The sequence below is a fragment of the Nomascus leucogenys genome, chromosome 14 (genome assembly GCF_006542625.1).
Source record: "Nomascus leucogenys isolate Asia chromosome 14, Asia_NLE_v1, whole genome shotgun sequence".
NCBI classification, from domain to species: Eukaryota; Metazoa; Chordata; class Mammalia; order Primates; family Hylobatidae; genus Nomascus; species Nomascus leucogenys.
The window spans coordinates 88120314-88403673 of NC_044394.1; the positions used below are offsets into that span (position 1 = coordinate 88120314).

Sequence of the window (283360 nt, forward strand, 5' to 3'; positions counted from 1 at the left end):
TGGGCAGAAGAGTGAGACCTCATCTCTACAAAAAGTACAAAAATTAGCCAGGTGTGGTGGGGGGTGTCTGTTGTCCCAACTTCTCGGGAGGCTGAGGTGGGGGGATCACATAAGCCCAGGAGTTTGAGGCTGCAGTGAGCTATGATCGTACCACTACACTCCAGCCTGGGTGACAGAGCACGACCCTGTCCCCCCTCCAACCTCCCCTCAAAATGATCACCTAAGAGCCTTTCCACTGTGGGGTGACAGTTGGTTCCTCATTTGCTGCGCTATCATTGGTTACTTGGGTCCCAAGGGGAAGGTTCTAAAAGCCCCAGGTACCCTGAGGAGACTTCCAGAAATTCTATGGCAGTTGGAGCCCCTTGAGGGAAGGGAGCCATTTTCTTTCCTGGTTTGGTAAAGAGTTGCTCATCAGTTTGCAGGAGAAGCTGTTTGCCTTCAGCTGGTGAGCGGCCTTCAACTGTGCTGGGGGAGTCAGAGCCCAAGCTGGAGGGAGCGGGGAGGCCTTCAGAGGATGGAGGTGGGACCCAGGCCCTGGCAGATAGCAGACCCTCCACTTACTCCAGAAGTGGCTCTGCTCGCCACCGGGAGCCGGTCACGGCTCTGGGCCCCCGAGGCTGGCTGCCCCCTACCAGCCTGACGTCTTCCAGGGCTCCAGACTCCTCCCTGCTCCTGGGAAGGCCTTGCATCAGCCCCCTGGCTTCTCCTGGAAGCCCCCAGCCCCTTCACACTGTCTGGTAGTGGCCGTTTCCTTTTCTCTTTTTTCTCCAGCATTCATCTCTATCTTTCCCATCCTCTGAACTTTATGGTCACAGGAGCATAAGCACACACCACTTTTGGGCAGCCTCACTCCCGGGGCACCCCCCATGGCGGGGCCGAGGCAGGTGCCAGCACCGGCTAAAGCACTCCCCCCCATCCCTCCCCACCCCAACCCATTCACAGCTAAAAACTGCACACTCTCAACCAACTCTTTTGTTCCTCCTCTGGCAGAACAGAGATTTCCTGCGGTCCCAGGGATGGGTGGGAAATTGGGGAGCCCGGGAAACAGTTCGTACCTGTTTCTTGCACTCTTAACAGATACCACGGTGTAAGGAAAGGCCAAGATGACAATGGCCCCGGATGCCAGACTACAGTATCTGGAGGAAGTTGCCTCCATCCTCTTGAAGTTCAAGGCAGACAAGTGGAGCAAGCTGATAGGCGCCGAGGAGAACATGGCCCTGTTCACAGAGTTCTTTGAAAAGCCCGACGTCCAGGTGCTGGTGCTGACGCTTAATGCGGCCGGCGTGATCGTACCCTGCCTGGGCTTCCCCAAGTCCCTCAAGTCCAAAGGGGTTTACTTCATCAAGAAAAAGCCCGAGAACATCAACAGGGACAACTACAAGGCCCAGCTCCTTTACGGCGACATCAGCCACACGCCCGTGGACCAGCTAATGGCGGTGGTGGAGGAGGTGAGTGCGTCCAGGCTGGCGTCCGGGGTCTCGAGCACCGCCAACTTCTCGGGAGCGGCCTTGAGTCCTGCTGCTCAGCCTGTAGTCCCTGGGCCAGCAGCAGCCGCAGAGCCGGGGAGGGACTGGAAATGCAGGCACTCGCGCCCTGTCCACGCTGACCTGCTGAGGCAGACCTGCTTGCTTTTGGTTTTTTAATTTTTTTTTTGAGACAGGGTCTCACTCTGCTTCCCAGGCTGGAGTGCAGTGGTGGGAGCACAGCTCACTGCAGCCTCAACCTCCTAAGCTCAACCAATCCTCCAGCCTCAGCCTCCCGAGTAGCTGGGACCACAAGCATGCACCACCACACCTGGCTAGTTTTCATATTTTTTGGTAAGAGATGAGGTCTCACCAAAAAATAGCCTGTTGCCCAGGCTGGTCTCAGACTCCTGGGCTCAAGCGATCCTCCTGCCTCAACCTCCCAAACTGTTGGGATTACAGGCATGAGCCACCATGCCCGGCCACAGACCTGCTGTCTAACAAGACCTCCAGGTGGTGCTCATGCCCTTGAAGTCTGAGAAGCCCCGCGCATCCCCTTGTTCTCTCTAGACAGCATTGGGACTGCCATGCTGTGCCGGGTATGGTTGCTGCCCACGGCCTGGGAAGGTGGGGACTGAGTAGCGGCAGATCAAAATTGGTTTCCCCAATTTTGAGACTTTGTGTTGAAAAGGGGGAAAAAATGGAGTGTCATTTTATGTGTCCCTCTGCTGTCACCCTTGGCAGGTGCTGTGTCGGGGGTGGGGGGGCGGGGGTGGCACACTTTGGAGAGTCGGACCTCCAGAATAGGAGTGCCTTAGCCTTCCTGGTCATCACTCTTCTCACCTGCAGCACAGGGGCCTGTGTGCTCCGCTTGTGCACCAAACATTTGCTCACAGTCCTGGAGGCTGGAGGTTGAAGATGAAGGTGTCGGCTGGGTTGGTTTTCCCCAAGGCCTCTCTCCTTGACTTACAGATGGCCATCTTCTCCCTGCATCCTCATGTGGTCAGCCTTCTGTGCGTGTCCAATCTCCCCTCCCCGTGAGGACACCCGTCAGACTAGGGCCCACCCTAGTAACCTGATTTTAATTGCTCACCTCTCTTTTTTTTTTTTAAGACAGTATTTTTGCTCTGTTGCCCAGTCTGGAGGGCAATGGTGTGATCTCGGCTCACTGCAACCTCCGCCTCCTGGGTTCAAATGATTCTCTTGCCTCAACCTCCCAAATAGCTGGGATTATAGGCACGTGCCACCATGCCTGGCTAATTTTTATATTTTCAGTAGAGATGAGGTTTCACCATGTTGGCCAGGTTGATCTCGAACTCTTGACCTCAGGTGATGTGCCTGCCTCGGCCTCCCTAAGTGCTAGGATTTACAGGCATGAGCTACCACCCCCAGCCCTTACTCACCTCTTTAAAGACCCTATCTCCAAATAGTCACATTCTGAGGTGCTGGGAGTTACGGCTTCAGCAGATGGATTTGGGGGACACAGTTTGACCTGTCACTGTCCTCCTAGGCTTTTAGCAATGAGTGTGTGCTATGGGTGCAAGAGCTTGGGGGTGGCTTTGGCACCACCAGGACAGGGCAGTTGGTATAAACTCCATGACGGGCCCCACCTCCTTCTGGAAGAAGGACCCAGTTTTCCCAGGGCTCCAGACACCGGGTCTTTGGAATACCCTTGGGGACCTGGCTCTGTGCGGTTGCCGAGCTGGTGAAGGCACAGGAGGCGGAACCACAGAAGTGTTTCCTTTTAGGTCATCTATCCTCTGTTAAACCAAAGCGAGAACGTGGCTGGATGGCCCCAGGTGGTCTCAGAAGACATCGTGAAGCAGACCCACAGGCTGAAGAATGAAATGTTCGTGATGAGTGGCAAGATCAAAGGCAAAACCCTGCTCCCTATCCCGGAGCACCTGGGCAGCCCGGACGGCACGCTGGAGTCCATGGAGAGGTGTGTGGGCCCGGCTGCTTCCAGCCGCCACTGGGTGGGGAAGTGACGCATGCTTGACCCCCACCCCCCACCCCCAACCCGTTTTTTCCCTGCAGAGTGGCTTCACGTGTTAAATACAGGGAAACGCAGGGCAAGGTGGTACATTAGGTGGTGCTGAGACTCAGGAAGATGAAACCAGGGCAGGGAGGGAGCAGGCTCTGCAGCCCCTGGGGCTCTGGCACCTGCACCCCACCGGGTCACACATGTGTGCCGGTCCAGTCACCAACCAGCAAGCAGAAGGTGTCCCACCTGTCAGCATGGCCAGGAAACAGGAGGTGCAGCTTTAAGATGCAGGACACGGTCAGTGACTGGGAGTGGGAGGGACTCTCAGCAGGTACATGCAAGTCTGTGTAGAGGCTGCGGTGCCCCAGAGGCCCTGGGAAGCCCAAGGGACTCCAAGGTGTCCCTTCCCACCTGCCCTGCCACAATTTGCAACCGCCCTGATATGTGAGACCCTCGTGACAATTCGTTCCATACTTTGCCTCATGTGGGTAAGTCCTCCACTGATCATTCACGAAGCCCCAAGCACCATGTCCGGTGGTGACACCAGAGGAGCCATCTTGAATAGGGTTTAAATAGAGTTTGCTTAATTCTCTCCCTCTTCCTTGGAGGTGAGTGCCTCCAGGCACTGGCATCTCTGACCACACCCATTATTTCCCTGGCATCTCTTCCTAGCTGGGAGTCTTGGGAACTTCCTTAGCCTCCCCGAGGTGGCTGGAGGCACCAGGGACATGAGACCAGACAGTGCTGCTGCTGGTGGTTTGGGATTGGTGGGTAGAAGGCTTCACGGGAGAGCTTGGTGGGACCCACGTGTGTGTCGCCATGAGAGCAATGCCCCAACCTTCTACTGGGCAGGATCCCCTCTTCACTGGACAACTCGATCCTGCACACCATCGAAACCGTCATCATCAACTGGTCCCACCAGATCCGGGATGTGCTGAGCAAAGACTCAGCCCAGGCGCTGCTGGATGGGCTGCACCCCCTGCCCCGAGTGGAGTTTGAGTTCTGGGACGCTCAGCTGCTGAACCTCAAGTGCATCCATGAGCAGGTACGGCCTCCTCTCTCCTGTGGGGCTGCAGCCTTGTCCCAGCTGGGCGACCGGGCCGAGCTCTCCGCCCCCCAGTGCCAACCTCCCAGGAGTCCTGAGGGCTCTGATGACCTGCATAAATTCTGCAGCTCCAGCCAGCCACAAGGTCAGGTTGGCCTCACCTTAGGGTCTTCCAGGTCAATGAAAGGTGGATCTTCCCTCCCCTTTTCAGCTAAACAGACCCAAAGTGAACAAGATTGTTGAGATCCTAGAGAAAGCCAAAAGCTGCTACTGGCCAGCCCTGCAAAACATTTACACCAGCGTCACTGAAGGTGAGCCTGTGACCCCGCCGTGAGATCTGCACGAAGCTGTTCGCGCCTCCCAGGAGGGCTGGGTCGGGCCTGTTACCAACCCTAGGACGTTGGCCTCCCTCTGCAAGCAGCTTTCTCAGCCCCCTCCACCTGAGAAAGACCCGTTTCCTGAAGGAGCAGGTCTCTGCACATGGAGGCGCACCCGCATCGTTTCTGAGCGATTTCTGCTCTCTTACCGGTGGGCGCTTGTTCTTGTTCCATGCAGGGCTGAAGGAAGCCGACGGTATCGTGCTGTATTTGAAGCCCCTACGGATCCTGCTGGAGGAGATGGAGCAAGCCGACTTCACGATGGTGTGCTGGCAAGGGAGAGCCAACTTCGGTGGGGAGGGTCTTGTTTCTTTTCTTTTTCTTTTTTTTTTTTTTTTTTTTTTTGAGAGGGAGTCTCGCTCTGTCACCAGGCTAGAGTGCTGTGGCGCCATCTCAGCTCACTGCAACCTCCAACTCCCTGGTTCAAGGGATTGTCCTGCCTCTGCCTCCCAAGTAGCTGGGATTACAGGCATGCGCCACCATGCCTGGCTAATTTTTGTATTTTTAGTAGAGATGGGGGTTTCACTATGTTAGCCAGGATGGTCTCGATCTCCTGACCTCGTGATCCGCCCACCTCGACCTCCCAAAGTGCTGGGATTACAGGCGTGAGCCACCACGCCCGGCCTGGGTCTTATTTCTTCAAGGCATGTGGGGCCGTGGGTTTCTTGGCTGTCATCAGATGTGTGGGCCTAGGGAGTCGCCTCTCCCCTCCTCTTTTGGGAACCCTCTCCTGGATGCCCAGTGATAGCCATGGGGAGGGGAGGGCTGGGACACTGGGAAAAGATGCAGAGGCCAGTCCCCTCCAGTGCGCCTGGGCCTGTCTCCCCGCAGCTCCCCACCTTCATCGCCAAGGTGCTGGACACCATCTGCTTCATCTGGGCCACCTCTGAGTACTATAACACACCTGTCAGGATCATCGTCATCCTGCAGGAGTTCTGCAACCAAATCATCGAGATGGTAACCCTCCACTGGCCCCCGGGTCCCCTTCCTCCCCTCCTGGCTGGGGCCCCTCCCCAGTTCACTGTTTTCCTGCTGCCCGTGTTCCCCAGCAGTTTGGAAGCAGGCCAAGATGTCAGCATAAGCCTTTTCAGGCCCCAAGCTGAGATGGAGCCCTCCTCGAGGCTACCTTGAGTTCTTCTAGGGAGGGCACTGAGGGAGAAGAAAGGGAAGACGGGGACAGAGCAGGAGGTCTGCCCTGAGTCCCAGCACCCCGAGACCCATGCAGTGCTTTGTGGGTTTCTCTAATCCCACATCAAACCACCTTCCGTATCCCTTAGCCGAGATTTTCTTTCCTTCTTCCCATTCATAAGCACCTGCTAGCCAGGCATGGCGTTTGAGCTGAAGGGCTGTATCCCTGCGCCACCTCTGTATATTAAAGCCATGCTGTGGCCCTGTCTGCAAGACCAAAAGGGCACTGGGGTCCCCTGTCCCTGGAGGGCCTCTCATCATCTGCGACCCCCATCCATTTATGCTGCAGCCTTGGCAAAGGATGAGGGGCTGAGGAGGGGAAGCAGCTCGGTCCCCTAAAAATGGCCCAGCAGTGGGCAGATAGGAGGGGTTATTTCGGATATCCATACGTCAGAACAGATCATAGGTCCTGCAGGCGGCGTGCCTGGATGTCACCCCGAATGGCTTGTCAGAGCTTTAGATGTCTGTCTTCTCTTTTGCCCAGACGCGAACTTTCCTGAGCCCGGAAGAGGTGCTGAAGGGCCTGCGAGGCGAAATCGAGGAAGTGCTGAGCGGCATCTCCCTGGCTGTGAACGTGCTGAAGGAGCTCTACCAGACGTACGACTTCTGCTGCGTGAACATGAAGCTTTTCTTTAAGGTACCCCTTCCTTGCAGGGCAAGGGCCCAGGCGAGACAAGAGCGAGTTCATATGGGCCCCGATATTTGAGAAACTGGGGACATGTGAAGCAAACGCGGTCTCATCTCTCTTTCTCTTCTCTAAGGACAAAGAGCCCGTGCCTTGGGAATTCCCTTCTTCTCTTGCCTTTCACAGGATGAATTCCTTCTTCCACCGCGTCCAGACCATTGAGGTAAAAACAGAATTTCGTGCATCTTGACCTCCACTTCCCAGACTGCTCCTACCCTAGGACACCTGCAGCGTCCATCCCTTATCCCCCTTGCCAATAATCCCCCAGGCAGAAAATAAGTCAGGCCCAAACATTTGTTACGGAGAAACCAAGGCTTTGCAGCAGCATCCGCCGTGGCCGGAGCTGTTAGCCAAGAATAAAAATGACCCACTTTGGGTGCTTCTCCCCTTATCTCGTGCATTCTGTCATGAGCAGGTTACTGATAAGTTAAACCACCACGTTCAGGACACCTGGGGGCCAACAGCAGTCACTTAGTTGGACTCCATTATTACAAATGGAGACTTACGAAGGCCCCGGTGCAAGCACCATGTGGATACACGGAGTGATGCACAGCAGATAAAAACTTAAAAATGGTGCATGGCCCAGCCCAGTGGCTCACACCTGTAATCACAGAACTCCGACAGGCTGGCGAGGGAGGATCACTTGAGCTCAGAAAAGTTTGAGACTGCAGTGAGTCATGATTGTGCCACTGCAGTCCAGCCTGAGTGACAAAGTGAGACCCTGTTTCAAAAAAGCTTCAAGGCGATTTTCTCTGGGGCTCTGGAGAAGAGATGAGAGGGATCAAGATGTAGGGCAAGAAAGTTTTGCCTTTTGTATCTTCTGCATGGTGTAATTTTTTAAAACTTTGTGCACATATAACTATAACTCACATCCTTAAAAAGGGGGAAGATCATCCTGGAACCGTAAAGCATTGACTTTAGGGTGGAACTCCATTGTCAGCGGCTTGGGAGAGGCTTGTCCAGTTCTCATCTACACCTCCTGGGGGGCAGGGGAGTGAAGCCCGCTCAGGAGTTCAAAATTGCAGTCACAGAGCGCAGACTCATGCCTGAAATCTCCCAGACCGAGAACGTGGAGGGTCGCAGTCACATTTCTGGCCAAGGAGCTCTGGTTCCCACATGACTGATTCTGAATTAGAAGGAAGATTCTGGGCAGGAGGGGACTTTGGAGGGGGAGGAAATGGCTTTGCTGTCCACCCCCTGACAACGGGCCATGCCAGCTTGTCTGTGTCCTCCACGTCGGGTGGAAGAGTGAAGAGCTCCCAGCCCTCAGTGCCTGTCTCCTCGGGGTGGTGTTGGTGCGTGGCCTGATGCTTCCCGGACTTGGGAGAATAGCACCAACCTCAGCACCAGTTTAGGGGAGTGATGTCAAGTCCACAGGGAGATCTCCAGTCTAAACTCTGCCTGCACTGTGCCTGGTACGTGCAGGGGCACAGAAGAGCATCCGGGGAGCCTTGGAGACCTCCTTTGGGAAGCAAGAACTGCACACACACGACCAGCTAACGGGATGGGCCTGAACGTGACTAAAGCAAACACAAGCGGTGCAGATGGGAGACCGGGCCCCAGGGAAGGAATGCATTGCTATGGGCCAAAATAGTCAGGGAGCACTTCACAGAGAGGAGGCATGAGCCACACCTGCGAGGAAGCAGAATTTTCTACACGTGTGTCCATCCAGGCATCCCAGCCGCTTTCCTCTTGGATCACCTTCAGGACATGGCACTCTGCATAGGATGGCCTTCCAGGTAGCGGGGAATTTAAAGCTTAGCAAGAGCATCAGAAATCTTCAGCACCATTCCAACTGCTTCCCACAGCGGAGAAACCGGAGGTCCCAGCAGAGCGTGATTTATTTAGAGGTGCGGTTTGGCCAGTCTAGGGTCAGGACAGGATCCCAAACTTTATCCTCTCCAGCTCCTCCTCATTCACACCTCATAGATAATTCACAGAGCCCTTCCTTCCATCCCCTCTTTCTGCAGGGGATGGAACATTTGCTTAAAGAACAGCACAGACACAGAGGGTGTCCTCCTACCCCCACGGTTGGTGTCTCCTGGGGACATTTTGCTCTCTAGCTCCTCCTGCCTGGGGTCAGGGCTCGTCCTGTATCTGGACCCATGAGTTCGGTTGGGAAGATGAATTGACTGTGTTTTTGTCCTCCACTAGGAGCTCTATAAAACGGCGATTGAGTTTCTGAAGCTGGAGAAAATCGAGCTTGGGGGCGTGCATGGGAACCTCCTTGGGAACCTGGTGACCCAGATCTATGATGAGGTCTTTGAGCTGGTGAAGGTTTTTGCCGACTGCAAATATGATCCCCTGGACCCTGGGGACTCGGTAGGTCCTCGGGCAGGCTCGGATGAACTGGACTCGGTGAGAACAGCACCAGCCTTAGTACCAGCTTAGGGAAGTGATGGGAGGGTACACGGAGGAAGCAGGTGCTGGGCGATCCCAGCACTTTCAAACTGTAGAGCAGTCCCCACAACAGTGAGCGTATTCAGCTGCGCCTCAGTCCCGAGTCCTCTCAGCGGGGCAGGGGCTGGAGAGGGTGCCCTTGGCTTGCTTTGCACGCTGATGACAAGGTTGACATTTCCATTTGCTTTTAGAATTTTGACCGCGATTATGCTGATTTTGAGATCAAAATCCAAGACCTGGATAGGAGGCTGGCCACGATCTTTCGCCAAGGATTTGATGACTGCAGCTGTATCGAGTCCTCTGCAAAGGTAAGCATGCAGCGGAGACGCGGATCTGGAGCCTGGCGCCGTTGGTGGTGGATTCATGTCGAGAACGATCTTGCAGACCATTTCATCCTCTCCATGTAGAGCTGATGTCCAGGGAGGGGAGGGCCCTTTCTCCTGCACCTCAGAGTCAGTCAGCCGTGATCACCCAATGTAGCTCCTGATGGTTCTTACTGCCACATCTTAGAGGAAGAGGAGGAGGTGAGTGTGAGGTGGCATTATTTTACTGATACTTCTTATGCTCGCTCAGAAAAAAAGGGGACCATTTATTCTTGATTCAGTTTCCCACTGGTCAAAAGGAGTGAAAGTTACAGAGGTAAAGTTGGTGTAAAAATAAAATTCACGCAGATTTTGGCCCACTGAGCTGAATTTATACAGTTCCTTCGTCCATGCAGGCCACTATAACAAATTGCTGTAGACCGGGTGGCTTAAACAACAAACATTTCATTTCTCTCAGTTCTGGAGGCTGGGAGGTCCAGCAGACTTGGTGTCTGATGAGGGTCTACTTCCGTTCCTAGATGGCCATCTTTTCATTTGGTCCTTACATGGCAGAAGGGGCAAGGGAGGTCTCTGGGGCCTCTGTTTTTAGTTTTAAGGGGTTTGGGTTTTTTTTGTTTTGTTTGTTTGTTTGTTTGTTTGTTTGTTTTTTGAGATGGAGTCTTGTTGCCCAGGCTGGAGTGTAGTGGCACAATCCCAGCTCACTGCAACCTCTGCCTCCCGGGTTCAAGCGATTCTTCTGCCTCAGCCTCCCTAGTAGCTGGGATTAGAGGCACCCGCCACCACACCTGGCTGATTTTTGTATTTTCACTAGAGACAGGGTTTTGCCATGTTGGGCTGGTCTCCAACTCCTGACCTCAGGTGATCCGCCCACCTCAGCCTCCCAAAGTGCTGGGATTACTGGAGTGAGCTACCACACCTGGCCTAGTTTTTGTTTCCGTAGAGACAAGGTTTTGCTATGTTGCCCAGGCCCATGAGTTCTGGGCTTGACTGCTGCCAGGGCCCCTGATCTGAACTGTTTAGCCAGACCAGCTCCCATGACTGTGAAGGCAATCGGGTTGGCCTGGGCTGGTGGTCATCTTTCAGGAGGATGTCAGGGCTGAGGTTGCTAAGGACAAAGATCTCTCCCCCACAAATGTCAGGATGTTCCTTTGCCCTTTTGAACGGTCTTGCAAAAATGCAAATACAAGGGAATTTGAAGCTCCGCAAATTAAGGATCAAGTAAGTCTTGGATCGAGTTGGTATTCCAGGCAAAATATCAATGAATGCAAATTAATACAGTACCTCCTTGCTGTGGTTGAAAAAATTATTCAGTTATACTTGCTAAAGCAAGATGATGCTGACTTGATTCAGACCTTATTCACTATTTATACCATCTCAATAGATACAGGCATAGGGAGAGCGATGGAGCTCAACTTTGAATACACTGCAGGTAAGCAGGAATTTCTAGCAAAGGAACAGGGTGAGGGTCAGTGGATGGAAAATTACTTAGAGGGGACGTCAGGGGTTGGGGGATTCTGGCTAAACCAACTTCAAGATTCTAGCTGGAGGCAGGTTAGGGTAATCAGACATCCCCTGGGGGATGGTGGAAGATGGAGACCCTGTTTGAGAATCTTTGGTTAAGCAAAGAATCTGGCAATGTTCCCTTCCTCAGAAGGCTCTTCTCCAAGTAGCTGCATCTCTAGTTGCAGGGTCCTCACTTCCTTCCTTCCACTCAAATGCCCCCGGGCTGGTCCCTTCAGCAGCAGCAGCCTGCCTTCCCTTCTCAGCAATGTCCCTCCCTCATATTCAATTGTATACTAATGTCTGTGTGTTCATTGTCTTCCCAACTAGAAGGTAAACTCCCTGAGGGCAGGCACTGGATTTGAGTTCCCTTAGAACTGAGCCTAGCACAGGGCAGGTGCTTTTGAGTATTTCCTGCGGTGCAGAACTGGCTCTTGTCAAGGGAGGCTGGTTGTTCTGGATGTTGTTGGGAGGTAGTTTCGCTCTAGCATAAGCCTTCCACGTGGAGCCCCTGAAGGATAACACAAAAGTGTGAGGACTGCCCCAGCGCAGAAGGGTCCCAATGGAGCCAGTTCTTTCATTTGGAAACTTCACTTTATGGTCTCCAAAATTAAAGATGGGGCACAGGCCCATGGGCTGGGCGGGTGGGCGGGCAGGCAGCTGGCTTCTGCGGCCCCTGCACCCCTAACGCCGGCTCCATGGGGAGGTGATGTGACTCCCCACTGCTGTGCTGACAAGGAAAACCTGAAAAATTAAGTAACTGGTCACTCGGCCAGGGCCAGACGAGTCCCCAGAGTCTCGCTGTCCCCAGCATGGAGATTCTGCCCCCTGCATCTAGTTTGGCACAAGGGGAAGAGCAGATAAGGACCAGCGTATGGGTCTGGGCTGAATGTCCACCAGGGTTCACTAGGGGATCCAGCAGTGGGGAGGGAGCTGGGTTGGCAAGTTCCCCTTTGTGAGCCCTCGGGAGCCCTAGGCCCCTACCCTGTGAGGGGCAGGAGGTCCTGGAAGAAACCCAACCCGGCTTCTACAGAATGGAGCCAGCGAGGAACAAATGCAGTCACCCCACCCCAGGCTTTCCCCCACATCCCTGGCACCTATTAGGGTCAAGAGGGGCTTTTGGGCTCTAAAAGAGTCTCTTTTTAAAAATTTTCACGTATGTTTATGCTCAATTCAAAACAAAAGCCGGGGGGGGGGGGGGGTGTGCTGTGGGGAGAAATAACTCCTGTAACCTGTTTCCATCACCATCTGTTCGCATTTCTCTTTGACCTCAGAACATTTTCCCCCTGGTTTGACAGCCCTGTGCTCTAATTAGGATGGGCCCTGGGGTTTCTCTCCTTTCTGTCCCTTCCACCCCTGCCTGTTCCAGAGTTAGTTCTCATTATCAGCAACTCACACACAGCCAGGAACATTCTAGAGCAATTTTCCACATGAGCTCTTCTTGGCAGAAAATAGAATTTGCTTCCTTTCCAAAAGTCATTAAGCCAAAAACTATAGAAACATGAAAAGCAGGAGAGAGAAATGGGAAGACAGAGAAAAATAAAAATGCCTCCCGCCTCGGCCCCTCAAAGTGTTGGGATTACAGGTGTGTCGGTTGTCTGGATGATGGATCTTCAGGTTTTGTTTTTTTTTTTTTTCTGTTTTTCTGACTTCCAAGTAAAGCAATCTACCTGCATTACACGATGGTCATAAACCATTAAGAAGAACATTTTTTTTTTCTAACTGCCCCATGTCAATGCTTTGAACAAATGAAGCTGGTGACCTCATACGTCAGCAGGTGACCTGGAGGAAGGCGCGGTAGCTGGCAGGACACCAGCGTTTCCGTGTCTGCCTGAGAGTCCACGGCTGCTCCATTTGTACAACCCACAATACAAATAGGTCCAAGGGTGACAATTTTTTTCTAAGCCCAGGAGAAATCAGAATTTGGGTAAGGAAGGTTTGAACAATTTTGAAAAACACAACTTAAAAATAGCCGCAATCTTGCATTTGGGAAATCTGTACTTTTTGGGGCCTGAAAAATCTCCCTCTCTTCGTGGTCATGTTTTGGTCTTTCCTCCCGTGGCCATTTCTAGGGACAGCGGTCACATTTCTCAGACCCAAGTCTGGGTCAAGTCTGAGACGCAGGCTCACTGCAGCAGGTCCGGCCCCACTGGGTGTGGGTTATGGCAGCCCCGGGAAACTCTCACGGATTTCCCACTCACACCCAGCACTGGGGGGACCCTGTTTCATGTGAGGTCGCCTTCCCTCTTTCTGGTCCCTCACCCACTTGGTCTGACCCCCAGAGCTTTTTCAGAGCAAAACACATTTCCTGGTAGTGGTTTTCTTGCCTGAGCTGCCCCTGAGAGCGGCAGTGCTCTTCCTAAGAGGAACACTTCTTGTGGATAAAACATTTCTCCATTTATCTTTATCAGAGTAGAAGCCCAGGTATATAAATGCAACATTATGGCTACTTTAAAATTGTTTACTTGGAGTTGTTTTGGGTTTGTTTTTTCTGGAGACAGGGTCTCACTCTGTGGCCCAGGCTGGGGTGCAGTGGTGCAATCTTGACTCACTGCAGCCTTGACCTCTGGGGCTCAAGTGATCCTCCCATCTCAGCCTCCTCAATAGCTGGAACTATAAGCGCACACCCAAAAGAATACAAAAGCTGGACCCAGCTAGTTTCATGTATTCTTTGTTTTTGTTTGTTTTGTAGAAACAGGATTTTGCTATGTTGCCCAGGCTGGTTTCAAACTCCTGGGCTCAAGGGACCCTCCTGCCTCAGCCCCTCAAAGTGTTGGGGTAACAGGTGTGAGACATGGTGCTCAGCCTATTTTTTAATTGTTCAAATCTTCCTTACCAGAATTCTGATTTTTCTTGGGCTTAGAAAAAACTCTTGTAGCTCTTGGACTTATTTGTACTGTGGGATCACAAGCCAAGTATTTGGGGACTTGGCCTAAGTCAACGGGAAAAGCATAGAGGCTTCCACTGGGCCAGCTGACACGCACACAAAGGTTCCGATGGATTCTTTTGTTTTGGCAAGGTACACATTCTCTTGCTCCTGAAGGTTGGCCCTGCCCGTTTTGTCCACAGCCACAGGCTGGGGAAGGGGAGGGGACTGTGGTGAAGAGGCCCCCTTGTCCTTTCTCCTCAGCTCCTGTGCATGTGTGGGGGCCTCATGGAGCGGCCCCTGATTCTTGCCGAGATGGTACCCAGGTATTCAGTCATGCTGGAGCTGTTTGACGCTGAGCTAGACGACGCTAAGATCTTGTACGATGCCCAGATGGCGGCCTCCGAGGAGGGGAACATCCCCCTGATCCACAAAAACATGCCTCCCGTGGCCGGGCAGCTCAAGTGGAGCCTGGAGCTGCAGGAGAGGCTGGAGGTGTCCATGAAACACCTGAAGCACATCAAACACCCGTGAGTCCCAGCCCTGGCCAGGGGCAGCCAGGGGCAGGCACCCCGCCTCCATGGCACGGGAGAGCCAGAGGGACTGTCCCAACCCTGAGCAGGACCACCCCTCCTGTCGATCAGACCGTTACCTCCCAGAGCAAAAGCCCAGAAGAGACCCCGTCTGGTCCTCCCTCCTCCCGTGATCGCCTTCTCGGTGGGAGTGCTCAGGGGGAATCTGGCTGGTCCCCACCCTTGCCCGCTAGCCTGGTAGACATGAAGACCACCCAGGCAGGAACAGGAAAAGGCTGTGAATGCAGCCGACTGAGCCACTGTTGTGTGCACTTGGCCGAGTCTCCTGGACAGCCAGGGGCCGGGGAGGCTTCACGGTGCATGCAGGGATGGCTGCAGGGGAGCCCCGGCTTGGCCTGGGGAGGCCAGTGCAGCTGACCAGGAGGGGGACCTTTTATGTGGTCATTTGGGGGGTGTATTTGCTTTCATCTGGTCGGCCCCAGGTTGGAAGGGAGAAGGAAAGTTGGAAAGGGGCTGGCAGTCATTCATCCAGGCCTGGCGGTCAGGAGCCGGTTGCTGCGTGGGTTCTATTTTGGCCTCCTGGGCTGGTGGCTGCAGACTGCAGGTCGGAGTTCCATTTGAACATTTGGTCTGGCCACTGCTCGTTTGCATATTCAGTCTGTGAGCCTCGAGCAAATGGGTGGCCGGCTGCTTCGGCACCCCAGATCGGACAGCAACAATGGGACATGCCGAAGAGATCCCACAGGAGATAGCCAGTAGGACCTCGCCTTCCCGCTCTGATTCCAGGGTCATGTCTGGAGCAGAGGCCAAGCTGATTTATCAGAAGTATGACGAGATGATGGAGCTGCTGAGGTGCCACCGCGAGAAGATCTACCAGCAGTGGGTGGCGGGCGTGGACCAGGACTGCCACTTTAATCTGGGGCAGCCGCTGATTCTGCGGGACACCGCCAGCAACCTCATCCACGTCAACTTCAGCAAAGCGGTGGGTGCCGGGAGTGGGGACCGAGTCAAAGGCTCCTTGGGAGTGAGGGGGAGGGCCTGCCAAGTTTCCCTCAGCACGGATTTATGGAGGTGGACGTTTATATCACAGTTAGCCTAAAGCTTTGCTTTTTAAGTGTGTCCAGGATATATTTAAGACATGAGGGAAAGCAGAAGCAACTTTGACAATAGCTTCGATGAGTATCTTCTTGAAAGCGTTCATGTGATCCCAAGAAGAAATGTCAATTTGAAACTATGGGGAAAAAAAGTCTTTGCCGAATCTAGACAAATGGGCTGGCTGGTCAAGGCAGGCACGCTGGGGAGAATTCACACTTGTGGGCTCTGGGATGTGGGTTCTGTGGCTAAAACCCGGAAAGTTTGGATGAACAGAGGATGGAACCCAATTCCTACAAGCACAGCCCCAGAGCTGCCCAATCTGCACTTGGGAAGGCAGGGAAACCAGAGATGCGGCTCTTCTTTGGAAATCTTCCCACTCACTAACATTCATTCTTTCATTCACTGAATACTTACTGAGCACCTACTACGTGTATGTGCTTGGGATAAATTAGCCAGCCAGACGGAGAGCTGTCTGTCCTGCCCTCCTGGAGCCAACCTCCAGGCAGGAGGGCGGGGAGGATGATCAGTTAGCATTCACAAGGGAGTCAAGTTTATGACATGGTAGAGGGTGCAACAGGTTCCGCAGAAGGAAGAGCAGGAACGGCAGGTTAAGAAGATCAGTAGAGCTGGTAGAAGGGGCAGGTGCAATTTTAGATGTGAGCAGAGACTTGTGGGGAGGTCAGAGTGCCGCTGAGCAGAGATGGAGGGACAGCCTTGCAGCAGAGCACACGGCTAAAGTAAAGCCAGGAGGCGCCCGAGAGCCTGGTGCAGTCCAGGAGCAGCAAGGAGGCCAGTGGGGTGGGGGAGTGGGCAAAGGGGAAGGTCGTAGGAGAAGAGGTGAGAGGTGATGAGGAAGGGCCCCATGGACCACAGAGGGACTTGGAGTTTGGTTTGAGCAAGATGGCAGCCTCTGCAGGGTATCGGACAGAGGTATGCCGTGATTAGATTTCTAGTTGTAAAGGACCCTTCTCCACACTGTGAGGTGCATAGATTGAATGGAGCTGGGGCTGGAGGAAAGAGCAGGAAAATCAGTTGGGAGCCTGTTGCCACAATACAGGCAAGAGATGACAGCTGGGAGGTGGTGGCTGGAACCAGAGTGGCAGCAGTGAAGGTGGTGGTGAGCTTTTGGACTTGATCATAGTGCCATGGAGACTCCTAGTAGGTTGGAAATGGAGCGTGATTGGAAGAGGGGAGTCAGTCCCAATGTTTTGGGGTCAGGTGAGTAGATGGGTGGAATTGCCATCGGCCAACAGGGCAGGTGGGGCAGAGGCCACAGGGGAGGATGGGCTGCTGTGCTTTAGACTTGTTGGGTGTGAGATGTCACCTGGACATCCAAACAGAGGAGCTGAGTAGGCGGGTAGATACAGAAGGCTAGAAGTCACGAGAGAGGCTGGGGTTGGAGACATAAATGTGGGAGCCATCCACACAGAGATGGTACTTGTAGACATGACACTGGACATCTCATTACTTCATTCAGTGGAGATGACAAATGGGCTGGCTGGTCAAGGCATTCAACTGAGGGTAAATTGAGAAGGAACAAGGTCTATGGCTCCCCATCATGGACATCTTGAGATTATCAAAAGAGACTAATAATGGTGACCAGGAATGTCTAGTGTCCTGGAAGCCAGGAGGACACTGTGTGTCCAGGAGGAAAGAGTGCCAGCTGCTGGGGGATCCCATGAGATGAGGCCCGTGATGTGACCAGTGGATTCAGCAATATGGAGGTTATCTCAACTTTGAGAGTAGCTTTGTGGACAGAAGCACTGTTAGAAGGGATGTCCCTGTGGTTGATCGCTGGTCATAACGGGGTGAAAGCAGAGAGAAAAAGGAAGGTTAGATTCTAGGGAGGACACAAGTGACCCAAAGTCTTACTCCAAACCACTTGGGGGTAGTAGGTAGGAGAGGACGACAGAGATAAGAAAATTAGGATGATGTCAGCCACCCATGGTGATGATGATGTCGTCATCTACAATGATGACATCATCCACCCATGAGGATAATGTCACCCACCCATGGTGATGACAATGATGTCATCCACCTGCAATGATGATGTCATCCACCCATGAGGGTGATGTCATCCACTCATAAGGATGACGTCAGTGCTTTCTGGCTCAGGATCAGCCAACAGGGTGAAAACATCCTGGTCCTGCCAGCAAACACTGCCTCCCACCAGCTTTGAGATCCCCCCGGCTGTCAAAACATCCCAGGGCAGATGCTCATTTCTGTTGCTTGAACACCGCACTGTTGACATGACCTGCTGACATGTTCTTTGATCTTTGTTTGTCATTTAGTTGGTGGCAGTTCTGAGAGAAGTCAAGTATTTGAATTTCCAGCAACAGAAAGAGATTCCAGACAGTGCAGAGAGGCTGTTCTCAGAGAACGAAACTTTCCGGAAGTTTGTGGGCAACCTGGAGCTCATCGTTGGCTGGTATAATGAGGTGAGTTGGTGAGTTGGTACTATTCCTGATGCAGCTTTGTTTTGTTTTGGTTTTTTGTCAAGTTTCAGTTTGTTGTATTTCAGAGATGTGGCTCTTCCTGGGAAATATTCCCATTCACTCAAATTCATTCTTTCATTCACTGCATGCTTACTGAGTACCTACTGTGTATATGTGCTTGGGATAAATTCGTGAGCCAGGGAGTCAGAGATCTCTGTCCTGCCATCCTGTCCTGCCTACACCCAACAACTGCTGGTGTAAGATCTCCAAGTGGAACAGAATTAAATTAGTGTGTATTTTAATATTCAGACATGGTTCAAGCCAGTCTTCATTATTCATGCAAATAGCAGCAGCAAAGATAGTGATGACTCAGAACAGCTGGTGATGAAAATCTTATTCCCACTGGGCTTTGGCTTACGTTACTTTTTTTTTTTTTTTTTTTTTTTGGAGACAGTCTCACTGTCACCCAGGCTGGAGTGCAGTGGCACAATCTCGGCTCACTGTAACCCCTGCCTCCCAAGTTCAAGCGATTCTCCTGGCTCAGCCTCCTGAGTAGCTGGGACTATAGGCGTGTACCACCACACCCAGCTGGTGGTAGTAAAAATACAAATAATTTTTGTATTTTTAGTAGAGACAGGGTTTCACCACGTTGGCCAGGCCGGTCTCGAACTCTTGACCTTAGGTGATTTGCCCACCTCGGCCTCCCAAGTGTTGGGATTACAGGCATAAGCCCCCAAGCCTGGCCAATTACATGATTCTTTATAGATCCATTTACCCTCCTGAATATATTTTGGAGAATATTAAAGTCATTCAACATTGCTTCCATTACTTCCATTAATGTGGGGAGGACTGGATGGGCATTTCCTGGAACCCAGAGTAGGATTATCATGAGGAAGCTGTGTGTGAGGGGCTGGGAGGTGGCAGTCCCCGCTCAGCTCTTTGGTTCAAGAACTCCTTTTTGGCCTTGGCTCCTGGCATCCATCTGATCTAGGGACCTGACACAGTAATCAAGAGGTTGACTGTGGAAAAACTTCCCAGTAATTGTTGGAGATGGGGGGTGGTCCCATGTAGCAACACAGGGCTTGTTCAGAGCGCCTCCTTCCTGGCACAAGACCCTGGAAGCCGAGTCGGGAACCAGAGGGGAATGATACCATACGTGTTCTGTTTTGGCTGTCTGCTTTCACTCGGTTAATTATTTTGAGTTAATCTACATTGTTGCATTTAGCACCATTCTTCTTCTTTTTAAATTTGAGTCTATTTCTGAGTAGCAATGTGTTGCATGGATATAGCACTATTATCCATTCCTCTGTTGATAGACATTTGGGTTGTTTTCAGTTTTCGCTTTTACAAATAAAGCTGCTACGAACACCCCTGTACAATCAAGAGGGGCCCGGAGAGCGTGGCTGTGGGGCTCAGCGGGCAGTCACTGGGCTTGTCCTCCTTCTAGACACCCTTTCTTATGGACCCCACTCATATATCCTGGGAAAGGCGACCATTTGTACTATACAACCTTGACCCCACCCCAAGCCACAGCAGAACGGGGCCAGTCTGGACACTGTTCATTTCCTGTTGCTGCTGTGACAAATCACCACAAACTGAGTGGCTTAAAATGGCACATATTTCCTACCTTCTAGTTCTGGAGGTCAGAAGTCCTGAATCTGTTTCATTCTGCTGGAGTCAAGGCATCTGCTGTGCTGCCTCCTTCTGGAGGCTCAAGGGGATGGTCTGTCTCCTTGTCTTTTCCAGCGTCTGGAGGCTGCACCTTCCAGGGGTCATGGCCATTGTATTAGTCAGAGTTCTCCAGAGAAACAGAACCAATGGGATAGACAGATGGGAGGATGAAGGGATGGATGGATGGACAGATAGATCGGTAGCTAGAGAGATAGGAAGGCAGGTAGATGGATGGATAGATTATATGGGTGGATGAATGGATAGATAGCTATAGATGGGGGGATGATAGATACAGATGGATGGATGGAGATGGTTGGATAGACAGAGATATGGACATGTATATATGGAGATTTATTGTGAGGAATTTCCTCACACAATTACGGAGGTTAAGAAGTCTTACAGCCTGCTGTCTGCAAGTTGGAAACTCAGGAAAGCGAGTGGTATTACTCAGAGTCCAAAGCCTGACAACCAGGGAACAGATGGTGTAAATCCCAGTCCAAAGGCTGAAGAAGATGAGATGGCCCAGCTCAGGCCATGAGGCAGAAACAAGGGGTGAATTCCTCCTTCCTCCGCCTTTTGTTCTATTCAGGCCCTCGACGATTGGATGAGACCCACCCCCCACTGGGGAGGGCTATCTGCTTTCCTGAGCCCACCCATTCCAATGCTTATCTCATCCAGAAACAACCTCACATGCACCTCAGAAACCATGTTTAATCTGGGCACCCTGTGGCACAGTCCTGTTGACAAATTAACCCTCACGGCTACATTATTTCATGTTCAAAGCACATCACTCCAACTTGTGCTTCAATCATCACACTGATGCCTTCTCTTTTGACCTTCTTGCCTCTTTCTTTTTCTTTCTTTTTTTTTTTTTTTGTGACGGAATCTTGCTCCCCTCCCTGGCAGCTGCAGCAGGGCTCCCCAGATTCTGATCACCAGGGGCCCTAATATCTTTGTCCACGGTCCATTCATTAGAAACACAGCACCTTTCTCCAGCTGGTTAGATTCTGTCTAAAGAGCTCCCGCCTTGGACTCCAGGTGTGGTAGAAGCACCGTGATTTAGTCACGAGCACACTAAAGAGGTGTGTTCTGAGATTCTCTCACGCAGGGTGTAGTCTCAGAGCAGGGTTCCTCGACTGGGAAGAGACCACTGTCCTTGTCATTGTTTAACAACCCAACCCTGATGGATGGAATCGTGCTACCCATCGTCTGGCTTTGTAATCCTGTCGATGCATCCTTTACTTCTGTCTGGTTTTCACCCGGTAACGGCTCTTATACTCTATTTCTCTTTCCTACCCATCTATCCTAAGAGTTAATGGTCAGAAAACATTCGAAGGCATGGGTAGGGGTACACTACTTAAAGTACCAAAATGGGCTGGGCACAGTGGCTCATGCCTGTAATCCCCGCACTTTGGGAGGCCAAGGCGGGTGGATCACTTGAGGTCAGGAGTTCGAGACCAGCCTGGCCAATGTAGTAATACCCTATCCCTACAAAAAATAAAAAAATTAGCTGGGCGTGGTGGTGGGCGCCTGTAGTTCCAGCTACTTGGGAAGCTGAGACAGGAGAATCACTTGAACCTGGGAGGTGGAGGTTGCAGTGAGCCAAGATCATGCCACTGCACTCCAGCCTGGGTGGCAGAGCGAGACTCTGTCTCAAAAAATAAAGTACCAAAATGTATGTAAAGAATTATTCTGAAAGGCAAATCAGCATCTAGTGTGCACTTTTAACTCTGTGATTCCATACTTCATGTAGAAGGGTCCTTGAGAAGTCATGAAACAAGATGTTGCTTGGTACGATGAGATTCTTAGGCCCAAATGGTGCTTATTATTTAAGGGAATCATAAAAACTTCTCCCTTGTTTGTTCATTTTTGTAAATTCAGGTTTTCAAGCATTGAATTAATTTCTTAGGGCAAACTAGAACAAAACTATATAGAACCTATGCTTTTTTTTTTTTTTTTTTTTTTTTTTTTTTTTTTTTTTTTTTTTGGAGACAGAGTCTCATTCTATTGTCCAGGCTGGAGTGCAGTGGTGTGATGTGTGATCTTGGCTCACTGCAAACTTCACCTCCTGGGTTCAAGCGATTCTCGTGCCTTGGCTTCCCGAGTGGAGATTACAGGTGCACACCACCACACCGGGCTAATTTTTGTATTCACCAGGCTAATTTTTGTATTTTTAGTAGAGACAAGATTTCACCATGTTGGCCAGGCTGGTCTTGAACTCCGGACCTTAAGTGATCCGCCTGCCTCGGCCTCCCAAAGTGAGAAACTATACTATTGTTAACACTGACCCATTAACAACTTGAACAGTTTCTCTGCAGATCCTGGGTTTTCTGTTGTATAACTAGACTTCGGGCTTAAGGCTGGGCACCATGACTCACACCTGTAAATCCCAGCACTTTGGGAGACTGAAGTGGGAAGATGGCTGGAGCTCAGGAGTTTGAGACCAGCCTGGGCAACATACCAAGATCCCATCTCTATATTTCAGAAGATAGAAAAAAAGATTTTGAGCTTTAGATTTATGACCAGGGGAAAGGGTCTGAACCCAGGAAGGCTCAGTGATCCACATGTATTTCTTTGGCTTAGAATCATAAAAAGAAATCAAATACAAAACGTTTGTGATTATATATTGAGGATTTATGTATTAAAAGTAATGGCAAAGATGGCAATTACTTTTACACCAACCTATACACAGTTAATTCTTAATTAGTCATGGTATGGGCTAGAAAGAGATAGGAATACTATAACATAAAACAGTAACTGTACATAAATCCTCAGTGATAAAAGTCATTCTAAAAATTGTGGAGTGTCCTGAAATACGGTTTCCAAACAAAAAACAATCATCATTGGCTTGGTTGGTGTATTAGGCTGTTACATTGCTATAAAGAAATACTTGACACCTGGGACTTTGGGAGGCCGAGGTGGGCGGATCATTTGAGGTCAGGAGTTCAAGACCAGCCTGGCCAACACAGTGAAACCCTGTGTCTACTAAAAGTACAAAAATTAGCCAGGCTTGGTGGCGCAGACCTATAATCCCAGCTACTGGGGAGGCTGAGGCAGGAGAATTGCTTGAACCCGGGAGGCGGAGGTTGCAGTGAGCCAAGATCACGCCACTGTCCTCCAGCCTGGGTGACAGAGTGAGAATCCATCTCAAAAAAAAAAAAAAAAAAAAAAAACACCTGAGACTGGGTAATTTATAAAGAAAAGAGGTTTAATTAGCTCATGGCTCTGCAGACTGTACAGGAAGCATAGTGGTTTCTGTTTCTGGGGGACCTCAGGAAACTTGGAGTCATGGTGGAAGGTGAAGGGGAAGCAGGCACGTCACTTGGCAGGAGCTAGAATCAAGAGAGAGGTGGGGGAGGTGCTACACCTGTTTAAAAACCAGATTGCATGAGAATTCATTCACTATCCCAAGAACAGCATCAAGGGGATGGTGCTAAACCATTCACGAAATCATCGTCCCCATGTTGCGGTCACCTCCCACTAGGCCCCGCCTCCAACACTGGGGATTACGATTCAACATGAGACCTGAGTGGGGAAACAGATCCAAACCGTATTAGTTGGTGTTGAGGAATAAAAGTCCTTACCAGAGAACAATTTAAAATCTGGTTGGACTCGGAACATAACCTGTCACCTCTGTTTTGCAGATAAAGACTACAGTGAAGGCAGTAGAATTTCTACTAATAAAGTCAGAACTGGAAGCAATTGATGTCAAGTTATTGAGCGCTGAAACGACGTTGTTCTGGAATGGCGAAGGTACGGAGGCCACATTCCTCCCACCTTGAGTTAAACTTGGGGGTCCAACCTGCCCGGCATCTGTCCTCAAACACCACTGGAGTGGCCACTTCTGTCTCCTGGCTGCATGGATCTGCTTTAACTGCAAGGGGGCTAAAGGATAGGTACTTCCACCTGCTTGCCCAGGCAAAAAAAAAAAAAAAAAAAAAAAGCCCAACTGTGTCACTTAGAAATGGAATCCGGCAAAGACTCCCTGGGAACTGCCAAGGGGTTTCCAAGGTTCCCAAACTGGGCTTGCTGCAGGCCCAGTTTCCACTGTTGGTTTATCAAGCATGCACAGAGCATGCACAGCTGGTGAGCAGAGCGGGTGCACATCTTGGCTAACTCAGGGCAGACATCAGGAAAGTAGAAGTATAGTCATGAGTCCCTTTCTTCCCTTCTTTCCACCACTGGACGAGGCAGAAGGCCCCCGACCCCCTGGCCCCATCTCTGACGCTCCCAGAGGTGGAACCCTTTAACATGAGGAGTCTGGGGCTCCTACGTGGGGTGAAGGGTCCGCATATTCTCCAAACCCTATGTCCAAAGGGACACTATATTTGTGATTCCTTGGCGTTTCATTTCAGAGAACTTCCGCTCAATGATTTCTTCTGGGAATCATGTTCCAGAATAGGAAGATTATTTTCCCAGGGCTGTCTCGTAGTGATGAGTGTTATGCCAACCCAAGAAAAGTTTTCATCCTGCTGAATTGCTTTTTTTTTTTTTTTTTTTTTTTTTCTGAGATAGAGTCTCACTCTGTCACCCGGGCTGGAGTACAATGGCACAATCTCAGCTCACTGCAACCTCTGCCTCCTGGGTTCAAGCTATTTTCCTGCCTCAGCCTCCCGAGTAGCTGGGATTACAGGTGCCCACTGCCATGCCCAGCTAATTTTTTGTATTTTTAGTAGAAACGGGGTTTCACCATGTTGGCCAGGCTGGTCTCGAACTCCTGACCTCATGATTCGCCTGCCGTGGCCTCCCAAAGTGCTGAGATTACAGCTTGAGCCACCGCACCCAGCCTGAATTGTTCATTTTGTAAGATTCCATTACGCTTCCATTTTAGGTGTGTTTCAGTACATTCAAGAGGTGCGAGAAATTCTGCACAACTTGCAGAACAGGATGCAAAAGGCAAAACAAAATATAGAAGGAATTGCCCAGGCTATGAAGGTAAGCAAGGGGCAGAGCACAGAGCGGGGCTTCGTGGAGGGCTGGGGCTGCCCTGGGGCAAACCAGGCTGTGTAGAGGCCCATGGAAAGTGCTGCGATGTGTGGGGTGCAGAGTTCTCCACCGGTAGGATGATACCAGAGTGGTCCCAGGGCAGAAAGAGCCCAGTTGCTCTGTGGAATTCAGTTCTGCTCCATTCTGCTGAGCTCCGCAAGGCCCCCTCTGTGCCAGGCCAGTGCCAGTAGCAAAGGGTGGAAAGAGATCTGCCAAGACTCACCCCCACTGGGAACGAGCCCGTTGCTCAGTAGAGAAGCAGTACGGTTCTAACTCAAGCTCCTTCCAGAGCACTGGGGGAATCCTTCATTAGCCTTCTAGGTGGTCTGGTCTGTCACCGATGCTCTAATGTGCGAAAACACTTGCAGCAATATATCCAAAAGGAAGTTTTTGTTTGTTTGTTTTTTGAGATGGAGTTTCGAGCCCAGGGTGGAGTGCAGTGGCGCGATCTCGGCTCACTGCAACCTCCGCCTCCCGGGTTCAAGCGATTCTCCTGCCTCAGCCTCCCGAGTAGCTGGGATTACAGGTATGCGCCACCATGCCCAGCTAATTTTGTATTTTTAGTAGAGACGTGGTTTCTCTATGTTGGTCAGGCTGGTCTCGAACTCCTGACCTCAGGTGATCCGCCCGCCTCAGCCTCCCAAAGTGCTGGGATTACAAGCGTGAGCCACCATGCCCGGTCCCAAGAGGAAGTTTTTAAGAAATGTCTCCTCTCATTAATTGCAATGTCTCCTCTGCAACTCTCTTTCTTTTCTTTTCTTTCTTTTTGTTTTTTCTTTGAGACAGAGTTTCGCTCTGTTGCAGCTGGAGTGCAGTGGCATGATCTCGGCTCACTGCAACCTCCGCCTCCTTGGTTCAAGTGACTTTTGTGTCTCAGCTTCCCCAGTAGCTGGGACTACAGGTGTGTGCCACCACGCTCAGCTAATTTTTTTGTATTTTTAGTAGAGATGCGGTTCCACCATGTTGCCCAGGCTGGTCTTGAACTCCTGAGCTCAGGCAGTTTACCCGCCTTGGCCTCCCAAAGTGCTAGGATTACAGGTGTGAGTTTCTGCACCTAGGCAACTCTATTTCATTTTTAAATGATCATGTTTAAGCTATATTTCTCTGTCAACATATCAAAATTAAATCATCATGATGTCCCACACACCCTGCTCTGTTTTACCACCCACTACAATTGGACTTCAGATAACAGCATTCCACCACTTCCCTCCCCAACCTCCCCACAAACCCTTGAGTAGAAATCATTTAGAATTTCTGATCCAGGCCATCATTAATGTCTTCACTGGAACATCTCTCTTCTAGTCCAAGAACCATTTGGCTTGTCACAGTGTGAAACTTCTTATAGTTCACGTTCATTTCCTCATCATCCACTTAGATTTACCCAGTAAATTGTGGACAGAAATCATTGCTCGCCACTATTTTTTTCCTGATTCAGTTTTCCTTTATTTTTAAGACAGAGTCTTGCTCTGCCGTCCAGGCTGGAGTGCAATGGCACCATCTTGGCTCACTGCATCCTCCGCCTCCCAGGTTCAAGTGATTCTCATGCCTCAGCCTCCCAAGTAGCTGAGATTACAGGCATGCACCACCACGCTTGGCTATTTTATTTTTTGTATTTTTAGTGGAGATGAGGTTTCACCATGTTGGTCAGGCTGGTCTTGACTCCTGATCTCAAATGATCCGCCTGTCTCAGCTTCCCAAACTGCTGGGATTACAGACGTAAGCCACCGCACCTGGCTCTGATTGAATTTTCAATTGACTGGAATAATTTCTCAAGCAATTTCCTCAGAAAGGGCTCATTGATAGCATACTTTGAGTCCTCCCTTGTCCAAAAAATACCTTCTTTTGACCTCATCTACAATGATCTTGTCCAGGTCAGGGATTTTTTGATACGGTCCTTTTCTTTCAATGCTCTAGAAATGGCCCTGTGTGTGTTCACTAGGGCCGCCATCACAAAGTGCCACAGTCTGGGCGGCTCCAACAACAGACGTTTCTCTTCTCACAGTTCTGGAGGCTGGAAGGCCAAGGTTAGGGTGTTGGCAGGTTTGGCTCCCCCAGGACTCTCTGGTTAGTTATAGATGCTGTCTTCTCCCTGTGGCTTCACAGGGTCCTCCCTCTGTGTGTCTGTGTCCTCATCTCCTTGTCTCATAAGGACACTGGTCATGCTGGATGAGGGCCCATGCTAATGACCTCATATTAACTTAAGCACCTCTTTAAAGCTGTCATCTCCAAATGCCATTGCATTCTGAGGGTACGGGTGTCAGGGCCCCTACACATGGATTCGGGGGGCACAGTTCAGCCCCTACCAGCCCTGCCTCAGTTTTGGTGCTGGGCAGGCTGGCAATGCTCTGGCTCCTTCCTTCATGAGCCTGTCCTCTGTGTCTGGGGCGTGCAGAGTTCTTTGTTATCTTTAGGGTCAGAAAATGTCACCAAAATGTCCAGACGTGTGCCTCCTTATGTTAATGTTCGCTGGACATCGTAACATTCTTACAGCCTGTCGACAGCCTTGTCTCGCCAGCTCGTGGGCATGACATCACTCCCCCTCCTTCCCCCCATGCCTCCCCGTCTGCTCTGACACACAGGCCATCTCCCCAGTGTCTCAGGTCTGGGGGCCAGGTCTCTTGTCTCTCTCTGCACGTGTGGCTTCTCCATCTCTTCACTTTATTTCTGTCCTTTCTGTTGCCTGCAATGCTCACCCAGCCTCCTCTGTGGCTGTTCTCTCTCTCTCCTCTACTGAACTGTTAAATCCAGAAACCAGGCCCTTCAAACCCATGGGCTTCTGAATCTTCAGCAGGGGCTGCAGCAGGTGCAGGGTCTCAGAGGGTTGGCTGCAGGCTCTGGGCGTTGGGGAGTGAGCAGCAGACGGGAGGAGGCCCACTCTGGAGGTAGATCCTGCAGAGATTGCTGCCGCCCCTGAGGCCCAGCTTGCCTGCTGCCCACTGCCCACCACAGAGGACCAGGGCAGCACTTTCTCTCCATCTCTGAGACCCGCAGTCTTACGTAAACCCCCCTTTACCTGAGCTAGCTTGTTTGCACCAGAAGTTTTTAACTAAACCACAAAGTATTTGCTTTCTCCTGGTGCTGAGCTGAGGTGCTGAAGCCTGGTAGTTGGGTTTCTGGGCACCAAGGAAGGAATGATCTGTTGGCCAATTCTGAGGTTGTTGGGTTCAGGGGTGCGTTTTGAAGAAGTTCACCTCTGCATCAGAAAAGCAAAGGTGACCTCCGAGCAGGGAAGGCAAACACTTGGGACCACTGTCCTGGTCATTTCAAGAGGCTTCGAGAAAATACTGCAGACTCAGTTCCTGGTGAGGGCTCTCTTCCTGGTGTGCAGACGGCTGCCTTCTCGATGTGCCTCACGTGGTAGAGAGAGGTCGCTCTGGTGTCTCTTTCTTTGCTTGAAGGACACTAACCTCATGGGGGGGGTGGGGGGTGGGCCCTACTCTCATGATCTCATGATCTCATCTAAATCCAAGCACTTCCCAAGGGCCCTGCCTCCTACTACAACCACACGGGAGCTAGGACTTGAATATGTGAATTTTGGGAGGTGAGAGAACACAGACGTGCAGTTCATAACACTCACCCAGTAACGGGCTCTGCTAACCCCCATTATAAGGAGAATAATCACTAAACTGGTCACAGTCAGAATCAGCTGAACTCTTGTGTCTCCATCCCCATCACTTTCCTCATCACGTGCATTCTGAAGCTGCAGCAGCTGCACAGTGACCAGGCTGAAAGCCAAGGGGCTTGGTGGACGGGCCAGCATGCTCTGCACTTAGGTGCGGAAGCAGAGCTGGAGAGAACACTGGCTCCCACGCACATGCCCTCAGATGCATCATGCTGTCTCAAAACAGCAAAAACAGACATGACAGCCAGCAGCATCTAGCTCCCCAGCTTAGTGAGAAAACCAAGCAATTGGAAAAGAAAATGGTTCAAACTCAGTCCATCAGGCCTGGAATCAATAATTCCTGTTTGGAGTTCGTACATTCTCAGGCTGTGCCCTTAGCACTCAGGTGAACAGCAAAGGGGTTAGGACCAAAGGGAGGCTGTTCAAAGATTGTGCAGCATTTGAGAGGAGCAAGTCATTTAGATATCTCAGAAAAACACAGACCAATTGAAGCTATTTATTTAGTAAACCTAAAACATTTTTTCTTAAAAAGGCCATGGCCGGGCGCGGTGGCTCACGCCTGTAATCCCAGCACTTTGGGAGGCCAAGGTGGGTGGTGAGGTCAGGAGATCGAGACCATCCTGGCTAACATAGTGAAACCCCGTCTCTACTAAAAATACAAAAAATTAGCTGGGCGTGGTGGCGGGCGCCTGTAGTCCCAGCTACTTGGGAGGCTGAGGCAGGAGAATGTTGTGAACCCAGGAGGCGGAGCTTGCAGTGAGCCGAGATCGTGCCACTGCATTCCAGCCTGGGCGACAGAGTGAGACTCCATCTCAAAAAAAAAAAAAAAAAAAAAGGCCATGACATCTATGAAATAACAACAGAATGAGAACTAAGAACAGAATGAGAAGAAAGCAGAGAAGGGAAAGGACATGGCTAAGAAAGTCAAAACTGCAAAAGCAGAATTAAAATATACTGAAGCACCAGTTAGACTAGAACTAGTGCTATGTAACAGTGGATCTATTAAACGGAGGACAATTTTAGGAAATTGCTAATATGCAAAGGGAAATAACAATAGATAATGTGTAAGATGAGGGAGACGAAGAACATAAAAATCATAGTTGTTACTAAAGAAGTAATAGGCTGGGCACGGTGGCTCACACCTGTAATCGCAGCACTTTGGGAGGTCAAGGCAGGCAGATCACTTGAGGTCAGGAGTTTGAGACCAGCCTGGCCAACATGGCGAAACCCTGTCTCTACTAAAAATACAAAAAGGAGCCAGGTGTGGTGGCTCACACCTATGATCCCAGCTACTAGAGAGGCTGAGGCAGGAGAATTGCTTGAACCTGGGAGGCAGAGGTTGCAGTGAGCTGAGGTCACACCACTGCACTCCAGCCTGGACAACAGAGTGGGACTCCTTCTCAAAAAAAAAAAAAAAAGTAATTAACAAAGATGTAATAGAGGAAAATTTTCTCAAGCTGGGGAGACAAAAATTAAAGGAAGGCCTGAGTGTGAAGGTCAAAGTGGGTAACTGATTTCCAGGCCAGATGACACATGTAGATATATTCTGACCAAAATTTTAAATCCCAAGGATACAGAACAATATTCTGCATGTTTCTACCAGGCAGGTAGCCCACACAGAAACAAAAATCAGGCAGCCTTTTGACTTTACACAGATTTCCAGAACATGATAAAAATGGCCAGTCTTGAGAAAGGCTCCTGACAATTATCTGTGAATGCAACAGTAAAGTCATCCTCACACATGCAGGGGCTTGGAAAAATACCATTTGGGTACCCTTCCTGAGAAACCTATTTCAGGATGTATTCCAGGACACCAAGAGATCAACCACATGCTAGAGTACCAAGGAGAGAATTAACATTTCAAAAGACTAGCGATGAGCTTGGAACCAATTAAATATAAAGAGATAAGTACATAAAGAGATAAATATGGTTGTAAAAGGTTACATTCCAAAGTCAAAAGCAATACTTGTAGAAAAATATAAATGGTAGAAACCATATCCATGGTGATAAATGAGATCAATAATTGGAAGTTAGGAGGAGGAAAAAGGTGGGGCGGGGAAGTTAACCATATCCTAAATTCCTAAACATGGATAATGGGAATCAAAAGCAATTTTTCTTTTTCTTTCTTGAGATGGAGTCTTACTCTGTCACCCAGGCTGAAGTACAATGGCACAATTGCTGCAACCTCCACCTCCCGAGTTCAAGCGATTCTCCTGCCTCAGCCTCCTGAGTAGCTGGGATTACAGGCATGTGCCATCATGCCTGGCTAATTTTTGTATATTTAGGAGAGATGGGGTTTCACCATGTTGGTCAGGCAGGTCTCAAATTCCTGGCCTCAGGTGATCCATCCACCTTGGCCTGCCAAAGTGCTGAGATTACAGGCATGAGTCACCATGCCCAGCTGCAATTTTTATTTCTAAAATTAGAGAAATATTTAAAAGATTTAATAAACTTAATGGCAAGTACTAGTGGAATTATAAACAGGATTTCTCCTATGCAAATCACTAAAAAATATAAAAGCAAATAAGCTATAGTTCTTAAAGCAAAATACCACAATAAAGGGAAATGGTAAGAAAGCAGAAAGAATAAAATGTGATAACAAAGGGCAAATATTATAGTATATATAAATAAAAGCAAAATATTTAGATTGTTTAAAAATGTAATTATATGTTACTTCCAAGAGATATCTAAAATAAAATGGAAAGGTTGAAGACAAAATGACTGACAAGTAGGTGAAACCATATGAAACTTCCAATAATGACCATTTTTGACCTTTAAAAGATGGCAATTCTCACAGCTGAGCTCAATGGCTCATGCCTGTCGCCCAAGCACTTTGGGAAGCCGAAGCGGGAGGATTGCTTGAGCCCAGGGCCTTCCTATGTTGCTCAGGCTGGGCGACACCTGTGGTCCCAGCTATCCTGGAGGCTGAGGTGGGAGGATCACTTGAGCCTGGGAGGTTGAGGCTGCAGTGAGCCAAGATTGTGCCACTGCACTCCAGCCTGAGTGACAGAGGAAGACCGTTTCAAAGGAAAAAAAAAAGGAATTTCAAATGGTAATCTTACAGACATAGGTACAACAAAATATTAATCAGTGAAGAACAACTCAGGGCAAAAATATATATTTAGCTAAGCATACATGGTCAAGTAAAATCTATATAAAAGTTACAATTGTCCTAAAATGTTGTGTTCCCAATGAGAGTATTGTTAATATATCTATATGAATAAAACCTATTAGAAGAACTGAGAAATGGGCAGAACGCAAATGTAATGGGAAGGCTAACACAGCATTATTATACTGCCATGGACTGCACGTTTGTGACTCCCAGGCACTCCTTTGTGGAAGGCCTGATCCCCACTGTGATGGGTCTTGGCCCTGGGGAGGCGATTAGAACATGAGAATAGAGCCATCACGAAGGAGATTCGTGCCCTTATAGCGAGAGACAAGAGAGCTCACTCTGCCCCTCCGCCTTGTGAGGACACAGCAAGAAGGCAGCCGTCACCATCTGCACGCCAGGAAGAGACCCCTCAAGTTGGAACCAAACATGCCGGAACCTTGATCTCAGACTTCTAGCCTCTAAACCTGTGAGAAATGTCTGTTGCTTAAGCCCCCCCAGTATATGGTATTTTGCTTATAGTCATCCAAGCCGACTAAGACATACACAGAACACGTTTTTCTGACCATGAAGCAATAAAACTGCTAATAAGAAAGAAGGAAATCCTTCTAACCAGATAAACACAGAGGCTTAATCATACCATTTATGTTCACACAAAAGCATCAGTAGAAAAACTAAAAGTACCCAGAGAAATATCAGATACTGGCCAGAGGAGGGAGGCGGGTGATCGAAGTCTTCATTGTTCTCACCAGAGTCACAGAGACAGCTGAGAAACAGCTGAATCGATGTGGGGTCCATAAATGATCAGAGTGACAGAGGCAGCCGTGAGAAGGAGGAAAGCTGAGGTTCCCTCATGTTCCCAGTGGGGGATAGGATGGAGGATAGGGAGACTTGGGCCAAAGACTTTTTTTGACAAAAAAAAAAAAAAAACAAAAAACAACAAAACTTATTAGGTGTTTTGTTACCATATATGTATCACTTTAATGGAGATGTGTAAGGAAAAAAAAATTTAATGACAGATAACAGTAAAGTCCAAATCATAGGTGGCCACCACCCTTTTTTTTTTTTTTTTTTTTTTTTTTTTTTTTGAGACAGACTCACACTCTGTCGCCCAGGCTGGAGTGTAATAATGCGATCTCGGCTCACTGCAAGCTCTGCCTCCTGGGTTCACGCCATTCTTCTGCCTCAGCCTCCCAGTAGCTGGGACTACAGGCGCCCACCACGCCCAGCTAATTTTTTGTATTTTTAGTAGAGACGGGGTTTCACTGTGTTGGCCAGGATGGTCTTGATCTCCTGACCTTGTGATCCTCCCGCCTCGGCCCCCCAAAGTGCTGGGATTACAGGCATGAGCCACCGCACCCGACCAAGTGGCCACCACCCTTGTGGTAGAACTCCCGCTTGCAGGGGAGCCGGCGTCCTCACCCTACTCTCTACCCTTTCCCACCCCTGTCGGCAGGTCAGTGGCCCCCATGAAAGGGACTTACTCCCACCTGGCCCTCCATTTGCAGCTATGGACGATCCACGCAGCATTGACCACACATTCCTCGACCCTCAGGTCCTTCCGTCCCCCTAAAAAGAGAATTAGATGCTCCTTTCCTGAGAGCAACCCCATTCTGGCCCAGTTCAGTGAAACATCTCAGTGGTCTCTCTCTGGTTCCCCTAGGCCCTGGTTTTGGTTTTGAGCTAAATTATTTAAGGCTCTGTAGTCAATAGTCAATTAGGCACAGGTCCTTAGTGGCCCCTGATGGGCATGGATCATGGAGAACTAGAGTCCAGTCCCAGATCAGGCAGCGGGGAGGAAACTCACACCAAAAGCATGCAGCAAAGGAGTGAGACCGAAAGCGGTTTCTCCAAAACACCTTTTCTCACTCCTGTGCTTTCCTTCCAGGACTGGTCGGCCAACCCGCTGTTTGAAAGAAAGGACAATAAGAAAGAGGCCCTGTTAGACTTGGATGGAAGAATTGCCAACCTCAACAAGCGTTACACAGCAGTCAGGGATGCTGGCATGAAGATCCAAGCCATGGTTGCAGTAAGGAAACACCCAGGAGGTTTTTTGAGAACCCGCTTGCTTTTAGCAGGGAGGAGAGAGTAAAGGCAGAGCTGGAGATTTCATAACAATGATTAGTGACACATTTTTAGTAGTCACAGAAGTCTGTGATCTGGCTGGATGCAGTGGCTCTCACCTGTAATCCCAGCCTTTGGGAGGCTGAGTCAGGCTGATCACCTGATGTCAGGAGATTGAGAACAGCCTGACCAACATGGTGAAACCCCACCTCTACTAAAAATACAAAAATTAACCGGGCACGGCGGCACATGCCTGTAATCCCAGCTACTCGGGAGGCCTGAGGCAGGAGAATCGCTTGACCCTCGGAGGCGGAGGTGGCAGTGAACCAAGATTGCACCACTGCACCCCAGCCTGGGTGAAACAGTGAGACTCGATCTCAAAAAAAAAAAGCCTATGATGTTTAATCCAAGTGAGCCTTATCTTTAAGTAGTGGGCCACCCTTGCTGTCCACTTCCAAGCCTGGTTCCTCCTGTGATGGGCCTGCCCTCCGCTAAGGGTACCAGAGCCCTCGCCCTGCACAATGTGGGTATGGCCAAGTGACGTCTTCATACTAGGTCAACAAATGTTGTCTTCCCAGGATGAGCTGCTGAGGGCAGGCACCGTGTGTTTATCGGCATCCCCCATGGATTTCCCATCCATGGGTGTGGGCAGGGAACAGTAATGTGGGAAGAGTGAGGACCATTCGAATGTGCACAGGGAGTATCACTACCCGCACACACGAATGGGTAGAATGTGATAACGCACTCCTGCTTTGCTACCTAGGATGTCGGCTGGTCCTTCTTGCCAGTAGTCCCAACAGGGACTCTGTTCCTGCCAGCCTCCTGGGAGCCCCCATGGTTGGCACGTTCAGTGGGAGAATGCAGAACAGTAGACTGGCATTCCTGGGTGCTCCGTCTGGAGTCCTGACATTGTATTGTAGGGGTTTTCATGTCCTCCTCACTTGGTAGTCATTTCACCCAGCTTGCATTTTAGTTTGTCTCTGAGGAGAATGTGAAAGGTGGAGCTTTGCATCGGCCTGTAAAAGAGAATATTCTCCCTCGAGCTCAAATATGGCTGGGCGTAGTGGCTCACGCTGGTAATCCCAGCATTTTGGGAGGCCGAGGTGGGTGGATCACTTGAGGTCAGGAGTTTGAGACCAGCCTGGCCAACATGGTGAAACCCCGTCTCTGCTAAAAATACAAAAATTAGCCAGGTATAGTGGCAGGAACCTGTAATCCCAGCTACTTGGGAGGCTGAGGCAGGAGAATTGCTTGAACCTGGGAGGCAGAGGTTGCAGTGAACCAAGATTGCACCACTGCATTCCAGCCTGAGCGACAAGAGTGAGACTCCATTTCAGAAAAAAAAAGTATTTTAGGGCAGTTTTTGGGCGGGGTGGTTTCCAGTGGATGGTGCAAATCAGTGGTGTGGACTTTAATGATGAGTCACCCCATCCAGACAGACCAGCAGGCTGCACCCAGGGGATGGGCCATTATTGGCTGTTCCTATTGTCACATCATTGCTCTAAAGATCATCTCTCCAGGAAGTGACTTGACTGAACCAGAATCTGTTTTGCCTCACTCCCAGTTCCCATCCCTCCCCTCCCTGCCACGGTGCCAGAAGCTCCCTCTAAATTAAAATGCTAAACTGCAAAAATGTTACTTGGAAGAGTTAACTCTCAGAAGGGTTGGAAACAAGAGCACAGGAGAGAGATTTGACTTAGGGTTAGGAGACATTCAGAGGGTAGGAGCATAGCAAGAGGGCAAGCAAGGAGGCAAGACTGGGCTGAGGCTGAGGCCAAGCAGCAGGGACAGGAGCCTAAGAGGGGCAGAGGCAACGAGCCAGCCTATCCTGTTCCCCAACTGTGATGAGATGGTGTTGCCTCTTGTGCACAACTCTGTCACTACGTATGGTTACTCTCATGACAGTCATTAAAGCTGTTTCTTTTTATCTTATGCTGAGGTTATTTGCGCCCAAGTCTTCTCTCCTTTATTAGAATACACCTGACTGAGGAGATACACCAAGTGGAATTAATCTTTGAGTTTCCCTATAGCACTTAGTATCCTAGAGTTTCATCCATCCATCTGCACATTCATCCATCCATCCATCCACTCACACATCTACCCACCCCACCCACCCATCCACTCATCCACCCACCCCACCCACCCATCCACTCATCCACCCACCCCACCCACCCATCCACTCATGCACCCACCCCATTACTCATCCACCCACCCCACCACCACCCACCCCACCCACCCATCCACTCACCACCCACCCCACCCACCCATCCACTCATCACCCACCCCATACCATCCACCCACCCCACTCACCACCCACCCCACCCACCCACCACTCACCCACCACCACCCATCCACCCACCCATCCACCCACCCACCCACTCACCCCACCCACCCACCCCCTCACCCCACCCACCCACCCACCCACTCACCCACCCACCCACCCCCCACCCACCCACCCCTCACCCACCCACCCACCCACCCACCCCCTCACCCCACCCACCCCCTCACCCCACCTACCCCCTCACCCCACCCCACCCACTCACCCCCTCACCCCACCCACCCACTCACCCCCTCACCCCACCCACCCACTCACCCCACCCCACCCACCATCCACTCACCCCACCCCACCCACCACCACTCACCCCACCCCACCCACCATCCACTCACCCACCCCCCCCCCCACCCCACCCACTCCCCACCCCACCCCCCACCCCCACTCACCCCACCCCCCACCCATCCACTCACCCCACCCCCCCACCCATCCACTCACCCCACCCCCCCACCCATCCACTCACCCCACCCCCCCACCCATCCACTCACCCCACCCCCCCACCCATCCACTCACCCCACCCCCCCCCCCACCCATCCACTCACCCCACCCCCCACCCATCCACTCACCCCACCCCCCCACCCATCCACTCACCCCACCCCCCACCCATCCACTCCCCCACCCCCCCACCCACCCACTCACCCCACCCCCCCACCCCCCACTCCCCCCAACTCTGTGCTTCTGTTTGCAGGAAAATGCAGAACTGTTCAGGGCAGACACACTGAGCCTGCCCTGGAAGGATTATGTCATCTACATTGACGACATGGTCTTAGATGAATTTGACCAGTTCATTCGCAAATCTCTGAATTTCCTAATGGACAACATGGTTATAGATGTAAGTTTTAAACATAAGGTAATATATATATGTATATGCATTCTTATCTGTTAGACTCTATAGTTTCTAGTTTCTTGATGAACAGGCTATCATTTTATAAATAGACTTATTAAAATATACCTTAGGCGATCTCCTTGACCTGGTTTTAAACTTGGAAGTCCTGCATCCCAGCATCCCCTCAGTCCCAGGCACTCAGGACCACTGGTCACCTTAAATCTGCCATAACGTAAATTGGCTGCAGAAAACCTCAAGAGACCTAAGAGGCTGGTCCTACCTCACTGCCAGGTGAAGGAAAGTGGACACCACTGCCCCCCACTCATGTGGATTAGGGGGAGGGTCTCCTGTCAGCAACAACAGCCACCCACCTACTCAATTCTATATAGCTGAGTAGAAGGTAAACCAGTCAGCAAAGAGGTTGTGCTGGTTAATCCCATGGAGGCATGCTTTCCATGGCAATGGCCCCTTTCCTACCTGTATCATCTTTGTATTTATTTATTTATTTTTTTGAGACAGAGTCCCGCTCTGTTGCCCAGGCTGGAGTGCAGTAGCATGATCTCAGCTCACTGCAACCTCCACCTCCTGGATTCAAGCAATTCTCTGCCTCAGCCTCTCAAGTAGCTGGGATTATAGGTGCCCACCACCACGCCTGGCTAATTTTTATATTTTTAGTAGAGACGAGGGTTCACCATCTTAGCCAGGCTGGTCTTGAACTCCTGACCTTGTGACCCACCAATCTCAGCCTCCCAAAGTGCTGGGATTACAGGCGTGAGCCACCGCACCCAGCCCTGCAACTTTTTTGTTGTGATGGTTTCCAAATGATTTTGAGTACCGCCAGAAGGCCAAGATCAAAGGCTCCCCCAGGCTACCAACAGCAAAGGAACGTGGCAGTGGCGTGCCCTCGTACTGACCAGGGAGGGTGGATGGTGTTTGAGCCTGGCATATGGGTCTCAGAGGCCAGCTGGTAACCAGTCACAGACCCAAAATTCAGTTGACGAAAGTCGTCGTCACTACAACTGTCCCAATGAAAGCGTCTTGATGAACACCATAAAGAAGTCCCAGTAAGAAAGTGTCCTCCTCAAAGAGTTCCAGGGAGTCCCCCTACTTTGCCAGTAGCCTGGGTGCAGGAGCCAACCTGAGTCTTTAGAAAAGGCTGGTCACTCAAGTCCATGACAACTGACCGTTCGTCCCAATTAGCACCTCACTCAGATACTGATACAGCCCCCTCCTGCTCATAGACAAATTGGGGGGCTCAAAAGCCCACCACCCACAAGTCCAATGGGGACTCGTTCGGGGGCAGATCAGTGGCCACAGTGTGATCTCACAGCCTGGTGGATCCTGGCCCACATTTTGAGAATCGTTAGTTTGGCAGGAAGATCACTAGGGTTGACCTCAATCCCATCACTGTAAACCAGACCAGCACCTGCAGCCCTGCAGCCTCACAGGGGCCTCCAGAGCTGTGTAAACCAGGACTTGCAAGGGAGAGGGACAGGCAGGCTTGGCCAGCCCCTGCAGTACCTGCTTTGCATGTTAGTGATTCATTTAGCCCCTGTAGTAGCCCAGAACAATGGAAACAATGTCTCCTTTTTTTTGTTTTTGAGACAGAGTTTTGCTCTTGTCGCCCAGGCTGGAGTGGAGTGGCCCGATCTCGGCTCATTGCAACCTCTGCCTCCTGGGTTCAAGCAATTCTCCTGCCTCAGCCTCCCAAGTAGCTGGGGTTACAGACACCCACCACCACGCCCAGCTAATTATTTTGTATTTTTAGTAGAGGTGGGGTTTCGCCATGTGGGCCAGGCTGGTCTCAAACTCCTGACCTCAGGTGATCCACCCACCTCGGCCTCCCAAAGTGCTGGGATTACAGGCGTGAGCCACCGTGCCCAGCCAACAACGTCTCCATTCTATAAAATATTTAGCCTCATTTTATATATTTGGGGAAACTGGGAGTTAAGTGACTCCCCAAGGCCTCACAGCTGGCAAGTAGCAGGTGCGGGCTTTGAACCAAGGTCTGAGTTCTACCTGATCCTGCCCCTCCCCTTGCCCCAACCTGCCCCTGCCTGCTTTTGGCCTGTGGCTGTGCATTTGGCTCCGTAGCGATTGCTCAAGGAGTGGGGTGCGCTGAGACATGAGCTCTCAGAAGCTTCTCAGGCTAGTGGAAGGCAGTGGCACATTGATGGTGCGGAGTGGATGATCAGGGCACTGAGAATCGTCCGATGGAGGACAGAGGTGTTGACCACTGCCCACCCCACCCCTGTTGCAGGAGAGTATCGCTCCGCTGTTTGAGGTCCGCATGGAGCTGGACGAGGATGGGCTGACCTTCAACCCGTCCCTGGAGGTGGGCTCAGATCGCGGCTTCCTGGCACTGATCGAGGGCCTAGTCAGCGACATCTACAACGTAGCCAGGCTCATCCCTCGGCTGGCCAAGGACAGGATGAGCTACAAGGTCAGTCCTGGCCTCTTCTGGCAGTACGCAGGGCCATCCGTTGCTTTCCCCAGTTGGTGTTGCCGCCCTAACTCAGCAAGGCTTGGCTGTTTACCATTTTTTTTCTTTTTTCTTTTTATTTTTTTGAGACAGAGTCTCACTCTGTCACCCAGGCTGGAGTGCAGTGGTGCGATCTTGGCTCACTGCAACCTCCACCTCCTGGGTTCAAGCCATTCTCCTGCCTCACCCTCCCGAGTAGCTGGGACTACAGGCACCCGCCACCACGCCCAGCTAATTTTTTGTATTTTTTTAGTAGAGATGGGGTTTCACCGTGTTAGCCAGGATGGTCTTGATCTCCTGAACTCATGATCCACCCGCCTCAGCCTCCCAAAGTGCTGGGATTACAGGCATGAGCCACCGCGCCCGGCCCTGTTTACCTTTTAAATGACATCGTGTGACCTCTAGGATGGCATGGCTACTTCTCTCCCCACTCCCACATCTGTCCTCCTTCCCAAAGCGGCTTCTTCTCAGTCAGCCTGCCTGGGTTTCATTCCCTCATCATTCCTCCAACCCCCCGACACGATGCCAAGAGGGTGACCTTTCCCAACTTCCTGACTGTTCACTCAGTCCTGTAATTTTTTTGAGACAGGGTCTCACTCTGTCACCCAGGCTGGAGTGCAGTGGTTCAATCTCGGCTGACTGCAGCCTCTGCCTCCCGGGCTCAATTGATCCTCCCTCCTCAGTCTCCCAAGTAGCTGGGACTACAAGCCCAGCTTGGTGATATATTTTTTGTAGAGATGGGGTTTTGCCATGTTGTTGCCCAGGGTGGTCTTAAACTTCTTTATTTTTTTATTTTTTGAGACAGAGTCTTGCTCTGTCACCCAGGCTGGAGTGCAGTAGCACAATCTCAGCTGACTGCAACCTCTGCCTCCTGGGTTCAAGCGATTCTCCTGCCTCGGCCTCCCGAGTAGCTGGGACTACAGGTGCATGCCACCGTGCCTGGCTAATTTTTCTTTTTTTTTCGTATTTTTAGTAGAGACAGAGTTTCACCATGTAGCCAGGATGGTCTCAATCTCCTGACCTCATGATCCACCCGCCTTGGCCTCCCAAAGTGCTGGGATTACAGGTGTGAGCCACTGTGCCTGGCCTCAGTCCTGTAATGTAAACACTGTGATTCTCCCAGTACTCAGGCAATTTGACAAACGTGCCTCCCGAATCGTCTCTTCTAAACGCATCAAACAAGACACATAGAGAGCCTGGCCAGGCTGTGGGGTAGGAAGGACAAAAGTCATGGGAAATTTAGCTCCCCGCTTAAGGGAGGTTGGAGATAGTGTGTCAAAGAATCTATTTGTATAGCAATACAAAAAAATCTGAAAAGACTTAAATGACCTAAATGTTTGTGGAAGAGGGGAGTGGCTTGACCAATTCTGGCCCAAACACAGATTCTGTGAATTGTCACAATGAACCAAGGATGGAAAGGTGTTGTGACAGGTTATTAGACATTTATCAAGTTACAGAACAATGTTTAGAACATGGTTTCATTTGCTTAAACAAGCAAAAATCTGGGTGAGTGCTTACCAGGATGGGAGGAAGGAGGGAGGGGAGAGGGATGTGGCTGCAGGCTTTTCCTCTCATGCATTTCTGCGTTGTTTGAATTGTAAAATAATGGACACGTATGATTTGTCATAACAAATATTTACAGCGAGATGAGCTGTCCTGTCCGGGAGGGAGGGATGTGCGTGTGCTCGTGTGTGTATACATGTGCTTGGATGCATATGTGCCCGTGTGCATATCTGCATGTGTGGCGGGGAGGCATGCATGTACAGAGGTGACGTGAGGACACGAGGGAACAGCTAACAACCTGAGAAGGTCAAGGACAGCTCCTGAGAGGAGTGGGCATGTGAACGGATTCTGGGAGGGTGGGAGGAGGTTTCCATGCTGAGAAGATGGCTGTGATTTTAGGCCCAAGTGCAGGCAGCAAGCTGTTCCAGAGTTGAGAATAGAATTTGCCCTAGTTACGCAGACTCTAGGTTAACACGTGTCCTCAGAATCAGTGTGTCCAGGGTGTGCCCCTCCCACTGTCCCCAAAGCAGGCTGCTCTTGGGCACCCACAGTTGCTGCAGACAGAGCTTCTCCACCCCGGGCTCTGCCAGCACACACACTCGGGCTGTCTTGCAAACACCCTGGGACACTCAGGCAGAACTTTCCAGAGCTGAAGGGCCTGTTGCCCAGGAGAAGGGTCCCTCAAAAGCCTGCTGGTCTAGCAGAGTCTTACCTGGTGCCAAGCTGTGGAAGACAATGAGAGGGTCAGTCACCTAGACCGCTGTGTCCCAGGGCCACTTCCCAGAGACCCAAGTACCCTAGCTTGGTGGCAGAGAGTACCCAAGGTATGCTTCCCATGGGTACCAGGGTGGCCAACCCAGAGGAGTTGGGGTCAGGACAAGGAGGAGACAGAACGTGGGCCCCAGGCTGCCACAGGGATCTAGAGAGCCGAGCTGCCCACAGGGGACACCAGCAAAGGGCAAAGACCCCAGGCAGCTGGCCTCACCTGCCTCTGGTATGCCAGGCTGCCCCCAGCCCAGCCCAGCCCAGCCCAACTGGAACTTGGATCCCACCTGGGGAGATCCAAAGGAGTGCAGGGGATGATCTCAGCTGGAGCGGTGGATGCCTGGAAGTTACCACACTGAAATCCAGAAGCACCTGCCTGTGCTCTGAACACTGCACTCCCCACCCTGAGCAGAAAAAGAGGCCGTGAGGAGGGGCGAGAGCCACATGTCAGGCACAGGCGAGCCCGTGACTGAATTCCGAAGAACACGCCAAATCTTTCCTGCAGCCACAAGGAGCTTCAGGCTTCTCTCCCCTGTGGCTTTTCATCCACAACTTACATGCAGGGTGGCCCGGCCCAGCCCTAGGGCCAACCTTCCCCTTCCATCCCTGCCGCACTGACTTCACCTCCTCAATTACTCTGTTTCCTTGTCCCACCCCTTACCAAGGAGGTCCCATAGACAAGATCCCCGTGCACATCTGGGCCCCGATGGGGCCTCTCTGCAGCTGTGATGTGGGCTCTGGGCTATAGGGGCCGTCTTCAGTTGTCTGGTACCTGACCCTGGGTGATTTAGGGCAGGGGAAATACTGGCTTGGTGTGAGAGTTAGGTAAAGGGGAGTGGTTGAGGGTCGGCTGCTTTGCATATGGAAGGCATGCCCCCAGCTGAGCCTTTTGCTATCTCAAAGAATTGCCTAGCCCTGAGAAGGGCAAGCTGTTCCTGGCCCATAAGGGTTTTTTATTTTATTTTTTTAAGACGTCAAAATTGGGCTGGGCGCATTAGCTCACGCCTGTAATCCTAACACTTTGGGAGGCTGAGGCAGGTGGATCACCTAAGGTCAGGAGTTTGAGACCAGCCTGACCAACATGGTGAAATCCTGCCTCTACTAAAAATGCAAAAAATTAGCCAGGCGTGGTGGCGGAAGCCTGTAGTCCCAGCTATTTGGGAGGCTGAGGCTGGAGAATCACTTGAACCCGGGAGACAGAGGTTGTAGTGAGCTGAGATTGGGCCACTGCACTCCGGCCTGGGTGACAGAGCGAAACTGTCTCAAAAAAAGATAGATGTCAAAATTTCATAAGATACAGACAATAAAAATGTGATTAATACACACACCCACCACCTTGGGATTCTCCAGTCCTGTATATAAGCCAAAGAGTTCTCTTTTTGCTTAACCAGTTTGGGTTGGGTTTTCTGTCACTGGCAACTAAAAAGATCCTGTCTAGCACTGGCCTCTCGTGCTCTCTGCTCTAGCCACTGACAGTAGACTCTTTTTAGTTCCCCTAACATGCTGCCTCCTCCCACCACAGGGCCTTTGCACAGGCTTTGCTGTTGCCAGGAAAGCCGCTTCTCTTGCTCCTTGTCTACCCATCCATCAGCTCTCAGACCAATGGTCATTTCCTCAGGGCCATTCCCTGACCTGCTCCCCATTTCACCTGAAGCAAGGGGGAGGGCGGAGATGCTTTTTTCTGTGATTCTTTGATGAGTGTCGGACCCCATTCCTGGGCTGTACTCTCCCTGCCTGTGTCCCCAGTATCTATGCCAGCATGTGATACACAAGCGAGGGCAAGCTTTTGAATGAATGAATCAATGTGTGTGTCATCTCAGGGTTCCCCAGACAAACGTCACACTTGGCATACCTTCCCATGGCAGAATATTGCAAATCGGCAAAGGTTCCTATTTCCCATGGTGAGAGCTTGGGCCAGGCACAGTGGCATGTGCCTGTGGTCCCAGCTAGTTGGGAGGCTGAGGCAGGAGGATCGCTTGAGCCCAGGAGTTCTGGGCTGTAGTGTGCTATGCACTAAGTTTGGCATCAATATGGTGACCTCCCAGGAGCGGGGGACCACCAGGTTGCCTACAGAGGGGTGAACTGGCCCAGGCTGGATACAGAGGTCATCATGAGAGATTGGAAGCTCTTTCGCCAACAGAGCCACTTCTCGAGGCCGAGAGGACAACACCTAAATTATGAACCAGGCAACATACCTCCCCTTTTTGCTGCTCCCCTGCCCCTTTCAGATGGACCTGGAAGATAACACAGACCTCATAGAGATGAGGGAGGAGGTGTCCAGCCTGGTCATCAATGCCATGAAGGAGGCCGAGGAGTACCAGGATTCCTTTGAGAGGTACTCCTACCTCTGGACGGACAACCTCCAGGAGTTTATGAAGAATTTCCTGATATATGGGTGCGCAGTCACCGTGGAGGACTTGGACACCCGGACAGATGACACCATCCCCAAGACACCACCCACCCTGGCTCAGTTCCAGGAGCAGGTGCGTGCAGACCTCACCCACCAGTCTCCTTGTCTCCAGAGTCTTCCAGGAGAGGGTCACCAGGCTTGCTTTAAAACTTGGGTGAATTGTTTGAAGATGCAGGTTACCAGGTAGGGCAAGGCAAACAGATCAGGAGGTGACCACCATTAGAAAGGCAGTTTGTTACTCACAGTCCCCAAGAAGGGGGCATAGCACACCACACAGGCATGCACCGGAGAGGATCGGGGTCACTTAGGAGGCAGGGGGAGCCGGGGGAAATGTGTGCAGTAAAGAGCCTTTATTGTGGCTTCCAGGGAAGGAACGGGCAGAGGCCACAGGCTTAGGGTTGGCAAGTTTGAATAATTTCAACAGGCTCTAGGCTATAGGGGCTGTCTGGTACCTGACCTCAGGGAGATGAGGGCTGAGGGCGAGTGGGTAGCAGCCCAGAAGGTAAAACCCTGTGAGAGCCCCCTCAAGGGGATGGTCGGAGGTGTGGGCTCTGGGTTGGCTCATTTGCATGTGAAACCACGCCCCCAGGTGAATTGTTTGTTGTCTCTCAAAATCGACTAGGCCTGGGAGGGGTCGTCCATGGGCAAGGCCCCAGATGTCAGAGCATGAAGAACACAGAAAATCACACCTGTCAGTAATAACCTCAAATGTAAATGGATTCAATTCCCCACTTAAAAGATACAGACTGTTTGAATGATTAAGGTGACCCCAATATATGCTGCTTACAAGAAACTCACTTCACCTGTAAAGACGGATTGAATACAAAAGGATAGAAAAAGAGATTCCACACAAACAGAAACCAAGAACAAGCAGGAATAACTATAGTTACATCAGATAAGGCAGACTTTATGTCGGCCGGGCACAGTGGCTCACTCCTGTAATCCCAGCACTTTGGGAGGCCGAGGTGGGTGGATCACGAGGTCAGGAAATCGAGACCATCCTGGCTAATATGGTGAAACCCCATCTCTACCGAAAATACAAAAAATTAGCTGGGTGTGGTGGCGGGCGCCTGTAGTCCCAGCTACTCGGGAGGCTGAGGCAGGAGAATGGTGTGAACCTGGGAGGCGGAGCTTGCAGTAAGCTGAGATTGCGCCACTGCACTCCAGCCTGGGCGACAGAGTGAGACTCCGTCTCAAAAAAAAAAAAAAAAAAGGCAGACTTTATGTCAAAAAGAGTGAAACGAGACCAAGAAGGTCACTATATAACGATGAAAGGATCAACTCAGCAAGAGGATTAAACAATTCTACATATCTATGCACCCAGCACCGGAGCACCCAGATATATAAAGCAAACAGTAGTAGACCTAAAGGAAGAGAGAGACCCCAATACAGTAACAGGGATTTCAACACCCTACTCTCAGCATTGGACAGATCATCTAGACGGAAAATCAACAAACATTGGAGTTAAACTGCACTTTAGACCACAGGGACCAACAGACAGCTGCAGAACACTTTATCCAACAGCTGCAGACAGAATGCAGAAAATAAGAAAACATAGTTAATGCACAAACCTCTAGCTCTATTCCCAACGCACAGTGAGAAAGAGGGCCCCATGGGTAAGGGTGACCCATGCCCAGGGGTACATTCTGTAGCACAGGGTTGGGGCAGTGGGAGGAGTGACAGAGGCCTCAGGTCGTAAATCAGCACCAAGAAGGAGGAGCTAGGGGTGCCCTTTAGGAGCCCGTGACCTGATTCACCTCTTAAAGCTTCTGTCCTACCCAGCTTCAGAAGTCCTGCTACCATGACCCGTTCTGCCCCTTTCTGATGGACTGGCACCTTCTGGGGCTGGAAGGAACAATAACTTGAAATGAGGGCCCCCGTGTGCCCCGCATTGCCCTTTGCTGACCCCGGCCCCACAGTGGCCGGCAGGTGAGCAGCGCAGGTGCAGTGCGGGAAGGCCCTGGACTGAGGCCCTGTGCTGACGCCCCACCAGGCTTGCAGGCTATGACAGGCCGCTAGTGGCCATGTTTTCCAGATCGACTCCTACGAGAAGCTGTACGAGGAGGTGTCCAAGTACGAGAACACCAAGGTGTTCCACGGCTGGCTGCGGTGCGACTGCCGCCCCTTCAAGCAGGCCCTGCTCAGCACGATCCGGCGCTGGGGCTTCATGTTGAAGCAGCACCTGAGCAACCACGTCACCAACAGGTGGGTGTCCACCCGTGTTCTTGGGGAGCCCAAGGAATGTGCAGAGCACCGGAGAGTGGCCCTCCACTTGAGTGGGTGGCATTTGTCAGGTGCCTCCTCTGGAGTAGCAGGGGGTGGAGGCTGGGCTTCAAGGCCAACTGCCCCACCAAGCATGAGCAGAAAGGTGTCACCGGGTTGCAAGCAAACATTATCCCTCCTCCAACCCCGGTGTACCGAGCACCTGCTCTTTCCGGGTGCCAGATGTGGAGGAAACCTGAAGTCTGGCAGAGAAGGCTGGCACTGAACAAACAGACAGGCAGCCGTGGAATTATAGGCGGCCGTCAGGGCCATGATGGGCACAGTGCCAGGAGAGAGCATTGCCTGGCTGAATTCCATCCGGGAGGCTAGTGAAGGCCTCTCTGGGATGTGGCCGTAGCCTGGGACTCGAGGATGGGCTTGAGCTAAGTTGAGCTGAGGCTTGGGGTGCTGTCCGGGCAGGGGCTGAGTGAGCTGGAGGGATCCAAGGTGGGCAGGGGCACTCCCTTCCCAGCTGGGGCCTTCAGTGATGGCCAGTCGACCTCACCGTGGTGGTCCCCCTCTGATGGGGCTCCATACCATCAAGGGTGGGCTCAAGGGGGACTGGGCCCATCACAAATGGTCCCCTTGTCCCTTAGCCTGGCTGACCTGGAAGCCTTCATGAAAGTTGCCAGAATGGGCTTGACCAAGCCCCTCAAGGAGGGGGACTATGACGGGCTGGTGGAGGTGATGGGGCACCTGATGAAGGTCAAGGAGAGGCAAGCAGCCACCGACAACATGTTCGAGCCCCTGAAGCAAACCATCGAGCTGCTCAAGACCTACGGGGAGGAGATGCCGGAGGAGGTCCACCTGAAGCTGCAGGTATGTGGGGGGGTGGGCGTGGCTGCGTCCAGGTGAGCAGGGAGAAGGCTGTGGGAGGCACCACCAAAGGAAGAGCCAGCCCAGCCACGACCATGGACCAGCCCATCACACACAACCACGGGGGACGCTGCGGGCTGGATCCCCTCTGGACATCGGATCCCCATGGAACAGGGAGGCACAGGGAGGAGGTTTCTGGGGGACAGGAGACTCTGGGGACTGCCTCCACAGTGAGGCCAGTGCTCCCTCCATTCCATTGGTGTTTTGTTGGATTAAAAATGCCTTCATTGTAATCCCAGCCCTTTGGGAGGCCAAGGCAGGCAGATTGCCTAGGCTCAAGAGTTTGAGACCAGCCTGAGCAACATGGGTGAAAGCCCGTCTCTACAAAAATACAAAAAATTAGACAGCCGTGGCTGGCTAGTGTAGTCTCAGCTACTCAGGAGGCTGAGGCAGGAGAATTGCTTGAACCTGGGAGGCAGAGGTTGCAGTGAGCTGAGATCGTGCCACTGCACTCCAGCCTGGGTGGCAAAGAGAGATTCTGTCTCAAAAAAAAAAAAAAAAAAAATACAAAATGCCTTTATGTCCCACGTCTCCTCTTGAGTGCCTGGTGGGAGTGCCTGGTGGAGGTGTGTGCCAGGATGGTGGAGAGAGAACAAGGTCAGGGGGACCCTGGGGAGGGATTAGGCAGCTGAAGGGGGTGGGGCTGGCAGCTGCGTTTGCACAGCACTTGACAGTGAATTCAGAGAACTTCAGCTGTCAGCATGGAGGGGTGTGTGCAGGCTGGGTGAGGGTGGAAGGATGGAGAGGGTGTGTCCTAGAGCTGTGACCCAGCCATGTCTAGGTGTGGCCACCGAGGAGACCCTGCTCCCTCCTCTCTTGAGTCTGGCCTGGAGTTTCCTTCTCCTCCCAGCCCGTCCACCTCTCCTCCCTCCCTCTCCCCTTCTCTGTCCAGCCACAGACAGGGCCCACTCCCCTGTCTTATGCAACAGCCAGTGCCCAAGACCCCACAGCCCTGGGGGTGACAAGAGGGAGGGGTCCCGGCCTGGGCAACACAGGAAAACCCTGTCTCTACAAAAAATTTTAAAAATTAGCCGGGCATGGTGGCGCACACCTGTAGTCCCAGCTACTCAGGAGGTGGGAGGATCAGTTGAGCACAGGAAGTCAAGGCTTCAGCGATCTATGATTGTACCACTGAACTCCAGCCTGGGTGACAAAGCCAAGACCCTGTGTCAAAAGAAAAAAAAGGACCGAGCAGGGTCTCAGCGGTCCCACCCCAGGGTGCTCCAAGCCACACACAAGGCAACTGGGGGAGTAAAAATGCAGACAGAAACCACAGAGCCAGCCACCATAGAAGAAATAGAGAAATCTTCACTGTGGGCAAAAAGTTCATGGGCTGGGATTTTTTTTTTTTCTTTAAAATATTTTATGGCCTGGTGTGGTGGCTCATGTCTGTAATTTCAGCAATTTGGGAGGCCGAGGTGGGCAGATTACTTGAGCCAAGGAGTTCGAGTTCAAGACCAGCCTGGGCAACATGGCAAAATCCCAACTCTACTAAAAATTTAAAAATTAGCCAGGCATGGTGGCAGGCGTCTGCAATCCTAGCTGCTCGGGAGGTTGAGGCATGAGAATCACTTAAACCCAGAAGGCGGAGGTTGCAGTGAGCCAAGATCGCACCACTGCACTCCAGCCTCAGCAATAGAGTGAGACTCTGTCTCAAAAATGAATAAATAATAATTATTTACAACTATAGTATTTACCCAAGTGTGGGGAACTTGGGAAATACAAAAATTCATCTGATTGTTGCAGCCATTCTGGAAATGACAACATTACAACCTGGAGAAGAGCTTCACAGTCCCCGGGGGCAGGACTGCGGTGGAGGGATAGGAAGGGAATTCCTCTGTTGTAATGGACAATCCGTATCTTGATTGTGGCGGTGTTTGCACAAATCTATATGTGGGATAAAATTGCATGGGAGACCACACACACACACACACACACACACACACACACACACAAATGGATTCAGGCTTAAAAACATGAAAGGTGAGTACATTCTCTGGTCTAGTTAACAGAGACACCAATGTCGATGTCCTACTTCGCCATTAAGGAGGCTGGTTTTTGTTTTTGTTTTTGTTTTTTTTGAGACAGGGTCCCGCTCTTTCACCCAGGCTGGAGTGCGGTGGTACAATCTTGGCTCACTGTAGCGTCTGCCTTCTGAGTTCAAGTGATCATTCCAGCTCAGCTTCCTGAGTAGCTGGGACTACAGGCCCATGCCATCACGCCCAGCTACAATTTTTTTGTATTTTTTGTAGAGATGGGGGGGGTCTCACTTTGTTGCCCAGGCTGGTCTCGAACTCCTGGGCTCAAGTGATCCTTCCACCTCAGCTTGCCAAAGTGCTGAGATTACAGGTGTGAGCCACCGCGCCAGCCCGTGCACTGTTTTTGCAGCTTCTTACGAGTCTCTAATTATTTCACAATAGAAGGTTTAAGAAAAGAAACGAGAAAGGAGCCCTCCTCTGCCTTTGCTTCCCGCAGGAGCTGCCAGAGCACTGGACAAATACCAAGAAACTGGCCATTCAGGTGAAGCAGAACGTGGCACCACTCCAGGCCAACGAGGTCAGCATCCTGCGGCGGAAATGCCAGCAATTCGAGGTATTGTACCTGGGGCAGGGCGGCCGGATTTCCGGGGAGCAGCGTGGGGCTCACACAGGGTCCTGTGGCATACAGGGTGGGGCCACCCTCGGGGCAGGTGGCTGCCCCGTGACCCTCTGTACCCTGCACTCTTCTCTCGCAGCTCAAGCAGCATGAGTTCAGGGAGAGGTTCAGGCGCGAGGCCCCGTTCTCCTTCAGAGACCCCAACCCCTACAAGTCCCTCAATAAGGTATTTTTACTCAAGGGTGAGATCAGGGGGTAAGTCTGGGAACCCCACTGCTTTCTTTTCTCAAGTTATTCTTTCAAGTCCAGAAACGTGGTCTCTGCGGGACTGACCTTGGGGCCATACATGAGTGCTCTTATGTGTACGCGTGCGCATATGTGTGCGAGCACATGCAAGGGTGTGTATGTGAACATGCAAACCGAGCAGCCCCCAGAACACAGGGTGTCCCCTCTGTGTCTCGCAGCTCAGAGCATGGCTCCAGGCCCATGGCTCAGGCCCCTTAACACTCTGTGTGACCCACAGTCCCTTAGCCTGGCTCCGCCCCCTAATCCCCACTCTGTTCACATTCAGCAGCTTCCTGTCCCCTGGGTTTAACATTCGCCTGCCATCCCTCCCTGCCTCCTGCCTCTCCTGACCCACCACATCGGGCAGCAGCCAGGCTTCACTCCTGTTCCCACTGTCCAAGTTCATGGTCACGTCCAGTGCACAAATTCGCACAGCCCTGGACCTGGCAGCCAACTCAAGCTCAAGCTCAAAAGCCCCTTGTGGGCAGGAGCGTGTGGGGTGCTCAGGGCCCAGGGGGATCCTTGTCAGTTCCTCTTTGCTCCCAGTACAGTACCCAGGTACTGCTGGGCTGGCCCCACTTGCACCTCCGCCTCACAGGCTCTAGCAAATGTGAACCCCAGGGTCCTCAGGGTTGCCCCCCTCTTCCCCTCCCTGAGCTTCGGCTCTTTGGCCTCCAGCTCCAATCCGACCCTCCCTCATGGCCGTTTCCTCATGTCACATTACTCAAGCCACGATGGAGATGCAGCCACTCTCTCCCTAGGGCCCCGGGCTGGGTTTTCTGGAAAGATGGGGTGAGGGGTGCCCCATTCCCATCCAAGGGGAGCTGTGGAGCTCCAGCTGGTGACCAGAGCAGGCAGTCCCTGCGTGTCCCTGTGTGTGCACAAGCTCTGAGCCCACCTTTGCCACAGCCTGCCTGTTACGTGTCCACACAAACACACCCAGTAACACCAGGTGCTACGACAGCCAACTCTTAGTCACGGGATTTGAGAGGACACTGGGGATTTTTCCCCTTTGCTTATCTGAATTCTCATTTTCAAAGCATTACTGAAGTCATTTTTAACACGATAAAAATATAATATGAAAGTTGAAGAAATGCTGGGAAATCAGGAACTCCTAGGAGGAAATGAGGCACTTGTACCATGCCCATTGGGAGTCAGTCCCCACGCTGGGGTGGGTGGAGCTCACCCGCCCTCCCCTGCAGGCAGGACCCAGGAGGCCTTGGGGGATGGAGGGCTCTGTCTTCCCTCCGGGTGGGACACTGTTGTATTGACACCTCCTCCCAGAAGATTTATCAGGGAGGGCACACTGGAGAGATGGGCAGAACGCTGGGAAGTGGGGTGAGGCGACGCTGAGGGTAGGCAGCCCTACTGACAGCCCCCTCACCGCCCCTAGCAACAGAAGAGCATCTCGGCCATGGAAGGCATCATGGACGCGCTGTCCAAGTCCGGGGGCCTGTTCGAGGTCACCGTCCCAGACTACAAGCAGCTCAAGGCCTGCCACCGGGAGGTCCGCCTGCTGAAGGAGCTCTGGGACGTGATTGTCGTGGTGAGTGCAGGGCACGCCACGCGGGTGGAGCCTGGGGTTCTGCACGGAGCTGCCCCCCGCAACAAGAGGGCAGGCTCCGTGCACCGTTTCCTTGTAAGAATATGACAACAAGGTTTGTGGTGCTGGGTGGAGGCATCCAAAGGGCCCCGAGATCGCAAGGTGGGGTCCCTCCCCTAAAGCAGATATGTTCACCTCTCTCTGTACGTGGGTGGGGGCTCACTTTCACCTGCCCCCTCTCTTTTTTCTCTCCCTTCGTCTTTTTCCTCCTCCTCTTCCTCCTCCTCCCATTCTGTCTCACATCTCACCTGTTTTAAAGAAATTTTTTTAAGTGAGGAATACCGCTTAGTCTGTTCATGGTGCTCTAACAAAACCCCATAAATTGAGTGGCTCATAAACAACAGACATTTTATTCCTCACCGTTCTGGAGGCTGGGAAGTCCACGATCAAGGCAGATGTAATGTCTGGTGAGCACGCACTTTGTGGCTCATAGACAGCACGCTCTCACTGCATCCTCACATAGTGGAAGCGGGGTGGGTGGGGGGTGAGAAATCTCTCCAGGGTCCGTTTTATAAGAGCATGAATCAGGCCGGGTGTGGTGGCTCATGCCTGTAATCCCAGCACTTTGGGAGGCCGAGGCGGGTGGATCACCCGAGGTCAGAAGTTCGAGAACAGCCTGGCCAACATGATGAAACCCTGTCTCTACAAAAAATACGAAAATTAACTGGGCATGGTGGCGTGCATCTGTAATCCCAGCTACTTGGGAAGCTGAGGTAGAAGAATTGCTTGAACCTGGGAGGCAGAGGTTGCAGTGTGCCAAGATCGTGCCACTGCACTCCAGCCTGGGTGACAGAGTGAGACTCCATCTCAAAAAATAAACACATAAATAAGAGTACAAATCGCATTCCTGAGGGCCACGCCCCAATGACCTCATCGCCTCCCAAAGGCCCTGCCTCCTAATACAAGCTAAGGATTTCAACAGGAATTTTGGGGGGAATATTCAGACCATCAGAGGCTCAATCTATGAGAAAGATTTTGTGGTTTCATCTGTATTTCCTACTGACTAATGATGCCAGCATATTTTCTTTTTTATAAAGTATTTTTATTTATTTTTGAGACAAGGTCCTGCTCTGTCGCCCAGGCTGGGGTGCAGTGGCACGATCTCGGCTGACTGCAACTTCTGCCTCCTGGGCTCAAGCAATCCTTCTGCCTCAGCCTCGCAAGTAACTGGGACTACAGGCTTGTGCCCCTATGCCTAGCTAATCTTGACACTTCTCTGTAGAGATGGAATCTCGCTGTGTTGCCCAGGCTGGTCTCGAACTTCTGGGCTCAAGCAATCCGTCCATCTCAGCCTTCGAAAGTGCTGGTATTACAGGCGTCAGCCGCCAGTATCTTCTCATGGGCTTATCTGACATCCGTATATCCTCCTTGGTGAACTGCATATTCATGTCTTTTGTCCATTTTCTAGTTGACTTTTTTTTTTTCTAATTGACTTTTTTTACGTTTTTTTAATCTAGTTATTTATATAAAGTCCCTTGTAAAAATAAAACACAATAAAAACAAACTGAAAAGGAGGGGCAGGGTAAAATTGAAAAAGGAGGCTGGGCACGGTGGCTCACGCCTGTAATCGCAGCACTTTGGGAGGCCAAGGCAGGTGGGTCACCTGAAGCCAGGAGTTCAAGACCAGCCTGGCCAACATGGTGAAACCCCGTCTCTACTAAAAATACAAAAATTAGTTGGGCATGGTGGCAGGTGCGTGTAATCTCAGCTACTTGGGGGGCGGAGGTTGCAGTGAGCCAAGATCTCGCCATTACACTCCAGCCTGGGGGACAGAGTGAGACTCCGTCTCAAATAAATAGATAAGAAAAAGGAGGCTGGGTGTAGTGGCTCATGCCTATAATCCCAGCACTTTGGGAGGCCGAGGCAGGTGGATCACTTGAGTTCAGGAGTTCAAGACCAGCCTGGGAAACATAGCAAGACCCCTGTTTCTACTAAAAATACAAAGAAATTAGCTGGGTGTGGTGGTGTGCACTTGTGATCCCAGCTACTCAGGAGGCTGAGGTGGGAGGATCACTTGAGCCCAGGAGGTGGAGGCTACAGTGAGCTATGATGGTGCCACTGCACTCCAGCCTGTGCTACAAGAGTGAGACCCTATCTCAAAGGAAAAAAAGGAAGAATTTAATGCTTTTTCTCAGTCTCCTCTTTACCAAAAGAGCTTCTAGCTTTTCCACCACTTTTTCGGCTTTATTGTTTTTGCCCTGTCCTTTCTTTTGTCTCTCTTCGATGTCTTTTTTGCATTCTCTGAACTTGGGAATTTCCATGCATGCTCAGCGTTCAGTAAGCGGCCGGCCAGCAGCTCTGGCCTGGGCGCTCGTGGGTGAAGTCGGCGTGGGTGTTGCAGACCCAGGCACGGTGGCTGCCTGCGTTGGGCTTCAGCTCCATCATGGGTATGACTTAGGGGCTGGCAGATCTTCAGGGTCTGGTCCCTCCTGATGAAGCCCCTTTCTCCTTGTGCTTCAGGAACTTGACGTTGCCAGTGCCTCCGCCCTTCCATTCCGGAAGATTGTTCCCTGAAACAGATCAGAATAGTTTCACTCACATTTTAAAAATTCCCTCTTCCTCTTCCTCTAGCATTTTAATTTCTTGCTCAGGAATAGAAACCATTGGCTCATACTGAGGGTCCTGGTTGGACTTGTCTGCATTCTCAGTGGAGGTATTGTGGTTCTCGTGAGCGTCCTCGGTAGCCGCCATGGTGGCCGTGGCTCGGCTCAGCTGGGCTGGGTTCTCCACAGCCACTGCGAGCACCTTCCCTCTGCAGCCAGCACCTTCCTCCCGCCTGGCAACCAAAACTAAGTTTTTTACTGTTAAATTTCGAGCGTTCTTTATATGTTCTAGAATCTAGCTATTTGTCAGGCTGTGGTTTGCAAGTAATTTCTCCTAGTCTGTTACTTGTCTTTTCGTTCTCTTAACAGGGTGTTTCGCCGAGCAAGAGTTTTAGTATAATTTTGGTTTTTTTTGAGACGGAGTCTCTCTCTGTCACCCAGGCTGGAGTACAGTGGCACCATCTCAACTCACTGCAACCTCTGTCTCCTGGGTTCAAGGATTCTCTTGCCTCGGCCTCCTGAGCAGCTGGGATTACAGGCGTGCACCACCACACTTGGCTAATTTTTGTATTTTTAGGAGAGACGGGGTTTCATCATGTTGACCAGGCTGGTCTCCAATTCCTGAGCTCAGGCAATCCGCCTGCTTTGGCCTCCCAAAGTGCTAGGATTACAGGCGTGAGCCACCATGCCCGGCCAGTTTTAGTATAATCTTTAATTAAATCTTTAAAGTTTTTAATATGAAACTTGGATATAATCCATTTTATCAATTTTTCCTTTCATAGATTATGCACTCTTTTCCTAGATCCTAAAGATTTTCTCCTATGCTTTTATTTTATAGTTTTCTGCTTTCTGTTTGTCTATGAGCCATTTTGAGTTAATTTTTGTATAAGGAGTGAGGTTTATTGGGTTAAGGTTCACTTACTATTTTTGTTTGTTTGTTTATGGATGTCTAACTGCTCCAGCACTGTTTGTAGACAAGTCGGTCCCTCCATTAAACTTTTTTTTTTTTTTAAGATGGAGTCTCGCTCTTGTCACCCAGGCTGGAATGCTGTGGTGCGACCTCAGCTCACTGCAACCTCTACCTCCCGGGTTCAAGCGATTCTCCTGCCTCAGTCTCCTGAGTAGCTGGGCTTACAGGCACCCACCACTACGCCCAGCTAATTTTTGTATTTTTAGTAGAGATGGGGTTTTGCCATTTTGGCCAGGCTGGTCTTGAACTCCTGACCTCAAGCGATCCGCCCGCCTCGGCCTCCCAAAGTGCTGGGATCACAGGCGTGAGCCACAGCGCCTGGCCCCGCTCCATTTAATTTATTTTGCCTCTTTGTCAAAAGTCCGTTGGGCACCTTAGACTGCTGCTGTTGATGGGTTCTGTGCTCTGTTCCATTGGTCTCTGTGTCTATCCCTCCATGATACTGCACAGTCTTGATTCCTAGAGCGATCTAGTAAGGTTGGTTATCAGAGCAATTCCTCCCACTGTATCCTTTTTTGTCAAGATTGGTTTGCTCTTCTAGGACTTGTACTTTTCCATATACGTTTTAGAATAAGCTTGCTATGCTTTAAAAAAAATAAAAACCTATTGGGGTTTTTATAGGAATTGCATTAAAACTATTAATCAATTTGTGGAGAACTGACATGTTGACTCTGTCTCTCAGTCCGTAATTTAGTGTATCTCTCCATTTATTTGACTCTTCTTTGATTTTTTTGTGATTTCATTTTGTTATAGCATTTAAGATCCTACACATGTTTTGTTACATTTATACCTCATATGTCTTTCCTTTTCTTTTTAGAAGTGATTGTATTAATAAGTGGCATTGCGTCTTAAATTTTGGTTTGCACATGTTTGGGTATTTACAAATGTGAATAATTTTTGTGTGTTTGTTTTTATCTTGTGAGCTTTCTAAACTCACTAGTTCTAGGATGGCTTTTTTAGACTCCTTAGGGACTTTGTACATAGACAATAACGTCATCTGCAAATAGGAACAGTTTTATTTTTCCTTTCCATTCTGTATGTCTTTTACTTCTCTTTCTTGCCTTACTGCAGTGGCCTGAACTTCCAGTACCCTGTTGAATAAGAGTGGTGAGTTCACACATCCTTGCATGGTTCCCAATCTAAGAGGAAAACCACTTTGCCAGTATGTATATTAGCTGTAAGTTTTCAAATTGGGGAAATTCTATTCCCTTTTTTTTTTTTTTTTTTAGAGTATTCATCATGAACAGGTGTTAGATCTTGTCAAATTTTTTTGTGTCTGCTGGTGTGATTGATTTTTGTTTAGTCTGCTAAGATAGTGGATTACACTGACTTTTTTTTTCTTGAAACAGAGTTTCGTTCTATCGCCCAGGCCTGGAGTGCAGTGGTGTGATTTTGGCTCACTGCAACCTCTGCCTCTCGGATTCCAGTGATTCTCCCACCTCAGCCTCCTGAGTAGCTGGGATTACAGGCACCCACCACCACACCCAGCTAATTTTTTGTATGTTTAATAGTGACGGGGTTTCACCATGTTGGTCAGGCTGGTCTCGATCTCCTGACCTCAGGCGATCCACCCGCCTCGGCCTCCCAAAGTGCTGGGATTACAGGCGTGAGCCACCGCGCCCGGCCTATGTTTTAAATTTCTAAGTGTTTAGAGATTTTCCTGTTTCCTTTCTGTTACTGATTTCTAGTTTGGTTCCATTATGGTCCAAGAACACACTGTATATAACTTTCATTATTTTAAATGTAGTAAGCTTTATTTTATGGATCAGGATACAGTCTGTCTGGGGGAATGTCCCACGGGCACTTGAACAGAATGCGTATTCTGCTTTTGTTGGGCGGAGTGTTTTATATGTGTCAATTAGATCCTGTCGGTTGGTTGTGTTGTTCTGTCCTTTTATAGTCTTGCTAATTTTCTGTCTAGCAATTCCATAAACTGCTGAGAGTGGGGTGTTGAAATCTCTCCAACTCTAATTATGGATGTGTTTATTTCTCCTTTCAGCTCGATCAGTTTTTGCTTTGTGTATTTCGAGGCTCTGTTGCTTGGTGTGTACAGATTTGGGATTATTGTCTTCTTATAGGCTGATCCTTTTCCCCATCATATAATGTTCCTTTTGTCTCTAGGAATTTTCTTTGCTCTAAAGTTGGCTTTATCCGATACTAGTATAACTATCTCTGTTTTTTCTATTGTTTTTGACTAGTGTTCATCCTGATAGATCTTTTTCCATTTTTAAATTTTCAAGCTACCTATATTTTTGTATTTGAATTGAGTTTCTTATATACAGCATATGGTTGGGTCATGTTTTTTCATCCACTCTGCCAGTCTCTGGCTTTTAATTGATGTATTTAGACCATTTTGCGTTTAAGATAATTATCATCATGTTAGAGCCTCTGTCTGCCATTTCGTTTTCTGTTTGTTCCCTTTGTTTCTTATTCCCCTGACTCTCTTTTATTTTAACATTCTTAGGATCCATCCTGATTTATTGAGAGTGATTCTGAACATAGCGCTTTATATAGTTTTCTTAGTGGCTGTTTGACATCAGCCACTTTGTCACTTTTGAGTGTAGAAATCTTACTTCCATTTAGATGTCTTTGCCCTCACCTCTGCCCCTCTTAACTATAACATAAGTGTCTTAAGTATTTCCCCATGTGAGCAATCTTCCATGGTCTTGTTTGTTGTGATATGTCCAAGGTTTTTCAGTTGTAAGAGAGAGAAGCTGGAAGTAACAGGGCTGCTCCATCTTGTCAGAAATGAAAGAACTAACAACTTTTTAAAGAATGCCAGCAGGCTTTTTGTTTGGGTCAGATGCTAAGACAGCCCTGAGGAAATGGGAATTTGGGTAGGTTGTGGAGGGGTGATATTCAGGGAGAAGAAGAGGCATTTCGGGAGCCTGGGACTTTGCCAAACAAGGGCAGTCTGGATCATGTCTCTGTAGGCGGCTTTGTGGCCTCCCAGGCAGCAGAAAGATAAGGACAGGCCAAGTCTTGGTGGGTGAAGGGAGGCTGGACTCCAAGCACGGGGCCTCTTTTTCTCAAGTATTTCTTCTTTTGTGTATGTGCATATGTTGGTTTCTGCCATTCTGTCTCCTCTTCGCTCATCTGTTTTCAAAAATAGTTGAACTCTTTCCTCTTTTACTTTTTTGAATGAACTTTTTTCAAATCCGGCCTGGTGTGGTGGCTCACACCTGTAATCCCAGCACTTTGGGAGGCCAAGGTGGGTGGATCACTTGAGGCCGGGGAGTTTGAGACCAGCCTGGACAACATGGTGAAACCCCATCTCTACTAAAAATATAAAAATTAGCTGGGTGTGGTGACATGTGCCTGTAGTCCCAGCTACTGGGGAGGCTGAGGCAGGAGGATCACTTGAACCCAGGAGGTGGAGGTTGCAGTGAGCTGAGATCACGTCACTGTACTCCAGCGTGGGAGACAGAGTGAGTGAGACTCTGTCTCAAAAACAAAAGAATCATTTGTCAAATCTTCCTCCCCTCCAAAAGGAAGCTATTATGACTTTAAATGGAATTGAATTAACTCATTTGAGGAAAATTAATCTCTTGGCAGTATTCCATGTTCACATACAACAGCATGCTCTGTCTCTGATTTAATTTTTAAAATACATTATAGTAAATGTCTTCATGCTGACCATACTGAGTCTACATATTTCTTACATAGGGGGAGAAACGTATTTGGAGTCCCAGGCTTTATTACAGCCAGGCCTTAACAGAAGCTACAGATTGAAGGCTTCTTGATACTTTTTCAACAATTAACTGATGTTGAGTCTCTCTCTCTCTTTTTTTTTTTTTTTTTTTTTTGAGATGGAGTCTCGCTCTGAGGCCCAGGCTGGAGTGCAGTGACATGATGTCCACTCGCTGCAACCTCTGCCTCCCGGATTCAAGTGATTCTCCTGCCTCAGCCTCCCCAGTAGCTGGGATTACAGGCACCTGCCATCACGCCTGGCTAATTTTTGTATTTTTTTTTTAGTAGAGATGGGGTTTCACCATGTTGGTCAGGCTGGTCTCGAACTCCTGACTTCAGGTGATCCACCTGTCTTGGCCTCCCGAAGTGCTGGGATTGCAGACGTGAGCCGCCGCACCCGGCCTCAAGTTTCTTTTACATGAGTGGCATTACAGAACGTAGCGGGCATCTGAGAGAATGGGATATACGCTTTCCCATGACAAAAAATTGTTTGCATAGACAGGAGAATAAAGTCCACATTTCCCAGGACATGACAGCATTTGCAGTCAGGATAATTCAAGAAAAACTATCCAAAACACACTAGCCAAGACATTTTATGATAATAGGATGCAGGGTAATCTCGAACCTGCCAGAAAAAGCCATCAACTCCTGTGTAGATTAAGGTTTCAAATCATCCTATCTTCAAGGCAAACATCTTGTAAACACTCCTAGTTTTTACTTTCTCAAGCATAGATGTTTCTCAAGTCCAGATCTTCTCACTGTAAGTGCCCGTGTCAACAATCTCTCATTCCCTCAATGACTAGCAGTTTCCAGCTTCACAGCCATTTTCATGTTTATACTGTTGGCGGGGTTATTCCTGGGTAGTTTGTATATTTTGTTTCATACTGTTGTGAATGAAGTTTCTTCTGTCATCTTTTTATCAGTCAGTGGAAGCTGGGCTACTGTGCAGTAACAACCCCACACATCTCTCTGTACTGAACAAAAGTGTATTTCTCATTCATGCAAAGTGCATGCTGTAATTCCAAGCAGTTGTTTCCTGGGAAGCTACCTGCCAAGGACTGGTTCCCCAGTGCAGGCTGTGTTTCAGCGATGCCCCTTCGTGATTGCCAAGGCAGGCAAGGGGAACGCCAAGCTGGGTATTGTCAGGCATCACTCACCTTTCATTGGCCAAGACAAGCTACGTGGACATACTGAGAAGTGAGGGAAAACTGGGTCCTGGCCAGCAACAGCAGGGCCCTAACACAGGCTTTTGCTAAAATGCCTTTTAACTGCTAACTTTTATTTTTATGTATTTATTTTTTGAGACGGAGTCTCACTCTGTCACCCAGGCTGAAGTGCAGTGGCATGATCTCGGCTCACTGCAGCCCTCGTCTCCCAGAATCAAGTGATTCTCCTGTCTCAGCCTCCCAAGTAGCTGGGATTACGGGTGTGCACCACCACACCCAGCTAATTTTTGTATTTTTAGTACAGACGAGGTTTCACCATGTTGGTCAGGCTGGTCTCGAACTCCTGACCTCAAGTAATCTGCTCACCTCGGCCTCCCAAAGTACTGGGGTTATAGATGTGAGCCACCGTGCCCGGCCAACTGTTAACTTTTAAATCTTACCTTTTGTGATGCCACGGTTGTTTTTTCTTGTATCTAATCGCTTTATTGATTTCGGGTATTAGTTCTAAATATTCCTCACTGGGCTTTGCTCCCTGCGAGTAAGTGCAGAAAGGTAAGAGGGTTGTCTTCCTGAACCCTCCTTGACAAGAGTGGAAGGAGAAACGGGATGTTTTTGTTTCAGGTAAATACCAGCATCGAGGACTGGAAGACCACCAAGTGGAAAGATATCAACGTTGAGCAGATGGACATCGATTGTAAGAAGTTTGCCAAGGACGTGAGGTCTTTGGACAAGGAGATGAAAACCTGGGATGCCTTCGTGGGGCTCGACAACACCGTGAAAAACATGATCACATGCCTGCGTGCCGTCAGCGAGCTGCAGAACCCTGCCATTCGGGAACGCCACTGGCAGCAGCTCATGCAGGCCACCCAGGTACCACGCGCCATGGTGGGTGGAGGGGACCGTCCCTGGCGGCCAGCCCTGCTGCAGGATGGGCTGGCCTGCGCTGCCTAGCCAAGGTGTTCAGGACCCGATGCTGGTAAAGCCGATGTGGGCAGGGCTGGCTTCGTGCACAAGTGACCTGTGCAGTCACACAGGGCTCCATGCTGGTTCGGGGTGGTGGGTGGTGGGGCAGGCTCCATTTACCATCTCAACTTTACCACTTCACCATCTCAAAATTCTTAGTAATTTTTTTTTTTTTTTTTTTTGAGACGAAGTCTTGTTCTGTCACCAGGCTGGAATGCAGTGGCGCAATCTTGGCTCACTGCAACCTCCGCCTCCCAGGTTCAAATGATTCTTCTGCCTCAGCCTCCCAAGTAGCTGGGACCACAGGCGCCCACCACCACACCCAGCTAATTTTTGTATTTTTAGTAGAGACGGGGTTTCACCATATTGGCCAGGCTGGTCTCAAACTCCTGACCTCGTGATCCACCCACCTCAGCCTCCCAAATTGCTGGGATTCCAGGCATGAGCCCCCGCTCCCAGCCAATTCTTAGTAATTTTTGAACAGGAGTTCCCGCATTCCATTTTGCACTGGGCCCTGCAAATTAGGTAGGCAGTTCCGGTTGTAGAATGCATGTTCATAAGGCTCAGGAAGTTTGGGGCAAATGAACAGCTTCACTGGGGTCCTCATGACCCCAGGAACTCAGAGTCTTAGCACCTGAATCTTTCCAGGAATATCCCGCAGTACTGGCAGGCACTGGCCTTGACACCTCCAGAAGGCTAACAGGAACACTCCCCTCCCTCAGCCAACACTGAACAAAATGACTTTAAGCAGCTACTCTGCGGAGGCCCCATCTAGCTGCAAAGGATACAGAGAGAAAGGAGACATGGCCCCTGCTCTCCCGGAAGCAAAGAAATAATAGTACTGGCAATTGCAGCGGAGGAAAAAAATTATTTTTCCATCTGTCCATCTTAGGTTACCTGACTGGGGCTCCTGTAAATTAGACTGATGAGAGACAGATTAATTAGAGGAAAGCCAGGCACGGTGGCTCATGCCTGTAATCCCAGCACCTTGGGAGGCCGAGGTGGGTAGATCACTTTAGGCCAGGAGTTTGAGACCAGCCTGGCCAACATGGCAAAACCCCATCCCTACTAAAAAATACAAAAATCAGCCGAGCATGGTAGCGCACACCTGTAGTCCCAGCTACTTGAGTGGCTGAGGCAGGAGAATCACTTGAACCTGGGAGTTGGAGGTTGCAGTGAGCCGAGATCATGCCACTGCACTCTAGCCTGGGTGGCGACAGAGTGAAACTGTGTCTCTAACAAAATAGGAAAAGACCAGGAAAGAGAAGGGGAGTCTCTACAGAATGTCGATTTCCCCTACAAGAGACAGCTTTGCAGGACTATTTTAAACTATGTCAAAGAAAGATATTTTGGGGTAAAATACTGCAATTTCTTTCAGGGCCTGCTGTCTGTCATGTGATGTATCACGTTGCTACAAACATTCTGTTAGGTCAGTCTGAGGATCTCTGTGCTGATGTTAATGCTGGTCAGCTGTGCCTGAATCCCAAAGGGAGGGGGGTATAATGAGGCCTGTCCCCCAACCCCTTTCCCCTCATGGCCTGAACTCGTTTTTCAGGTTTAGTTTGGAATGCCCCTAGCAGAGAGGGGGTTCGTTCAATTTGTTCGGGGCCTTAGGATTTTATTTTTGTTTTACAGCAGGATGAGGTGAGCTTCAGTAAGGTGCATTGTGTAGATTCTTCCCCTTCCTCTGGGCTGATAAGGGGCTAAAGCTGTCTCCATCAATTTTTTTTGTTTTTGAGATGGAGTCTCACTCTGTCACCCAGGCTGGAGTGCAGTGGCATGATCTCGGCTCACTGAAACCTCCACCTCCCAGGTTCAAGTGATTCTCCTGATTCAGCCTCCCGAGTAGTTGGGATTATAGGCACAGGCCACCATGCCTGGCTAATTTTTTGTGTTTTTAGTAGAGACAGGGTTTCACCTTGGCCAAGCTGGTCTCAAACTCCTGACCTCAGGTGATCTGCCCGCCTCGGCCTCCCAAAGTGCTGGGATTACAGGCGTGAGCCACTGTACCTGGCCTCCATTGATTAACTTCTATTGTTCTTGGTAGAGGGGGTGGTGGGGCTCCTTGGCAAATTTATTTCCTGCTTGTAGGCAAATAGGGGGAGGGCAGAGAGCTTCTCTTGTATCTGCTTCTTCTCAACTGCCTTCAGCTCAAAATAACCCTTAAGCCAAAGTGGCATATTTTGGTGGCAAATTCTGCCAACCTTCGTGATCAGGTTTGAATGCCCAGTGCAGGAGATATTCAGTGATGACCCCGAGACCTAGAGGAGGGCGCCACCTTCAAGGGGTGAAAAAGGGAAGAAAAATCTCTGAATGAGTGTGAAATTTGGCTTGGGCCTTGGGAGTAAGAGCTGTGAAGACAAGCAGAAAGGCTGGGACGGGGCTCGGCATGAAGCAAATGCAAGAACAACGGCGAGAACATACTCCAAGGACCAAGGGCAGCGTGGCCCAAAGCCTGCACAGCGGGAAGGCTTAGCTCACGGCTTCCCAAGAGATCCCTACCTATGCAGGAAGTAGGAGAATGGGGACAAATGGTTCCCTCCACCTCTCATTAGGTCCCGGCCAGCCCAGGAGGGCATCCACCTAGGAGGAGCATTAGAGGCTCCCGCTCCGCCCCCTCCACACTGTCCAGGGCTCTTCTGCTGCTCCCTAGGCCCGAGGAGGGAAAAGCAAACACTGAGGGCCCAGGGGCACCTGCTTGCTCCCCGGGGATTTGTCCCGGTGTCTGGGAGCCAGCCCCTGGGGGTGCCTCTCGAGTATTGAGACAAAAGATTTCCCAGATGCCTGGCAACAGGCTCATGTGTCCCATCCAGATGCCCTGGGAGAGATGCTTGGGCGGTGATAAACAAGCAGCTAAATATCTCCAGGAAAGGAGCTGGGCACAGCTGAGGTCTTGGTGAGCCTCGGGCAGATATGTCCCCAAATGTGATCAGAGATGCGAGGTTCCATCTGTTGGTTAAAATTCCACGGTGGGCTCAGAATTGATGCTCAGAAACGTCTGACTATGTGACACCAAGAAGAATATTAGACAAGGGACGTGGAAGTGATTTGGGAAGTGGGTGGCACTAGGCAAGTACCTGGTATGTTGGTGCTAGAGTAATGGTGATTTGGTGCTAGAGTAACAGTGATTTGGCACTAGAGTAACAGTACCTGTGATTCAGCCACTGCCACAGAGTGCTTTGCCTGCTGTGAACGCGGCAGCTGCTGGAGGTGGTGGATTCGCTTCCTGGGGCTGCCATGACATGCCAGAGGTGGTGGATTCACTTCCTGGGGCTGCCATGACAAAGGACCACAAACTGGAAGGCTTAAAACAGCAGAGCTAGCCAGGGGTGCAGTAGCTCACGCCTGTAATCCCAGCACTTTGGGAGGCTGAGGCAGGCAGATCACTTGAGTTCAAGAGTTTGAGACCAGCCTGTCTAACTTGGTGAAACCCCATCTCTACTAAAAATACAAAAATTACCTGGGTGTGGTGGTGCGTATCTGTAGTACCAGCTACCCGGGAAGCTGAGGCAGAAGAATCGCTTGAACCGGGGAAGTGAAGGTTCCAGTGAGCCGAGATCACGCCACTGCACTCCAGCCCGGGTGACAGAGCGAGACTCCATCTCAAAAAAAAAAAAAAAGCAGACTTGTGTTCTCTCACAGTGCTGGAGGCCAGGACTCTGAAATCAGGGTGTCAACAGGCTGCACTCCCTCTAAAGGCTCCGGGGGAGGGTCCTTCCTGTCTCCTCCAGCTTCTGGGGGCTCCAGGCATTCCTTGGCCTGTGGTTACATCACGCCTGTCTCTGCCTCGGTCTCCACAAGACCCTCTGTCCTGTGTGACTCAGATCTCCCTCTCCTTCCTGTCATGAAGATGCTTGGCCCTGGATTTATGTCTCACCGGAAAATCCAGGATGAACTCACCTCAAGATCCTTAGTATCTGCAAAGACCCTGTTTCTAAATAAGGTGACAAGCAGAGGTTCTGCATAGACATGAATTTTGAGGGGGGGGCCACAATTCTGCCCGGTGCAGGTGGGTTCTGCTGTTACGCGCTTTTACAGGGAAGGAAGGTGAGGCTTGGAGAAGTCACTTCCTCAAGTCCCAGAGCTGAAAAAGGGAGAGCAGAGCTCGCCTCCCTCCCAACAGCCTGGGATTGCGCCCCAGCAGTGGCTCTCCGTGAAGGATGATGACGTCTGCCCACTGCAGAGTGCACATGACCCGAAATGAATCCTGTCTTGTTTTTTCCCTTAGGTGAAATTTAAAATGTCAGAAGAGACGACCCTGGCAGATTTACTGCAGCTGAACCTCCACAGTTATGAGGATGAGGTCCGCAACATCGTGGACAAGGCCGTGAAGGAGTCAGGCATGGAAAAGGTAGGCCGTGCTGGCGGCGCTGTCTGTGCAACGTGGGATCAGCCTGAAACTGCCCCCGTCCACTGAGAGCACCCAGAGGGGTCCCGCAGCCCCATGGCATTCACGGGAAGTCTGGGGGGGCCTTTCTTACCCAACCTGTGACAAATCTTAAAAAATACTTCTGGAATCTATTTGTTTATTTATTATTTTTTATTGTTTTTGAGACAGAGTCTCTCTCTGTCGCCCAGGCTGGAGTGCAGTGGCATGATCTTGGCTCACTGCAACCTCCGCCTCCCGGGTTCAAGTGATTCTCCTGCCTCAGCCTCCCAAGTAGCTGGGATTACAGGCATGTGCCACCGTGCCTGGCTAATTTTCATACTTTTAGTAGAGACGGGGTTTCACCATGTTGGCCAGGCTGGTGTCAAGCTCCTGACCTCAACTGACCCGCTCACCTCGGCCTCCCAAAGGGCTGTGATTACAGGGATGAGCCACCGCGCCAGCCTACTTCTGGAATTTTTCTTAGAAAACCCAATTCGTGGCTCTAGCTCTGCCCACCCTGTACATGCAATAATAGTTGGGACATTTTGTAAATAACCGGAACTCGCATTTCCTTTGCCTCAAGCATCTTCGTCTGTGGTCCCGTCTGACTCCTCCATGGATGTCAGTTCTTTCCTCTGACTCCGGAGCTGAGGGGAGGGTTGGGGATGGTTGGGGGATGGCCCCCAGCTGGTACCTGAACTTGTTAATGCGCCACTGGCTACCGGCAGTTCCAGTATCCAGGAAAACTCCTTTTGCGGTTCAAAGCTCTCTCCTCAGCCTCTTTTGTGAGTTTGAATTGTCACATTTTGGCTTGCTTTAAAAAAAAAAAAAAAGACAAACCTTTATTAGATATAATTCACATACCATACAGTTCGCCTGTTTAAAGTGTACAGTGGCTTTTAGCATAGTTACAAGTGTGTAATCAGCATATATTAAACAGCAGAGGGTGGGGGCTCATGCCTATAATCCCAGCACTTTGGGAGGCAGGAGGATCGCTTGAGCCAGGAGTTCAAGACAAGGCCAGCCTGGGCAACATTGGCAGACCCCATCTCTACAAAAAAAGTAATTAAAAAAAATTAGCTGGGGACCTGGCACAGTGGCTCATGCCTGTAATCCCAACACTTTGGGAGGCCAAGGCAGGTGGATCACAAGATCAGGAGATTGAGACCAGCCTGGCCAACATGGTGAAACCCCGTCTTTACTGAAAATACAAAAATTAACCAGGCGTGGTGGCGCTCACCTGTAATCCCAGCACTTTGGGAGGCTGAGGCAGGAGAATCGCTTGAACCTGGGAGGTGGAATTTGCAGTGAACCAAGATCACGCCACTGCACTCCAGCCTGGATGACAGAGCGAGACTCTGTCTAAAAAAAAAAAAAAAAAATCAGCTGGGCACATGGTGGCACGCACCTGTAGTCCCAGCTACTTGGGAGGCTGAAGTGGGAGGATTACTTGAGCCTGAGAGATGGAGGTCATAGGGAGCAGTGATCACGCTGCTGCACTCCAGCCTGGGCTGGACCCTGTCCCTAAAAAAAAATTATAAAATAAATTTTTTAAGATAAAAATAAAAAAATAGATTTAACAAATTTTAGAATATTTTCATCACCTCAAAAAGAAACCCATATCCTTTAGCCATCATCCCCCCACCCCTTTCCTCTCACGTGTCCCCATCTCCAGCTCTAGGCAACCACTAATCCACTTTCTCCCTCTATAGATCCCCCTCTTCCACACTTTCATAGGAATGGCATCATAGGTAGAGGAGACAACATTTTCACTCTATGCTTGTAGGGTTTTCCCAGTTAGGTCTGAGAATTCCATTGATGTAAGACAGATCAAGAGGAGAAAAGGATCCAAATTATTTAATCCAAGTTTTCTGTGGCATGGGAGGAAAGGAAGACTCTAAGACGCAGTTAGAGTTGAAGACTTAAGTACTGAGTTGCAGAAAGTGTAAGTTGTAGAAAAGTAATCTGTGTGAGAGGCTGGAAGGTGAGAGCTATTCTAAAAGGGTCTGAGCGGACAGGATTCTTTCCGCCCCCACTTCCCATCCTAGTGGATGGTCGTTTCATTCTGGTATCAGAAGAGCATCATTCACCTGGGAATTGCATCTCCTGCTTCCCAGCAACAGCATGAGGCTCAGAGAGAGATTCCTGCATCTGCTGCCTTTCAAGTGCCTCTGACTCAAAATCGTCAATTGCAGGATGGTATATTTTGGGGTGGCACGATCTGAACTCCTTCACATGCACTATGTGGTCTGTGCGTGTGGCTTCTTTCACTCAGCCTAAGGTCTTCAGGTTCATCCGCATTGTGGCAGGTGTCTGTACCTCATTCCTTTAGTGGCTTATGTTCCATTATATGGACAGACATCGCATGCATCCATCATCGGGGGATGAAGGTTCAGGTTGGATCTGCCTTTGGTTCCTGTGAATGTGTTGGTTTGAGCCTTTTTGCTTTCTGATCATGGAGCTTCAGTCTACGTCCTGGAAACTCTGGCTCCTGCCTGAGCTTTGCATGCCAAATGCTCAGTGACCGTATTTTTCTGTTCCCCCAAAAGGTGCTGAAAGCCCTGGACGGTACCTGGAGCACGATGGAATTCCAGCACGAGCCACACCCGCGGACGGGCACCATGATGCTCAAGTCCAGCGAGGTGCTGGTGGAGACGCTGGAGGACAACCAGGTGCAGCTGCAGAACCTGATGATGTCCAAGTACCTGGCCCACTTCCTGAAGGAGGTGACGAGCTGGCAGCAGAAGCTGTCCACGGCGGACTCCGTCATCTCCATCTGGTTTGACGTCCAGCGAACCTGGAGCCACCTGGAGAGCATCTTCATCGGCTCTGAAGACATCCGCGCCCAGCTCCCGGGGGACTCCCAGCGCTTTGACGACATTGACCAGGAATTCAAGGTGAGCACAGCCCGGTGGCTCCCACACACTTCAGAAATGACTGTGTGTGGCGATCCCTAATGGCTTGGCGATCCCCTTCTCTTCCCAGGCCTTGATGGAAGATGCAGTGAAAACACCCAACGTGGTAGAAGCCACCAACAAACCCGGCCTTTACAATAAACTGGAGGCCCTGAAGAAGAGGTGGGGCTCACACCTGTCCAGACCAGGGGAGTCAGTGGTGCTGATTCCCTAAGTCTTAAGTCTGAGGGAACCTAAGACTTGTATGGCCCGCTGGCCAGGACAGGGCAAAACCACGGGTCCTGGGTTAATCTATTGCCTTTTCCTGGGGAGCACGCACTCCCCGGCCTCATCCTGCCACCCGATGCCTTGGCCTTGAAGGAAGCAATGACCCGGAGAATAAACGATGCTCCCTTCTACCTAGGAGTGCCCACGAGGTTGGGGGATAGCAAAGAAACAAGAGCCTCTGGTAGGAGGTTCTGAATTAAACCGGGCCTGTGAACAGCAGTCCAGGCATCTCCAGGATGATCAGTTCCCTGCACCGACAGGGTGGGCGGCAGACATCCCTACAGAGTAGGGTCACCGGCCTCCTGTCCTTCCTTCCTCCCAGCTTGGCCATCTGTGAAAAGGCTTTGGCAGAGTATTTAGAGACGAAAAGACTGGCTTTCCCCAGGTTCTATTTTGTCTCCTCGGCTGACCTCCTGGACATTCTCTCCAATGGCAATGACCCCGTGGAGGTAGGTGGGGCCCCTTGCATTCCGGTGTTTAAGCCAACATCATGCCAGACCCCAGGCGGGCACCTCTACCTCAACCGCCCTAGGATGGGGTAACAGTGTCCCTGGACGTGCCCCATCATCTCCAGGAGGCCCTCTGCACCAGAAGCTGCCCTGGGGTCCCCAGCCATGGCAGAAACGTGGCGGGACTCACCTCACATCCTGCTCTGCACTTGGCTTGGCTTTGGAGAAGTTAATTTGCCTCTCTGTGCCTCATTTTCCCCTTCTAGAAAATGGGTCGTGTGCCAGAGGCCTAGTAAGACACTGTTTCCGAAAGACAAACCTCTCAGTGGGGCATCCTCTGATCAGCTAGTAAATCTCAGGGTCCCAAGAGCAAGGAACAGGTGCCTCCTTGGGGCTCTTCTAAAAGAGAAAAGAGGTCAGGCACAGTGGCTCACACCTGTAATCCCAGCACTTTGGGAGGCCGAGGCAGGCAGATCACTGGAGGTTGGGAGTTTAAGACCAGCCTGGTCAACATGGTGAAACCCCGTTTCTACTGAAAATACAAAAATTAGCCAGGCATGGTGGCATGTACCTGTAATCCCAGCTACTCAGGAGGCTGCGGCATGAGAACTGCTTGAACCCAAGAGGCAGAGGGTTGCAGTGAGCCAAGATCGCACCACTGCACTCCAGCCTGGGTGACAGAGTGAGACTCTGTCTCAAAAAAAAAAAAAAAAAGAATTAGGTGAAGGGAAAGCACCTGGATTTTGACCGTAAGGTTAGAGGATACACAATAAGAAGGGATATGCAAGAATAGACTGTGTGGCTTGGGATCTGGGACAGAACCTTCTCAAAAAGAAGAAATCTTTTTTTTTTTTTTTTTGAGATGGAGTTTCGTTCTTGTTGCCCAGGCTGGAGTGCAATGACACAGTCTCGGCTCACCACAACCTCTGCCTCCCGGGTTCAAGTGATTCTCCTGCCTCAGCCTCCCAAGTAGCTGGAATTACAGGCATGCGCCACCATGCCCGGCTAATTTTGTATTTTTAGTAGAGATGGGGTTTCTCCATGTTGGTCAGGCTGGTTTTGAACTCCTGACCTCAGGTGATCCACCTGCCTCGGCCTCCCCAAAGTGCTGGGATTACAGGTGTGAGCCACTATGCCCCACCAAAAAGAAATCTTCCAGAATAGATGTCTGGCTTAGAAGGGCTGTGGTTCCTGGCCTGGTTTCTGTGTCCTGACTCAGAGCAGTCTTCGCTGGTTCCTTTTGTTGACTTAGCCATGTTTAGTCAACGTTGATCAAAGATGGGGAGTATATTCCGAAAAGAACGATGCCTAGAACCACCCATGGAAAGCCCGAGCCACGCACATGCCTGTCAAAGCCCCTGTCGCATAATTCCCGCCTTTCCCCTCCTCCCAGGTGAGCCGCCACCTGTCCAAACTCTTCGATAGCCTGTGTAAACTGAAGTTCCGGCTCGATGCCAATGACAAACCTCTCAAGGTGGGCCTGGGAATGTACAGCAAGGAGGACGAGTACGTGGTTTTTGATCAGGAATGCGACCTCTCGGGGCAGGTGAGTGTGTGCGCACACCACGCAGGGAACCCAGGACAAGGGTGCAGCACGCGTGTGGGCCACATGCCCTCAGACGGCGACGTCCAGAGAACCACCACCCTGTGCAGCTGCCAGCCCGCCCCTGCTCCTCTCCTCTGCCTCTCTAGAAAACGCTTAAGGGATGGACCTCTTTATAGAATTTCTAGCACAGCCTTACCCATATAGCACGAGTGTATCCTTAGGGAGAAAGGGGAGGGGAAAGGACGGGAGAAAAGCCCTGTTCGGGAGGCTGAGGCAGGAGAATCACTTGAACCCAAGAGGCGGAGGTTGCAGTGAGCCAAGATCATGCCATTGCACTCCAGCCTGGGTGACAGAGTGAGACTCCGTCTCAAAAAAAAAGAAGCCCTGTTAATGTCATTGAATCCTTTTCATGACTTTGCCAAAGGGACTGCTTTAAAAGGGGCTGCACATCTCTGAACCACCAATTCCCAACACCTGTCCGAAATAATCAGCTGCGCTGCCCACCACTCAGAGTGGTCTCCGCAGCCTCTTCCTTCCCCAGCAAGTGTGTCCCCCAGCTCAGGGTGGCCTCCTGCCATCAGGAAACTTCTGGGCTGCCCCCTGCCCTGTCTCATTACCCAACTATTGATCAAGCAATAGAAACCATTTTAACATCAGCCTGAGGAAAATACAATGCAGAGGTAAATCAGCTGTAGGAAAAAAAACAACAACCTCAACTCGAGAAAACCTGAGGTTCAAAGAGTTGAACACAGCACACATGTGGCCGGCTCTACCTGGATAGGGAGGGCGGGGCAGTGACAGCATCTGTCCAGATTCGCTTCCTGGGCTTACCCCTTACAAACAGAACTGCAGACCACAGCGAGGCCCACCTGCACTGTGCTAACAGTTAAAAGGAAAAATCTGGCCGGGTGCGGTGGCTCATGCCTATAATCCCAGCACTTTGGGAGGTCGAGGTGGGTGGATCATCTGAGGTCGGGAGTTCAAGACCAGCCTGGCCAACAAGGCAAAACCGGTCTCTACTAAAAATACAAAAATTAACCAGGTGTGGTAGCAGACACCTGTAGTCCCAGCTACTCGGGAGGTTGAGGCATGAGAATCACTTGAACCTGGGAGACAGAGGTTGCAGTGAGCCGAGATCACGCCACTACACTCCAGTCTGGGTAATAGAGCGAGACTTCATCTCCAAAAAATTCATCTCCCAAAAAAGAAAATCTACCCTCATATCCACTTGAGGGTGTTTTTCTCTCAGTAGCAGTTACTTGTGAGTATGGGTTTTTTTGTTCATTTGTTTTTTGTTTGTTTGTTTTTGAGATGGAGTTTCACTCTTGTCGCCCAGGCTGGAGTGCAATGGCACGATCTTGGCTCACTGCAACCTCCACTTCTCGGGTTCAAGTGATTCTCCTGTCTAAGCCTACAGAGTAGCTAGGATTACAGGTGCCTGCCACCATGCCCAGCTAATTTTTGTATTTTTAGTAGAGACGGGGTTTCACCATGTCGGCCAGGCTGGTTTTAAACTCCTGACCTCAGATGATCCACCCGCCTCAGCCTCCCAAAGTGCTGGGATTACAGACGTGAGCCACTGTGTCCAGTCCCCAGCCACATTGTTTAAGTGAGTCTTTGATTAGCTGGGTGTGGAGGTGCATACCTGTAGTCCCAGCTGCTTGAGAGGCTGAGGTGGAGGCATCACTTGAGCCCACAGGTGGAGGCTGCAGTGAGCCATGACTGCACCACTGCACGGCAGCCGGGGCAGCAGAGCGAGATCCTATCTCAATTTAAAAAGCAAAGGTGTGACTGGGCATGGTGGCTCACGCCTGTAATCCCAGCGCTTTAGGAGGCTGAGGCAGGCAGATCATGAGGTCAGGAGATCGAGACCATCCTGGCTAACACAGTGAAACCCCATCTCTACTAAAAATACAAAAAAAAAAAAAAAAAAAGCCGGGAGTGGTGGCAGGTGCCTGTAGTCCCAACTACTTGGGAGGCTGAGGCAGGAGAATGGTGTGAACCCAGGAGGTGCAGCTTGCAATGAGCCGAGATCGTGCTACTGCACTCCAGCCTGGGTGACAGAGCAAGACTCCGTCTTAAAGAAAAAAAGAAAAGATGCTTCACTGTTACTGCTCTGTAAAATCCTTGACGTATCTGCCCCTGGGATGAGGATGATGACAAACGTTTTTCTTTACAACAAAGCAAGTTACTGGAACTAGAGGCAGGCACACATGGCTGTGTTGGTCACCGTGGCCCCCGTCCCCAGGTGGAAGTGTGGCTGAATCGAGTGCTGGACCGAATGTGCTCCACCCTCCGGCACGAAATCCCAGAGGCCGTGGTGACCTATGAAGAGAAGCCGAGGGAGCAGTGGATCCTGGACTACCCGGCCCAGGTCTGAGGCGGGTGGGGGCTCGGTGGTGCCTTGTGGCTAAGGGGCGAGTTTCTCTGCGTTCATGGGCTCCCCTGTTAACTGTGGTCCCCTGGAAAACCGTCTAAGCTTTCAGCAGGAACATCTGCGTTAGCGGGCGCCAGCGATCACTCACTGTGTGGGCAATGGGGGTCATCTACTTTCAGGTGGCCCTGACTTGCACCCAGATCTGGTGGACGACCGAGGTGGGCCTGGCATTTGCCAGCCTGGAGGAAGGCTATGAAAACGCTATCAAAGATTATAACAAAAAGCAGGTGCGTTACTAGCATGTAGTTAGTTACGTTTTTAAAACTTGTTTAAAAAGCAGGTGCATGGCCCCATGTGTCCTTCTGAAACCTACCGGGTGAGTACCTGGAGCGCCTTCTTCTCAGAGGCTGAGCCCCATGAAACCGTCGTTTCCACAGGCCAAATAACAGCCACGCACCACAGCCCCAGGCGCCTCTCCCCGCGAGTAACAGACACATTCAGAAATATGTACTTTGATTTCTCACCTGAAAATTGGCAAAGCTAATGAGAGTCTTAAACAAAAAAAGTCCTTGGTTAGAAATATGGAAACTAAAGATCATCTTGACAAGAAGGAGAATTTACCTGTAATTCCACAACCCAAGCATGACACTGCACAGTCAACGCTCCCTTATGCAACCTGCTATTCTGTGTGTGTATAATTGATTCATATGTAAAAATATACAGACTCTGGATGGCGTTAAAGTCAGCTGTTTTTGCTTCTCATCCACCCTCTCTCGTGGCCTTGACTTTCCTTCTGCTATATCCTAGCTGCTCCAAGGTGTCCCATCAGGGCCGCACCCCAGTGAAACCAGTGCCTGGCTGGGGCCTACTGAGGGCGCTCCTGTTTTTCATTACTGTAAACAAGAGCATGGTGGTGGTCCCTGTGCAGCTGTGGGCACCAAGCCACAAGACCCCCCAGTGCATGTGGGCACTCATGGTGTCTCAGCAAAGGCACTCTCCCCCCCAGATTAGCCAGCTGAACATACTCATCACGTTGCTCATTGGGAACCTCAACGCTGGCGACAGGATGAAGATCATGACCATCTGCACCATTGATGTGCACGCGCGGGACGTGGTGGCCAAAATGATCACGGCCAAGGCATGAGCGCCCCTGTCCCAGGGTCCTGGGGAAGGGCAAGGGGACACCGGGTTCAGGGCAGTGCATTCAGGGACTCCAGATCCTGCCACTTCCTCTTCCTGGGGCACTGACTCTGTCGCTGGCTGCAGCTGCCTCCTAACCTCCTTGCCCGGACTCACCCCTGGTGAGCAACACACAGTGGTCAGATGAGCGGAGCCCGCCCATTGGAAGTGCCTTTCTGTAGCAAGATTCCACTGAGGGCAGCCATACGGTTGGATGTGGGCACTGGAGGGGGAAAGAGGGCCAGGGAGGGTTCCCTGGGCACCTGGGGACCAGCCTTGGAGGCATGCTGGCCTTCCTTAGCCAGCCCTAGCTCTTGTATTCTGCCTGGCTACAAGAGCTCTGGCTCATTCTGCAGGTGGAGAGTTCTCAGGCCTTCACCTGGCAGGCCCAGCTCCGGCATCGCTGGGACGAAGAGAAGCGACACTGCTTTGCCAACATCTGCGATGCCCAAATCCAGTATTCCTACGAGTATCTGGGCAACACGCCGCGGCTGGTCATCACCCCACTCACTGACAGGTGAGGCCTGTCCCTGAGTAATTTACATGTGCTCTTGGGTCCCTTCCCCATGATTCTTGGAACTGTCCGACTTGGATGTCACCTGCGGAGGCTGGAAGGACCGGGCATTTGCGTCAGGTAGACCTGTGTTCACATTCAGTTCTGCCACCGTGTCCTTGTTCCAGCATTGGCTGTGTGGCCTTGGGAGAGTTCCTCCGCCCCTCTGTAGGCCTACTGAGTTGGGGTCACATTTTACGGACCCTCACGAGCAGACTCTGGTCGTCATAGCAGTGCCCACCTCCCCGAATGCCGCAGGTGGGAAAGGCACCTGGGCTGCCTCTGGCCCACGGTGGTGGTTCCTCCGTCACACCTGAAGGTTTTCTGCCCTCTCCCATGTGTCTCCTGGGGCCGAGCAAGTGTAATAACTGCAATGAAAGATAAAGCGGTGGCCGGGCACGTTGGCTCACGCCAGTAATCCCAACACTTTGGGAGGCCGAGGCGGGTGGATCACCTGAGGGTCAGGAGTTCGAGACTAGCCTGGCCCACATGGCAAAACCCCATCTCTGCTGAAAATACAAAAAATTAGCCAGGCATGGTGGCGGGTGCCTGTAGTCCCAGCTACTTGGGAGGCCTAGGTGCGAGAATCATTTGAACCCAGGAGGCAGAGGTTGCAGTGAGCCAAGACTGTACCACTGCACTCCAGCCTGGGTGACGGAGTGAGAGTCTGTCTCAAAAAAATAAAAATAAAAGGAGGAGGCCGTGGGGTCACTGGCACACGCGCTCACCTGCAGTCACTTGCAGGTGTTACATCACCCTGACCCAGTCCCTCCATCTCATCATGGGCGGAGCCCCCGCCGGCCCCGCTGGCACCGGCAAGACTGAGACGACCAAGGACCTGGGCAGAGCCTTGGGCACCATGGTCTACGTGTTCAACTGCTCCGAGCAAATGGACTACAAGGTACGCGGCCGGGGTCCGAAGAAGGGACCCAGGGTCCCCTATTACAGAAGCAGATCCTGGCACCCTGTCCTCCGAGGCCCCCCAGTGAACTCCAGATCTCTGGATACCTGTGAATGACACTGGGGAGGAGGCGCCAGGGCCCCCACTTGCTGGTAGCATCCCCCTCAGGTGGTCCCTCTGGAGAGACTCCCAGGGTGGACAGACGCAGCCCCAAATGTCCTGCCCCAGCCCCTGCCCTGGAGGTGACCCTCTCTCAACTTCAGTTGTGAGGTTGCCCCGAACTGGGGACTCTGCACAGGGGGGAGCACCTCCCTCATGTTTCAGCATGGCGTGGGGTACAAGCAATGTCCAGGTGGGTTTCGGAAAGCAGGGGACGGGCCCGGTCCTGTCGGTCATCAGAGCCTGCACAGGACATCGTGAGCTTACAGAAGGCCAGGCAGGGGAGGGGATACCTCGGAGCTCCAGGCTGCAGCAGCCTCTTGCAAGACGGGCAGGCAAGGGCGATGGATCCCTGAGTTTTGGACCCTAGGCCTGCAGAGGGTCTCCCCTCCCTGGCTTGGATCTGAGCCCCACAATCTGGGGGACCCCTCCTGAGGCTTAGGATGGGGCTGGCAGCCCATGTTCACTGTCAAGGCCATGCCGTCCACATCCGCCTCCTGGATTTTAGAAAAGTGAAATCTGCAGTTGGATCTCCCTAGAAGGGACTTAACATCCACCCGGAATCCCAGGTGTAGATGGGACGAGTCCTTCTGATTGCCCAGGTGGGGCCTAGAGGGACACAGATGTCTTGAGGAAAAGCCTCTGGCCTGCTCGACGTGTCCCTACCCCTCCTTAAAGGACTCCCTCTCCTCTCCACACAAGAAAGAAGAGGGCTGAGAAAACCTGCGAGGTTTAGAACTTAAATGTGCGTCTCTGAGCCCCCTCATTAGGGACTCACGAAGTCTTCATCCTGGGGTCTGGGAGCTCTGGGGGTCAAGGGTGAAAGGATGGGCTCTTCCTGGTAGCCAGCCCTCCACGGTGTTACCCTGGGCAGTCAGCTGACCTGCCTGCTGGCCTGCGGAAGGGCCCAACGCACCGGGGCCTGAGTAAGCTGTGGGGAGAGAACATGGCTGAAGAGGCAGGGGGAGGCCCCTGCAGCGCCTGCCCTCCCAGCCACCCTCCCTGCCACCCTCCCTGCCACCCTCCCTGCCACCCTCCCAGCCACCCTCCCTGCCACCCTCCCAGCCACCCTCCCAGCCACCCTCCCTGCCACCCTCCCAGCCACCCTCCCTGCCACCCTCCCAGCCACCCTCCCAGCCACCCTCCCTGCCACCCTCCCAGCCACCCTCCCAGCCACCCTCCCTGCCACCCTCCCAGCCACCCTCCCAGCTCTTCCTTTCTCCATCTCGCCCTTTGCAGTCCTGTGGAAATATCTACAAGGGCCTGGCCCAGACGGGAGCCTGGGGCTGCTTTGATGAGTTTAATCGCATCTCAGTGGAAGTCTTGTCTGTGATTGCTGTGCAGGTAAAGTCCCCTGCCTGCGGCCTCGGGGTCACGTCGGGTAACTGGCTCGTCGGCTTTCCTGTGACCTCACATGCCAGATAGACCCTCCTTGCCTCTCTGCAACATTCCAAGCACCGAAGGGTGGTGTGGTGCCATTGAGCTCTTGCCCTCCAGGGTCCCGCAGCCTGTGTAGGCAAACACATTGAAAACAGAATCAGATTACGGGTTACGTGTATGGTAGCGTATGTGTAACAAAATACCGGTGGGAAAATAATTAATTTTGCTTCGGAAAGAAGGGCAAAGTGCTTTGTTACTGGTATCAGCAGAGCTGGGCATAGGAGGTGCTGAAAGGGAATAGCAGGAAAGAAAGGAGGGAGAGAGGGAGGAAGAGGAGAAGGGGGGAAATGTGCCCGTGTATTTTGGGAACAACCATGCCGGGGCACAGAGCGTGCAGCGGAGTGGCTGGGGCGACCTGGGTGCAGGGACCTCGGAGTGGGGAGTGGCCTGGGCCAGCGCCCCGCCCCCATTGATGCTTGTTTAAAATCTCCAGTGTGGGCCCCACTTGTCAGGATGAGCATTTCTGCATTTTAAACAAATGTCTCAGGTGATCCTGACGCATGCCAGGGGTTGAGAAGCACTGGGCTCTCTAAGGTAAGTGGCGGCCGACCTAGCGGCCTGGAACAATTGTGCTCTTCCAAAAGGAAACGCAAGTCAGGGTGTTGACGGTGTCAAGGTCCTCCCACCCCAGGATGGACCAGGAGCATGTGGGGTGTGGACGTGCGAATGCCGCCTGGGCTGCTCAAGCCCCGCAACCTGGGTGGAGAACCCACTTTATTTATCTATTTATTTTTGTTTTGTTTTGTTTTTTGAGATGGAGTTTCACTCTTGTTGCCCAGGCTGGAGTGCAATGGTGTGATCTTGGCTTACTGAACCTCCACCTCCCGGGTTCGAGCAATTCTCCTGCCTCAGCCTCCCAAGTAGCTGGGATTACAGGCGTGTGCCACCAAGCCTGGATAATTTTGTATTTTTAGTAGAGATGGCGTTTCTCCATGTTGATCAGGCTGGTCTTGAACTCCCAACCTCAGGTGATCCGCCCACCTCGGCCTCCCAAAATGCTGGGATTACAGGCGTGAGCCATGGCGCCCGGCTGAGAGCCTGCTTTATATGCCAACTTAACCCCTGACTCTCGGCAGTGATGTGGACTCCCTGTGCCTCCACCTTCTAATCTGTGAAACGGTGTTGGTGACACAGGTCTGCCTGCAAGATTAGAGGTGCCTGGGGCAGCTGCTTCCTCCTCTCCTAATGCTCCCTCTGCCCCAGTCATCCCCCAGCCCCAGGGCTGGAGGCCCCATGACCAAGAGAATGGGGACCCCAACCCATGGGCAGTGCTGGCTGTTGCCGTGGGGACCCTCTCCCTTGCCCCCATCACAGGAGCCGAGTTGCTGAACACCTCCGACGTCCATGAACAAACCCCAGAATATTTATGTAGACCCTACTCTGGGCACTGAATGTTCACGGGCTCCGATGGAGACCACAGGAGAGGCTTGGCCTAGGCGGAAGCAGTGCCGTTCCGAAGGGCCCCAGCCCTGCCAGGGGGCGAGCTGCATGCTCAGCAGACTGGGCATAGGGGTGTCTGGGATCACCAGGGTACCAGGACTTGGCTCTCCTGGAGAAGACAGGGAAAGGCAGGTGCTGGGAGCAGCTTTACTGCGAGTCTTGGGCCCCCTCAAGTGGCAACTTGGAGAGACGCAGCTGCCTTCTGCAGGTTTCCAGAGGAGACCTCAAGCAGGCAACGGCCCCTGACGCTCTAGGTTTAACCTCGTAGCTAACAGGTGGCCTTCAAGACTGATACGGAGGTGGCCGCTAACCAGTCCTTTGACAGGTTGTTGCCAAAGTACTAACAGGACAGAAAAGCGCTGGGAGTGGAACCCTGCTCAGCAGGGACGAGGTGGTGAAATACTTACTGGTTCCTGCAACAGCCTGGGTGCATCTCCAGAGAATTTTGCTGAGTGATAAAAGTCCATCTGGGGGCCGGGTGCGGTGGCTTACGCCTGTAATCCCAGGACTTTGGGAGGCCGAGGTGGGCGGATCACGAGGTCAGGAGATGGAGACCGTCCTGGCTAGCACGGTGAAACCCTGTCTCTACTAAAAAATACAAAAAATTAGCCAGGCGTGGTGGCGGGCGCCTGTAGTCCCAGCTACTTGGGAGGCTGAGGCAGGAGAATGGCGTGAATCTGGGAGGCGGAGCTTGCAGTGAGCCGAGACCACGCCACTGCACTCCAGCCTGGGCGACAGAGCGAGACTCCGTCTCAAAAAAAAAAAAAAAAGTCCATCTGGGAAGATCGTGTATGATACAATTCCACTTATATAACATCCATGAAATGACCAAATCACAGAAACAAAGGACACGGTTGCCAGGGGTCAAAGGAAGGGAAGGGGGCAAGAGGGAAGTGGGTGTGGCTATAAGAGGGGATATAGGGGTCCCTGTGGTGACAGCAATGCTGGCCTCAGTGTTGCGCCCACCCTCCCCCCACCCCGCCGCCCCCACTGACTGCCACTGTCATTAGGCAAGATGCTCGTATCAGGGTACATGGGGCAGAGAGTACACAGAATTGCCTTTGTATTTGGTTTCTTCCCCCCGGTCCCCGTCTTTTGTATTTTTTGTTGAGACGGGGTCTTGCTATGTTGCCCAGGCTGGGCTCAAATCGTCCTCCAGCCTCAGCCTCCCAAAGTGCTGGGATTACAGGTGTGAGCCACTGTGCCTGGCCCTCTGTATTGTTTCCTACATGGCATGCAAATCTGCAACTTTCTCAAAAAAAAAAAAAAAAGGCTTAATTTAAAAAAGACACTAGGAGGTTTGAATTTGCAGGGGTAAATTCGCAGCCTCATGCTTTAACATACCTGAAGGCCACTCTGGCCTGTGGCAGCTGGTCATTTCCATGCTTACATGTGTGTGTCACCAACTGTGCAGGTAAAATGTGTCCAGGATGCAATTCGGGCCAAGAAAAAAACATTCAATTTCCTGGGAGAGATCATAGGCCTCATTCCCACCGTCGGTATCTTCATCACCATGAACCCTGGGTACGCCGGACGCACGGAGCTGCCCGAGAACCTAAAAGCCTTATTCAGGTACGTGGCCCAGGCGAAAGTGAGTGGCTGTGAGTGGCTGTGAGTGGCTGTGGTGAGCCAGGCCGGCCACAGCAGTGTCCCAGTGCCAAGGAGTGGGCAGAGGGGAGGGGCAGAGGGCAAGCTGGGGAGGGGAAGAAGTCATCAAAAGCTCCCAAGATGGCCGGGCACAGTAACTCACTCCTGTAATGTCAGCACTTTGGGCAGCCAAGGAGGGTGGATCACCTGAGGTCAGGAGTTCAAGACCAGCCCGGTCAAGATGGTGAAACCCCGTCCCTACTAAAAATACAAACATTAGCTGGGTGTGGTGGTGCATGCCTGTAATTGCAGCTACTCAGGAGGCTGAGGCAGGAGAATTGCTTGAACCTGGGAGGCGGAGGTTGCAGTGAGCCGGGATGGCAGCATTGCACTCCAGCCTGGGCAAAAAAAGCAAAACTCTGTCTCAAAAAAACAAAAAAAAAAACTCCCAAGATGAGGCAGGAGAGGGCCTCCTTAGAAAGCGCTCTCTCTTCCCCCGGGTGCGAGGACTGCACCTGGGACGCAGTGATGGAAAATAGGGTTGGGGGGTTGGGGTGGCTCTCAGAGGAGGGGCCTGAAGGTGCAGCCAGCGGACGATGTGGGAGGAGGAGGGAAGTAGGGAGCAGGCGGGCTGGGAGCCCGGCTCCAGGACCGAAGGTTCAACGCTCTGCTGTGGTCCACCTGGCAGTCAAGGTGTGCTCTCTTAGGTGAAGAGGGACAGGCAGGGGTGTAGGTGGGGGAGGGAGTGGGCAGAAGCCCACGGGCACCACTGACCTCCCCAGGCCCTGTGCCATGGTCGTCCCCGACTTCGAACTGATATGCGAAATCATGCTGGTGGCCGAGGGCTTTCTGGAAGCCCGCCTTCTGGCCAGGAAGTTCATCACCCTGTACACCTTGTGCAAGGAGCTGCTCTCGAAGCAGGTGTGTGTCCTGGAGCTCATGGCGGGTGGGGGTGGGAGGTTGAGATGCGGGCAGCAGCCAGGGTTGGCTTCCGGACCTGCCCGCTGGCCGCAGGAAGGTGAGCTCACGTCTGCCCACCTGTGCCCACTGCCCGCAGGATCATTACGACTGGGGCCTGAGAGCCATCAAGTCTGTGCTGGTGGTGGCCGGCTCCCTGAAGAGGGGCGACCCCAGCCGGGCAGAGGACCAGGTGCTCATGCGGGCGCTGAGAGACTTCAACATCCCCAAGATCGTGACAGACGACCTGCCTGTATTCATGGGACTGATCGGGGACCTCTTCCCGGCTCTGGACGTGCCTCGGAGACGAGACCTGAATTTTGAAAAGGTCGGTACTCCTGGGCCTCGGGTCTGTCCGGAGAAGCCTGCCTGACTGGGGCTTCCTTCCCGCTGATGTTGGACGGGTGGAGACCCGTGTCACACATGCACGTTTCCCGATGCTACAAAGAGACCTCTGAGCCACAGCTGCCTCCGTGGCCCTGGCCAACCCTACCCTCTCAGTGCTGGGGGAGGTCACTCTCTCAACTGAGGCTGGGGGACTTCGGGCAAACCAATCCCCTGCACGAGGTCGCGGTGGAGCTATGTGAACTCTCAGCATTGACAGCAGAACTTGCAAACGCGTGTGCGTCGGAGGGCAAGGGTGCCTTTATCATCCTCCCCACGGGGCAGGAAGCCCCCCAGCCTCCCAGCGAGAAGAAAGGCTGCTTCAATTCCTCACCCAGCCTCATCCGTGTCTCCCCAGATCATCAAGCAGAGCATCATGGAGCTCAAGCTGCAAGCGGAGGACAGCTTCGTGCTGAAGGTGGTGCAGCTGGAGGAGCTGCTGCAGGTCCGCCACTCGGTGTTTGTCATCGGGAACGCGGGCAGCGGCAAATCTCAGGTGCTTCACCCCCTCCGGGGACCCCGCAGGGATCCGGCATGGTTGGGGAGGGCTAGGGCAAAGGGTCGGCCCTCCATCCCTCCCTGCCAGCCCGGAGACCCCAACCCGGTACTACATACCCGGTACCCCGGGAGCCCTCCGGCCTGAGTCATGGGCCAGGGAGGAAGCTGGAGGCCGAGGAGGAGGGGAGGAGCGGCCACAGCCCTTAATCCCTGATCCCTGGGTGAGGCCTCCCTCCCTGTTCCTCCTTGTCTTCCTGCTCTTCTCTCCTTGACGTCAGTCACTTGTCTCCCTGTCCCTGCGGCCGGCCTGACCCATTGCCCTCCTGTCCCCTGCCATGGCCTAGGGAGTGGTGACATGCGGAGGGTGGTGGCAGAGGTGACTGATGTCCGTGACGTGGAAAATTCCATGCCAGCCAAGTGTCCAGCCAGAGGCCCACAGGCTGGACCCTTCTGCTATTGTTTGAGATCACTCCCGACGCCAGTCACATGGAGAAGCTCACCACAAGCGATGTTTTAAAAGGCAGAGGTCGCGTGAACCCAGTTTCCTAAAAAGGAACTCGGACATACACATACGGGAAACGTCCTCAACTGTGTCTTTAAAGCTCATTTTCCCTGAGTGGAAGATTACGGGGAGTTTTCCTAGATAATTTTTTCAGCGTGGCGTATTCCTTGTACCATGAGGAAGAAAGGAACGTGAATGTTTTCAGAGCCTCGCACAGTCTAGGGCAAGCAGCTCTCTGCGGGTTGCAGACACGCACAGTGAACAGTTAGTTTCCCATCACCCAGGCCACCTTCCCCTCGGCCATGGTTGGGGGTGTAAACTCACCTACGTGCCTCCAGAGCAAACGTGATCCAGAGAAGGGTTCAGCCTGGTGGTTCATAAAAGGCATCCAGGGCCAGGCGCGGTGGCTCACACCTGTAATCCCCACACTTTGGGAGGCCAAGGCAGGCGGATCACCTGAGGTCAGGAGTTCGAGACCAGCCTGGCCAACATGATGAAACCCCGTCTCTACTAAAAATACAAAAATCAGCCGGGTGTGGTGGTGGGCGCCTGTAATCCCAGCTACTCAGGAAGCTGAGGCAGGAGAATCACTTGAACCCTGAGGCAGAGGTTGCAGTGAGCTGAGATCACACCACTGCACTCCAGCCTTGGCGACAAGAGTGAAGCTCCATCTCAAAAAAAAAAAGGCATCCAGGCCCACCCATGGTCCTGGGGCTAGTGGGGCAGGATGTGCCAGGAACATGGAGTCACACGGGAGTGACCCCCACCTTTGCCAGGTCCTCAAATCGCTCAACAAGACCTATCAGAACCTGAAGAGGAAGCCGGTCGCCGTGGACCTGGACCCCAAGGCTGTCACCTGCGATGAGCTCTTTGGCATCATCAACCCAGCGACCAGGGAATGGAAAGATGGTAACGGGGGTGGTCCCGGGACGGGCTGCAGGGGCACACCCGGTCCAGTGCAGTGAGTGTGCGCTGAGCCATTCCCATGTGGAAGGCCAGCCTCCCCAGGCTAAGGTGGGGCACACAGGCACGTGGCCTGCAATGGTGGCACCATGGTAACAAAGCTTATGGGGAGCAGTGGGCATGTAGCACCCGGGCTGGGGGGTAAGGAATGGGGGCCACAGGAGCTGGGACAGTGAGGACTGCAGGCCTGCCCTGGGCAGGCCAAGGGGAGAGGCCAGAGCAAGGATGGGTGTGACCCGTGAGGAGTGCATGGGAGCCCAGACATGCAGGCTGGAGGCTGCCTGGGGAGCCCTGGCCTCAGTCGGTGGGCTCTGGGGAGGAGCTTCCCCCAGGAGGTGGCGTGACCGGGTTTGCACTTTATGAAAGGAACTCGGGACGTTGGAGAGTGGCTGCAGAAGGAGCTGTGAGAGCTGAGGAGGAGTCAGTGGGAGCGGGGTGGTCCTGACCACCAGCCTAGGGGGAGGGCTGTACCTAGCCTGTCCCCCGCACCCTACCCATCAGAAGTGGCCCTACCCCTGACCTGCTTTCCCTGTCCCCCTTCACTGGCTCCTGCATGTCCAGCTCACTTCCCCTACTAGAAGGCAAGCTCCGTACCCCCACCCCCCACCTTGCTCCATTCCATGCCTGACGCATGAAGCATGCTCTGCAGACTTCTGCGGAGTGTGTGAGTGGACAGATGGACAGAGTTGGGTGCACAGGTGCTGCGCCCCGTGGGGTGCTGAGCCTGGAAAAACTGAGCCAGCCAGGGCCACCAAGAGGGGCTGACAGGGAGGGTGCAGGGTCAGAGGAGGACAGGCAGGGCCTCAGGCATGGAGAGGGCACATAGGAGGGAGGCCACAGAGAACGGAGGGCAGGGAGCCTGGGCACCTCATGCCCGAGGGCCTCTGCTGTCCCTCTGAAGTAGGAGAGAGGCCACCTCAGAGAGAGAGGCCAGGGTCAGGACTGGTGGGAACTGGAATGGTGCCGGAGTGAAGGGCCCGGGGTTACACCACCCGCCTCCCCCAGGCCTGTTCTCCAGCATCATGCGAGACCTGGCCAACATCACCCATGACGGCCCCAAGTGGATCATCCTTGACGGAGACATAGACCCCATGTGGATTGAGTCTCTCAACACAGTCATGGATGACAACAAGGTTCGCGGGCCCTGGACTCTAAGCCCCAAGGCCACCCAAGGCAGGGACAATAGGGACTCCCACAGAGGCGCCTACGGAGCACTGAGGCCCTGCACGCCAGGCTTGGGGCAGGTGGCGTGTCTGGAAGTCCACAGGAAGCTATGAGTGAGGGGCACCTCGTCACGAGACTTTGTCACACGTGCTGTGGTTCTGCATGCGCCTCACCTTACATTTCAGCAACAGGACAGGTTCAGAGTAAAGGCCTGGGAAGCAGAAATGGTTATTTAGAATTGTCTAGAAGCCATTTTCTAAAAATGCTCCTCAGTTGGATGTAGGAAGGAACACGAGACTTTGCAGGATGGGGAGGGCTGATGGTTTGAGAAAGCAGCCCTGACTCCATGCTGCAGCCCTCCACGGTGTGGGTGTCTAGAGGCTGCTGGGGTCAGCGAGGGCAGAGAAGCCATGGGACCAGGGCTGCAGGCCAGGGGTTGCAGGGTTGGCCTGAGCCCCTCCTCCTTGCTCAGAGGTTTGCTCCAAGTAACCCCCGCCCTGGAACACCATCGGGATGGCAGGTGTCGCCGCAGGACCCCATGGGCTGCTGTCCCCCTCCTAGGTCCTCACCCTGGCCAGCAATGAGCGGATCCCGCTGAACCGCACCATGAGGCTGGTGTTCGAAATCAGCCACCTGAGGACAGCCACTCCAGCCACCGTCTCCAGAGCCGGCATCCTCTACATCAACCCAGCCGACCTGGGATGGAACCCGTGAGTGGGGCTCTGGCTTTCCTGTTCCAAACCTCGGCAGGGAAAGACGAAGTTGTTGGCCTGTTTCAGAGTTGCATGTTCATTCATCATTCATGTCACAAACTGTGTACCAGGCCCTCACCAGGCACCAGGGTTGCAGCAGTGAAGGGGTGAGAGACAGACCTGGGAATAAATGGTGTACATTCACAGTGACATGAGGCAGGGCGGCTGAGCAAGCGGACATTTGCCCAAAGTGCCAGGGAAACAAGGGCTATTGTGGGAAGGGAGGTCTTGGCCTCTGTGGAGGTGGGAAGTCTTCCCAGGTGATTGAAGTCTGGGCTGCCATCTGAAGGGTCAGGCTGCCTGTCAGGGACAAAAACAGAGACGCACAGCAGACAAGAACCCGCATTCACAGGGCATGGCGGGGAGTGGGGCATTCCCTGATGGGCAGTGGTCAGGTTCTCCTAGCCGGAGCATAAAGGGGGAGGCTGCTCCTGATGGGAAGGCACTGATGCTGGGCCAGGGTGCAAGCGGCCCTTTCCAATGTGACAAGGAAAAGCAGACGGTCATGCCAGCAAGACCGGGGCCACTAGGGATCAGAGAGGAAGGGATGGGTTTAAGAAATATCTGAAATCTGGAGAAATGGAAGACTTGATATTGATTCCAGAGGCATATTTTCGGGTTTGGACACATGGCTGGTGATTGACAGAGTAAGGGATTTCCTGGGGACATAGAAATGACAGCTTTGTGCAAATGTCCTACATGGACTTAGGCAGAAATCCCAGTGCGGCGTTCCTGAGGCAAGAGGCTCCAGAGGAGTTGGGCTCTCCAGGAAAGATGTAGAGAGTGATGAAAGAAGTTGGCTTTCTGAGAAAAACCGGCACTCTTGGGGAGGAAGGAGAATCTGCGAGGGATTCAGAGGAGGAACGAACCAAAGGCAGAAGGGAACCCACAACACGTCATCCCAGACACCCAGCGACAAAAGCTTCAGGAAGGTGCAGACTCAGCAGGATGGCACCCAGAGTCAAGCCAAGGACAGAAGAGTTCCCACTGCATTTGGGAACTAGGTGCACCTCCATCACTCAGGGAGAAAAGCTTCAGGGCGTGTTGAAGGCAGAGCCAGATGGCAATGAGGTATGGAGGAGGCCACAGGAGGTGCTAGAAGTGAGGCGAGTCCTGCCTTTGAGTGCTGGAGGATAGAGCTGGAACAAGACGAATGAAGCTTTGTAGTATTTGTTGAGACAAGAATTATGTTTGGCCATGGGATGCAGGCATGGCTGTTTCCAGGTTCATGCAAGTCTATAGGCAGAGAAAATTAAGTTTCTCTGTGTGGGCAGCAAGACCCTCTGCTGGGAGGCAGGCAGCACGGCGTGGCCAGGGTTTGAGAGGGATACCAAGTGCAATGTTCCGTATGGCGACAGGACCAGGAGCTGCTGAGCCTGGGCGCCTCTGTGCCGGCTTCTCCAGCAACACTTGCCCACTTATACAGCGTCCTCCAGCTGCTGAAACAATGACCACTAATGGGGCAGCTTCAGACAATAGACATTTATCCTCTCCCACTGCTGGAGGCCAGAAGTGAAGGAGTAGGCAGTGATCAAGGAGTAGGCAGTGCTGGTTCCCTCTGAGGCTCTGAGGGAGAGCCTGTCCCAGGCCTCTCTCCCAGCTCCTGGGGGCTCCCGGCAGTCCTTGGTGTCCCTTGGCTTATGGACACACCCCTCCCATCTCCGCCTCTGTCTCCATGTGGCCTTCTCTGTGTCTGTGTCCAAATTTTCCACTGCTTATAAGGACACAGTCATTGGATTCAGAGTCCACCCTAAATCCAGGATGATCTTGTCTCAAGATCCTTGATGACATCTGCAAATGCCCTTTCTCCAAATCAGGGCACATTCTGGGTTCTGGGTGGACATTCTTTTGTAGGACCACCATCCTACCCACTATACCATGTATGGGAGTTTTCAGGGTAGGCAAAGACAATGTCCGGGGAACTGAAATGAAGCCTGGGTAGGAGCTGCTGAGACATGGGGACAGGAAGAAGACAGGATCGTGGAGTCCTCAGGGGGACACCCTATGGGAGCAGAGAAGAGGGAGCCAGAAACGAAGCCAGCATGGGCCAAGGCAGGAACTGGATGCCTCCAAGGAGTGACCTGGAGGAAGCAGGAGGAGGACACCTGAGTATTGGCAGAGGAGAGAATGGAAGTGGACAAGAAGCAGGCATAGGGTCCCCAGACAGCAGGAGCAGCCCTCGTATAGGCAGCTGCCAGGGGCAGGGATGCCCGATACACCCAGGACGGCCTTGGGGACAGGGCAAGAAGCCGTATGGACCAGAGGTGAGAAAGTCGGCCTGTCTCACAAGCATGTGTCTCTCCTGGAGCCTGTGCTGTGCATATCAGAGCCAGCACACACATCGACCTGCACTCAATGACTCCTACCAAGGCAGCATCACAAATTTGTCACAAACATCTTCAAAGTAGAAGGCAGAAAGCAGCAGCCTCTGCGTAGATTTGAAAATCGGTCTCCCCTGCTGAAGACCAACTGGACTCGGAATTCAGTTCTTAGTTGTGACAGGCATGGAGACACTCTGCTTCGCTGAGAGACGTATAAAGGTTTACTCTATTATGCTGGATAATACAGGGTGCTATGCGGCAAAGATGTTCAGCTCTTAATTCTCTCTTGGATAGAGGTTTAGGAAGAAGCGGAGCTCCCCCAGAGCACGCTCACAGAAGAGTGAGTGGCCGGGCACAGTGCCTCATGTCTGTAATCCCAGCACTTTGGGAAGCTGAGGCGGGCAGATCATCTAAGGCCAGGAGTTCAAGACCAGCCTGGCCAACATGGCAAAACCCTGTCTCTACCAAAAATACAAAAATTAGCCAGCTGTGGTGTTGCACGCCTGTAATCCCAGCTACTTGGGAGGCCGAAACAGGAGAATCGCTTGAACCCAGGAGGCAGAAGTTGCAGTGAGCCGAGATCGCACCACTGCACTACAGAGCAAGACTCCATCTCAGAAGAAGAAAAAAGAAAAAAGAGTGAGTGTCTAAAGAGGCGTGTCTGTCGGTCAACGCAGGGCAGGCTGGCTGTGTATGCTAACAGGAGCTTCCTGCTTACGCCCTGGGCATCCTGGAACTGATGCACGTGCTGAGCTCACTGGCACTCGAGGGAGCCAGGCGCTAGTGATGATTTTAGCAGATGCTGATTTGGCAACACTTACCTTGGACCAGGCCCCCTTCTCTGAGTTTTAAAAATATCAGCCCATGTAGTCCTTGGAAATGAGGGTCATGGAAATATCACCCCTGTTTACAGATGAGAAACCAGGGACACAGGCATGTGCAGTAACTTGCCTAAGGCAGCAGCTGGCCATGGTAGAGCTGACTCAAGTCTGGGCAGTCAGGCCCCAGAGTCCACACCCCTCACCGCCGTGGCAGGCCACCTCTACATGAGCCACCCGGAGGTGTCTGTGGCCGACAGTCCAGCGTGGCTCTTCAAGGATTGCTGGTTGTATTGATTTGGACTCTTACACTGAACATGGCAAATTCAACTCAAACTAACTGGAGCTTAAAAAAAAAAAAAAAGCACCAAGGAGTACTTCAGGTATGGCTGGATCCAGGAGTCCAGATGATGTAATGAAATGTCCCTGCTCCTATCCTTGTCTCTCTTTTCTACTCCCTTCCTGTCCCCACCTTCCTGCCCCCCAAATGACATCATGAGATCTTTCTCCTTTTCTGTTCTCCCCCATCCGCCAGCCCTTGGTATGTGCTTCCCGTGTGGTAGCAAGAATGGCTCCCAGCTGCTCTAGACCTACAGCACCCCCATAGCTAACAGCCCCAGAGAGGGCACAGCCCCCACGACCCTGGCATCCTCCTCTGGCCCTTTCAGGGCCTGCAACTGGCCCCTCTGGCACCCTCATTTGGACCCATTGCCATGCAGGCATGGTGACCCTGAGGGCAGCCCTAGCAAAATTGGGTGGAGGTGGGGAGGGGCATTTACCAAGGCAGGGACACTGGCAGACCCAGAGCAGCAGCTGTGTCATCGGCACCTCCTGTCACCCCTAGGGTGGTGAGCAGCTGGATCGAGAGGCGCCAGGTGCAGTCAGAGAAGGCCAACCTGATGATCCTCTTTGACAAGTACCTGCCCACGTGCCTGGACAAGCTGCGCTTTGGGTTCAAGAAGATCACGCCAGTGCCGGAGATCACGGTGATCCAAACGATCCTGTACCTGCTGGAGTGCCTGCTCACGGATAAGACCGTGCCCCCCGACTCCCCCAGGGAGCTGTACGAGCTGTACTTCGTGTTCGCCTGCTTCTGGGGCTTCGGTGGCACCATGTTCCAGGACCAGGTGATGCACCTAGGGGGCCCGGCCACCCACACACACAGGGTCTCTCGGCATCCCGCTTAGCTGGGCCCTGATTTTCACTTCTGTGTCTCAACAGCTAGTAGATTATCGAGTGGAATTCAGCAAATGGTGGATCAACGAATTTAAGACCATCAAGTTCCCCTCGCAGGGAACGATTTTCGACTACTACATTGATCCCGACACGAAAAAGTTCCTGCCCTGGACAGATAAAGTGCCCTCCTTTGAGCTGGATCCCGATGTCCCACTGCAGGTAACTGTCCCCAAGGCAGGGCCACCGACTGGCGATTTAGAGGCAGGAATCGCTGCAGCACCCCCCACACGCCTGCACGGAACGTCCAAACACACCCGATTTTCAACAGTAGGACCTTTTCAGTAGAACATGGCCTGCATGCTAATGAGAGGCAGAAGTGTCTGAGAGTCACAGCTCCCTCCCCTCCCGTCCCGTCCCCTGCCCCAGGCCTCTTTGGTCCACACCACGGAAACCATCCGCATCCGCTACTTCCTGGACCTGCTCATGGAGAGGTCCTGGCCGGTGATGCTGGTGGGGAACGCCGGGACGGGCAAGTCGGTGCTGATGGCGGACAAGCTGGAAAGCCTGAACACCGACAACTACCTGGTGCAGGCCGTGCCCTTCAACTTCTACACAACCTCAGCCATGCTGCAGGGTGAGGCTGGTCCGGCCACGCCCCGCCTACCCGGCTGCCCCCCGCCAGCCCCCGTTCCCTGCTGTCCTCTCTCACTGGAGGCCCAGGCACTCGCTAGCCACCTTGCACTTCCTCACTTCCCACGCCCCACCCACTGGCCTCTCCTTCCTGAGTTGGAGACAGAGGAGGAGCAGCCAGGACCCCTCTTTCTGGTGCTCCCCGGTGGGCATGGTGATGGGGGTTTGATGGCTAGTCGAGGCAGCAGGTCCCCCGGGAGTGTCTCAGCCAATCTGAGGCGACCCAAAGGTGACGGAGAGCAAGGTTCCTGCCACCGTCGCCTCTGATCGCTCTATTTATTCCTGGGGCTGTACCCAGTGCCCCCTCAAGGGCCACTCCCAGGGCAGGTGCATTTGGTAAACCTGGATCCCAGCCAGGTCCCACCTTCTGTCCCCCGGGGGGGGCAGGTAGCGCCCCTCCGTGCCTAACAGGCTCTGGCTCAGGAGGCGCAGGCGGGCAGCTGACCCTCTGCCCTCTCTAGGGATGCTGGAGAAGCCACTGGAGAAGAAATCGGGGAGGAACTACGGGCCGCCAGGCACTAAGAAGCTCATCTACTTCATCGACGATATGAACATGCCCGAGGTGGACAAGTATGGGACGGTGGCCCCGCACACCCTCATTCGGCAGCACATGGACCACCGGCACTGGTTAGACGGGGCGGGGCCAGGGGAAGGGCGTGGCCACGGGGCGGTGAGGGCGGGGCCAGGGAGGGGCTCAGGAAGCGGCGGAGCCCCAGGGCAGTAGGGCGGGACTGGTGTGGGGCGGTGGGGGCGGGGCTGCAACGTGGGTAGGGAGATACAGATTGGGTCGTAGCTGGGCCCCCAAGCTTGTGGGGCCACAAGGCATTGAGGCAGGGCCAGGGCAGGGAAGAGGTTGTATCAGTTTCGTCCATCGCCCATTTCACAAACTTACAGCTGTGGCCTAGAGCCCCAGTGGAGGGGGACCCCCCTTCCACCGAGGTGTCTGTCCTGCTAGGAGAGGAAGAAACACATTACCCGGTAAAGGAAGAGCCCCGAGGAAAACCCCCAGCGCAGTCACAGAGGAGCCTCCCAGCTGGGAGCCCCAGCAGAGAGATGCCCCTGGGGAGATGGTGTGCAGCTGGAAGCTGGCAGCAGTGTCGTGCTGGCTGCGGGACCTTAGAGGGAGAGCATTCTGGGTGGAGAGATTGCCACGTGTAAAGGCCCTGCCGCACGTGAAGGAGCCCAGTGAGGCCGGTGTGGCAGGGATGTGAGAGCCAGAGGGAGAGGGTGCCCAGGGCAGCTGCAGCCGGAATCCCAGGGCCTCGGGACACAGTGTGGACTTTCTCCTAACGGCACCGAGAAGCCAAGGGTGGCACGTTTAGGTTTGCAGTTTGGAAAGATGAGAAAATTCAGTTCAGTTGTCTTTTTTTATTTTTATTTATTTTTTTTTTTGAGGCGAAATCTTGCTCTGTCGCTCAGGCTGGAGCGCAATGGCTCGATCTGGGCTTACTGCAACCTCCGCCTCCTGGGTTCAAGGAATTCTCCTTCCTCAACCTCCTGAGTTGCTGGTAATACAGGTGCCCACCACCACGCCGGCTAATTTTTGTACTTTTGGTAGAGAAGGGGTTTTACCATGTTGGCCAAGCTGTTCTCAAACTCCTGACCCCAGGTGATCCGCCCGCCTCGGCCTCCCAAAGTGCTGGGATTAGAGCTGTGAGCCACCGTGCCCAGCCGTAGTTGTCTCTTAAAATAAGCAAGTAGCCCAGGCCAAACCGGAGCATTCTCAGGCCAAAGAAGTCTAGAAACCAGTCCGCTCGTTCGTGAAGCCTGGCCTCATGCTGAGAAAGGGAGGCATGGGGGGTTAGGTTGCCTACTTAAGGTCATGGCCCTAATGAGTGGCGGAGCTGGATTATTATTATTATTATTTCCGAGACAGAGTTTCGCTCTTGTTGCCCAGGCTGGAGTGCAGTGGCGCGATCTCAGCTCACTGCAACCTCTGCCTCCTTGGTTCCAGCGATTCTCCTGCCTCAGCCTCCTGAGTAGCTGAAATTATAGGTGCCTGCCACCATGCCCAGCTAATTTTTGTATTTTTAGTAGAAACGGGGCTTTACCATATTGGCCAGGCAGGTCTCTAACTCCTGACCTCAGGTGATCCACCCACCTCAGGCTCCTGAAGTGCTGGGACTACAGGCGTGAGCCACCACGCTCAGCCGGAACTGGATTTTAAGTTCAGATATGTCTGACTCCATCACCTGCCTTTTCCTCACTAAACAACACTCCCAGAGCTCACAACTATAGGAAGCCTACTCTGGGCTGCAGGCTGTGATGTGGGGATGGAGGCATCAGAGGTGGCTCCCTGGGGGAGGTGACAAAGCTGCCACTCTGAGCAGGGAGCCTGGAGAGAGTTTGACATCATTTGAGGAGAACCGAACATGGTGTGCGGTGGGAGATTTGAGGGCACCCAGACAGGAGAGGAGGGCAGGTGCATGCATGAGAGCCCACCGGTTCCTCTCTGCAGGCAGGTCTACTGTGAGGGCTGTGGGGGCTCAGCCTCGGGTTCCCTGCAACTCACGAGGCCCCTTCCAAAGGCTTCACACGGTCATGTGACCTTGTAAAATTTGCTTAAGATTTTTGCTTGCTTTTCCTTAAGGAGGGGCCTCCACGTTCTTAAGCTTCAGCCCTAGGTCCACATCTGCCCTGGAGTTGACCCTGAAGGATCTTCAGGAGGGGTGGCAGAGTGAGATTTGAGTTTTCAAAAGATCCCTCTAGAATATCAGATTAACATGGCCCCACGACAACAGGGAAGGATGGACTGTTTAGTGGATGTGTCAGGAAAACGCTCACCTGTGGAAGAAAAGTGAGGCAGACAAGGGTGGGGCCCGTGGGAAGGACCGGCCCGCAGGCAAAGGGTGAACTGTGAGGTGGGCAGAAGCAAACGGACAACATCCGTGACCTGAGAAGAGTGCACAGGAGAGGGCTGCACAGGCAAAAGTTTCAGAAGCACACACAGAAGGGCAAAAAATTGATGGCTGTGATTTAAATTAAAATTAAGGAATTTTGCTCAGTGAGAGACTCCATGGACAGATATAATGGAGAAATAAAAGAATGGAAGAAAACATTTGCAATGTATAAAATTGACAGTGGATTAATATCTGAAATATACAAGGAATTACTAGAAACTAACAGACAACAACTTCCAACACACAAAGTGCATAATGGGGGAGAAAAACAAAGGTGCTGGGCGCAGTGGCTCAGGCCTGTATCTCAACACTTTAGGAGGTGGAGGCAGGAGGATCACTTGAACCCAGGTCACATAGTGAGACCCTGTCTCTACAAAAACTTAGCTGGGCATGGTAGTGTGAGGCTGAGGTTGGGAGGATGGCTTGAGCCCAGGAGATCGCGGCTGCCGGAGCTGTGTCCACCACTGCCCTCCAGCGGGAGTGAGAGAGCAAGACCCTGTCTCAGGGGGAAAAAAAATAACTAGTGTGGTGTGACATCAAGGAAATTATTCAGCTTATTTTATTTTTTTATTTCATTTATTTTATTTTATTTTATTTTATTTTTATTTTTAATTTTATTTTAGAGATGAAATCTTGCTCTGTTGCCCAGGCTGGAGTGCAATGGCATGATCTCGGCTCACTGCAACCTCCACCTCCCAGGTTCAAGTGATTCTCCTGCCTCAGCCTCCCAAGTAGCTGGGATTACCGGTGCCTGCCACCACGCCTGGCTAATTTTTGTATTTTTAGTAGAGACAGCGTTTCACCATGCTGGCCAGGCTGGTCTCAATCTCCTGACCTCAAGTGATCTGTCCACCTCAGCCTCCCAAAGTGCTGGGATTACAGGCGTGAGCCACTGTGCCCGGCCTATTCAGCTTATTTAATAATAGCAGCCATTAATAATTATCCTGATGACAGCCATGGTGAACATTTATTGCATACTTATTGTATGTCAGGTACCCTTCCCAGTGTTTTTTCATATGTTAGCTCATTTTATCTTCGTAATGACCCATTGCACAGGTGAGAATATTGAGGCACAGAGATGTTAACCAACTTCCCAGAGCCCCAGCACCACTCAGGGGAAGAGCTGGAACGTAAACCCCAGCCTGCTCTCTGAGCCACTCTTTTGCCTCTTGTTTCAGAATTTCTCTTGAGAGCATGAAGTCACAGCAGCTGCTTCACATATTATCAGTATCTGTGGAGGGTTTTTTAAACCACATGGAGTAATCCCAGCATTTGGGAGGCTGAGGCGGGTGGATCACAAGGTCAGGAGATCGAGACCATCCTGGCTAACACGGTGAAACCCTGTCTCTACTAAAAGCACAAAAAAATTAGCCAGGCGTGGTGGCGGGCACCTGTAGTCCCAGCTACTCAGGTGGCTGAGGCAGGAGAATGACATGAACCCAGGAGGCGGAGGTTGCAGTGAGCCAAGATCACACCACTGCACTCCACCCTGAGTGACAGAGCGAGACTCCGTCTCAAAAAAAAAAAAAAAGAAGGGGGGATGGTGGGAGGCGGGGCGCGGTGGCTCACGCCTGTAATCTCAGCACTTTGGGAGGCCGAGGCGGGCAGATCACGAGATCGAGTCCATCCTGGCTAACACAGTGAAACTCCGTCTCTACTAAAAATGCAAAAAATTAGGCGGAGCTTGTAGTGAGCCAAGATTGTGCCCACTGCACTCCAGCCTGGGTGACAGAGTGAGATTCTGTCTCAAAAAAATAATAATAATAATAAGGAGGGCATTCTTGGGAGCACAGTGGGGCCAGGGGATGGCTCCTCCAGGCCGGGGGCACAACATGAATGCTGGTCTCCCCCCTCAGGTATGACAGACATAAGCTGACGTTAAAAGACGTCCATAACTGTCAGTACGTGGCCTGCATGAACCCCACTTCCGGATCCTTCACCATTGACTCCAGGCTTCAGGTAAGCAGAAACCACACTCATCCCCGTCTCCTGCCGTGAGTCTGAGGCTTGCTTCTGGCAAATGAGAGGAAAAGCTTTGGTTTAGGGTGTTAGGGCTGCAGGCCGACATTTTCTGGAGAATTCCTTAACCTTGCAGAATGTGTCAGAAAATTCCAGGGCATGGGGAGGACGAGCAGCTAGCCAGCCTTCCCTGTGACCTGGTCAACTGGCAGAGTTAGCAAATAAAAATGCAGTTAAATCTGAACTCCAGATAAATAAGTATGTTTTTAGTGTTTGGTTGTTTCGGGGTAGCGCCATTTCTGCGTGTTTGCTGTGAGCTTCCCCGGCCAGGAGGCCCTCACCACCATCTACAACACAATCCTGACGCAGCACCTGGCCTTCCACTCGGTCTCCATGGCTACCCAGAGGATAAGCAGCCAACTGGTGGCCGCGGCCCTGGGTAAGCTGGCTGGCCTCATCCCCTCTCCCATCAGTAAAACCTACGGCTCTGTGGGCTGGTGGTTCTTCACATTTTCCCTTGATAAATATTTATAATTCTAAATCAATATCTTAAAAATGATGCTATGTTTCGACAGGAGAAATTGTGAAATACAATTGCTTTATGGGGAGGTAGAGGCTAGGAAATTCTATACACAAATGATTTAAGGAGAACAGCAAACTCCCTCCCACTTCAAAGAGCTGTGCAGATTTCTTACTCCAGTTGTCACCATTTCATAGTCCATTGGCTTTAGAAACTTGAGGCTTGCACTTCCTGGGGCCATTAAGAGTATATGAGAATTGACGCGTCTTTTTCCTCTAACAGCTTTGCATCAGAAAATCGCGGCAACATTTCTTCCCACGGCCATTAAGTTTCATTATGTCTTCAACCTCAGGGACCTTTCCAACATTTTCCAGGTACTGCTCTTGTAGCTTTATGTCATGCCTGTCTTACAGCCCAGTGCCTGATCCACAGGTGCTCTCCTCATCACAGCTCTCAGGGAGGTGTGGACTGATGATGGTGGTGATGGTGATGGTAATGATAATGGTGGTGATGGTGGTAATGGTGGTGATGGTAGTGATGGTGGTGACAGTAATGGTGATGATTATAATGGTGGTGGTGATGATGACGGTGGTGGTGACAGTGGTAGTGATGGTGGTAATGGTGATGGTCATGGTGATGGTGATGATAGTGAGGGTGATGATGGTGGTGATAATGATGGTGATGTTGGTGGTGATGATGGCAATAGTGGTAGTGATGGTGATGGTAATGATGGCAATGATGGTGGTGGGTGGTAGTGATGGTGGTGGTAATAGTGGTGGCAGTGATGGTGGTGGTGATGGTGATAATGGTGGTGGTGGTAATGTGATTGTGGTGATGGTGGTGGAGATGATAATGGTGATGATGGTGACGATGGTGGTAATGATGGTGGTGATGTGATGGTTACAATAGTGATGGTGGTGGTGAGGGCGATGATGGTGGTGATAATGATGGTGATGGTGGTGGTCGTGAGGGTAATGATTGTAATAATGATGGTGGTGATGATGGTGACAGTGGTAGTGATGGTGGTGATGATAATAATAGTGGTGGCAGTGATGGTGGTGATGGTGATGTGGGTGATGGTGATAATGGTGGTGGTGGTGGTGATGTGATTGTGATGATGGTGGTGGAGATGATAATGGTGACGGTGGTGACAATGGTGGTAATGATGATGGTGGTGAAATGATGGTTATGATGACAGTAGTGATGTGATGGTGATAATGGTGATGGTGGTGATGATGATGATGTGATGTAATGGTGGTGGTGATGGTGGAGATGATGGTGATGGTGGTGATGATGGTGATGGTGGAGATGGTGGAGATGATGGTGATGGTGGTGATGATGGTGATGTGGTAATGATGATGGTGGTGTTGGTGGTGATAGTTATGAGGATAGTGATGGTGGTGATATGATGGTGATGTTATGGTAGTAATGATGATGATGGTGATGTGATGATGCCACGTGGTGGTGATGGTGGTGATGGTGGTGATGATGGTGGTGATGGTGATGTGGTAATGATGATGGTGGTGTTGGTGGTGATGGTTATGATGATAGTGATGGTGGTGGTGATGGTAATAATATTTCCTCCATTTACTGACTTCTTACTCTGAGTCAGGGATTGGGTTTGGCCCCTTACATTCCCATTTTCTCCTCCTCCAACAACACATAAGTTTGGTGCTTATATCCCCATTTTACTGAGCAGGAATTTGTGGCTGAGGGAGGCTAAATTATGTGCACCTCCTCCCATATGAAGTATCAGCCCAGCCTGGTGCAGTGGCTCACACCTGTAATTCCAGCACTTTGGGAGGCCGAGGTGGGCAGATCACAAGGTCAGGAGTTCCAGATCAGCCTGGCCAACATGGTGAAACCCTATCTCTACTAAAAATACAAAAATTAGCTGGGCATGATGGAGCGTGCCTCTGTAGTCCCAGCTACTCGGGAGGCTGATGCGAGAATCACTTAAACACAGGAGGCAGAGGTTGCAGTGAGCTGAGATTGTGCCACTGCACTCCAGCCTGGGCGACAGAGTGAGACTACATATCAAAAAGTAACAATAAAAATAAAGTATCAGCCCAAATGCCACGCTCTCACAGAGGCCACTCCTCATCCCTCACACTCTGTCTTACTGCCCTGGGTGTGTCATTCAGAGCGCACACCATAGTGTGCAATTACCTTACTTCTTTGCGTACCTGGCCACCTCCCCGACTAGCATGTCAACTCCACAGCATCAGGGTCTGTTGCATCATCGCTGTGCCTGGGAAATTCCAGGCCCTCAATAAGCTCTTGTTGAGTTTGCCTAGAGTTGCTTGCTTAGTAAATGGCCAAGCCAGGACTGGACCAGATAGGCTTGCTGTGGTACCCAAGCCTGTGACCTGCCCTGTGGCATCGGTCACCTGCTTTCCTTTGCAATTAGCCTCCCTTGTCCCTCCTTCACCGTTCACTCTTCTAGAGGATGAGGCCCCAACCTGTCCTATGAGGAAAACTCCACATCTCTCAGGACACACACACACTGGCATCGGGATTTGTGGGACCTCCGTGATGAGTGGCTTCCCTGGCCCCAAGTGAATGCTGTGCCAACAGCTGAACAGGTCCCCTCGCCCCGGGGGAGGGGGCTGCTCCTCAGGGTCATCTGTGTCCAGCACTGGGCTCACCTTCGTAACAGCTGATGGTGCTGACCATCCGGTGTTTGGGGCAGGGACTTTTATTTTCCACGGCAGAAGTTCTGAAAACCCCACTGGACCTTGTCCGCCTTTGGCTGCATGAGGCTGAACGAGTGTATGGTGACAAAATGGTTGACGAAAAAGACCAGGAAACGTTGCATAGAGTCACCGTGGCCTCCACCAAGAAGTTCTTTGATGTAAGTCAAGCTGCCCAGTCCCTCTGCCGAGTCCAGAATGGCCCCAAGAGGGTGGGGCATCGGCGGCCAGTGAGAACTGCAGCCCCTCTCAGAAGGGCCCTTTGTTGGGGGTGGGAAGATCCCTGTTAGGTTCCACGCGATAATTCCGATAATTCCAGCACATGTCTGTGGGTCCGAGGGTTCCATGTGATAATTCCGATAATTCCGGCATGTGGCTGTATCCGAGGGTTCCACAGGATAATTCCGGCGCGTGGCTGTGGGTCCGAGGGTTCCACGCGATAATTCTGGCACGTGGCTGTGGATCCGAGTGAGGAGGAATTGACCTCTCAGTAGATCAGGGTGTGATCACCTCCCTCTGTCCACTTGGGGTGGAGAAAGGCCTTGCTTGGGTCAGTGTGCCTCGCTGGTGTGTCCCATGTGTTCTTGGCGGAATCATTTCTTTGGACTATGAATTCATTCCTGATACAGTAGGGATCAGACCCTCCCACTCTAGGGTTTGCTGGGCCCACGACAGCAGGTTTGGGCCCCTGGAGACTTGGCCTGGTACCCCAGGGTGACCTCCTAGGCCACCTTGGCAAAGTACTGAGCTGCTGTTAACTATCTATCTGTGTGGTCATGGTGGCAAAAACCAGAAGTATCATCTTTTTTTTTTTTTTTCTAGGATCTTGGTGATGAGCTCTTATTTGCCAAGCCAAATATCTTCTGCCACTTTGCTCAAGGGATTGGCGATCCCAAATACGTTCCTATAACCGACATGGCTGCTCTGAACAAGCTCCTCGTGGATGTCCTGGACAGCTACAATGAAGTTAATGCAGTCATGAATTTGGTGAGCAGGCTGGAGCTGATAGCAAGGGCACGGGACCTGGACCGGGTCACCCTCTCCGGTTGCATTATCGACATCTGAGTGGCACTGTGTGGGGCTGCGTGGCGCACAGTGCACGCCTCAGCGTGTGCAGAGTCTGTGCTGGTGACAGAGGTGATTCCAGGTGCTACAGGATGTTGTGGGATCTCTCCGGTTTCTGCAGGTGCTGTTTGAGGACGCCGTGGCTCACATCTGCAGGATTAATCGCATCCTGGAGTCTCCCCGGGGGAATGCCCTGCTGGTGGGGGTGGGCGGCAGTGGCAAACAGAGCCTCTCCCGCCTGGCAGCGTACATCAGCGGCCTTGACGTGTTTCAGATCACCCTCAAGAAGGGCTACGGGATCTCCGACCTCAAGGTGAGAGCTTACTGTTCAATAAGCTGCCTTTTGGGGTAGGGTCGGGGAGTAAAGAAAAACTTCACTCCCTTTTCCAAAATGAAGCCAGCAAGTACAGGGAGTCCGAGCATCACCAATAGTCCTTATCTAAAGGGTCTTTATCTTAGAAAGCAGAGGCCAGAAAACCTTCCGGCCAGCGTGCGTGCCCGTGTGACTGAGGTGAAGAGTGTGAAACCTTCCGGCCCGTGTGACTGAGGTGAAGAGTGTGAAACCTTCCAGCCCGTGTGACCGAGGTGAAGAGTGTGAAACCTTCCGGCCCGTGTGACCGAGGTGAAGAGTGTGAAACCTTCCAGCTCATGTGACTGAGGTGAGGAGTGTGAAACCTTCCAGCCCATGTGACTGAGGTGAAGGGTGTGAAATCTTCTAGGTGACTGAGGTGAAGAGTGTGTCTGTCGACTACTCGAGGGATGCAAGTCCACCGAATCAACCCAGATCACAGAGGCAGAGAGACTGGATTCCTGCCCTTGGTCACTGAGTGTTCCAAATTGTTCCCTATTCTCTCTCCAGATTACAGAATTCAGAGCCATGACTGGGTGTCTAACTGCATGCCTGAGATGCTGAATGGCTGCTTTTGGAATGAATGAAATAAACATTAGAGTAAACATAAGGTCTCCCATGCCCAAGACACACTGCTGAGAAGGTTTTTATTGATTTCTTGTTCCTGAAAATCTGCTCTCCCAGGCAACTGCGTGCCATTAGTTCAGAAGGAATCATCGTGCTTGAGATTAGACCTGAAATTGATTGGACCATGCTACACAGCCATGCCTTCTCTGTGTGCTGGGGCTGCTGTTGTAGGGCCCGGAGGATGCCAGACCCAACGGGGAACCCTAAGGGGACCCTCCAGCAGCACGTGGCCCTGAGATAGTCGCTGGGCTGGTGGCTTTAGCAGGCAGACCTGGAGCCAGTGATGCTGGGAGTAGTGGGAGGTGTCTGCAGGCAGAGACCCTGGAGGGGCAGTGCAGGCTGTGCCAGGGACAGCCAGCCTCTGGGAGAGCCTCCAGTTTCTGGCTGGCTGTTCTCTGCCTTCCCAGCAGATTCTACTCCATGTATAAAGGGGCCGGCCTGCTCTTTTTTGAACTCCTCAGATGGGCATTCCCGAACACAGCCCTGTCCTCTGGACCCATGAGCGGTAGTGTGCCATGGGTTCTCAGCGCATCTGGTGGAGCTAGTTCACATTGGTGTCTTCGGCCACTGAAGTGTCGTTTGAACCTGGAGCCATATAGTTGTACTGAGCTTTCTCCATTGAAGTCTCTAGTCTATTAACTAAATCATGTTGATTACGTTCATGACGGCATCGTTTCCTTGCTCTGCCTCCCTGTGGGGATTTTCTCCCTGATGCTTCCTGCTGGGGCTGATCGTGGGTGCTCAGCCTCAGCCTCAGCCTCAGCGGTACTATTTTATTCATCGGCATCAGCTGCTGCGGCTCTATGATCTGGGCTGTGGAATTTCACTGCCCCTACACCCATCACAAATCAGCTTTGCTATCACTGTCTTTTTTTTTTTTTTTTTTTTGAGACAGAGTCTCACTCTGTCGCCCAGGCTGGAGTGCAGTGGTGCAATCTCAGCTCACTGCAAGCTCCACTTCCCAGGTTAACTCCATTCTCCTGCCTCAGCCTCCTGAGTAGCTGGGACACCCGCCACTGCGCCTGGGTAATTTTTTTTATTTTTAGTAGAGACGGGGTTTCACTATGGTCTCGATCTCCTGACCTCGTGATCCACCCGCCTCGGCCTCCTAAAGTGCTGGGATTACAGGTGTGAGCCACCGCGCCCGGCCATCACTGTCATTTCTTGAGCTGCTTCTGTGGATTCAGAACTAAGGGCAGAGGTAAACCGGGCTAAAAGTTCCTGTATTATGTTGGGGGAGCCAGACTCCTGAGCCATTCCACATGATTATTGTTCTAATGGTGCTGCCGTGGTAATAGCCTCATCCCTATGAGGGTAACATATATGCTTGTGATTATGTAATATTATAAAGTAGGTCCCGGAAGCTGTGGCACCTGCTGGAGGCTAGGGGTGCACAGGAAAGGGATGGAGGATGGACCCTGGAGGACAGTGTGCCGTGTGAAAAGCCCTGGGCTTGGTCCCAAGAAAACGAGATGCCATCAAGATGTCTGATCAGGAGATAGAGTGGGCAGGATGTGGTAGTGTTCTGGGCCACGGGAAGGATAGTTTGAAAGCACAGAAACTGCTGAAGGGTGACCTGGGTGGAGCTGGAGCACAAGCCCTGTGACCCCACAAAGGCTGAAAGCGGGCAGGTGCGACGAGAAGGGAGAACGGAGGGGGAGGGGAAACCAGGGCCGGCGAGGGCTGTGCCTGCTGAGATGGCGTGCTTGACCTCAGGGACTCGGCTGGGGTCCAGGATCTGAAACCTTCAGGTGCTACCCCAGCTCCCCTCCCCACACCCCACACACAGCCCCCGGGGCCAGGCGGTGGAGAGTTTTTATATCTGTGAAACCTTCCCCCCAGCCTGAGTCAACAGCCAGAGCTGGGCTGCCCCATGCAGAAAGCCTGTCAGCAGAATGAGGGGCCGTGGTCTCAGCGGCTCAGGTCCCCCACCCTCCCCCACCCCCATAGCTTCCTGCAAATGAAAGGGGAGGGGTGAGAAGCAGCCATCGGGTGGGGTGGGGGCTTGGCCTCATGTTATTTTCAGGGAGGAAGCCTTGCTGCATGTCTCGCACCCCCTACTCCCAAATCCTAACCCTAACCCTTACATCCCTACTCCCTAACCCTAACCCTAACCCTAACCCTCACACCCCTATGCCCTAACCCTAATGCCTCACACACCCCCACTCCCAAATCTCGGCTCCGTGTCCTGCCTGTCTACTGCCAGTGGCATTGGCTATGGCAAGGAAAGGCACTGCTGCTGCTGTTTTGGCCAGAGAAAGGGAAGTCTGTGCCCCTTATTAATGGCTCGTCCCTAGAAGGGCCTAGATGCAGGTGACGATTGCCATCCTTGGCTGACAGTGATGACAGGGAGGCAGGCAGCTCCAGCTTCAGTAGCACTATGGGGCTCTCAACCAAGATAGGAGGGAGGGTGAAGGAGAACCGCCCTGGGGCCAGGCCCAGAGGAGATGAGATACTTGGGGATGAGGCGGCCAGTGCACAGCGGGACACATGGGGCTGGGAAGTGCAGGGACAGGATGCGGGTAGAGATGTGGGGGCCAGCCTCAGCAGCATCGGAGGATGGGAGTGGAGGGGACTGTGCCAGAGAGTGAGCGGGGAGGGTGAGGTGGGGACAGCCCAGGATCCAGGGGCAGCCCAGCGGTCACAGGGGGCAGGGTGAGGGCCACTCCACGTGGGACAGTGTGGCCGTGAAAGCCAGATGGGCCGGGAGCGGTGGCTCAAGCTGTAATCCTAGCACTTTGAGAGGCCAAGGCAGGAGGATCCCTGGAGCCCAGGAGGTCGAGGCTGTAATAAGCTATGATCATGCCACTGCTCTCCAGCCTGGGCGACAGAGTGAGGCCCTATCTCTAAAAAAGTAAAATCAGAAAAAACGAAAAAGGAAAAGATTTCTGGTATAGTCAGTCTCCATCCAATGTCCTTGCTACACTGTGAAATGAGAAGAGTGATTGTTTTTGACTCAAGGTCATTGCTGGCTCTCACACTACGCCCCTTGCCTCGAGGCAGGGTCCAAGGAAGTAGCCTTGGCTCAAGTCCCACCCGCGGCCCACCCGCGGCCCACCCTCGGCCCACCTGCGGCCCACCCTCGGCCCACCTGCGGCCCACCCGCGGCCCACCCGCGGCCCACCCTCGGCCCACCCGCGGCCCACCCTCGGCCCACCTGCGGCCCACCTGCGGCCCACCGCTTTTCCAGGCTCAGAGCTTCCCCTTGCTTTTTCTTAGCTTGTCAAAAGATAGGAGATTTGAGTCTGGCTTCTGTCCCCAGTCAACACCCAAAGAGGAGGCCTGGTGAGGTTTCTCTCTGAACAGAGAGATTTCAGGGAGTCGGACTTGCTTCCGAAGGATGCAGCAGCCATTGGGGTGCCTATATGGACACTTTTAAAGCCTCTTCAATAAGTACAGAAGCCCATAGCTCTTGTTTTTTAAATTAAATATTATAGATAAGCAAATCTCCAAAACGCTGGAAATACACATCACTACTTGGATGAAACTGGCAGGCATTTCTGAATGTATATATACGTGGAAATGGCATATTCAAAAATAACGAGCTATTCCTACTGCTCTGTAACATGCTTTAAAAAAAAAAAAAAACTTTTCATTTATTCTTGCAAAATTCCTATGAAATCATCTTCTCGCCCTGTCCTTAAATCCTGCTGCGGATGACTCTGAAAGGGGGTTGACTGTTAAGACTCCCAGTCCAAGCCTGCAGTATATTTATTCAGGGCCTCTTTTAGGGTCTCCATTTAAGATTTTTTTTCTTTCCTTTTGCATATGTAGTAAAATATACATAGTATAAAATTGACCATTTTCACTATTATTTATTTTATTTCTTTTCTTTGAGACAGAGTCTCACTCTGTTGCCCAGACTGGAATGCAATGGCACAATTTCAGCTCACTGCAACCTCCACCTCCTGGGTTCAAGCGATTCTCCTGCCTCAGCTTCCCAAGTACCTGGGAGCACAGGTGCGCGCCACCACGCCTGGCTAATTGTTGTATTTTTTGTAGAGATGGGGTTTCACCATGTTGGCCAGGTGGTCCCCAACTCCTAACCTCAGGTGATCCAACCCTCCTCAACCTCCCAAAGTGCTGGGATTACAGGCGTGAGCCACCGTGCCCAGCCTGTTTTTTAATTTTTTTTTTCTAAGACAAATACAGTAAGACATTTTTGGCTGGGCACAGTGGCTCAAGCCTGTTATCCCAGCACTTTGGGAGGCCAAGGTGGGCAGATCACTTGAGGTCAGGAGTTCAAGACCAGCCTGGCCAACATGGTAAAACCCCGTCTCTACCAAAAATACAAAAATTAGCCGGGCATGGTGGCACATGCCTGTAAGCCCTCAGGAGGCTGAGGCAGGAGAACTCCTTGAACCTGGGAGGCAGAGGTTGCAGTGAGCCGAGATCGCGACACTGCACTCCAGCCTGGGCGACAGAGTGAGACTGTGTCTCAAAAAAAAAAAGTAAAAAAAGAGTAAGACATTTTCACCACCTTTAACGTTTAGTTCAGTGGCATGAAGCACATTCACACTGTTGTGTGACCATCACCACTGCCCCTCTTCAGGGCCTTTTCATCTTCCCAAACAGAAGCTCTGTCTCCATTAAACAACACTCCCCATTTCCCCAGCCCCGCCCCTGGCAACCTCCATTCTTCTTTCTGTCCCTGACTTTGACTACTCTAGGGACCTCATGTAAGTGGAATCACACAGTATTTGTCCTTTCATGTCTGGCTTATTTTACTCAGCATCATCATGTCCTGAAGGTCTGTCCGTGCTATAGCACATGTCAGAATTTCCTCCCTTTTTAAGACCAAATCATATTCCATTGCACAGATGGACCACGTTTTATGTACCTGTTCATGCATGGATGGACACTTGGGTTGTCCTGATGGCTGCTGTGAACCTGGCTGTGCTCTGTTCAAGGTTTTGGGTCTCCTGCACCCTTCTTTTATTCTTTTCCTTAGGGACAAGGTCTTGTGTTGCTCAGGCTGGTCTTGAGCTCCTGGCCTCAATCGATCCTCCCACCTCGGCCTCCCAAAGCCCTAGGATTACAAGCATGAGCCTCCGCACCTGGTCTAAGTTTCTTAGAAAGTTTGCCCTGTGGGCCGGGCGCGGTGGCTCACACCTGTAATCCCAGCACTTTGGGAGGCTGAGGCGGGCGGATCACAAGGTCAGGAGATTGAGACCCTCCTGGCTAACATGGTGAAACCCCGTCCCTACTAAAAATACAAAAAATTAGCCAGGTGTGGTGGTGGGTGCCTGTAGTCCCAGCTAAGCGGGAGGCTGAGGCAGGAGAATGGCATGAACCTGGAAGGCGGAGCTTGCAGTGAGCTGAGATCACGCCACTGCACTCCAGCCTGGGCGACAGAGCGAGACTGCATCTCAAAAAAAAAAAGAAAAAGTTGGCCCTGTGGCAGCGTGTGCTGGTAATCCCAGTTACTTGGGAGGCTGAGGCAAGAGAATTGCTTGAACCCAGGAGGCGGAGGCTGCAGTGAGCCGAGATTGCGCCATTGCACTCCAGCCTGGGCGACAGAGCGAGACTCTGTCTCAAAGAAGAAAAAAGTTGGTCCCATGGCCCTGTGCTCTGGGTGGTTGTGGAGGATGTCTCTAATTGAGCATCTTCTTACCAAGACCCCTAAGCGTGTCCTCACTCCGTCCAGATCGACCTCGCTGCTCAGTACATAAAGGCTGCCGTGAAGAACCTTCCCTCAGTGTTCCTGATGACAGACTCCCAGGTGGCCGAGGAGCAGTTTCTGGTGCTGATCAATGACCTGCTGGCTTCAGGAGAGATCCCCGGGCTGTTTATGGAGGACGAGGTGGAGAACATCATCTCCTCCATGCGACCCCAAGTCAAGTCGCTTGGCATGAATGACGCTCGGGAAACATGTTGGAAATTCTTCATCGAAAAAGTGCGCAGACAGCTCAAGGTGGGACTCCCGTCTTCGGCAGGGCCTCAGGAGCCCAGCTTGGCGCCCGTGGCCTATTGAGTTTTTGCTGTGCATAGAGCAGGAGGACTGATCCTTCACGGGATGTGAAGTCCTGTTAGGAGAGTGTGAGGGGTGGGGCTCTCTGATGAACCGGAGCCTGGAGACTTTTTCACGTGGGTCGTTAGAGGTAACTTGGGGCCAAAAAAAGTGTTTTACAGTCGTCCTTTGGTGTCTGAGGAGGTTGGATTCTAGGACCCCCATGGATACCAGAATCCACAGAGGGATGGATGGTCAAGGCCCCGATATAAAAGTGTCGTGTTTTTGAACACGCTCCCCTCTACTTTAAATCATCTCTAGATTACTTATAATACCTAATGTAATGTAAAATGCTATGTAAATAGTTATACTATATTTTTATTTGTATTATTTTTTATTGTTGTTTTTTTTTTTTTTTTTTAACAATTTTCAGTCCATGGTTGGTTAAATCCACAGTTGTGGACAGACAGCCGACTCTATGTGGACCCCTTCCCCACACACAGCTACTTTAAGTAGATAAATGCACCTTGACTTTTTTTTTTTTTTTTTTTGGAGATGGAGTTTCACTCTTGCCCAGGCTGGAGTGCAATGGCGCGATCTTAGCTCACTGCAACCTCTGCCTTCTGGGTTAAAATGACTCTCTAGCCTCAGCTTCCCGAGTAGCTGGGATTACAGGCACCTGCCACCACGCCCAGCTAAATTTTGTGTTTTTAGTAGAGATGGGGTTTCACCATGGTGGCCAGGCTGGTCTCAAACTCCTGACCTCAGGTAATCCACCTGCCTCGGCCTCCCAAAGTGCTGCCCGGCCACACCTTGACTTTCGACATCGCCTCTAGGGTAAGCAGGCTAAACTCCCCTAGTAGGACAGAGAACCCCTTGGACCTATTGGCCCCGTCCTCTCCAGAGTTCAGTGGCGCTGCCCTTTGCGGGGTGCCAGCCCCATAGCTCTCCTGGGCACCTGGCGGCCATCATTTTCCCCTGCTTGACTCAAACAGAGCAGGGGCCCTCCCTCCCCTCCGCGGGCTGCGTAGCCCAATTAGTGAATGTTATCTGTGAGCCAAAGGCGTCCCCTGATGGGCGCTGCCTGCTCCTGGATTCTCTTTGGTGCCCTGCCAGTGCCGGCTGTGTCCCACACTCTCACATCATCATGCAGTGAGGGGTGCAAAGTCAGCCAAGCAGTGAGCCACCCCCATCAATGGCAGCATCCGTGCAACACCTACGCCACAAAAGGGGACCAGAGAGCAAGGGCAGCTGGGAGGCTGAGACCCAAGACAAGGGAGGTCCTCATCTAGCCAGAGAGCCCCCCAGGCCTGTCTCCACAGCACCTTCTCCAGCTGGGGTGCCAGGGACTCCCTGCCCTTTCTGGGAATTAGCCACTATCCCTCAGGGCCCAGCGGGGACCCTTCCTGCTGAACCGAAGGGCTTGGAGCCCGGCCCTTTCTGGGGCCTCATCTGCCCAATGTGGATGCCCACTCCCCATTCCTTCCTTTGTCCGGCCCTTTTTAAACAGTCAAGGGCCCCTTCCGGAGGGAATGGGACTGCTAGCGAGAGGCATGAAGTCAGCTGAGCATTTATCCACTGCAATGCAGCGGCCGCCCTTCAAACCCAGAACTGGGACTACGCCGCCCAGACCCTGGGCAGCTGAGCCCGGCAGGGCGCATTGCTTTCTGGAAGAGCTTTCTGCAGAGTGATGGATTAGGCCCCAGCACTGCAGTCCCAATGGGCAGCGCATCTGTGTCTCCCACACCCAGGTGATCCTGTGTTTCTCCCCTGTGGGCTCCGTGCTGCGGGTACGAGCCAGAAAATTCCCAGCTGTGGTCAACTGCACGGCCATCAACTGGTTCCACGAGTGGCCTGAAGATGCCCTGGTGTCCGTCAGCGCGCGCTTCCTGGAGGAGACCGAGGGGATTCCGGTGAGTCACTGAGGCCACCTCTGCCTGAGCTCTGAGCCCGGAGGACAAGGACAGGCCCAAGGGCTGGCTCCCTGGGAGAAAAGGGCGCTGGGATTAGGGTGAGCCAAGTGAGGCGTCCGCCTTGGGTTTAAGGTTTAAGAGACGCGAGAAACCTCAGGCATCAAGATAAGTGATGTTTAAATGTAATATTTTTGAAAATCAAAATTTGCGCTAAAAAATTGATGATAAACAAACCATCAGAATTGTAAACCAAGGTGGGCTGTTGGGTTTTTTTGTTTCATTGTCCTGCAATCCTATGCCAGGGAGGGGTGGTTTCCAATCAGCCCCCGCCTGGCCAAGGCTCCAGGGCCAGTTCAGGAGGGCTGAGGACGTGCAGCGTGCGGACAGATCGGGCCACTCAGGCTTTCTGCCTTGCCTCGAGCGCTTGGCTAGAGAGCCTGTATTTGCTGGGATAAGTATACACAAGGGCACACGCCATTGCCTCGTGCACCTCTGGGGAAATGACAGGTCCGACATTCTCTTGCAGTCTCTTTTCATTGAAAGATGGTGCCCAAGGCGGGGGCGGTGGCTCACGCCTGTAATCCCAGCACTTTGGGAGGCCAAGCTGGGTGGATCACTTGAGGTCAAGAGTTCGAGACCAGCCTGGCCAACATGGTGAAACCCCATCCCTACCAAAAATATAAAAAAATTAGCCGGGTGTGGTGGCACATGCCTGTAATCCTAGCTACTCCAGAGGCTAAGGCAGGAGAATCTCTTGAACCCGGGAGGCGGAAGTTTCAGTAAGCCGAGATTGTGCCACCACACTTCAGCCTGGGCAACAGAGCAAGACTCCATGTCAAAAAAAAAAAAAAAACAGTGAAAGATGATGCCCATGTTCACTGTTTGAGCTCAATGCTTGCCTGGAAATTACCCGTAAACCCAGGCTCACTTTTGACCAATTCAATAGGGGGGATGAGCAGCCCTTGGAATAAACCTCCCTTTATTACCATCTCTTATTTCTTTTGAACACATATTCAGTTATTAAGTAGGACAGAATAAACCTGAAACTACCTTCTCTTTTTCCTAGTTTTTAAAGATGGGAAAAAGAGCCTGCTTGCCATTAGAGCATTCATTTATGAGATTGGCCACTCCCAGGAACTCTGCAGTTCAAAGTTGTCCCTTGGAGCATAGATTTGGGTTTCTAGTTCCCAAGGCAGAGACTTCCTAGAAACAGGCATTGGCCCCACCACCAGCACTATATATAAATCCTGAAATGCCTGTGTTGGATGAATTCATTACTTTTCAAAATGTCCCGAATTAAAATTAACATTGCTGAGACAATTTCTGGGGCAAAGCTCCCAGTGCCTGCCTTCAGGTAGGTGGGCAGACCCGGAGGGCTGGGGAAAGAAGTTCTAAATCCCAGGACCCAGCCTTGGTAATGAACAATAAATATTTGCAGAATTACCTGGCATATGAAAACATATTCTCAGCCTTGTACTTTTTCAGGTATGCAGGTATGTGAATGCATGTGCACGTGTATAGATGCAGGTATGTGAATGTGTGTGTACACGTACGTGTGTGTGTGTGTGCATGTGTGTGCACATATACATGTGCGTGTGTGCGTGTATGCGTGTGTGTGCATGTATGCGTGTGTATGTCAGAGACAATGATAATAAGCTCTGCTGTGTCCTGTGCACTGAGCTAAACCCTTCCATGGTGCAGTGCCCACAAGGGCCCCAGGATCTGTTGCTCTCAGGAGCCCCTTTGGGCAGTTGAAGACACTGAGGTTGAGAGAGGTCTCGGGGCACCTTGTCCAGGGCCCCTGGTGAGTCCGGGGAGCCCCACTTTGCTGATTCGCATGGTGGGGTCCCAGGGATGACTGGCTGTCTCATCTTTTTAGTGGGAAGTCAAGGCCTCCATCAGCTTCTTCATGTCCTACGTGCACACCACCGTCAACGAGATGTCCAAGGTGTACCTGGCCACCGAGAGGCGTTACAACTACACCACACCCAAAACCTTTCTGGAGCAGATCAAACTGTACCAGAACCTGCTGGCCAAGAAGAGAATGGAGCTTGCTGCCAAAATCGAGAGGCTGGAGAACGGCCTGATGAAGCTGCAGAGCACGGCTTCCCAGGTAGGAGAGGGGGGCTGGCTGCCAGCTCCTGTGCCGTACCCTGGAGGCCTCGCAGGAGCCGCTACTGTCACAGGCTTCTATGAGCTGGTCACACCGGGGCTCAGCACTGCCTAAAGTAAGATGAGCACGCTTCCTGCCTTTGAGAAGCATTCACTCCTAGGCCAGAGTTAGTATACTCGTCGTAACAAAAAAACAGACTCAAAATGCTTTCACAATGTTGATCGTACGGAGGGCGCATTACACACACACGGGATGGCACCTGCCCCATGTCTGGTGAGATTTGATCATCATGCCCAATGCAGTCAATAAAAATGCATTTGTTCATTCGGAAATGCCATTCATACCATGGTGCCTGGCTCAAAAACCTCCCTGGATCCTTTCCTCCACACCGTATTGATCTTTAAGGGTTCTGCCTGCTTCAAACCTCCTCCATCATGCAGTCCCAGTACCTTCATCTTTATTGCCCACCATTGACAGCCTGTGAGGGGGCCTGAAATTAGCTGCCACCTCCCTGCTGGAGTTGTGAACAGACTGGGACCTCCCACTTGCTTCCGGGGGGAGCTTTCGCACCCCTGCCCCCCTCCCAAACTCTCGCTGTCACTCTCCCACCAGCCTGGAGGGGCCCTGGCCAGCCCTGCTCAGCACTGCAACTCAGTTGGCATTTGAGACAGAGTCTCGCTCTGTCATCCAAGCTGGAATGCAGTGGTGTGATCATGGCTCACTGCAGTCTCAACTTCCTGGGCTCAAGCAATACTCCCACCTCAGCCTCCCAGGTAGCTGGGACCACAGGCACAGGCCACCATGCCTTGCCAATTTTTTTTTATTATTTATACAGACAGGGTCTCTCTGTGTTGCCCAGGCTGCAGTTGATATTTGTCTATTCAGTCACCTTGCCAACTCCTTTGAGCACCAGGAATATCTCATACTTGTGACCCTGTGTACGCAGTCAGGGCTCAATACTTACTTTTAAGATACTGAAAAGACTCTCCAAAACGAGTCACTGGGAGTCGTAAGACACAGCCCTGCCGTTCTGCCCCTCTGTGGCTCCCACCCCTCGTCTGCCCAGTGCAGGGCGGCATGTGTTGGCAGCGGCCCACGCTTGCTGTTTCTCGGTTTCTCCTTCCCCAGGTGGATGACTTGAAAGCCAAGCTGGCGATTCAGGAGGCTGAGCTCAAGCAGAAGAATGAGAGCGCAGATAAACTGATCCAGGTGGTCGGCATCGAGACCGAGAAGGTCAGCAAAGAGAAGGCCATTGCTGACCAGGAAGAAGTCAAGGTCGAGGTCATCAATAAGGTAGGTGAAGGCAGCCCAGCGTGGCCTCAGGAGGGCTGCTGCACTGGCGAGGCCTCCCGGGCTTCCCCATGTGGTCAGGTGCCACCGACAGGCGTGGGAAAGGCTGAGACGTACATAGAAAGACAAAGTTCCTAAGCCAGTGGGACCCCCGAAGGAGTCTCTCCCAGGGAAGGGCCCCCACTCGGAAGCAGGCTTTCCTTAGAAAACGCCCATCCCCGTGGCCGAGCTCCTCCATGTTCAATCCCCAGCCCACAGTGTCAGCCTCACCAGGGGCTTGTGGGAAATGCAGGCTCTCGGACTCCAGCTCAGCTCTGCTCAACGGGGCCTGCATGTTAACGAAATGCCCACGATCCGTGAGCATGGGAGGGGTTGAGAAGACCTCACTGGAGCCTGGTCCTCAGACGTGCGTCTCCGGGGCTCCCCACAGAGGGTAGGACGTTACTGGCCTGGGGGTGGGCTCCTTGCTGGTTTGGGGGGTGGCTGAGGTTGAGAACCACTGCTTAGGGGGAGCGTCTTCATCATCTTTGGAGCCTGAAGGTCACAGCATCATTGGTGCAGCTTCTCATCACCCCTCCCTGGGTGCGTCTTTTGTCATCAGTCCCACATCTGTGTAATTATTTAAGAGCGTTCCAGTCATTGCCCGCTGTCTCCTGAGTGAATGAATGAGTATGTGCATGAATGAAGGAGTTGCTACTTTCTTAGAGGGGGGTGAGGTACACACTCTGAGATGTTCCATTTTGGTTGGATTATGAAACAGCCCCAGAAACAGTAAGACTGCAAAGTCAGGGTGGTCTGAGTGGCCCCTGGATTTCCCCTCCAGTCTTGGAAGCTCAAGCCGATAGAAGGAACAGTTCCCATTCCAGAATCCCACCCAGCTGCCGAGGCATTGCTCATTCTGACCTGAGCGTTGTGGGGCAGAGCAGAGGAGGCAGGGAGGAAGGTGGGCTCCAGACAGGGGCCAAGCACACACGGAGGGGTGGCGGCAAAGGAGCACAGTCAGCAAATGCAGCAAATGAGTGGTGGCCGGAGGGGCAGCCTCTTTTGTGGAGCTCAGACCTGCTGGGGCCTGGGCCGCCCTTTGCCACTGCTGCCTACACATGCACATATGCACATACACGCATGTACATACGCATACATGCACACACATACACTCATGCACATATGCATACATGTACACATATGCACACATATACTCATGCACATGTCATACATGCACACACGCATGCACACACATGCACGTACACGCCCCCACAGGCACATGGACAGACCTGCAGTAACCTCTCCTGTCCATCTTCCTTCCAGAATGTCACTGAGAAGCAAAAGGCCTGTGAAACAGACCTGGCCAAAGCAGAACCGGCCCTGCTGGCAGCCCAGGAGGCTCTGGACACTCTGAATAAGGTAAAGGGGGAGGGAAAGAAAGGGGACCCCTGGCCCGGTTGGAGAGGAAGCTGCCTTCGCTGTTGGCGTGGGTGGTGACACACTCACGGCGGCTTCCTTGGGGCATCGCCGAGGACCCGGTCCAAACTCCCATCGGACCCATCCTGTCTGTCATTTGCAGAACAACCTGACAGAGCTGAAGTCCTTTGGGTCCCCGCCAGACGCCGTGGTCAACGTCACTGCCGCCGTCATGATTCTGACCGCGCCTGGGGGCAAGATCCCCAAGGACAAGAGCTGGAAGGCGGCCAAGATCATGATGGGCAAGGTGGACACCTTCCTAGACTCCCTGAAGAAGTTCGACAAGGAGCACATCCCCGAGGCCTGCCTGAAGGCCTTCAAGTGAGTCGGGGCTGGGCCTCGCAGCCGGGGCTTCCCTCCGATTCTCCATCAGGCCAAGGCAGGATGCTGAGGTGCAGCGTGGCCTCAGGCTCCTGGGGCCTGTGGCTCAAAATCTAGGCAGCCCCTTCCACATACAGCACCCCAAGAACACAGCTGACAAGCTCAGCAGCGGGAACCCGCAGGCCACAGGTCTGAGAGAGAGGCCAGCCAGGCCCCGCAGAGGTCGGCGGCACCGTGAGAGCAGCTGACCACACGAGCACTTGCACTGCACACGTGAACACCATCCCCAAAATGTAACACCTGCCGCATCATCTCTGCTGCGTCTCATCCCTCTAACCTTACAGTTTCAGTCTCCTGGTGCCTGATTTGGAAAACTGGGCAATGCCACCGTGGGGTAATGGGAGTGGGAGAGCAGAGCCGGTAGGGGGTGGCCTCTAGAGCCAGCCTGACTGTGTGAATCCCAGCGCTGCCCCTCCAGAGCTGTGCCACCCTGGGCAAGACGCTCAGCCTCTCTGGGCCTGTTTTGCCAGAGCAGGACAGGGTGACGACTCCGGCCCACTGGTGTTCCCTCGCTAGGCCCTACCAAGGCAACCCGACGTTCGACCCCGAGTTCATCCGCTCCAAGTCCACGGCCGCCGCCGGCCTGTGCTCCTGGTGCATCAACATCGTCCGCTTCTACGAGGTCTACTGCGATGTGGCGCCCAAGAGGCAGGCACTGGAGGAGGCTAATGCAGAGCTGGCAGAGGCGCAAGAGAAGCTGTCCCGGATCAAAAACAAGATTGCCGTAAGTGCTGGCTCGCTCCCGTCCCTGCGAAACACCAAAGCCACTTGCTCACACTGCCGGTCAATACCTCTGTTGAAAATGGGTTGGCACGGCCTGCCGTCGTGAATTATTCAGCAGTGCGAGAGGATGCAGGCAGAGGCAGGGGCCAGATGGTACCGGGAGCTGCCTGGTGTCCTCGGTCTCCATGCTGCAGAGTGCTCTCAGCCTTCGTGGGAGCCTCTTCCACACTCAACGCTGGCAGGGCCCAGCCCTGCTGCCACTGCAGGGTGCTAGAGATGCCTCGTGGGGTTTTCCAGCAGCTTTCCAACTTGGTTTTGCAGGAACTTAATGCCAACCTGAGCAACCTAACCTCAGCGTTTGAAAAAGCAACAGCTGAGAAAATCAAGTGTCAGCAAGAGGCCGATGCCACGAACAGGGTGATCTTACTGGCGAACAGGTATCGTCTCCTCCCTGAGACCACCCTCCTGCTCTCAGACCCCCTGAAAGGGACAAGCCCGCACAACCGCCTTGGGAGGAAGAGGAGGGAGCCCAGGTGGAAGCAGCCAGGTTGCCACTTTCACTTCTTGAGCTCGAAGTAATTAGGATAAAACTTGGCCTCCTGCATACTCAGTGGCCTCTACAAAATATGCCCTGTCGCGTGATTGCAAGTAACCCACACTGGCCTGGGACACTGGGTCCCACGGAGCTTGATCCGGGGCATTACTCGGTCATAACCCGCTCTCAGCCACCGTGTGGCTTCCAGGGTCGTTTCACAGCCAGCAGGCAGTCGTTTCACGGATGACATCACGGTTTGGGGTTCCAGAGTAGTGTCATCCACTTAGGGATATAATGCCAGATGCCAGATGGGGATGTGTCACCTTAACTTTTCCAGCAGCCACATTAAAAAAGTACAGAGGCTGGCCGGGCGCAGTGGCTCACGCCTGTAATCCCAGCAGTTTGGGAGGCCGAGGCGGGCGGATCACTGGAGGTCAGGAGTTCGAGACCAGCCTGGCCAACATGACAAAACCCCATCTTACTAAAAATACAAAAATTAGACAGACAAGCCGGGCGCGGTGACTCACGCCTGTAATCCCAGCGCTTTGGGAGGCCAAGGTGGGTGGATCACCTGAGGACAGGAGTTCGAGATGAGCCTGGCCAACATGGTGAAACACCGTCTCTACTAAAAATACAAAAATTAGCTGGGTGTGGTGGCAGGCACCTGTTATCCCAGCTATTTGGGAGGCTGAGGCAGGAGAATCACTTGAACCCAGGAGGCAGAGGTTGCAATGAGCCGAGATCGTGCCATTGTACTCCAGCCTGGGCAACAGGAGTAAAACTGTCTCAAAAAAAAAAAAAAAAGCCAGGCGTGGCTGTGCACACCTGTAATCTCAGCACTTGGAGGGCTGAGGTGGGAGTTTGAAACCAGCCTGAGCAACATAGTGACACCCCATCTCTACAACAAAAATTTTTTAAGTACAAAGAAACAGTTATAATTTTATTTAATCCCAACTATCCAAAATATTATTTCAACATGTAACTAATATAAAAATTATCAATGAGGTATTTCCCATGGTTGTTTTCATCCTGAGCCCTGACACCTTGCATGTCTTTTTTTTTTTTTTTTTTTTTGGAGACAGAGTCTCACTCTGTCACCCAGGCTGCAGTGCAGTGCAGTGGTACAATCTTGGCTCACTGCAACCTCCATCTCCTCAGTTCAAGTAATTCTTGCGTCTCAGTCTCCAGAGTAGATGGGACCACAGATGCACACCGCCACACCCGGCTAATTTTTGTATTTTTAGTAGAGACGGGGTTTCACCATGGTGGCCGGGGTGGTCTCGAACTCCTGACCTCAGGTGATCTGCCTGCCTCGGCCTCCCAAAGTGCTGGGATTACAGGTGTGAGCCATCACACCCGGCCCCCTCATGCCTTTTAACACAGAGCACATCTCAGAGCAGACCTGCCGTGGTCCCACAGCTCGGGAGCCCCAGGGCTGGCAGCTGCCTGCTGAACAACGCAGCTCGGGAGCGTGCCTTTCCTGTTCTCACAGGGGAGCACCCGGAGCCTCAGCAGAGCCTGGGGCTGAGTCTGTTCCAGGCCTGCAGGCTGTGTTTTCTCCTCCCCAGTGGGTGGCCGCCACTGATGGGCCAGTTGTCAGCCGTCAGTGCCCCAGGCTGCATGAGGCTGGCCTTCAGGGTGGTGCCCCGGGTATGAGGGATTTGACCTCACCTGCCAAATCGAAGTGGTCTCGAGGTCACTGGGAAGTAAGGGCTGCTCAGATGGTGCCACAGACAGACCCTCAGTGGCCCTAACAGGCAACCTGGACTTGCAACAAACATGCCAACGCTTTCAGACCCATGGTGCACCACTGAGGGTCAGGGACCAGTCCTCAAGCTGGTGGCCTGAGAAGCACGAGGTGCATCGTGGAGTCCTCATTCCACGCAGGGCCAGGTGCCTTCTGGATGCCACATTGTTCTGTGGCCACCATGGTCCTCACCCGGGCTCTGTCACCAGCTGGTCGAGACGGTGCTCTGTGGTGTCTGGCAGCCTCTTCAGCACACGGGAGAGGCAATCAAATGGCATCAGCCATAGCCGGGTGTCAATGCAGGCGACTCGGGGAGAGGAAACACAGCATTCCTAAGGGCTGCCAAGAAGTTTTTTGGTTTTTTTGTTTTTTTTTTTTGTTGTTTTGTTTTGTTTTGTTTTGTTTTTGAGACGGAGTCTTGCTCTGTCGCCCAGGCTGGAGTGCAGTGGCACAATCTCGGCTCACTGCAAGCTCCGCCTCCCAGGTTCACGCCATTCTCCTGCCTCAGCCCCTCCAAGTAGCTGGGACTACAGGCGCCCGCCACCACGCCCGGCTAATTTTTTTGTATTTTTAGTAGAGACGGGGTTTCACCGTGGTCTCGATCTTTGTTTTTGTTTTTATCTTGAGACGAAGTCTTGCTCTCTCACCCAGACTGGAATGCAGTGGCCCAATCTCGGCTCCCTGCAACCTCCACCTCCCGGGTTCAACCAATTCTCCTGCCTCAGCCTCTTGAATAGCTGGGATTACAGGTGTGGGCCACCACACCCAGCTAATTTTTTGTATTTTTAGTAGAGACGGGTTTCACCATGTTTGCCAGCCTGGTCTCGAACTCCTGACCTCAGGTGATCCACCCGCCTCAGCCTCCTAAAATGCTGGGATTGCAGATGTGAGGCACCGTGCCCGGCCACGAAGCATGATTTGGGCTTCTCTAAAGCATTTCCTCCCAAAAACTCCCCAAAAGCATTTTCATCGTTGAGCCACTGAGCCAGGTGCAGACAGGAAACTCTGAAGATTGACAGAGGTGCAGAGGTGGAGGCTTGTCTGGTCCAGTCCTCTCACTTATGCAAATATGTTTTATTCTCTCGTTCCGCTTCAGGCTGGTGGGGGGATTAGCATCGGAAAATGTCCGCTGGGCTGAGTCCGTGGAGAACTTCAGGAGCCAGGGGGTCACGCTGTGTGGGGACGTCCTGCTCATCTCTGCCTTCGTGTCCTATGTGGGCTACTTCACCAAGAAATACCGGAATGAGCTGATGGAGAAATTCTGGATCCCTTACATACATAACTTAAAGGTAAGGAGTGGAGTCCTGGCCGGGCGCAGTGGCTCACACCTGTAATGCCAGCACTTTGGGAGGCCGAGGCGGGCGGATTACTTGAGGCCAGGAGTTCATGAGCAGCCTGGCCAACATGGTGAAACCTATCTCTATTAAATATACAAAAAAAAATTAGCCAGCGGGCGCCTTAATCCCAGCTACTGGGGAGGCTGAGGCAGGAGAATCACTTGAACCTTGGAGGCGGAGGTTGCAGCGAGCAGAGATCGCACCACTGCGTTCCAACCTGGGCGACGCAGCAAGACCCCGTCTTAAAAAAAAAAAAAAAAAGATGGAGTCCTATTCATCACTCGGGAAATCTGGGGAGGTCCCAGCAGGGCAGAACCAGCCACATGGCACCTTGACTGCTGTGATGAGGCTCAGGCCCCTTTGGGGATAAGAATGTGGCCCATTGGCATTGCGCGGTGGTGGCTCACGCCTGTAATCCCAGCACTTTGGGAGGCTGAGGCGCGTGGATCACCTGAGGTCAGGAGTTTGAGACCAGCCTGGCCAACATGGTGAAACTCCATCTCTATTAAAAATATAAAAACTAGGCTGGGCATGGTGGCTCACACCTGTAATCCCAGCACTTTGGGAGGCTGAGGCGGGCGGATCACCTGAGGTCAGGAGTTCGAAAGCAGCCTGGTCAACATGGTAAAACCTCGTCTCTACTAAAACTACAAAAATTAGCTAGCTGTGGTGGTGGGTGCCTGTAATCCCAACCACCTGGGAGGCCAAGGCAGGAGAATATCTTGAACTCGAGAGGCAGAGGTTACGGTGGGCCAAGATCATGCCACTGCACTCCAGCCTGGGTGACAGAGTGAGACTCTGTCGGGGGAGGGAAAAAAAAGAACGTGGCCCAGTGTTGCTGTGCTGACATCATTTCTGGCCGAGTTACAAAGCTGCTGTGTCCAGAGTGATGGAAATGGCTGGCTTCTCCCAGGTCGTCCTGCTTGTCCGCCCCTAACCGCAGCACCAGACAGAGCATTATTTGGAGAGCTATTTTCTAGTAAGTAATAAGGTCACATCACCCCTTCTAAGAAAGTGTACCTCTCTGGGCAGGTCCCCATCCCGATCACAAATGGCCTGGATCCCTTGAGCCTGCTGACGGATGATGCAGACGTGGCCACCTGGAACAACCAGGGCCTCCCCAGCGACCGCATGTCCACCGAGAATGCCACCATCCTGTGCAACACCGAGCGGTGGCCGCTGATCGTGGACGCCCAGCTCCAAGGAATCAAGTGGATCAAAAACAAATACAGGAGTGAACTGAAAGCCATCCGCCTGGGACAGAAGAGGTGTGTGTGGGCGCAGGACCTGGGCCGAAGCCGGCCTCTGCTTGGAAGCACGCCTTAGGCATTCCACATTGGTTCAATGGATGGGTGGGTCTTTGAATACAAGTACTAGCCCACAGGTTTTAATTTGGCCTGGGGAACAGCAGCAGTAGTAAAGAATGAAATGAGGAGCTCTTTTCCCTTCCCCTGTCCCCATCACCTGCTGCTCCTTCAGGGAAAGGAGAGAGAGACGCAGGCTCAGGCCTGCAGTTGCCTCCCGCTTGGCCATTTGCTGGCTGGGAGACTTGAGACTGGTCATGTTCTTGGGTGTCGTGGTCTGTGTTCTTATCACAGTTGAGAAACAATGGCTGTGACAGCACAGGTACAGTGATGCCCCGCCTTCCTAGCAGTGCTGGAAAACCCAATGGTGGATGAATATGAAAACATTTACCTCTGTGGCCATAAAGCTACTCAAAGCTGCTTCCAGCCCGGGCGCAGTGGCTCATACCTGTAATCTCAGCACTCTGGGAGGCCGAGGAAGGAGGATTGCTTGAGCTCAGGAGTTTGAGACCAGCCTGAGCAACACAGTGAGACCTCCTCTCTCCAAACAAACAAAAAGTTGGGTGTGGTGGCATGAGCCTGTAGTCCAAGCTACGCAGGAGGCTGAGATGGGAGGGTCACCTGGGAGGTCAAGGTTGCAGTGAACCCTGCTCACACCACTGCACTCCAGCCTGGGCCAGAGAATGAGACCCTGTCTCAAAAAGCAAAACTGTTTCCATTTTCATCTCCACTCCCATAAGAGCACAGGGGCAGTTTACAAAGAAGCCCCTCGGCTCCTTTCAGGAAAGGGCGAGCTGTTGGGAGCAAGTTGTGGGCTCCTAGGTCACCCCTCGCTTGGCGCTGTCTCGCTCAGAGGGCAGGGGCTGCTGGTCGGCGCTTGCGCACCATTCCATCACGAGGCCCTCTGCTGTGAACCAGCTTCTGTGCTGTGCCCGCAGCTACCTGGATGTCATCGAGCAGGCCATCTCGGAAGGGGACACCTTGCTCATTGAGAACATCGGCGAAACCGTGGACCCCGTGCTGGACCCTCTACTGGGCAGGAACACGATTAAAAAGGGAAAGTGAGTTGTTTCCACCTCTGTGGCTTGAGCCAGGTAAACATCTTCAGGCCCGAGGCCTGGGTGTGCACATATAGAGAAAACGCCCGGAATTTCCTTTGCTTCCCTGGTAAGCAGCAAGGGCTTTGACAAAATGCCTACTGGTGGGAAGGAACCCCCAGCTCCCGAGGAAAGACTGGAAAGAGGGGCCACATCCCAATTAGGAATATCTCCGCCAACACTTTATCAGTGATCGCCTCCAGATGGTGAGGCTTGAAGGTGATGTCTTTCTTCTTTCTGTTCTTAGGCATTTTGCAAATCTCGGGACTGCATTTCCTTTAAAAAGTCACATAAGATTCACATAACATAAAATTAACCATATTAAAGTGCATAATTCACGAGCATTTAGTACACTCACGATGTTGTACAAACACATCTGTCCAGTTGCACATTTTCACCACCCCGAAAGGAAGCCCTGTACCCCCTCTTCTTCTTCATTCCCCTCCCTCCTGAGCCCTGGACACCCACTCGTCTGCTCTCTGTGTCTGTGGATTTGCCTATTCTGCACATTACCTCTGAAGAGAATCAAGCAGCGTGTGTCTTCTTGTGTCTGGCTCTTTTTACTCAGCATTTTTTGTTTGTTTTTTGAGACGGAGTCTCACTCTGTCGTCCAGGCTGGAGTCCAGTGGTATGGTCTCTGCTCACTGCAGCCTCTGCCTCCTGGGTTCAAGTGCTTCTCCTGCCTCAGCCTCCCAAGTAGCTGGGATTACAGGCACACACTAACACGCTCAGCTAATTTTTGTATTTTTAGTAGAGATGGGGTTTCCCCACGTTGGCCAGGATGATCTCGAACTCCTGACCTCAGGTGATCCACCTGCCTTGGCCTCCCAAAGTGCTGGGATTACAGGCGGGAGCCACCACGCGCGGCCTTTACTTAGCATGTTTTTTGGGGTCATACATGTGGTCGCATGTGTCAGTCCTTCACTCCTCTTTATGGCAGAATCATTTTCCATGTGTGGCTGTGTGCATTGTGTTTGTCCACTGATCAGCTGATGCATGGAGCTTGCGTTATTCATTTTAAAATTTTAAAAAATTAAATCTACTTTAAAAATGTAAATGTCAGAGCTGACAAGAGCCACCTTTAAATGCAGAGACGCATGCAGAAACCCAGAACAGGGGTGGCAAATCAACATGCAGAGGTCCTAGATGCTGGAAAGGGCCTGGTGTGAGTGCTGAGGGGTTAAGCTAGCCGGAGGCCCCTCAAAGTGAGCCCAACTACAAAGAGGGGAGAGCAGGGTGTAGAGCCGGAGAGAAGCGCCCCCCCACGGTGGATGAGCAGACCCAGGGCTGCAGTCCTGGGAGCTTCCAGAATGGCCTGGTGTTGCAAATGGGTCTGAGTGGAGGCCGAGCAGAGGGCTTAGGTCAGGGCTGCCAGGGGAGCACAGCGTGCAGCCCGAGGGGTGTAAACCCTGCTGCAAAGATGAGCCTGACCACCCAAGGAAAGAGCAGGTGCATCTCCCAGAAGGGCCCACGTCACAATCCAGGGAGGAGGAACAGACAAGGAGAGGTGCAGTGCTCTTCCAGGGACCAGAAGGAGGGTTCAAGGTGGCGACCTGGCCTGGGGCCAGGGTGAAAGGTGGTCTGTATTTGTGTTCCTCTCCCCTGGTCACTGGGAGGCCCACTAACCCTTTCCTCCGCCAACTGCCAGGTACATTAAGATCGGCGACAAGGAGGTGGAGTACCACCCCAAGTTCCGCCTGATCCTGCACACCAAGTACTTCAACCCACACTACAAGCCAGAGATGCAGGCTCAGTGCACCCTCATCAACTTCCTGGTCACCAGGGATGGACTCGAGGACCAACTCCTGGCTGCTGTGGTGGCCAAAGAGCGCCCAGATCTAGAACAGCTGAAGGTAACTACGCCTCAAGGTCGGTCACACAGGAGGAGGGGCCGTCCCAGGCAGAGGGGGGGGCCGGGTCACCGTGAGGGTCCCCGACCAGGACCACCAGGCCAGTGCGTGTCGTTGCTTCTCTCCGAAGGTGCCTCAGTGTGTGTGCGTCCCGGGGCATCGCAGCTTCTCATATGACACGATGGGTCATTTCCTTCCCCAGCTGTCCCCTCTTCCAGCTCCCAAATTTAATTCTAAGTCACATGACCGCTTTGCTTAAAGAACATGAGTCACAGCAGGTCCTCAGGGGGCTCTAAGCTCCAAGGCGCTGCCCTGCAAGAATGGCCTGGTTGCCAGTCCTTGCGCCCACCATGTTTCTGGCTGTTTCAGCCACATCTCAGGAGGCCCAGGCCTGTCTGTCCCCATTCTACCCCCTATAGTCGCCGTGACAGGAAGCCTCGAGGCTGGGAGCAGGGCCAGGGCCTCTCTGAGGTTCCAGGGGCTCCGCTTCTGCAGCCCCTTTCAGGCCCTGAGCTCGTTCCTCCCGCTCAAAGCCTGGGCCTTGGCTCAGCTACCTGAGGGAGGCCCGGGTGCCCGGTGGACAGAGCCAGGCAATGCAGTGACAACTGCACCTCCCCTTGCAGGCGAACCTCACCAAGTCTCAAAACGAATTTAAGATTGTTCTGAAAGAGCTGGAAGATTCGCTCCTGGCCCGTCTGTCGGCTGCATCAGGGAACTTTCTGGGAGACACGGCCTTGGTGGAGAATCTGGAGACCACCAAGCACACAGCCAGCGAGATCGAGGAGAAGGTGAGAGCTGCCTCGGTGACGTGGCCTGGCAGCCGGGGCACGGGAGGCTGGGCCACGGGCGATCGGCGCCTCCCCCACAGGCAAGGAGAAAAGCAGCTTCAGTCATACGTGCCCGAGTGGGCCCAGGGCAGGAGAAGGGGCCCGCGCTCCCATCCTGCACCCAGCTGCTGCTGAGAGCCCTTGGGTGGCTTCCCAGGGAGCGAGGCTGGTGGCTGGGAATGAGCCCACCTGCTCATGGCACTGCCCATCTGCTGTGTCATTCAAACCCCTTTTATTTGTGTCGAGGTGGTGGAGGCAAAAATCACAGAAGTTAAAATCAACGAGGCGAGAGAGAACTACCGCCCGGCTGCGGAGAGGGCATCTCTGCTCTACTTCATACTGAGCGACCTCAACAAAATCAACCCCATCTACCAGTTCTCCCTCAAGGTGCGCCCTGCAGCTGGGGCTGGGTGCCTCCCTCAAGGTGGGGCCGCATCTGGGCTCCACAGCCAGGCCTGTCACCCGCACAGCCATCGGGCAGTGCCAGGGCCACCCTCAGAGGGCAGACCTGCTCCAGCCTGCAGATGGGGCTGGAAAGGGGGGAGCCAGGGGCCCCCATCAGTCCTACACCCATTCTCCCCAGGAGAGGGTATGAGCTGCTCCCTCCTCCCTGCTCTTCCCCTGGTGCCTCCAGGCACCCCCAACCCAATCAAAACAAACTGGATGGCCTGGTGTGATGGCTCATGCCTGTCATCTCAGCACTATGGGGGGCCGAGGCGGGTGGATCACCTGAGGTCAGGAGCTCAAGACCGGCCTGACCAACATGGTGAAATCCTGTCTGAACTAAAAATACAAAAATTAGCCAGGTGTGGTGGTGTGCGCCTTGGGAGGCTGAGGCAGGAGAATCTCTTGAACACTGCAACCTCCCTCACTGCAGAGGGTGCAGTGAGCCAAGATCACGCCACTGCACTCCAGCCTGGGCGACAGAGCGAGACTCTGTCTCAAACAAACAAAACAAACCGGAGGCTACCACAGGCGGCAGGGAGTGGTGGTGGGGGGAGCGGTGGCAGGCTCCATCTCTGCACGCCTCCATGGCTCTCGGTGGCGGACCCCCAGGCCTTCAACGTGGTGTTTGAGAAAGCCATCCAGAGGACCACCCCTGCCAAAGAGGTGAAGCAGCGAGTGATCAACCTGACGGACGAGATCACCTACTCTGTCTACATGTACACGGCCCGGGGGCTCTTCGAGAGGGACAAACTCATTTTCCTGGCACAAGTTACGTTTCAGGTAATGTCTAGCCTCGCTGCTCCTAGTGTGGTCCGTGGACCAGCGGCGTCAGTGATCCCTGGGAGCTTTGTGGAAAGGCAGATTCTTGGGCCCCCACCCAAACCTGGTGATTTCAAACCCGCATTTTAGCAACATACCCAGGTGATTATAAAGTCTGAGATGCCTGATGTGGAACAGGCCTGGGGCTCTCTTAGTTGATATTCGGGAAGCTGGCACAGTATTCCAATGGGAGCTAGTGAAGGGGTGGTGTTTTAAGGAGAATTTCACAAGGAAATTCACTTTACATGTAAGTAGTGCTGAGTAAATAGTCCTGCATTAGTGCTTAGCCCACTGTGGGGTGAGTGATGTTTCTTAAGAAATAAGTGTAGGAATAAACAAATATTCCTCCTGTTTATACAGTCCTGCTAAAATATTTAAAGATCTGCATTCTCTGAAACTGATTAAACAGCCTGTCTTAATTTGTTTTGTGCTGCTATAGTGGAATACCCAAGGCTGGGTAATCTATAAACAATAGAAATTTATTTCTCGTGGTCCTGGGGTCTGGGAAGTTCCATATGAAAGTGCTGGCATCTGGCAAGGGCCTTCTTGCTGTGTCATCCCATGGTGGAAGGCTAGAGGGCGAGAGAGAGCACAAAAGGGGCCAAACTCCTCCTTGTGTAACAAACCCACTCCCTTGATCATGACATTAAGCCATTCCCTCTGCTGTCACGGCCCAATTGCCTCTCAGGCCCCACCTCCCAACACTGTTGCGCTGAGGATTCAGTTTCCAACATATGCTTTTTGGGGAACACATTCAAACCATAGTACAGCCCCTCTGCAATTTCATTTACACTGTGCCATAAGTATGGTTGGAAACACTAGTTCTTGTTGTTGTTGCTACTGCTGCTTTTTTGAGACAGAATCTCACTCTGTCACCCAGGCTAGAGTGCAGTGGTGCAATCATAGTTCACTGTAACCTTGAATTCCTGGACTCAAGCAATCTTCCCACTTCAGCCTCCTCAGTAGCTGGGACTACAGGCATGTGCCACCATACTAGGCTAATTCTTCAGTTTTTAAAATTTTTTTTTATTTATTTATTTTTTAGTAGAGACAAAGTCTCGCTCTGTTGCCCAGGCTGGTCTTGAACTCCTGGGCTCAAGCGATCCTCCTGCCTCAACCTCCCTGTAGCTGGGAATACAAGTGTACACTGCTGTGCCTGGCTAATTTTTTTTTCTGTTTGTTTTTTAGACAGAGTTTTGCTCTTGTTGTCCAGGCTGGGGTGCAGTGGTGCAATCTCAGCCCACCACAACCTCCACCTCCTGGGTTCAAGCAGTTCCCCTACCTCAGTCTTCCAAGTAGCTGAGATTACAGGCATGCGCCACCATGCCCGGCTAATTTTTGTATTTTTAGTTGAGACGGGGTTTCTCCATGTTGGTCAGGCTGGTCTCGAACTCCTGACATTAGGTGATCCACTAGCCTCGGCCTCCCAAAGTGCTGGGATTACAGGCATGAGCCATCGCACCCGGCCCTAATTTTTTTTAATGTGTTTAAAGAGACAGGGGCTCGCTACGTTGGGCAACACTAATCGTATAAATAGGTTGGGCATCAGTGTAAGCCTAGCTTTCAATTCAAACTCAAACTTTGAACCAATGGGGTCCATATGATGAAGGTTCCTTTTACATGTGAATCTCTGAATCATAGGTTCCCTATGAGATTTTCTCCTGGCTGAGAGGTCATCAGGATAAGAGTTCCTCAGTGCTCCCCCTAATTTTCCAGGGTAGAAAGCATTCTCTTTGGTCCCAAAGAACATTTTGTTTGACCAAAAGAAAGAGTCCAGCTCAGGAAGAAATTCTCTGTGGGATCTGAAAAACAGACCTTTGGGCACTTGACTGAGGAGATGGCAGTGGCATTGCCCCTGCTTCCAGCCACCTGCTGCCCATCTGAGACAGAGGGTGCCAGGTTAGCTGCCCAATACACCACTTCAAAATGACCCAGACCCTGCCCACAGGAGGTCCAGAGGGCCAGCATGCACAAGTGACAAGATGGCATGGAATACGACCCAGCCTTCCACTTCTGGGCACACACCCACAAGACCTGTAAACAGGTGGCCAGCATCTGTCCAGATTCCTGTACACCAGCATTCACAACAGCATTAATCGCAGCAGCCAAAAGCCAGATGAGGCCGGGCCCTGAGGCTCATGCCTAGTATCCCAACACTTTGGGAGGTCAAAGCAAGAGGATCACTTGAGGCGGTTTGAGATGAGCCCAGTCAGTATAGCAAGACCCCATCTCCACAAAAAAAATAGCTAGGTGAGGTGATGCATGCCTGTAGTCCCAGCTACTTGGAAGGCTGAGATGGGCGGGTCACTTGAGCCCAAGAGTTCAAGGCTGCAGTGAGCTATGATCACAGCACTACACTCCAGCTGGGGCAACAGAGCAACACCCTGTCTCTCAAAGACAACAACAAGGCCGGGCGCGGTGGCTCTCACCTGTAATCCTGGTACGTTGGGAGGCCAAGGCGGGCAGATCGCTTGTGGCCAGTAGTTCAAGACCAGCCTGGCCAATACGGTGAAACCCTGTCTCTACAAAAAATGCAAAAATTAGCCAGACATGGTGGCACACACCTGTAATTCTAGCTACTTGGGAGGCTGAGGCAGGAGAATTGCTTGAACCCAGGAGGTGGAAGTTGCAGTGAGCCGAGATTGTGCTACTGCGCTCCGGCCTGGGTGACAGAGTGAGACTCTGTCTCAAAAAAATAAATAGCAATAAATAATAAAAATAAATTTAAAAAATCAACAAAGCCAACCAATTCACAACAGCCAAAACGACCCGCTGTCCATCAGCAGATAAATGGAGAACCCCAGCGTGGTTATATTCAAGAATGGGATATTACTCGGCCTTATAGAGGAAGGAGGTTCTGACACATCTACAACGTGGATGAACCTCAGAAGCATCACGCTAAGTGAAAGATTCCAGATGCAAACGGGGCACGTCGTGTGCTTCCATTTATACGAAGCATCCAGAACAGGCGCATCCCTAGGCAGAAGGCAGATGAGCAGCTCTCAGAGGCGAGGGGAGATGGGTAGTGGCTGCTTAAGGGGTAAGGGGGTAACAAAAAAGTCCTGGAACTAGAGTACGGGTGGTTGCACGACGCTGCAAATATGTTAAATGCCACTGAATTTTGCACACTAAAATATTAAAATTGTCTATTTTTTTTTTTTTTTTGAGACAGAGTCTCACTCTGTTGCCCAGGCTAGAGTGCAGTGGCGTAATCTCAGCTCACTGTAACCTCTGCCTCCCAGGTTCAAGTGATTCTCCTGCCTCAGCATCCTGAGTAGCTAGGACTACAGGGGTGCACCACCATGCCCGGCTAAATTTTTTGTATTTTTAGTAAAAACAGGGTTTCACCATGTTGGCCTGGCTGGTCTCGAACTCCTGACCTCAAGTGATCCACCCCCCTCTTGGCCTCCCAAAGTGCTGGGATTACAGGCATGAGCCACTGTGCCTGGCCAAAATGGTCAATTTTATGGTATGTGTATTTCACAACTTAAAAAGCGAGACGAGGTAAAGACAAAACTTTACCCCAACCCAAAGGGGCAGGACAGGGCGCCCCCTGCAGGCCAGGAGTGTGAACTCCTCTTCGGGTCCTGTGCCCATCTTCAGGGCTGCTGACGTTTTACTGGCTGCATTAAGTGTGTACACCTCCATGTTCCCCCAGGTCCTGTCCATGAAGAAGGAGCTGAACCCAGTGGAGCTGGATTTCCTCCTGCGGTTCCCTTTTAAGGCCGGGGTGGTCTCACCAGTGGACTTCCTGCAGCATCAAGGCTGGGGCGGGATCAAGGTTTGTCTTTAGACGTTGGACACGTTGTGCTTTCTTCCCACCATGGAGCCTTTCTAGGTGATGCTGGGATGTTTACAAGGCCAGAATACCAGGCTCTGTGGCCCATAAAATTCAGTAAAGCAAGGAGGCCCCACAGATAGGGATGGAGACCAAGATGGGCTGGCTGCCAGCTCACAGATGGCTCTGTGTTCCTATAGGGAATGTGACATGAGTTAGGTCCCTGAGACCTGCACACAGCAAGCAGAGACTGACATCCTCTGGGGGCCAGAAGAGGCCTCAGGGCCTCTTACTATCCCTCCCTCAACCTCCCCTCCCACCCCAGCCTCCCCCCGCTCCCGGTGTAAGGGAAGTGGCAAGTGAAAAGTTTGTTCTTCAGATTCCTGGACACAGTCAGGGACCCTCGAGTCTCAAGGTCTGTTCAAAAAGACCTGAAGAAGGTTGTCCCCTGAGCTAGAATGGCCCCATTTCAGAGACCCCTAAAGGAGCAGCCCCCAGCCCCTCCCACGCCTCATGCCCCCAGATGTCCCCAGGTTGGACCCTGCCGAGGAGACTCCTGGTGCTGTCCTGGGATGCCTGAGCTGGGCACGGACAGCTCGTGCTTTGGTGGCCGGCCTCTCGGGCTTCCTTATCCCAGAGCCCCGGTTTCCTCAGAGGGCAATGGCCTCTCCTCCTTGAATGAACTGTACAGGAAGGCTCTCAGGACCCGGGTAAGTGGGAAGAATCACAGGGCATGCTGCCTCTGCCCTAGGCCCTCTCAGAGATGGACGAGTTCAAAAACCTGGACAGTGACATCGAAGGATCTGCCAAGCGCTGGAAAAAGCTGGTGGAGTCAGAAGCCCCTGAGAAGGAGACCTTCCCCAAGGAGTGGAAGAACAAGACGGCCCTGCAGAAGCTGTGCATGGTGCGCTGCATGCGGCCGGACCGCATGACCTACGCCATCAAGTGAGTGTCCCGCTGTGCCGGTGGCCCCGCCCCCGAGGCCCAGGCCTGATGGAAGCTTGACCGAGCTGCTGTGCTAGGCTCTCTGTGGACTTGAGTTGATCCCCTGAACTTCTTTCTTCTCCCCCTTTTACACAGAAACGAAGCAGGGTTTAGAGGGGCTAAATCATTTCACACAAAGTTATTCGAGGACAGAGGCAGGATTCCACCCCAGGCTGCGGACTCCAGTCCTGAGTTCTTGTTAATCCTGAATGTCTCAGAGTATCATTAGGGGAACCCCTTGTCCCCCGCTAACCTGACTGAGGAGGGGTGCCCTGCGATACATGAAGGGAAGAAAACACTCCCCACATGAGCCTCCTGGATTGAAAGTAAGATGTCAAGTGTGAACGTGAACGTGCACTGAGGCCATACAAATGGGGTCCTTTTAGGATGGTTTTTTTTTTTTTTTTTTTTTTGAAGACGGAGTCTCACTCTGTCGCCCAGGCTGGAGTGCAGTGGCGCAATCTTGGATCACTCAAGCTCCACCTCCCGGGTTCACGCCATTCTCCTGCCTCAGCCTCTCCGAATAGCTGGGACTACAGGTGCCTGCCACCACGCCCGGCTAATTTTTTGTATTTTTTTTTAGTAGAGACGGGGTTTCACCGTGGTCTCGATCTCCTGACCCCGTGATCCGCCCGCCTCGGCCTCCCAAAGTGCTGGGATTACAAGCGTGAGCCACCGCGCCCAGCCTCCTTTTAGGATATTTTGAGGGAGAAAACAATGGCAAAACCATCAGCATTCGAGGACTTTGAGTACCTCTGTGGACTTTGAGTACCTCTGTGGCAAAACGTAAAGTCAATCTAAGTATATTAATATGGCTAGTTTGCAAGAGAACTGTTCTGACTTCACCAACAATTTCTCCAGACCTGAAACCCTTCCCTGTTGGAAGGATGGGCTTTTGAAGGAAGGAGGTGACGTTTAGCACAGAAACAAGCCTGGGGTCCGTCCTCAGAGCACCCGTGGCCTGTCTGGCTTCTTCCCTTTTCATTTCTCCAAGTAACCTGAAAGCAGCCAGGTTTCCCGAAAGACACTCATGTCCCTAATAGAATTACCCTCTGATGGCCAGGTGCGGTGGCTCACACCTGTAATCCCAGTACTTTGGGGAGGATCACTTGAGCCCAGGAGTTTGAGACCAGCCTGGGCAACATAGTGAGACCCCATCTCTACAAAAAGTCTAAAAATTAGCCGGGCACGGTGGCGGGCTCCTGTAGTCCCAGCTACTCAGGAGGCTGAGGTGGGAGAATCAGTTGAGCCTGGGAGGTGGAGGCTGCAGTGGGCCGAGATTGCGCCACCGCACTCCAGCCTGGGTGACAGAGTGAGACCCTGCCTCAAAATAAAAAGAATTCCCTTCCGACAAAGCAGAGGCCTAACTCCCAAGAGTGAGTTTTGTTTTGCTTTGTTTTCCTCTGATAGGAGAGGACAGGGACCGGGAGTGGTGGGGAGGAGGGGGCGGAATGAAGCCAGACGTCACCGTGATGCAGGAGAGCAGCGAGGTCCAGGGAGAAAGCCAGCTGTGTCCCGGACTCAGAGCTGGAGGAAGCGGGGGTCAGAGTTTGGGAAAGGCCAAGGTAAAGGTCCCTCGGCCATCGCAGCGGGAACACCCACTTCTGTGGGAGCGTGCAGCGGGAACACCCTCTCCTGTGGGAGCGTGCAGCATGTTTGGATGTTTGGGTCACAAGACCCAGTGTGCGTCCGATTCCTCGTCTAGAGGATGAGGTGAGGTGACCTTCCCCGTCTCCTGAGAGCTTCTGAGAATCGCCTAAGTTAGCCTGTGTGACTGCACTCTGGCCACCTAAAAGAAGGAAACAGCCACCCATTGTGGAAGCATGTGCGTGCTCTGCGGTGGCCTGGACCATCCCAAACACCCGTGAGCCCAGATCATCCCTCAGCATTGACATGTTTCACATTTCTATGACGTGGAGCAAAGCAGATTTACTGCCCTGATTATATGGGAGGGGGTTGCTTAAAAGCAAGGAGACTGAAACAGACGTGACTAATAACAAAGCCAGCACTGGCCAAGGGTGTCTTGTGTCAGGCACTGTTGCAAGCATTGATAGCCGTGGGAGCACTTCCACACTCGGGTCACAGGCACTGGGAGGGCAGGCCAGGCCACCCCCGGTGCGCAACGCAAACCCTGACACACAGCACGTGCCAATTTCCATGGTGTAAGTGCTCCCTCTGTGGCCGGCTGCACTAGCTGCCGGGGTCTGCTGCAAGCTGTCACCAGCCGGCTCCAGCGCTCCTTTGTCAAAGCCACCATGTCAGAGGTGGTGAGGCCTGACTGGAACCCAGCATGCATGCTTCTGCGTCATTCATCCACAGCCAATGACCATTTGGCCTGGCCAAGTAATTAGCAAAGGTGATCTGGAGTCATTCCTGCCTAGGGGCAGGACTTCATATGTTCTGGAAGTTCCTTCCGAGACAAGGATCGCAGCATCTAGGGTCTGAGGCCATTCCAGAGGCCTGAAAAGAACTGGGGGCCTTCAGGAGGAGCAACTCCTCCCCACCCTTGCCTGAGGCTGGCCCCAGTTCAGAACACCAGAGAGAAGCCAGCAGAGGCCAGTGCAGGGAAAGGAATAGCAGATCTGATCCAGGTGTCCCCAGAAAGTCCCAAGGGCATGGAGAGGCACTAGCCAGCTGATTCCTGCTTGAACCAGAGGAGCTGAGGTGCGCTGGGTGGCCTGAGTGTGAGCAGACCCTTCTGAAAGTCGACCAAGACTCTGGGAGCACTCAGGTGTTCACCTGCTCAGGGATGAGCAGTTCTCACCCCTCCGGATGCGGCCATCTGTCCTCCTTTCAGAGACCAGCTGGCCACTAAAATCTTACTAATTTTTTTATTTTTTTGAGATGGAGTCTCACTCTCTTGCCCAGGCTGGAGTACAATGGCGCCATCTCACCTCACTGCAACCTCTGCCTCCTGGGTTCCAGAGATTCTCCTGCCTCAGCCTCCTGAGTGGCTGGAATTACAGGCCTGTGCCACCATGCCCGGCTAATTTTTGTATTTTTAGTAGAGACAGCGTTTTGTCATGTTGGCCAGGCTGGTCTCAAACTCCTAACCTCAAGTGATCTGCCTGCCTTGGCCTCAAAGTGCTGAGATTACAAGCGTGAGCCACCACACTAGCAAGTTGACTAATCTTAGCTCAGATGATTCATTCTTTCCACATACAGTAAGTTCAGCCCTCTGTGATCACAGGAGAAAGGCCGACATGTGATCCAAAGATCACTGGAACATCACTAGGTCCTCCATGGGAGGATTAGCCGAGACCCCGACTGACCCCAGACTTATTGGGGTCATGTTAGAAAGAATTGGGGCTTTTGTAGAGGTGTTTATATTATCTGAAGTTGCTTTTTTCTTTGACTTTTTAGGCTCACCAAAGCTTTGCCCTAATCTGAACTTCCTTCTTTCTCAGCCCCCCCACCCGCCGCAGTTGACCCTGGGTACCTTCCAAGGCTGGCCTCTCCCTGCACCTGCTAAGACTGCTCCAAGGAGGAGCACAGTGCGGGGCCCCTTGGGAAAGAAAGGGGTTCCCCGGGGCAAACAAGGTCAATCCCTCGCAGAAAGGAAAGCCCGGTAAAGGCTCTGCTCTCCTGCCACAGGCCTTGTCCCGCTGAAGAAAGTCCACCAAAAAATGGCCCTCCTGCCTGGGCCACAGCCCACCCCAAGCCCCCCACCCTGGCCCAGAGCCTCAGGTTCCGCTGCCTCTGATGCACTCCACCCCTAGGAACTTCGTGGAGGAAAAGATGGGCAGCAAGTTCGTGGAAGGCCGGAGTGTTGAGTTTTCTAAGTCCTACGAGGAGAGCAGCCCCTCCACGCCAATCTTCTTCATCCTCTCCCCAGGGGTTGACCCCTTGAAAGACGTGGAAGCCCTGGGTAAGTGTAGCAGGCAAGTGATGTTCTCAAAGACAGAGTATTGTCAGCATCACCAGGCACCAGGAAAATGCACACCAAAAGCACACGAGACACCACTTCACACCCGAGACGCCGCTTCACGCACCACTTCACACCCGAGACGCCCCTTCACGCACCACTTCACACCCGAGACGCCCCTTCACGCACCACTTCACACCCGAGACGCCCTTCACGCACCACTTCACACCCGAGACGCCCCTTCACGCACCACTTCACACCCGAGACGCCCCTTCACGCACCACTTCACACCCGAGACGCCGCTTCACGCACCACTTCACACCCGAGACGCCGCTTCACGCACCACTTCACACCCGAGACGCCCTTCACGCACCACTTCACACCCGAGACGCCGCTTCACGCACCACTTCACACCCGAGACGCCGCTTCACGCACCACTTCACACCCGAGACGCCGCTTCACGCACCACTTCACACCCGAGACGCCGCTTCACGCACCACTTCACACCCGAGACGCCGCTTCACGCACCACTTCACACCCGAGACGCCCCTTCACGCACTTCACACCCGAGACGCCGCTTCACGCACCACTTCACACCCGAGACGCCCCTTCACGCACTTCACACCCGAGACGCTGCTTCACACACCACTTCACACCCGAGACGCCGCTTCACGCACCACTTCACACCCGAGACGCCGCTTCATGCACCACTTCACACCCGAGACACCGCTTCACGCCCATAGGATGGCAATGATCAAGAACAGGAAAATAACACGTGTTGTGAGGCCTGAGAACTGCGACCCTTGTAGGTTGCTAAGAGGATGTAAAATGGGGCCGCTGCTGTGGAAAACAGTCTAGTGGTTTCTCAGTAAGTTACATATAGAATTAGCACAAGACCCAGCAATTCCTCTCCTGGGTATACACCCAAAAGAATTGGAAATTTAAATTTGTGTTCAAGCAAGTACTCTACACAAACATTCATTCATAATAGCCAAAAGGCAGAAACAACCCAAATGTCCATTAACTGACGAATGGTTAAGTGGATAAACAGTATGTGGTGGATCTATACGGTGGAATAGTATCCCTCGATTAAAAATGAGTGAAGCAGGCCGGGCACGGTAGCTCACACCTGTATCCCAGCACTTCGGGCGGCCAGGGTGGGTGGATAGCTTGATCACAGGAGTTCAAGACCAGCCTTGGCAACATGGCAAAACCCCATCTCTACAAAACGTACAAAAAAATGTAGCCAGGTATGGTGGTGTATGCCGGTAGTCCCAGTTACTTGTGAGGCTGAGGTGGGAGGATCACTTGAGCTCAAAAGGTTGAAGCTGCAGTGAGCCGTGATCAAGTCACTGCACTCCAGCCTGGGTGACCAAGTAAGACCCTGTCTCAAAAAAAAAAAAAAAAAAAAAGGCATGAAGTCGGCCAGGTGCAGTGGCTTACAGCTGTAGTCCCAGAACTTTGGGAGTCTGAGACAGGAGGATCACCTGAGCCCAGGAGTTCAAGATCAGCCTGGTCAACATAGGGAGACCTTGTCTCTATAAAGAATTTTATAAATTAGCTGGACATAGTGGTACATGCCTGTGGTCCCAGCTACTCTGGAGGCCAAGGCAGAAGGATCACTTGAGCTTGGGGAGTGGAGTTCAGGCTAGGTGACAGAGTGAGACCCTGTCTCAAAAAAAAGTGAGGCCAGGCACGGTGGCTCACACCTGTAATCCCAGCACTTTGGGAGGCCAAGGCAGGTGGATCGCCTGAGGTCAGGAGTTCGAGACCAGCCTAGCCAATATGCTGAAACCCTATCTCTACTAAAAATACAAACATTAGCCAGTTGTGGTGGTGGGCGCCTGTAGTCCCAGCTACTTGGGAGGCTGAGGCAGGAGAATCACTTGAACCCAGGAGGTGAAGGTTGCAGTGAGCAGAGATGGTGCCACTGCACTCCAGCCTGGGCAACAGAGTGAGACTCCGTCTCAAAAAAAAATAGTGAAGTACTGATGCATGCTACAACGTGCATGGACCTCAGAAACACTATGGTCAATGAAAGAAGCCAGACACAAAGGCCTCATGTTGTGTGGTTCCCTTGATATGAAATATCCAGAATGGGTAAATCCATGGAGACACAAAGGAGACTGTAGATGATGAGTGGCTCCTGGAGGATCCCCTGGAGGAGAGATTGGGAGTGACTGTCTAATGGGTATGGGGACCATCTCTTGGGCCATGACAATGTTCTAGAACCAAACGGATGATTGCACAGCATTGTGAATCTACTGAATGCCAGTGCACTGTACGCTTTAAGATGGTTTTTAAAACAGCAAGTTTTATGTCATGTGAATTTCAACACCAAAACTAAATGAGGGAGGCATGTGGAATTCCTGGCTGTAGATCACAGAGCCTGAACCTGTGTCATTTAATTACCTGGTGTTTTTTCCTGTTTTTCTTTTCTTTAGGAAAAAAACTAGGGTTTACCATAGACAATGGAAAACTCCATAATGTGTCCCTGGGGCAGGGACAAGAGGTGGTGGCTGAGAATGCCCTGGACGTGGCTGCAGAGAAAGGACACTGGGTCATTCTGCAGGTACGAGGGGGCCAGCACTGCGGGGTAAGGGCTCCCCGCACTGAGGCGGCCATGGGGATGGGCCAGAAGGCCCGGAAGGAAGCAGGATGTGGAGTTTGCATTCAGAAATGTGAGTGGAAATCCTAACCCACTCGAGGAGGCACCCCCAGTGTCGGCTCTGCTGGGGTCAGCTGGGTGGTGTGGGGCGCCATGACTGCCCAGAGGAAAGCGTGGATTCTTCAGCAGTGAGAGGGAAGCTGGGCTTTATGCGAGCGTATCCCAAACAGATTATTTAAACAACAAATGGTCGGGCACGGTGGCTCACACCTGTAGGCCCAGCACTTTGGGAGGCCAAGGCAGGTGGATCACCTGAGGTCAGGAGTTCGAGACCAGCCTGACCAACATGGCAAAACCCTGTCTCTACTAAAAATACAAAAATTAGCCAAGCATGCTGGTGCATGCCTGTAACCTCAAGTACTTGGGAGGCTGAGGCAGGAAAATCGCTTGAACCCGGGAGGCAGAGGTTGCAGTGAGCCAAGATTGCACCACTGCGCTCCAGCCTGGGCAACAGAGTGAGACTCTGTCTCAAAAAAAAAAAAAATGCTGGGTTGACAAAAGCATCCCTCCTCCTCCTCCTCCTTCTCGCTTGGGGCAGGCAGCGAAGCCCAGAGCGCCCAGGAGATGCTCTCTGCACGTTTGGTTCAACCCTAGCACGACCACCCACCCTCAGCCCTGGAGCCCATCCAAGACCCCTCCTCACTATCGCTTGTCCTCTAGTGCCTCTGGGCCTGTCCCCGCTTCCCCAGGTCTTAACAGTGTGTGTCAACCTCAATCCACAGGGCTAAGCCTGGCCCTGGTGGGAAGCCCTCAGCTTCAAGAGGAGGAGTGGGGACCATAGAATCTCAGCCTTATGCCAGGGAGGACACAAAGGACTCACCGTAAGGCTGGAGGTTTCCAATTCATTGAACACAAAAATCGATTCTGGGGCCTCGGTTGCTTCACTGAAGACATCCTGGCATGCCCAGCACCTGGTTAGGGTGGACAGGTGAGGGGTGGGGCAGTGCCAGCACCAGGCAAGTGCGGGGTGCTGGCAGAAGAGCCCTGTCCTCACCAGGGAACACAGCCACGTGCCTGTCTCTCCTCGTGGGCCCAGGGCCGGGGAAAGTGTGTAACCAGCCTCTGGTCTCGGCTGCAGAACATCCACCTGGTGGCCCGGTGGCTGGGGACGCTGGACAAGAAGCTGGAGCGCTACAGCACGGGCAGCCATGAGGACTACCGGGTGTTCATCAGCGCGGAGCCTGCCCCCAGCCCCGAGACCCACATCATCCCCCAGGGCATCCTGGAGAACGCCATCAAGATCACCAACGAGCCCCCCACGGGCATGCACGCCAACTTGCACAAGGCTCTGGACCTGTTCACCCAGGTAGGGCCACGCCTGCTCTTGCTGCCTCCCCATCCCGTGCCAGGGCCTGGCATCCATCCCTCGGGGCCCTGAGGACCACTGAGGACCACTCTGAACTCTGCGGACACCTCTCCTCTGGGTTTCCCCTGTCCACACACCCGTCACAGTCAAAATCAACGTATTCCTAAAAGGCGGAAAAATGCAAATAATTTAAGGTGCTGTGGCATTATTTATTACTTAAAGCTTTAGATGCAGAAACACATAGTTTTTAATCGGTTCTATGAACCTGCAAATGAGGGCTGGTAGATGCTGTCCATTGTGTTTGAAGAGCGTGGAACACGTCATGGCTGGTCTTGGAAATGGGGCCAAGCTCCGTGGGGCATTCCCTGGAGGTCGGTCAGCTTTCCTGGGAGTACGGAGCCCCACTGCTGGAGGCTATGGGTAACCAGGGAAGATGGGGATGCTGTACTCGCTGAGGCTCTGGATCCGTGACCAGGTTTCCTTGCCTTCAACCCCCCTCTGACCCACCATCAGCAGGAACAGCTGCCAAAACACAGCTAGCTAGGGAGCCTGGTCTTCCTCTGCCAACAGCTGCAGCGGCTGCTAGTTGCCTCCAGGACAGAGGGTGAGGGCCTGGCCTGCCTGGCACCTGGGGCTCGAGGACCCTCCTTGGCTGGGATCCCACTTCTGCATCTGCCTGGGGTCTGTCCTCACCTGACTCTTCTCTCACAGACCTCAAGGCTTCCCCCAAATGCCACCTTCTCCACAGCCTTCCTGGCCGCGTTTTTTTCTTTTTTGTTTGTCTTTTTGAGATGGAGTCTCACTCTGTCACCCAGGCTGGAGTATAATGGTGCAATCTCGGCTCACTGCAACCTCCGCCTCCCAGGTTCAAGCAATTCTTGTGCCTCAGACTCCCGAGTAGCTGGGATTACAGGCATGCACCACCACACCCAGCTAATATTTTGGATTTTTAGTAGAGATGAGATGTCGCTATGTTGGCCAGGCTGGTCTCGAACTCCTGACCTCATGTGATCCACCTGTCTCAGGCTCCCAAATCTTGGCCACTCTTGTCCTCGGGGGTGCTCCTGTCTGCAGGTCCTCGTGTCGATATTTCTCCTTTTGGCACCTCAGCATTTTCTCTGTCTAGAAATTTTTCTGTGCACAAACTTATCTCCCAAGTGGAGCCTAAAACATTTTTGAGGTTTGACACCCTGTTTTGTTTTGTTTTGTTTTGTTTTTGTTTTTTCTTGGGAGACGGAGTTTCGCTCTTGTTGCCCAGGCTGGAGTGCAAGGGCGCAACCTCGGCTGACTGCAACCTCTGCCTCCTGGGTTCCAGTGATTCTCCTGCCTCAGCCTCCCAAGTAGCTGGCATTACAGGCACCCACCACCACTCCTGGCTAGTTTTTTGTATTTTTAGTAGAGATGGGGTTTCACCATGTTGGCCAGGCTGGCCTTAAACTCCTGACCTCAGGTGATCCACCCACCTCGGCCTCCCAAATAGCTGGGATTACAGGCGCGAGCCACCATGCCCGGCCGACACCCTGTATTCTTCTGTAACACCTAACAAAGATCTACTTATGGGGTGTATCGGTCCATGAATGCGTGGCTTCCATGCCTGATACATTTTTAAAAACTACTTATATGGAAATATCAGAGTCACCCATTAACAATTTCCAACTAGCTTTTAAAGGACACACCCTTGTCAAAGTGTGAAAGTAAAAGCAGAAAAACAAGTGTTTAAAATGGGTCCCCTGTTCCATTAACCAAACAATCAATACCACGCACCTCCCTCCCTGGCCTGCACCCTGCTGAAGGGCTGGAGGATACGTCCTGGAAACAGCACCCTAGTGCGATGAGTGCTGTGGGGCGTACACGGTGCTATGGAGCCATGCAGCTCACAGCAGCCCTGAGGTCAGCACCGGTCCTGGAACGGTTTCTGACGGTCTGTATGAGATCAGCACAGAAACCCAGGAAGCACTTAGCAAACTTTGCAGCGACCCGACACTGTTGTGAATCCAAGCACAGGGGCAGTTTTTCCTTTGGTGTTTCATTTTATTGTATTTTGCAAAATGTCAGTCAGTGACAGACAGGGATCGGGGCACTTAGGCAGGGACTGGGCCTTCACTTCCAGCCAGCGTGGAGCCCTGCCAGCCAGCACACGGGAGTGGCACCTCATCCCGTCTCCGGCTGGGGAAGTGGGTGGCCAGGGAGTGACAGCTGAGGCCTGCGGGTAAGGAGACCCTTCACAAGTTCAGGGACCAGTTGCCTCTAAGGGGTTGTGGGCCTCTGAAAACAAGGGCCCACAGGAAGAAGCGGTGGTGGGTGGAACCTGTATGTCCATGATGCCACAGAGCTGAGTGCGGGCAGGCTGGTGAAAAGCACCAGATCGGATGGACTCTGGAGGATGGATGGACGGTGACACCTGCCAGACCTTCCCTTGTCCTTGGGGGCTGGTAAGTCTCCCATTGGCTGGTGTCACTCTGGCTCTCCAAGTGTTCACTGCCAGCACCCTCCCCAGGGAGCTGAGGTCTGAAAGGGACTGGCCAGGCCAGTCTCTTGGGCCCATCATCTCCATCCCAGGCAGCCAGGAGGGGATACTTGAGTGATGGAACCCCAGCTGCTCCCCTTCTTGTCCATGTTGCCAGAGGGGCCTGTGCCAGGCTTTCCATGACGCCCAGGACAGGGCCCTGCTCTTGGTCCACCCAGGACACTTCCCCTGGCACTTATCTGTCCCTTCCCAGCGGGATCCTTGGCCACTGTGCCTGAAGCCCTGCCCCTCCAGAGTGCCTGGCCTCAGAGGTGCTCTGTCAGCCGCCGAGTAGAGCAGGTGGAGCACAGCTTGGCTTCCAGAAGCCTCTGTGTGTTCAGGAGTCTCTACGTAGCAAAGATTAATGAGTAAAAGCTCACAAATCCAGAGACATAGGAGTCACAATTTGGGCTCAGTTGGCCCTTCCCTGGAGCCAGATAAAAAGAAAGGGTTTGAGAAATGACCCCATCCCATCACCCATCCTCTATCCCATCCCCCATCCTCTATCCCATCCCCCATCCTGATGGAACTTTACCAGTTGTTTTTAGAGTTTGGGATACTGTGCATAAGTGATGAGGTATGTTGATAATTACAAAGGAACATTATTTCTTATTAAAGTAGTCCCGAAATGTCCAGGATTTGGGAAGATCTTATTAGGAAGCAGTATCAATAATTCCACTTGTAATTAAGTATTTAAAATAGATAAAACTGCATTTCTGAAAGAAACAAGACGATCGTGCTCAGCCATGACAGCCCAGCTTTCCCTGCAGCTGGTCTGATAGAGACCCGCTCAGCCCACAGCTTCGTCCCCCCACCGCCCCCACCCTAGCAAAGCATCTGGCAAGGGCTGGACACTGGTCACCCTCGGGGGCATTTCTGTGTAAACTTCTCCCTCTCCGTAACACCTGACCGGAGCGTGTGCCCCATAGGACACCCTGGAGATGTGCACCAAGGAGGTGGAGTTCAAGTGCATCCTCTTCGCCCTGTGCTACTTCCATGCCATGGTGGCAGAGAGGCGCAAGTTCGGCCCCCAGGGCTGGAACCGGTCGTACCCCTTCAACAACGGGGACCTCACCATCGCCATCAACGTGCTCTACAACTACCTGGAGGCCAATCCCAAGGTGAGGGGCTGAGTGTGCCCTGTGCTTGGACATATCCCACCCTCCCTCCCTTTCCTTTTGGTCTTTGTCTTAGGCTTAGAAGACATCAAGTAGGTTTCACAAACCAAAGAGAACTTGAAAGCCAGAGATCTGTGATCTCTCCAACCTGGCATAAGAATGATGGGCCAGTCCTTTTTCCCCCCACCTCCTGCAGGAGCTGGCTTTTGGCCAGCTCTTCTGCTTGTTAGCACACTCCACGCTACCTGCCCCTCTTGCACTCCACGAATCCTGGCACCCCAGGGTGTGAGCTGGGACTCAGCGGGGAGGACAAAGCAGAGCTTCCCAGGCTGCAGGCCTCACCACGGCTCTGTCAGTGTCTGGAGAGAACCGAGGTTTGGAGCAGGAGGGGCAAAAAAACCTCCCTGGATAGAAGGGAGCACGGTGTCAGCCGGGCGCGGTGGCTCACGCCTATAATCCCAGCACTTTGGGAGGCCGAGGCGGGCGGATCATGAGGTCAGGAGATCGAGACCATCCTGGCTAACACAGTGAAACCCCGTCCCTACTAAAAATACAAAAAATTAGCCGGGCGAGGTGGAGGGCGCCTGTACTCCCAGCTGCGCGGGAGGCTGAGGCAGGAGAATGGCGTGAACCCGGGAGGCGGAGCTTGCAGTGAGCCGAGATTGCACCACTGCACTCCAGCCTGGGTGAAAGAGCGAGACTCCATCTCAAAAAAAAAAAAAAAAAGGGAGCATGGTGTCCATTACGAGAATGCATAAGGCGCATGCAGACTGCCACAGAGGACTGAGCAGAAAGCCGCACGTCCTCCACAAACGGTCTGCAGCAGGAGACACAGCAGGCCGGGGCACAGAGTAAGGTGTGCAGCAGGGAGGGCACAGGTTTGGGACCAGACGGTAGCGTATGAATCCCAGACCTGCTATTCGCTGGAGGGGGGCCCTCTGTAAGCAGCACGCACCCTGCTAGGCCCTGCAGCCCCATCTACGGTCTCCTAAGGCTTGACTACCCCATCCATAAACTGGAGAGAGCAGTAGTGCCCACCACACATGGTTCTTACGAAGCTTTGACTCAAGCTAAGCCTGGCACGGGCCCAGGAGCCCCTCGCCCAGAAGGCAGAGGGCGGTGCACACCCCTATAAACCCTGGGTGGTCCTCCTCACTCTCGGCCTCCAAATCAATAGCGACATGGACCCTGGCTCTGAGAGAGCAAGGCCCAGGTGCCCTCTTACAGACTAGGAGGGGGATGGGAAGAAAGCCGCACTTAGCTGCCCAGGGGGGCCTCAGGGTTGGAGCACTCCCAGGGCCTGGGTGGTCGAAACACCTGCCCCAGTGACATGGTGAGAAACTGCTGGCACCGGGGGGTGGGGGGTGGGGGGCATGTTTGAAGCCTGCTCTGCTACTCATTCACTGAGACCTGGAGCAAGTCACTGGACCCCTAAGCCTGCTTCCTCATGGGCGGAACAGGGATGACGCCTCTGCCTCAGGGCCTGGGGGTTCAATGAGGGAAGCCTGGCCTAGCAATGCCAGTCTCAGGAACCCCCTCCTTTTTTCCATCTCCTTGTAATAAAGCTCAAGACCTGGGCCACTAAGCCCCAAGGCGGCCCCCAGGAAGTGACCTCTGATGTCAAGCACCCTGCCTGGGAGGCCGTGACGGAGCCTCCTCACCAAGACTGGAGGACGACGACCTCCTAGGACTGCTGCTGGCGAAGGCTGGGCCTGGAACTTGGTATGCTTAATTCCTTGGGAGGCACACCAGCCCTGGAGCAGCAGGGAGCAGAACTGGGCCGAAACTCGGCTCCGTGCTCCCTGTCAATGGGCCACCATGGGCCGTAGATGACACTAGGGGAAGGCGGCCCCCATCTGCCGGTCGACGGGGCAGGATGCCGGCGGGACGTTTCACCCAGAACAAGACCCGATCTGAAAACACTCCCAGAGGCACACAAGATGTTCAGAGGGACTTTCAGCACGGAGGGACGGCCTAACTGCGCAGACTAGTTTGGGAGAAACAGTCTGGCTAGAATTTTTTTAATTTTTATTTAAAATTTTTTTTTTTTTTTTTTTTGAGACAGGGCCTCACGGCAGGAGTGCCATGGCACAATCACAGCTCACTGCAGCCTTAACCTCCTGGACTCAGGTGATCCTCCCAGCCCAGCCTCTCAAGTAGCTGGGACTACAGGGGCCACGATGCCGGGTTTTTTGTTTTGTTTTGTAAAGACGGGGTTTTACCATGTTGCCTAGGCTAGTCTGAAACTCCTGGGCTCAAGTTATCTGCCCACCTCGGCCTCCCAAGGTGCTAGGATTACAGGCGTGAGCCACCGCGCCTGGCCAGGTTAGGATCTTTGAGGCATTTCCTTAGCTGTTGCCCACTGACACATACTGGGCAGCTTCTAAGCTGCTGAGAAGCCGTGCAAGTACCACGTACGTCAGCGGCTGCCACACCCTGAGGAGCTGTGTCCTGATGTGGCCTGCGCTAGCCAACTTTCCCTCTGTCCTCAGGCCTCCCTCCCCCTCCAGACTCCCCACTGGCTCCCATATTCCCTTCATGGCACAGGTCATGCTACATGCTGAGTGACCACCGGGAATGATGTCATCTGTGTCCATGGCCTGCTCAGCCTTCTGGGCTCTGAGGAAATAGATCAGGGATTCCCATGCGAACTGAACACAAAAGTCTGCTGGAAGGTCGCTTTGAAACGTTTCGAACGCTTTGAGCAACCTGCAGGGACTCCCAGGGAGGGGCCTGAGAGCTACAGCTCCCCCAGGAGTCTCTGGGGGATTCCCTCAGCAGGTGCGGGAAACGCAGACAGCACTCACCCCCGCCCCCTGCAGGAAGCAACCCTCCTGAGGAGCGTGTGGGGCCAGGAGGGGGAGTGGGGCACAGGTCTCCCTGCCTCTCGGGAGACACAGACACTGCCCCCAAAGCTGCTAAGCAAGATGCAGGAAAAGCAGCCCGCATACAGTCATGGTGACCAGACAGAGAAGGTTTTAAGTCGCTAATGATAATTTGGAAGATATTAATGTTCTGAGTAAAAAGTCATGAGACTAAGCCAAGTGCAGTGGCCCAAGCCTGTAATCCCAGCACTGTGGGAGGCCGAGGCAGGAGGACTGCTTGAGCCCAGGAGTTCAAGACCAGCCTGGCCAACACAGCAAGACCCTGTCTCTACAAAAAATAAAAACAATTCGTCTGGCATGGTGGTGAGTGACTGTAGGCCCAGCTACTTGGGAGGCTGAAGTGGGAGGGTCGCTTGAATCCAGGAGATCAAGGCTGCAGTGAGCCATGTTTGTACCACTGCCTTCCAGCCTGGGACATGGAGCAAGACCCTGTCTAAAAAACATATACATATGGGCCGGGCACAGTGGCTCACACCTGTAATCCCAGCACTTTGGGAGGCTGAGGCAGGCAGATCACCTGAGGTCAGGAGTTCAAGACCAGCCTGGCCAACATAGTGAAATCTCTACTAAAAACCCAAAATATTAGCTGGCTGTGGTGGTGTGCACCTGTAATCCCAGCTACTCAGGAGGCTGAGGCAGGAGAACTGCTTGAACCCAGGAGGCAGAAGTTTCAGTGAGCAGAGACTGCGCCACTGCACTCCAGCCTGGGCAACAGAGTGAGACTCCATCTGAAAAATAAGCAACCTAAAAAATATATGTATATAACTTCATGAGACCAAATCAGATGACTGATTAATCAACTGATTCTTATTCAATGAACTCTCACTGGTATTTGAGGACAGCTCTCCCGGGCAGCGCACAGTGGAAGTGATGTTATAAAAACATCTGCCTCACCCTTCAGGAGCTGCAAACTTCAGGGGAAGAACAGGTGTGCAGAAGCGGAGAGAAGCTGACCGTGAGCAGCAGGATTTCACATGCTGGGTACCAAAAAAGAATGTCAATTATCTTATTTTTATCCCAATTACATGTTGGAATGATCTCTTTTAAAAAAGTGGCTGCCACAAAACTTAAAATGACACATGTGGCCTCAATCAGTGGCTCCCACCGTCCTTCTGCTGAACTGTGCTGTGCAGGAGAAAGAGGCTCCAAAACGGGCACATGGAGGCGGGAGGAAAGAGGGCCCGGCTTCGTGGCAAGGCCGCCCATGAGCCAGGCTTTGTAGGAGGAAGTGTTCCAGGGCGAAGGTGTGACATGAGACCGCAAGGAAGCATGAAGGGCAGTGGGAACGGCGGCGGGGTGGGAAGCATGTGGTCGCCTGGCATGTGCTCTGGTCCACGCTGCCGAGTTTGGTCTTCGTTCCCTAAGGCCCAGGCAGCCTAGGTCAGATAAGTCACTTGCTCAAACCCTCTGTGTGACTGCAAAGACCCTGGAGGCACAGGAGCTACTGGAAGGATGAGAACCAGGAAGGACTCTACTTCCACAGGGTGGAAGGGAGACTCGCCAGATGCATCTGAAGACGTGACTAACTGGACTTCGTGGCTAAAAGGTTGACAGTACTGGAGTCAATCCTTGAGCCACACAGAATCGAACCAGTTGTGTTAAAACTGGACCGTGAAGGGCAGAGTCTGGGACATTAACACAGAGCGGGAGAGGCAGAGGGAGAGAGTTCCGATTCAGCCCTGTGGCCTGTGAGGCACAGCAGAAACAGGTGCAGAGCACGCCAGCTGTGGAAGCGCTGCTGTCCAAGGTGGAGGGAGGTGCCGCACAGCCCCTTGTGAGAGAAGCCAAAGGGGCTGGACAATGGCATCTGGTGGCGTGGGACGGGAAGTAAGTGGCCCTGGGGCCTGGTGACCCTGAAGGTAAACGGCCAGGAGGCTGATATGGAGGGCGAGAAGGCCGCAGCACTGAAGGCTGGGTTCCCACGCCCTGCCTGCCTGAGCCTGACCCTCTCATGGCAGAGAAGGGGCACAGGGGCACCTTCCCCTACCTGCTGTCATCCTTCCTCAGGTGCCCTGGGACGATCTCCGCTACCTTTTTGGTGAAATCATGTATGGCGGCCACATCACAGATGACTGGGACCGTCGGCTGTGCAGGACCTACCTGGCTGAATACATCCGGACAGAGATGCTGGAGGGAGACGTCCTGCTGGCCCCCGGCTTTCAGATCCCCCCCAACCTGGACTACAAGGTAAGGATGACAAGTTAAACAGGAGCTCAACGAAACGAAGGCTCGTGCCTCCCGGTGAGAGCCTGGCAGCACAAATGGAGTATCAATAATTGAGCAAGAACCCAGGCAACCAAAATAAGAGAGGATGAGAAATGTGTCTCACTTGGAAGAAGCACAAGGCTAATACAAACAACCTTTTTTTTTTTTTAATTAAGAAAAAAAAATGCAGCCTCAAGGAAAGGGGAATGGAATTTTCCTTTATGTCGCTGGGAGCACAGGGGGCAGCCCACAAAGGGGGCTGGGAAACAAGTGGGATCTGTACAGAGAGCAAGATGTGGCTGAGCGTTCTGGCAAGGAGCACTTAACGAACAGGACATGGGTTTCGGCCTGCACAGCTTTGCCTCCGCTTACAAACTGCCCTCTTTTTCAGGGTTACCACGAATACATCGATGAGAACCTGCCCCCTGAGAGTCCCTATCTGTATGGCCTGCACCCCAACGCAGAGATTGGCTTTCTGACGGTCACCTCAGAGAAGCTGTTCCGCACTGTCCTGGAAATGCAGCCGAAAGAGACGGACGCGGGGGCAGGCACAGGAGTGTCCCGCGAGGAGAAGGCAGGATCTTTAAAACTGCTCCCAAGCGAGAGGAAGGGGGAGGATCTAGAACCGGGGGGGGGTCACAGGGACTGGCGGCAGTACAGGGGAACTTGCTGGTGAGGTATACTATGCCCCAGCCTCGGGCTTGGGTATCAGAAACACTGGGGTGTGGCCCACAGGCTGGTCAGCAGGTCCTCAGGCGTGGCAGCTGCAGGCTTCGGGTGAGGGTACGGGCCCAGGCAAAAGGGATCCTTGGGGGTGTGGATGCGGCTCCGAGAGCGTCCCAGCCCTCCACCCTACAGTCTTCCAGCTTCCCCAGCTGAGCGCCAGGGAGGGCACCGACCATTCCCCACCCTGGCCTGGCCAGCACAACAGCAGTAGCAGCTCGCACAGGGCAGCCGGACACACAGGCACGTGCTCCAGAGCAGCTCAGTGGCCACAATGGCAGGTCCTGTTACTGCTCAAAGGATTAGAAGAGTTCAGGGGATGCCAGTGCTCTGAACAAATTCTCACTTGTCTGGGTGGCTCTGTGCTGCCTCCTGGGTACCTCCACTTTTTTTTTTTTTTTTTTTGAGACAGAGTTTTGCTCTCGTTGCCCAGGCTAGAGTGCAATGGCACGATCTCGGCTCACTGCAACCTCTGCCTCCCAGGTTCAAGCAATTCTCCTGGCTCAGCCTCCCACGGAGCTGGGATTACAGGCGCCCGCCACCACACCTGGCTAATTTTGTATTTGTGGTAGAGACAGAGTTTCACCATGTTGGCCAGGCTGGTTTTGAACTGATCTCAGGTGACCAACCCACCTCGGCCTCCTAAAGTGCTGGGATTACAGGCGTGAGCCACTGCACCTGGCCTGTACTTCTTAATAGAATGTGGAAAAGCTATTACATATTAGCTAAGTACTGGACTTCCCGGTAAAGACTGAATTCTTGATGTGAGACCCTTATTGCTATTAGGTCCAGGACTTTCTCTTAGTCTAATGATTGAAATCAGGAATTGACTGATAGACGGTGGTGCAGGTGACCACTGCACTGTGTGGGCCACTCTTAACAGGGTGTGACCAGCATGGTCCCTACAGAAAGCCCACGTAAAGGACAAAGTCGCAATCCCTCAACTGCTGGCTAAATTTGACCAGAGGCTGGTGCATGGGAACGAACGAAGGAGGCACCGAGCCAGGTGGCCTGAGGCGCCCACGGCCGCAGCTGCAGGGACTTGTAGTGAGATAAGAACGTTAGGAGCCGCTGGCCAAGGCTCCCTCCCCTCGTCAAATGTGGCTGCACCCACGACCCTGCATTTCTGGACTCCACTTGCCTCTTCCCTCCTCTCCAGGACGTGGGGCTGGGAACATTTTGGGCAGGCTTCCTGACCCTGCAGCGGGTGGGGCGGGCTCCTTGCAGTGTGACAGGGGCTGTCTGGGGACTGGCTTCCAGGTGAAGGCCGTGCTGGATGACATCCTGGAGAAGATTCCGGAGACTTTCAACATGGATGAGGTCATGGCAAAGGCAGCGGAAAAGACTCCCTACGTGGTAGTCGCCTTTCAAGAATGTGAAAGAATGAACATCCTGACCAACGAAATACGCCGTTCGCTGAAGGAGCTGAACCTAGGGCTGAAGGTAAACATGGGTCAGCCAGGCCCCAGGGACGTGACTGGATGGTGAAACCAGCAGAAACCCAGGCCTCTGGCACCCCAGGCCTAGCACGGGCCCCAGGATCAGCATGGTACTGCTCCCTGTCCAGAGCTCTGGCAGTTCCAGAACAAGCCCCGGGAGCTCATCTAGACCGTTCCTTAGCAGGAAGCGCTTGCGTGGCCCTGATGCAGGGCGTCTCCAGAGGCGCAGCACAAAGCCACACTGTGTTGACAACTCGTGACACGCACTGGGGCTGATGCTCTCCCAGGCCCCAGCTCAGGGTTCCCCACACGCGTCTGTGTCTCCTAGGGAGAACTGACCATCACGACCGACATGGAAGATCTGTCCACGGCTCTCTTCTATGGCACCGTGCCTGATACGTGGGTGGCCCGGGCCTACCCCTCCATGATGGGCCTGGCGGCCTGGTATGCAGACCTGCTGCTCCGCATCAGGGTGAGTGCCGTTTTCTCTGAGAGGCTTCCTAAGACTCGGAGACCGACTGTCCAGAGCTCGGCACACCCCACACACACATGCAGGAGCACGGCCAGGAGGCTCCTGGGGGCCTGTCCTCTGTCAGATCAGGGCCAGAAGGGCCTAGCCCACGCCCTGACAGTGCAGCCATTTCCTCCCAAAGGAGGAAAACAAGCCAGGCCAGAGAGCAGCTTCCATCGGCTCCTCCTCAAGCGACCCTCAAAGGGTAAGCCGTCCTCTATAAGGAGTGAGGCAATGAAGGCAAGAGCCTCTTTGGGCTCCTAAATTATCCACAAACGGGAAGCCATTTGCTTCCTGACCCTTCTCTACCCGTTCCCTTGTTTAAAATGGAGAAAACAGCAGCTGGACATGGTGGTTCACGCCTGTAATCCCAGCACTTTGGGAGACCAAGGCAGGTGGATCACTTGAGGCCAGGAGTTCGCGACCAGCCTAGCCAACACGGCGAAACCCCATCTGAAAAATACAAAAATAAGCCGGGCATGGTGGCCTGCACCTGTAATCCCAGCTACTCGGGAGGCTGAGGCAGGAGAGAATTGCTTGAACCCAGGAGGCAGAGGTTGCGTTGAGCCAAGATTGCACCACTGCTCTCCAGCCTGGGTGACAAGAGCGAGACTTCATCTCAAAAACAAAAAAAAACAAAAGCAGACACCAAAGTTGCATCATGGAGGTGGCTGGGCTCCATGGCCCCTACTCTGTCCAGCACTTCTAGCTCGCTGAGTGGCCCGTGGAAGGTTCTGGCGTGACCCCTGCTCAGAATGGCCAAGGCCCTGTCGTTCCCATGTCATTCTGTGTCCTCTCCTCCTAGTGGCTCGTGTGTCTTTGCAGGAACTCGAGGCCTGGACGACAGACTTTGCCCTGCCCACCACCGTGTGGCTGGCTGGCTTCTTCAACCCCCAGTCCTTCCTCACAGCCATCATGCAGTCCATGGCCAGGAAGAATGAGTGGCCCCTGGACAAGATGTGTCTGTCTGTAGAGGTGACCAAGAAAAACCGGGAGGACATGACCGCTCCCCCCCGAGAGGGCGCCTATGTGTACGGACTCTTCATGGAAGGTAAGGAGGGCTCTTGTCTGTCTGCAGAAGCTTCCAGAGCCAGTGCTACTTGCCAAGACGAGATAAAACTAGCTCTTGGCAAAGACAGGCTGTTGAAGAGCTGTGGGGACAGGCAGGAGAGAGGCGCTCTCAGGGGGCATCAGCCTGCAGGTCAGAACCATGCTGACCCTAGAGAGGGTTGAGAGGATTCAGGGCATGTGCAGGGGTCTGGAGGAAACCAAAAACACCCCAGTCACCTGGCCTCTGCTTTACTGAAAACAGCAAAGCGTGTGAGAGAGCGGCTCCGACCTGATGAAAAGCGCTGAAAAGCTCAGGCCTTCCCTGCCATGGAGCCGTCAGCCCAGTACAGAAGTGCGTTTTGTGGCTGCGCTGAGATTCCAGGGCATGCTGGCTGGCCCAGTCTCACCCACTCCCCAGCTGCTGCGGCTCCTGGAGCACAGGGTTCAAGGGAAAAGAGGCTGGGGCACCCGTTAGAAGTCTGCCCCCACATCACCCCTGTCCTGCTACACAGAAGAGGTCAGACAGGACACCAAGGCCAGCCATCGCCTCAGCCCGCCTCTGCGTTGAGCAGCAATGCCACCACCACATACCTGTCCCCTTCAACAGCCGACGTCACCCCATTACCTGTGGGGTGGCAGGGCTGGGCCAGCAACGGCTCAGGCACCCCACTTCCCACACACCCAAAGATAAGCTCTCCATGTTTATTTTGAGATTTCAGACAGGAAATAGAAACAACATTAAATAGGGCAAGTAGAAATAACAGCATAGTCTGGTTAAAGGCAAATAATATTCATATGCATAGATGTATCATTACATTGTGTATGTACACATAGGGCAGACATTACACATGAAGAATCAGGGAACTTTACTCTGTAATTTTTAGCTGGAGTTATGACTTCCTGCCACTGACATTAAGGCTGACAGATGAGGCTCTGAAATGCCACAGACTTAAACGGATGGAACCCGAGGGCTTTAGCTGAGCTGTTCCTTGTGCCCAGTGAGACGGGGTAGTTACAACATGCATGCCATCACCTACAAAGGCCTCTGCTTCCAGCTGTGGCACCTGGCCTGAAGCCTTTTGGGGTGGAGCCCATCTCTGCAAAAGGCGGGGAGTGTGAGGACCCCAACCTTCCTGCCAGCCCCTCCCTCACTTACTGGCAGCACACCTGACCCTCAGCCATACTGTCCCTGCAGGGGCTCGCTGGGACACCCAGACTGGAGTCATCGCTGAAGCGCGGCTGAAGGAGCTGACCCCGGCCATGCCTGTCATCTTCATCAAGGCCATTCCTGTGGACCGCATGGAGACCAAGAACATCTATGAGTGTCCCGTGTACAAAACACGCATCCGCGGCCCCACCTATGTCTGGACCTTTAACCTGAAGACCAAAGAGAAGGCAGCGAAGTGGATCCTGGCAGCCGTGGCGCTGCTCCTACAGGTTTAGCTCACTCCTGCCTCACAGCCCACACTCCCTGGGGCTGGACCACAACTCAGCCCTTCACCTGTGCACCTGTGACTTATTCTTTACAGGAACTGGTGGTGGTTTTTTGTTCTCTTAAATAATCAAGGTGCTTTGTAACCAAGCACATCTGAACTAACCAGAGGGTGGAGGTTGGTGTGGAAGAGGCGGGGCAGATTAAAGCCAGTGGAGCCACTTAGCTGTGCCCATCCGACTCCATTCTGTGCCTGATGGCCACTGTGAGGCCCGGCTCAGGCTTTGGGGAAAGGCCCCAATTCCCAGCAACCAGAGGTAAGCATTCCAGGAAGCGAACCCCAAATCCTGACTTCCTGGGGGGGTCGGTGGGGTTTGCTTTTAACACGAGCATCATGTGGGGTGAGGGCTTGGCATTCACGCCCTCTGGCCTGATGCTACGTGCAAACCACCTGCCAATGAGGGGACAGGGCGTTACCCCATAACAGGAGCTGCCGCCTCCACACAGCGTCTCCTCCGCCATTACTCTCCGCTCCCAAAAACAACAGGACCTTTTGCAAGTAAGGAAACACACCCAAGCCCCCGCCCCCAGAGTCTAGAAGAACAAGCCGTTCCCACAAGCAAGCCCCGGACCTGTAGCACTCTGTGGCTGTGCTGATGCAGGACACGGCAGTGAGGTGGCCAGGCTAGCTAGGGCAGCAGGGTGCAGGCACAAGGGGAGATAATTAACTAGCAACCTGGGGGATGAGGGGAGACAGCGGCAAACGTCAGAAAAGACGGATCCCAGGGGGACCATTTGAGACAGAGTTTCACTCTTGTCGCCCAGGCTGGAATGCAATGATGCACTCTCGGCTCACTGCAACCTCCACTTCCTGGGCTCAAGCGATTCTCCTGCCTCAACCTCCAAGTAGCTGGGCACCCGCCACCACACCCAGCTAATTTTTTTATTTTTAGTAGAGATGGGGTTTCACCATGTTGGCCAGGCTGGTCTCAAACTCCTAACCTCAGGTGATTCACCGACCTCGGCCTCCCAAAGCGCCGGGATTATAGGTGTGAACCACTGTGCCCGGCCCTCAATGTTTCTTAGGCTTCAAAGAAAAGCAGGCCGGTGCAGCGGCTCACGCCTCTAATCCCAGGACGGCAGGATTATTGAGCCCAGGAGTTTAAGACCAGCCTGGGAAACACGGCAAAACCATCTCTATCAAAAATACAAAAAATTAGCCGGGAATGTTGTATGTGCCTGTGGTCCCAGCTACTCAGGCGGCTGAGGTAGGAGGGTCACTCGAGCCCACGAGGTCAAGTATGCAGCGAGCCATGATCATGCCACTGCACTCCAGCCTGGGTGACAGAGTGAGACTCTGTCTCAAAAGGGGGAAAAAAGGCAAACACACCCACTAGGAATATTGTTCTAAGTTCAGCTTGATCATCAAGTTTTGCAAAAACATTTTTCCAAGTTTACTCACCTAAATCATGGGTTAAGAAGCATCTAGAAAGTCCAAATTCTGAGGGTAATGATTCACAACAATCTTAGGGCCCAGTAGGGCTATCGGAGGGAGAAGAAAAATCCTCCCTTCCTGGCGCCCAAGGAATCCAGCCCTTTGCGGCTGCAGAGAAGGAAGCAGTTTCAGCCTCCCCCAGCCTAGCTGGGCCAACACCTCTGCTGGCCAGGAGGGGTCACTGCAGCCCTTCATGTGATCGGAGGAGCTAAAGCTGCCAGGGGCCACCGGGCAACTCACTTCAGTCCCTGGTAATAACCACAAAATGTGAAGTTTTTCCATTTTGCCTTTAGATCCTGAAATAAGAAAGTAATCTATTCTACACATACATACTGTGGGTAGTTGACAAAATTATCTCTCAACTTTCCAAGAAATGATTCGCACTTAAGCTGCACTCCAGCGACAGGGAACACAGGGACTGGAACAGGACAGCCCCGCGCACCTAGAACACCGGGAGCACTGTGGTGGCCGCCGCCCACTGCTCTCTGTGGCTCCGGCTGCTTTGCAGAGTTAGGGAGCCTTGGTGTGAGGAGCTCCTCAAGGGGAACCTGCCGAGGACAGCCTCGAAGGTCATTAGCAGAGACAGAGGGAGCAGTGAGCGCTGCGGGAACGGCACCGCAGATTGCTTAAGCCTGGCTGTGGCACAATGATGTTTACTCTGGTCCCACAGAATCTGGAGGAATGCGAACTCTGTTTACCGAGAGCCTCTCTCCAAACAGAAACCCAGTGCCCCTGCACATTCCTTTGGCTCCTCCAGCCTAATCGTCCCACAGGACGCTATAATAACTAGTTGGAAGACAAACAGTGTTAACTGATGTGCTGCTGCCCAAGGCACTGTGGCCAGGCCGCCACTCCACCTATCCCCAGCCACTCAAACTGCAGGTCTGCCTAGTGCGGAAGCTGCAGCTGTCCTTGTCTAAGACCAGGTGAGCCCATGCAACCTTTCAGACCCCATGAAGGGTGACAGTGACTGCTGCCAGCCCTTGGGAGGGAAAGGCAGGAAGCTGCTTCTAGAGAGGCAAAGTGCAAGGACTAAATCTAATCTCACCCCCCGAAAGGACAGGCGGCCATGCCCTGTAGCCCAGGAAGCTTCTCTCTGTGCAAGGGTCAAGCACCTGAAGATAAAGAGATCAGGCAGTGAGGTCACAAAAACGGCTCCTGGAGACACTGGAGGATGTGGAGAGCTGGCTTTATAAACACACATGACGTGTATTCAAAATCTCCTGCTACTAGGTGACACAAAAATGGTTTAAGTAGATCCAATAAAAATAAAGTTCATTCTTCAAAAAATAAATTGCTAGGGAAAAAACAATCACAAGGTGTAGTCCTTAATTGGAACTTCAAGTCAAATAATCGAAAAAATTTTAAGGCAACTGGAATTGTGAACACCATTTAGGTATTTGATGATACTAAGACATTCTTGGTAATTATTGTTTCAGGAGTGACACTGGTGCTGTTTTGGTTAAGTATACATTTTGGGGGAAGATAGATAGCAGGATATGCACGTTATTTAGAAATATGGACACGCGTGCACATCAGAAGAAACAAGCCAAGAGTGGCTGCCTGGGGGAAGGGAGGGCAGCAAATGGCTGCAGTATTGTTTTACTCTCTACATTTGCACATATTATTATTCAAATAAAATTAAAAGTAATTAAAATAACTAGGAAAAGCTGCAAGATAAACTACACATTTTAAAAAAATGAGATCTGGCAGAGAACTAAGGTGTCAGGCGCTAAGGGAGCCCACGCTGCACACGAGGTGCCAGCACTAGAGCATGTGCCGGCCACATGGGCCGTGGCTCATCTTTGACTCCTCACCGTCCCTTCCCCACAAGCCACCATCCAAAGGCCCAACCATCCAAAGCAACAGAACTACCCACAACATCCATACCCAGAGAGCAGGGGCCTCGGGAGCCTGACCCCACCCGCAGTGCAGTCCAGGCCCTGAGGGATCCAGGACACAAAAGGTCACTCAGCAAAGACCCCACCTTTAATGGCAGCCACCCCCTGCCCGGACCTCTAGGCGTCAAGACGGTCCAGGGGTACCTCAGGTGACTGTGGGACCCCACTGGGGCCTCTGGGGAAGCGGCAGGCCCCTCCTGGGTGGGCAGAGCGGGTCCTGTTACTCAACTTCCAGAGTCTAGAAGGGCGCATCTCTGTAACCGCAGCACAGGGATGTGAGCGAGGCGTCCAGGCAGCAGCCCACGGTCTGGCTCCACCGACGCCCCACCCCGTGCACTGCAGCTGGCCAGGGAAGCAAGCCAGAGCCGCTCCCACGAGCAACCGTGCTCTCCTCCTCCCACGTCTATATCTCCTGCACCAGTGTGCTCAGCTTGGAGGGGCTCAATCTGCCTTTCTGCCCTGTCATCCCTGAGCCCTTGCCCCAGGGCTGCTTCAGGACCCCCCGGGAAGGGAGAGCAGAAGCGGACTACAGGCTGCCACTGCTGACCCCAGCACGGGCACCTTGGGACTTAGTGGAGTGGGTACCAGATGGAAAGTGAACAGACTGCCTAATTTAGCATGCAGCTTCTAACTCTGAGGACAGCTGCCATGCCCTGAAGATGCTGCTCTGTGTTTAACTGAGAAAGGGATCAAAGAGCCCTCTGGGAGCTCTGGTTGAGTCAAAACGACCACCTGCCCCACCTGTGAACTCCCGGGAAAACCTTGCTGAGAGGTGATACTAGAGACAGCACCTGTCTATCCTCAGAAGAAGTTCTTGATCAGTGGAGTCACCATCTTCACCCACAGCTTCACCTGGCGACTCGGCTGCTCGAAGGTGGCAGAGGACACCACACCTGACCTCAGGTAGAGCTGCTCTTGCTCCTGAGGAAGAGGAATAGACAGGAATAGTGAGGAATCCCCTCCGGCACCACACCACATGGCCGGCTGGCCCCAGCCCAGCCCCTCAGGCCAGCCTGGAAAACCCTGACTTCCCATGTTTACCTGGCCCAGAGATTCCCAGGGTGCTCTGGTGGCAGGCGAGACCAGGCCCTACAAGTTGCCACTGTCAAACATTCCTTAGAAAAAGCTAAGAAGCCGTGTTCCTAAAGACTTTTAAGGGCTGGGCACGATGGCTAAAGCTTATAATCCCAACACTTTTGGAGGCCGAGGCAGGAGGATCGCTTGAGCTCAGGAGTTTGAGACCACCCTGGGCAACACAGGGTCTAAGACATCATCTCTATGAAAAAATTCTAAAAATTAGCTGGGTATGGTGGTGTGTGCCTGTAGTCCCAGCAACTTGGGAGGCTGAGGCAGGCAATGGTTTCAGCCTGGGAGGTCAAAGCTGCAGTGAGCTGTGATGGTGCCACTGCATTCCCGCCTGGTTGGCAAAGTGAGACCTTGTCTCAAAAAAAAAAAAAAAAAAAAAAAAAAAAAAAAAAAAACCAAAAGGCTTTTAAGACCAAGACATGTAAAGGACTCTAAATTTCTTCCATTTAGAGTTGAAGAAATGTAACTGGTGGAAAAAATATTTTAAATGTTCACCCTCACTAAACGAGGTAATGCAAATTAAAATGAGGTATTTTTTAAATGAGACACAGTTTTTCTTCTATCAAATTGGCACAAAGCTGTTCTGTGATGTCATTATCCCCCACATTGATGAACACTTAGTGCTGAGGGCAAGGGGGACAAGTCATCTTCTAGAGTGAGCTCTGGCAACAGGTATCAAGAACCTTATAAAGCTCCCTTTGCAAGAGTTTACCCCAAGAAAATCACTATGCACTAAGATTTTTACATACAGATATTTACCACAATATTTATAACAAGGAAAAACTGGAAACCACCTAAATGTCCAACAGTCAACTTATTAACAACTCACATGACAAACCAGCATTCACCACGAACTTATTAACAACTCATATGACAAACCAGTTTTTGCCATAAGAATGTTGACCTAATCATATGGGAAAGTGCCCAGAATCGGCAGGCAGAGGAAGCTGGACACGAAATACACGCACACAACAGAATCGTCATCTGATGCTTAAAGCTCTGCCTCCATGCGCTGTACACAGAAGGCAGGCAGCCTATCATCACAATGGCTTCAGTGGTTTTCCCTACATGAAAGGGTTAGTTTCTTTCCGTATTTCTTAATTTTTATAGTGAACACTTGTTAATTTCATATTTAAAAACAGGTTTAAAAACATTTATATATGCGGCCAGGTGCGGTGGCTCACACCTGTAATCCCAGCACTTTGGGAGGCCAAGGCGGGAGGATCACTTGAGGTCAGGAGTTCGAGACCAGCCTGGCCAACATGATTAAACCCCGTCTCTACCAAAAATACAAACATTAGCCGGGCGTGGTGGCGTGCACCTGTAATCCCAGCTACTCGGGAGGCTAAGGCAGGAGAATCGCTTGAACCCGGGAGGCAGAGGTTACAGTGAGCCGAGATCGCACCACTGCATTCCAGCCTGGGCGACAGAGCAAGACTCCATTTAAAAAGAAAAAAAAAAAAAAATTTATATATGCTTTGTCCGAAATGGTGTTTGGGATCTTTGAAAAGCTTCTCTTGTAAGAGTCTACCCTCCAAGTGCTCTCTCCTCAGTGCTCTCTCCTCAGTTGGGGTGCCTGGCAGCGCTCAACAGAGTCGCACCATGACTCTAGCCCTCTCTCCTCCACTGAGTCTCCAGCGCTCTCCTCTGTAACGTCCAGGCCATACCTACATCCACACTGCCGTGAGGATCACGGGTGATGACCACAGAAGCACAGTGCCAACCTCAGGACAGCAGCAGTGGTGGCCTGTGCCACTCAAAGTGGCACACTCCAGGCTGAGGAGGCCGGGAGGGAGGACACAGCCCTGGAAACTCCTCTGCCCTGGGGGGTCAGGAAGGGGTCACCCCACACTCCAGAACCCTACAGAATGTGGCCTTGGCTTTTCCCATCAAGAGCTGGGGAAAGCCAGGCCCCGACTTCATTTCCCCCGCCCCTGTCCCATGCTCAGTGGGCCCCATCGTGGGTCCATGCCACACTCCCAACTGAGCAGCCCCGCAGCCCCACACGTCACAGACATGGGGCCTCCTAATTGCTGCTGAGTCCCAATCCCTGGTTGGACGTGCCTGATGGAAGAGCCAGCTCTGGTCTCAGGGGGCTAGTTTGCAGGAGTCTCCACAGACCTGGCTCCAGCTTTGCATCTTCAAATGAATACCCGGCCAAGATTGCAACTAAATTACCAGAAACACTTAGGTTTCCTCACAGACTCCACAACAGGGATGGAGAAGGAAATCAGCTGACAAGGTTACGACGCTGTTCGAGGGAGTCTTTCTTGGGTCACAAGTGGCAAACTGTGTTCCCTGAACAAAACCAGGAAGCTTTCAGTGTTTATTGTATGTACTAAGTGGAGGGAGGGACTTCAGATTCTGATAAAAATATCTCCCCATTCCCAGTGCCCAATGTGACACGAATAGGAGGGCCCCTCCCTGAATTCCCAAGTAGATCTCCAGAGACAGCTTCAGAAAGCAGGGAGCCCACGGTGGCTGGGGCTTTAGGGACTTTCTGGGTTGTGGGGAGGCTAGAGGCTGGGCAGTCCCAGCAGGATTTGGCATCTAGGGACCAGGCACTGTAGGGCTCAGGAGAGCAGCTGCCGTCCCAGTATATATAAGCATAGGTGGAATTATCCGGAAACATATTTCTGCGTTTCACAGGCAGAGAAATCAGTCTATCCCTCAAGAATGGAAGAGCTACAGTAGCAGGCTACCACCCTCCCACAGGCAAAAGCCCCTGGGATTCAGGTTTGGGAAGAAAAAGAAAATAGCCCAAATATGTCATTTGAGAAAGCAGCTGCTAACCACAAGCGGCCCCAGCTTTTCTGAAGATCCAGGATGTGGGTTCAGTGCCCTTACTAGGGCAGTGGGGGAGGACGGTCAGTACCAGGACCCCAGGCACAGGCCTGGAGGACTTGCTCCCCCAAGCAACTCAGATCCACGCAGAACCCATCCTGGCCCCTGGCCAAAGTCACCAAGGACTCTCTACCGCCCTGGCGCAGAGCTACAGTGGAAGTCTCTGTGAACGGCTCTCTGCAATTGAAGCAGAAGTCCAGGAAAACCTGCTGTTGAAAGCTGCAGGCTCAGGTCTTTCCCACTAGCCTGGCTCCAAGGCCAGCTTGTCATCCTATTACTGGAATCTCTCAGCTTGTGGGGGCTTCCTCAGTCATTTGCTGTAAACCTCACTGTAGGAAGAAACCTGAGCAAACCCATTACCCCACTGGCCCACCCAGAGTATGACCGCTTCACTTCCTCTTGTGCCTGTCGTGGTCATGAAGCCTTTCCTGGCACCAAGGCCCCCATCAGTCACTGACAAGATTCCCAGGCTGCAGGAGGACAGATCCCAGGGAACACATCAGTGACCATTTCCTCATCCATCAACAAAGGCTCTGACAATTTTGCAACAGTTATTCCCAAACCCTGGAGCATAAAAGCTTCACAAAGTTACCATCCGATGCCTCTGGGCTCTGGCCTGCGGCAGTGTTATCTGCATCTCCAGGAATGGAAAAGGGAAGTTGGTCCCTTCCATGGAAAAGTGTTATTGCAAAGGTCACAAATTCATGAGCCCAAGGCACCATCAAGGTCTCAGACAAAAGGGTAACACGCTCCCATTTCAAGTCTATCCACACTGTCGCAGGTCATCAAATAGAGGGTCGTCCCGAAGCATTCACCAACTCCTGGTAACCTTCTTTTATCTCCCTCAAAGAGAAAATGGGCTACTATTATCAAAGCAGGGCCGAAACCACTGTTGAACCCTTTTTTTTTTTGAGACAGAGTTTCGCTCTTGTTGCCCAGGCTGGAGTGCAATGGCACGATCTTGGCTCACTGCAACCTCTGCTTCCTAGATTTAAGCGATTCTCCTGCCTCAGCCTCCCGAGTAGCTGGGATTACAGGCACCCGCCACCATGCCCGGCTACTTTCTCGCATTTTTAGTAAAGGTGGGGTTTCACCATGTTGGCCAGGCTGGTCTTGAACTCCTGACCTCAGGCGACCCACCCACCTTGACCTCCCAAAGTGCTGGGATTATAGGCGTGAGCCACCACGCCTAGCTCCAATGCCGAACCTTTAACAGTTGACCCTTTTTCTTAAAAGGGAAAGGTCCCAGGGAGAAAATGGTGGTCTCCTCTAGTGCAGAGAAAGAAAAAGTCCCCAGGACATGGGGTGCGAAGCATCTGGGAAGTCATAGGCATGATCTTCCAAGGCTCAGCCACCCATCACTGCACTCTTGGAGACCCAGAGTCTTTCTTGCTCTGCTCTGAGTCTCACTCGTTGCCTCAGGAAACAGCTCTCGGGGCAGCCCCACAGCACGGGTGAGCCTGGGCCCCCAGCCACACCCTCAGCGCCCTGGGAAATCCCACTTGCTGCGACCAACCTGGTGAAGCTGCTGCTGCAGGGCCTGGTTCTCCGTCACGATCGCAATCTGGGCCTCCAGGTCCCGGTGAACTGACCTGTACCCAAAATTAGGAGAGCCAATCAGCGTGAGACAGGGCAGGCTGCTCCCTGCCAGGTACAGCCAGAGGCCTGCGGGGAAAAGGAAATGTGCAGACAGGAAATGAGCACAGCATCTGCCGAAGTCCTCTCCACACGCCGCTGCGATCTAAGAGCAAGGCAGCCCGCCCTGGGTGCCTGGACACGAGGGGCTGCTGCAGAGCGGCGGACAGGCCACACTAGGACTCGCTCTTCCACCCCCATCCCGGCGCAGCAGGAAGCAGGGACCCGGGATCAGGGAGCAGCGTCAGCTCAACTGCTGGTCTTTGCTCTCACCACTCACACTGTGGCCTTGTGTCCCGAGCAGGACGAGAAGCAGGCTTTCCCAGAGAGAACATGGTGACGCCGCCTGCAGGCCTGCTCTCACACACCCCTGCCCAGCTGCCCACTGACCTCTCCCCCAGAGAGCTCAGGGCCTCGAAGCCCACTCTGAACTGCCTCTGCACATCCAGACCTGCTGACACTACCTGCGAAGCTCAGAGCCTGCACTGGCCATCCCTTCCTGTGAGCACTGAGAATCAGCTCACATGTGCTTCTCAGAAGCAGCCACCTCAGCGCGCAACATGGCAGATGGTGAAGGACAACCACGCGACCCAAGCCAGCAGATGTGGGGTTGTCATGCGGGGTGGCAAAAGTGGCTGGTAAGAACAGGTCTGCCTTGAAGGCTGGCTGCCTTATAGGTCCTGGGTAGGCCGTCTGTGTCCTTCTGACTGAGGAACATGTAGTGAGTCTCCCTGACCCAGCCTCCCTATTTCAAGTTGCTGATGCACCAGAACCCTGTGAGGACAAAGGGGGTCCAGGCCTGAGACCTCTGCCATCACTGCCCACAGGGCCCAAGGACTTCCTGGCTGGAAAAGGCAATGGAGGAGAAAGCTAAAGAGCCCTGTAAGTTTCTGTCACACCCAGAGAACAATATCCCCCTTTTTGCTGGGAAATGAGCCAGTCAGTATTACAGTTGGAGAAAAAGCAGGGCACGGGGTGCCACCGTGTGGCAGGGGGAGCCACACTACGGGGCCATTTCTGTAACAAGGTCACAGGCGTCCTCAGAATACTGACGTGTTACCTGAGATGACAGGCACAGTTTTGCACCCCGTTCCACACCTTCCCGAGGTCCAGGGCCGACTCCTACAGCCCAGCACCCATCAGAACTACTTCTAAAAACGCTGTTACCAAGACCTAGCATCCCAAGGACACGTGCTGCCTGAGACGCCCTTCCTCCCTTCCTCCCACAGGGCACCCAGGCTCGGCCTGAGCTCAAGACTTCCCTCCGTGCTGCCCTTCACTGGCACCAAGAATGCTTCTCCCAGAAATTCCTGCCTGATGTCAGTGTGAGCAGGTGTGAGTGGGGTGAGGTAATGAGAGTGAGCAGGTGTGAGGGGGTGAGAGGTAATGAGAGTGAGCAGGTGTGAGGGGTGAGGTAATGAGAGTGAGCAGGTGTGAGTAGGGGTGAGGTAATGAGTGAGCAGGTGTGAGTGGGGGTGAGAGGTAATGAGAGTGAGCAGGTATGAGTGGGGGGGTGAGGTAATGAGTGAGCAGGTGTGAGTGGGGGTGAGAGGTAATGAGAGTGAGCAGGTGTGAGCAGGGGTGAGGTAATGAGAGTGAGCAGGTGTGAGTAGGGGTGAGAGGTAATGAGAGTGAGCAGGTGTGAGGGGGTGAGAGGTAATGAGAGTGAGCAGGTGTGAGGGGGTGAGAGGTAATGAGTGAGCAGGTGTGAGGGGGTGATAGGTAATGAGTGTGAGTGGGGGTGAGGTAATGAGAGTGAGCAGGTGTGAGTAGGGGTGAGGTAATGAGAGTGAGCAGGTGTGAGTAGGGGTGAAAGGTAATGAGTGAGCAGGTGTGAGTGGGGGTGAGGTAATGAGAGTGAGCAGGTGTGAGTAGGGGTGAGAGGTAATGAGTGAGCAGGTGTGAGTGGGGGTGAGAGGTAATGAGAGTGAGCAGGTGTGAGTAGGGGTGAGAGGTAATGAGTGTGAGGTGTGAGTGGGGTGAGGGGTAATGAGTGAGCAGGTGTGAGTATGGGTGAGGTAATGAGTGAGCAGGTGTGAGTGGGGGTGAGGTAATGAGTGAGCAGGTGTGAGTGGGGGTGAGAGGTAATGAGTGAGCAGGTGTGAGTGGGGGTGAGGTAATGAGAGTGAGGTGTGAGTGGGGGGTGAGATAATGAGTGAGCAGGTGTGAGGGGGTGAGAGGTAATGAGTGAGCAGGTGTGAGTGGGGGTGAGAGGTAATGAGAGTGAGCAGGTGTGAGTGGGGGTGAGGTAATGAGTGAGCAGGTGTGAGGAAGGGGGAGCAGGTGTGAGGGAGGGGGAGCAGGTGTGAGGGAGGGGAGCAGGTGTGAGAGGGGAGCAGGTGTGAGGGAGGGGGAGCGGGCGTGAGCAAGAGCGAGTGGCTGTGAGCAAGAACAAGCAGGTGTGAGCAAGTTTAAGTGGTGTGAGCAGCTGTGAGTGAGGGTAAGCAGGTGGCCACCGGCTCCTCTGGGTGCCCTGCACTAATCCCAGCATCCCCGAGTTGCCCCTCCCCATGGGGTGTCAAGTTCTCCCCCTGACACGCCCCTTTCAGAGGACCCACACAATCGTCATGGGCGAGTCCACACAGTACGTAACACACACCAGGCTCCTAAAATAGAAGACGGTTTCCTAATCTTCACTCAGAGCAAGAGCATTTCCAAGAACATCTTGGGTAAGAGGTGACGAGGCCCTGCACCTGTTCCTGTAATGGGCTTGTCTCCACCCCTCCAAGGGCCACATCAAAGCCACTTGCTGGCCTGTGTGCATCGCGCCATAAACAGTACCGCCCCGCTGGGCCACTGGCCGTGCAGACCACAGGTGTGGGCAGGCTGCCCCCTTCCCCTGGCGGCTCTGATCCAGATGGCTCACGCTGCCCAGGTTGGTCCAAGCAGAACAGCACTCGTGGCCCCTCGTACACACAGCCCCCCTCCCACCCCCTCTTCCCCAGAGCATGGAGCTGGCAAGACAAGGTGCAAGGCAGGCGTCAGCCAGCCTCCGACCAAAGACAGGAGCTTCCTCCCACCTGCCGTTGCTCATTCCAACTTTTCTGATGACAAGATCAGCCTCTTAAAACACTGGGTCTGTTCAGTGTGACTTGTCCAGCTGGTTCTCCTGAGCCCACTGAGGGAAGAGTGACGGTGATGAGTAGGAAGGCCACACGCCCACATGGGTGACAAGGGTCAGGCTGCTCTTGTGTCACGCCACCATGACTCGGCGTCCACCCCACAGCTCCTAGACCACAGAATCTGGCGGGGAAGGTTGGAGGTGTGTGGTTCTACACATACTTTTTATTTGCCAAATCCACCTAAGCACTGGCTCGGTTCTTCATGAGGCCACCTAGAGGCCAGAGCTCAAGAGGCAGGCAGGCCACCTCCAGTACACAACTTCATCATACGCACAACCGCTTCTCCATCTATTGCTCATTCCTGACCCCAAGATAGACGGTCTATGTATCTGTAGACAGTCTCTATGTCTATGTTTCCCATATAGAAAGAATAAGGGTTTTTCAGTAGGTGAGTGCTCACGATTAGAGAGGTAGCTCATGTTTTCAACGTACCTGAGACTGCCCATCAACTTCCCCGCCAGAATTATTTGCACTGCAATCTTTCTCCATCAGAAAGAAAATAACGACCACATGCCAGTCTGATGCCCTCTGGGAAGCCCTAAGGAGACAGCATGAGTCAAGCACCTGCCAGGTCCAGAGATGCCACAGGGTGCTGCTGTGAGATGCCCACACCCCAGCGTGCCCCACAGGCCAGGGCAGCTGGGAAAAATAGTTTTTCAAGATTTCAGCTCACAAGTCAGGAGTTGTAGCCATTGGCCTGTGCCCTGAGGACAACTAGGAAGTTTCCAATGAGGGAAGGGGAATCTAAAAGCCCTTTTAGAGGTCAAGGCTGCAGTGCGCTAAGATTACCCCCACCGCACTCCAGCCTGGGCAACAGAGAGAAACCCTATCTCAAAAAAAAAAAAAAAAAAAAGCAGGAGCCCTTTAGGTTCTGTTTCATCTCCCTCACCCTAGGCCTGAGCGGTCTGGAGCTCCGGTCAGACCTGCAGCACCAGTCAGGATGTCAGGCTGTGTATACACAGGGCTAAGACTATCACGCCTGGGACTCGCTGTTGGGAAATCTGTTTCCCAGTCCAAGGCTGTAAACTGGTTATCGCGCCCGACTCTTCATCCCAGGGCCTGACCTTTGGGCCTGACATCTTTACTATTCCAGGAACCATCAGATTAGGGAGACTTGCAGCACGAACGATAGTCTGCAGAGGGAGGAAGCAGCCCTCTGCGGACCAAGTGCTTTTGGGAGGGGACTGACTGCTGGCAGTTCATGGGGCAGAAATAAATGCTGCAGCCCTGGGTGCCAAAGAGGGCAGGGTGCAGGGGAAGCAGAGGCGGCTGCTACTCCACATTCACTATAAATCAAGTGTCGCGGGGACACCAGAGGAGGACCTGGAGTTGGGATTGCTGCTGCCTCCTTGCTCGGCCTCCTCTTCAGAAAGGACGCCTGCCCCTGCCCTTCTGCACAGTCACACTGCCCTGCGGAAGGCTGATCCAGGCCTCGGCACTCCTGGCCTCCATGGCAGCACTCCCTCAGCACTCGCACCGTGGCTTCTGAGCCCTTTCCAACAGGCCCTGCCAACCCTCCAATCTCAGTGCCCACCACTCCCAGCGCCCACCACTCCCAGCACCCTGGGAGTGTTCTGCAAGCCTCATGTGGTCGAGGGGGGGCTTCTCATTTCTGTCCCATCTGCCAGGACACTCCGGCCCCAGACGGTGGCATGGATGCTCCCTCTTCACTCAGGCCAACTGCCCGAGTGTCTGCTCCTCAGAGGCCCTCCCTGAGCCCCCCTGTAACAGATCCTGCAGCAGCCTGCAGACTTCTCTTGCTCTGCTCTTTGTAACTCGTTCCTTGATATTTGTAGAGATGCATCTGCTTATTATCTGCTTTCCATCAAACTATAAGCCTTAGGAGGGCAGGGAGTTAGTCTGTCTGGTACTCAGTGATCCATTCCCAATGTCCCGAATGATGCCTGGGACACAGATGGTATTTGTTAAATATCTGTTTGAATAAAATAAACAAACTGAGAGTAATAATGTCTCTCCCAAAAAAGGTCAAATTAAGTGTAAAAAAAGCTCTGAAGGCCAGGCGCAGTGGCTCACCCCCATAATCCCAGCACTTTGGGGCCCAAAGGCGGGCAGATCACAAGGTCAGGAGTTCAAAACCAGCCTGGCCAACATGGTGAAACCCCATCTCTACTAAAAATACAAAAGTTAGCTGGGCATTCTGGTGCGTGCCTGTAATCCCAACTGGGGAGGCTGAAGCAGGAGAATGGCTTAAACCCAGGAGGCGGAGGTTGCAGTGAGCCGAGACCATGCCACTGCACTCCAGTCTGGGTGACATGGGTGACAGAGCAAGACTCCGTCTCAAAAAAAAAGCTCTGAAGTTTGAAGTTTTGGTTTTATTTTATTTCATTTTGAGACAGAGTTTCGTCTTGTCACCCAGGCTGGAGTGCAACGGCGCTATCTTGGCTCACTGCAACCTCCCGCTCCTGGGTTCAAGCGATTCTCCCACCTCAGCCTCCTGAGTAGCTGAGATTATATGCAGCTGTCACCATGCCCCGCTAATTTTTGTATTTTTAGTAGAGACGGGGTTTCACCATGTTGGCCAGGCTGGGTCTCAAACTCCTGACCTCAGGTGATCCACCCGCCTCTGCCTCTCAAAGTGCTGGGATTACAGGCGTTAAGCTACAACTGCGTCTGGCCTATTTTGTTTTTTTGTTTTGTTTTTCAGACGGAGTCTCGCCCAGGCTGGGGTGCAGTGGCATGAGCTCAGCTCACTGCAACCTCCATCTCACAGGTTCAAGTGATTCTCATGCCTCAACCTCCCAAGTAGCCGGGATTACAGACATGCACCACCACACCCGGCTAATTTTCGTATTTTTAGTAGAGACACGGTTTCACTATGTTGGCCAGATTGGTCTCAAACTTCTGGCCTCAGGTGATCCGCCCACCTTGGCCTCCCAAAGTGCTGGGATTATAGTCGTGAGCCACCGCGCCAGGCCTTTGCAGTTTTAAGGCAGAAGTGCACGAACATTTTAAGAGTACGTGCATGAACATTTTAAGAGTACATGCATGAACATGTACTCCTCCCTCAAGCATTCCCACGGTATTCTGCAATAAATCTCACAGGGTTCTCAGACTCCAATAAAAACACGGAGGGGACAGAAGACATCCCAGTCTTATCCTTACGGGGTAAGCGCTCGCCTGCTCTGACGTTAGAACAGCTCTGACAAACTGTAAGGGCCCACAGGCTGGTGTGTGTGCTCAGCCTGAGGCGAGCAATTTGCACGGGCACAGCACCCCTACCACACCCACTGGGTGCCCAGGGGAGAGCCGCCCCACGTGTGGCCTAGGCAAAGAGGGTGGGGCTGCCCGCCTCTCACCATCAGTTCACCTTTGGGCAGAATGCCAACTGGCCTATCAGGAAGGCAATAAAAATAGTGACATTCTCACAACCATTAACAGATTTCCCTGTCAGCATGAGCCAGAAATCTCTTAATCCAACACCCTGCTCCGCCCTAGCCACCCACATTGTGTTGTTAGTGCTAGAATACTGCGTCCAGAAGAAATTGAAGTCAACACGTTAAAACTCATTTTCTGATCTTCCTCATGAAATGCACGCCAGAGGGCAGAGCCCACGTCCCAGCAGATGGACACAGCCTGGCTCAGCACGGCGTGGCTCCTGCCTGAATGTGATAATGGGATGGGCACCACTCACTCTGTCCCTCACCTCCATGGAGCAGAAAGATGAAGAGAGACAGAAGAACTGGCTTGACACAGTTCATACTCAGCCTCCCCTGCAGCTGCCTCTCAAGACCTCGAGGTGAGCTTACTGGCACCCAGCAGATACCACACTTTCAATGGCTGACAAGGCCGGGCTGCTCCTGCCTGTACCCCACCCCCGATCAGGACCAGGTTTGGGAAGGAAAGCTCAGCACCCATCCAGATGTGTCTCTGGCAGCACAAGGCACTTCCCGTTAAGAGTCCAAATTCTACCCCAGCTCCCAGAACCTTGTCCCACCACACCTGCTGGGCGAGGAGTGAGGGCCAGGCAACAGGAAACTGACAACCATGAATCAGAGGAACTGCCACCTGCCTGAGATCCAACCCAGATGCCCACTCAGCCCCACCTCCCAAAGCCAAGGCGATGCAGGTGAAGAGGCCTGGCAGCACCTTCCTTCACAACCGAATCAGCACAACAGAACTACAGGGAGCAAGGCCAGAGACACAGCACCAAGGGATCCAAGACCCCCACCCCACTCCCTTCTGCCAATCTATTCGCTCAGGGATGCACAGCGGCCCTCGGCCCCCAGTGTGATTTCAATCTCCACGCACCCCACCAGGGTGCCTCATCTGGCCTAGAAACCATACGGTTATTTTACAGAAAGTCAAACATCAGCCCTGTTCCCCGTGTCCTCCTGACAATCTAGAGCCATCCCCCGACTGCACAGGAAGGAGGTTAAGCCAGGCCCCTCAGCTGTGGCCACAGGTAAATGTGGACTCAGAACCAGGCTTCTAGACTTCAAGTCTAGTAATCCCTACGCCAAATCACACTTGCATGGCTTCTCCTGAGTATTCTAAATAGGCACCCTTTACAAAAATCCAAGTAAGAATGAAATAGATAAACCATATTGCAAAAGAAGTCTCTAGTGCATGCCTTTAAATAGTTGAGTGTTCCTCTAGTTCTTAGAAACATCTCAATTTATTGAAAGTGATAGAGATACATGAAAGACTAATTGACTGATTGATACACAAAACATGTTAAGAAATCAGCACAGTAGGCAAAAGAGGTGTATCAAGCTGTTGAATGATCGGCAAATGGTTATCACACAAGAATCTTTCCAACAAGGCATCTAAGCAACTGCCAGACAGTCCTGGCAGTACTTGACAACACAGAAAACACTAAAGAATAAACGCCAGCCCTCTGAATTTTCTGTCACCAGACTGCACAAATCCACTGGCAGCTGGTAAGCCACGGGGTCATTTCACATGAGAAGGTGCCTCTTCCCCCCATGCTGCGCTTCCTTGCATCACCACACTCATGGGGCCACCAGCAAGTTCAACACAGTCACTCCGTGAAGCCTCTTGTTGCCTGGCTCCCAGAGAGTGCTGTGCTGACAGCAGAGTGCTGTCTGAGGGGCGAGGATCTGGAATCCACACAGTCCTGGCTTACCCACCTCTGCCCAAGGGCTTCTGGGAGCAGAAGGAGCTGAGATCAGCCCAGGCCTGTCCTACAGGAGCCTGTTAAGTAAGGGAGTGGAGGTATCAGTGCATAGCCACCGGCAGGAATTTTCTGGGGCCCAAACACAGACACACCCAAAGAGGCAAATAGCCTGTACCCAGCAAGCGCTTTGCAAAGGGTAGACAGTCAGGAAATGGTCCACTGGGCCAGCCATCGAAATCCACAGGCACCCGGTGGCTGCCCACTCATCTCTCACCTGACACAGGCCGCCCTGGAGGAAGAGACTATCAAAAGATGGGCCCGAAGAGGTGCTGACTTAAGATCCCACTAGGGACATAACCACTGCACAGGGAAGGACCCTCACCTCTCACTTCAGCATCAAGTGACCTCCGACCTCTGGTTCCTGGCTTCAGGGTGAAGCCCCTCTGCTCAGCAGCAGCCCCCTCCATGCACCATCCATCCCTCACCCACCTCTGCCAACTATCCCCCAATCCCATCCCCCACACGGGCACGTGCCCTGGGATCCAGCTGTAAGATCATCCCCAATTTCCCACTCGTCCAGCACTCCTGGGTTGCAGGGCACCCCCACACCACCACCACCACCCGCACCAGGGCAGGAGAGAGGGAGCGGCAGAAGCACATCAGTCCGGGAAAAGGCAAGACGCACCGGAAAAGCAGGTTGGGTGTTTCTGTTTCAGCAGTAACTGGGGAGTCAGCTCACTTTTATCAAAGCCGCTTCAGGGAAATAACCCATGGCAGAGTCAGAAGCCACAGGCCAGGAGCCTCCCACCCTCCAGGCTGAGTTAAGGGGCCTCCTCATCGTTCCAGCACAGTGCAGTCGAGGAGAGCGACGCCTAGCCACTCCTCTGCACCTCTCCAGCACACGACAGTGTGGGTCTGAGGCCTCCCGAAAGGTCAAAGCTGCCCCACTGGCCAACTCTTTCAATACCCCATCCCTGGGTACTGTTGTTATTCCCAGAAGTAACGCCAATCCAAAAATACTTTCCACACCCACCACAGGCTGGGGCCACCTGCCCTGAGACACTGACCACCAGCCTGGTTCAGCCACGACACATGCCAGGATGGGCCCTGCAGGACAGTGTGGCAGTCGCTTCCCGCACCAAACAATGCCACCTGCCTAGACAGGCCTGTGGGCCTCAAAGCACCACATGGGATGCCCTGGACAGGCCACAAGCTTCTCATTCCAAGCTGGGACAGTGGTTCTTAAGGCATCAGAATCTCCTAGGGGCGTTTTTCAAACACCATGGTGGGTTCAATTCCCACAGAGCTGGATGAAGGTCTAGGGGAACCTGGGCTTCTGTATTTTTTTTTTTTTTTTTTTTGAGACAGAGTCTCGCTCTGTTGCCCAGGCTGGAGTGCAGTGGCGGAATCTCAGCTCACTGCAGGCTCCACCTCCCGGGTTCACGCCATTCTCCTGCCTCAGCCTCCCAAGTAGCTGAGACTACAGGCGCCCACCACCACACCTGGCTAATTTTTTGTATTTTTTTAGTAGAAACAGGGTTTCACCACGTTAGCCAGGATGGTCTCGATCTCCTGACCTCATGATCTGCCCGCCTCAGCCTCCCAAAGTGCTGGGACTACAGGTGTGAGCCACCGCGCCCGGCCAGCTTCAGTATTTCTGACAACGCATCCCCCAGTTGAAAAACACTGGTTTAAAGAAAACAAAAACAAAAGCAAACCACCTGAGCACCAGAAAGTGCCTCAAGTCTCAACAACACAGCTGTGTGCCCACGGCAATCCACAGCCTAGAGGCCCCATCCGTGGAGGCCTCCCACTCACTCAGCTCTTCCGAAAGCCACTAGGACCAGGCCAAGAGAAGGAGCAAAACAGGCCTCTGGACTGCCCAGGGAGAAGCCAGAAAAGCTGTGGGATATACTCATGGCGCAGGGGCCTCCGGGCACCATTTCCCCTTCTCTAGACAGACTAGCCCCGGGATTGGGGGTCCCCAGCATCAGAAAGGAGTTATGGTCAAGCTGCTAGAGGCGGGCACCCTCCCAGCATTAAGAGGCCATGGGGTAAGCCCACTGCTAAGCACAAGGTTTCCAGCACGTTGTACCATGTCTCGGAGAGCTGCCCCTGGGATTCTGCCCCATTTCGGCTGCTCCGCCAGATGCCTGAGAGGGATAAACATGCAATGCAGAGTGTGACCCTCTTCCTACCACCCCCACCAGCAAGACTGTGCACAGAGCCTCCATTTCCTCAGCTATGGGGAAAAAAGGCAGACACTGGCATATAGGGAAAAAAACAATACCAACAGTGAGGAAAAGACAGGAAAACTGGGCTGCTGATGCCAAAACAAATGATCCGTAATGAATCCTCTTTCTCCCTGGGAAAGGCATTGCCAGCCGGGTGCAGTGGCTCACGCCTGTAATCCTAGCACTGTGGAAGGCCGAGACAAGTGGCTCACAAGGTCAGGCGTTCAAGATCAGCCTGGACAACATGGTGGAACCCCATCTCTACTAAAAATACAAAAATTAGCCAGGCGTGATGGTGCATGCCTGTAATCTCAGCTACTAGGGAGGCTGTGGCACAAGAATCACTTGAACCCGGGAGGCGGAGGTAGCAGTGAGCCGAGATCGTGCCACTGCACTCCAGCCTGGGCAACAGAGCAAGACTCCGTCTCAAAAAAAAAAAAAAAGTTGCCAACGAGCAGGAACTCTGACAATCAAGACAAGGCTAAGGGCCGGGCATGGTGGCTCACACCTGTAACCCCAGCACTTTGGGAGGCCAAGGCGGGCGGATCACCTCAAGTCGGGAGTTCAAGACCAGCCTGACCAACATGGAGAAACCCAATCTCTACTAAAAATAAAAAATTAGCCAGGCATGGTGGTACAGGCCTGTAATTCCAGCTACTCGGAAGGCTGAGGCAGGAGAATCGCTTGAACCCAGGAGGAGGAGGTTGCAGTGAGCCAAGATCGCACCATTGCACTCCAGCCTGGGCGACAAGAGCGACATTCCGTCTCATGGCTAAGACATGTTCCTCTCCATCTCTTAGGAGAGATTATGTCACCACATCTTTACCACAGCCACCAAATGATGTGACCATATACAGTCTCTGATGCATAAAAGAGATGGATTTTACACAACTGAAATTCATTTCTTGGGAGGCAAGGCAGGCAGACCACTTGAGCTCAGGAGTTCAAAACCAGCCTAGGCAACATGGTATAATCCCATCTCTACAAAAATACAAAAATTAGCCAGACATGGTGGCACATGCCTGTAGTCCCAGCTACTCAGGAGGCTAAGGTGGGAGGACTGCTTGAACCGGGAAGTGGAAGTTGCGGTGAACTGAGATCATGCTACTGCAGTCCAGCCTGGGAAACAGAGCAAGACTGTCTCAAAAAAAAAAAAAAAAAATTCCCCTTGGGGAGATGAATGCTCTCCTCTCCCTAAGTCATGCGACAGCTATGATGTGCCTGCAAGGGCTGCTGGGAAGGTAAGAGGGGAGAAGTGCAGCACTCTAACAGGCAGGCGCCAGGGCTCCCGACCCCCTGCCCATGCTTGTGGCTGTCCCACGCTGGGCCATCCTCCAGTCAGCCACTGCGCACCTTTGGCGTGGAACGTCCAGCCCCTCCGCCAGTACTCCTGAAGCTGAACCCGCTCCTGCTGTCCCAGGCTGCACACCTCGCTGTAGAACTGCCGCTCGATGTGCACATAGGCCGCTGGGATGGCGCCGGCCACCCCCTTGGCCCCAAAGAAGCCATTCACCTCTGGTGAGGCCAGAAGGATCTGGTACTCAGCCCGAGTGCCCAAGACCAGGTCCATGTAGGCCTGGGTCAGGTTGAAGTAGCCAGTGGTGAGGTAGACCTTTGCCCCGCGCTCCGCCTCAGTCAAAAGGGTCTCAGTGACAATCTCATCGATTTGAATCTCGAAGGGCTTCATCTGAATCAGCGGATAAATCCAGGTGTCAGGGGCTGGTCTGCGATCCCCAGCAGCTGCTGCATCTTCCTGGGTCAAAAGAGAGTTGCTGTGGAAGGTCTGGGCATGCAGCATCTGCTGGCGGGTCCTGGCTGAGTTGATCACATCCATGACCCTCTTATTGGCTGCCCTGCAGTACTCGGCCCGGTCACCTAGAGGAAGACATGAAAGAAGAGTGAAAGGAAGAGAAATGGAGGGTCTGGACTCTGCCCAGCTCAGGGCACAGGGCATGTGATAGGCAGGTGCAACAACTGGATATTCACTGAACACTCGCTGAGTGGGCCCAGGACCCCAAGCCCAGAGCAAGGCTCCTCTGGGGATACAGCTTGCCCAAGACAAGGGCCTGGTCCACAGTAGCCCACACTCAGGAAGAAGTGAAAGGCATGTCGACATATCATTCCAATTACAAACAAGCTCAAAACCAGGCAAGACAAACTGACAGGGAGAGAAATCAGGATAGTGGTTACCTTTGGGATAATTCCTTGTGGGGGACATACAGGGGGCCTCCAGGAAGCAGGTCCACTAGGAACAGGTTCATGGCTGTACACCTGCGACTGGTGCTCGGGGTGCATGTTCTACTTCAATAAGGAAGCTCAGTCAAATAAAGACATGCAAGTATAACCAAAAAAGGAGCGTGCATATTCCACAGATGGGGTCACAGGGCAAGCCATCAGCTTGGATAAGCACATCACCATGTGGGAAAGCTTCCCACAGCAGTAACAGCGCCTGAGAGAGAGGAAGAACGGGCAGGCTCAGGCTCTGCATGGGGTGCCTTTTGTATTTGGACAAGACATTTGTGACAGGAGACCATGCAGACACACTGAAGGGAAAGATGCTATTATCAGACAAGACAAAGTTGAAAATTAATGAGTTAAGCCTCCAACTCAAGAAGACGGGAAAGAAACAATAGAATAAAACCAAGAATACAGTATAGGGAAGCAAAAAATAAAAATAAGAACGGGCCGGGCACAGTGGCTCACGCCTATAATCCCAGCACAGCACTTTCGGAGGCTGGAGCGGGCAGATCACCTGAGGCCAGGAGTTTGACACTAGCCTGGCCAACATGGTGACACCCTGTCTCTACCAAGAGTACAAACATTAACCAGGTGTGGTGGTGTGTGCCTATAACCCCAGCTACTCGGGCAGCTGAGGCCGGAGAATCACTTGAACCTCGGAGGCAGAGGTTGCAGTGAGCTGAGATCATGCCACCACACTCCAGCCTGGGTGACAAGAGCAAAAAACTCCATCTCAAAAATATATACATACGTATGTGTATATATACATATGAATAAAAATTACTAGAATGAAAACGATACAAAAATGGAGAATATCAACTGTCCAAAGTTGATTGTCTGATAAAGGATTGATAAAACAACAAGGCTTTGGCAAGGCTGATCGGGGAAGTGAAACAGGGAAGGGGGGCTGTCCCAGGTCATCCTTGCCGGCTTGCGTGGTCTGAGCTGAGTGCAGGAACAGACACTCGGTGTCTTTTAGGGCTGGGCTACAGAACAAAGAGAAGGACCAGCCCATGCGGGAGTCTAGCCTGTTGATGCCAACACCCTCCAGGGTAGAAAGGAGTCACACTGCCGCATGCTGGACAGGGCTGCCGGAGGGAGGAGCGCCGGGGGCCCTGAGCACACCCTGAGCCTCTCTGTGGACTCACTATCCCAAGCACAGCTGGGCTCGAGTCTCCCCGCTCCTGCTCCGAGCGTGCTGGCTCTCATCCTGGCCTAAGCGCAGCCTGTTTTCTCTCATATCCATGCCTGGCCCATTACATTAGACCAGGGATCCACACACATTTTCTTTAAGGGTCAGATGGTAAATATGTTAGGCTTTCTGGGCCAAAAGGCAAAGCTAAGGATGCTAGGTAGGCACTCAGCAAGAGAGATAGAGAGCTCCACAAGCTCTTTATGGATGAAATTCAAAATACAACAGTAGGAACTGAGCATGGCGGCAGGCAGAGCATCACACCATCACAGTCGCGGTCTGAGGCCCAGGGCTCCCCTGACACAAGGACAGGGATTCCACCAGACGGCCCACTTAAATGCTTCCATTCTAGGTCCACAAGACGCGAAGAGCTCTTCTCCCAACAAGGTCCAAGTTCAGCTCCTCCTCCCCAAGTTCAGAACACTGTTGCAAATCCAGCAGCAACCCTCTAAAGGCCATGGGGGAGCCACAGCCACAGGAATCACAGGAATGCAAATGCCCCAGAACACTCGTGCCAGAACCTGCCTGGTTCCAGTGGGCAGAGCTGAGAGCTCTTCCACTTCACTTTCCAGGCAGGGGGCCACAGAGCTCAAGGGAGCTGGGAGCCACAGGCCCAGGTGATAGGCTTGGGGAAATGGGCCCTAGGTGAACAGCTGCTGCCTAGTTGCTTCCTGTGATGCAGGGCAGGCTCTGGGTCACTCTCCCAGGCACACATGTTCATTGCTGAGTAGCTATTTGTTAACTGCATCCTGAGTTTGTCACCCCCCTGCTAGTTCACCTGAGACCTGGGTCACCAGGACACGCTGCTGCATACCCTTGTCTGAGTCCTCCTCACCTGCGTCTTCCCTCCCTATAGTGCAAACCTGAGTGACTCCACCTCAAGGAGTAGGAGTCCCAAGCCCACGCTCCCACCTTCCCGGGCCGGCTCTCTCACCCACAGAGCATGACTGATGGTCAGTGAGTCACATCTGTCTGGCTTCAAGGACAAAAGCAGAATGAAGCCCTGCCACCCAAGTCCCCTATGCCTGTGGCAGGGCCACCCAGAGGTGTGCTCTCCTGGGCCCTCACTCCACCCCACCCACAGCCACAGAAGGGTGTCAGCGGCAGCCCCTACCTTTGTAAGGATGCACCATCCCATCCACCACCTGCACCGTGTCATCTCCCTGCAGCTGCAGGGACACATCCCCCACCGCGTCCACCAGCTCTGTGAAGAAGTCGGCAATCTCCGCACAGTCCTGCAGGAACACGTAGCGGTCCTGGCGATTGGTGAAGTAGGAGTCACTCAGGTTTGCCCTATAAGGAGGGAAGACGCAGGTGAGGAGGACTCAGGCGAGGGTATGCAGCAGCGTGTCCTGGTGACCCAGGTCTCAGGTGAACTAGCAGGAGTGTGACAAACTCAGGTCAGGATGGTTAACAAATAGCTACCCAGCAATGAACATGTGCAAAAGACAAAGCCAGAGTCGATCCAAGGTGAAACAGCAAAGTGACCCACAGGCTCCTCCTCTCAAGGAGCCGACAATCTAAGACAAAGCCAGAGTCGATCCAAGGTGAAACAGCAAAGTGACCCACAGGCTCCTCCTCTCAAGGAGCCGACAATCTAGCTGAAAAGAAGAGATGCAGACACACGAAGTCAACTAACCACGCAGGGCTTTTTTTTTTTTTTCTTGAGACAATCTCATTCTGTCGCCCAGGCTGGAGTGCAGTGGCATGATCTTGGCTCCCTGCAGCCTCTGCCTCCCAGCTTCAAGTGATCCTCCTGCCTCAGCCTCCCGAGTAGCTGGGATTACGGGCGTGCGCCACCACACCCAGCTAATTTTTGTATTTTTAGTAGAGACGGGGCTTCACCATGTTGGCCAGGCTGGTCTTGAACGTCTAACGTCAGGTGATCCCTCTGCCTCAGCCTCCCAAAGTGTCGGATTACGGGCGTGAGCCACTGCGCCTAGCCCATGAAGGGCTATTTATCAGAGCCCATGCTTGTTCTCTCTGTCCCACTAAGTGACAGCTGCCACTGGTACAGTCCCAGAGCAAGGATGCAATCAAGGGCTTTCTCTCAGCACCAGCAACCCAACCCTGGCCCCACTGCCGAGGGGAGGGCCTGTGAAAGGGCCCATATTTATCAACCTAAGGACCTGGACTTCCAGGTCTGACTCTTGTTTATTTTTCTGGCTCTGTCTACCTGACAAAGTGACTCACCCTCTCTGATCTGTTTCCACATGTACACAGTGAGGAAAATACTACAGGGTCAGCGAGGGTGGGAACAGACAACACACCTGAGTGGCCAGCACAGGCTAAGTGCCCAGTCAACAGTGGCTTCCAGTCAGCCCCGGGGGGCTTCTAGCCTCAGTGGCAGACACAGTGTCAGGGAGGCGCTGCAGGTGCAAAGCAGCCAGACCTACAAGCAGGTTCTCCAAGGATGAGGGGAATGGGTTTCCCACTGTTCCTATTCCCCTGCCCTCCAGCCTGCAGAGCAGGAGGGCAAAAGCACTGACGGAGGGAAGCACTCACCCGCTCAAGATGACGCTGTTGTCGAAGAGGTACACCTTAATGTGCTGGAGGCCGATGGTCTCGTTGAAGCGCTCAGGGATGAGGAGCCGGAGCAGCCCACGGAGGTGCGGCGTGTGAAAGAGGGAGACCCGGACCTGCTCTGGGAACCTCCGCAGGAGCGGGAGCAGCATTGTGCGGGAGTTCTTCCGGCCTGAACACGGACAGAGGAAGCAGCAGCTGACTCACAACAGGAAGGCATCCTGCCCCCAACGAGGAACCACCTCCACGTGGCCTCGCCTTCACCTGTACCGTCAACCTGAATCAGTCACACCAGCTGGGGCTACTCCTAGCCAGAGGACTTCCGGGCCAAGCTCTGTCCTGCATGCTGGCCATGTCTCAGGCCTGAAGTCCTCGGCGTGGCAGACGCCTGCTCTTTTTGCCACACAGCACCCATTCACCCTCCTCCTGGTAACTGCACCCAACCTTCTCCTGGGGCACTACCCCACCCTCTCTCAGCATTTCTGCTCTGGGTGAGGACGACCCTACCCACCTTGCCCCTCACCCCCAGCTCCATGGGGGAGCACACAGGCCTGGGCTGGGCTACTTGGCACACTCCAAGCTCCCAGCTGGGCATGCCACCGTCAGGCCAGTCAGGAGCTTTGACCCGATTCTCATGGAACCAGACTCTTCCAAAGGACAAGGTGCCATGGGGAGACAAGCCTAAGCCACCAGGGGCCGCCACACAGGGCCTGAGAAGGAAGCCAGCCCAAAGGAAACAGCTAGGGGATGAATGCTGGCGACACAGCCAAACCTCGAATCACAGGCCACACAAAGCAGATCAGTCACAGGAGTCCACAAAAAGTGTTTTTGCCTAAGGCAGTTTTTCAAGAGACAAAGTCTGGCTACGTTGCCCAGGCTGGACTCAAACTCCTGGCTCAAGCAATCCTCCCACCTCAGCCTCCCAGGCAGGTGGGACTACAGGGTGTGCCACTGCACTCGGCTCCTGCCTAAGCTGTTTTTAGTTGGGCTTTCCGTCACTTGCCGCAGAAAAAAATCCTAACTCACACAATCGGGCAGTCCTGGGCCAGCTTGGATGATCTTCAAATAGCCTTGTCTCTGCCTGGGGACGAGGGGGTGACAGTAACTCCTCTTGGGACTGAGGATCTGACACAGGAAGCATGAGGGGCCAGGCTTGCATGCCACCTACCTCGTGAGCCCCGCGTGAAGTCTAAGAGAATGGAGACCTTGAGATTTGAAGGAAACTTTGCTTGGAGTGACTTTTCTAGAGTACTTTCCAGGCAGTCCACCTACCAAGAAAGAACACAGAAGAAGAGAAGATTAAGACCCAAAGAGGTGTGTGTATTTAAAGAAAAACAAATCACCCCATCGGCTAGTGCCCTCGTCATCTTCTCCAAAGATAGGTTTGTGCCATTCGCACTCGGACACCAACACCACAAAAGCTCTCTGTCTGAGAGCACCTTCATGATCATCAGAAGCAGCACCCAGGGGCCTGATTGGCCCAGGCCTCCAGGAATGGAAAGGGACCTGCAGGCAGAGGCGTGCTGCCTGACAGCCAGCCCATGCCAGCCTGGAAACGCTACGACACCAGGTCTCATGTACATTTCAACACAGACAATCCTCACAGACACAACAAACAGTGCCCTCCTCGTAAAGAGTGCTTAGTAAATATTTGCCAAATGAATGAATCCAAGACACGGCCTGCCCACTGGCCACTCTCTGCAGTGCGGACATTCCATTCTTCTCCCGTGAGAACACACAGGCTTCCAGGCTTGGAGTGGAGGGTATATCCTAAAAATAGAGGGAGGCGGCCGGGCGCGGTGCCTCAGGCCTGTAATCCCAGTACTTTGGGAGGCCAAGGTGGGCAGATCACCTCAGGTCAGGAGTTTCAGACCAGCCTGACCAACATGGAGAAACCCCGTCTCTACTAAAAATACAAAATTAGCCAAGGTGGTGGCACATGCCTGTAATCCCAACTACTCAGGAGGCTGAGACAGGAGAATCACTTCAACCCGGGAGGCGGAGGTTGTGGTGAGCCAAGATCGCGCCATTGCACTCCAGCCTGGGCAACAAGAGCAAAACTCCGTCTCACAAAAAAGAGGGAGGCCTCCTTCCTAGGAGAGGCAGAAAGTGGAGGACAGCTCATGTGAACCCACTGCTCCTCCCTCTCCACGCTCCAATCCCTATAAGCTCCCACCAGTGACTCTGAACAAGGACAGACCAAGAAACGGCACTAACTCTGGGCAATGGGCCCGTCTGTTTCACTATACTGAGCGGAAAGCAATCCCAAGAGACCAAGAGAAAGACGTGATCTCATTCACAGACTCACTGCAGCTGAGCCTCAGATCCCGCCATGCACCAGAACCTGTGCTGGCCCCAACACCTCATATAAACCTGGTGACTGCTGGCTCCTTCCCACTGTAAGTGACAAGTGTGGCACAACAGCAAGTCCAAGGGAAACAAGGCTGGCCGCAGCCCTGGCACTTGACACCAGCCCTTGGCAGAACCAGCCAGCCAGCCCAACTTGCACTCAGGTCCGTTTGTCTAGTACAGGGTCAGAAAGCCTTTTGTGTAAACGGCCAGAGAGTAAATATTTGGAGCTTTACAGGCCAGATGGGCGCTGTCACAACTACCCAGTTCTGCCGCTGCAGCATGAAAGTGACCACAGACAATACACAAATGAATGAGTGTGGCTGTGTTCCAACAAAATTTTATTTACCAATACAGAAATTTAAAGTTTTCATAAGTCACAAAATATTATCTTTTCTCTCCCCCAATTATTTGAAAATGTAAAAACCATTCTTTCTTAGCTCACAGGCCACACCATAACAGGTGGTAGGCCAGATTTGGCCTGCAGGCCAGTCGGCCAAGCCCTGAATCGGCAGACAGAGCTGCTTGGGGCCCTGTGTGGGTAGGAGGACACTGCCAGTGAGGCCAAGAAGGCCCAGACCAGACCTCTCCATGCTCTCCTCACCAGGCCTCTCCACGCTCTCCTCACCAGGCCTCTCCACGCTCTCCTCACCAGGCCTCTCCACGCTCTCCTCACCAGGCCTCTCCACGCTCTCACCAGGCCTCTCCACGCTCTCCTCACCAGGCCGCTCCACACTCTCCTCACCAGGCCCTCCTGACATGCCCATAGCTGGGGCAACAAAAACAAGAGCTGGCTCTGACATGGAGGCCAAGGAAAGGCAGCTCCACACCAACTCCATGGCACAAAAAGCTGTGGCATGTTGGGGCCCATTTACTATTGCTGCCACAACCATCTCCCCATAAACCTTACCAGCTCCTGTTCCAAAGGACCTGTCCCCAGGTAGAGGGATGCCATCACAACCCGCCTCTTGGCCACTCTTATCTGCCCCTGAGAGAGGAGAAAAATTCAAAATTCAAATTCATTATTTTCATGGTTCACTAAGAAAACAGAACCCTTTGACCTGGGAGGCAAATCCCACTCCAAGCTGAACTATGTCTTCACCAATTAACATTTAAAGCAAGCTCGAAACGTGTATGGTAACCTCCCAAATAAGGTCCCACAATCCTAAATGAAAATACTCAGCCTGCGAAGTAAAGCTCAGTCTAGGCCAACTATAAAATGCAACACGGCCATTAAGAAGAATGAAGGAGGCCGGGCGCGGTGGCTCACGCTTGTAATCCCAGCACTTTGGGAGGCCAACGCGGGCGGATCACGAGGTCAGGAGATCGAGACCACGGTGAAATCCCGTCTCTACTAAAAATACAAAAAATTAGCCGGGCGCCTGTAGTCCCAGCTACTCGGAGAGGCTGAGGCAGGAGAATGGCGTGAACCCGGGAGGCGGAGCTTGCAGTGAACTGAGACTGCACCACTGCACTCCAGCCTGGGCGACAGAGCAAGACTCCGTCTCAAAAAAAAAAAAAAAGAAGAATGAAGGAAGGCTGGGTGTAGTGGCTCACGCCTATAATCCCAGCACTTTGGGAGGCCGAGGCAGGCAGATCACTTGAAGCCAGGAGTTCGAGACCAGCCTGGCCAACATGGCGAAACCCTGTCTCTACTAAAAACATAAAGATTAGCCAGGCCATGGTGGCGCGTGCCTGTAATCCCAGCTACTCAGGAGGCTGAGGCAGAAGAATCACTTGAACCCAGGAGGCAGAGGTTGTGGTGAGCTGAGATCACGCCACTGCACTCCAGCCTGGGCAACAGAGCAAGATTCTGTCTCAAACCTGCCCTCTCTACCTTCTACCCATCAGTTTTCACTGTCCATACTGAACACGAATCACTCTTGAAACGCAGACGGACAGGTATATAGTCACATGAGCAGAACACACCAGTGCCCCAAGATGATACCCCAAATCAGTCCTAACAGCCAGGGGTCTCTTCCTAGCAGCCCCACCCCAGAAAAGGAGGCAGGGGTACAAAGAATGGCAGCGCTGGCCGGGCGCGGTGGCTCACGCTTGTAATCCCAGCACTTTGGGAGGCTGAGGCGGGCGGATCACGAGGTCAGGAGATTGAGACCACGGTGAAACCCCGTCTCCACTAAAAATACAAAAAAAATTAGCCGGGCGTGGTGGCGGGCGCCTGTAGTCCCAGCTAGTCGGAGAGGCTGAGGCAGGAGAATGGCGTGAACCCAGGAGGCGGAGCTTGCAGTGAGCCGAGATTGCGCCACTGCACTCCAGCCTGGGTGACAGAGCGAGACTCCGTCTCAAAAAAAAAAAAAAGAATGGCAGCGCTACCATAGGTCAAACCCCCAAAAGATACATAGGAGACCCAGGTGAGAGGGAGGCAGCTTCACATCTACCTGCTTCCCTATCAGAAGGAACATCACAGCCCACCCTGCATCGTCAACACAGGAAGACAGGCAACTTGACTAGACAGAAACATGAACAATCACTAGGAAAGGCTTCCGGACAAGGAAAAAACAAAGCAACTTCCCAAGGCTGCTATTTCCTTTGTTTTGTTACCAACTAAAACAGATGTTTGTGGGGGTGATGGTTATAAAGAAAGGGAAAAATTAAATAAGGCATAAGACAATTTAGTTCAGGCAACCAAAGCGTATCTGACTGTTTACTACAGGACACCAGGCCCTACAGCTGTAATGAAGGCATGGGGACCAGGCAGAAACCAGCACTGTCCTCCCTTCTCGCTGTGCGCCCTGGGAAGTAACACGTGCTATTCAGTGTGACACAAACCAGGAGAATCTGCCCACGCTTCAGCCTAGATGGCAGGGAAAGGAGGCCCTGGGGTCTTCTTGGCCTGCTGAGGCAAGCCTCTCTGCCCCTTCCTGTTCTCTGCAGGCCCACCATCCTCAGGCAGGGCCCGACCTCCTGGCCAGGGGATCACTATGTGGAGCCAGTCAGTCATCCTCCCAGAGTTGATTAGGACAGAGAAAATTGCCTTTGAAAAACCTGTTTCTTCAGGCTGGGCAAGGTGGCTAATGCCTGCAATCCCAGCACTTTGGGAGGCCAAGGGAGGCGGATCACCTGAGTTTGGGAGTTCGAGACAAGCCTGACCAACATGGAGAAACCCTGTCTCTACTAAAAATATAAAATTAGCCAGGCATGGTGGTGCATGCCTGTAATCCCAGCTACTAAGGAGGCTGAGGCGGGAGAATCACTTGAACCCAGGAGGCGGAGGTTGTGATGAGCCAAGATCGTAGCCATTGCACTCCAGCCTGGGCAACGAGAGCGAAACTCCATCTTAAAAAAAAAAAAAAGAAAGAAAAGAAAAACCTGTTTCTTCAAGCCAAGGAGAAAATCAAGTAGGAGCAAAGAGCCAACAGTTGCAGCATCATTCGGTACAAACAAGGATGCCCAGGACAGGTGAGCAGTACAGGGAGGCGGGTGAGAGGGGAGAACAAAAGGACACGCCTGTGTGCACACACAGAATGCATTCTGAATGAGCCAGCCAAGCTAAGTGTGGATCAACAAACAGAACAAAAGCACAAAAGGAGAGAAAATGGGCAGGCACTCAAATGAGTGAGAGTTCATTTTCTGCACAAAGGTGAGTCTCTACCCAGATTTCCTATTGTCTCTCAGCATTCTGCCTGCTTGCCTGGCCCCATCAGACCTTCATTCTTTTTTCTTTTTTTTTTTTTTTTGAGACAGAGTCTCACTCTGTTGCCCAGGTTGGAGTGCAATGGCGCGAACTTGGCTCACTACAACCTCCACCTCCCGGGTTCAAACGATTCTCCTGCCTCAGCCTCCTGACTAGCTAGGATCACAGGTGTGTGCCACCCTTCTGTATTTTTGGTAGAGACAGGGTTTCACCATGTTGACGAGGCTGTTCTCGAACTCCTCACCTCAGGTGATCCACTGGCCTCAGCCTCCCAAAATGCTGGGATTACAGGCGTGAGCCACTGTGCCCGGCCTAGACCTTCATTCTAGTATCATTGCTAATACAAACTCAGAGTTCATGCTGTTAAAAATTAGTGTTGAATTACTTCATTCCAATTAGCAGTTTAACCAGAATAACCAGATGTGGCACGTAAACCTGAGTAACATGTTGAAAGCTGAACCCACCAAATGCAAAACTTACATCACTACCAGGAGAGGAAAGGCACACGCTTAAGACAGAGTCCCTAAAGAACCAAGACTACAAGCCTTAGACCCAGGATGTCTAGATTCCCAGTTACTTTGAAAGGCCTCTTCATGCATATCAAATCGCACCCACGAGTTTTTACTTCCTACTACATCTACCAAGATGACACTACTGTGTTTGGAGATGATTCCCGGGTTAGGGGTCCATCATACACAGACTAGATAAAGATGCCCTCCTCCCCTGTCATCTTTAGCAAGGACATACCCATGTGACCCACGGGTCCTCAGTCCTCACTAACCTCCCTTCTCGTGGTCCGCAACTTCTCCATGGAAGAAAAGGAATCAGTGTGCCCATAAGAATCAAAGTCTAGGCTGGGCGTGGTGGCTCACGCCTGTAATCCCAGCACTTTGGGAGGCTGAGGCGGGCGGATCACCTGAGGTCGGGAGTTCAAAACCAGCCTGGTCAACACGGTGAAACCCCGTCTCTACTAAAAATACAAAAAATTAGCCAGGCGTGGTGGCGGATGCCTGTAGTCCCAGCTACGCAGGAGGCTGAGGCAGGAGAATGGCGTGAACCCGAGAGGCGGAGCTTGCAGTGAGCCGAGATTGCGCCACTGCACTCCAGCCTGGGCGACAGAGCGAGACTCCGTCTCAAAAACAAAAAAAAAAGAATCAAAGTCTAGGCCCGTGGCCGCACATGGTGGCCAGTACTTTGGGAGGCCGAGGCAGGAGGATCACTTGAGCCCAGTGGTTCAAGACCCGTCTGGGTAACATAGTGAGACCCCTTCTCAAAAATAACAAAATAATAAAAATAAGGTCTAGGTCCTTGTTCTCTCTGTTGCCTTCTCAGAGCTTCTCCACCTGAGACACTGGCCCCACAGGCAAGTTTCTGACTGTGGCTCAGCTCAACCATCTATGAAGCTGAAACCTGACAGGTGAAACCCAGAAGGAATAAGCTTGGGCAACTATCAAAAGTTTCTAGACTAGAAAGCACTCAGGACTCACCAACCTGATCCCCCAAAAACTCTAACTCAAACTTCTTTCCTTTAGATACAACTTACCTTCATGAGCTCAAAAAACTCTGCCGGGGAAGAAAGCACCCTGACGTGAGAACTGGAGACTCCAAATTCTGGAACCAGGTTTCTGATCCACTGGAACCGGTGCACACCTTCTGGACACAGGCAGCAAGGTGGGGAGGTGACCTGGGGAACAGCTGGGGACAGCAAGGGAGCCAATAACAGCCATGGTGACCTGGTTAAAGAAATATGCAACTGGGTCACACCTCAAATACTTCTGCAGAAGCCCCCCTCAGTTACTGGGGGGTAAAGAGGGGCTGGGAGATGGGTGTGTTGCTTGTGTTATGAATGTCAGATTTTCTAGAACATTTTAAAAAGTGAGCCCAACTCAAGCTCTGCTAAAGGATTTTTCCTTCAGCCCCCTTTCCTCTTATTCCTTAAAGAGCCTACTAACTGAGCAACTTGAGTAGTGTCAATACCTATAGATAAATCCCAAACTTTAATTCCAAACAACTCAGGAGCCAAATTTAGAGTATCCACAAGTAAACTCATAAAAGCTACCACATGGTTAGCTACCACACGGCAACCTTCTAATGAATCTACCTCAAAAATATTTGCCTGCAGCCACCACTAAAAGACACCTAGCAGAAGGGTAAGTCTGGCAGAAGTCTGATGATTACAGCCCAGACGCCCCGCTTTATGACTCATGAGATAAACAAGATTTCTATTCAAGGAAGCACCCAGAAAAAGACACTTTTCTCTTTAAAAATCCAATTTATGCCGAGCATGCTGGCTCAGGCCTATAATCCTAGCACTTTGGGAGGCCAAGGCAGGACGATTGCTTGAGTCCAGGAGCTCAGGACCAGCCTGAGCAATATAGCGGGACCCAGTGTATACAAAAAATTGTTTAGAATTAGCTGGGCAGGCTGGGCGCAGTAGCTCACACCTGTAATCCCAGCACTTTGGGAGGCCAAGGCAGGTGGATAACCTAAGGTCAGGCGTTCGAGACTAGCCTGACCAATATGGTGAAACCCCATCTGTACTAAAAATACAAAAATTAGCCGGGCATGGTGGTGTGTGACTGTAGTCCCAGCTACTCGGGAGGCTAAGGCAGGAGAATTGCTTGAACCAGGGAGGTGGGGGTTGCAGTGAGCCGAGATCGCACCACTGCACCCCAGCCTGGGTGACAGAACGAGACTCTCTCTCAAAAAAAAGTTACCTGGGCATGGTAGCACAAACCTGTAGTCCCAGCTACTCAAGAGGCTGAGGCAGGAGGATCTCCTGAGCCCAAGAGTTCAAGGCTGTTCTCCCAGCTATGATCACGCCATTGCATTCCAGCCTGGGTGGCACAGCGAGACCCTGTCTCAATCAATCAAAATCAGACTCGGAAAGAAAAGCTGGAGCAGGGAGAGACAGGAGAAAATGAGCTCCTCTCAAGAGTGATGATGAGCCGTGGCCGGGCACAGTGGCTCACGCCTGTAATCCCACCACTTTGGGAGGCCGAGGCGGGCAGATTACCTGAGGTCAGTAGTTCAAGATCAGCCTAGCCAACATGGTGAAACCCCATCTCTACTAAAAATAAAAATACAAAAAAATTAGCCAGGCATGATGCAGATGCCTGTTATCCCAGCTACTCAGGAGCCTGAGGCAGGAGAATCACTTAAACCTGGGAGGCGGAGGTTGCAGTGAGCTGAGATGGTGCCACTGCACTCCAGCCTGGGCGACAGAGCAAGACTCCATCTCAAAGGAAAAAAAAAAAAAAAAGAGTGATGATGAGCCATACCCTTCACCATCAGACACATCCTGTTTGGTGGGGTCACACACCATCTCTGGCCAGTGTTAGCTCGACCACATAAAGCTGCACCCCTGGCAGACTCCACACTCCACTGAGGCCAAGGCTGAAGGAGATGCATTTCTGCCCACAGAACTTCATTTCTGCTGCTCAATGACTAAAAACCTGCGGGAGACGGGGGTGGAGGGACTGCACACCCAGAGCCCCACACAAACCTGACCTACTATGAATCCTAGTCCTGCAAACAGCAGCAGGAAAATCTACTTCAGTGTGTGACCTCAAGAGGGACTTGGGGGAGAGGACGCTCAAACATCCCAAGGCCTGAATGGCCACAAATTCCAGGAAGATGATTTCACTCACTTGCTTCATGATAAAGCCCTCAATCTTCCCAGGCTTCGTAAATGTCCCTGCACAGACACCAGATGGCCCACAGCTGCGCTTCCCAGAAAGCCCACCGGTCTGTCACTGCCAATTCACTGCCACAAAAACCTTAGTCAACAGCAGAAGGTGCTGGCTCTGTGGATCCTGGAAGTCTTCGACTGGCCGTGGCCACCCAGTGCAGAGGTGGGAAACAGCTGTTCTCCCCTACTGTCTCTAGAGGGGGTGATAACACTCACAGGCATCAGCTTGCAGATGAAGGGCCTAGATGTGTAACGCAGGGCGTGCTGCCTGGGTTTCCCAAATCCTGGGCCACCCTCCTGCAAAGCTCAAGAGAGGAGAGTGAAGGACCCTTCAGGGCAGCAGAAACCACCGGACAATGGGAAAGGTGCACAGCGACCCATCAACCCGAGGCCCCAAGGGGCCTAGAGTCTCATATTCACTAATGAAACATGGTCTGTCGGGGGGGGCGGGGGAACAGGCAACAGCAGAATAAAATCAATGTCTCCCCTGCCTCACAGCACTTCTGCCATCTCTCAGACCATCCAAAAATCAGGTGTAACCTGTACTGCTCCAGGTCATGTGGTCAGTCCACACACGGCCTTCAAAGAAGCTGAGAGCCACAGCCCAGCACAGTGGCTCATGCCTATAATCCTAGCACTTTGGGAGGCCAAGGCAGGCAGAAAACTTGAGGTCAGGAGTTCGAAACCAGCCTGGCCAATATGGTGAAACCCCGTCTCTACTAAAAACACAAAAAAATTAGCTGGGTGTGGTGGCACATGCCTGTAATCCCAGCTACTTGGGGGGCTGAAGCAGGAGAATTGCTTGAACCCAGGAGGCGGAGGTTGCAGTTAGCCAAGATCGCACCACTGCATGCCAGCCTGAGTGACAGAGAGAGACTTCGTCTCAAAAAAAAGGGGGCCGGGCGCGGTGGCTCACGCCTATAATTCTAGCACTTTGGGAGGCCGAGGCAGGTGGATCACCTGAGGTCAGGAGTCCAAGACCAGCCTGGCCAACATGGTGAAACCCCGCCTCTACTAAAAATACAAATATTGGGTAAGGCGTGGTGGCCATGGTGGCTCATGCTTGTAATCTCAGCACTTTCGGAGGCCAAGGTGGGTGGATCATGAGGTTAGGAGTTCAAGAACAGCCTGGCCAATATGGTGAAACCCTGTCTCTCTAAAAATACAAAAGTTAGCCGGGCATGGTGGCACACACACCTGTAGTCCCAGCTACTCAGGAGGCTGAGGCAGAAGAATCACTTGAACTGGAACTGGGAGGCGGAGGTTGCAGTGAGCTGAGATCCTGCCACTGCACTCCAGCCTGGGCAACAGAGCGACACTCCATCTCAAAAAAAAAAAAAAAAAAAAAAATTAGCCGGCCGTGGCTGAGGCAGAACTGCTTGCACCTGGGCACCAGGGGTTGCAGTGAGCCGAGATCACACCATTGCACTCCAACCTGGGTGAGAAAGGAAGACTGTCCCCCCGGAAAAAAAAAAAAAAAGGAAGAAGAAGAAGAAGAAGAAGAGGAAACACTCCTTGGCACATAGCAACCCAGGAGAGGGCAAGTTCAACTTAACCCTCAACAAAGCCATCATGTGAGCACATATGACATACCATGGAGGGTACAAATGAAGAACCAGGCAGTCTCTGCCTCCCACAACCTTGGTAGCCTCACAGACTTACACACCTGACATTATCTAAGAACACAAGAAAAGACGCTAAAATTAAATCAGTGTCCAAATAGACAGTGCATGTGCTTCAAGGCATCAAAAAGGGGAGCTGGTGATGCCTGGGCTACTGGGAAGGTTCTGCAGCATTCTCCTCCAGTGGCCTCAAAAAGCTGGTAGGATTCAAACAAGGAATGCAGAGGCCGGGCGCGGTGGCTCACGCTTGTAATCCCAGCACTTTGGGAGGCTGAGGCGGGCGGATCACGAGGTCAGGAGATCGAGACCACGGTGAAACCCCGTCTCTACTAAAAATACAAAAAAATCAGCCAGGCGTGGTGGCGGGCACCTGTAGTCCCAGCTACTCGGAGAGGCTGAGGCAGGAGAATGGCGTGAACGTGGGAGGCGGAGCTTGCAGTGAGCCGAGATTGCACCACTGCACTCCAGCCTGGGCGACAGAGCAAGACTCCATCTCAAAAAAAAAAAAAAAAGGGGGGGGGGCGGGGAGGATGTTTCAGGCAGGAAGTGTGAAGGGACGTAAGCAGAAGAAACTGGGCTGAGTGAAGTGGCTCACACCTGTAATTCCAGCACTCTGGAGTCTAAGGCAGGAGAATCGCTTGACACCAGGAGCTCCAGACCAGCCTAGGCAACATAGCAAGACCCTGTCTCCAGAAAAAATAAAAAAATAAAAAAAATAATTAGCCAGGCGTGGAGGCACGTGCCTGTAGTCCCAGCTACTTGAGAGGCTGAGGTGGGACGATCTCGTGACCCTAGAGGTCAAGTGCAGAAAGAAATAAACAGGAACAAGACCACTTTCAGCAGAAAAACCCAAGAGGGCCTCAACAGTCCAGAGAAAACACACACACACACACACACACACACACACACACACACACACACACACACACAGTGCCTACACAGGTGTCAGGGTTCACCTATCACCTCCGTCCTACCTGCAGAGACCCACTTTGGCAGGTACAGAGCTGATGAGCCCAGAGGCCCTGGGGTTATCCTAGGCAGGTCTCCTCCTTACCAGGCAGCTCTCACTGGGAATGTTCCACCAGGGCCTCAGGCCAAGAGTTCTTGAAGGCTTTTTTATGTTGGCTTCCTGTTTAATCTGTGTACTGACAGGTTTATTTTTGTTAGAGAGGAAAAGGAGCTGAAAGCCAACTATGTTTCATGGATACATTATGGAGGAGACTCAACCTTCAAGTGGCAATTTTAAACACCCAAAAAAGGAAGGTGCATAAGAAAGGAGCCGAGTGTTTTACACAGGTCGCCACAATGACAACATATGCCAAGGAGACCACATCTGGACTGGTGTCACTGAAAAAAACTGAATGGCCAGGCACGGTAGCATGTGCCTATAATCTCAGTGCTTTAGGAGGCTGAGGCAGGAGGATCACTTGAGGCCAGGAGATCAAGACCAACTTGGGCAACATAGAGAAACCCCCTCTCTAGAAAAATTAAAAGCTAGGCATGGTGGCGTGCACCTGCAGTTCCAGCTACTAGGGAGGCTGAGGCAGGAAGATTGCTTAAACCCAGGCGTTCAAAGCTGCAGTGAGCCAAGATTGTGCCACTGCACTCCAGCCTGGGCGACAGAGTGAGACTCCACCTCAAAAAAAAAAAAAAAAAAAAAAAAAAAAAAGGCTGGGCACGATGGCTCACACCTGTAATCCCAACACTTTGGGAGGCCAAGGCGGGCATATCACCTGAGGTTGGGAGTTCAAGACCAGCCTGACCAACATGGAGAAACCCCATCTCTACTAAAAATACAAAATTAGCCGGGCATGGTGGCACATGCCTGTAATCCCAGGTACTCGGGAGGCTGAGGCAGGGAGGCGGAGGTTGCAGTGAGCCGAGATTGCGCCACTGCACTCCAGCCTGGGCGACAGAGCAAGACTCCATCTCAGAAAAAAAAAAAAGAAAGAAAGAAACCTGGGGAAAACAGAAGGCATTTCTCCCCTTTGTGGGGAGACGGTTTTCCACTTCGCCGTTCTGCAGCTGCGCGTGCTCTGCTTCATGGAAAACACTGGCACCCCTTGCCTTTCTCCTCAGCGCATGTCAACAGTGCCTGGAGGCCCTACCGAGCTCCCGCTTCTCAGAGAAGGGATGCCACTGAAGACAGGCAAACACTAGGGAATCACACCGTGGTCTACACTGCACCTTTAGACGTCCCTTCCACATCTTCTCCTGGTGTCACAGAACATGTGTTTCCCCCTAGAGCTGCGGTACTTACTGTCACCCACTACCAATGGGACACATGTAACAGGCCAACTTCTTTGGGTTTTTTCAAAACAGAGTATGTGGGACTTTGATGATGAAAGAGTACGGTAAAGCTGGAGGACTGTCCCCACTGAACAGGGCAGGAGTTGCGCTCTCCATATGGAACACAGGTTGGTAACTCTGTGTCCCTCAGAGGCGTGGCAGTCTGAAGGTCCAGGGGCCCTTCTTTAACCGTAAGGTAACACTCATGGTACAGACTCTGTGGCCTGGAGCCCATCCAAATCTGTACAAAACCATGAAAAAAGAAGTTTTTAAAAGAAACTGAGCTCTCTGGATTGCAATATTTTCAGAAACTACTTTTTGAGAACAACTCACCCTACCCCCTCAGTCACAAATATTTAAATGTAAAAAAGTGAACTGATGAGAAAAAGCAACAGTCATAACACTTCCTGAGAAAGGCTCCAGAAACTACAAGAAGGTACCGTACTTCCTGCAACCCTGGCAGCAGGCGGCCCTTCCTGACTAATGCAAGACCTAACCCCGAGTAAGGGAAATGAGTGTGGATTCCCGTAGGTTACAAAAGACCAACGGCCTGCTGAACTCCCATAACAAGTCCGGCACGAGAGGCCCAGCTGCCAGCATGCAGCTACATGCTGACTAGATGACTCTCCCCTTGGCTTAGCCAAAAGGAAGTCGATTACATTGGGGCCCAGAAATCCAAAATATATTTATAACCCACAATACAGCCTGGGTGGCCAAAAGCACCAGGCACATCAAGGTGCCTGACGAGAACCAATCGCATGTTCTACGACTCCAAAGGGCTTCAGCCAGCCTGACTCCTAGCACCCTCAAAATTGACCCGTTTACATAAATCAGATCACGCTATTACAAAGGGATTATCATTCAGACCATTTTAATCCCAGGCTGGTTTCTATTTGCCTACCAACAGACAACTGATTGAGTCTAATTCATCACCAACTATAATGTGCTCAGGGATACTCACGTTAATATTCACTTAAAGCTTCAACTGAGAAAGTCAGTCCGTTGTAAATCTTTTAATTCACTGCAAGATCAAATCTGAATTATTTGGGAAAACTATGCTTTGATTCTAAATATCCCCTTCCCATCCATTATACTGCTATAAATTAACCAAGAGATGGTTATACTAAACTCTGAAGAGTAAGGAAGACTGAATCTCAACATCACAAATTTCAAAGAAAAGTAACTTCTGGAAATCTGGTGGTCCCTAAGAGTAAAAACTACTTACACGTTGAACAAGTGACCTGCCACTACAACGTAAGAAAATCTAGGCCAGGCGCGGTGGCTCACGCCTGTAATCCCAGCCCTTTGGGAGGCTGAGGCAGGCGGATTACCTGAGGTCAGGAGTTCAAGACTAGCCTGATGGGCATGGTGGCACATGCCTGTAATCCCAGCTACTCGAGAGGATGAGGCAGGAGAATCACTTGAACCCGGGAGGCAGAGGTTGCGGCACTTCAGCCTGGGAAACAAGAGTGAAACTCCATCTCAAAAAAAAAAAAAAAAGAAAAGAAAAGAAAATCTAATTGAAAACAATCTGCTGGACACCTGTTTCCCTCTTATAACTCAGAGAAGTTAGGAACCCCTAACCCATCCAACACATACACTCACAAGCTCCTGGAACTGTGAAAAAGTTTCAAACATAAAGATGATTCTGCATGTATAGCTAAAACTGAAAATAGTTAAAAAGGAAAAAAAGTAAGCCACAGATAAAGATTTCCTTATATAGTAGGCAAGTTCAAGATTAGGAACTAATGCCCTCATGATACACTTCCCACTTGGTCTCATCTACTCCAAGTACAAGACTATTCTGTGTAGCCGGATGACTCAAAAAAAAAACCGTATCTGAAGCATCTGTCTCCCTCTCCTGAGCTCCAGTTCTGCCACAGTCAACTGGACACTGCACACATCACCTAGAGGAACCTGGATACTGATTAACATGACCCAAATGCACTTTATCATTATCCCCAAAACCTGAGCCTCTTCTTTACTCCCTGTTTTCATGAAATGTACCAACATCCATGTGCCCCATCAAGACTGACTCTAATCCAGTCCTCTTTTCTGCTCCCACTGCCCCTGACTTCATATAAAAGCCCCCACCATCTCAGGCTGAACCAGAATCAAAAGAAATATACATGGAATCTCAGAACTTGTCTTCCTGGGTCTCTGGCCCAGACTGGCTTGCTCCTAGCTCCTCTTCTTCCCTCCCTCCATCCCCTACTTGGTACCCCTAGTCAGCTCCTGGAAATGGTTTCAGTATTGGTGGGACCTCAGAATTGCCTTTCGCTGTAGTCTATGTCACTATCACTTCTTGAACATCCGCTCCCCCTCTTCTTCACCAAGCCTAACTACTCCGACCCCTCCTTCAAAACAGCTCTGAGCCACTGCACCAGGAAGCCTTCCATGACCTCTCCAAGGTACTGCCATGACCTTCTACCTACTTCTTGTAATTGTTTATGGGTCTGAGCATCTTGGAGATGGGGCTGTGTCTTTATCTTTGCTTCCTGAGTACCTAGCACAGCATAGCAGTGCTCAATACACACGATGAATAAATTAATGGATCCAGCAGTCCCTAATGATAATGAGTCAGATGCTAGCTTAAGAGGAAATGACAGTGCTTCTAAATCATTACTAGAAGTAATTTTAAGTAGAGTTCTCTGTCTCTGTGGCTGTCTCTATGCCTGAAAGGAAACCGTGGCAGTAAAAGGAACGTACCCTCACGAGGGTTCACTGGCCCTCCAACAGCTGACTCAGATCGACAAGCTAAAACCTAAAATAATTCAAGCTCATGACTGCACAGAACTATTATCAATGAATCAATGATCAGCGAGTTACAAGAAACCACATCATTCGGGGAATGAGAAATTGGGAGGTGCAACTGAATAATGGAGAAGAAATGAAAGTCAGCAGCCAATAAAGGGTGAACAGCCACAACAAACATGAATAACTCAAACACCAAGGCCACAACGAATCAGAAAAAAACTGCAAACCGAATAAGGCAAAAGGCTCAGAAACCTACACCACCACTCAATACCGGTCAAAGCATTTATCCTCAGTCCTACCATAGGCATTATTTCCGAGGATTACAAAGCAAGAACTTCTGTCTTAATGCCCAAGAAACTGAGTTGCTGGCTGAACTGTTGTCCCAGAGAAACAATTATCTCTCTCAGCTTAATGAAGAAGGATGCAGGCACACAAACTGCATCCACTCATACAATTTATAAAAAAGTTTAGAAAGTCAATTTAGGACCTATCTCCACTGCCACCACACTGCACTGCCCCTCCCACCACCAAAAAACAAAAAAGTGGCTGGGCGCAGTGGCTCACGCCTGTAATCCCAGCACTTTGGGAGGCCGAGGCGGGCAGGTCACAATGTCAGGAGATCGAGACCAGCCTGGCCAACATGGTGAAACCCTGTCTCTACTAAAGATGCAAAAATTAGCTGGGCGTGGTGGCTTGTGTCTGTAGACCCAGCTACTCTGGAAGCTGAGGCAGGAGAATCACTTGAACCCAGGAGGTAGAGGTTGCACTGAGCCGAGATCACACCACTGCACTCCAGCCTGAGCAACAAAACAAGACTCTATCTCAAAAAAAAAAAACAAAAAAAAGCACTCATGAGAGATTTTTTAAAATATTTGTGTCAACTGCCCCAACATCCTTTAGTAATCAATTCCAATGTTGAACAATGATTTATAATGAAGTGTTTTTCATATAGTTTAAACATATAGAGGGAAATGACAAAGTCACCTAAATCTTGTCTTAGAGGGTAGAACATTTTTTTGAAACTGTAGACCAAATCTCAGTGGTTTGATGGCAGGACGTAGAAGTCATCTGACTTCACCACCCAGAGATGAGCAGGTCTTTTATTAAACACTGAAAAAATGAAAATGCAAAAAATGGAGAGGCCATTTGTTTTACAGCCGCAGTCCTGCTGGGTTCACCAACGTGAAACTTAGCAGGTTTCCAAGAGCGTCATCCTGCCCTGATTCTATCACCTAAAAATTCCCCTAAATCAAATTTGAGTTTTCGATGAAAATCTTCCACCATAGAGCACTATGAAGCAAGCTCTTTTCTGTACCTAGAATCAGTACACGACTGGACCCCAGATCTCTGTACTAGATGTCTGACCCCTGGAGGTCAAATCTCACACAAGGAGTACAGGTACAGATAGAAAATCTAACACAATGCAACCTCAACTAAAGGAAGCAGTTCTAAGATTTTTTTTTTTTAAAGATCAAGTGTAAGACTCAATTAAGAAAACTATTTGCAGCCGGCACGGTGGCTCACGCCTGTAATCCCAGCACTTTGGGAGGCCGAGGCATGCGGATCACCTGAGGTTGGGAGTTCGGGACCAGCCTGACCAACATGGGGAAACGCTGTCTCTACTAAAAATACAAAATTAGCCGGGCGTGGTGGCTTATGTCTGTAATCCCAGCTACTCGGGAGGCTGAGGCAAGAGAATCGCTTGAACCTGGGAGGCGGAGGTTGAGGTGAGCCAAGATCCCGCCATTGCACTCCAGTCTGGGCAACAAGAGTGAAACTCCGTCTCGGAAAAAAGAAAAGAAAAGAAAAGAAAACTATTTGCACACAAGAGAATTTTTTTTTTTTTTTTTTTTTGAAACAGAGTTTTGCTCTTGTTGCCTAGGCTGGAGTGCAATGGGGCAATCTTGACTCACTGCAAACTCCACCTCCTGGGTTCAAGCGATTCTCCTGCCTCAGGGTCAGCCTCCCAAGTAGCTGGGATTACAGGCATGCACCACCACGCCCAGCTAATTTTGTATTTTTAGTAGAGACAGGGTTTCACCATGTTGGTCAGGCTGGTCTTGAACTCCTGACCTCAGGTGATCCACCTGCCTCGGCCTCCCCAAGTGCTAGAATTACAGGCGTGAGCCACCACACCCGGCCAAGAATTATTTATCCCCCTTTTTTAATATTAGCAAGCCTCAGGTCAGCATGTTCTTGGCAAATATTTCTTTTAAAAGACCACTGCCTGAACAAATTGCCCCAAAGCCTACTTCGTCATTTACATAACTTCAGTACTTTTCCAGAACACACGCCCTTTGAAATGTGTAAAAAGTGTTTCGAGTGGCTCCTCTTCCTATGCCTGAGTGTTACTAACGATTGCTTCACAGGTCTTTCTGGCAGGATGTGAGAAACACTGTATACACAAAATCCCAGCAAGGCTGATTCACTCACAGCCAGGATTACTTAAGGAAAAGACCCCTCTGAACTCTCCGACACTCACATCCTGGGGCCGAAACCATGATATAAACAGCCTCTGGAGCTTGACCGAAGCTCCCTGAATGCACACACAGCCCCTCTTTTAACGTGTGTGGCCGGGGCTCGCCACCAAGCACGGTGTACAGGGGGAGCAAGGACCGGCCAGGCTGAGCAGGAGGCCCGCCGGCTGGACCCGGCCGATAATGGCGCACGAGTCGCCCACCCTCCCTCAAGAAGGCCAGTGAAGAAGCACATAGGTCAGGCGCCGAGCCCCGAGAGGCAGAAGTGGGCCCGGGAACCGGGGAGGGACTCGCTGCGGATGCCCAGGACGCTGGGGCCGAGAGTTTGAGCGCCAGGGGGCCGGGCCGCAGCCGCGAGGGCTGCACTCTCAGCCCGGCCGCCTCTCTCACCTCCTGCGCTGGCGGTCCCGGTTCCTGCCGAGGCGGTCGGACAGGCGTCCCAGGAGCGCGGCCAGCCCTGGGCGGCCAGGCAGGAGGCCCAGCAGTCGCCTCCAGAACACGGGTCCCGCTGCCGCTGCCGCCGCCACCGCCATGGAGACTCACCGTTTCCGCTTCCGCTCCCGGCGCGCGCGAACTTTATTGACAAAGGCGAGCGCGGACACGGCGCAGGCGCGCAGGCGCGGAAGCCCTGGCTCGGGGAGAGCGGCCCAGCACCGCCCCCAAGCCTCAGTTTCCCCTCTGGGGGACACAGGCGAGGAACAGTGGTCGCGCCGCAGGAGGGGGTCGGAAGCCCTCTCGTTAAATCCGGAAGGGCGCCAGGTGGGCTGCATTCCTGCAGTGACTCGTCACAGGTCGCGGAGGAAAGGATGCGGCGCGGGGGCTCTAGCACCGTCACACTTGGCTCCAACTCACCCGCTGTCAAAAAAGCTTTTGTTTGTTTGTTTTGAGACAGAGTCTCGGTCTGTCTCCCAGGCTGGAGTGCAGTGGCGCGATCTTGGCATTGCAGCCTCGACCTCCCGGCCTCAGGGGATCCTCTCAAAGTGCTGGGACCACCAAAGTGCGTGTGCCACCATGCCCGGCTAATTCTTTACTTTTTTGTCGAGATGGGAGGGGGGGGGGGTCTCACTCTGTTGCCCAGGCTGGTCTCGAACTCCTGGGCTCAAGAGATCCTACAGCCTCAGCCTCCCAAAGTGTTGCCATTACAGACATGAGCCACCAAGCCTGGCCACTGGCTGTCAAAATTGACTCCTCCGCCTGTGCAGTGGCTCACGCCTGTAATCTCTGCACTTTGGGAGGCAGAGGCGGGTGGATCACCTGAGGTCAGGAGTTCGAGACCAGCCTGGCCAACCTGATGAAACCCCATCTCTACTAAAAATACAAAAAATTAGCTGGGCGTAGTGGCCCATGCCTGTAATCCCAGCTACTCAGGAGGCTGAGGCAGGAGAATCGCTTGAACCCAGGAGGCGAAGGTTGCAGTGAGTCAAGATTGTGCCACTGCACTCCAGCCTGGGCAACAAGAGTAAAACTCCGTCAAAAAAAAAAAAAAAAAATGGACTCCTCACTGATAAGTGGGGGAATTACTGTTTGAGGCTCTAATTGATAGGGTGTTCTTTAGACTTGTACAACACCCCTAAGGTGTTAAACTTGAACAAAGTCTGTTCTTGTACAAAGTCTTGTAACCTGGCTAACGCTGACTCACTAAGGTGCACAGAACCACGGAAAATCCCCACCAGACTGAGGGAGGAATCATTTTTCACCCTGTTAGCCCCAGAGGCTGCAGCTCCATGGCACAGAACGGCCTCAGCAAATCTGTGTGAGATGAACAGTCTTCCACCCTCCTGGTGTGCCCAAGTACAGATATCACTGGCCCCTGGCAACACACAGTTCTATGCCCAAAAAGCTGAAGGAGCACATCCTCATACACCAAGAACAGTTTTTTTGTTTGTTTGTTTGTTTGTTTGTTTGAGACGGGGTTTCACTCTTGTAACCCAGGCTGGAGTGCAATGGTGCAGTCTTGGCTCACTGCAACCTCAACCTCTGCCTCCTGGGATCAAGAGATTCTCCTGCCTCAGCCTCTGGAGTAGCTGGGATTACAGGCATGTGCCACTATGCCTCGCTAATTTTTGTATTTTTAGTAGAGACAGGGTTTCACCATGTTGGCCAGGCTGGTCTCAAACTCCTGACCTCAAGTGATCCGCCCACCTCGGCCTTCCAAAGTGCTGGGATTACAGGCATGAGCCACCGCGCCCGGCCCAAGAACACTTTTTGCAGCTAATTTTAAAATGGAAAACTTTGTGGCATTCTGAAAGGCAGGAGAGGTGATCCTCTGATCTGTAACATGCAGCTCCCTGGCTGGCCCACATAGGCTGGGACCTGGAAACTGGAAAAGCTGTAGGACATAATCATAGTCTACTGTGTTATGAGGTTAAAATGATATGGACACGTGGGCCGGGCGCAGTGGCTCACACCTGTAATCCCAGCACTTTGGGAGGCCGAGGCGAGTGGATCATCTGAGGTCGGGAGTTCGAGACCAGCCTAACCAACATGGAGAAACCCCGTCTCTACTAAAAATACAAAATTAGACGGGCATGGTGGCACATGCCTGTAATCCTAGCTACTCAGGAATGCTGAGGCAGGAGAATCGCTTGAACCCGGGAGGCGGAGGTTGCAGTGAGTTGAGATCGCGCCATTGCACTCCGGCCTGGGCAACACGAGCGAAACTCAGTCTCAAAAAAAAAGGTATGGACACACTAAAAAAACACTCCAAAGTCCACTTCCATAGATTATGCAGGGAAATCAACTACACATTCCCACAAGAATGTTCATCTCAGCCTTGTTCATGATCTTAAATGTGTGGAAGCAAATCTTCAGGGATAGGGGGGTTGGTTAAATAATGATACATCTGTATGTTGGAAGACCACACATTCATAAAAATAACATGTTCTGGAAGAATATTTAATGACATTAAGTGTAAAAGCCAAATTACCAAGGAGTAGTGTAGAGACCATCTCATTTCATTAAAGGCGAGAGAGAAAGAAAGAGGAAATGCGTGTATGTATACAGAAAGACTGAAAGTAAATACCCCCCAATGTTAATGTTGGTTATTTGGTGCCATTAAGGAGTTTCCAAATTGTTGACAATCAACAAGTATTTCAGATTGGCTTAAAGTTTTCTTTTGCGTTTAGATAGCTTTACTAATACTACGTGGAATTTGATTCAACCCTTCCAAGTTAGAAATGGTGAATCATCAAATTTCCTAACTTCCAGTAACTAGAATGAGGCCATCCATTGCATGGTTCCACTTTTGCACTGTTCCTGGCCCACGGTTGTTGCAGAGTAAACACTTGCTGTATGGCTACACCGTCATGCTCAGCGGTGAGCGTCACATGGGCTGTGGGAGCCTGGTTATCATCCTGGAAGGAGCTGGCAGCTTTTCTGCATGGGTGCTTTGCTGTGCAAGGTACTGAGACAAACAGCCATGGTACAGGTTCACTGGGAATTCCCAACCTTAAAGAAATGCTAGTAACAGACAGCAATATTGATAGCATGGTAAGTCACACTAATAAGTATTTACGCTAAGGATACACATCAAGGAATGACCCAGTCCCTTCTGAAACCACACATCGAGAGCCTGTGGCCCTCATGGCTAGTTTAAAACAGACAGAGCTATCACCAGAGTGAGGCAACCACGACTTTGCCTGGGGACACATACATTTCGAGGTTGCAAAAATGTTAAATAATGGTTTTCAGAGATTGTGCAATTTTTAAATGATTCCATTTACAGGATGACAGGACATGCATTCTTCCTGTCAGGAGGTCTCATCTGGGCTAGTTACTGAAAACAAGTAGAGGAGATAAGACCCTCCCAGACAACAAAGGTGACCCAGAGAGCCTGCCTGGGAGCGCTCAGGGTGTCCCAAAGCTGCTTGGCCGGCTCGCAATCTGGGTCGGACACTACTGCTGCGGATGGGGTTTCTGGATTCCCATCTCAATGACTGCGGGCGAGAAGACGTCTGTCCTCTGAGTCCCCCTCGCCCTCCTGCCCTCACCCACTGCCTTCTCGTTAGTCGAAGTCGTTCCTTCCCAGACAGGAGGTGCCAGGGTTAGAAAGACAGGGTCGACGGGATTGACGGCAGATCCCATGTCTTCCCAAACGGAAAAGGAAACCCATTCACTGGAGGGAGAGTTGACGTCAAGGAGTGGTGGGCTGCTGCCCCTGAGAGTGGGGCAGCTCTCCCAGGCAGGAAACACCAGGAAATCCTGAGCCAACAGCCCATGCCTCACTGCCTGTGATTCACTCCCTGAACCGAAAATCACAGTAACACAAGAGGAAGGCCCCTCCTCCTCTAGCTTGCTTGCTGAGAGAGGGTCTCTGCCACACACAGGGCTGTTAGCAAATTCCAAAGCGAGGAAGTGGCTGTCCGGCCCACCTTCTGCCTCCAGAGATGAGAAACTGTCCCGGGGGGCTGATCAGCTGTTTGTCAGAAGCCTGTTCTTTGTTAAAAGGAATGCAGCCTGCCTGCTGGAGATGGGATGAAACTGTAACTGCCCAATGGGTTCACCTTGCCCGCCGCCCAGACAGAACTGATTTATCAAGACAGAGGCATTGCAATGGAGAAAGAGTGATTCACGCAGAGCTGACTGTGCTGGAGAACAGAGTTTTATTATTACTCAAATCAGTCTCCCCAAGCATTCGGGGATCAGAGTCTTTAAAGAGAATTTGGCTGGTAGGGGAGCTTGGGAAGTGGGGAGTGCTGATTGGTCAGGTTGGAGATGGAATCGTAGAAGGTTGAAGTGAGTATTTCTTGCTGTCTTCTATTCCTGGGTGGGATGGCAGAACTGGTTGAGCCAGATAACCGGTCTGGGTGGTGTCAGCTGATCCATGAGTGCAGGGTCTGCAAAGTATCTCACGCACTGGTCTGCGGTTTTACAATAGTGATGTTATCCCCAGGAGCAATTTGGAGAGGTTCAGATTCTTGGAGCCAGAGGCTGCATGACCCTAAACTGTGATTTCTAAACCTATAGCTAATTTATTAGTCCTGCAAAGGCAGACTGGACCCCAGGCAAGAAGGGAGTCTTTTCGGGCAAGGGCTGTTGTCAATTTTGTTTCAGAGTCAAACCATGAACTGAATGCCTCCCCAAAGTTAGTTCAGTCTACACCCAGGAATGAACAAGGACAGCTTAAAGGTTAGAAGCAAGATGGAGGCCAGGTGTAGTGGCTCACACCTGTAATCCCAGCACTTTGGGAGGCCGAGGTGCTGGATGACGAGGTCAGTAGATCAAGACCATCCTGGCTAACATGGTGAAACCCCGTCTGTACTAAAAATACAAAAAAATTAGCCAGGCGGGGTGGCACGTGCCTGTAGTCCCAGCTACCCAGGAGGCTGAGGCAGGAGAATCGCTTGAACCCGGGAGGCGGAGGTTGGAGGGAGCCGAGATTGCGCCACTGTACTCCAGCCTGGGCGACAGAGCTAGACTGCATCTCAAAAAAAAAAAAGAAGATGGAGTTGATTAGGTCTGATTTCTTTTACTGCCATAATTTCCTCAGTTACAATTTTGCGAAGACGGTTTCAAAGCCCACCTGGGAGTGGCTGCCTCCCTCTCCCTCTATTCTTCCCCTTGGTCATATGTCCAGCCTCACTGGCCTGGCCTTCTCTCAAGCCCATGTCCTCCTCAGCATCTTTTTTGTTGTTGTTGAGACAAAGTTTTGCCCTTGTCACCCAGGCTGGAGTGCAATGGCACGATCTCGGCTCACTGCAACCTCTGCCTCGGGGGTTCAAGCAATTCTCCTGCCTCAGCCTCCCGAGTAGCTGGGATTACAGGTGCCTGCCACCACCCCCAGGTATTTTTTTCATATTTTTAGTAGAGACAAGATTTCACCATGTTGGCCAGGCTGGTCTCGAACTCTTGACCTGAGGTGATCCACTTGCCTTGGCCTCCCAAAGTACTGGGATTACAGTACTTTGAGCCACCATGCCTGGCCTTCCTCAGCATCTTTACATTTGCTCTTCCCTCTGCTCAGAATCACCTTCCCCCCGCTCATCTCATCCTGAGCTCTGTCCAAATGTCGCCCTCCCCTAGAAACAGCTTTCCAACCCGGATAACAGGATTTTAGTTTCTTCCTCTTCCTTACAGTGACCTAATCTTTTGCTGTTGTGTGTTTTATCTCTGCCCCATCAGAAGGCGAGCTCATGAATCTTTGTGTGCTCTGAGCACTGTGAAGAGGATCTGGCCCCAGAACCAGGCTCCACATGCTGGAGTGAGGAATGCACACATGGCCAAATGCAGTGAGCTCTGGAGCCTCCCAGGTGGAACAGGGAACCACTGTGGCCTTGCTTTTCCACCAATGGTGGGGACAAGGGTGGCTTGGCCTCCTGGGAAGACCTCTGACCTGCTGTTTGCTATCAGTTTGCAAGCCTGAAAGCTCAGTCCACCTTTTGGGGCTGGCTTCCCTGAGCCCCCAGGCTCCCCACAGACCCCAGCCCTTTTCCTGTCTTCACCCCCTCCAACACCTCCCCAAGTTCTACTCTCCCTGCTAAGCTGTTACTCTGATCTTTCCCAGCAGTCCCTGATACCATTCCCACCAACACTAAGCCCTAACTCCAGCTCTCCCTGGCACAAGACAGACTTCTTTTCCCTCCAAGCAGGGCTCAGCATACGTTTTGGTTTTGTTTTGTTTTTTTTTTTGGAGACAGAGTCTTGCTCTGTCACCCAACCTGGAATGCAATGGCGCAGTCGCAATCTCAGCTCACTGCAACCCCTGCCTCCTGGGTTCAAGCGATTCTCCTGCCTCAGCCTCCCGAGTAGCTGAGATTACAGGTGACTGCCACCACATCCAGCTAATTTTTTGTATTTTTAGTAGAGACGGTATTTCGCCATATTGACCAGGCTGGTCTTGATCTCCTGACCTCAGGTGATCCACCCGCCCCAGCCTCCCAAAGTGCTGGGATTACAGGCATGAGCCACCAAGCCCAGCCAAGTTTTGTTTTGTTTTTTGAGACCCAGTCTCGCTCTATCACCCAGGCTGGAATGCAGTGGCATGATCTCCGCTCACTGCAAACTCTGCCCCCTGAGTTTAAGAGATTCACGGCCAGGCATGGTGGTGGTGGTGGCTCACGCCTGTAATCCCAGCACTTTGGGAGGCCGAGGCAGGCGGATCACGAGGTCAGGAGATCGAGACCATTCTGGCTAACACAGTGAAATCCCGTCTCTACCAAAAATTAAAAAAAATTAGCCGGGCATGGTGGCGGGCACCTGTAGTCCCAGCTGGAGTCTGAGGCAGGAGAATGGCGTGAACCCAGGAGGCAGAGCTTGCAGTGAGCTGAGAAAGCGCCACTGTACTCCAGCCTGGGTGACAGAGCGAGAGTCCGTCTCAAAAAAAAAAAAAAAAGAGAGAGAGATTCTCATGCCTCAGCCTCCAGAGTAGCTGGGATTACAGGCATGGACCATGCCCAGCTAATTTTTTTTGCATTTTTGTAGAGACAGGGTTTCTCCATATTGGCCAGGCTGGTCTCGAACCACTGACTTCAAACAATCTGCCCGCCTCGGCCTCCCAAAGTGCTGGGATTACAAGCATGAGCCACCGCGCCTGGTCAGCATATGTTTTCTTAAAGGGCAAATAGTAAATATTTTAGGCCAGGAGCAGTGGCTCCCGCCTGTAATCCCAACACTTTGGGAGGCCAAGGGGGAGGATGGCTTCAGACCAGGAGTTTGAGACCAGCCTGGACAACATAGTGAAACCCCATTTCTAAAAAAAAAAAAAAAAGTTTTTTAATGAACTGAGCCTGGTGGCTCATGCCTGTGGTCCCAATTACTTGGGAGGCTGAGGTGGGAGGATCACTTGGGCCTGGGAGGTGGAGGCTGCAGTGAACTGTGATCATACCACTACACTCCAGCCTAGGTGACAGAGTGACACCCTATCTCAAAAAAGCCAAACAAACAAACAAAAAACCCCATACAAATAAATAAATAAATATGTTCTACCTTGTAGGCCAGATGGTCTCAGTGGCAACTACTCAGCTCTGGTGTGAAAGCAGCTGCAGACAATTTGAATGATCCTGGCTGTGATCCAATAAAACCTTATTTACAAAAATCATCCTCCAGCACGTGCCCCATAGTTTGCCAACTCCTGGGCTAGAAAAGTTTTCTGCTGTGCACAGTGGCACGTGCCTACAGTCTCAGCTACTCGGGAGGCTGAGGCAGGAGGATCACCTGAGCCCAGGAATTCCGGCTGTAGTGCACTATGACAATCGGGTGTTCGCACTAAATTCAGCTTCAATATGATGGCCTCCACCAGCTTGCCCAAGGAGGGGGGCGGGGAACCGGCCCAGGTGGGAAAAGGGACAGGTGAAAATTCTCATGCCGATCAGTAACGAGATCGCGCCTGTGAATAGCCCCTTGCACTCCAGCCTGAGTGACAGAGTGAGAACCTGGGTTTTTTCTTTTTTCTTTTTTTTCTTTTTGAGAGAGGGTCTCACTCAGTCGCCCAGACTGGAGTGCAGTGGCATGATTTTGGCTCACTGCAGCCCCCATCTCCTGGGCTCAAGCCATCCTCCCACCTCAGCCTTCCAAGTAGCTGGGACTATAGGTGCGCACCACCACGCCAGGCCAATTTTTGTATTTTTTTCTAGAGACAGAGTTTTGCCATGTTGCCCAGGCTGGTCTTGAACCCCTCAGCTCAAGCGGTCCACCCATATCGGCCTCCCAAAGTGCTGGGATTACAGGCATGAGCCACCGCACCCAGCCTGAGACCCTGTACTTAAAAAAAGAAACGACAAAAAACAGCTTTCCCCACAGCTGTAGCCGTGTACCTGGCATGGGCCCTGCTAGATCTGTATGGCCCTAAAACTGGAAGAGATAAGGATTTCTGGGACTAGGGTCCTGAGCCTGCTGGAGCCGAGGGAAGGTGCAAAAGAGCCAAAAGTTGTAAGGAACAAATTTGACAAACACAGAAGCTCGAATCGGCAACTTCCCTGTGCAGGGGTGGGAGCTGGTCAAAGCTCTTCCATTCATCATTTAAACTTTTTGGTGTGGAAAATCTTGTCATCTGCAAAACAAAACACCCATGCTCAATGGCTCCCTCGCCACAAAGAAGCCCAGGACGTTCTGGCATTTGATCAACAAGAGGCCAGAGCCCAGATTTCTGGAAATGCCTTTTGGGCAGAGCATCCTGGTTTGTTTCTCTGTCACCGGTGAGAGATAAAAGCAGCTCTCGGTTTCAGGGGAATCTCAGCCTTTTGTGGCATGGCGGGTCGCCAGCGCCACCCGAGCAAGGAGCTGCAGCAGCATGGGGAACCCAGTGATGTCCCAGGGAATCCCGGGGTCCCCCGCCCCGCAGCTTCTCCCTGCCCAGCCCCCACAGTGAAGTAGAGGAAGAGGCCAAACATACCTGCTTAAGATGAGGTCCAAGAGGGAAGGGCCAGTGGGACAGGAAGAGCTGGACTCCTCCTCCTGGCCAGGCTTTATTTATTTCCAGTCTCCTCGAATTTAGGAAAGAGACTCAAAATAAATCCCCCGAAGTCCATAGCCTTCCTTGCCCTTTAGCTTGGGAGAGGCAGAGGTCAGGCTGAGTTGCTGCCTCAATGCCTGCAGACCCTGGCAGGGAAGGGAAGGAAGGGGAGGGTGGTCACCCTGGAGGGTGGGCCTGTGCTGACCTGGGGAACCCATGCCCCACCTGAAGGGCCAAATGGGGATGTGCCAGAATGTGGCCCACTGCTACCAGAGGGTCTTGTTTTTCCAAGGAAAGCTCCAGATTCAATGTAGATGTGAAATTTCCAGATTTTCTTAATGTTGTCTCAAAAATTGTTTTAATTCTGTATAGGCCACACAGCTACTGCGTCTACAGACTGCATTCAGCCGTGCAAACGCCACCACTCTGCATTTTTTTTTTTTTTTTTTTGGCTGCTTCTTGCAGAGCAGGGCTAACTCATAGGCATTGTGCCCAGAGTAGCCTGCATCTTCTGGTGTGTAAAAAAGAAAAGAAAAAAAAATGCCCCAGGTGGCACAGGAAGCCAGGGAACAGGAGGGGAACACTCTGGCTGGCCTGATTGCACCTTTTGAATGCTGACCTATGGGGCTGTCTTACGTATTCACAAACTATGTTTTCAATTTGCAAAGTTCCACAAATGCCTGAACCACCTCCCACAGGTAGAATTAAATGGGTTTTTTTCTCTCTCTCTTTCTCTTTTTTTTTTTTTTTTTTTTTTGAGACGGAGTCTCACTCTGTCCCCCAGGCTGGAATGCAGTGGCACAATCTCAGCTCCACTGCAGCCTCTGCCTCCCCGATTCAAGAGATTCTTCCACCTCAGCCTCCTGAGTAGCTGGGACTACAGGTGTGCGCCACCACTCCTGGCTAATTTTTGTATTTTTAGTAGAGAAGGGGTCTCGCCATGTTGGCCAGGCTGGTCTTAAACTCCTGACCTCACATGGTCCACCTGCCTCGGCCTTTCAAAGTGGTGGGATTACAGGCGTGACGTACTCCTCCTGGCGAAGTGGGGTCTTCTTAGCTCAGCTCACAGCCACTTCAGCTTGAGCTAGAAGCAGGGGGCTAAGGCCTTTGGGGGGTGAGAGGGAGAGTGAAGTAGAAGTGAATGGGAAAAGACAGTGGGCAGCAGAGGCCTGGGCACTTGGCACCAGGGGCATGCCTGTCCCACCAGCAGGCCCTCCCTGCCCCTGCCAGCTCCCCGTCCTCCCCTCCCCTGTGTATGCCACCGAGTGGCCTGGAGGGAGGCCAGACGAGCCTGTGTGTGGGGAAAGCCTGGGAGTCTAGTCAACCAACCTGGGCACCAGCCTGAGCTCTGCCACGATCTGGCTGGGAGACCTCGCACCGGGCAGGGACCTCTCTAGGCCTCAGTTTCCCATCAGCCTACATGTGTTACTTCTTCAGGGAATCCCCCTTGGTTGTCCTTAACTCCTGGGACTTCTTCATAGTACGCAGCACAGTCAAAAGTAATCAATCCCGATATAATTCTGGAAGAATCTTGTCCTTCTGGAAAAACATCTAAGCTCCATGAGATCCCAGACTGATAAATTTCTGGCACCTAACTCAGTCCCTGACACATAGTAGGTGCTCAATAAATATCCACTCGAGGCCAGGTGCGGTGGCTTATGCCTGTAATCCCAGCACTTTGGGAGGCTGAGGCGGATGGATCAGGAGGTCAGGAGGCTGGCCAATATGGTGAAACCCCATCTCTACTAAAAAATACAAAAATTAGCCGGGCGTGGTGGCGGGCACCTGTAGTCCCAGCTACTCGGGAGGCTGAGGCAGGAGAATCGCTTGAATTGGGAGGCGGAGGTTGCAGTGAGCTGAGATTGTGCCACTGCACTCCAGCCTGGGCGACAGAGCAAGACTCTGTCTCAAATAAATAAATAAATATATATATATATATAAAAATAACTACTCAAGGAATAAATGGTAGTATAAAACAAGTGTTACGGCTGGGCGCGGTGGCTCACGCCTGTGATCCCAGCATTTTGGGAGAGCAAGGCCGGTGGATTGCCTGAGCTCAGGAGTTCGAGACAAGTCTGGGCAACATGGCAAACACCGTCTCTACCTAAAAATACAAAAAATTAACCAGGCGTGGTGGCGTGCACCTGTACTCCCAGCTACTCAGGAAGCTGAGGCAGAAGAATCGCTTGAACCCCGGAGGCAAAGGTTGCAGTGAGCTGAGATTGCGCCCCTGCACTCCAGCCTGGGCAACAGAGCGATACTGTGTCAAACAAAAAACAAGTGTTGCAGGGACAAGAAGTGACTCCAGGCGGGTCCTGCAGCCCCCAGGGGCCTGACCCTCCGCCAGCATTTTGTTTGCAATTATCGGGGGAGTGGCTGTTGGGGGAGTATGAAACCTGGGAAGGGGCAGTTCATGTACTCCAGGTTAAGAAACTCTGAAGAACACCAGCCCAGTGAGTACAGTGCCCGCAAGGGGAAGGGAGGAAGGAACATGTGCAACATGTGGGGCTAGCTGCCCCAGTCTCATCTTAGACGCCTTAGAGTCTCACCTTCTTGTCCTTGGTGGAGACTCCAACCCCACTTCTTCTAGCCCACTTCTCTGCCTTCGAAGTTGGTTCAGGATCTTGGGAGCCAGAGAGAGGGTATTATTTTCTTTTTTCTTTTTCTTTTACTTTTTTTTTTTTTTTTTGAGACACAGTTTCGCTCTTGTCACCCAGGCTGGAGTGCAATGGCACAATCTCAGCTCACTGTAAATCTCCACCTCCCAGTTTTAAGCGATTCTCCTGCCTCAGCCTCCTGAGGGGCTAGGATTACAGGCATGTGCCACTGCGCCCAGCTAATTTTGTATTTTTAGTAGAGACAGGGTTTCACCGTGTTGGCCAGGCTGGTCTCGAACTCCTGACCTCAGGTCATCCACCAGCGTTGGCCTCCCAAAGTGCTGGGATTACAGGCGTGAGCCACCACGCCCAGCCTATCATTTTCTATGTGAACTTGCCCAAGAATCAGTGCACGGCACAGTGCATACCAGGTGTGCTTCACACTGCGGAGGAGGCAGGGACTTCCCAGAGGGTGAGAGGCTCAGAAGGAAGCCCGAGTCCGGGCTGCAGGAGGTTGACCAGAGGCTGCAGGCACACCATGGTCGTGAGGAGCACCTGCCCCAGAGCCCCAGGAGAGCCAGGGCACCCGACCGTGCCCACCTGGCTCCAGCAGCCAGCCCAACTGCAGTACTGCAGGGCGAGCCGAACAGCTGCACTCAGCTGGTCCCCCACCAGCTCCTGCCTCTCCAAGGGCGCCTGGGCCCAGGACATCCCAAGAGGCATGTCTCCCAGAGACAGCATGGCCTCCTCACCCCCTCCCGGGCTCTCCCCCTCCTGGGCACTGCCTCGTCTGCATTGCCGCCCAGATGGTTCACCACAGCCTCACTTCCCAGAACTGCCCTGCTGCCCTGATGTCTGTTCCCGCAGCTGCTTTAGGGCAAATAGAAACTCTTCCCACCCCAGCCTCGGACAGAGCAGCGTTTGTCGGTTTGGGGTCAGAGGAGACATTGGCTAGGAGCTAACTCCTCACTCCCCACCCTCCAACTCCAAACTTGTAGCAGATGTGGATTCCTCTTTGACAAAGTGGGAAGAAACTTTCCTTCTCTTCTCATTGCACCCCCAAGGTTTCATCCTCTCTGCACCCTCCTAGCGTCACCCCCCACTTACCCACTCTCACCCTCTCAACACTTCCCAGGGCCCCTCTGTGGGTGGAGGAATGGGCCCCCCAGGGCAGGGGTCCTGGCACTCAGGCCCAGCCCAATCCCCAGAGGGAACGAGGAATCCGAGAAGGCGGGCGGTGGGTAGGTGGGTGGGTCCCTCAAGTGTTTTCTTTCCCCTCCCCTCCTCGAAGTTTTTCTGGGAAATGCCAGAGGCCGGCTGGGCCTGGAATGTCAGGCTTGAAAGAACTCCTCCACTGCCTCTTAGACATCGGAGCCACAAACCTTTTTATTAGCTCCGGGGGCCCCTCCTGGCGGGAACAAAGGCCTGCAAACAGGAATGCCATTGTCCCTGCCTCCCTTGGCCCGCCCCTATGCGAAGCAGGAAAGAGAGGGCTCAGGGTCAACCTGGTCTGAGACCTGTGAACTCTTCCCCTGCTCCGGAAAGGTCATCTGGGCCATAGTCCTGCAGGCTGCAAGGTTAGTCCCACAGGCCATCCCAGTGGGTAAGAAAAGAAGCCAGGGCTGCAGCCGAGGAGGGCTGGGGTGCGGCAGAGCTGAGCACCCCAGGTAGCCCAGCCCTAGGTTCCAGGCCTCAGCCCTGGGAGAGCCACACTGGAGCAGCAGGCAGGGCTTCCAGGAAGTCAGATGAGAGACAGGTCCCCCACCACCTCCTCCAAATTGGCCAAGAGAAAGGGGGACAGACAGGAAGAGGCCTCCCTGCCTCCCCCCCTTGCCTCTAGACACCAACGCCAGACCTGAAGCTCTAGAAGGGAGGGAAGCTGATTGATTTCCCCACCATGTATCCCCAGGTGTGGCAGGCTAGCTCACAGGCAGAAGATGCACAGTCAATGGCAGGCACTGGGCAGTCCAGCCCCAGCTGCCTCCTTGCGCTGTAGAATGCCCAGCAGTGTTAAAGACAGGGAGGCCTTGGGTTTGGCATTTAGCAACGCTGTGGTCTGAGGCCGGCATCCTGACCCATCCAGCTGCAGATGCAGCCACCAACAATGGCAACCTCAGCATCCGCCCCCGGGCTGGCAGGCTTGTGTTCACCAAGCCATGCCACGGCTTCCCGCGACCACCCCGCGGCGCCAGGTTTCCTTCCCATCCATGAGATTTGGGGAAGGGCTCAGCATCTGTCACACACCATGAGTAAGTGGAGCCCTACAGGCAGCTGAAACCACTGTGTACTTCCCCTCCATCATGAATGAATATCTTTATTATCTTTATGACCAAGCACCTTTGCCTGGAAATGGGATTGTGACTTCGCAGAAATTCTGCAAAGGGAGAGATTAGGAAAAGGCGAAAGTCTCCTAAATCCCTTAGACGAGAAATCAGGAGGGCAGAGCAGAGGGGCCAGATCTCCCCTCGACCCCCTCCCAGCGGAGGGAAGATAAGAGCAAGCAAAAGCCTGCGACTCTCTGGCTCTGGCTTCTCTCAGCCCGGGTCCCTGCCTGGAAGCAGCTCTGGAGTGTACCCTGTAAAGGCCCAGGTGTCTCCACCCACATCTTCAGAAACGTTTTCGTCTTCATTCCCTTTGTCTTCAGATTAACAGGCCTCCTAATCTCCAGCGAACCGTGGATGGGGCTTCCCAGCACTCACACCCTCTATCCCATCTGTATAGCTCCTGAGCCCTGCATGGAAAACCAAAAAGTGCTCTAGAAGAAAGCAGGTTGTGGTCTCTAAAAACAATGGAAAGAAGAAGTCGACATCATCCTTGACTTAGTGGTTCATTCTACGTACCAGGTTCCAGTCTTAAAAAGAAAAAAAAAATCAAATATAGTCTGTTTCCCCAAGATCCTCACTGCAGATGTAGTCAGAACATTTTGGTTAATGCAAAAAGAGCTACCTGGAAGTTTAGAGTGTCTGCCTTTTTCCTTTTTTTTTTTTGGAGACAGAGTCTCACTCTGTCTTCCAGGCTGGAATGCTGCGGCACAATCACAGCTCACCGCAGGCTCTACCTGCCGGGCTCAAGCGATCCTCCCCCCTCAGCCTCCCGAGTAGCTGGGACCACAGGCACGCACCACCATGCCCGGCTAATTTTTAAAATTTTTCGTAGAGATGGAGTCTCCACTATGTTGCCCAAGCTGGTCTCAAACTCCTGAGCTCAAGCAATCCTCCCACCTCAGCCTCCTAAAGCGCTGGGATTACTGGCACGTGCCACCACGCCCAAACTATCTGCCAAATTTTAAAGGAAAAGTAGAAATCAGCCAAGGTGTGGAAGGTAGTTCCCTCCTTGTCCCCAGACAGGGAAGCAAATGTGCAGAAACCCAGGACTGAGGAACGTTACCTTCTGGACAGCTTGGAGCTCCATGTAGCTATAGCACGAGGCATCAGCCGCTGAAGCAGTGGCAGCAGATGAAACTGACACGGAGCAGCGTGGGACACACACTGCACCGAGGAATCTGGATTCATCCAGAAAACGATGGGAAACCATGGGAGAGATTAGAATGCCAAAGGGAAAGCCAGGCACGGTTGCTCATGCCTGTAATCCCAGCACTTTGGGAGGCCAAGGCGGGCAGATCACCTGAGGTCAGCAGTTCGACACCAGCCTGGCCAACATAGCAAAACCCTGTCTCTACTAAAAATACAAAAAAATTAGCCAGGCATGGTGGCACATGCCTGTAATCCCAAGTACTCAGGAGGCTGAGGCAAGAGAATCACTTAAACCCGGGAGGTGGAGGTTGCAGTGAGCCGAGATGGCACCACTGCACTCCAGCCTGGGTGACAGAGTGGGACTCCATCTCAAAGAAATAAAACAAAAAAAAAAAGAAGCTTGGTGGCTGGCTGACCTGTTTCAAGACAAGCTTTTTGGAATGTATCTTCCATAGGAGAGGTACGGTTCCCCAAAACCAGGCAGCTTACATCCATAGCCAACCCTATGAGCCCAAGCTGCAGCAGCTCAGCTCACTCCTCCCTCTCCTCAAAGTCTCCCCAGTGCTTTCAGAATCATGACAGTTAATACGCATTGAGCACTTCCTATGTGCAAGGCACCACTCTAAGCATTTTGAATGTGGGAGCTCCAGACAACTCAATGAAGTAGGTACTACTCTCCAACCGTTTTACAAATAAGGAAACTGAGGCACAGCTGGCAAGGCAGATTGCCTAAAGTCATACAGCTACTGGGTGATACAGCCCGAACAGCAGTGGATCTCCTGAGTCGGTAGGCAGGGAGCACCGCACCTCCCTCCTCACTCATCACCTGGGGGCCCCTTGTCGATTGCCTCGGCCATGTCCCCCTGCAGAATTCACCCAGCACTTCTGTCTTCCAGCACTTTGCCCTGTGCCTGGCAAAAGCAGGCTCTCAGCAAAGGTTTATGGAATGGATGAATGAACTTGACTTGTGTCAGAGCATTGTAATTTACAAAGCACTTTCTCATCCATTACCTCAAGGGCTATTCCTTGAGTCTTCTTTGTCTTCCACTGGGCTCTGCCCAGAAGTGTATGGTCATGCAGCCACGTAACACTGAATGGATGAGAAAAAGAATGAACTGATTACAGAGAGAAGGAGAATCCATTTCATTACCCTGCAAGCATTGTGAGGGCAAAGACCTGGTCCTACTCATCATTATATATCAATGCCCAGCCCAGTGCCTGGTGCATGGAGCTCAATATTTGTGAAATGTGTTGAATAAACCAGTTTCCTCCTCTGCTCTCCTAATAGGCTGGAGGGAGAGTTGAACTAACTGGGTTACTTCTATTTCTGTCACGCTTTGATGTGCAGAATCTTTTTTTTTTTTTTAATTTCAAATCTCTTATGGTAAAAGTTTCCTTTTCTTTCTTCCTTTTTTTTTTTTTGAGACAGAGCTCTGTCGCCAGGCTGGAGCGCAATGGCGCGATCTCAGCTCACTGCAACCTCTGACTCCCTGGTTCAAGCGATTCTCCTGCCTCAGCCTCTCAAGTAGCTGGGATTACAAGCATGTGCCACCACACTCAGCTAATTTTTGTATTTTTAGTAGAGACGAGGTTTCACCATGTTGGCCAGGATGGTCTCGATCTCCTGACCTCGTGATCCACCGGCCTCAGCCTCCCAAAGTGCTGGGATTACAGGCATGAGTCACCACGCCCAGCCCTTTTTATTTTATTTTATTTATTTTATTTTATTTTATTATTTTTTTTACAGGGTCTCACTCTGTTGCCCAGACTAAAGTGCAGTGGCACCATCATGGCTCAGTGCAGCCTCGACCTCCCTGACTCAAGCGATCCTTCCACCTCAGCCTCCCAAGTAGCTGGGACTACAGGCACAGGCCACCACTCCTGGCTAACTTTTTTCTATTTTTTGCAGAGATGGGGGTGCTCACTTTGCTGCCCAGGCTGATCTTGAATGCCTATGCTCAAGTGATCCTCTCGCCTCAGCCTGTCAAAGGGAAGGAAAAGGTTCTGGCTCCAATTTTACAGATGGCAAAACAGAAGCCCAGAGAAACTGTGTGTCTTGTCCAAATCTCAGAGTCCCCAGCACATGCTGGAGAGAGGTGATGGCACGGACTGAGGATACAGTGGCAAAGGCAGTGCGCACCTATCAATTCCAGGACCGGCGAAAGGGCCAGTTCTGGGTTCTGGCATCCCAAGCTCCCTGTCGCTGGTGGCAGTCTCTTCCTTCCCTTTCAGCACCTCATTACCCTGGTATCTAGGAAAAGCGCAGGGCCCCAGGCCCACAGGCTCTGCATCCCGAGAGGTGAAAATCGAAATGCCACTGAGGCAGCTCTTGGGTGTCTCCAGCACCACACAGCCCATTTGGGGACAAGATGACAAAACTTGCCATCCTTCATAAGGCTGGCCCCGGATCTCCAAGCCCAAACTGTCTACATCGGTGCCAACGTGACCAACAGCAAACCAATCTTTCACCTCAATCACTTCCTCTCCTCCCCTCTACCCCCTCCCTGCCAGTGATCAAGTCCTCCCCCCACCCGAAGAGAGGCAAGGGTCACATCCTAGGGGGTGTGGGGCCATCTGGCAGTAGCCTGAACCCCTGAAAACTGCTTTCTGGAAATTCTCTCCTGCTAGAATTTTATTCCCAGGTCTGACTCCAGCCTGGGGTGTGAATTCCCCCTTCTCGGCCACCTTTCCAGCTCCGGAGACAGCCATTCCCGCAGACCCCCTGGCGTGCCTATTCCAAGGCCCGGGGCGCGCAGCACCAAACTGCACTCCCCTAGGAGACCCCAGGGCGCCCTCTGGCGGACGCGGGCCGTAGGTTGGGGCCATCGTTCCACCTCGAGCTCTCCAGCGCGCCCGAGAGCACCTGGCCCAACTCACACCGGACCAACCAGGTTTGCGGACCCCAGTGCATGAAAGCGTTTTCATAGGGGAGGGGAGGGGGGTCTCCACATTCGCGTCAGGGTTGGCAAAGAACCTGGCAGTGGGCCAAGGCTGGGTAGCTGCCACGCAGGGGCGTCCCCTGCAGCCCTGGGTCTTCTCTCTGGGATCTGCCCGCAGGTGACTGTCGCACGTCTCCAACCTCCGGCTCCCGGGTCTGACCCCAGCCCCGCGGCCTGGCTGTGGGGTAGCCCCACTTCCCATTTGGCTGGCCCGGGCCGCCTGGACCCGCAATTGGGCCCTCGGGGAGGCCCGGGTGGCGGCGAGGGGGTGTCCCCGCGGGGTCCGAGAAAAGGGGAAGGGGAACCGGGAGGCTCTCCAGGTCGGCCTCCTAGAACTGCCCGCGCTCCCGAAGCGGCGCCCCCGCCTCTGCCAGAAATTGGCCTTCTTAGAAGGGAGGGGGGTGGGGGGAAAGTGTGAATGAGAAGTTGGGGGCGGAGCGCGCGGCGGGGAGGGGCCGCTGCCAGGAACGCGCCGCCGGGGCTGGCGTCGCGCCCACCGGCCGCCTCGGCCGCCTCTCGTCGTGCTTTGTCTCCGCGCGCGTCCCTCCCGGTCCCTGCCCCTGCTCGCGGCCCGCCCTCGGCGCCCGCGGCCCCTCCCTCACCCTCCGCGCTCAGCCTTTCTCTGCTGCGAGTAGTGACTAAACATTACAAGAAGGCCGGCCGCGCAGTTCCAGGAATCGGGGGGCGGGGCGCGGCGGCCGCCTATATACCCGCTAGCGCGGCCTCCGCGGCGGCTCCCACTTGGACTCCCCGCGCCGCTGCCGCCGCTTCGGCCCCGCACGCAGCCAGCCGCCCGCCGCCCGCCCGGCCCAGCTCCCTCCGCGGCCCCTTGCCGCGGTCCCTCGCCTGGTCCCCTCCCGGTTGGTCCGGGGGTGCGCAGGGGGCAGGGCGGGCGCCCAGGGGAAGCTCGAGGGACGCGCGCGCGAAGGCTCCTTTGTGGACTTCACGGCCGCCAACATCTGGGCGCAGCGCGGGCCACCGCTGGCCGTCTCGCCGCCGCGTCGCCTTGGGGACCCGAGGGGGCCCAGCCCCAAGGACGGAGACTTCGATTCGGGACCAGGTAGGAAGGAGGAGCGCTGCGTGGGGACGGGTCTCGCTCAGTCCCGGGAGCTTTTCCCGGTTTCCCCTCCCCTTCCCGGGTCATTCCCGGCAGGGAGGTGACGAGGTAGGGGCAGAGCGGATGGAAGCCGGAGATCCCAGGTTCCCGGAATACTCCGGCTGGGGCCTTCGGGCTTCTCCTGTCCCCTCCCTACCCCCGTACCTCGGGTTTCTCCCTCCGTCCACACCGCCCGGGGCCACTGGACTGAGCGGCGCCCAGGCAGTCCCGGGGGCCCTTCTGCTCCCCACCCGGCCACACTCCTGGAGACCTAACTTCCGCGCGCGAGTTTCTCACGCTGCGCCCTTGCAGTGCGCGCCGGGGAAGGGGCTGCCCGGGGCCACCCTGCCGGCAGGGGCGGGAGCCGTGCGGGCTCCGTGAGGCGCCTGGATCGGAGCGCGGGCCCAGGAGAGGGCCCCCGGGGCAGTGGGTGCCCCAGTCGCTCGGCGGAGGCAGGGGAGCCGGGGCGGGCCGGGCGCGCTGGAGGGTTCCGGGCACTCACGCGCTCGCGCCTTCCTCTCCGCAGCCCCCCGGGATGCGGTAGCGGCCGCTGTGCGGAGGCCGCCAAGCAGCTGCAGCCGCCGCCGCGCAGATCCACGCTGGCTCCGTGCGCCATGGTCACCCACAGCAAGTTTCCCGCCGCCGGGATGAGCCGCCCCCTGGACACCAGCCTGCGCCTCAAGACCTTCAGCTCCAAGAGCGAGTACCAGCTGGTGGTGAACGCAGTGCGCAAGCTGCAGGAGAGCGGCTTCTACTGGAGCGCAGTGACCGGCGGCGAGGCGAACCTGCTGCTCAGCGCCGAGCCCGCCGGCACCTTTCTGATCCGCGACAGCTCGGACCAGCGCCACTTCTTCACGCTCAGCGTCAAGACCCAGTCTGGGACCAAGAACCTGCGAATCCAGTGTGAGGGGGGCAGCTTCTCTCTGCAGAGCGATCCCCGGAGCACGCAGCCCGTGCCCCGCTTCGACTGCGTGCTCAAGCTGGTGCACCACTACATGCCGCCCCCTGGAGCCCCCTCCTTCCCCTCGCCACCTACTGAACCCTCCTCCGAGGTGCCCGAGCAGCCGTCTGCCCAGCCACTCCCTGGGAGTCCCCCCAGAAGAGCCTATTACATCTACTCCGGGGGCGAGAAGATCCCCCTGGTGTTGAGCCGGCCCCTCTCCTCCAACGTGGCCACTCTTCAGCATCTCTGTCGGAAGACCGTCAACGGCCACCTGGACTCCTATGAGAAAGTCACCCAGCTGCCGGGGCCCATTCGGGAGTTCCTGGACCAGTACGATGCCCCGCTTTAAGGGGTAAAGGGCGCAAAGGGCATGGGTCGGGAGAGGGGCCTGCGTCCCCTCTCCTCCGCGGCACATGGCACAAGCACAAGAAGCCAACCAGGAGAGAGTCCTGTAGCTCTGGGGGGAAAGAGGGCAGACAGGCCCCTCCCTCTGCCCTCCCCCTGCAGAATGTGGCAGGCGGACCTGGAATGTGTTGGAGGGAAGGGGGGAGTACCACCTGAGTCTCCAGCTTCTCCGGAGGAGCCAGCTGGCCTGGTGGGACGATAGCAACCACAAGTGGATTCTCCTCCAATTCCTCAGCTTCCCCTCTGCCTCCAAACAGGGGACACTTCGGGAATGCTGAACTAATGAGAACTGCCAGGGAATCTTCAAACTTTCCAACGGAACTTGTTTGCTCTTTGATTTGGTTTAAACCTGAGCTGGTTGTGGAGCCTGGGAAAGGTGGAAGAGAGAGAGGTCCTGAGGGCCCCAGGGCTGCAGGCTGGCTAAGGAAATGGCCACACACCCCCGCCCACCCCAGGCGAGGATCCTGGTGGCATGCTCCTCTCCCTGGCTCGGGGGAGAAGGGCTTGGGGTGACCTGAAGGGAACCATCCTGGTGCCCCACATCCTCTCCTCCGGGACAGTCACCGAAAACACAGGTTCCAAAGTCTACCTGGTGCCTGAGAGCCCAGGGCCCTTCCTCCGTTTTAAGGGGGAAGCAACATTTGGAGGGGATGGATGGGCTGGTCAGCTGGTCTCCTTTTCTACTCATACTATACCTTCCTGTACCTGGGTGGATGGAGCGGGAGGATGGAGGAGACGGGACATCTTTCACCTCAGGCTCCTGGGAGAGAAGACGGGATTCTACTCTGTGCCTCCTGACTATGTCTGGCTAAGAGATTCGCCTTAAATGCTCCCTGTCCCATGGAGAGGGACCCAGCATAGGAAAGCCACATACTCAGCCTGGATGCGTGGAGAGGCTGAGGGACTCACTGGAGGGCACCCAGCCAGCCCACAGCCAGGGAAGTGGGGAGGGGGCGGAAACCCAGGCCTCCCAGCTGAGCACTGGGAATGTTAGCCCAGTAAGTATTGGCCAGTCAGGCGCCTCGTGGTCAGAGCAGAGCCACCAGGTCCCACTGCCCCTAGCCCTGCACAGCCCTCCCTCCTGCCTGGGTGGGGGAGGCTGGAGGTCATTGGAGAGGCTGGACTGCTGCCACCCCGGGTGCTCCCGCTCTGCCATAGCACTGATCTGTGACAACTTACAGGAATGTAGCAGCGATGGAATTACCTGGAACAGTTTTTTGTTTTTGTTTTTGTTTTTGTTTGTGGGGGGGGCAACTAAACAAACACAAAGTATTCTGTCAGGTATTGGGCTGGACAGGGCAGTTGTGTGTTGGGGTGGTTTTTTTCTCTATTTTTTTGTTCGTTTCTTGTTTTTTAATAATGTTTACAATCTGCCTCAATCACTCTGTCTTTTATAAAGATTCCACCTCCAGTCCTCTCTCCTCCCCCCTACTCAGGCCCTTGAGGCTATTAGGAGATGCTTGAAGAACTCAACAAAATCCCAATCCAAGTCAAACTTTGCACATATTTATATTTATATTCAGAAAAGAAACATTTCAGTAATTTATAATAAAGAGCACTATTTTTTAATGAAAAACATGACTTGAGCCTTTTCTCCACCCCCGTGGCCCCCGCCCCCTGCCACCCCGTGCCTTGCTTTCTTTTTCACCCACACCCACACTCTGCATCGGAGAGGAGGAAGAGAGCTGCAGAGGGTGGTGGCTCTGCCCCCTCGCTGGAATCGAATACGTCTCAGCCTTACGTCAGCACGCCTGCCCCGTGTGTCACTGACAAGCTAAGGCAGCCACCTAGACTTACCGAGAGGGGTAATTCCTGCAAGTCTGATTCAGATCTGACCAGAATATGCAAAGCAAGTTCGAAGGAAGCGCTTCAAAGGGCTTGCAGGGAGCAAGCTGAGCTGTGGTCAAAGCTTTTAGAGGCACCAGGCTATTAGAGGCGCTCTGGTTCCTTGGCAGGGAGTCGTTCCGAGAAAGCCCAGACATGGGGTCCTGGTGGTGACCTATGACCTCAGTCTAGCCAGGTTCACTGGAAGTGGGGGGAGGGGTGGTCCTGAAGCAAATCTTGCATGCAGGTGAAACCCCACCCCCCCACCACCACCACAGGACCCCAGGCATTCAGGGGCTTCCTGGCCACTGCTCCCCATGCCTGCTTCCCTTCCCCATTCCTAGGGGCCCCAATCTGAGCAGCGGACAGGATCACCCTCCTCCCAAAAAGCACCCATCTATTCATCTCTATATTTTTTTGGAACAGGGTTTGCTATGTTGCCCAGGCTGGTCTCCAACTCCTGGGCTCAAGGGATCCTCCCCTCAGCCCATCTATTTTTAGTCATTCTCAAACACTAAGGGGCACTTAGAGGTTACCTGGATTAAGCATCCCACCTGCTCCCACAAGGCAGGCATTCTCATCCCCATGTTCTCAGACATGGCCATGTGCCCCATGTGAGCCAGGACTTGGACTGGTCACTTCTGGTGCCTAGATTGGTGCTCAGTAAATATTTGTCAACTAAGTAGGGGCAGCAACTCTGGTTCAGGGAGGTTAAGCAACCTGGCCAAGGGCACACCACTTGGGAATATGGGGAAAACAGGATTGGAACCCAGGAGCATTTGATTTCCAAAGTCCATGCCTCTCTGCCTCTCTATACACTCAGCATATACCTGCCCCCGGAGTGAGTCCCTCCTTAAAACCAAGAGGTTAGTACCCTTCCCCCCAACTCTGGGGTTTCAGCACTAGGGTTCTTCTAATAGCAAAAAACATCTTCTCTCCTGTAATCCAGCACTTTGAGAGGTCGAGGTGGGCTAAGGGCTGGAGCCCAGAAGTTCAAGACCAGCCTTGGCAATATAGCGAGACCCTGTCTCAATTTAAAAAAACAAAACCAAAAACAAAACCACGTTCTTTGAGGTATTCTCCTTTCATGCTTCCTTCTCCTCCGATCCCCATCACCTGACAGCTGGGAAATGAGTGTTAACCCCAAGTCAGGGGCCCTCATCTGTCAAAGGTGACACAAATACCAGAACCTCTTCCTGGCCCCCTTGCACCCAATATACTGCTCCAGGAATCGGGGTCCAAAAGGCAACAGAGAGTAAATAAACAAAGTCGTTTTTCTTTCCTATTTCCTGGGACTTTTGGAGAAAATGACCTGAAGTGACGAGAAGGGGCCAGGCCAGGCACGAGGCAGCTGAGGGGACAGAGCATGTGGGGGCCACACCAGAGGCATCATGAAGGAACTCCAGACTGGGAATGCAGACCCCGCTAGGGCCACTTTCCCAAAGCACAAGTGTAAGTGAGGGGGCCAGTGGAGTGTGGCTCCCCAGTGCCTTCCAGAAGGATGATGGGTCTTCCTCTCCCTGGGGTCTGCTGGTCAGCCACCACTGCCTTCAGCTGCACAGAGTTCCCCTTTCATTGGAATAACAGCCATGAGGGAACTGTGAACCTGGGGTCCCTGTACTTTTTGTTTTTTGAGACAGGGTCTCACTCTGTCACCCAGGTTGGAGTGCAGTGGCGAGATTATAGCTCCCTGCGGCTTTGAACTCCCGGGTTTGGGTAATCATCCCGTGTCAGCCTCCTGAGTAGCTGGGACTACAGGCACACACCACCATGGCCAGTTATTTTTATTTTTATTTTTGTATATTTTGTAGAGACAGGGTCTCGCCATGTTGCCCAGGCTGGTCTCGAACTCCTGAACTCAAGCAATCTGCTAGCCTTTGCCTCCCAAAGTGCTGGGATTACAGACATGAGCCACTGTGCCCAGCCACTGGGTCCCTGTCCTTGACCCAGAAGTTAGCTGTTTGGCCAGGGTGTCCAGCGTTCATAGAATGCTAGCAAAAGAATTTGATCTTCTCTGGCCAGGAGGAAGTAGTTCTCCCTGCCCACCCCAGGGAGGTTGAAACTTGGTTTTGTGGAGTTGCAAAGGCAAGAAGACTCATTTCCCTCCTCCAGACCACTGCCCATCCCAATCTTCCTCTGTCTCTCCACTTCTTCTTTTTTCTTTTTTTTAGATAGAGTCTAGCTCTGTCACCCAGGCTGGAGTGCAGTGGCAGGATCACAACTCATTGCAGCCTCAACTGCCAGAGGACAAGTGATCCTCCCACCTCAGCCTCTTGAGTAGGTGGGACTACAGGCACACACCAGCACACCTGGCTAATTTTTGTACTACTTATTAGAGATGGGATCTTGCTATGTTGCCCAGGCTGGTCTCTAACTCCCGAGCTCAAGCAATCTGCCCACCTCGTCCTCTTAAAGTGCTGGGATTTCATGCATGAGCCACCGTGCCTGGTGTATCTTTCCATTTCAGATCAGACTGGACCAACCCTTTGGGTTTGCAGACAAGGAAACTGAGACCCAGAGAAGGGAAGCGACATGCTCAAGCCCACACAGCAAGCTGGTGGCAAGGCCAGGAAAGAATCTCTCTCCCAGATGACTCTGTCTAGCACCGGCTCCCTTCTCTCCTCATCCCATACCCCATAACAGAAGTCTTTCCGCACTTCTCAATCCTCAGAAGGGAAGACTCCCTCCTCTAAGGGACTCAGTGGGGGGCCCTCTGGCCTGGCTGGGGGAGAAGGGGTGTTCCTGGCTCCCAGATGTGCTGACAAGTGTCCTGCAGGCAGTGGGCAGCTTCCTCCTGGCTTGAGCAGGCACTCGTGCCTCGGCCTGGTTAAAAACAAGGCTGAGGGTGTCCGGCCAACAGAAAGGGGAGAAATCCCCGCTCCCAGCCCTGTGCCCTATTACCTTGCTTCTAGAGCTGTAAGACTCCACCCCAAGAGGCCCTATCCTCTCTCCGGTGGTGCTGTTTTAGGGCAGGCCTCCTGAGGCTAGAGCCAAGAATGGGAAATCTAAGGCCTGCTCTGGGGGAGGGAGGGAAGGAGGCCTCAGACAGGGGAGCCAGCGATGGAAAATCAGCCTGCACGATGTGTCCTAGTCTTAGGAATGAGTAAGGATGTTTGGGAGGGGGCACCGCAGGGGTACCGGGCGGGGGTTGGGCGGAGAGGCAGTCGAGAGTCTATGGGAGTAGGGGACTCCGGTCCCAGGAGCGCGGGGCGGGACGATCGAGGCCGAGGGTGACAGGAGCCCCAGTGCCGGGAGCACCTTCTTGCGCCCCGCCCCCACTCCCCTCCCGATCTGGCGGCCGCCGGGCTGGCGGGCGGGCGGGCGCGTCGCCTCGAGGCCGCCCTCTGCCAGGAAGAGTCACTTCCCGGACACCGCGGGAGCCCTGGCGGAGCTATGCGAAGAATGTCCGCGCCGAGCACGGGGGGTGGCACCTCCCGGGCCCGCATCGCCGGGGCCGCAACCGCTGCGCCCTGCAGAGCGTGCGCCTCGGGTACGGCCCCGCCCCGCCACGCCCCCGCCACGCCCCCGCCCGCGGAGCGCGGTCGCCGGGGCAACGGGATTACGGGCGGAGAGCGCTGTTTATTCTCAGCCCAGTGCCAGGAAATTCGGCCGGGAGGCTGCCAGGCGCACCTCCCTGGGGTGGGGGGCGGGAGAGGGAGGAGACAGGGTGGACCAGGCCGCCTTGGGCGCGTGGGGGAAGGGGGGAGTCAGGCGTTCGTCACCGGGGGTCACTGACCCCTCCGAGGGGCGGCTGCTCAGAAAGCCTGGACTCTTTCCCGGCCGTGAGTGGATCAAGTTTTCTTGTCCTAGGGGAGCCAAGATCCCCCTTCAGGTCAGCGGAGCAAACCCACCCCCCACACACGCTCTACTCAGGGAGCCTGTTCTTGGAGCCTCGGCCCTCTCCCCTTCTAGTCACTCATTCATTCACTCATTCATTCATTGAGCAAATCTCTATGGAACACATCCCACGGTCAAGGACTGTTCCATATCCAACAAGACAAGGCCCTGCTCGCCCTGCCCTCCAGAGGTTAAGTGGGGGCAACCAGACAATAACGAGTAAATATGTAAATTAAATAAATATAGCCTGTGCCTCGAAGACGCATCTTCAAATCACATTCCCATTACAGCATGCATCCACCCTCAGTAGGGTGGCCAGCTTGTCCCAGTTTAGTTCCGAAAGTCTGGCAAACTAGGACAGTTGGTCTCTGTACCCTCAGGTCCGAACACGCCCATTTCAGAGATGGAGAAACTGAGGCCCCAAATCCAAGGACAGCTCCTTCGTTGACATGGAGCTAGAGAAAGAGCTGGTGGCCCTAACTTAGAATCCTGGGTTCTATGAGCTAAACGCTTTTCATTGCCCAGAGCTCCACCTCTCTGCCCCTCAAGGCCTCTGAAAGCACAGAGGACCACCTACGGCCAGTCCCCCAAGGTGTGGATGAAACTGCTGACTCCGGGACTGCGACCCAGCTCTTCTGAATCCGAAGCCTGAAGACAGCCTTGGAATCTGAATAATCGCCTCCTCAGGTGACTCTGAGACCGCTCGCAGCTGCCTTCAGGGCAGACAAGCCTGGATGCTCCTTTTGTCGTGGGACAGCGCGTTTCCTCTTTGTACCTTGACTAAGCCAAAGCTGGGAAATCAGCAGGGAGGAAAGGTTCCGAGCTCGCAGGCCTGTAGGGCGGCAAGCATGGACAAGTGCAGCCCTTCCCTCTCGCTGAGCTGGAGGACGGCAGGGCCAAGGGAGGAGGAGGAGGAGGATGCTCCTTCCCCCCAGCGCTGAGCCCTCCCAGCTGTGCTGTGCTGGGAACAGGCCAGGCGTTTGTGAAATCCTCGGGCGAGCCTGACCCACTGTCATGAGGACTTGCCTGTGGAAGCTGGTGCCGGGAGGGGGATGGGGGACTGTTCCCAGAAGCGGGTAGAACTCTGGACTTCCCACTCCTGAGTGCTCTGATTGCAGCACAGCCTTAAGCAACAGTAGCGGCCTGGAAGGCTGGGCTGCAGGCTGGAAGCCTGGGCTGCAGGCTGGAAGACTGGGATGCAGCCTGGAAGGAAGACTGGGCTGCAGGCTGGAACGCTGGGTTGTGGGCTTCAGGCTTTTTTTCAGAAAAGAAATTAGGGTTCTGAATGCTAAGACTTCGGGCTCTTCCAGCTAACACCATCACTGCCGGTATTCACAGCACTATTCAGGCCCAGCCTCAGGAAAAGACTGCAAACCCAGACATAAAAAAATAAAAATAAATAAAAAACCCAGGCGTGGTGGCTCACGCCTGTAATCCCAGCACTCTGGGAGGTCGAGTCGGGCGGATCACGAGGTCAGGAGATCAAGACCATCCTGGCTAATGAAACCCCATCTCTGCAAAAAATGCAAAAAATTAGCCGGGCGAGGTGGCGGGAGCCTGTAGTCCCAGCTACTCAGGAGGCTGAGGCAGGAGAATGGCGTGAACCCGGGAGGCAGAGCTTGCAGTGAGCTGAGATCGCGCCACTGCACTCCAGCCTGGGCAACAGAGTGAGACTCTGTCTCAAAAAAATAAATAAATAAATAAACAACAAAAAAATAAAAAACAGAATGCAAGTTCATTATTTACATTACACAAGAAGATATATTTCCTCTCTTTCACCTCCCCTCCCCCAAATCTCCAATCATAGTATTTTCCTACAGAAAATGTTATTTAGTGCCTGTAATGTACAGAATGTTGAAGGTACAAACATGAAAAATTAAATCCGGCTGGGCATGGTGGCGCATGCCTGTAATTCCAGCACTTTGGTAGGCCGAGGTGGACAGATCACTCGAGGTCAGGAGTTTGAGACCAGCCTGGCCAACATGGCAAAACCCCATCTCTACAAAAAATACAAAAATTAGCCGGGTGTGGTGGCGGGAGCCTGTAATCCCAGCTACTTGGGAGGCTGAGGCAGGAGAATCGCTTGAACCCAGAAGGCAGAAGTTGCAGAGAGCCCAGATGGTGCCACTGCACTCCAAGCTTGAGTCACAGAGTGACTGACACGCCAAGAAAGAAAGAAAGAGAGAGACAGAGGAAGGAAGGAAGGAAGGAAGGAAGGAAGGAAGGAAGGAAGGAGTGAGGGAGGGAGGGAGGAAGGGAAGGAGGGAAGGAAGGAGAAAGAGAAAGAAAATAAAGTGAAAAAAAGAAAAACTAAATCATGAGGACCTGGGTCTTCCAGGAAGTCTCTGTGCTGCACAACTCCAGGGGGTGCTGTTTATATCATGATATGCTCTTTGTAGATGTTTCCTATGAGAGGGATGGGGCTGCAGTGTTCCTAAACTTTACGGTGTATCAGCAGCACCTGATGTTTGCCTGACCCAGGTGCCCCAGGTGATACCAGCATAGGTGGAAACACGGCTCTGGCCACCATGCTGTTGCTGGACAAAAATAACAATCAGGAAATATTCCAGGCTTCAAGAGACTCACAGTCTGAAAGGGGAACCAGATGTGAAAACCAAGAAGTATCCTAAAAAGGAATGGGTGTAAAAATAAAGTGGTAGACAGGGTACAGTTGGGGGTGCCCAGGAGGAAATGACCTCTAGTGGCTTCCCAGAAGAGGTGATGCGTAAGTTAAGGCGAAACAGCAGGTGTTCCTTCCACAGGCTTGGGAGAACGGGGCATTCTCAGAAACAGGGAAATAGCCTGGAAAAGGGAAACTTTGGGGAACTTCAAGAAGTTTGGTATGTCCCCATGGGCACATCCATGCCAGACTCATCTTCTAAAAATATTACTTTCATGATGTCATGCACACAGGCAGCCCATCCCCGTAGGATCTATACTGGTTCCCCCTGGCATTTTCCACTAAGCTGGGTTTCCAAAACCCTTCAACTGTAGCCCCAACGGGAAGTTTACTCTGCCCCCAATCCACCCCACGCTAGGAGGCAAACTTCTTCCCATCAGGGGGGTCTTCTCCCCTGCCCACCATACTCATCACTTCCCTGCTCACTTGAGATTGGGAGCCCATGTTGGGGTTAGCCGTTCTTCCCAGCCAGCCCCTCCAATTCTCTCTTCTAGTTCTCCCTCTCTGCTGAGGCTTTCTCCCTTCCTGCCTCCTCCCTGAAGCCTCCCACACCCTGGAGACCTCTCCTCCCTCCAAATGCATATTATATGTATAGGCTGTACCACTCATTCATCACCTGGTCACATGACTGTCCCTGTCCAAACTGGACTGTGAACTCTCAGATGGAAGAAATTCGGTCTTATTCATCCAATGATTATTAATATATATATTTTTTGAGACACAGTCTCACTCTGTCACCCAGGCTGGAGTGCAGTGGCATGATCTCGGCTCACTGCAACCTCTGCCTCCCAGGCTCAAGCAATTCACCTGCCTCAGCCTCCCAAGTAGCTGGGACTACCGGCATGTGCCACCAGGCCCGGCTAATTTTTGTACTTTTAGTAGAGACGGAGTTTGACCATGTTGGCCAGGCTGGTCTCGAACTCCTGGCCTCAGGTGATCCACCCACCTCAGCCTCCCAAAGTGCTGGGAACACAGGCCTGAGCCACCGTGCCCTGCCCAATGATTATTAATTGAATGACAAATCCGTACCAGGCCCTAAAGCTTCTGCTTTTTTATGTTCCTCACAAAATCTAGCAGAATGGGTGATGCTTGCTGGAAACTCATCAAACACTGGCTCTGTGACTGTACAAAAGATAAAATGTTCTTTAAATAATGGGGTTCCTGGATCATTAAAATACCACTTAATTCACAACTTTTTTTTTTTTTTTTTTTTTTTTTTTTTTTTTTTTTTTTTGAGATGGAGAGTCTCACTCTGTCACCAGGCTGGAGTGCAGGAGTGCAATGGTGCGATCTCGGCTCACTGCAACCTCTGCCTCCCGGGTTCAAGTGATTCTCCTGCCTCAGCCTCCTGAGTAGCTGGGACTACAGGCATGCGCCACCACGCTCAGCTGATTTTTTTGGTATTTTTAGTAGAGATTGGGTTTCACCATGTTGGCCAGGTTGGTCTTGATCTCTTGACCTTGTGATCCACCCGCCTTGGCCTCCTAAAGTGCTGGGATTACAGGTGTGAGCCACAGCGTCCGGCCTCATTCACAACTTTTACTTCCAGAAGCAAACAGGCATCTTTTATTTTTAGTACCATGTGTTTGCATAAATAGCACTTTTGCTTTTTCAAAATGCATTTTAATAGGTGATCTCATTCTGTCCTCCCTCCATGCCTCAGATGTAAGGCAGGTAAAATAAAATATACCACACTTTCCAGATGAGTAAACTAAGCTGTAGAGGAGTTTAGGCTTGCCTCAGATCACAGATAAGCAGTGAGAGAAGCAGAAACAGACCACCTCTCAGCTGACGTCAAATCCAGTGCCCTTTCCCCTGCTACTTCCTTAAGTACTGCCTCTCCTACATGTGAGAACCCTCTCCACTGCCAGGACCTCTGCTTGGCAGCTACTGTGAAGGCTCCCCCAGGGATCTAAATGACAGCTAGGTCCACTCTTGGCTCTCATCAGAGTCCAGGTCAGCCTGGGGAACAGTCCTGGGCTGCCATTCCGTCCACCCAGACCCTGGGGGGATTGCAGGGAACACCAGAGTCCTCCCAGCTCCTAGCAGGTGGGAAGCTCCAGGTGTTCAGGGCTAGTGCTCCCAATGGATATACAATTCCCAAAGCGACCCCAGCAAGATCTCTGGCCAGCCCAATGTCCAAGGTTTGGCCTGAAGCCTCAGAGAACGCCAGATCCCTCTCTAACCCATCCTTTCTGGAAACTTGGTAAAGGTGGAGGAGATGACCTCTCTGTTTCCTCCTGTTGTAGAATTCTATGAAAAGGAGGCTGGAGGGAGAGGAGCTGGCACCAGGAGGGAGGCAGGCTGGTTTTCAAGAGTGGCCCTCTAGCTATTCACTGCCTTTTATAGTGTCCCTTGGCCACCTGGTGAAAGTAGGCAAGATGATATGGCAGGAAGGCTACCCAGAAGAACTTCGGAGACCGCCGGCACTGCCCAATGCTGGGGGAGGGACAGTGGAGGGCCATGGAGCCCTCACTTTGGGGCTTCCCCACCAGACCCCTCAGGCCATCACAGGGCTGGGGCTTGGCTGAGAACTCAGTAAGGACCCTGACCAGGCTCCAGCCAGAGCCCTGGAGTGGAGGAGAGGAGCCCAGGAGAGCAGCCCAGACCCTCCCTCGGGCATCCTTCCAGGCCTCTACAGTCTAAGAGAAGGAGCTGAGAGGGTCAGCAAACTGGCCCAGCTGCAGCAAGAGACCTCGTGCCCACACCAGGATGGAAACAGAGCTGGTCAGACCTGAGTGGGGGAGGAGAGAGGCCTTCACCTGGGGCCCTGGCGCCCTGGGACCATCAGGCCAGGCTCTGTGGCTGGAAGGAGAGATGCCTGGAGAGGAGTCAACTAAAAGAGCCACCTCTGTAATCCCAGCACTTTGGGAGGCCAAGGTGGGGAGGTCAGGAGTTCAAGACCAGCCTGGCCAACATGGTGAAACCCCGTCTCTACTAAAAATACAAAAAAATTTAACTGTTTGTGGTGGTGCATGCCTATAGTCCCAGCTACTTGGGAGACTGAGGCAGGAGAATCGCTTGAATCTGGGTCACAGAGATTGCAATGAGCTGAGATCACTCCACTGCATTCTAGCCTGGTGACAGAGCAAGACTCCGGAAAGAAAGAAAGAAAGAAAGAAAGAAAGAAAGAAAGAAAGAAAGAAAGAAAGAAAGAAAGAAAGAGAGAAAGAAAGAAGAAAGAAAGAAAGAAAGAAAGAAAGAAAGAAAGAAAGAAAGAAAGAAAGGAAGGAAGGAGGGAAGGAAGGAGGGAAGGAAGGAAGAGAGAGAAAGAAAGGAGGAAGGAAGGAAGGTAGGGAGGGAGGGAGGGAGGGAAAGGAAAGGAAAGGAAAGGAAAGGAAAGGAAAGGAAAGGAAAGGAGAGAAAGGAAAGAGAGAGCCAGAGGCCAGGTAGAGGCTGCAGGACCCTCTGCAGGACGCGGCCAGAGATGACTGGAGGACCTCCCAGACACGCATGGTGTATACACGTTGCCGCATGCACGCACCGCTCTGTGCATTCTCAGTGCCATGCATAAAGGTGACGGGTAACACTACCCTGGGGATGTGCACCGGGCACCATCTTTCTGTGGAGCGATGAGTGATAGTGAATCACCCCAGACCAGGTTCCCACTGTGAGCAAAACAGCCAAGCAGGCGACGACCAAGTAGGATTCAGGGTTCCAAGCTTTCCTCCAGTAGGACAAAGCTGGCCCAGACCAGGATCAAACGGTGACCTTGGCCCTAGGGACAGGATTCTAGCAACTGAGTCAGCCTGCCCAGAATGTGGGCGCAACTCTGCTTTCTGCTCTCAGGTCTTGAGGGTTCTATGGGAAAAAGAAGAGAACTGCGTGAGAATGCTATTGGCCTTGATGTCTCGATGTCTGTGGAGTAAGAATAAGACAGGTCACCATCCTGAAGCCCTCTCTTTGGCCCCGGCTATGAAGGAAAGAGTTCTCTTGCCCAGCGGGTTTTATTTATTTCACAACACTTTTATGGCTGTGCTTCCAATGTGCCAAGCCCTATTCTAAGCACCTGAAACGTACTGACCCATGGAGGTCTCCAGCAACTCCGTGAGTTACGTACTATTCTTGTCCCTATTTTCTCAGTGGGGGAAACTGCAAAACAGGGATGTAATGTAACTTGCCCAAGGTCACACAGCTCACCAGGAGTAGAGCTGGGATCCAAACCCAGGCAGCAGGGCTCCAACGCCCCTGCCTGTGGCCAGGGGACTCGCTGTGCCTCTTGGCCCAGCCCCACCAAGGCACTGGACACAGGCACTGGAGCCCTACACCAGGAGAGGACAAGTGGTAAGGGCAGCGTGTGGGAAAGCTGGGCTTGGGTTCCAGACCACTGCTGCTAGCATATGACCCCGGGCAGGCACCCAACCGCCCTGCCTTGTTCCTGATCTATACACGGGGATTTCAATAAAACCTGCTTTAGGCACTGTGGTGAGGATGAGACAAGAGCATATCGTGAGTTTATTATTATTAACAGGGTCTCCCTGGGACCCAGCAAGATTCAGACACTTCTCATTGGTCTGACATCCAAGCTCACCCGCTCTTGTGGGGGGAAAAAGTAGCCGCTTCTTCCAAGGCTCAGCCACTAGGTCTCCGGCTTCCTGTCCGGGTGCAGGAGGAAGTTGAGGAAGCGTTCCTTCCTGTCCCTCCTTGGTCTCTTCCAGGTCTTTTCTTTACGTGCCTCATGCATTTCCTTCTTGTTTTTCCCAGCTGCCCTGTGTTTGACATTTGGTGATTGCATTTGTTTCCTAGGACAGCCATAACAAAACGCCACAAACTCAGTGGCTTCAAACAACCGAAATGGATTCTCTTGCAGCTCTGGAGGCCAGAAGGCCAACATTCAAGGTGTACTGGGACTGTGCTCCCTCTGAAGCCCCCACGGAAGAATGACTTCCTCGCCCCTGCCAGCTTCTGGTGGTGGCCAGCGGTCCTGCTCGCTCATTGGCTTGTAGACACATCTCTCCCGTCTCTGCCTCCACCACCAGCCCTCCTCTGTGTCTGTGTCCAGATTTCCCTCGTATAAGGGCATCAGTCATTGGACTGGGGCCATCCTAATACAGCATGCTGTTGGCCTTGATCTCCCCAGGCCTGTGAAGTACATCTTAATTACATCTGCAAAGACCCTCTTTCCAAATAAAGTCATATTTGTAGGTTCTACGCAGACATGAATTTGGTGGGGGGGATGCTATTCGACCCAGTACAGTGGTCCTGTAGGATCTCACATTGAGAACATTCTTTCTTTCCTTTCATCTTGCAAGAAAAGCCTAAGAGAGGTCCACTTCCTTGCTGTTGGGTGGAGGGACAAGTGAAATGCCACTTTATGCTCTGCTAAAGACGCCCTGAGCACTGAAGACAGGCTGGAAAGACGCCCAGGGATGGAGCCCAGCAGATGGCCTGGCCACCAGCAGGGCTCAGAGGCAGGCTGTGTAGCCAGGGCCGTTCCTTCCCTCTGAGCTACCTGGCGTGGCCTGGTGTGCCCCAGACATTGCCTCACTTAGCTGCGGGATGCTTCCTGTGTTTCTCTGGTGAAGACCTTCAGTCTTTACAACCTCAGATGACCCCTCACACAAGAAACATCATCCTCTAGAAAGCTTATTTTGAGCTTCCACAGGCAAGGGGGGTGGGAGGTGGAACCGTGGAGCTGGACGTGGGAAGTAGGGACAGTGCCACAGTTCCTTGGCCGCATCACCTAGGGAAAAGTTGAGGTGATGCCCAACAGCCAGCCAGCTCTTTCCAAAGCCCTGGAGTATCTGATGGGGAGGTGGAGACCCCATCTCTCAGAAGCTCCTTTCTTTTTTTTGTTTTTTCAGACGGAGTTTCACTCTTGTTGCCAGGCTGGAGTGCAGTGGCATGATCTTGGCTCACTGCAACCTCCACCTCCTGGGTTCAAGCGATTCTCCTGCCTCAGCCTCCCGAGTAGCTGGGATTACAGGTGCCCGCCACCATGCCCGGCTAATCTTGTATTTTTAGTAGAGATGGGGTTTCTCCATGTTGGTCAGGCTGGTCTTGAACTCCCAACCTCAGGTAGTCCACCCGCCTCAGCCTCCCAAAGTGCTGGGATTACAGGCGTGAGCCACCATGCCCAGCTAGAAGCTCCTTTCAAATCCATCCACCTGGTTGGAGAGCTGGGCCTTTCATCTGCGCTCTTAGTCACTGCACCCTCATCATCGTCAGGCAGCGTGATACAGAAAGCCCTGTCTGGTCTTCAGTAGCTGAAGGGAAGGTTCTCAGCTACTCTCCAAACCCTTGCCAATCAGGGTCTGCAGTCCCAGCTCTGGGCAGCAGGTAAACGTCTTTCCCAGAGCAGCTCTCTGGGGCACCCAGGTCTGACTTGCAGAGCCTGAGAAAGGAGAGAGGGAGGATGCCAAGAAGGCATGGGGTTATGCCCTTACCTGAACCACAGGAAGGGGACCGCCCTGCCCCAGCATACAGGCAGCTGCTCTTCCAGGGACAGGAAGTCAGCTGAGTACTGAGCAAGCCGCGTGCCCATGTGGTTGGGGGGTGGGGGCACCTGGGCAGTCAGCTGGGCCATCCACCACTCTTCCGGGCCACACTGGTTCCCACGCTCATAGGCCAGATGGAGTGGGGATCGGGAGCCGGGGGGAAACCCAGTTTGCATCCCAGGACTTTAAATCAGCTCCCTATCTGTACAATGGGGATAACAACAGTTCCCGTTTTCTTGGGTGGTTGTGACAGTTCAGTGAGCAAATACCCACATGGTGTAGTACATAGTGAGTGCTCAGTTAACACCGGCAGCTCTGATGCCCTCCAAAAGGGGCTGAGGCCCTGGACAGCCTTTTTTTTTTCTTGGAAATAACCTGGCATTTAAGTAGTGGCCCAACCTGCTTAGGGAAGAGGAGCCCCCTTCTAGGCATCCTCATCTGGTCTACTAGCTGTCTCAGGAAATCGATGACAGCACAGCCCCTCCGCCCCCAACTACACACCCACTGGGCCCTGGCAATGGGAGGCAAGTTCTCCCTGAGTCCTCCCTACACCAGGGGCCTCTCTGGCCGGGCAGCCCAACCACAGGACAATCAGGCTTTGGGCCAGGAAGTTACAGTAAGTCAGGCCCGCCCTTCCCCACATGGGGTACCGCTGCTCCCCTGGTCCCAAGCCTCGGCTCCCCTAGAGGAAGAGAAGGGGGATCAAGACCCCTTCTCAACCCTCCCCCATCCCACTGTGCTCTGAATCCCACCCCAAGGACATGCTGGTCTTTCCAGAGATTTTCAGGGGCTGCCTCTTGCTGGCAGCTTCGCAGCCCCAGCTGCGCAGGGCAGCTGAAGCCGCAAGTGAATTTGGGAGGAGAGGCTGACTCACCCCAGCCAGGCTGGGCCTCCGCTAATATTCTTGGGTCGCAGCCTGGGATTCCTGCAGGTTCCGACAATAGGCCGGACCATCCTCTTGTAGGAGGCGGGGTTCAAGGTAACCCCAAGCGCGGGAAGGGGAGCTCTGGCAGGGGCGTCCATGTGTCCAGGACTCTAGGCCTGGGGGCTGGGGGTGACATGGGCACGCTCCCCTCCCCAGGCCTGATGCAGGAGGAAGGAGGTGTGGGACAGGGAAAGAGGACCACGTTTGGAGCGCACACGGCACATTACATAATTATTCTATTTTAATACAACAAGCCTGGATGGTAGCTATGACTAATCCCTAGTTAATAGGTGAGGAAACCGAGGCCGGGAGAGGTTAAGGAGGTTGGGGTGGGTGGAGGGCCGGTGAGGGGTGGCGGCTGTGACGGGCAGAGCGTGAGGCCAGGCCCCTTGGAAACTCCCCCTCAGCCTCCGTGTCCACCTAGTCCAACAGTGCGGGGCCTGCGGCTGCGGCCAGTGGGCTGCAGAGGTTCAGAGCCCCGGGACCCGCAGGCCCCAGGCCCGCATGTGTGAGCGCAGGAGGTGGGGAGGGAGACACCGCATTTCCACAGAACCCTGCGGCCTCAGGGCGCAGGCCGGGCGGCGGGGTCCCTCGGTGCCTCCCCTGGCCCTAGCACCTCCCGCCCACCGCAGCGGGGTTCTTCCAGTTCATGCCAACCTGGCTCGAGCAGGACAAGGTGATCGAGGCTCAGCGGCCCCTGGTCCCCCAGCCCCACGCCCGGCCCGTGGCCATGGCAACCGCTGCGCTGTGGCTCCCTCGCCGGGCAACGGAGAGAGGGGAAGAGAACGCGCCCGGCCGCGCCGCCAGCTGCGAATTCCTCAGGCCTTCCATCAGCCCCGCCGGCCCCGACGGGCTTCCTCGCGGGCTGTGAGGTCAGCGCCCGGCTCCACCCGCCTCGGGCTGGCCCCGCGCCCGGGATCCCGGTCCCGGCCCCGCGCCCCGCCCCCACCCCGCCTGCGGACCCGCCCACCCGGGTCCCCGAGTCCCAGGGCCCGGCCTGCACCCCGCAGCCCCTCCCGGTCCATGCGCGCGGGCCCCGGCTCCCCGGCGAGTCCTGCAGCTGGGGCGGCCCCTGGCGCCCGCCACCCGGCCGAGCCCTATTTCGGGCGCTGGCGCTGCGGGCCGGGGCAGCCCTGCCCGGAAGGGAGGCTATTCTGGGCCGGGCCGCCCGAGCAGCTGCGGCCCCGGGCTTCCCGGCAGGGTATGCGGCGCGGGACAGAGGGCACACCAGGGCAGGGCTCCCCTCCCTCCCCAGCGCCGCACCTTCCTCCCAGGCCGCTCCTAGCTCTCTCCCCTTTTTGGCCAGACCCGGGTCCTTCCTTAGGCCAGGAACATTCTCTAGTGCCAGGTCGCTGAGAATGTCCAGAGGCTAAGGCCATCCGGTGCCCTCCCCCAGTGCCCTCGGGGCAGGTGCCTTGCCCTGAGCCTCTCCGCCCTGGGCCCCACTTCCTTGCTTTCTTTTTCTTATTTTATTTTATTTATTTTTTTAGACAGGGCCTCGCTCTGTTGCCCAGGCTGGAGTGCAGTGGCACTATCTCAGCTCACTGCAACCTCTACCTCCCCGGTTCAAGCGATTCTCCTGCCTCAGCCTCCCAGGTAGCTGAGACTACAGGCCTGCACCACCATACCTGGCTAGTTTTTTTTTTTTTTTTTTTTTTTTTTTTTTTGAGACGGAGTCTCGCTCTGTCGCCCAGGCTGGAGTGCAGTGGCGCGATCTCGGCTCACTGCAAGCTCCACCTCCCGGATTCACGCCATTCTCCTGCCTCAGCCTGTCCGAGTAGCTGGGACTACAGGCGCCCGCCACCACGCCCGGCTAATTTTTTTTTGTATTTTTAGTAGAGATGGGGTTTCACTGTGGTCTCGATCTCCTGACCTCGTGATCCTCCCGCCTCGGCCTCCCAAAGTGCTGGGATTACAAGCGTGAGCCACCGCACCCGGCCTGTATTTTTAGTAGAGATGGGGTTTCACCATGTTGACCAGGGTAGGGTGGTCTCGAACTCCTGACCTCAAGTGATCGGCCTGCCTCGGCCTCCCAAAGTGCTGGGATTACAGGCGTGCGCCACCGCACCCGGCCCCCACTTCCTTTCTAGGGTGGTCTTCCCAACACCCTGTGCTGACCTGGGTTCAACCCTTGTCCCCATGTGCTACTTCTCTGCCCATCCTAACTCTAACGACCTTCCTGCCATGGGTCCATTTGGTCTGTGTTGAATCCGCAGTGCCCAGCACAGGATGGGTGCTTCCAAGATGGGTGTGTCATGAAAGCTATTAAACCATCACATTCAGTATCACATTGTGGGCACAGCCCCTAAGGGGCTTTTTACATACCATCCAGCAAACCCTTATGAGGACCAGAGGTCCAGCTGCCCTCTTGCCCCCTTGCCCCACCAGAGGGAGTGACCACATCCACGGGTGGCGGCGGCTTGGTGGAAGAAGCTGTGGGTACCTGCACATGTGACCCTGGTCCCCTTGGGTTCACCCTGTAACCTTAGGACCATATGCTGAACTCCTAGGGGCCACACTTTGCAGTCTGGCCCACATCAATGATTGCAAGGAGACAAAGTACGTGCTGCACCATGAGAATGCAGGTCGCCCACATTTTGCCCACAATCCAACCCACATCTCTCCCTCCCAAGCAAAAGATCTCCCTGGGATGGTGTCTGAGGATCCTCGGGGGAGAGGAGGAGGGCAGCTGACGCCCATCCATGCCCACTCTCTGCCAGGTGTTTTACATATGTCATGTTATTTAGCCTGGCCTCTCAAACTTTCACGTCAGCACCAATCACCTGGATCTTGTTAAAATGCAAACTGATTCATCTGGCTGGGGTGGGCCATGAGATGCTGCATTTCTGAGCAGCTCTAGGTAGACTCTATCTTGCCAGGACTCTGCCACACTGGAACTGGGAGGGGGAATCCACACAGCAGTTCTCTGAGCTCATCTGCCTGGTTTTCAAACGAAGAATCTGAGGTTTAGAGACTTTTTTTTTTTTTTTTTGAGACGGAGTCTCGCTCTATCACCCAGGCTGGAGTGCAGTGGCGCAATCTCGGCTCACTGCAAGCTCTGCCTCCCGGGTTCATGCCATTCTCCTGCCTCAGCCTCTCCGAGTAGCTGGGACTACAGGCGCCCGCCACCACGCCCAGCTAATTTTTTGTATTTTTAGTAGAGACGGGGTTTCACTGTGGTCTCGATCTCCTGACCTCGTGATCCGCCCGCCTCGGCCTCCCAAAGTGCTGTGATTACAAGCATGAGCCACCGCACCCGGCCTGGTTTAGAGACATTAAGAAGCTTGTTGAGCAGTGAGGCCAGTACCCTGACTGCCTGGCCACAGAGAATGTCCCCCAGATCCTAAACCCACTCTCTGTGACCCCAGAGAGTCTTCCCCAGGAGGTTTACACCCCTTAGCTTCCTTTGGTTTTGAGGCAGCGTCTCCCTCTGTCACTCAGGCTGGAGTGCAGTGGCATGATCATAGCTCATTGCAGCCTCTGCCCCCTAGGCTCAATGGATCCTCCTGCCTCAGCCTCCTGAATAGCTGGGATTACAGGCATGTGCCACCACACCTGGCTAATTTTTCTATTTTTTTGTAGAGATGGGGGTCTCCCTATGTTGCTTACACTGGTCTCGAACTCCTGGGCTCAAGCCATCCTCCCGCCGTAGCCTCCTAAAGTGCTGCGATTACAGGCATGAGCCACTGTGCCCAGTCATCCTTCCTTTTTAAAAAAAGTTGACCGAGCGAGGTGGCTCTTGCCTGTAATTTCAGCACTTTGGGAGGCAGAGGTGGGAGGATCACATGAAGCCAGGACTTTGAGACCAGTCTGGCCAACATGGTGAAACCCCGTCTCTACTAAAAATACAAAAATTAGCCAGGCGTGGTGGGGTGCGCCTGTAGTCGTAGCTACTCAGGAGGCTGAGGCATGAGGATTGCTTGAACCCAGGAGGCAGAGGTTGCAGTAAGCTGAGATTGTGCCACTGCACTCCAGCCTGGGTGACAGAGCGAGATTCCATCTCAAAAAAAAAAAAGTTATCACACTAATACATTGTATTACATGTGTACTAAATATATAGTTATCCTCAAGGAAAATTAATAAAAAATTGAACTCATCCCCATGCCCAGTCCAACTCAGTTCACTGCCCAGAAAAATAAATATTATCCACAAGTGGCTACTAATTCTTTAATTAACTAGATAGCTTAATTGAATAGTTTTATTTATAACTTGGGTTATTGCTGTAGAATATGGGTTAAAAGGTTTGGCAAGAGCTACCCAAACTTGGGATGGAAATCTGCTGAGAGGAGCCTAGTCTGCTGAGAGAGAGAGAAAGAAAGTACAGTTCGAATATGAGCCCAGGGACAGGCAGGAAACCACTTTCTCCCCAGGACTCTGTACTCCAATCTTTCAGGGTGTGCTGGACAGGGGAGGGGAAACCTAAACGTGCCAACACCCTCCTTCATGAATAAGAAACAGCCGCCCAGTGCTTTGACTCATTTGTCAATAGATAGTTCACTTCCTGACAGAGAAGCCAGCGCCTTCACACTCACATGTAAGTGGCAGAGTAATCAATTGACGATTAATTACAGTGGAAGTTACCAGGAATATAGAATTGTTCTATCAAAACTCAGCGGCTAAGGCAGTATTTTTCAGGTTTGCCTCTGCTATGGAGATCAGACCTGCAGCTGAAATAAACCAGAGTGGTGGTGTTTCCTGAAAGAATATATCTGCCCAATCTTGGGGGGCTTCCAGTTGGCGGGGGTAGCCTGGGAAGACTGGGTCAGATCCTGGTGTCATCATCCTCTGACTAGGGTGTCATTCTGTCATCTGTAAAACGAGGATGCTGACCTCTACAGAGGGCTCTGGTGAGGTCCCTGGGTTCCTGGCCTGACACATAGTGGGGGCTCAACTGGAGATTCTTCCTTCTCCTGTCACCTGTTCACCAGCACCCTCCTCCGACTGCCCCCAAACCCACGCCTCAATTCTGGAGTTGAAAGGAAACTTACAAGGCTGGTTTCCTTTACAGGTGGGTACTTTGGCAGACTTGGGTAATTGGGTAAAAGTCAGAGATCTCAATTTCTTTTCTAAGAGACAGGGTCAGCTGGACATGGTGGCTCATGCTTGTAATCCCAGCACTTTGGGACGCTGAGGCGGGTGGATCACCTGTTCGAGACCAGCCTGGCCAACATGGTGAAACCCCATCTCCACTAAAATTACAAAAATTAGCCAGGTGTGGTGGCTTGCATCTGTAGTCCCAGCTACTGGGGAGATCTGAGGCAGGAGAATTGCTTGAACCCGGGAGGTGGAAGTTGCAGTGAGCCAAGATTGAGCCACTGCACTCCAGCCTGGGTGACAGAGCGAGACTCCATCTCAAGCAAAAAAGAGACAGGGTCTCACTTTGTCACCCAGGATGGAGTGCAATGGTATGATCATAGCTCACTGCAATGTCAACCTCCTGAGTTCAAGTGATCCCCCAACCTCAGCCTCTCAAGTAGCTGGAACCACAGGTGCACACTACCACGCCTGGCTAATTTTTAATTTTTTTGCAGAGACGGGGTCTCACTATGTTGGCCAGGCTGGTCTCAAACTCCTGGCCTTAAGTGATCTTCCCGCTTCGGCCTTCTGAAGTGCTGGGATTACAGGCATGAGCCACTGCACCCACCCAGTGGTCTCATTTCTGAACAGGGAAGGGGCAGAGGGCCCACACAGGGAGTAGGGTTGGGGTAGAGTGAGAAGGGAAAGGAGAAGGGGAAGGCGACTGGGAATTCTCACCCATTCTCACTTCTGCTTTGCGGGTTAGAAACACTGAGCTGCCTCATCCTCCTGTCTCTGAACTTCCTTCACAGCCCATTGGGCCATTTGCATATGTCTCGTTGAAATTCCGGATCACAGCGTCACCGCCTCCTCCCCATGGCCCCCAGAGGGTGACCGGAGCATCACTAGGAGCCAAAGAATGGGGATGAGCAGCGCGGGGTAGTGTTGACCGCCCCAACTTTCCCATGGTGACTCACTCTTATTCAATAGACAGACCATTTTCCTAGAATGTTGCAACAGGGGTATTAGGGTTTTTCCAGAGCTTTCCACTCTCGATTACCCAACCCTGAGCCCCTCGCGTGGAACTCGAGGTGATCCCCGCTGGTGAGGGCTGGACATTTGCCTCTGGCCTTGGCGTCCCCTTCATCTTGAACTTTCTCAAGGGGCAGAGCCAGCCTCCCGAGATGGGTTCTGTGCACCCCAGTTGTGCCTGCAGTAGGCTCCTGGACTGTTTTTCTTTCTTAATACGTATTTGTTTAATGGATGGGATGACTGGAAATTACTTATCCCTGACGAAGAAACAGGAAGGCAAACAGTTTTACATTTCTTTTTTTTTTTTTTTTTTTTTTTTTTTTGAGACGGAGTCTCGCTCTGTCACCCAGGCTGGAGTGCAGTGGCGCCATCTCGGCTCACTGCAAGCTCCGCCTCCCAGGTTCACGCCATTCTCCTGCCTCAGCCCCTCCGAGTAGCTGGGACTACAGGCGCCCGCCACCATGCCCAGCTAATTTTTTTTTTTTTTGTATTTTTAGTAGAGACAGGGTTTCACCGTGGTCTCGATCTCCTGACCTGGTGATCCGCCCGCCTCGGCCTCCCAAAGTGCTGGGATGACAAGCGTGAGCCACCGCGCCCGGCCTCAGTTTTACATTTCTTTTTACAAAAACTATCTTGAGTTTTACCCTGTTCATCTTTTTTCACTTTAGATTGTGAAGTTTCCAGCTCTAACTCCTAAAAATCTTAGTGGAGAGATTCTAAACTCTTTGAGGGTGAGATCAAATCTCCTTCCTCCTTTCTCTCCCCAATCCCTCGTTCATAGTTATGTACTAGGTGCTTAATAGATCTTATTATATTGGATTATTTTAAAAGTCATTATTTTATACAAAAAATTAGCTGTGCATAGTGGTAGGCGCCTGTAATCTCAGCTACTTGGGAGGCTGAAGCAAGAGAATCACTTGAACCCAAGAGGCGGAGGTTGCAGTGAGCCAAGATTGCGCCATTACACTCCAGCCTGAGTGACAGAGTGAGACTCCATCTCAAAAAAAAAAAAAAAAGTTATTATTTTAAAAGTCCCCTCAGACAGTCAGGCGTATTAGGTATCATCAATGAAGCCTGGGCTGAGTTTAGGAATCCCGTACCTGTTTGGGTGCATCTGAGCTCATTGCCTTGCCAAAAAGTTCAGTAATGGCTCTGGCAAAGTATGGCTTTGCGAGAGTGGGTGGAGGGGATTATAATGGTCTTTATTCCAAGGGAAAGTCTACTGCTTGAGCAGGGCACACTGGCTGGTGCCTATAGTTCCAGGTACTCAGGAGGCTGAGGCAGGAGGATCACTTGAGCCCAGGACTTCAAGGCTGCAGTGAGTGAGCTACGATCAAGCCAATCCACTGTAGCCTGGGCGACAGAGCCAGACCCTGTCTCTCTCTCTCTTTCTCCTTTTTTTTTTTGCGGGGTAGGGCGGGATGGGCTCTGGCTCTGTCGCCCAGGCTGGAGTGCAGTGGCTTGATCTCGACTCACTGCAACCTCCATCAAGCGGTTCTCCTGCTTCAGCCTCCCTAGTAGCTGGGATTACAGGCGTGAGCCACCATGCCCAACCTAAGACCCTATGTCTTAAGTTTTTTAAGTCTATTGTTTGAACTCCAGGAAAGGAATTTCATTGTGGAGTCACTCTTCATACAGGGTGATTCCCTGTGAGTTTATAATAGCTCAGGAAGAGATACTGGAAATTATCACATAGATACCCTATACTTTAGGGGAAATTTCTCCAAAAAGAAATTCTGGCCAAAAAAAGAAAGCTATAGGTTCTAAGAAGGAAAATGGTAAGGTGGACCAAAAAAAAAAATCCACAATTCAGACAATTCAATCACAAAAAATTTTTATGAGAAAGAGGCCAGGCACGGTGGCTCACGCCTGTAATCCCAGCACTTTGGGAGGCCAAAGCAGGTGGATCACCTGAGGTCAGGAGTTCGAGACCAGCCTGACCAACATGGAGAAACCCTGTCTCTACTAAAAATAGAAAAAATTAGCTGTGTGTGGTGGTGCACGCCTGTAATCCCAGCTACTCGGGAGGCTGAGGCAGGAGAATTGCTTGAACCCAGGAGGTGGAGGTTGCGGTGAGCCGAGATCATGCCATTGCATTCTAGCCTGGGCAACAAGAGTGAAACTCTGTCTCAAAAAAAAAAAAAAAAAAAAAAACAGAGCAAGAAAGTTGGTAGGGGTACAAAATAAAGCACTGATACCTTCTAGGGAGCTGAGCTCCTATTTCAAAAGGACAGAGAAGCGGGAAGGAGGGAGGGAGGACTCTCAACCACAAGTGAAGGCAAAAGGGCCCCTTGAGCCTGGTGGGAGAGGCTGGGGTGCTATTAACCCTCAGCTCCCAATAAAACCTCTAAGAAAACAAAAATGGCTTGGAAGGTTGTAGTCAGGGCTACAAGGACGAGCGAAGGACAGACCCAGTCCTTAGCTGAGAAGACTGAATTGTGTCAGATGACAGAAGAGGAAAGAGAATAAAGACCACCATTAATGAGCACCTACTGTGTACTGGTGCATCCCCAACGCCTGTCCATCCTAAAGCTCTGTCCATCTCCCAACACAGACCAGGGGCTGTTGCTTCCTTCCTACCAGGGAGCAGCTCAGAGGCCAAGACCCTGCCACTGCTTGAAGCACCTCCCAGGGGAATGCAGATCTGCCCCAGGTTCTACCTGCTCCCCTGTCAAACTCAGACAGAAAGTAGGATGAGGGTAGGAGGGATCTGAAATCCAGGAAAGGGAGGGCAAGCTGGGAAGTTCCACATCGACTTGAGAGTGGGCTGGGCAGCAGAGTGAGACCCTGTCTGGGTGGATGCCAGCCCCGGACCCTTGCCGGCTTTCACCCTTGGCCTGAGATGGGGAGAGGGACAGGAAGATGACAAACAAGGCCCCTGTGGGCCAGAAACTAGAAACTCACGACTATGTTACTCACCCACAAAACACTGCAGTGAATCACTAAACAAATTCATATATTCTTGCCCTTAGTCAACAAATATCTATGGCGTGTCTGTAAGTGCAAGTTATTGTGTTATAGGTATTAGGGATGCAATCTTAAATTAGGATGGGTTCTTTCCTAAGGGATCTTAGTAGCTACAAGCAGGGAGATGACAGGACATAATTTATTTCTTTATTTATTTTGAGACAGAGTCTCGCTCTGTCACCCAGGCTGGAGTGCAGTGGCGCGATCTTGGCTCACTGCAGGCTCCGCCCCCCGGGTTGACGCCATTCTCCTGCCTCAGCCTCCCGAGTAGCTGGGACTACAGGCGCCCACCACCTCGCCCAGCTAATTTTTTTTTTTTTTTTTTTTTTTGTATTTTTAATGGAGACGGAGTTTCACCGTGTTAGCCAGGATGGTCTCGATCTCCTGACCTCGTGATCCGCCCGCCTCGGCCTCCCAAAGTGCTGGGATTACAGGCGTGAGCCACCGCGCCTGGCCGTTTTCACATTCTTTTTTCCTTTATCTGTATTTTGGTATTTTCATAAAACAAGTGCAGGAATATACAAACCATCCTTTTTTCAAAGGTAAAAACAAAACCAAACCCTATTTGCGGCCAGGCGCGGTGGCTCACGCTTGTAATCCCAGCACTTTGGGAGGCCGAGGCGGGTGGATCACGAGGTCAGGAGATCGAGACCACGGTGAAACCCCATCTCTACTAAAAATACAAAAAAAAAAAATTAGCCGGGCGTGGTGGCGGGCGCCTGTAGTCCCAGCTACTCGGACAGGCTGAGGCAGGAGAATGGCGTGAACCCGGGAGGCGGAGCTTGCAGTGAGCCGAGATTGCGCCACTGCACTCCAGCCTGGGCGACAGAGCGAGACTCCGTCTCAAAAAAAAAAAAAAAAAACCCTATTTGCAACTCTGGCCTAAGTAACTCCTTCTTCCTTTGACAAAATTTTCAGATCGTGGAAATGCTATGGGTATAGAATACCTTGATTTCACGGAACATTCAGCTTCCTGTGATAGCCTGATACAAGACATGAAACAAAGTAGCCTAGAAAACAGTTTAATGAGGCTGTGGCAGGTAGAAAGATTCACTAAAAACAATACAAAAGGCCATTGATAAGTAAACAGTGCTCATCTAGAAGTAAGTCTCCAGAGATGTGCCACAGGGCTCTGACCGAGACCACATCCTAGTTAATGTTTTTATCAATGATTTGAAGGAAGACCATGATGTGATCGGCAGATAAAACTGGAGAGTAACCCCCAGAAGGATGATAGGCTAGACCCGCAGGTTGAATGACTCGGATGAAACTGAACAGGATTGAAAATCGAGTCCAGCAATCAGGTGACCCAGATGTGCCAGGATTGGGGGGCCTTCAAGCAGGACGGGAAGGCAGGGAAAGGGGTCTGAGGCTCAGAGCCGTGGGAGCAGCTGATGGAACCCAGGACATTTACGGGAGAGAGAGAAGCTATGACGAGGTTCACCAGCTAGCTGACGATCAAGTGACTGTCAGCTAGTCAGGGAGATGGCTTCCCTCACCCACATCAAAGAACACAGGGAAATAACAGTGACGGAAAAGAAAAACATCATTCACCAAGAGCCCTCCGAGTACCGGATTCTCAGAGGCGCACCTTTTCCAGCCTCCAAAGAGCCTCTCCCCCAGGGTGTTCACTGCCTCATCACACAGACCAGGTGATGCAGAGTCACTCTGAACCCCCGGGGCCGTCCACTCAGAAACACCGGACTTCGGGAGGTACCACTAGGGACGCTGGATGGGACAACCCCAGGATCCCCACTGGCTCATTGGAAGCACAGAGGAAATAGGAAGTGACCCAGCAAAATTGTGACTCTCATCCTGCAGGTGCCATGAGTAGGGGTGGACCCAGCACTGGCACACAGGAGGGGGGCCCTGTTTGAACTGGTAACAGCAGCCTGATGACAACACAGAGGAGGAAGGGGATTGAGGGAAGGCCAAGGGGGAGCAGAAAGGGAACTCGAAAGAGAGAAAGAGGACTGGGTGCGGTAATCCCAGCACTTTGGGAGGCCGAGATGGTGGATTGCTTGACCCCAGAAGTTCGAGACCAGCCTGGGCAACACAGGGAAACCACATCTCTACAAAATAAAAATCATCAGCTGGGTGTGGTGGAATGCACCTGTGGTCCCTCCTTAGGAGGCTGAGGCCAAGATGAGAGAGTCAAGATGAGGATCACTTGCGCCTGGCAGGCGGAGGTTGCAGTGAGCCAAGATCATGCCACTGCACTCTAGCCTGGGTGACAAAGCAAATCCCTGTTTCAAACAACAAAAACATTTTTTTTTTTTTTTGAGATGGGAGTCTCGCTCTCCCACCCAGACCGGAGTGCAGTGGCGCGATCTCAGCTCACTGCAAGCTCTGCCTGCCGGGTTCACGCCATTCTCCTGCCTCTGCCTCCCGAGTAGCTGGGACTACAGGTGCCCACCACCATGCCCAGCTAATTTTTTTGTGTTTTTAATAGAGACGAGGTTTCACCGTGTTGGCCAGGATGGTCTCGATCTCCTGACCTCATGATCCGCCTGCCTTGGCCTCCCAAAGTGCTGGGATTACAGGCGTGAGCCACCGCGCCCGGCCATACAACAAAAACATTAGCCAGGCATGCTGGCGGGTGCCTGTAATCCCAGGTACTCGGGAGGCTGAGGCAGGAGAATCGCTTGAACCTGGGAGGCGGAGTTTGCAGTAAGTGGAGATCACGCCACTGCACTCCAGCCTGGGCAACAGAGCAAGACTGTCTCAAAAACAAACAAACAAAAACAGGCTGGGTGCAGTGGCTCACGCCTGTAATCCTAGCACTTTGGGAGGCCGAGGTGGGCGAATCACTTGAGGTCAGGAGTTCAAGTTTAGCCTGGCCAACATGGTGAAACTCCGTCTCTACAAAAATACAAAAAAAAAAAAAAAAAAATTAACGGGGCATGGTGGCGTGCACCCGTAATCTCAGCTAGCTACTCAGGGAGCTGAGGCAGGAGAATCGCTTGAACCCGGGAGGCAGAGGTTGCAGTGAGTCGAGATGGCACCACTGCATTCCAGCCTGGGCAACAGAGCAAGACTCGGTCTCAAAAACAGAACAAAAAAAAAAAAGGAAAAGAAAGAGAGAGAGGAGCAAAGGGAAACACACAGGAGGGGGAAAGTGATGAACAGATCAGGAAAAGGGAGGCCAGAGAGAGGCGGCGAGGCCTGCAGCAGAAAGTCTGGGAGACAGAAGCCGGCACGTGGTAGCGGAGGAAGGGATCTGCCCAGTGTTTGCTGACAGGGAGCCGTGGGGGTAAGAGGGAGGGGCAGGAGGCTCCACTGGGATGGGGCAGGGTTTGCTGCAGAGGCTGGTGCTTTGCCCAGAGCCACCTGCAGCGAGCTTGAACCCATCGGGCACTCAGTCCACTCGTGAATCATGCCTGAACACCCCGATGTGTCAGGGGCTGCCGGGAAGGCTTTAGAAAGTGAGGAGGCCGCAGTCCTGCCCAGCCTGCCAGATTTGCCATCCAGCGCGGTGAACGCCCACGAACTGTCAAAACGCACAGCACGGCCATCCTGAGGTGGGATATGGGCAGGGCCAACGTGGGAGTCAGGAAGCCCTGAGTTCAGCCGGGCGCGGTGGCTCACACTTGTAATCCCAGCACTTTGGGAGGCCGAGGCGGGCGGATCACAAGGTCAGGAGATCGAGACCACGGTGAAACCCCGTCTCTACTAAAAATACAAAAAAAAAAAAAAAAAATTAGCCGGGCGTGGTGGCGGGCGCCTGTAGTCCCAGCTACTCAGGAGGCTGAGGCAGGAGAATGGCGTGAACCCGGGAGGCGGAGCTTGCAGTGAGACGAGATTGCGCCACTGCACTCCAGCCTGGGTGGCAGAGCGAGACGCCGTCTCAAAAAAAAAAAAAAAGAAGGCCTGAGTTCAAATTCTGACTTCACCACTTCATGCTGTGTGACCTCAGGCAAGTTCCTGAACCTCTCTGAGCCTTAGTTTCCTTCTCTGTTGTGAGGATGTGAAACAGCAGAGGTACAAGCACTAGGTCATCCTCCCACCAAATATGAGCACGGCCTTCATGTTAAAGGGGGCAACCCTGGCCCTAAGTGCTCCTGGAGTGTGCAGAAGAGAAGCTGCAGAGGTCAGGATGTCTTAGGGGAGGGACACAGTCTTGACCCCTAAGCAGCAGGCTTCATTCACTACCTGTTCTTTTTTTTTTTTTTTTTTTTTTTTTGAGACGGAGTCTCGCTCTGTCTCCCAGGCTGGAGTGCAGTGGCGTGATCTCGGCTCACTGCAAGCTCCACACCTCCCGGGTTCACGCCATTCTCCTGCCTCAGCCTCCCGAGTAGCTGGGACTACAGGCGCCCGCCACCACGCCCGGCTAATTTTTTGCATTTTTAGCAGAGACAGGGTTTCACTGTGTTAGCCAGGATGGTCTCTATCTATCTCCTGACCTTGTGATCTGTCTGCCTCTGCCTCCCAAAGTGCTGGGATTACAGCCAGGAGTCACTGCGCCCGGCCTAATTTTTTTTTTTTTTTTTGGAGACAGGTTCTCATTCTGTTGCCCAGGCTGGAGTGCAGTGGCACGATCTCGGCTCACTGCAACCTCTGCCTACCGGGCTCAAGTGATCCTCCCACCTCAGCCTCCTGAGTAGATGGGACCACAGGTACGTGCCACTGCGCCCAGCTAATTTTTTAAAATATTTTTTGTAGAGATGGGGTTTCACTGTTTTGCCCAGGCTGCTCTCTAACTCCTGAGCTCAACTGATCCACCTGTCTCGGCCTCCCAAAGTGCTGAGATTACAGGCATGAGCCACCGCATCTAGCCTCACTCACTAACAGTTCTAAAGGTGTGGATTTTGAGCCTACTGATGAGACAGTAGGCAAGTCACTAGCACCAACCTGTGGAAATTGAGCCTAAACAGCCTGGAAGCGGCCGGGCCCCAGGGAACTGAGCCTTTGGGCCATCTGCATGCCTGCTGAGTGCTAACAAGCCCCCCGGAGAAGGTGCATGGCTGGGGGCAGCCAGCAGGGTCGGAGACCTTGGCAGCCGTTGCCGGCTGTGCAGACAGTGGGGAATTCTTGCAGTGTCCAGCACCGTGCACATGCCCACAAGTGGCTGGAAAACTCTGCAGGCTGTGGGCAGGGCTGGCAGAGGGCAGATCTTGCCAGCCCCAAGAGGGCAAGGCGGGGCCCCCACCCCAGCTGAGTGCTCCAGGCCCCCCGCCATCTAGGGCAGCCCTCCTTGGGGCTTGCCACCGTGGGGTGCAAATCCTCCTCTCTTACGGGCCATCACTGGCCTGGGGCCTGAGCTGCTATCCCGGCCTCCACAAAGGAGGAGGCCAAGCCACCCTGTGAGTCACTGTGCCCACTTCCTGCCACATGGAACCCGTGGCTGAGTCACTGGCCCCCCAAAGGGAAAGACTGGCCACAAGGCCGGAAAGCTGGAGCCCGATGGTGGCAGGAGTGGGGAGCTGGCGCTGCGGTCCCGTTACTCCCTTTTGCCTGAGCTACGTTCCTCCTGCGGAACCCAGAGTCCTCCCAGCAGCACCCACCCACCTACCGCCGGCAGGACTGGCTCTTTGCTGGTACTTTTTCCTCCAGCAGTAATGGTTGTATCACACCCTTAAAAACAAAACAAAAAAACCCCCAACTTTTTATTTTGAAAGCATTTCAGGCTTACAGAAGAGTTGCAAAAATACTACAAAGAATGTTCATATACCCTTCACCCAGATTCCCCAAATGTGAACATTTTACCACATTTGTATTAATTTTCTCTCTCTCCCTCTATCCTCATTTTTTTCTTTCTTTTTTTTTTTGAGACAGAGTCTCGCAGGCTGAAGTGCAGTGGTGTGATCAAGGCTCACTGCAGCCTCGACTTCCCAGGCTCAAGTGATCCTCCCGCCTCAGCCTCTTAATAGCTGGCACTACAGGTGTGAATCACCACAGCCAGCTAATTTTTTGTGTGTATGTAGAGGCAGAGTCTCACTATGCCGCCCAGGCTGGTCTCAAACTCCTGGACTCAAACAATCCTCCTGCCTCAGCCTCTCAAAGTGCTGGGATTACAGGTGTGAGCCACGGTACCCTCTCCCCATTTTTCCTAAGACATTTCAGCATAAGTCACAGGCATGATGCCTCTTTACCTCGAAATACTTCCATGTGTCTGTCTGTCTGTCTGTCTGTCTTTCTTTCTCTCTCTCTCTCTCTCTCTCTCTTTCTTTCTTTCTTTCTTTCTTTCTTTCTTTCCTTATTTATTTTTTGAGACAGGGTCTGGCCCTGTTGCCCAGGCTGGCATGCGGTGGTGCTATCACAGCTCACTGAAGCTTCGATCTCCCAGGCTCAAGCAATCCTCTCACCTCAGCCTCCTGAGCAGCTGGGACTACAGACTTATGCCACCATGCCAAGCTAATTTTTTTTTTGAGATGGAGTCTCACTCTGTTGCCAGGCTGGAGTGCAGTGTGCGATCTCAGCTCACTGCAACTTCACCTCCCGGGTTCAAGCGATTCTCCTGCCTCAGCCTCCTATGTAGCTGAGATTACAGGTGCCCACCACCATACCTGGCTAATTTTTGTATTTTTAGTAGAGATGGGGTTTCACCATGTTGGCCAGGCTGGTCTTGAACTCTGGACCTGAAGTGATCCACCCACCTCGGCGTCTCAAAGTGCTGGGATGACAGGCGTGAGCCACCGCACCTGGCCTTAGTGTACATTTCCTAAAAACGAGCATTTTCTTACAGAATCACAGTACAGTGATCAGCCTCAGGAAAGGCACATTGCATTGGACACTTTTTATGCACCATCTAAGGTGCTCCTTGCTTTACCTGCCTCTAGGGCCAGCCCTGGGGGGGTTCCAGGCTGTACCTGGCCACCTGTGGTGTCCCAGCTGCTGCTGAGCCTGAAACGCTGAGGAGCCGCTAGGCGCAGTGAGGCTTGGGCTGTGAAGGCACTGTAGAGGCACCTTTGACTAATGGAGATGGGAACCGTGGATACATTCTCCCTTCCTCTTGGCATTTATCCTCAGATCCAGGTTATTCTGCCTCTTGGAAGATATCCCGGGAGACAACAGCCAGTCACATTAGATACTCAGGGGCAGGGCTGTCACACAGGGCCCCACACTCAGTGCTTGGGTGTTTAATGCTCTGCAGTCACCTTGAAATTTTTTTTGAGACAGAGTGTCTCTCTGTCGCCCAGGCTGGAGTGCAGTCGTGCGATCTCTGCCTCCCAGATTCAAGCGAGTCTCCTGCTTCAGCCTCCTGAGTAGCTGGGATTACAGGTGCCCGCCACCACACCCGGCTAATTTTTTTTTTTTTTTGAGATGGAGTCTCGCTCTGTCACCCAGGCTGGAGTGCAGTGGCACGATCTCAGCTCACTGCAAGCTCTGCCTCCCAGGTTCACACCATTCTCCTGCCTCAGCCTCCCAAGTAGCAGACTACAGGCGCCTGCTGCCACGTCCGGCTAATTGTTTTTGTATTTTTAGTAGAGACAGGGTTTCACCGTGTTAGCCAGGATGGTCTTGATCTCCTGACCTCATGATCCACCCACCTCAGCCTCCCAAACTGCTGGGATTACAGGCATGAGCCACCATGCCCAGCTTAATTTTTGTATTTTTAGTAGAGATGGGGTTTCACCATGTTGGTCAGGCTGGTCTCAAACTCCTGACCTTGTGATCCACCTACCTTGGCCTCCCAAAGTGCTGGGATTACAAGCATGAGCCACCACGCCCGGCTGTGAAATTCTTAATTTTATCTTGAAAAATTTGAAATTGGCTGAGCACAGTGGCTCACACCTGTAATCCCAGCACTTTGGGAGGCCGAGGCAGGTAGATCACTTGAGGTCGGAAGTTCAAGACCAGCCTGGCCAACATGGTGAAACCCTGTCTCTACTAAAAATACAAAAATTAGCTGGGCATGGTGGCGGGCACCTGTAATCCCAGCTACTTGTAGGCTGAGGCAGGAGGATCGCTTGAAACCAGGAGGTTGCAGTGAGCCGAGATTGGGCCACTGCATTCCAGCCTGGGTGACAGAGCGAGACTCCATCTCAAAAATAAAAAAAAGAGAAAGAAAAATATGACCAGGCGTGGTGACTCATGCCTGTAATCCCAGCGCTTTGGGAGGCCAAGGTGGGCGGATCACCTGAGGTCAGGAGTTCAAGACCAGCCTGGCTAACATGGTGAAACCCCTTCTCTACTAAAAATACAAAAACTAGACGGGCATGGTGGCAGGTACCTGTAATCCCAGCTACGCGGGAGGCTGAGGCAGGAGAAGTGCTTGAACCTGGAAAGCGGAGGTTGCAGTGAGCTGAAATCATGCCACTGTACTCCAGCCTGGGTGACAGAGCGAGACTCCATCTGAAAAATAAAAAAAAAAAAATTGAAATTGAATTTCAAATTGAAACTTGTGATTTGTAAGTCGAGTCTGATGGGACAACGGAGCCGGCACAGCGGGCTTGGAGCCTCGGCTTTCACATGGCCTAGCCTCCTGCCACCTAGGGGCAGGTTCTCAGATGCTGGCTTCTTATCCCTCACCCAGAAAACCTGCCACCCTCTCCCATTGTTGGGGTCTGGGCAGAGGTGGAGGCAGAGTCACACCCCATGCACCTCTGAGGGTCTGCACCCATCGTGGGTTCCCGCAAGCACCAGCTGAGGTCATTGTTATACCCATTTTCCTGCCGAGGTCCAGGTTTGCTGGACCAAAGAAGGCCCAGCCAGTGTTTCTGCTTTGGACAGAAGCTTGCCCCTTGCCCCAGCAGCCTGACTGCCGCTGCTGCCCTTGCTTCTGTCCTTGTGCACTGCACTGAGATGGCAAATTCCTACGTGTCCTGCTCTCTGGGGGCACACGGCCCTGTGGGATGTGGAAGCACAGCCTCCGCCTGCCTGAGCCAACCGAATAATCACAACAGTGGTACTTTCCTTGTTTCTGAAGCCACTCGCCATGCAAAACCCCAAGCACTTTGTAGGCATCACCTCCAGTGGGTCCTGTTACCCTGCCACCCATTTCACTGATGATATAACCAAGTGTCAGAGAGATTAACCCACCCAAGTCAGCTACTACTTAGTAGAGCTGGATTCAAATCCAGTTCTTCCTGCTCCAACGCCAGAGCTCTAACTTGGACATTAACTTGGCTGTTAATTAGGTAGCTTCTTTGATCATCTGGAAACAGTAATAGATCCACGTCTTTGAACCACATGAGGATTGTGGACACAGGAAAAGGTATTGGACATGGACTTGGGAGTTAGGCAGGGTGAGGCCCCTGGAATGATGCTGGTGCTTCGGCCAGGTGGGCCTAGGGCAGGCTCTCCGCCATGGTCAAGCGGGGGTTGGGCCTGGGCCGGGGCCAGTCCTGTGTTCTTCCTGTGGCCCAGTTCCCCCAGCCAGGCAAAGCAGGTCTGAGTCATCGGCCGTCGGAGTCCCCGTCCCTGACTCCTCGCTCGTACATCATGCATTCCCGTCCTCGGCTCACAGCAAAACCCTTTTAGCTTCTTAGCTCGCCCCACCCTCTTCCCTGAAATAAATCAAAGAAGTTTCAAGCTGGGAAGGAGGTCACTGAATCTAAGCTTTTCAGTTTGCAAACTGAGGGTCCAGGGTTCTGATAGAGGTCCCAGTGGATTGGAAAATGTCTGGGCTTGCCTCCTGGGGCGGAATCTCGTCTCTGCCACCAAGTCCCTGTAAGCCCTGGGCCAATTAACCTTTCTGAGTCTGAACATTCTCCCAAAGGGGGCTGACCATCATAGTATGATCATGGCATCTTCACTGTAGGATGCGGACTCACTGGGAGCGTGAACTACAAGAGTGTTCTGATGCAAGGACCCAGGAATTGCTCCTGACACTGCACAGATCATCTCATTACCCACTCGACAAATCCCCACCGCACAGACAGGTATCAGACTTTCAGTAACCTCTCTAAGGCAACCTAGCAAGCAAAGCAAAGCTGAGGTCTACCAGATGACTGAGCAGAACCTCTGCCCTTCTCTCCAGACACTGGCCCCAGAGGAGCCGTGAGTACTGGCCACATGCCAGGAGCTCCTGGAGTCCAGGGCTGCAGCCGTCCAGCACCGGGGGCCAGCCCCGAGAGAGGAGCAAGGAAACCCACCCCCTCCAGATCAACAAAGCACTTCCTCCCTGAAGCCCAGGCCCAGAAGGAGGAGGTGCCGCACACACAACTGTTTATAGAGACAGATGTTTGGGACGGAAAAAGAGAGACAGCCCTCCTCCATCCCCATGGAGACAGAGGAAGTTTGCAACTTGGGCAGTGGCAACTGGAACTGAAAAAGGAGAAGGGGAAAAAAGGGAGGGAGGCAGGTCTGACCCACTGGAAACAGTTTGACATTTTCAGATGCTGGTGCCTAACAAAGGGGCGTTGCCAAGGCAACCGGGCCTGTGGGCACAGGGCTGCCAATCCCAGCTGGATCTGGGGCCAGAGCCAGGGAGATGGCAAGGAGACAGATAAGTGCACGTGGGAGGACAGCAGAGAAATTCCACCAGAGAGCAAAGAAAGGAGCAAATACACAAGTAGCACTTCTCAGCCGGGCTTCCCTCACAAAGAGGGGGCCTGTCCCTCCTCTCCCCTTCCCTCCTCTCCCACTTCCTCCTTCCTTCCTCTCTCCTTTCTCCCTTCTTTATTTTATTCCTTCCCCCTCTCTACCCTTCTATCCATCCTTCCTCCCTCTCTCCTGCCCTTTCTCTCTCTCCCCTCCCTCCTTTCCTTCCTCCCTCCCTCCCTCCTGCCCTTCCTTCCTTCCTTCCACCCTCCCTCTTTCCTTCCTACTTGCTCTGCAAGTGTTCAGCATTGCCCCTGCCCCCAGCCTAGGAAATATGTCCACATCCTCCTGGTGACAGCTGGCAGGTGGCTCTGCATATGACTGATACCAGAGGGCTGCTTTTGCCCATAGAGTGAGGCCTTCAGAAGGGGCCAGCATGGCCACATTGGCTCTCTCTGGCTGGACACCCTGGGCAGTTCAGCTGCAGTCACAGGAAGGAGAGAGAAGAGAGAGAAGAGGGCTTTGGGGCCTCTTCTAAAGAACCACATCTGGAGCCGGGCTTGGTGGCTCCTGCCTGTAATCCTAGCACTTTAGGAGGCCAAGGCAGGCGGATCATTAGGTCAAGAGTTTGAGACCAGCCTGGCCAACATGGCAAACCCCGTCTCTACCAAAAATACAAAAATTAGCTGGGCGTGGTGGCGGGTGCCTGTAATCCCAGCTACTCGGGAGGCTGAGATAGGAGAATCGATTGAATCCGGGAGTCAGAGGTTGCAGGGAGCCAAGATCGTGTGCCATTGTACTCCAGCCTGGGCAACAAGAGCAAGACTTCATCTCAAAAAAAAAAAAAAAAGAACCGCATCTGGTTCCTTGTAATTCTTCTGCCTGTTCCCCCAGCAAAGCCAGACTGGCTCCCTGTGGCAGGGCCCTGCTTCGTCAGCCTCTGGATGGGAGGTGATGATCACTGATGTTGGTGACGTTGTCATCTCATGGCCCCCAAAGCTCTGAGGCCCTATGTGGAATTCTACACTTGCACCTACCCCCATGCCAACTGTCCCTGGACCCTGCCGCACCCAGGCTCCCCTCCCCAGAACCCGAGCCTTCTCCTCCCGCTCAGCCAGATGACCCTGGTCTCTCTCCTCCCTCCAGGGGATGAGGGAGGGGGACTTCCGATGAACTCTGGCCGCGGTGATGGGAATCCCTGAAGCCAGGATGTTCTGTGGGAAAGAGCTGGAAGGGAGTGCTGAGCCGAGTGACCCTGCTGGTCCTGGGGCCACTGTCTCAAGTCCAAAGGAGAGGGCCACCCCCATCCCCAACCTCAGAAACCTCCTGAGATACCCCGTGATTGGGAGGGAGCCCACAGCTGCACACCGTGTTCATCGGGCGCAGCCCAGGAGCACGCCCCAATTCCCAGGCTGACGCTGGGAGTGGGAGGGTGCCGGGCAGTCATCCTCCTCTGACGCATGGGGAGATGAAGGCCTGGCAGAGATGGTCTGGCTGGAGGCTGAGTGGAGCAGGGCTGGGAAGAGATCGAGGCCATAGGGACATGTCCACAGCTGGGGGTGGGGCAGGGGAGACGGCAGTTACTGGCCCCAGCTGGGTTAAGTGATGGCTCCGAAGGAAGGCTCAGGAAGGGTGGGCCAGGGACTACAGAATCAGAGGCACTAACTCTAGCCCTGACCTGGGATGACTGAGAAGGCAGGACTCAAGCCGTGAAGACCAGGAGTCATAAGCCCAGTCCTAGAAATGACTCGTAAAGAACGCTGCTCCACAGAAGCACAGGGGCCTTTTGGTGGATGGAGGTCAAGGGGCGCCTCCGTCAGTTCCCGAGCAAGCCTGAGACCAGGGATGGAGGCAGGCTGGGCTCCCTGGACCCCTGCAGCAGCCTGGTCTCATCCCCTAAAGGCCTGGCTTTAGGGACAGAGGCCAGGCTCCCCAGCTGCCTGGAAAACGGTGTGCGGGCTCCCTTTGTGCCTCTGCCTCAGCCAGCGGGGTGACATTGGACAAGTTACTTAACCTCTCTAGACTTCAACTACCCCGTCTATAAAATGGGAGTAATAGGCCGGGCGCGGTGGCTCACGCCTGTAATCCCAGCACTTTGAGAGACCAAGACTGGCAGATCACCAGGTCAGGAGATTGAGACCATCCTGGCTAACACGGTGAAACCCTGTCTCTACTAAAAAAATATACAAAAAATTATCCGGGAGTGCTGGCAGGCACCTATAGTCCCAGCTACTCCGGAGGCTGAGGCAGGAGAATCACTTGAACCCAGGAGGCGGAGCTTGCAGTGAACCGAGATTGTGACACTGCACTCCAGCCTGGGCGACAGAGCAAGACTCCATCTCAAAATAAATAAATAAATAAATAAAAATAAATAAATAAAATGGGAATAATAGGCTGGGCCCGGGGGCTCACGCCTATAATCCCAGCAGTTTGGGAGGCCAAGGTGGGTGGATCACCTGAGGTTAGGAGTTCGAGACCAGCCTGGCCAACACAGTGGAACCCTGTCTCTACTAAAAACAAAAAAATTAGCTGAGTGTAGTGGTGCATGCCTGTAGTCCCAGCTACTCGGGAGGCTGAGGCAGGAGATTTGCTTGAACCCAGGAGGCGGAGGTTGCAGTGAGCTGAGATGGTGCCACTGCACTCCAGCCTGGGTAACAGAGGGAGACTCAGTCTCAAAAAAAAAAAAAAAGAAAACAGGGGGATGGGGTTAATTGCTATGCTTTGCTCAGACGTTGTGAAAATCAAAGGAGACAATGTGTAGGAAGCACATTTAATCAACAAACTAGTAGGCCAGGTGCAGTGGTTCACACCTGCAATCCCAGAACTTTGGGAGGCTGAGGCAGGAGGATTGCTTGAGCCCAGGAATTCCAGACCACCCTGAGCAACAAGTGAGACCTCATCTCTATAAAAAATAGAAAAAATAAAGGCTGGGCGCAGTGGCTCACACCTGTAATCCCAGCATTTTGGGAGGCCGAGGCGGGTGGATCACTTGAGGTCAGGAGTTTGAGACCAGCCAGACCAACACGGTGAAACCCCGTCTCTACTAAAAATACAAAAATTAGCTAGGCGTGGTGGCTGGTGCCTGTTAATCCCGGCTACTTGCGAGGCTGAGGCAGGAGAATTGCTTGAAACTGGGAGGTGGAGGTTGCAGTGAGCCGAGATCATGCCACTGCACTCCAGCCTGGGTGACAGAGCAAGACACCAACTCAGAAAAAAAAAAAAAAAAGAAAGAAAGAAAATAGAAAAAATTTGCCAGGTGTGGTGGTGCCCGCCTGCAGTCCCAGCTACTCGGGAGGCTAGGGCAGGAGGATTGCTTGGGCCTGGGAGGTCAAGACTGCAGTAAGACGTGGTCGTACCATGGCACTCCAGCCTGGGTGACGGAGTGAGACCCTGTCTCAAAACAAAACAAACTGTTGTTGGGCACTTAGGGTGCTAGGCGGCCTGCCAGAAGAGAGGCAGTACAGGTCTTACGGGGTGTCTCACCTGGTCCGGGAAGGAAGGCTCCCTCTGAATCTTGAGAGAGTTCCCCGATGGAGCAGCCTAGCACAGGGGTCAGGAAACCTCCACCACTGCCCCCAGGCTAAATCCAACGTGCTGCCTGTTTTTGTTCAGCCCACAAAAAATGGTTTTTACATGTTTTAGTTTCTTCTTTTTTTTTTTTTTTCTTCTTGAGACAGGGTCTCACTCTGTTGCCCAGGCTGGAGTGCAGTGGCGTGATCTCAGCTCACTACCTCTGTCTCCGGGTTCAAGCGATTCTCCTGCCTCAGTCTCCCAAGTAGCTGGGACTACAGGCGTGTGCCACCACATCTGGCTAATTTTTTTTGTATTTTTAGTAGAAACGGGGTTTCACCATGTTGGCCAGGCTGGTCTCAAACTCCTGACCTCAAGTGATCCACCCGCCTGGGCGTCCCAAAGTACTGGGATTACAGGTGTGAGCTACCGCACCCGGCCTACATGTTTTAATTTTAATTTTAATTTTTATTATTTTTTTGAGACAGGTTCCCCCTCTGTTGCCCAGGCTGGAGCGCAGTGGTGTGATCATGACTCACTGCTGCCTTGACCTCCTGGGCTCAAGGGGTCCTCTTGCCTCAGCCTCCTTGACTAGCTGGGACCACAGGTGTGCACCACCTTGCCTGACTAATTTCTTCATTTTTTGTAAAGACGGAGTCCCACTGTGTTTCCCAGGCTGGTCTTGAACTCCTGGGCTAAGTGATCCTCCCACCTTGGCCTCCCAAAGTGCCGGGATTACAGACGTAAACCACTGTTCCTGGCTGGTTTTTACATTTTTAAGTGGTTGAAAAACCAAGCGAAAGAAAAAAGAATATTTCATGATGTGAAAATCACACGGAATTCAAGTTGCACTGTGCATACGCAGTTGTGTCAGAACACATTCACACTCACTTGTTTGTGAGTGGTCCATGGCTGCTTTCTCACTAAGCAGAGGCTGGAATATTTACTACCTGGCCCTTTTCAGAGAAAGTTTGCTGCCCTCTGGCCTAGGGGAAGCACATTCAAAACCCAGCGGGCAAAAGACTGCAAGGTTCTGGGCACTGGCAGAAGCCCACTGCAGCTGGAGCAGAGATGGGAAGGCAGGTGTTGCGAGCGCGCGGGACAGAGGCCACAGAGGCCACCAGCTCCTGACACCAAAGAGGGCCCTGCCATTCCCACCCAGGAGAGGACAGAGGTCAAGGTGGGGGGTGGGATCTGTCCAGTGGCCACCATGCAAGTACCCTCCTGCCCAAGCCTCCCAGGCAAGCAGGGAGGAGAGGAGGGACTAGGAACAGAGAGCGCCCCATCTGTGTATCCGCAGGGAGCAGCAGACGGCGTGGAAGCCTTCGAATTAGGACACCCCGATCCTTCTCCATGGAAACTGGGGGATGCCTCTCTTCTGTGGGGCTTGACTACCCCTCCCTTGCCCCATGGAGCCAGGACAGGCTTGGGGCTCAGGGTTTGGGGAGGGGCTGCTGTCCTAACTCTAACTACCCCCCACACTCCCCCACTACACCCCCACCGCCTGCCACCAGTGAGGCCCGTGGGGTCCTCCCTCTACCTCTCTTCTGTGAAGAGAGCAGAGAGAGTGATGCTGACACAGCAGATTGAGGGCGGCCCCCCGGGGAGTCTAGGGTGGGCCCACATCTGGCTGAGGGGTGCTGAGGTTACAGCTGGGACCCACATGGCCCTCTGGTGGGGAGAAGAGCTGCCACCAAGGAGGATGAGGAGCCAGAGAGCACTGTTGGGGCTCCTGTGGGAGGCTGGGACCATAGAAGGCTCTCAGGGGAACGCCGGGCACTTATGGGGCTGCCCAGGCGATCTCTCTGGGGGAAGGTGGTGCCCAGTCCAATCCCGGCACACTTTGGTGGGGTGACGCGTGCACACCCAACCCAGAGGGAGCTGCCAGGCTTCTCCCCCAGGTGAGGGTGGCGGTCGGCCTGGGGTCCCTCTCTACCTGGACGGATTCTTCTCTGAGATGGATTCCAGGGGTCGGTTTTTCCTTCCCGGCCCTTTCCTCACTCCGCCCAGATCTGCAAACGCGGGGCTGGGGCTGGTCTGCCCCTCATTTGTCTCTGAGTTCCCTTCCAGAGTCAGGGGTCCTTAGGCAGCTGCCTAAGGACTGGCCTCCCAGGGTCACCCTCTGATGCATCTGGGACCAGTCGGAGTGGCTCTGGAAATATCCCCCCTTCCTCAGTCATCTCCAGACTCCCCAGAATTGGGGTGGAGTTTCAGAGGTGGGGTGGAGGTGCTGGTAGGAGCATGGAAGAAAAAGGAGGCTGGGAGCAGCCTCCACTGTCCTCCTCTCTGGTGCCAACACGCACTGCTTGCACCTGTGTTGGGTGCCCCCGTCTGGAGGACAACATACGGAGGGCACCTGAGTGGATGCGGGAGGCCAGCGGGGCTTGCTCAGGTGGGAAGTCAGGGAATCAGGGGGAGGCTGCAGGCTAAGTGGCTCTGGGGTGGGTGGTGTCATGGGAAATGCATGTCTATCCCTCTGCCGGGCACACAGAGAACAGACTCCTCCAGTTAGTCCTGCAGGGCAGGGCGTGCTTGCCAGAGCACAGGCCAAGCCTCCTGCCAGCCAGGACTGCAGAGGGTGCCCCTTCTTCCCTCTCTCCTCCTCACCACAGCTGCAAAGTGTGGGATCTACTAGCTCAGTCCTCATTTCTTCCCTCCTTTTTCCCTCCCTACCTGTCCACCTGCCCCTGGCCTGGTGCTGGGAGGTCCTCTTCAGCCAGGCTGTGGCTGGCGGCCTGGTCTCCAGCCCCCTCCTCTGGCAGCCACAGCTAACTCTTGGCTCACACACCCACCTGGCTCCTTCAACCAGGGGAGCCCCACCTTCCAGCCATCCCTGGTCTAGGATCCAGAATGCTCAAGTCCTGAATGTTGCCTCACTTTGCATTGAACCTTCCAGCCAAGGTCCCCACCCTTGCCCTTCCCTGTTCTTCCCTCCCACTCTCTGAACTTCCTAAAGCCCCTCCCCTCCCTGCCTGCAAGTCACCTGACTGGGAGGCCAGCCCTACCCAGATTCCCCAACTCTCCCTGCTCTGAAAACAAGAAGTGCTGTCCCTGTACTGCAAACCCCCACCTGGTCTCAGTCCACCCATTCCAGCCATGCCGCTCAGGCAGTCATGCTCCTATAAACACGTACACGCTCACACACGTGCACACATGCACACATATGCACATATGTACATGCACAGCACACACATGCACAATCGCACATGTATGCGTGTGCATCTGTGCATACACGTGTGCACCCTCATGCACACGCATACATGTACATATTCACATTCTCACACACACACACACGCACACTCACAGGCACACACGCACATGCATTCTTGAACCACCTGGACAGTTTTACACCCCATGCTTCTTCCTCTCAGGCTTGCGAAGTGCTACTTCCTATATCTTAAATCCCCTCCAGGGACCTGCAATTATGACTTGGGGTCACCATTAGCTCACCCAAGGCTCTTTCCAGAGTAGAACCCCCACCCCACCCTTCAGGTCAGTTATACTTCCCTGCTCCCAAGAACTGACATACACTTTAAAATATATATAGCTGAGCTTAAAAAAAAAAAAAAAACCCTATTACTGTCAGATATTGGTTAATGATTGGTGGCAGAGTTGGAGGGGGAGAAATCCCCGCCCACAAGGCTCAGTTTCACAGGGAAGGGGACTTTCCTTAGAAGGAACCAAGATGTCTTGTATCAGCTCTTAACGATTTGGGAAGGGAAGCTAAATAGCTCTTTCCTGTAATTCAAACAACTAAATTATTCATCGAGAGCTGCAGACAGAGATTGGACAGTGACCCGAGAGGCAGGAGACCCCAGCTCAGCCCCATGACCCAGGCACAGGGCCACCTCCCCGGCTCCTGAGAGGCCAGTGCCCGAATTAGAGGGGTCTGGAAAGTCAGTGGCCCCAGGGGTCCCAAAGGGTGATGGGAGAGCCTGGATTCTAGCTGGGAGATGGGGGAGGAGGGAGACAGGAGAGAATCAAAGGGCCCTGGCACTCAGGGGCTTGTCTAGATGGGAAGGGGCCTGAATGGCTTCCCCTTGCTGTCCCCCCTGCAGCCTGCAGCCTCTCCCCTGACCTTGGGCTGTTGAGGGGAAGTAGGCATGCCCAGAATCCTCCCTAAAGATATGGCCTGGCCTCCTTCTGCCACAGGAGGCTTGGAATGAGGAGGCAGGGAACAAGGGACAACCAAGCTTGTCCCTCAAATTCAAAACAGCCCACAGCTCCACTCCCCTTGACGCCCGGTTCTGGGCACAGGAGGCATGGCTGGGTGAGAAACACTGCCCCAAATCTCCGGCTCCACCACGCACTCGCCCTTAGCGTGCAGGCCTTGTGCTCTGAGCCAGGAGGGAGGCAGAGATGGCGTTGGCTTGGAATGGGGTCCTCAAGCATCGTTCTCTGTTGGGGGCCCAGCTCTGTCCATCTGGGGGGACCAACCAGAGGAGCAGGGGCTGGGGAAGGGGGCCCAGGGCGTGGCCGTGGCTGGCCACCTCCCGGCACAAGTCTCCTTTTCCAACAAGAAAGGGCTCTGGGAGGAGAGACCTAGGCCTTCTCTGCCTCCCCACTCCCTCCTGTGGTGCACAGTGCCTGGACTTGGTAGGTGCTCTGTAAACACGAAAGGAGCCAGTGGGTGCACAGATGGAGGCCGGACAGACGGACAGACGCAGGGAGGGAAACGATAAGGGGCAGGAAGTGAGTGGGTGTGCATGTGTGAGGACTGAGATTCAGTGAGTTCGGTGAGGGAAAAAGTCAACAAGGGACCAGAGGAAAGTAAAAGAGAAAGAGAGAGACCCAGCAGGAGGAGCAGGAGCAGTGCAGGAGGCCCTTTTGGAAACCGGAGCCCCCGGGGGCAGCACGTGCTGACTCACCCGCCTGCCTTCCATTTTCCCTGTTTCCTGGGGATTCTCATTTTATTTTCGGGAAAGCTGCCTGCTCTGTGACTAATTTGTTCTTAAACAAACCAAACCCAGGCAGTGGGGAGGCTGGGCGGGGCCTGAGTCACTCTCTACCCAGGGGGGACCACACCTCAGGGGGTGGCCTCCCCCACACTCCTGAGGGTCTCCCAGCCTTGGCCCGCAGGTGACTCCACTGCTCCTCAGAGACACAGCACCCACTCCCGACAGGGACAGCCTGGGCTGCAAAGAACCCCAGACTGCTGAGCAAGCTCCTTGGTTATCCACAGCCTAAAACCATGCCTGGCACAGAGGCGATGCTCAGTTTGTGTCTGTTGACTGACTGTCTGACTGACCAACTCTGATTTCCTCACTCTCCTCTCGCACTAACTCCTCCCTGAACCCTACCTATCCCACAGGCCCTCAGCTGCATGACATGGATTTTACTAATGACCACCCTTTACCGAAACCATAATCTCTGCCAGACCCCAGGATAAATGGGTTCTTTCTCTGAATCTGCAGGACACTGCAGGACCCTGCCTGGCCTCTGGGGTGTGTTCCTAACCACTTTGCCTTCTGGGTTCACTCAGGGCTGTCATCCCCTGGCCTATCTGTGCCCATCTGGCAGCAGAGCAGATCAGGAGGGCAGCCTGCAGCCCCCAGGCCCACCTCCAGGCAAGAGCGAGATGCCACTCCCTTTATTTTACAGAAGAAGAAACTGAGGCTCAGAGACATGCGAGGTCACTGGGCCAGGGAGCAGCAGACGCAAGATTTGAACCCAGATCTCAAGGCATCCTCACTTACCCTAGTCTGCCATCTGCTACGCTACACTGCAGGCTGTGAAGCTGAGACCACGGCCCTGAAAACAGCTCAGCCCTGGACCTCATGAGGCAGGATGACGTGAACCAGGGGGCGGGTGGGGTTTTTTTCTCCAGCTCTGGGGAGGGGGGTGCCCAGCAGGATGCAGCCACTAAACCCAGGTCTCCAAAGTGGGACATGTATAAGACAACTCACTGGCATACGGAAAGGAAAACAACCCCTCTGTTTCTACTTTTTAATTCATCCTCTTTAAATCTCAACTTCTATGGATACATAATATATAAACCCAGTAATAAAGTGCCTATGGTTTATAAATAAATAAATATACACGCTCGAGCAGAAAAGCGCCCCCACCCCCACTGCAGTGGCCGCACCTTGCCTAGTAGGTACTCAATAAACATTTTTGTGACTGGGACAGCCGGGAGGCGGCTCTTACTGTGTCAGGAGACACACCCACCCCCAGCACCTCCTCCAGCCGAGCCCACCTGCGCCGTGGGCAGGGCGTGGCTGCGGGCTTGGCTCCCCGCCTCCGCCTGGCCCTGGCGTGGAGCCACCTTCCACCGGGTGGCCGCGAGAATACCGGGAAGGGAGGCGGGTTCGCCTCGCAGCTGCTGAAAGCCCGCCCCACGGCTTCCCCGGGCTGCCCCCAGCTCCCTCCCTCCTCCCGTTTGCCCTGGGGAGCGCAGCGCTGGGAGGCCCTGGGCGCCCCCACGACGGGACGGGTCCCCGGGGGTGCCACGCGCCCAGGGTGGCCCAGCAGGGCGCGGCAGCCTGGGGCGCCCGGACACCTGGCTCGGCCCTGCCCTCGGCCAAGGGCGGCCCCGGGCTCCAGCCGCCGAGCCTTCTGCCGCTCGGGAGCACGTTTCCAGTAAAAGCGAGCAAGTAGAGCCGGGCCGAGTTCCCGACAGCCCGGCCCGGGCGCGGGCTCGCTGAGAGGCCGGGGCCGCGCCGCAGCGGCTGCATCTGCACCACGATCAATGCGCGCCCGCGCCGCCCCGGGCTCCCCTCCTGCCCGTGGAGCGCCTGGGGTCCGAGGTAGTCCGAGCCCGCTGGGCTGCAGGGCCCCACGCCCCCGCCCCATCATGCGTGGGTCCTCGGTTCCCTCATTCCTGTCCCTGCTGGACAAGCCTCCAACAGTCAGTCCTGCCCAAGAGCTGCGAGGAGCGTTAACCTGGCGCGGTGCTCAGGACCCTGCCTGGAGACCCCCGCATTGGCCACTGCTCTTACTATCAGATACCAAATCCTAGACTTTGGAAGCTGAATCAGCCAACCCCGTCTCTTAACTACAACTATTTTCTACGCTCACCCTTCCCCCAGCTTTTTTGTTTTTGTTTTTTTTTTTGGCAGAGTCTTGCTACGTCACCCAGGTTGGAGTGCAGTGGTGCCATCTCGGCTCACTGCAACCTCCACCTCCCGAGTTCAAGTGATTCTTCCACCTCAGCCTCCCAAGTAGCTGGGACTACAGGCGCGCGCCAACACACCTGGCTAATTTTTGTATTTTTTGTAGAGATGAGGGTTCACCATGTTGGCCAGGCTGGTCTCGAACTCCTGACCTCAAATGATCTGCCCGCCTTGGCCTCCCAAAGTGCTGGGATTACAGGCATGAGCCACCATGCCCAGCCAGTGGCCTGTGTTTGTTACTGCCTGAGCCTCCTCTCAAGGGCAGGGGCTGTGTCACGGGTATCTCCTATTGCAAGCTTGGCTCACGACCTGGGCTGCAGCGGGACAGCTGTATTATATACAGATTGGGTTACCCCAGGAGGGGGTAGAACCACGACCAAATGAGGTGCTGACCAAGGGGGAGGGATTATAGCTAGATGGTGGAAGGAGGAAGTTATGAATAGAAACTATGGCAGAGTGAGGGACCACCATACACCTTTCCCCTTTATTCTGTTCATTTTTGTTTATATTCACTAATTTCCTTTTTTCCTTCTTTTTTTTTTCCTTACTATTCTACATAAAGTATAGGACCCAGGGTCACCACATAGCGTTGTCCAGGCTGCACACTGCACAACTGCAAGAGGGCACTATTGGAAAAGTCTATATTGCAAATGATACTTATGCCTCTGGGGGCCCTGGAGATGGGTGACCTTAATCTCATGGGATTTCTGCCCAGAAGAGGAGTGAACACCACCCACAGCTGGAGAGTGACTGATCAGAACATCAGGTTTTTCATTCTGGGGAGAGGGTGTGTGTGTGTGGCACAATTGTATAGTATTAGGTGAAAGCTCTTGCTGCTTTTTATGCCATGGTGTGGAAGATCAGCAAGATGCTGGCTGGTGGAATCAGCTCCTTTAATCTTTTGTTTAGATGGTTGGTGTCTTGGTCCATTTATGCTGCTTTAGCAAAATACCTAGACTGGGTAATTTTCAAAGAACAGAAATGTATTGCTTACAGTTCTGGAGGCTGAGAAGTCCAAGATCATGGTGCTGGCAGGTTTGGTGTTGGTGAGGGCTGCTCTCTGCTTCCAAGATGGTGCCTTGGTGCTGCACCCTCCGGAGAGAATGAACACTGCATCCTTACAGGGCAGAAGGGATGGAAGGGCAAAAAATGAGCTGAATTGAACACTCTACAAAGCCTCTTTCTTTTTCTTTCTCTGAGACACAGCCTCGCTCTGTGTCACCCAGGCTGGAGCACAGTGGCACCATCTCAGCTCACTGCAACCTCTGCCTCAGGTTCAAGTGATTCTCCTGCCTCAGCCTCCCGAGTAGCTGAGATTACAGGCCTGTGCCACCACACCCAGCTAATTTTTTGTATTTTTAATAGAGACGGGTCTCGCCATGTTGACCAGGCTGGTCTCGAACTCCTGACCTCAGGTTATCTGCCAGCCTTAGCCTCCCAAAGTGCTGGGATTATAAGCGTGAGCCACCATGTCCAGCCTTCAAAGCCTCCTTTATAAAGGTCTTAATCCCATTCACGAGGGAGAGGCTCTCCTGTCCTAATCACCTCCCAAAGGACCCACCTCTTAACACCATTGCATTGGAGTTCAGGTTCATCTCATGAATGATGGGGGTTACATTCAGACCACAGCAGTTGGAAAGCTAGAAACTCTTTCCCAGGTTCCCTCTAGATGTGGCTTTCTCTCTGCAAATCAATGCGTTCTTGTGGAATTGGAAAGTGGAAGGAAGATAGACTCTTGTCTTTCTGCAGCTGCATGGGTATGAAAGTGGGTTCCAGCGGAAGCACTGGTTGACAGTGGCTGCATTTCCCATTCTGCCATCTCAGTGCCTGATTTGTAAGTGTGGGAGTGGGGAAGATCGGGGACTGTGGTGGAGGCGTGGCCTTGCCCCAGAAAGCTTTGACCTTCCATCTCTCCCAGTGATTGTTTTTCTCAAGCCCATGAATCTTTACCAATGATTCTATGAATCCCTGATTCCTTATGTTAAAATCCCTTTTGGCTTGAAACACCTGAGGTGGATTCACCTTGCACAGAACCCTGATAGGTACACAGTGCAAAATGCAGCAATGGGGCACATAGGTGCTGGCGCATCTGTCCGAAAGAACACCGGAAGGGAGAGAGCGAGAGCCCTTTTAAGGCTGATAGAGGACAGTCTGACAGTCTAAGACATATTAAGGGATAAAAATCAAGGTGCAGAAGAGTGTGTATGGCATGCTATGATTTTTAGGGGGATAGAAAGAAGAAAGTTTGACGGGGCGTGGTGGCTTATGCCTGTAATCCCAGCACTTTGGGAGGCTGAGGTGGGCGGATCACCTGAGGTCAGGAGCTTGAGACCAGCCTGGCCAACATGGTGAAACCCCATCTCTACTAAAAAAATACAAAAATTAGCCAGGCGTGGTGGTATGCACCTATAATCCTACCTACTCACTCGGGAGGCTGAGGCAGGAGAATCACTTGAACCCGGAAGGCGGAAGTTGCAGTGAGCCGAAATTGTACCACTGCACTCTAGCCTGGGCGACAGAGCGAGACTCCATCAAAAAAGGAAGGAAGGAAGGAAGGAAGGAAGGAAGGAAGGAAGGAAGGAAGGAAGGAGAGAGAGAGAGAGAGAGAGAGAGAAAGAAAGAAAGAAAAGAAAAGAAAAGAAAAGAAAAAAAGAAAAGAAAAGAAAAGAAAAGAAAGAGTGAGTATATGTATATGCATACATTTGCTTTCATGTCCATAAAATATACTTGGAAACATATATATATATATTTTTTTTTTGAGACAGAGTCTTGTGTCGCCCAGGCTGGAGTGCAGTGACATGATCTTGGCTCACTGCAACCTCTGTCTCTGGGTTTAAGCAATTCTCCTACCTCAGTCTCCCGGGTAGCTGGGATTACAGGTGCCCACCACCATGCCCAGCCCAGCTAATTTTTGCATTTTTTTTTTTTAATAGAGATGGGGTTTCACCACGTTGGCCAGGCTGACCTCAGGTGATCCACCCGCCTCGGCCTCCCACCCTGGCCTCCCAAAGTGCTGGGATTACAGGCGTGAGCCACTGCACCCAGCCTGGAAACATACATTTTTAAAAACGATTTGTGAGCCAGGTGCAGTGGTTCATGTCTATAATTCCAGCAATTCTTGAGGCTGAGGCAGGAGGATGTCTTGAGGCCAGAACAACATGGGCAACATAGTGAGACCCTCATCTGTACAAAAAATAAGAAAATTAGCTGGGTGTGCTGGTGTGTGCCTGCGGTCCCAGCTACTTCAGAGGCTGAGGCAAGAGGATTGCTTGAGCCCAGGAGGTGGAGGCTGCAGTAAGCCGTGATTGTGCCACTGCACTCCAGCCTAAGCAACAGAAGGAGACCCTGTCTCAAAAAGTAAAAAATAAAGGCTGGGCATGGTGGCTCAGGCCTATAATCCCAGCACTTTGGGAGGCCAAGGTGGGCGGGTCACTTGAGGTCAGGCGTTTGAGATCAGCATGGCCGACATGGTGAAACTCCATCTCTACTAAAACTACAAAAATTAGCCAGGCGTGGTGGCGCATGCCCGTAATCCCAGCTACTCGGGAGGCTGAGGCAGAAGACTCGCTTGAATCAGGGAGGCAAATGTTATAGTGAGCCAAGATCGCACCGCTGCATTCCAGCCTGGGTAACAGAGCAAGACTCGTCTCAAAAAAATAAATAAATAAATAAATAAATAAATAAATAATTGAAAAAAATAAATAAAATAAACAAAAAGAAAGCAACTCTGCAAGTCAAGAAGAGAAACTTCGTGGGGAACTGAGTCAGCCACAACCTTGACCTTGAACTTCCGAGCCTCCAGAATGGTGAGAAATAAACATCTGCTGTGTCAGCCCCCGGGGTGGAATGTTGTTCTGGCAGCCCATGCTAAGACACTCGCCCTCCACCTTCAAAGTCAGCAGGCAGGGCTCTCTCGGACCTCCTTCTTAGAAGGACCCCTGTGATTACATTTAGGGCCCACCCAGATGATCCAGGATAATCTCCCATCTCAAGAGCCTTAACTTCATCATGTTTGCAAAATCCCTTTTGCCATATAAGGTGACATAGTCACAGGTTCCAGGAATCAGGACATGGGCACCTTTGGGGGCCCATTATTCAGCCGATCACGAAGACAGACATTTTCTCAGTAACCCCTTTTCACGACTGAATTTTGAACCATATGAATGTATTACCCACCTAAAAATACAATGTCAATCAAACAAAGGAGACTGGAGGTGAGACCAGAGGTACCCAGGACAGGGAGAGGAAGCTCAGGGGTCATTCCCCTCCCTGGCCCTCAGTTCTCTCCTCTCTAAGTGAGGCATTAAGACCCATGACTCCTGGGTCTGGAGGACTTTGAGCCTCCAGCTTCCCCCCTGATGGGGGTGGCGATGTTTCCTACCTGCTAGGGCTGCTGCAGGGATTAAACCCTGCAACAAGCAGCATCCCAAATCCTCCCAAGCAATAACTTCTGGTCATGGAAAAGCTGGTAACAGAAGCCATTCTTAACTCAGCTGCTCTACTCTCCCTAGCATGGAAAGAAAGCTGTCCCTCAGGCCGGACACGGTGGCTTATGCTCACGCTGTAATCCCAGCATTGTGGGAGGTCAAGGTGGGAGGATCGCTGGAGCCCAGGAGTTCGAGGCCAGCTTGGGCAACACAGTGAGACCCTGTCTCTAAAAAAAGGTTGGGCGTGGTGGCTCATGCTTGTAATCCCAGCACTTTGGGAGGCCGAGGCAGGTGGATCACTGAGGTCAGGAGTTCAAGACCAGCTTGGCTAACATGGTGAAAACCTGTCTCTACTAAAAATACAATAATTAGCTGGGCATGGTGGTGGGTGCCTGTAATCCCAGCTACTCAGGAGGCTGAGGCAGGAGAATTGTTTGAACCTGGGAGGTGGAGGTTGCAGTTAGCCGAGATCACACCATTACACTCCAGCCTGGACGACAAGAGCAAAACTCAGTCTCAAAAAAAAAAAAAAAAGAAAAGAAAAGAAAATTAGCCAGGCATGGTGACATGCACCTACAGTCCCAGCCACTTGGAAACCTGAGATGGGAGGATCACTTGAGCCCTGGAGTTCCAGGCAGCAGGGAGGTATGATCATGCCACTGCACTCTGGCCTGAATGACAGAGTGAGATCCTATCTCTGAAAAAAAAAAAAAAAAAAAAAGAAGCAAGCTGTTCCTCTGCCCGTGTCCTATTTTCTACAGAGGTCCTGTGCCTTCCTGGTGCCCCCCTTCCAGGAAGGACTGGCCTGGGAGTGAGTTAGGCACCCAGTACAGGTCCTGGCCGCACCCGGGACTCTTCTCAGCACAGTGACTTACAGCAGCACCCTGGAGTCAGATGGAACTGGATTGGAACCTAGTTCTGTCCCCAGGCTACCATCCAGTGCTGTTGCCTGCTCAGTACCCGTTTTCTCTTCTCTTTGTGGAAGCATCTTGGATTCTACCCCTTCATCACTCTTGCTGTATGTGGCTCAGCAATGGGCCTGACCTGCTCAGGGCTGGTCAAACAGAACATGCACACCCTAGTTGGTCCAGACCTGGTTGGGACAAGACCCAACCAGGCCAAGGCCATCCAGCCCCGGCCTTTTCCTGGAGCTGGCTGCAGCCATTTCTGCTACCGCTAGAGAGAGCCTGCCTGAGGGCGAAGCTATGGCAGAGGAAAGCCGACCTGGGAGATGGAGAGGGACAGTTTCCAGGTGACATCACTGGTGAATCTAGATCCAACTGTGCCTGAGGCCCAGCTCTAAGCCTTTGTGTTTCTGCATGGGAGCCAGTGATATAACCTCCTGCTAATCGCTTCGGGCAATTAGCTTCAAAAAGTCCTGGCTGACAGCTATTAGCTGACCTTGGACACTTCACTTGTGTGTTCTGTGCGTCAGAAGGAATATTCACTGGAAATAATAATACCTACTCATAGGGCTGTTGTGATTCTTAAATAAGATAATGAATTAAAGTCCCTAATTAGGCCAGGCATGGTGGAACTCACCTGTAATCCCAGCTACTAAGGAGGCTGAGGCTGGAGAATCACTTGAACCCAGGAGTTCAAGACCAGCCAGGGCAACATAATGGAATTGCATCTCAATTTTTTTTAAGTACCTAATTTGGTATCTGGCACACAGTAAGCTCAATTGTGGTACCAGAGTTATTATTTTGTAGGAATTGGGTTAGAATCATGTTAACCAACAAACGTACATGATTCAAATGGGACTACTCCATCTTAACTGGGAAAAAAAAAAGCCTAATTGTTGGGAAACCAGTCTTAGCTCTCACTGTGGTAGAAAACTGGGTGGAGATCAGGAAATCCATGTCATGGGGCACCCAGTCATGAGGCAGAGACCCTTTCCCTCTTTAGAGCCAGCAAGCCTCTGGCCAAAGAAAACCCCCATCAGTAACTGTGGACATACCTTAAAATGACTGCAAGCAGTCACCCGTGGGTAAGCTCCTCTGGGCATGTAGGCAAAGCCTGGGAGTTTCTTCTAGCCAATAGAACATGGCAAAGATGATGATGTCACTCCCATGATTACATTACATTAGAAAAGACTCCGACTTAGCTGACTGGACTGAGATTGTCCTCACTGGCTTGGTGGAGTAGGCAGCCACATTGAGGAAGCCCATGAGGTGAGGAAGTGCTGGCAGCCTCTAGGAACTGTAGGTGGTCTCCAGCCTCCAGCCAGCAAAAACCTCAGGCCCTTAGGCACACAGCAGCAAGAATATGAATTCTGACAATAACTAGCATGGCTCTGGAAGCAGAGCCTTCCTCGGTTGAGCCTTCAGATGAGAACCCAGCCCAGCTGACACCTTGTTTGTAACCTGAGGAGATCTGAAACAGAGGATGCAGTAAAGCAGTTTCCAGACTTATCCTTTTTTTTTTTTTTTGAGAAGGAGTCTCGCTCTTTCACCCAGGCTGGAGTGCAGTGGCGTGATCTCGGCTCACTGCAGGCTCCGTCCCCCGGGGTTCACGCCATTCTCCTGCCTCAGCCTCCCGCGTAGCTGGGACTACAGGCGCCCGCCACCTCGGCCGGCTAATTTTTTTTTGTATTTTTTAGTAGAGACGGGGTTTCACCGTGTTAGCCAGGATGGTCTCGATCTCCTGACCTCATGATCCGCCCGCCTCGGCCTCCCAAAGTGCTGGGATTACAGGCGTGAGCCACCGCGCCCGGCTTTTAAACTTTTTTTAAGAGTCAGAGTGTCACTCTGTCATTCAGGCTGTCATCACTCAGGCTGGAGTGCAGTGACACAATCACTGCTCACTGCAACCTCGAACTCTTAGGCTCAAGTGATCCCCTGGCCTCAGCCTCCTAACTGGGACTGCAGGCATACACCACCATGCCCAACTAATTTTTTCTTTTCTTTTTTTTTTTTTTTTTTGTAAAGGTGGAGTCACACCATGTTGCCCAGGCTGGTCTTGAACTCCTGGCCTCAAGCAATCCTCCTCCCTTGGCCTCCCAAAGTGCTTGCGTTACCGGCATAAGCCACCATGCCCAGCCAGTTTCCAGACTTCTGACCTGAAGAAATTGTGATATAGTAAACGTGCATGTTGTTTTAGTTCCTATGTTTGTGATAATGTGTTGCACAGCATAGAAAACTAACACAGCAACCTGCAGAGGACTGAGGTTTCAGAGAGGAGACACACTAGGATGCCTTTCTCAATGAGTTGGGGTACAATTTCCCAAGGTATTCTGGTTACTTTGGCTCACCCCAAAACCTAGTCATTTAAAGCAACAATCATTATTTACCTCTCACAGTTTCAGTGGGTCAGGAATTTAAGAGTGGTTTGGCTGGGTGGTTCTGGCCTGAGGTCTCTCATGAGGCTGCAGTGAGATGGTGGTCAGGGCTGTAGTCATCTGAAGGCTTGACTGGGGCTGGAGGATCTGCTTCTAAGATGGCTCGTTCATGCAGCTGTTGGCTGGTGGCCTCAGTTCCTCTTTACATGAGCTTCTCCGTGGGGTAGTTGAACTTCCTCGTGGAATGGTAACTGGCTTCCCCCAGGGTACCTGAGCTGAAAGACCAAATGGAAGAGGCGATGCTTTATGCCCTAGCCCTGAAGTCATGTGAATCTGCTTGATTCTGTGTGGGAGGGGCTACCCAAGGGCATGAATACCAGAGACAAGGATCTGGGGGGCCCTCTTGGAGACTGGTCACCACACAAGGGATAGCAGTGGGAACAGAGGCTGCAGGGGCTGGAAGAGGGCTCTGGAAGGAAGACAGGGAGCCTTGACAGGTGGGAGAAGCTCAAAGCGTGAGGCCATCCCCAGCTTCCTTCTCATGTTCTTCAGGGCGTGAACTAGCTGGAGAAGATCTCGGCTCCCAGCCCGGTTTCTCCACCCAGCTTTGGAGTGTGTGCTAATCTCAAAATGACCTCCTTATCCACCACCAGGCAGTGAAGCAGGGTCAGCAGCCCCTGGGACAGGGAGTGGTCCACAGGAAGGAGCAGCAGCCTCCTCCATCACGGACCTCTCCAAATAGGGCCCTGGACCCCTCAGGCACTGGGGCCTGCAGAAGTGGCACAGGAAGGGAGGGAGACCCATCTGGGCCACTCATCATTGCTGCACAGTCCTCACTCTTAACCTCCACCTTGAAGCTTCTATCTCACCACCTGTTGCTGCAGGAGAGCCTAATTGGCTCCCTCGGTTTAGAGATGGGGAGCTGGGGAGTGGGCAGGGGTTAAGGTGTGTTGGGGGCTGCGATCAGCCAGGCTTCTATGTTGCTGTCTCATGTAAGCCTGGACTGACCCTGCACTGGGTATTGTCCACACATATCATACAGATGAGGAAACCGAGGCTCTGCAGTGGAGCCACCTGCCCCAAGTCCTGCGTTGAGTCATACGGGCCCAGAGAAAAAGCTGCCCTGACATCCTTCAGAGGTGCAGATCAAGGTTCCTGCACACAGGGCCTCCTTCCATGAGCTGAGCTCAGGCCAGGGGAGGAAGGAGGGAGGGAAATGGACTGGGGAGGTCACTGCCCAGCAGGAAGCAGCCAGGACGCGGGGCTGAGAGCCGCAGGAGGGCTAGAAACCTCTTGACCCCAGCTCTGATGCCGTGGCCCAGCCTGCTGGCAGCCGTCCGTCCCTGCATTGATCTGGGGAATGGCCCAGGCTTCCTGGAACCATCCTGCTGTCTCCCTAGGGCTGGCCTGACCTGGCCAGAGCAAGGAGGTCCCCACACTGGCAGGACGGGGGAACCCCCAGAGCTGGCTGGACATCCGGATCTCTCTCTGCCACCTGGAAGGCCCTGGGCTCAGGATCCTGGACAAAACATCCTTGTGCTTCAAGGGGAGGGCTCGGTGGGAATGCCGAGGCCAGATGTGAGTAGGAAGACAGCTGTGGACCCGGAATTCCAGAGGGGAAGAACAGGATGCTCTCCCGGTCAGGCAGCTCGGGTAGATCTGATGTGTCCCGTGAGAGGATTCGGAAGGCCAGGTGGGGCCCTAGGGAAGGAGATAGGAGGGGGCTACAGAAGTGAGAAAAAGTTGAGAACCTTACAGAGCCCCGAGGGCCCCGCTCCTCCCACTTGTGCCTGGTCCTCGCTGCCCTATCCTGAGTCGGCTGCATCTCACACAAGTGTCCCCACCACAGCCCCACGAGATGGGGGATGCTCCCGCTCCCCAGTTCCAGGCTCGTGAGAGACGGAGTCGCTGGCCCAGCTCACCCCTCCCGTAAGTAGTCACGGGCCTGGAACCCAATATGAAGGCTGACCTCCCAGAGGACGCCTGACCTCACTTAAACACCAGAACTGTGGCTGGGCGCGGTGGCTCACGCCTGTAATCCCAGCACTTTGGGAGGCCGAGGCGGGCGGATCACGAGATCAGGAGATCGGGACCATCCTGGCTAACACAGTGTAAACCCCATCTCTACTAAAAATACAAAAAATTAGCCGGGCGTGGTGGCAGGCGCCTGTAATCCCAGCTACTCGGGAGGCTGAGGCAGGAGAATGGCGTAAACACGGGAGGCGGAGGTTGCAGTGAGCCCAGTTCGCGCCACTGCACTCCAGCCTGGGCGACAGAGCGAGACTCTGTCTCAAAAAAAAAAAACGAACAACAACAACAACAACAAAACACCAGAACCGTTACAGATCCTGCCCCGTAGATGAAGAAAGTGAGACTCAGGGGGTCCCATCACATGCCCAGGTGCCCACCACTATCCAGTGCCAGGATTAACATCTAGGCTCCTCGCTACAGCCAGAAGGTGCAGCCCAGGTGTCCACCTGCGGATCAGTGGGGAAACAACACGGAGAGACTCACACGGAGGAGCAGCCGGCCCTGGAAGGGAGAGAAACCCAGGCACAGGTTGCAGCATGGGTGAGCCCTGGGGATGCTGTGCTGACTGCCATAAGCCCAGCAGAAAAGGACAAATGCCGTGTACAAATGCCGTGTGACTCTGCTGACAGGAGGTCCCTAGTACAGTCAGATTCGTGGAGACAGAAAGCAGGTTGGTGGGGGTAGGGGCTGGGGGTAGGGGGAATGGGGCATTGGTGTTTAATGGGAACAGATATTCACTTGGGAAGATGCAAGCGCTCTGGAGATGGGTCATAGTGATGGTTGCACAACAATGTGAATGTGCTTAATGTCACAGAACTGTACATTCAAATGTGGTAAAAATGGGGCCAGGTGTGGTGGCTCACGCCTGTAATCCCAGCACTTTTGGGAGGCCGAGACAGGAGGATCACTTGAGGTCAGGAGTTCGAGACCAGCCTGGCCAACGTGGTGAAACCCCATCTCTACTAAAAATACAAAAATTAACCAGGTGTGATGGCGGGTGCCTGTAATCCCAGCTGCTCGGGAGGCTGAGGCAGGAGAATCGCTTGAGCCCAGGTGGCGGAGGTTGCAGTGAGCTGAGATTGTGCCACTGCACTCTAGCCTGGGCAACAGAGCAAGACTCCATCTCAAAAACAAACAACCAGATGCAGTGGGTCATGCCTGTAATCCCAGTACGGTGGGAGGCCGAGGCACATGAATCACTTGAGCTCAGGGGTTCAAGACCAGCCTGGCCAACATGTTGAAACTCTGTCTTTACTAAAAATTCAAAAATTAGCTGGGCATGGTGGCAGGCGCCTGTAATCTCAGCTACTTCGGAGGCTGAGGCAGGAGAATCTCTTGAACCCGGGAGGTGAAAGTTGCAGTGAGCCGAGATCATGCCACTACACTCCAGCCTGGGCAACAAGAGCAAAACCCTTTCTCAAATACATACATACATACATACATACATACATACATACATACATACATGTGATAAAATGGTAGATTTTATGTTATGTATATTTGAGCACAGTAAAAAAAAACAAAGAAATAAACATATAATATAAATATATATAATAAAAATATAATTAAATAAAAAATTAAATTTTAAAAATTTTTTTTAAAAAACCAAGAAAACCCCAGGCATCAACCTCAGTGTCCATGGTGCAGTCACCAGAGTGCATGGGGGCGCGCCTTTGCTTCTCGCTGTCCCTACAGTCCCTGGGCAGAGGCGTGGGGATGGGGGTGGGGACAGCCAATGCAGTGGCACATGCGATCCCACGATCTGGGGGCCTTGGAGATGTTCTGGCATAAGCACTCTGGGCAGCTGCCCTGGGGCAGGTTGTGGGTTAGGGAGCCAGACCCAAACTGCCCATGCCACCCCTCTGGCCACCCCACCAGACGGGGATGTCTAGAGAAGACAGGGCCTGCCCAAGGTTTGCACTCACCCACACATCCTAGGAGACTCGGGCACATGCGGGCCTGTGACCCCTCGTCTCAATGCAGCCACCTATGCGAGCGTGTACACACACACGTGCACACACCCCACAATGAACGCTTGCACACACACAGGCACTGACACATGTCCCTTCCCTCCTAGGTCACCTGAGCTCCCAGGATGGCACAAGGGAGAGGCGGTCCTTGTCCCAGGTACCCAGCATCCCTGATAGCATCATGTCCAAGCCGCACCCACTCACCTCAGCTGCCGCCCTAAGCAGTAACTCAGTTGACTCCAAACACAGACTCCCCGGCGCAGGGCAGGCCAGGCCTGGGACCCATCCCAGACACTGCCTGGAAATAGGAGGCCAAAGAATGCAGTGGGCAGCTTGGCAGAGAGACAGAGCCAGCGGGGCTTCCAGTAATTCACCCACCCTGCCCTGCCCTCGCCCACCGGCCCAGAGTCTTAGCCAATAGATGCCGGGTCCCAGACTCCAGCCCCACATAGCCGCTCCAGAGCCCTCAGAGTCACCACCCCTGCCCCCAGAGACAACAGGACAGGGAACTGGATCCCGGTCCTTTCTGGGCCATGCCGGGAAGGGGGTATCTTTAGCTTCCCTTCCTGGAAGCCCACTGGCTCCCATCCACAGTGGCCCGGTGGCATTGCCTGCAGACCCTGGCCGCCCTCTTGCATGGATTCCCTGGGAAAGGAGCAGCCACCCCAAAAGGTTTGCTTGGTCAGCTTGTCCCCGACTCTGGCGTGGGACCTCATGCCTAGCCAGGACAAGAGACACACTGGCGTGGCCCTCCTTCCTTCCCCTGCCCATTGGGTGGTCCCCGTGAAGCCACCAACATGACGAAATCGACTGAAATACTTCCTGTCCCCAGAGTCTCATTCCAGGGACTTAGATAGCATCAAGGTGAATCCTTTTTTGCCAGAGGAGAAGACCAAGGCCCAGAGAGGGGACAGAGAGTCATACACAGCGGCTGGGTGAAATCCCCCGGAGAAGGGCTTGGAGCGCCCAGAGGCAAGAAAAGCCTGGGACGAGGAGAAATGGCACCCATGATGGAGCTTCTCCCGGGAAGAGGACCTGGGGTGGAAGAGGTGATTCGGGGCTGAGTCAGCCACAGGGCGCAGAGAGGACAGGCTGATGTGGAGCTGGGGTGGCCCTAGGGCCTCGCATCAGAAGTGAATAACCCAGGAACGGGATGAGGTGAAGGGAGCCCGCTGGCCCAGGAAGGAACGAGGAGGCCTGACCTTGTTTCCTGGCCCGGAGAAGACACGTGGCAGACTGGTTAAACTGAGTCTGTGGCCTGCTCTCCATGTGATGCACAAGGCTGGGATAAGGGAAAGATACAGGAAGCCGTACTCTCTGCTCCCTGTGGGCTCACAGTTTGTAGGGGAACAGGAAGGTGGATGGGACAGGCGAGAAGAGAAGCGGTGATAGCCCAGTGACCCACGACAAAGGCAGGGCATGAGACACGTCAGAAAGAAGGAGTAACCCCGGGGCACGCCTGCCCCTGGCTGCTGGGATGCCTGGGAAGCCCCTGAGGAGGAGGTGGCCTTAGGGAGGCACCTGGCTGGATGAACACCGTGTCCACAGCAGACCTGGGGGCCAGGGGCTCTGGCACTGGAACAGCATAAACCCAAGGGGTGACAGAGCATGGGAGGCCAGCAAGTCTCACCCCTGTGATTTCAGCTGCAAGAAATGAAGAGTTCAACCATAAAGACAGTCACTGTGGCCAGGCGAGGTGGCTCACGCCTGTAATCCCAACACTTTGGGAGGCCGAGGTGGGTGGATCACCTGAGGTCAAGAGTCAAGACCAGCCTGGCCAACATGGGGAAACCGCATCTCTACTAAAAATACAAAACTTAGCCAGGCATGGTGGTGCATGCCTGTAATCCCAGCTACTTGGGAGGCTGAGGCAGGAGAATCACTTGAACCCGGGAGGCGGAGGTTGCAGTGAGCTGAGATCAGGCCACTGCACTCCAGCCTGGGCAACAGAGCAAGACTCTGTCTCAAAAAAAAAAAAAAAAAAAAAAAAAAAAGTCATTGTTTACATAATAAACGTCCAGGCTGGGCATGGTGGCTGTAATCCCAGCCATGGCATACATGCACGCCTGTAATCCCAGCACTTTGGGAGGCTGGGTGGGTGGATCATCTGAGATCAGGAGTACGAGACCAGCCTGGCCAACATGATGAAACTCTGTCTCTACTAAAAAAAAAAAATTAGCCGGGCGTGGTGGCACGTGCCTATGATCACAGCTACTCGGGAGGCTGAGGCAGCAGAACTGCATGAACCGAGGAGGTGGAAGTTGCAGTGAGCCAAGATCACGCCATTGGTCTCCAACCTGGACTACAAGAGCAAAACTCTGTCTCAAAAAATAAAAAATAAAAAAAGTCCAGAGGTTAGCATCTTGACAAGGGCCCAAGTTTCTATCTTTCTGTGTCATCAGTTTAAGGTGACCAACCATCCTGATTTGCTTAGTACTTTCCAAGTTTTGGTGCTGAAAGTCCTGTATTGAAGGAAGTCAAACGGATTTCTGCTCACCCTAGTATTAGGGCTACTGCTCCTCATGGGCACAAAGTAGCTGCCACAGCTCTAAGCATCGCCCCCTCACATAACAGTGCAGTGAGCAAAAGCAAATGCCCTCCAGAGATCCCCCCCCCACTACATTTCACTGGCAGACCTGGGTGAGGGTGACATGGGCACCCTAGACCAATCACTGGCAAAAGAGCAGGGGGTTGGTAGGACCAGCTTAGGCCCATCTCTATTCATCCCGTGGGGCTGGAGCTCTGTTAATGAGGAGGAAGGGGGAATGGCTGTTAGGCATCATCCGAAAGCATGAGGCCCTGCTGGACGAGCCACACTGCAGCGGCTCAGCCTACAGGGTAAGAGCACGGACCAGGAGGTACGTGGGCCCTGCTCGGAGTCCCAGCTCTGCCCCCACTGAGCTGCGTGCAAGTTCCCCTTGAGCAGGTTCTCCGTGAGTAGGTTCCTGAAACAGGGGATAAGAAGAGTGGCTGCCCACGCAAAGTTCTTGGGAAAATAAAATAAAATAATGCAGAAAAGTGCTGAGCACAGCATTTAGCAAACATGAAACAAGAGGATGGCTGGTGTCCGTGTAGACTAGCCACACACCACTATTTTTAGTTCAACTCCCAAGACAGCGATGGTCCCACGCAGACACCTGCTCTTGTACCTCAGTCTCCCACCAGATGGGTATGCTGGAGGGTGGGTCAGGAAGGGCCTTCTTGAGGAGCCTCAAATCTGCTCAGCTAAATCTTTTTGTTCCCGCACAACACTTTTTTTTTTTTTTTTGAGACGGAGTCTCACTCTGTTGCCCAGGCTGGAGTGCAGTGGCGTGATCTCTGCTCACCACAACCTCTGCCTCCCCAGTTCAAGCGATTCTCCTGCATCAGCCTCCTGAGTAACTGGGATTACAGGCACCACCACCATGCACCATGCCCAGCTAATTTTTCTATTTTTAGTAGAGATGGGGTTTCACCACGTTGGCCAGGCTGATCTCAAACTCCTGACCTCAAGTGATCTGTCCACCTCAGCATCCCAAAGTGATGGGATTATAGGCGCGAGCCACCACACCAAGCCTTTTTCTTGATTTAGAATTATTTCTTTGGGGTGCTTTCCCAGAAGAGTAAATATTGAATCAAAGATAATAGACTTTTTTTTTTTGAGACAAGGTCTTGCTTTGTCACCCAGGGTGGAGTGCAGTGGCACAATCTCAGCTCACTTCAACCTCCACCCCCTGGGTTCTAACGATTCTCCTGCGTCAGTCTCCTGAGTAGCTGGGACTACAGGCATGCACCACCAAGCCTGACTAATTTTTGTATTTTTAGTAGAGACTGGGTTTCACCATGTTGCCCAGACTGGTCTTGAACTCCTGGGCTCAGGTGATTCGCCTACCTCGGCCTCCTAAAGTGTTGGGATTAACAAGCGTGAGCCATAGCGCCTGGCCATAAACAATAGACTTTTAAATGATACTTTATTTAAAGTATATATGGGTTACATAATCTTTGTAGAAAGCTAGAAAATACGGAGAAGCATTAAAAAGAAAATTAAGGGCCAGGCGCGGTGGCTCACGCCTGTAATCTCAGCACTTTGGGAGATCGAGGCAGGCGGATCATGAGGTCAGGAGATGGAGACCATCCTGGCTAACACGGTGAAACCCCATCTCTACTAACAATACAAAAAATTAGCCGGGCGTGGTGGCACGCGCCTGTAGTCCCAGCTACTTGGGAGGCTGAGGCAGGAGAATGGCGTCAACCCGGGAGGCGGAGGTTGCAGTGAGCCGAGATCGTGCCACTGAACTCCAGCCTGGGCCACAAAAAAAAAAAAAAAAAGAAGTGACAGGTAGCTATAACCTGTACAGTAGTGCTCAGTGGCCCTGGCAGGCTGAGCCCCCCAGGAAGAAAGAAGAGGGACAGAGGCTTGGCAGGGGAAAGGACAGTTTCACTTTCCACAGTACCTATTCTGTAATGTTTCTATTTTTAAAATAATGAGAAAGTGTTTCTTTTCTAAATGGAAAACAAACAAAACATAATGATCATTTTTTGTTTTTTAAAAAGAATTCTATAAAGAACACCAAAGCTTAGCATTTGCTGTGGTCTTTTTAAAGCGGTAACTGCTGGGGTGGCCCCAGGTACGAAGTCCAGGAGGACCCCTGCTCCACTGGGGACCTCTCCCCACTGCTTGTGGGGGTGCTGTGTTTGGGTGGGGAGGACAGAGCCAGAGTGGGTCCCCATCAGGAGTGGCAGGCTGAGGAGAGGGTAAGGGCCAGGGGCTTAGTCTGCTCAGGCTGCTATGACAAAATACTTTCTTAGAGACAGTGTTTCACTCTTGTCGCCCAGGCTGGAGTGCAATGGCGTGATCTCGGCTCACTGCAACCTCTGCCTCCCAGGTTCAAGCGATTCTCCTGCCTCAGCCTCCTGAGTAGCCAGGATTACGTGTGTGCGCCACCACGCCCAGCTAATTTTTATATTTTTAGTAGAGACAGGGTTTCACCATGTTGGCCAGGATGGTCTCAATCTCTTGACCTTGTGATCCACCTGCCTTGGCCTCCCAAAGTGCTGGGATGACAGGCGTGAGGCACCCCAACCGGCCTGACAAAATACTTTAGACTGAGTAATTTACTAACGACAGAAATTCATTGCTTACAGTGCTGGAGGCTGCGAAGTCCACCATCAAGGCACTGGCCGATCTGGTGTCTGGTGAGGACCCATTCCTTACAAACGGCACCTTCTTGCTGTGTCCTCACGTGGCGAAAGGGGAAACACGCTCCCTCAGGCCTCTTTTATAGGGGCATGAATCCCATTTGTGAGGGTGAAGCCCTCATGACTTAATCAGCCCCCTAAGGCCCCACCTTGTAGTACTATCCTATTAGGCGTTAAGTTCCAACACATGAATCTGCGGGACACCAGCGTTCAGACCACAGCAGTCACAAGCCGTGAAGAAGGCGGCAAGACTCAGCCCCAGGGCTGAGGCCTGTGCTCTCCTGTGAACTCCAGCTCCTGGCATGGAACCTGGAGTGTCCAGGTGCTTTATTATTTGCTGAATGAATAAACAAGTGTACAGATTTGGGGCAGTGTGATTGAGACATCAAGACTTGACTCAAGGCCAGGCGTGGTGGCTCACGCCTGTAATCCCAACACTTGGGGAGGCCAAGGCGGGTGGATTGCTTGAGATCAGGAGTTCGAGACCTGCCTGGACAACATGGTCAAACCCAAAAATTAGCCAGACATGGTGGCAGGTGCCTGTAATCTCAGCTACTCAAAGAGACTGAGGCAGGAGAATCGCTTGAATCCGGGAGGCAGAGGTTGCGGTGAGCTGAGATTGCGCCACTGCACTCCAGCCTGGGCGACGGAGTGAGACTGTCTCAAAAAAAGAGGCTCCACCCAAGAAGCCAGAGGGATCCCCAGAGGGAGGCTTCCACGCCAGCAGAGGTGGGGTGGCGGAGGGCAGTGCTTGGGTGGGGCAGCTTGCTGGGTGCTAAGAAGACCTCCCTGCCCGGCTCCAGGCCCAGTTCAGAGCCCACCTTCTCCTCCAGGGGGTCGCTCCTCTTCACCTCTCCCTTTTCTGTGTCACTTGGATATTTTAATGCCTGGGGGAGGTTTTGTGTTTTCCAAGGAAGACTTAGTGACTTGAATTTGAATGGAGTCAAGGCTGGCCACAGTGGCTCATACCTGTAATCCCAGCACTTTGGGAGGCCGAGGTGGGAGGATTGCTGGAGCCCAGGAGTTTGAGACCAGCCTGGACAACATAGTAAGACCCTATCGACAAAAAAAAAAAAAATTGAAAATTAGCTGGGTGTGGTGGTGTGTGCCTGTAGTCCCAGCTACTTGGGAGGCTGAGGTGGGAGGATTGCTTGAGCCCAGGAGTTTGAGATTAGCCTGGGCAATTTAGTGAGACCTCTCACTAAGTCATCTCACTAAAACTTTTTTTAAAAAAATTAGTCGGGCATGGTGGCATGCACCTGTAGTCTAAGCACTTTGAGAGACTGAGGTAGGAGGATTGCTTGAGCCTGGTTGGTTGAGGCTGCAGTGAGCCATGACTGCAGCACTGCACTCCAGCCTGGGCAACAGAGTCTAGTCTCAAAAAAAATAAGAGTCAATATATCAAGTGTAAAAGTTGTCAGTATTAAAACCTAGCTTTTCTTAGACCTTGCATTGCAAAACCCAACAAGTTTTAGCATTCTTTTTATAAATCTAATTTTAATATGAAAACGCACTTTCATTTGAGCTATGCTCAATTAAGTCATAATTTTTTTTTTTTTTTGAGACGGAGTCTCGCTCTGTCGCCCAGGCTGGAGTGCAGTGGCGCAATCTCGGCTCACTGCAAGCTCCGCCTCCCGGGTTCACGCCATTCTCCTGCCTCAGCCTCTCTGAGTAGCTGGGACTACAGGCGCCCGCCACCACGCCCGGCTAATTTTTTTTGTATTTTTAGTAGAGACGGGGTTTCACCATGGTCTCGATCTCCTGATCTCGTGATCCGCCCGCCTCGGCCTCCCAAAGTGCTGGGATTACAAGCGTGAGCCACCGTGCCCGGCCTAACTCATACATTTAACACACTGATTACTTCTTATGCATTTAACCACACTGACCTTTTTTTTTTTTTTTTTTTTTTTTTTGAGACAGAGTCTTGCTATGTCGCCCAGGCTGGAGTGCAGTGACGCCATCTCAGCTCACTGCAACCTCCGCCTCCTGGGTTCACGCCATTCTCCTGCCTCAGCCTCCCGAGTAGCTGGGACTACAGGCGCCCACCACCACGCCCGGCTAATTTTTTGTATTTTTAGTAGAGACGGGGTTTACACTGTGTTAGCCACGATGGTCTCCATCTCCTGACCTCATGATCCGCCCACTTCGGCCTCCCAAAGTGCTGGGATTAGATGCGTTGGTGGTATAGTGGTAAGCATAGCTGCCTTCCAAAGTGCTGGGATTACAGGCAGGAGCCACCGCGCCCGGCCTCACACTGACCTTCTTAAATAACACAAGAGCCTCGGGAGCACAGATCTAAAATCCTGCCTTCGATGCTGCCAGAATCTCCGAAGCACCTGGCCAGGCCGCCTACAAATCAGCATGTGAATTCTTCCAGAACGCGTAGGCAGCTCCTGTAAATTAAGGAAATCAGACTTGCAAAGGCTGTGACTCAGGTTCTCCTCATCATCTCAAACACCATCAAAACAACAACAGAGACACAGCAGCATTCACTTCGCGGATGGTTGCAACATACGGAAAAGCAACCACTCACCAGGCCTTTCTTGGATTTCTTGCAAACTACTGCACTCTCTCCGCCCCGGGGTCACCAGCCAGGGCTGCTAAGCACCTAAGATTGCAGGGAGGGTGTTGGCCTGGGATTCCCGGCCAGGATGCAGACTAGCCTTAGTTCTGGGATATTCTCCCAGCTTTAAGGAGGGAGGCCTCTTCCTGTGGTCAGTGGCCATGGCCTGTGAGCCTGGACTTGCGGCCAGGGTAGGATCAACACACAATTCCCCCCTCACCACCGTGTCACATGCCCCCAGGCGTTGCAGCCGCCAGGGTCTGGGGTCCTCACTCTTGCTTTCCCAGCTGCATCCCACCAGCAACCACAATTGGCCTTGGCGTGTACTCTTCGTCCAGACTGCAGCTGCCCCCCTACAGTATTCTGGAGAGTCTGCCCTGTTCTTCATGGTCACACTCTCTACCTGCCTCACTCGCCACCATTCACGGTCATTTATTGACCCTCCAGGCATGTCCTGGGGACCTCTCAAGCCCTCCCTTGAAACGCTTAACCCATCGGGTTAGGGCCAAGCAGGAGGGGCTTGTGTGGATTTGAAGACCCTCTGGATGAGGGATTCCAGGGATAAGCATAAATGAACAGGCTTGAAGGCCAGGGTTTGGAGTGCTGTTTTCATGGGCAGTGATAGCCCAGAATACCAAGGGTCAGGACTTGGGGTACACTGAGTTTGAGAATGACTGACCCTCGGGGGCGCTGCTTCATCAGAGACTCACTCAACCAGCCAGGCCCTCCTGCACGGGGAGGGGCCCTGTCCTCTGCAGACTGTCCCTAATGGCCACAAGACACCCTTGGGCAGGCCCAGGCCGTGTGCCTCTAGGTCCCAATGCAACAGGGAACTACTTCGCCGGGTGCAGTGGCTCATGCCTGTAATCACAGCACCTTGGCAGGCCTAGGTGGGTGGATCACCTGAGGTCAGGGGTTCAAGACCAGCCTGGCCAACATGGTGAAACCCCGTCTCTACTAAAAATACAAAAATTAGCTGGGCATGGTGGTGTGCGCCTGTAATTGCAGCTACTCAGGAGGCTGAGGCAGGAGAATCACTTGAACCCAGGAGGTGGAGGTTGCAGTGAGCCAAGGTCATGCCACTGCACTCCAGCCTGGGCAATAGAGCAAGACTCCATCTCAAAAAGAAAAAAAAAAGAAACTACTTGCAGGTAAAGCAATTGAAACCTATTTATGGGGCCATCTGACCCGGGTCGGGACATGTATCCTATATCATTATAACCAAGGGGGTGAGGGAGTCAGATTGGCTTAGACCAATGAAGCCTCATCCCTGGGGTAAAGTGGATGGTGGAGAAGAAAGTGACAAAAGTTCACTATGAGAGGTGACCTGAATGAGCCCCAAAGTCTATGATTAGAAGCCAAGAGGACGGGGCCAGTCACGGTGGCTCACACCTGAAATCCCAGCACTTCGAGAGGCCGAGGTGGGTAGATCACTTGAGCCCAGAAGTTTGAGATCAGCCTTGGCAACATGGCAAAACTTCATCTCTACACAAAATACAAGCCAGGCATGGTGGCATGCACCTGTGGTCCCAGTTAGTTGGGAGGTTGAGGTAGGAAGATCACCTGAGCCCAGGAGGTTGAGGTTGTGGTGAGCCGTGATCATGCCACTGCACTCCAGCCTGAGCGACAGAGTGAGACTTTGTCTCAAAAAAAAATAATAATAAAATTAAAAAATAAAAAAAAAGCAGCCTGGAGGACAGCTGCAGCAGCACCATGCATCTGTATCATGGGTGTTTAATAACTGATTGTCGAGGAAGGAAGGAAGGAAGCTGGACACAGGCAGGTATCCAGCTCTCGCTTCTGGGAGGTTGGTGGAGATGGGCACAGAGCCCAGGGCACCCGGCCAAATCAGGGGCAGGTCCAGCTAGGAGGGTCCCTTCTGAGAGCAGCAGTCCAAGCTTGCTCTTCCCTGGGAGCAAGAAGCCTGGTCAGAAACAGAGACTGAAGCAGGAGGTGGGTCCACGTGAGGCCATGGCTTGGACACCAACCTGAGAAGTTGGAGACGTGGAGTGAGGCCCCATGGAGAGGGCAGATGAGGAGGGTGAATTAGGGCTGATCTTGGGAGCTGTTGCCCCCATGTCCCTTTGACATTCACCTTGGCAAACTTTGTAGGCCTGGAGGAGAGTTCTCAAAACACAGCGAGCATGGCCTGAGGGACACAGCCGGACAGGGCTGCAGGTGGTTGGATCCGAGGTGGATGAGACCAGCTCCTGTTGTGTCCTATGCTTAGATCTTGGGGCACTCTTGGGCGGTCTGTAACTGGCAACAGTGTCGCCACACCCAGGGAAAGCTGAGTGGGACCCAGGGTGGACCTTGGGGAGCCCTCCACCTAGGCTCCAGCTCTGGCCTGCCCACTGGCGAGGACATTACCTGTTCCCAGAACGCCATCTGCCCCAGAGGCCATTCACCCTGGCGGCAGGCTGGGCCAGAGAGCACACTGACCATACCACAAGGCAGCTCCTTGTCCCAGCAGGCAGGGCTCCTTTGTGCTGTGGAGCCCAGGCCCCAGCCGCCATTCCCTGGGTTCAAATCTCAGCTCTGGAAGTGACTCAGCCTCTCTGAGCCTCAGTTGCTTCCTCTGTAAAGTGGGTATTGTATTCATAGGCCGTCCTTCGATAGGATTGCTTCTCATAATACACGCAGGATGCGAAGAACAGTAGCAGGCACGGAAAAGGCCCCAAATAACGTCTTCCACG

At 52.9% G+C, this 283360-nt stretch overlaps 3 protein-coding genes, 1 long non-coding RNA gene and 1 other non-coding gene across 6 annotated transcripts; 2 read left to right on the forward strand and 3 right to left on the reverse strand.

Moving 5' to 3' along the window:
- Window positions 1-346: 346 nt before the first annotated feature.
- DNAH17 (dynein axonemal heavy chain 17) lies at window positions 347-150624 on the forward strand. The gene is made up of 81 exons (XM_030827209.1): window positions 347-445; window positions 1078-1448; window positions 3212-3405; window positions 4300-4492; window positions 4704-4803; window positions 5048-5133; window positions 5701-5826; window positions 6542-6694; window positions 6819-6905; window positions 8897-9064; window positions 9334-9450; window positions 14096-14361; window positions 15151-15346; window positions 17751-17897; window positions 23210-23318; window positions 24397-24500; window positions 33174-33314; window positions 36370-36513; window positions 38768-38950; window positions 43486-43740; window positions 45703-45872; window positions 46526-46748; window positions 49281-49397; window positions 49540-49626; window positions 51079-51231; window positions 60279-60527; window positions 64849-64971; window positions 67539-67886; window positions 67975-68066; window positions 68494-68620; window positions 70014-70166; window positions 72415-72540; window positions 72723-72830; window positions 73550-73681; window positions 74079-74239; window positions 75020-75176; window positions 76575-76679; window positions 79630-79787; window positions 80585-80723; window positions 80860-81087; window positions 81502-81639; window positions 82920-83052; window positions 84112-84239; window positions 84832-84980; window positions 89006-89288; window positions 89383-89556; window positions 89764-89971; window positions 90489-90654; window positions 94784-94886; window positions 95178-95325; window positions 95689-95780; window positions 98099-98260; window positions 98922-99086; window positions 99286-99477; window positions 105788-106054; window positions 107842-108003; window positions 109883-110116; window positions 111245-111409; window positions 112712-112807; window positions 112968-113185; window positions 113762-113969; window positions 114290-114405; window positions 117347-117539; window positions 118620-118855; window positions 119830-119952; window positions 121637-121841; window positions 122462-122626; window positions 122912-123052; window positions 123722-123892; window positions 127590-127712; window positions 128461-128654; window positions 132413-132561; window positions 135003-135130; window positions 136305-136532; window positions 139968-140159; window positions 145049-145228; window positions 145638-145820; window positions 147230-147412; window positions 147737-147880; window positions 148745-148970; window positions 150165-150624. Exons 2-81 carry the CDS (start codon window positions 1104-1106, stop codon window positions 150410-150412), a joined length of 13389 nt encoding a protein of 4462 aa, XP_030683069.1. The 5' UTR covers window positions 347-445; window positions 1078-1103; the 3' UTR covers window positions 150413-150624.
- On the reverse strand, window positions 149658-195190 carry PGS1 (phosphatidylglycerophosphate synthase 1). 2 transcript variants are annotated; one of them, XM_030827211.1, is made up of 10 exons: window positions 195000-195190; window positions 183317-183506; window positions 179029-179106; window positions 176938-177037; window positions 175752-175941; window positions 174361-174539; window positions 171170-171691; window positions 159244-159392; window positions 154589-154718; window positions 149658-150257 (listed from the first exon to the last, which is right to left on the reverse strand). In XM_030827211.1, exons 1-9 carry the CDS (start codon window positions 195140-195142, stop codon window positions 154599-154601), a joined length of 1671 nt encoding a protein of 556 aa, XP_030683071.1. In that variant the 5' UTR covers window positions 195143-195190; the 3' UTR covers window positions 149658-150257; window positions 154589-154598. The 2 variants fall into 2 exon arrangements, with proteins under 2 accessions (XP_030683071.1, XP_030683072.1); XM_030827212.1 differs by lacking the exon at window positions 149658-150257 and having other exon boundaries at window positions 159244-159319.
- On the reverse strand, window positions 175228-175356 carry LOC115838460. Its single transcript, XR_004033486.1, has one exon. It is a non-coding gene; the product is annotated as a small nucleolar RNA SNORA30/SNORA37 family (small nucleolar RNA).
- A 13694-nt stretch (window positions 195191-208884) lies between the features above and the next one.
- Window positions 208885-213368, reverse strand: LOC115838342. Its single transcript, XR_004033345.1, has 4 exons — window positions 213042-213368; window positions 211993-212048; window positions 211079-211157; window positions 208885-209325 (listed from the first exon to the last, which is right to left on the reverse strand). It is a non-coding gene; the product is annotated as an uncharacterized LOC115838342 (long non-coding RNA).
- Window positions 213369-213742: 374 nt separating this feature from the next.
- Window positions 213743-217026, forward strand: SOCS3 (suppressor of cytokine signaling 3). Its single transcript, XM_030827948.1, has 2 exons — window positions 213743-214066; window positions 214629-217026. Exon 2 carries the CDS (start codon window positions 214717-214719, stop codon window positions 215392-215394), a length of 678 nt encoding a protein of 225 aa, XP_030683808.1. The 5' UTR covers window positions 213743-214066; window positions 214629-214716; the 3' UTR covers window positions 215395-217026.
- Window positions 217027-283360: the final 66334 nt, after the last annotated feature.

What these genes read in the sequence shown, in the direction of transcription:
- PGS1 (XM_030827211.1), bottom strand. Translation starts at nt 195,142, where the DNA reads ATGGCGGTGGCGGCGGCAGCGGCAGCGGGACCCGTGTTCTGGAGGCGA. An exon ending in CTTCACGCGGGGCTCACGAG is followed by an intron (nt 175,942 to 176,937) that starts GTAGGTGGCATG and finishes GTCCGTGTTCAG; the next exon opens with GCCGGAAGAACTCCCGCACA. An exon ending in TGCAGCAGCAGCTTCACCAG is followed by an intron (nt 154,719 to 159,243) that starts GTTGGTCGCAGC and finishes CCTCTTCCTCAG; the next exon opens with GAGCAAGAGCAGCTCTACCT.
- DNAH17 (XM_030827209.1), top strand. Translation starts at nt 1,104, where the DNA reads ATGACAATGGCCCCGGATGCCAGACTACAGTATCTGGAGGAAGTTGCC. An exon ending in TCCTGGACTACCCGGCCCAG is followed by an intron (nt 72,541 to 72,722) that starts GTCTGAGGCGGG and finishes ATCTACTTTCAG; the next exon opens with GTGGCCCTGACTTGCACCCA. An exon ending in AGGAGACCGAGGGGATTCCG is followed by an intron (nt 108,004 to 109,882) that starts GTGAGTCACTGA and finishes TCATCTTTTTAG; the next exon opens with TGGGAAGTCAAGGCCTCCAT.
- SOCS3 (XM_030827948.1), top strand. Translation starts at nt 214,717, where the DNA reads ATGGTCACCCACAGCAAGTTTCCCGCCGCCGGGATGAGCCGCCCCCTG.